At 41.8% G+C, this 288,358-nt stretch overlaps 4 protein-coding genes, 1 long non-coding RNA gene and 1 pseudogene across 12 annotated transcripts; 4 read left to right on the top strand and 2 right to left on the bottom strand.

The window, feature by feature from the left end:
• Positions 1-54,786: 54,786 nt before the first annotated feature.
• On the bottom strand, positions 54,787-103,699 carry SFRP1 (secreted frizzled related protein 1). Its single transcript, XM_019742135.2, has 3 exons — positions 102,754-103,699; positions 97,567-97,644; positions 54,787-58,270 (listed from the first exon to the last, which is right to left on the bottom strand). Exons 1-3 carry the CDS (start codon positions 103,295-103,297, stop codon positions 57,948-57,950), a joined length of 945 nt encoding a protein of 314 aa, XP_019597694.2. The 5' UTR covers positions 103,298-103,699; the 3' UTR covers positions 54,787-57,947.
• A 28,089-nt stretch (positions 103,700-131,788) lies between these two features.
• LOC141571033 (uncharacterized) lies at positions 131,789-218,815 on the bottom strand. 3 transcript variants are annotated; one of them, XR_012495507.1, is made up of 5 exons: positions 218,771-218,815; positions 179,270-179,401; positions 164,919-164,962; positions 163,716-163,775; positions 150,327-151,332 (listed from the first exon to the last, which is right to left on the bottom strand). It is a non-coding gene; the product is annotated as an uncharacterized LOC141571033 (long non-coding RNA). The 3 variants fall into 3 exon arrangements; XR_012495508.1 differs by lacking the exons at positions 150,327-151,332; positions 164,919-164,962 and adding an exon at positions 131,789-131,915; XR_012495506.1 differs by lacking the exon at positions 164,919-164,962.
• Positions 140,016-141,779, top strand: LOC109452808 (large ribosomal subunit protein eL22; annotated as a pseudogene).
• Positions 218,815-234,305, top strand: GOLGA7 (golgin A7). Of its 6 annotated transcripts, none has more exons than XR_012495505.1 (5): positions 218,815-218,954; positions 224,118-224,270; positions 229,245-229,366; positions 230,499-230,577; positions 232,893-234,305. XR_012495505.1 is itself a non-coding variant. In XM_019742109.2 (5 exons), exons 1-4 carry the CDS (start codon positions 218,844-218,846, stop codon positions 230,432-230,434), a joined length of 414 nt encoding a protein of 137 aa, XP_019597668.1. In that variant the 5' UTR covers positions 218,815-218,843; the 3' UTR covers positions 230,435-230,449; positions 232,893-234,305. The 6 variants fall into 6 exon arrangements, 5 of the variants coding, with proteins under 5 accessions (XP_019597668.1, XP_019597670.1, XP_019597671.1 ...); XM_019742109.2 differs by lacking the exon at positions 230,499-230,577 and adding an exon at positions 230,387-230,449 and having other exon boundaries at positions 229,245-229,346; XM_019742111.2 differs by lacking the exon at positions 230,499-230,577 and adding an exon at positions 230,387-230,449 and having other exon boundaries at positions 229,245-229,346; positions 231,588-234,305.
• Positions 234,306-253,044: 18,739 nt separating this feature from the next.
• GINS4 (GINS complex subunit 4) lies at positions 253,045-274,115 on the top strand. Its single transcript, XM_019742040.2, has 8 exons — positions 253,045-253,207; positions 253,993-254,107; positions 259,152-259,238; positions 260,230-260,343; positions 262,708-262,805; positions 262,977-263,065; positions 265,166-265,256; positions 265,353-274,115. Exons 2-8 carry the CDS (start codon positions 254,012-254,014, stop codon positions 265,447-265,449), a joined length of 672 nt encoding a protein of 223 aa, XP_019597599.1. The 5' UTR covers positions 253,045-253,207; positions 253,993-254,011; the 3' UTR covers positions 265,450-274,115.
• A 9,185-nt stretch (positions 274,116-283,300) lies between these two features.
• MBD3L1 (methyl-CpG binding domain protein 3 like 1) lies at positions 283,301-283,919 on the top strand. Its single transcript, XM_019742036.2, has one exon. It carries the CDS (start codon positions 283,329-283,331, stop codon positions 283,917-283,919), a length of 591 nt encoding a protein of 196 aa, XP_019597595.2. The 5' UTR covers positions 283,301-283,328.
• The last annotated feature ends 4,439 nt before the right edge of the window (positions 283,920-288,358 follow it).

Below are 288,358 nucleotides of genomic sequence, written 5' to 3'. Positions count from 1 at the left end.
TGAGTCCTTCCCACCCAGCTCGGCCAAGTTGGCCAGTCTAGCATTTGAACAGTGCCCTATGAAGTGTCTCGAACCAAAGAGCATTGCCCAGAAAAGATAATAATGATTCACTTGACCCAATCAAATTCTCTTTCTCTTGAACTTTAACAGGAGATGTAGGGAAAGAGCATCAATGGCCTGTTTTGGGGTGAGAGAGAGGGCTCTTTAAAAAACACACAGAAAGAAAACAGTCCATGAGGACTCAAGTATAAGCAAAATCAGTGAGTAAGCCGAAGATCTGAGTCAACAGAAACAAACATATATAAAGGGTGGAGGATGAGTTGGATGATTGACAGTCACCTGAGTGCTAGAAGCAGAGGCTGACATTCTAAGTCACCATAATTGTAGGACCCCAATAAATGCCAAGGCTGGGGAAGAGAGGGTGGAACCACAGCTGCACCTTCCCGGTTCCCAAACTATGTTCCCGTGTCTTTGAGATCAGCTATATGGTTCTTTCCAGGGATACCGTGACATTCCTTTCTCCATATTGCATGTGTATCCTAGCTCTAAACCCTCACTCCTTGAAGTTACTAAGTGACCAAAGGCGCAAACTAACATGCACCCTCTTTCCCTTATGTCCTGTTTCTCTCGGTGTCAAGCAACTGCAAAGTTGTCTCCTGCTCCTGCTGTAACCTGGCCAGGGGAGACATCCAAGCACTTCTAAGCCAGCCATGTCCTGAAACCTCACTGGTGTACCCAAGAGGAGACCTCTGGTTGCAACCGAAGGTGCAGACCTCTGGCATTTTCGTGCAATGCAGAGACAACCTCAAAAGAGTGTTAAAGGATTTAACTAATGGAAAAAGGATGGGTGGTTTGCCATTATGCTGTTTGTTTTGCTCTGGGATTGTGGGCGTCTGTTGCTTTGAGGTCGCTGAAGTTGCATGCTTTGGAGGTACACGCGGAGCACGGCCTCGTGAGTTTTGCCTGAATGTGTAGCTATTACTGAAGGTCTGCATGTGTTTGTTCCTTGCTACTCTGATACAGCCAAAATTAAGGAGAGGATTTTCAGATCAGGAATAAGGTTTGAGAAGAGAGATGAGCAAGGGTCAAAAACTCCATCTGAGACCCAGAAAAAAAGGGAATCTATGAAAGAACATGCTCGTCTACCTCCTAACAGCTTTGGGGTCAGCCTCTGAAAGAGATGAGGAATTCTCATCTGCCCTGACTTGAGTCAGAAATGTCTGCCAGCATCACGCTCGGGCACAAAGGACCAGGCACATTGTTCAAACTATTATATCTTTGAACATCAAAGAGCCCATGGCCTTCTGGGTGAACCTGGAGGAGGAAAAGGGAAACAGGGAAGCTCTGAGCCTCTGTGTTGATGGTATAAAGATCAAACGGAACCCAATGAAACATAATGCTTCCCTTTATCTCCTGACTCCAAGAGTCTTCAACTGCCCGCCATGCCCTGAAGCTGAGGAATTAGGAAGGAATTGAGGTGTCTTTCTTCATTTGGGAAGACAGAACAATGCAGAAATTGCAATTCATCCTAAGAAAAGCCTCCTAAGGGATTGCCACTTTCCCTGTTCTGGGGGCAGCTTTTTCTTCCTAGAAGTCTCACCCCATCGTTACATATCCCTTGGTCCCTTCTCCACCGCCCTTGCCTTTCTGTAACCTTAATTCTCTTGTGATTCAGTAGCCAGCACAGCGCATGGCCTAGAGATAGTACTATATGTATTTACAGAATGAAAGAGTAATAAAACAAGTGAATGAGTGTGAAATGTCTTGTTGTTGGAGGGGGCAGTTTAGAAACACAGTCATTCCGCTTTCAACATTGCATCCTTTTGCTCAACTTCAATGAATATATACTGTATACAAACCATGTGCCTGTGCCTGTGGAGAGGCAAGAAAAACTTTAGACACAGCACCTATACCAGGAGCCTTTAATTTACCTAAAGAGATGACATATGGACCCAATTACAGAAATGTGTATGGATTCTCAAACTACCACCTAGGGAGCACCAGTTAAAACTGCAAGTTTCCAAAGCCCCACTCACCAGGGCTTCTGGTTCAGATAGGGCCCCAAATTTGAAATTTTGAGCCAACTCCCCATGTAATTCAGAGGCTGATGTAAACCAGTGCACTCATGGAGAAACACTAACTTGTGGGGGGAAATAGACTCATTAGGCAGGCATTAAAGACCTTGCCTGTCCCCATTACTCCTGAAAATCTTTCCAGCCTCCTCTCTACCCCCGCTCCATACCTCATTGATGCTGAGCTCTAGATGCCATAGTGCATGGATGGCCCACTTAGGTCTCAGGACAGGCGTTTCTGGCAAAATGGCAGGGAAGACTCAGGGAAACCATGGCATAGGGACTAAGTAACATCAGTAGAGAACCAAATCCATCCCCTCCCTCACATCCCTGCTTTAGCTCTTGCAGCATGTTCTAAGGAAAGATGGAGCCAGGCACACCTGGCCGGGTTGTCAGAAGTGAGGCACTGTTAGGATGGGCTGGCAGGTGGCCCACCTCCCCACTGTCCTCCTCTGAGTCTCCTGGAGAACAGGCAGTTTGTGAGTAACAATTCAAAGAACCATTTTATAGAAGCTGTATAATTATTAGGGAACAAACAGCACTCCCTCTGGGACACTTAACCCCAAAGGAAAAGGAAGAGACATCCCACTTCCTGACTTTGGCTTGTACTACAGGGCCACAATAATCAAAACAGCATGGTATTGGCAGAAAAACAGACATATAGACCAATGGAATAGAATTGAGAACCCAGAAATAAAACCACATAAATATGGACAGATAATTTTTGACAAAGAAGCTAAAAACATACAATGGAGCAAAGACAGCCTCTTCAATAAATGGTGCTGGGAGAATTGGATAGCCACGTGCAAAAGAATGAAACTGGACTGCTATTTGTCACCATGTACCAAAATTAATTCAAAATGGATCAAAGACTTAAGCATAAGACCTGACACAATAAACTGCATAGAAGAAAACATAGGTACTAAACTTATGGACCTTGGGTTCAAAGAGCATTTTATGAATTTGACTCAAAGGCAATGGAAGTAAAAGCTAAAATAAACAAATGGGACTATATGAAACTTAAAAGCTTCTGCACAGCAAAAGAAACCATTGACAAAATAAAGAGGCCACCAACTGAATGGGAGAAGATTTTTGCAAACAGTGCCTCCGATAAGGGGCTAGTATCCAGAATATACAAGGAACTCATGCAACTCAACAACAAAAAACAAACAACCCAATTGAAAAATGGGCAGAGGACTTGAAGAGACATTTCTCCAAAGAGGACATACAAATGGCAAATAGACATATGAATAAATGCTCAACATCACTAATCATCAGAGAAATGCAAATCAAAACCACAATGAGATATCACCTCACCCCAGTCAGAATGGCCATCATCAACAAGACAAATAGTAACAAATGTTGGAGAGGCTGTGGAGAATAGGAACCCTCATACACTGTTGGTGGGAATGCAGACTGGTGCAGCCGTTATGGAAGGCGGTGTGGAGGTTCCTCAAAAAATTACGAATAGAATTGCCATATGACCCAGCAATCCCTCTCCTGGGTATCTACCCAAAAAATCTGAAAACATTTAGAGATAAAGACACGTGTGCTCCAATGTTCATTGCAGCTTTGTTTACAGTGGCCAAGACATGGAAACAACCAAAATGTCCTTCGATAGATGAATGGATGAAGAAGTTGTGGTATATATACACAATGGAATACTATTCGGCAGTAAGAAAAGATGATATAGGAACATTTGTGACAACATGGATGGATCTTGAGAGTGTAATGCTGAGCGAAATAAGTCAGACAGAAAAAGCAGAGAACCATGTGATTTCACTGATATGTGGTATATAAACCAAAACAACAAAAGAACAAGACAAACAAATGAGAAACAGAAACTCATAGACACAGACAATGGTTTGGTGGTTGCCAGAGGGTAAGGGGGGTGGGGGGTGGGGGGTGGGAGATGAGGGTAAGGGGGATCGAATATATGGTGATGGAAGGAGAACTGACTCTGGGTGATGAACACACAACGGGATTTATAGATGATGTAATACAGAATTGTACACCTGAAATCTATGTAATTTTACTAACAACTGTCACCTCAATAAATTTAATAAAAAAAAAAAAAAAATTAAAAAAAAAAAAAAAAAAAAAAAAAAAAAATTAAAGTGCCTATCACTCTTTATGGCATTTATTTATTTACCTGATTCTCCTAGACTGGAATCTCCTTAAAGGAAGAAGCTGTGTCTCTTATTTCTATCAGCAACTAGTACTAATGTCCAATCTCCTGTCTATAAGCATCAAACCGACTCCACAGGGATGATGGAAAACAGATTCCCTAAAACCCACCCACTCTCCACTATTTTTTGTGGGCAGGAGTGGTAGGTAAGATGGTGGAGGGGATTGCTTCTGCCTCTATAAATTCCTTTTTCCTCCCTCAGAAGCAAAATAAATATGAGTGCTAATGGGTAGAAGAGAATGGATATTATCTATAACATCTGCAGTCAACCAACAATTTTTGATAACTACTATACTTATTAAAAAAAACAATTTTAGATACTTCCTTTCTTGCAAGGCTTGTCACATTAAGTTCTCCCTTGGTGTTTTCCACTGCACTGATTCTGTCCCTTATTAGCCCAAATCCATGAAAGCTACTGTCCTGCACTTGTCTTCAGCCCATCTTGGTTCCAACCTGTCCTTTGATGCTGTATAAACCTTCCTAAAACACTCCAATCAGACCACATCTGCAGGATTGAGTGTCCTGAGATAACGGTACTTTTGAAAGCACCTTTGAAAGTTAGAGCCCATGCAAAGGAGGCTGGCTGGATTGAGCCACCTGGAAAATGTGTAATGCATTCAACATGCTATGAGGAAGTCACTGGGCTAGAAGTGACACGTGGGAGAGAAGCATCCATAAGGTATAGTCCTGGTCCTCAAGGAGCCTGCAGACCAATAAAGATGGTAAAACTTTCACACAAAATGGTTGCCATATAAGGCACATGACATAAACTATGTGCAGACAACATACCACGGAAGTTCACAGGAGAGAGAGGTTTCATCCAGCTGGAGGGATCAAAAGAAGTTTCCATGGCAGCAATAAAATATGAAGTGGGTCTTGAGGGAAAGGTAGTATTAGGCATACAAAGGAGAGAGAGAAGTGCCTGAGCCAAGGCAGAGAGAAACATCTGGAACATCTGGTGGTTGGGCTTGACTGGAACACAGAGCCAGGGAAGAGTGTGGTGGGGAATGAGCCTGAGGTAACACTCAGGTGGCTCCAATAATGATAATTACTACCATTTGCATGGCACTTTATAATTTATGCAGTGCTTTCCTATGAATTGTCATTTGACCTTCACAATGACCCTATGACTTAGAAATTTTCATATAAATAAACTAGGGCTCAAAGATAGCTTGAAGTAACTCACCCAAGATTACTCAGTGGCAAAAGTTAGTTTTAAGTTGGGAAACTACAAAGTACTTTGCATGAGAAGGCACTAAAAATATTGTAAATATGTGTTGGTTGGCCCCCAGTTGCCTGAGGCTAATTTAAATTTGTTCTCTTCCATAGTTTCAACATTCCCCTTGAGTAAATAATTTTCCAATATTAATTTGCATTATGAGTCATTTCTTGAGGTTAAATTTCTTCACGTAAGTTCCAGGTTAAACTTCAGCCTTGATACTCTTAGAATTATTCAAATTCAGAATTATTGGTAGGTGAATTACTGTATATTCTTTTAAGCCAGGTCACTTCTGCCAGTGTTTCCAAACTTATAATTTTCATACCCAGTCTGAGCTTGTTTTGTGAAACCCTTAGACTAGTTAGTATAATGAGCAGGGATACACTTTATCTTTCTCCTCTTTTTTTTTTTTGCTATTTGTTACTGGTGTTTTGTTTTGTTTTTAATGAGGATTAAAAGAATGAAAATGACTCTAGTACATCTTTAAGAGCAAAGTGAATGTCTTTATTACTTATATTCTGAAATTTCTCTCTACTGGATTGATATAATTGAATTTGCTATTGAACTGGGCCAATAGCAAATAAGTGTTTCCTGTGAGATGCCTATTGTTAGGTAGTGATTTACTTTTATTATTTATGTTTTCTGATTTCTGTGTCTTATTTGTGAGTAGACTTTTAGTTTCAGTTGTTTTCTTTTGTTTTTGTTTGCCTTGGTTTGTTTGGGGCCGGGGAAGGTTGCTGTCAATCACTACTATAGAGAAAGTGCTCAACTCTCACGGGGGATCCCCTGCCTCACACTGTTATTGCTCTCTCCCATGTCCTGGGAGTTCTGGAGATGTCTGCTAAATGAGAGAAATAATCTTTACAGTTGTAAACCTAGCATTTTCTATAGCTCCAAAACTCTAGGACTTTCTTCATTTTGTGATATAGAGAGAGGAACTTGGGGACAGGGATGTATCAATTCACTGCTATTTCCCTCACAGGGCTTAGGTGAAAATATATATATAGTTGAGTCTTCCTATTCAAGGTAGTTATGTTCTATAAAGTCACTGCAGACACTGAATTAGTTAATAATGAACCATTCATTGCTCCTAAGGGAAATACAGGGTTAGATTCCTACAAGCCTTTGGTCATACCATTTTCATCAACCAATTAATGCATAACTTAATTGTATGCCTGTTTCAGTTCAAATATTCATTGTTGATTCATAACATAACTCATGACCAACAGCAGGATAACTCACCCTGAATGAAGCTTATCTAACACTAGCTTCTCCAGAAGGCACATCACAGCCTCATGTGCTTAGGAACACTGGACAACACTGAAGCCCGACACTTGGGGGCCATTTTAAACAGCAAAATCACCAACAAAATACAAAAAAAAATGTGGTACTAAAGAGATCACAAAATGGCAACTGTTTACAGCACGAAACAAGAAGGCAGAAGATCACCTTGTTTGACCTCAGCTGGGAAAAGCAGAAGCCCCCCCCCTCCTTTTTTTTGGCATGTCCACAAACATTGACAAATGTCCATCATGAGTACTGATTTGGTGGTTACAAATAAATTTTAGCAAGTATATAGATTCACAAATATAGAATCTGCAAATAACAAGGATTAATCAAATATGGAAAATGTGTGTGTGTGTGTGTGTATGTGTGTGTGTGTGTGTGTGTGTGTGTGTGTACTTATGGAAAGAAAAAAGGATGCTGTCTGAGGTTGGGCAATGTTGGGGTACTGGGGTACGTATACAGCCAAATCAAGGCCACTGCTAATCTATACGGTGCTCTCATGTGCATTGGCTAGTGGCAGCCTCAAAATTGGTTAGTGCATCGTCTGGGCAGCCTCAAACCCACACCACACAGCTTGAGGAACAGACACAGCAGTAAGAAGAGAAAAATCCTTCTTCCAGGGAAATGTGCCTTTGCACCAACAGGGGGTTTTGCTAACATAGCACAGATAGGATTCCGGTCCCTTCTCACCCACTGGGCTATGCAACCTGCAGAGCCAAATGTGGCATTGTAGAAGAATGTGGCATGGACAGGATCTTTTTCTAGAAGCAGAAATCAATCCTTCAAACAGGCCCTATTAAGGAACCTCTAAGGGGACCTCTATGTCACCATTTCTGTTCTCTGACTCATGTTTTGCTACAGGCCTGAGAGTTCTTTAAAAGCTTCAATATTTGTTTCCCAGGGCTGCTGTAACAAATTACCACAAACTAGGTGGCTTAAAACAACAGAAATTTGTTCTCTCACACTTCTGGAGGCCAAAAGTCTGAAATCAAGGTTCAACAGGGCCATGTTCCCTCTGAAGTCTCTAGGGAAGAATCTGTCCTTATCTTTCCAGTTTCTGGTGGCTTCCGGTATTCCTTGGCATTCCCTGTTTTGTAGTTGCCAAGATTGCTTGTAGTTTCAATCTCTGCTTCCATTTCCATGGCCTTCTTCCCTATGTGTGTATCTCTGTGTGCTCTTTCCTGTTCTTATAAGGACACCAGTCATTGAATTTAGGGCCTACTCTAATCCAGTATGACCTCATCTTAACTAATTACATTTGCAAAAACTCTACATCCAAATAAAGTCACATTCTAAGGTTCCAGGTGGACGTTAACTCTGGGAAGCAGTATTCAATCCACTGCCTCTCATATAAATGAAGTCTGGGGGGACATAACAATGGGGACCTTGACACTTTTCTAGATTCCTTGACAAAACTCTAGATTCCTCTCAAGATCTCCGCTATTGCATTCCCCCCAGTTTTAGGGTTACTTCGGTCCTATATCCTCTTCAGTTTTAAGGGATTTGAATCAGTGGTAGTTAGTGGAAAGAAAGGAAACAAAAAATCAAATGGCAGCCACAAGAAAAACACTAAAAATATTTCACCTTGAAAGTTTATGCAAATATGCACAACTCCCTCAATAATATCTTAAAGTTTGCCATGACCCAAGGGCAAATTCCAGGGGACACCCATGGTCTGGACTTTAGAATTGCAACAAGAATAAAACAGGAGGTTAGACATTAATGGCCCTTTTCACCACAATATTTCCTATGGACTCAGGAAAACAGGTACTACAAAGCTTACCTTCATAACACCCAGTGTGCTCTGACGCACTCTGTAAGAGAGTACACCCTTTAGACTACTTCAATCATCAGAATCTTGACCATGATACTGAAATAAGTCCAGTCGGCTCAGGTAGACCTCTACCTACAATTGCTCTACCAATAACTAAAGCATATGTCCCTTTGATGATAACAAAATAATTTTTTTGAGAATGATTAAATCCAATGCCCTGTATAGTAATTACCAAATACAGTCTACTCCACAAGTTTTTGGACTGTTGAGCATTTTTTCTCAGCAGTTTATGGATGACAAGTGGCGTTAACGCCACCCCTTCCACCTCCATGTGCACATGTAAACTGAGCCTAGATTATCAGTGCACTGAATCCTCCTGGCTACAGAAATTGGGTGAAAAATGGATGTCAGACACCATCAGGGCCAATGAAAAGTAATGTGACTTTGAGGAGAAAGGGATGAGCTATTCCTGTTGGGTTTCTGGAGTTGCTGGCAGCCATACTGCCACCATGGAATTACTTGGCAATGAAGCCAAGATGAAGAACAGCAGAGTCGAGTAAAGAGTGTAGACTGAGACTTGATGGCATCATTTGGGCCCTGCATCTAAACATAGCTGAAGCTGAAACAGAATACTACTGGACTTTCAGTCACACAAAGCAGTGAACTCCATTTTTTGCTCATTTGAATTGTGTCTTGTGTCACTTGACGTAGCTCAACTGATATGGCGTGATACAACCAACCATGAAGGACATGTGTGATGGCTTATCCAGTAAGTTCTGCTATCAGGCTCCATTTCCTCCTCCTCACTAGGACAAAGATGATTCTGAATTAGCACAGCCAACATCCCCACAATCGCTCATTTGGGTCTTTTTCTCTGAGTCTCACGTTGCCCTTGACCTCCGTGGTCTAATCTTCTGTGAGGTGTTGATGCTTAATCATTAACTCAGTCTTTGCTTGTATATCAGAGTTTCTAGATTCAACTCCCATCACAACCCAGATACAGAAAATGTAATGCTTCTAGGCTGCCAATAGCTGATCTGATCTTTCTCCTCTGGAGTCTCCACTCACTGGTTAACAAGAAAATATTAAGTAAACCCAGTTTAAAATTACTCTGATCCAATCAAGCAAACAGCGTTTTTAGGAAATACACAGACTCGTTTGGATAAAAATTCTCCTAACACAGGACCTCTATTCCTCCTGCTTCTCTCCATAAGGTGGTCTCTGGGTGCATGAGAGGAAGGGGGCTTGCTCACCCTATGTCAGTGAGAATGGATCAGAGGCCTTGGTATTCTCAACCTCTTCTGGTGTCTGGACGGTATCCTTTGTCTACCCAGGAGAGGTCTGCAATGTGGATCTCTCCCGAGCTGGTCTTGCTTATCTTGGTCAGAATCTAGCATCTATCTCAGATTACCTTGGCATCACCTCAGCTGCCTCTACAGTGGCAGGTCATCTCCACCTGTCATAGTGGATGCCATGGCAGACCCCCTGGCTGCCAGCTCATTGTCCACACCACATAATGACCAAGGCAGCTTGAGAAGGCAAGCCCATAGGACCTCCCAAGGCCACCCTGTGCCTCAGGGCCTCAGGTTGACCTTAATGTGGCTGTGCCCCAGGCTGATGTGTGGCAAGCTTTGCTTTCAATGTGGCTCTCATCCTGCCTGACACCTGTGCCCTTCACCAGCCCAAGCCTGGAAAGAAGAGTTTCGCAGACATTGGCCCAGTGGCATCACAGTCCTCACTCCATTTCTTCTTCTCCTGTCTCCATGTTTCAGGCAGAGCACATACTCTACCTGTACTTCAGGAGAGATGCTCTGATTTGTACATTGCTTTGTCCCTCTCACTCCCTCTCTCTCCTGACTCCAGCTAAACCTGACTCTAGGCTGTGGAGAAATCTCCTGGCTGAGTTATCTGGGCTTAGTTGCTGAGATGTAAAAAGGGGAGGTAAAGAGATGTGGCAATCTGTGTTTCAAGACAACAGCCTGACTTGCATAGCTATTTTATTGTTGAAGGATCAGATTCTGAATGTCAACAGCTGAATATGAAGTTGTTCTTCCTCTTCGCATTTCTTAAATAATTTTTCTCATTTCCTCTGTGGCTTCCCACCCCCAAACAGAAGAATGTGAGAGCCGGGCTGTCCAAAAGAACATTGTGCAATGGTGGAAACACTCCACACTTGTGTTCTTTAGTACAGTAGCCACGGGCCAGATGTGGCTATGGAGTACTTGAAATGTGGCTAGTGGGCCTGAGAAACTGACTTAATTTATTTCATTTCAATTGATTATACTTAAATATGTGCCTAGTGGCTATTATATTGGACAGCACAGAATTAGAGTCAAGGTGTCCTATCAGAAAGACAAAAGAGAAAGGCACAATAATCATAAAACCTGGCATTCCTCCTATTCCACTTGAAAGTGGTTGTGTAGTTCTGCAATCCTCATTTCAGTACAAGTGCTCTGTGTGCTTCATTATTTCATACCCAATACTTTCCATCTTTACACACAGATGCAGCTGCTGATGTCTGCTTTTGTAGCATTGCACACCTCACCATTTAAAATTTCCTGCAAGAGGTACATGCTGTTTCCAAGAAACAGATCTTTTTTATGATGATAATTGACACACAATCTTATATTAGTTTCAGGTGTACAGCATAGTGATTAGACATTTATATGCCTTATGCAAAGTGATCACCACGGTAAGTCTAGTACCCATCTGGCTCCATACAGAGTTATGATGATATTATTGACCCTATTCCCTACGCTGTACTTTACATCTCTGTGACAATTTAATAACTGGCAGCCTGTGCTTCTAAATCCTAGACCCCTGACTTCCTCATACAGAAATCTTCCTTTTTCCCCCCTTTTTGAGAGTTTTTTCCTTAGCGTCAGGGTGGCCAACTTCTCAGGAACCTTTAGGAGGAAGGTCAGTGAACAGAGGAAATAGGTCTGTAAAAGCCTGTCCCCCTGAGCTGCAGGCGGTCAGAGGAGAAGGGCACTCTCGGGTTTGGCTTATTTTCTTTGGGCAGTGTCTGTCATCCTGCCTTCTTTTGGGCATCTGCCTGCCTGCGCCCAGATGAGGATGGGGGGGAGGGGGTGGCTCCTGTGTATATTCACGGAGGCTGCATTACAAGATAATCTGGGGACGCTGGGGAGGCCATGGAAAGTGGGGGGAAACCCCTACTGTATCCCAAGCTCCGAGTTATAAAACAAGCATGCTGTGCCCCTGGACTCATCCAAGTCTAGGGAAGAGGAAGAAAGAAGAGGAAAGCACCCACCACCGTCAGGAGTGTGGCTCACAGAAGTGGTCACACTGCCAATAGCACACTGGTTTGAGGAAGGGTAATTGTCAATGACAGTGAGAAACACTTACGTTTATACAGCTTTCTGGCACTGTTTCATACAGTATCTCACTTAAAACATCAAAAACAAACAGCATCATTGAAGTCCTGGATTGTGGGGAAAAGAAACTGAGCCTCTGCAGAGGTCAGTGTCTTGTTTGAAATCACACACCAGGAACCGATGGGGCAGGTCGACAGTCTCCAAAGCCCAGGGTGGCACAGGCTGGAGATAGGTATAGCCACAGAGATGAGGGTGCCAGACATGATATATTGGAGGGACAAAGGAAGTAGTCACCGAGAGAAACTTTTGAGAGGACATAAGATGGATTCTAAGCCTGAGACAGCATTAAACCAGACAATACTCAAAGCAGTCAACGGCCCTGGCCAGCATACTACCTGCCACCCGTCCGTGGGCAGAAGCACAGAACCCCTTATGGTCACACAAAATTTTTTAGTTTGTCAAGTTATTTGTACGTACATGACTTCTTTTGATCTTTACAGAGGCCCTATGATATACGAAACCAAGCCAAAGATATTATATCCTCAATACTATAGTATCTATAATATGACTAATTAATTATACAATGTTAATTATATAATTATTAATTATTATTTACTTAATTATATAAATGTAATATAAGGATATTATATTATATCCCAAATATGGATGAGAAAGCTGTGGCTCGGAGCAATGCAGGTACTGGCTTCATGTCAATCAGTCCAGGACTGACATGGAGGATTTTACCTGCCCATTCCCCGTTCTATGGACTCAGGCGCTCTTTCCACTGCACCAGGCGTCCTCTGCCATCATGACACTGACTCTTTGTCCCATCAGCTCAGCTCTGTGGCTTAGCTCTCCTCTCCAACCATTGCAGCAGGAAAGGGAAGGTGCCTATCTGATCAATTCTCAACTAGATGGTGCCTCTTCTGAGTAAGTAGAGAGAAGAGAGAAGATGCCAAAAGTGCCCACCTACAGGGAGCTTGCACCTCCCTCCTCTCAGGCGCCACAGCCAGTCGGAGCTGTGAGCCTGTGTTGTGTCAGCAAGAAGCCCAGCTTGTGCCAGGCCCACCCGCCCATTTACTGGGACATGTCTCCATTAGTCATCACATTCTCCTCCGTCAGGACTGCTCTTTAGAGCTTCACATAAACAGATGGCTGCAGCCAACCGCTGGACCAGAAGCCTCCCCGGAAAGCTCTCTGCAGGAGGAAGCTCTGTTCATGGTCCATTGATCATCCTGTCCCCCCAAGACTCATCCTCCCTGCTCTCCGATTGCCACTCAGGCATGGGGACCTGGAATGGTGGGCAGCCTGGGCCTTTCCCCAATCCTACAGAGGCTGCTGACTGAGGGGAAAGCAAGCCCATGCAGCTCTGGGCTGACAGTCGTCCACATGGCCCAGGAAGGTGGCTCCAGCCTGGGATGCACTCTCTCAGGTTGAGGTGTTCTGGGAAGAGGCTCAGAGTTCCCAGGAGCCTCCCGGGTATGTTCTGTATTGGCTCCCCTGACACATGGTTATGTCAGGCCTACCTACTTCCCTGTGGCTGCTCACAAGGAGAGAGTGGGGTTTCCTGCAGCCACACTGCCCCAGGCCCTTCCATCTTACAAGCTGCTGACAGGAGGCCAGCAGAGAGGGGAAGGAATGGCCTTGGAGGTACAAAGACCTGCATCCACCCTGCCTGAGCTGAGTGACCAGAGACAAGCCAGCCCCGTCCACTTCTCAATCCCCTTCTCCGCCCCTCACTACTTCTGTGCTGGGAGAACAAAAATGCTCACCTCCAACTCTTATTCTTTCACTCATTCATTGAGCATATACTGTATGCTAGGCCCTCTGCTTAGGACCTGGGGATATGCTCAGGAGCAAACCCACAGGGCCCTGCTCTCAGACAGCTTACCGTCTATTTTCAAAGGAAATAAAGCAGCATCTGGGCCTAGCCCCCCACAGTCAATGCTCTGCAAATATTTGTGGACTCTGCATAATTAACACATGCCCTTTTACCCAGGGCTGCTGTGAGAAGCTGATGAGACAGTGCTGAATAAGCGCTTTGTATACTGTAAAGGGATTATATAAATGGCAGGGGTGATTTGATTGTGGCTGTGACAGGAGTAGTGCTCTTCCAGGCAGCTCCCAAACAGAAGCGAGCCATGCCCAGAACCCGTAGGAGAGCCCCCTGTGTCTGACAGGGAAAAGGTGCTGGCTGAGGACAAGGCCCAAAGCTGGTGAGTGCACGCAGGGACACACCCACTGAGGAAGCCCGGGACCGGTGGCAAGGTTTACAAGGCTTACTGCAGTAGCCTGTTCACAAGGAATCCCCCAGGCTCTTATGGGGAGTTTGTGCCTTTCAGAAATAAACTATGTTAATCAGGTGTATAGGTGATTTTTCCAATTTTAGAAAACAGAATTCTTTATAATTCTTATAAAGAAATTTTTTTTTCTCCAGGTCTCGGGCTCCCTCTTGTCTAAACGTTTGAATCCCTGATGTAGACACAGGATTACTTAGAAATTGGCTCTCATATTTCTACACTCAAAGTCCATGTCAGCTGTCCTGAGGCCAAGAGGTTTATCATTTTCTAAAAGTTCTTTAACATTTCTGAACTTTAACATTTCTAAGTTCTCATAAAAGCTCTGAAATTCTGCTAACAGCCCCTCCAAGCCTCACCAGCCAGGGAACTTGCATTCTTTCATGATGAATTCCTTCCATTTCAGTGACTCATCTGTTTGAGAACTTAAGGACCTTCCCATTTACTCTACCCCAGGCCAGTATTAGTAACAAAGCTTGGATGGATGGATGGATGGATGGATGGATGGATGGATGGATGGATGGATGGAATTTTTGCCACAATGACGTTCTTGTTCTACAGAGCAATTTATTTACAATGCTGAGCTCATCACTCTGAAAATACTAATGTGGCCCCAAAAAAGGGCCATGATCTAAACCTGAGAAGCTCAAAGGAGGCCAGCCTGCCAGCTCAGAGACTGAAAGTAACCACATAGGATGGTCTGAACATAAACATTCCTAACTAAAAGTTGCTCATGGAGGGTAGTCACTTCCTAGGCCTGTAGCTTCCTTGACAAAGGTCAATCTTCACCTTAAGTGAGCCTGTCTATGGTCTTTTTGTATCTAAGATAACATACCTTTGAAATGCCAGAGTAATCTTCTTTTCTGGACCCCTTAGGGCAAACCCACTGCACCAGAGCAGAGACCACAGAACTCTTTGTTATCCTGTTCCCCAATATCATCTCTATGTGCTGTAAATGTTAACTATCCTGTACCCACCAAAGTAAAAGAAGTATGTGTCTCTCTATTTTACTTTTTATCCAATCCCAGAGATTTCCCTGCTTTGCTTTTTCTCACCTCCTTAATCTACCTCCAGTGAATTTCATGTAACTCTTCTTATGTTTCCCCCTTTTATTCTTATGTATAAAATAAACTGCAATTTCTCCAGAGCAAAATCTCCATTGAGATTTTGCTTCCTAGCAGGCAATTGTCATCAGTTTGGCTCAAATAAACTCATAAAAATTCTCTACAGGTTTGGAGTGTCTTACTTCAACACTAATCGCCGCTAAAAGGTCAACAAAAGTGAATGAGAGCTCCAGGGCCACCTAAGAAAGTGCTTTGCTACACACACACACACACACACACACACACACACACACACACACACACACTTAGACCAATGTGATAGTCCTCTTCCTAATAATACCATTTGAGGAACAGCTAAGACTTAGATTTGCTCTTGTGATTCCGAGTCCCTCAGCTCAAGAGACAGTTCTCCATTCTTCCATGAGCCCTGGTTGTGTGAGGCTTTTTCCTCTCCAGGTGAGGGGACTTGAGGTCAGAGCTCTCAGCTCACCCAGATGTGGATGGCCCTTAGCACCTGGACACATCTGGCTGAGGCTTCATGAGTGTCAGTTGAATTCAGCTAAATCAGTTGGGACTGAAAGAGCAGCATGCACAAAGCAGGCTGAAGACCATTCCTAGCTGCACTAAGCACAACTTCCAGCAGCAGTATCCACTGATTTAATGACAATCCTAGAGGCTGATGGTGTACCCAGCGCTGGGCAAACAAGGGGTTTCCTGTCCTCAAGGAACTTGCATTCTAAGAGCAGCAGGTCTCACTTACTCCCACCTGCTCTTTCCCTATCATCAGCCATCCTCCTTCAAACTGACTGAAAAGCAGAGATTTTCCTCTCAAGCCACGCGACAAAAGCCACCAGTTGCCCCTCGCCTCCACCAGGTCAGCGCTGCAGTCCTTGTGTTCCCTCAGAAAGCATTAACGGGACCATGGGTCACAAGGCTACTACAGTTCAGAATTACCTGTAGGGCCCCACCATGGGACATTCTAATTTCACAGGTCAGGGCTAGGGCTAGGCATCTGTCCCACAATGTCTGTTTTCAGCTTCACCTTCCATCAGAATCAGCTGTGTGCTCATCCCTATGTGTGTTTATGTATGGGGGAGGGGGAAGAATGGCAGATTTAAGATACCTTTGCCAGGGCCCAAAAGATGGACTCCCAAACTCTTCCCTGGCACTGATAGAGATATAAATACTCAGAAAGTGGAAGGTAGGTTGGTGGGGTGGAAAGGACACTGGGCTGAAAGTAAGAACAGGTTCCAAAGTCCACTCCTCACTAGCTACGTGACCTTAAATCTATCACTTCACCTCTTTGGCCTTGGTTTCTTCAGGTACAGATCCAATGGGTATCTATAAAGCTATGTAAGATTCATCCCAACTCTGAAAGTCCATAACCATTTGCTACAACAATGACCCAGGCCTCTCAAATGGAAGGGAAAGACAATTGCTAACTGCCCCACGATCTGGTTTAAGGCCACTAAGGTTGAAATTCAAATACCATTCTCTAAGAAAGAGAAAAGGGAGAGGCCTCCTAACTCAAGGAGACAAGAAAAGGCCCTATGTCCTAGGGCCTTCCCCAGCACTTCCTCTGTCACTCTCAGCCCCCAGCAGACAGCGCTGTAAGGCTCTGACATCTTGGTATGCCTTTCTTTGCTCTGAAATGGGACTACAACTTGGCGTCACCAGGCTCCCTGTTGTCTGCCAAACACAAGAAACAATGGGTTGGCACCGCTGGCCTGCTTCCCCAGTGTTTTGAACACAAAATCCTCATCAGTTTTAGAATGAGCCTCAGGAGTCAGAACTGAGAAGTGCTGGCATGGGAACGCTTTTTCTGTTCTCTTCTTGTGGGGCCTGGATCTACCAGATGACAGTCACCATCTAAGATCAGTGGGGACTGAAGAGCTGCCCCAGGCTGATCAGGAGATGAGTGATGGTTTTTGAGGAAGTTACAGATCGATGGGGTTTTCCAATCAGCCCTGTCAATCCATTGCTCAACCTCCATAGCTATAATTGAGAGCAGATGGCTTTGCTTCCTGACAGGCTGAATAGAAGCAGGATGTGCCCATTGATCTTGTCCGTCATCAGTTTGCTCTCAAATTGAGAATAGGAGCTTGTCAGGGAGGCTCAAGGCAAAAAGAAGCCTAGAACTGAGTCAATTCCCAGATGAACCTCAGCCTAGACCAGAAGGGATGCAAGCTCTCCAAAGGCTCAGACTGGGGAGGAAGGGGCTTGAGAGCAAAGCTAACTGGCATGGAGAACCTGCTCTTAAAACTTGCTGAGGTCTTTGGGACTGAAGTAACCACAGTGCTTGCAGCAATCTCCTACAATAGCATCTCAAATCCATATTTTCTCAATTTTTTCTGGTTGACTATAGCCTAAGTGGCAACTTAGGGCTATGCCGTTGGCCCCTCTCACCCATTGTGCACTGGTCATTGTTAGAGATTGGCTATGTCTCCAGGAAAGACAGCCACCTACATACAGTCTCTAAGGATGGCTCTACCCTGGCCCAGGGAGAAAGGAACTTGGCTGGGGGCCTAAGCCAAATATTGCTACTTTTCTCTAGTAGTGGTTCCTATTAGGGCCTCCCAAGCTCTTCCTAAGCTGGGAGAGGCTTGGGTGGAGAAGGTGGAGAGGGGAGCCACTCTGCAAAATCCTTCTCACTTCATAAGCATTTTGGCTCCCCACAGAATGTATTCCAAACTGCTCCCCCGGATTAAAGCCTCTCAAATCTTAAAGCCTCTCAAATCCCACCCTTCTGGCCCTCACCCCCAATCACTACACATGTGAACTCTGTTTCCTTGTCCCCGAACCCCATCCAAACCAACCCATTCTCCAAGCCACATCAAAAGAAACATCTGTTCCAAAAAGCGTTCCCTAACCACTCCAGCTGACCCTGATCTACCTCTGCTCCAGAACACTCTAGTTCTTGCTGTTTGGTATCCTTATTAAAGGAATTTGAAGTCCTGATGAAGACTGAGACTTGTAGTTTTATAACTTCCACTGGACTGTAAGCTTTGAGGGGGAGAAACACTGCATTTTTCAAAACATAATTCTCGTGAATGAATGGACTCCAGACTTAAGTGCCAACAACTCCTCTGAACAGCTTTACAATCTAAAATCGCTGCACTGAGGTAGGGTGTAGTTGGGCTGGACTGGTGAGGAGGTTACTGCTCAAGAGCCCTTGCGCTGGCCTTGCATATCTCACCTTCAGCTTTGCCCCAGTTCTCTGACACAAAACTGCCTAACTTACTTTTGGGTCTATAGCTAACCTGTGTCACTGCACAATTCTAGAGAGTGCCAGTCACTTAGACCACAATGTAACTTAACCCCTAGAGTTGCTCAGTGCATAACGCACACGACCTCATTTGGTAATACTGTCCAGTAGTGGCCAGAAGTCCATTTATGGCCACTAGGAAAGAAAATGAGACACACAGGAGATGAGCTGAGCTTGTAGTTTGTTTGAACATTCAGCCTGTGGCCTGAGGAAGAGCCAGCTTCTGCTCCGCAGCACTCTGTTATCCATGTGCCAGGAATCACGCTGAACTACCACCTGGCATCTCATCATGCCTTTCACTCCTTTCTCACAGTGAAGAAACTCTGGGCAAGGTGTTGGGCCAAACCTAAGGCCTAAGGTGAACCAGATTGCTGTTTCCAAGATTCTGATAATTGTCACCATCTACTTAAAACTTTTGACCAAAAATATTAGAAACGCCTAAATTCCAAGCAAGTTCCCAACTTCACAGTCCCTCTTCATTTTCTCTGCCTGAGAGAGCATCCTGACCTCATGGGCTGCCCACACACTTGTGGGGAGGCCACTGCTGAGGGACCAAGCCTTTGGTTATTCTATTAAGAGTTTCCAGACGGTGCGTAAGCATGGGCAATTTTGCAGCAAGCAGGAAATTATCATTAGAAGTGGAAGTGACAGGGTGTTTAGCAAACATTAAACCAAGGAAGCTTAAAAGGTCTTTGAGCATCGTTAAATAAACATTTAGGATGACTGAGCACACAGAATATAAAATGGAAAGGAAAGCATAAACACTTTCTGTGGGTGGGGAAGGCTTTCTCTTTCTTTCATCCTAATCTAATCACAAGGTTATGAGGGTGCTAGGAGTGGCCTGAAGTAAGCTATCTAATACTTAAAATAAAATTATCTTTGGCAAGGTGGAGTACCAACCAGCAAACATTCAGAGGAAAGGAACTGGTTCTCTTTGTCTCAACAGTCAGGTTTGATTCTGATATTCATGCCCTAAGATGCTACGTAGCACCCCAGGTCTAAGCTAGTCCCAGAACAACACCTGGCCCAAGGCCTCACCCTCCAAGACACCCCAACAAGAATAAGCAACAGGAAAAGCAGCATTGGGACTGAACAACTCCTGCTGAGTGTCAAACACCTTATTTAAGCTTCAGATCAACCCCCATGACATAGGTATTCTTACAGAAAGGGAAACAGAGGCTGAGAAAGATTAAGGTCACATACTGAACGGCAGAGTCAGAGTTGAAACCCCAGTCCATGTTTTCCAGAGCCCATTCTTTCAGCACCCCACATTTCTAGGAAGTACCATAAGAGGCTCACACCAAGTCCCTCTCAGGGGTCACTCAAGGGAGAATGAAGACTGTGAAAGAAAGCAGCATAAGAAAGCCCAGAGCAAAGCGACAAGAGCAACCGCTACAGTGACAAGAACACTGATGGCAGAGCTCACAGACCTTGACAGCTTCAGGAAACACAACATCTGTTGGCCCTTCTGTGCTTCTCTGAGGGTTCTCAGTGGCTAATTTGCAGGGGTTTAATTTCTCACATGGCTCCAATCAATGCAGGGAAAGGGCAGTGGGGAGCAAGCTAAGTTAGAGGAAGGAGCGGCCAGCCCACCAGCTGCAGGAGTGAGTTCTGGCAACATTATGGTTAGCAGAGAATGTGGAAATCTTTCCTCATTTCCTGCCATGGGGGCTCACGTTGACTAATAATCTCAGTGCTTTATATATTTCCTTATTTCCTACAGACACAGAAAATATAGAAATAAGGTTAGTGAGTGTGCCTGCTTAGAACAACTCTCCCACACACACCAAGCCCTCCCCAACAACCAAGATGGCTGACCACCAGAAATGACCACAGGCCCACCTCCCCATGAAGGCCCTTCAACTGCACCTTCTAGTTCTAGTAACTGGAGTCCTTAAGAACTTAACATAGCAAAGCAAATCAAGGCAAGAAAATAAATAATAATTCAATAAATGCAAGAAAAACAGCAACAAAAACAGATGCATCTAGCAGTGTCTTTCTCACCACCTCTAGGACAGGCTATGCCATTCTCTGTATTTATAGACTCATTCCATACCCCCACCTCCTCTACCTCCTCCATTCCCAAAGTTTCCACAGAGGGTCCCCATAAAGCAACTAGAAAGAAGTATCTGCCAGGGCCAAAACTGCCCCATCTGACTTTCAAGGTCAGCTAGCATCTTGCTTTTTGCCCCTTCTTAAATTTGTCTTCCTACCCTAGGTTTCTTCAGCATCCCCAGCTCTGGGTCACGCCATGGCGATTTTGCTCCCTTCTTTCTCCTCTGGCTTCCCCAGTTGCTGCCGTCCCTCAGTGCCCTGCTCTACCTTCTCCTTCATGAAGACTCCCTTGCCCACTATAGGTCACAGGGACCCCTCCCCTTTGAACCCCTCTCGCCTTTTCAAGATGGGAGGTCAACTGCCTCCCTTCGGGCTGAGGAAATGAGTCTCGACTCCATTCAGGTCCTAAACCCTTGGAATCGGAGACCACAGTTGCTGTTTCTTTGCCACTTGGCACATGACGGCTTGTTAGTTGGCTGGGAAAGGAACATCTGTCCTTTCTGTGATAAAGTCAGGCAAGCAGCGATCTCTGCAACTGGGCGGGCAGCTTGGCTCTCGCTGGACAGCCGCTGCCAAGACCTAAGCGAACGCACCCCAAGGACTCCAGGAGCTTTAACGAAACCTTGGGCACCTATCCAGATCGGCAACAGCTTCAACTTTTACCTCAGAAACCAAACTTTGACCTAATTTCTGTTGTGTTGAACTAAATCCCAGTGACACTAAGAAAGGGGAAAGAATTTAAAAATAGCTTTCACCGTTACATATTGAATCAGTTACAAGCTTCCACAAACAAGGTTCAATCTTCTCCAAATTCAAGTTATTTTTATAGTATAGTACGACTCAAAGAACATTTACCATTTGTGTGATTACAACTGCTGGCAGGGCCTATCTGAAGCCTGAAACATGTGCATTTGCTTAGATGGACTGGATTTTTACTCTTCTCGTTTTAGTAGAATGACACATTTTATGTGTGAGGTACTCTCTCTATGGATGTTTTTCAAAATACTGTAGAAGTTCCCATGTGAGGAGCCCAGTTCCCAAAAGGATCCAAGAGAGGGAGAGTTGGGAGAAGAGCAGATGGTTTGCAGTGAGGCCCGCTGTGTGTGAACGCAAGGTCGCAGGTCCCCAGCTGTGGTCTGCAGGAGAGAGCCCTGGCTTTTGAACAAGACGCCGGCTTAAATTCATGTCCTGCAACTTAGATCTGTGATCTGTGGACAAGTTACTGAGTCAGTATTTTCATATCTGTAAAAACACATAGTTTCCTCAGACTTCCATAACAAAATACCATAAATTGGGTGGCTTAAAACAACAGAAAAGCATTCTCTCATAGTTCTGGAGGCTAGACGTCTAAAATCAAGATATCAGCAGGGCCAGGCTCCCTCTGTAGGCTCTAGGGAAGAATCTTTCCTTGCCCCACTCCTAGCTTCTGGTCACTGCAGGCACTGCCTGGTGCTCCTTGGCTTGTAGCTGCATCACTCCAATCTCTGCCTCCATCATCTCATGGCCTTTTTCCCATGTCTGTGTCTCTGTATCTGAATCTCCCTCAGCTTTCTCATATAAAGACATAAACATTGGACCTAGAGCCCACCCTACTCCAGTATGACCTCATCTTAATTTGATTACATCAATGAAGACCCTATTTCCAAATAAGGTCACAGTCGCAGGACAGTTAGGACTTGAACATATTTTTTGGGGGGACACAATTCAACTCTAAAAATTAACCACGGACAAAAGTTTTCTGAATTCAAAAGAGGATACGGATGATTTATATAAATACTACCTTCCTCCTCCAAGATCTGGATAATAATTTATGCCTCCCTGTATCATTTTGAGGGGGGGGAAGCAAAATCACAGTGTGCACAATTATTGGCCCATATGTGTACAGTGATCGAGGACTCACCGAGTCATGGTAAACTTGGCCTGTACAAAGATGGGTCCTAAAGAGCCAGGAGGGTGGGAGTGGCCCCAAAGCTGAGTCCCAGGAAGTGGTGTGCAAGGGGCAGATGAATAGTTGTTGTATGCTGCCTGATGGTCTCTCTGGTTTAGAGCAGGCACCCACCAGGAACTGAAATTATAGGCAACAGAAATCCTGGCTCCCAGGACAGAGGTTGACGGAGTGTTTGGGTCCTCAGCATGTGAGTTAAACCACATATTGGAGAATTATAGCAACAGTCATATCAAGCACAACAGGATGGGAGAGAAGAAATCTACTGAGCACAGATGTATCCCTGGCTTACGAACAGAAAGACTACCTGATGGAAAGGACAAGGGATGGGTCATGAAATGTGCCTGTTGTGGTCAAGACTGGCTCTGGGGTGACGGGGGCCTGTTGTTGCGGAAAATCCAGAAATGAGAGGGGACTCCACAAATACAACCATCACAGTCCTGTTGTTTCTCCCCTTGATGCCAGCGAAGGGAACCTGCTTTGCTTTTTTAATCTCTCTCTGTGCTGCTCATGTAAATCCTACTCACTGTTCAAGGACTTGGTTTAGGACCCAGCTCCTCTGAAAACCTTTCCTACCCACTCTAACCTCCTCAGTCATATTATGCTTTAACCACACCAATAACTCTATAGAACCATTCGCTATGGCTATAGAGGTTAATCTTTCCCCAAATGGACCATGAGTTCCTTAAGAGCATAGATCATGCTTTATTCTCAGTGTTTCCATAGCTCAAGTGTGATACTCAGGATATAGTAAGTACTCAATAAATACTTGCTTGTTTATTTTTCACCTATTCTCCTTTCCAGAATTTTATAGATTTCAACAGAAGATGAAAACTGCATTTCCAGGGGAATAAAAGTGCCTAAGACACATGCATTATCCTTTGAAAGAGTTATGTTTTTCAGAAACTGATTCTTTTAATATTACAGCAAGTTCCAATGACTAAGGATATCATATTATCCCATGATGCAGTTGGAAGCCTCTTATGTGACTGGGGTAAAGTCTTTCATCATCCTCAACTACAACTACTTATTGAACAATTACTATGTGGCAGACACTATATTAATCATCGGTGATGCCAAGAGGAAGAGGTTCCTGCCTTTAGGAAGCCAGCCTGCATATTGGATTTGTTATAAAACAGTATTGTCCAACTGAAGATATTCTGCACCCTGCTGACCTATTTGGCAGGGGTCGACTGTGAAAAAGACCTGAGCCCATCTGCTGGAAAATGAATTAGCCTGGGAAGAAAAGTTTTCTGAATTCAAAGAGGACACGGGCAGTTTAAATAAACACTACCTTTCTCCTCCAAGATCTGGAATTTGGAGGCGATTTTATCTTAGTGTTTGATTTGGAATATCGATTTAATTGCTTGGCATGTTAGCAATGCAAAAGAATGGAACCGAGAGAAGTGAAGGCAGATGATGAAGGAGTCCAAAAGCCTTGGCCCCTTCACCTCCCCTCTTCTTGCATACTGCACTGCAAGCACATCGTCAGCATTTCCATTCTAGAAAACGGCTTTTTCTTGGGGGACAGCCAGGTTATTCCTTGAGGGGAATTTACTATAACAAAATCGACAATGCAGTACTCTTCTGGGTCATCTGACTGAATGTGGACACGGTTTTTTTTGTATCAAGTCCAAAAGGACCTACAAATTATAAGTACCTAGATATACCACCTTCTGAATTAATGTCAGCATTGAATTTAAGTCTACTTTTAAGATTTTCAACTACATAGGCCTATTTTCCAGGCACAATTTATTATTAGGATAACCATATCCTGGCATGATGCTGAGTGTCAAGAATAGAAGAGCAGATCGCAACTAGAGGAATGGGTATCAGAAAGCCACACAGCACCCTGTACCTTCCATCCCAAACACACCACTGAAAACATGATAGCCCTCCTCCCTAGCATGTGTGTCTTCTAATGCTCCTCAGGAGACCTAACCACTTGTCGATGACCCCCTGCGTTTGTGTCAGACACTGACTGGTTTCCAAGCAGCTAAAGTGGTAAGTGGTTAACAGGACTGGTTCCCAGGGCTGCAAACTCCTGTCTGCGTTGCCAAGGAGATGACTAATAACAACATGATGGCCCTTATCCCTGAACAAGAAGGTTCCCTGAAGGTAAAAATGATGCTGAATCCCTGAGTCAGGACTCCCATGCCACCTTGCCTGTTTTGGAGACGACTTAAACAAATCAAACGTCTCTTGGCTTCGGCATCTGTGAGAACCTAAGGAAAAAATATGTGTGTCTCAAAGCACTTTTCGAAGTTGAAACAAATATCAAGGATTTTTGTCTGTGTTCCCAGAACCTGAGACAAAGTCCTCCAAGGACCTTGGGGTGAGAAGACATAAGGAGAATAGGCCTGACTATTTTAGACTCTGAACCCAGAGCCCCCCGCACAAAGGGACAGGAGCCTTATTGCTGGAAACCCAGATGTTTGCATCAGCACAGGGCAAAGCGGCATTTTTCCAGTCTCATGGACACAGCTGAGAAGTTGCTGTCTCTCAAGATATCAGCATCTAAAAGAAGAGTGGCGCCTCAAGAAGACTACTTTCCCAAGCTTCACCACAGTGGGGGATTTGCATAGCATCAACTTGGTGAAACTGGAAGTAACGTGGAAGTCAGGTTCCTCTGACACTCAGGTCAGGGCAGCATGTCAGATGCTGCCCGTCACAGCTCACGCACATGCTCACCTGCCTGCAGCTCACCTCATTGACATGGGGAAGCAGCCAGGCCCTTGGCAACACTACATCCTGCCAGATCTATCCCGTCAGCGTCTTCCACTCGTGGGCCAGGTGTGTTTTAGTTTTATGACAATGGGCACCAGTTTATCCTGCAAAACACTCATCACCAAAGTTACAGGTTTAGCCAGTGAGAGACCAGTGTGAGTTCTAGTCCATCCTCAGAGTTCTGGATCATCTGTGTAAGTTCCAGTTTATCCTTGCTTCCTCCACTTCATGACCATGTTTCCAGACTCCCTGCCCTGCTGCCTTCAGGATCAGCACCAGTTTCCAAAGCAACAGTCTTTCATAAATTATCCACAATAGCCTAAGGCCGAATTCCCACAATAAATCCTTTACTATGTATACCTGAGTGATTCTGCTTCTCTGATAGAACCTTGTCTGATACAGAATTTGGTACTGAAAGGTTCCAGAGGAACAGACATTAGGAATGAGTTCTCTGGATTGAGCCTGACTTTTCTGGAATTGGCTTTCTGATCTGACTGGATTTAAAGGCATTAACGACCCCATTTCTAGTGGTAAAAGGGGCACTGGCTGTTTATGGTATTTGGCGTCAAAAGTTACCTAAATTACCACCTATAGATACCTGTCATCAAATGCCTGTAAAAGGCAATACTTTTAGTAAACAAGAATTTGCTGCCACTGAAAATTTTAGTGAAACTAAGAAATATCGTAGAACTGTCTAATTGTTTCTAAGTGCACTGGAGAAGTAACGGGATAAATGATGAGATCAGGGCTTTAAATTTCTAGCTTAATGTTCATAGAGGTGATTTGAAAACTTCAATTTATGGCCCTAAAATAAACCTATCTCCTGTAGCCACTGGCTTGAGATTTCTAAAAACCAAAACTAAACCCAAAGTCTAATTCTGCAGGTAGCTAAATTGAACTGTCAACCTCATTGAGTTTCTTACGTTAGTTAGTGCATTGATTTTGAAGGAGTGGGACCCTGAAAACTGGGACAGAGGCATAGGGTAGATTCTAAGCCCTCAGTTCTGCCACACCTCCTTTCCAGTACTTCTACCCATCAATGAAAAGGTGAGTCTCCCTTTGGACAAAGAACCTACAATAACTTCACCTGGAAGGGGGTTATGCTTCCTTAGTCCACTTTCACCATCTCTCAGTGCTTCTGGATTTATAGGCAGACTCAAATCCACAGGCCCCAGAGGATAAAGTACAAAGTGTGATCCATGAGGAAGTATGATGTGCATCAAAAGAAATGCATAATTTTGCCAATTTATGTGGCTAAAAACCTAGGAAACGTGTGCGAAGGCCCCTAATGGTGTGCGATCAGACTGGAAGGAACATAAAGTTGGACCAAGTCAAATTTATTTATATGAGCCACTAAGCAGAGATTTCAGACTCAGTGTGTTCACTAAAGATGCCGACAGTGGCTCTTACAGTTCACTTGGTTAGTTGACAGGCATCTGGACCAAAAGGGTCCCACACTAATTGTGGCTGAAATGCCAAAATTTCCTTGGCATATTGTAGAGAAAGACACCTGGCGTGGTTACTGTAAGGGTCAGCACAGATCTTTGGTGTCTCTAGAACTGATACAGCCGGGCAGCTTCCTGAAGACTTCCTGGTTATATATAAGCTAGAAAGCCCTAGATCTGTCTTATTCACAATAGTCATGGCCACTGAATTCACTCTCCTGTTAGTCAGTTCACAGCCCCAAGGCCTTTGAATAAAGGGGAGGCCAGGTCTTCCTAGGAATGACCTGCTACACAACCAAAAAGTTGTGCTGTAAAACTTCTTCCTAGACTCCTCCAAAGGTACCTGCAGCCTTTTGCCAGGTTGACTGTGCTTCAGGGAAGGGGCATTAATCAGGACTTGGGGAGATTATGGGACAGCAACTCTGAATTGACACTAAATCCTAGACACCCAACACAGCACAATGGTATACTGGTCAGTGTAAAGGCTTATGGTGATTGGGAATTCAGAGGAGTTTGGGCTCAGGTCTATCTTACATTGGGTCCTCAAAGCCCAAACCCACTCTGTGGCTATTTCCCCAGTCTGGGAATGTGTAATTGGAATACATATACTTGGCAACTGACTGAGTTCCTCCTGACCCATGGAGCGAGAATTATTATGGTAGGGAAAGTCAAGGTGAAGTCATCACAGCTGCCACTATCAACTAAATATGAAACCAAAGGCAATATTATTTTCTAGAGGGACTAAAGATATTAATACCATATCTAATACCTTGAAAGTTCTAAGAGTTGTGGTGATACCTACCATATCCCTTTTAACTCACTTATTTGACCTGTGCAGAATAAAGATGGAAATGATAGTGGATCATCATAAGCTTAATTAGATGGTGACTTCAATTACAGCTGCTGTTCCTGAATTTTTTTAATTGATGGAAGAAATCAATATATCCCAATAGTACGTAGCTATTGACCTGGTAAATGCTTTTATATATATATATACCTGTATTAGTTTCCTAGGGCTGCCATAACGCAGTACCAAAAATTGGGTGGCTTAAAACAGCAAAACTTGATTTTTTCAGTCTGGAAGCTCGACATCTAAAATCTAGCTTCTGGCAATTCCTAGGGTTCCTTGGCTTATAGATGCATCACTCCAATCTCTACTTCCATCTTCACATGTGTGTCTTCTTTTCTCTTCTTATGAAAACATCAGTCATATTGAATTTAAGGTCCAGCCTACTCATCTTAACTAAATATATTTGCAAAGACCCTATTTCCAAAAAAGATCACATTCTGAGATTACAGTAGACATGAATTTGAGGGGAGATATAGGGGACAATAAAATACCTGTTATTAAGGGCCACTAGAAGCAGTTTGCAGGACCAGCAATACACCTTCACTCTCCTGCCTCGGGACAAATCACCCTCCAGCCTTATGTCATCGTCCCTATGTCATAGGGACCTGTGATTTTAATTATATCAGTGAAATTAGTTATAACAAAATTGTAAGACAACAAATTAATGGAAAACTATAGAGAGCACTGTTATCAGCCCAGTCCCTTCAGGAGTGAAGGTTTTGGTCAACCCATTTGGTAAGAAACTATGACTAGCCAAGGTATTCTCTTAAAAAGGAATAAATATGGACTGTGAGATGCAAGAAGGTTCTTATGTATCATAGTTGCAACCATGTGAGCAATTGCAGAATGAGAATTAAATAGTTATCTATATTTTTCTTATTTTGATAAGAATATATTTCTGTATATGTTAACCAATTCTTTCCTTCCTTATCCTCTTCTAATTCTCTATCATTTGTGTTAATAATAGTTAACCTTATACCTCAGTATGAGGTTAGAGTATATTAATAGGGGAATGCAACTCAGCTAGAAGTAGAATAAACCTCATCCACAACTAAAGGGACTATGTGTCTTTAGGGAGAGGATTAGCATGTTTTCAGTTAAGAATAGCTGCATTATATTAAGCATGCTTTCGCTATTGCCTTTAATAGGAAATTACAAATGTTAAAAGTAATATACGTGGATAAGAAGTTTACAATGATGAGTTGTGGTAAATTTGTATCAAGTCAACTTTGATAAACTGGAACTATGTTTCTCAGAAGTTCTGGATCAGCACTGGCCACGAGACACAGGTTATGTGAGGTCTGTAAGTCAAAGTGAAGCTGAAGCCATATACCTTTTATGCTCAGTAAGTGCAGGGGACCATGCTCTGTTGCAGCTCACACACGCTGTCACTCATCTGCTGGCTCACACTGAGATTGTAGCAGCTCCAACTTCGGCTGGATCTCTCCCTTCAGCTTATCCAACCCCTGGGCCAGGTGTGTTTAGCTCTGTGACAGCACACACCAGCTTATCCTGCCCAACACTACACATCATCAAAGCCAGAGGCTTAGAGGTGACAAAAAGTCTGTTCAGATTCTAGTTTATTCTCATGGCTTCTGGATCATCTGTGTCAGTTCATTTCTCATTCCTTCTCCTATTTCATATACATATTTTCTTCCCAACTGCCTGCCTGCTAACTTTAGGCTCCAGCACAAGACAAGGAAGGAACAACCTCTCATAAAACTTTTAACCAACTCCCACTATTGTGTGAGGTCAAATCCCTATAATAAATTCCTTATTATATACTCCAGTGGTCTGCTTCTCTGGTTGAACCCTGGATGATGCAATGCTGTCCCAGACCTTGACCTTAAGAGGCCCTGACAAGCTATCTTAGTCATTGGTCCTGCTAGAAGCTGTCAACTATGTCAAATCTGCAAGCCATCATGGCTGCTGAGTGCCTAGGGATTTGAGATGGTTTTGGTTCACAACCAAGTTTACCCCCAAACCCATTTATTAATGTTTACCTCTGCAGATATCCTCTTTCAAACATATTATCTACCCAAAAATTGTGTTTATTAGGCATCGATTAAATTGTTTTCCCACATATGGTGACTGAGAAATAATCAAAACTGTTCATCAGCCCAAGCAAGCCAACATCCCTATCCTACACTGATATCATTCCAGCCAAAGGCAAAGAAATTCAACATGTTGCTCAGCTCTCCAAAGTAAGCGAAACTGTTTTCTTTAATTTTCCCTCAGAAATGCCTATGGGAAGAGAGGAGGAGAAGATGGGTGAGCCACAAAAACCTTACCAGTGGTTCTCATCAGTGGCATCACGATAGTCCCCAGCAGAGACAGGGATACAAGGAAAGGGGGACAGAATGAGTAGAAGTAGAGGTGGGGAGCAAGTGGACTTGCTTCCTGTAGCTTTCTGCTTGAGTATCTGGAAAGAGGCTGCCCATTTTGAAACATCATCAAAGTAGAACAACTGCACACAGCTGAACAGAGAAGATGGCCTAGAGGGCTTTCACTCATGGTGACATCTGGGACAGATCCTGTCAACCCCAATTCAGCTGGGTATGTCAGCAAAGCTTGGGCAATGTTGCAAAAACCCAAAGAAGACAGTCACCCCAACTTTATTTTGCCAGAGCTCTACAATGGGAAGTGAACAAAAAAAGAGTTTATCACAGGACTTACCTCCTAATAATAATGACAAAGATCTAATAACAACGACAAATAATGACAAAATAATAATGACATTAGTAATACTTGTCATGAGTCAGAAGACCTATGCTCAAGATATTCCTCTATCATTAAGTTTGTCATCCTGAGTAAATGGCATCATTCTTGGCTTAGCTTACCTTTTTAAATAAAAGAAAGGTGCTGAACCCCGTAGGACATCCTTGGCAGAGATGCTAAATGTCCACCAAAGATCTGCACTCCTCTCCCCAGTGTACACTTGCTGCTGAAAAGCTGCTACCCAGCCAGGGACTACATTTCCCAGACTCCTTTGTGATTCATTCTCAACAGGGGAATGATGAGTGGAACTAACTGGATCATTTCCAGACTAAAATGGACAAGAAATAGATGTGTCTTTTCCATACTCTTTTCCTATATCCTGGCAGGATGCTGGCACCCAGGCAACTTTGAAAACCATGTGTCCGGAGCCTCCATCAGCCCATATCCATGAATGTCCATATGGAGCATCACCCAGCCCGCACCATAGGACTCTATATAAATGAGAAATCACCCTTTATTTTGTTCAACTAATGAGAATATAAGGTTTCTCTTTCAAAGCAGCTAGAGTGAACTGATCAAACAATACAGCAAATGTTTAAATAAAAATAAAAAAAACTACGACAGTAAAAGACATATTGCCATTAATCCCCTTCAAAATTATCTCCCTCACTCCGAACACACTTATCCCATCATTCTTGCCACTTTCCGAAGCAGTCCTGGAAGTCCTCTTTTGCAAGCGTCTTTAGTTGCGCTGTCACGGCTGGCTCCATGTCCTGAATCATTTTGACGTTGGGGAAGAACCAGAAGTGGCACAGTGCCAGATCTGGTGAATAAAGTAGATGAGGACACACCATGATTTTATTTGACAGAAATTTCGTATACTAGAAGTGATGTGTGACATGGAGGGTTGTCATGATGGAGGATGATTCATGGCACACTTTAAAATACACCTTCTCTCAACCGTAGCTCACAGCCGACTGACTGCACTGAACAAGTTGAAACGTGTCACACACTGTTACTAAGGTTAAACGTGCAGTTTCCCATATTGAAGATCCCCACCTTTCTGTTGGGTGGCCCTCAGCAGCAGCATTCACCATAGTTGTTTTTTTTTATCACAACAGAAAGGCTCCATGTTATACGTGACTTCTGGTACAGCAATTTCTGTCAAATAAAAACATTACAGTGTGTCCTCAGCCGCCTTATCACCGCATCTGGCACCGTGCGACTTCTGGCTCTTCCCCAAAGTCAAATGACCATGAAAGGTAAATGTTTTGAATCTATTCAGGACACTGAAGCAGCCACAACAGCATAACTAAAGACATTCATGAGAGAGGACTTCGAGGACTGCTTCAGAAAGTGACAAGAATGATGGGATTACTGTGTTCAAAGCGAGGGGGAGTATTTTGAGAAGGATTAATGACACTGTGTCTTTTACTGTAATAAATTATTTTTTATTTAAACATTCACTATATCTTTAGATCACGCCTCATACACTCGCTAAGCTATAAATTTAAAACCAATTAACAGTTTGCAAACACTTTCATTTTTAAATTTTTGTACTTAATTTTACCTGAAGAATAACAACTTTGTGAAATAATAGGTCAGTTAGATATTTCTTTCATTTTACATGTGAAAACTGAATACTCAGAATACGAAAGTGATTTCCCAAAGTCACTGACAAGCAGTAGGGCCAGGATGAAGAGTCAGGAGACACAGATTGGATTTGAGCCTGAGAAGCAGGGTGGTTCACGGTCATGTGCATCAGTGAACTCTGGGTATGATGGTGGCTCTATCTGGGAGTAGCTCTGTGACTTTAAACAATTCTTTAAGAATCCATTTTCTCAATAATGAAGAGGGAATAATATGAATCTTTCAAAGTTGTTATAAAGTGAGATGTTTACATAGGTAACAATGTGTCTGACTCTTAACAGATAATCAGCCAGTAACAATGGCTCACACTTACTAAACACTTATCATGTGCCAGGCACAGCTCCACCTCCTCGTCCACTGACTCATTTATTCATTCAATAACCCTACAACTTATATGCCATTACATCATCACTATTTGAATGATGATGAGATTCAGAAAAATTAGGTAATTTCCCCAAGATTACATATCTTAGCCTGGATTCCCTAGAAAACAGAACCAGAAGGAAAAGGAGTGAGGAAAGAGGAAGGGAGAGTGTGATCATTATCAAGTTGGTTATCACTTAATAAAACTGGCTGCTTGACCCCATCAGACTGTCCTACAAGAAGCATCATAAAATGTGACTTAAGATCATTCATCTGGGGGCAACAGGCTGAGCAGGGCACTAGGTAAGCCCCAAGGCCAAAGGGAAGAAGAATCCAATGTGAGCATAAGGCAAGATACTGTCAAGTTTATTGTATGGAATCAACGGAGTCTATGCACAGTGGAGGCTGGAACAAGAGATAGGTGAGTTTGACAAAGCCTGACATGGGCACAGTTGGTTATATTATAAACCTAGGAGATGGTGGCGCTAGTTGGAATCCACTATTTGTATGAAAGAGGAGGTTGCCATTCTTCACTCACCACTGGAAGGGGAATGTTCACTGTGAGTTATTTTCCCAGTGGGAATAGGTTTGCACAGATTCATACACATGTTCTCTTCCAGTCCATGACCAATACCTGTGTTTACGGAATGGCTGGCCCAAGTCACATGTATAGGTGTTGGCCAATCGCAGGGAAGCCAAAACCTTCTGCAGAGGACAGCCAGCCATGGAAACTCTAGGTCTAGGGTCAGTGTGATGCTTCCCCAAGGACCCATGTCTGGCTTGATAACTGGAGATGTTAACAGTGTGTCCAACGGCACCCAGCCATGCTCACCAGGGAAGAACCAGGCTGCCATCCTCTACTGCCCCATCCATACACTTAGCGCACTTCTGGCCAGGCATGAGACTCCAAATCTTATAGATAGATAGATAGATAGATAGATAGATAGATAGATAGATAGATAGATAGATAGATAGATAGATAGATAGATAGATAGATAGATAGATGATAGACAGACGATAGATAGATAGATAATAGATAGTTTTGTTCTTTGATTATAAAAACAATAATAAGATTCCTGGTCAAGACGGCAGTGTAGATAAATGTTGTGCTGACCTCCTCTCAAGGCCACATCAATCACAACTAAACCACAGAACAACCATTATTGAGAATCACCTGAAGTCTAGTTGAACCAAAGCCGTACAACTACAGACATGTAGAAGCAGCCACCTCCAGAGTAGTAGGAGGGGCAGAGGCACATAATGGGCTGGTCCCATACCCGCATGTGACCACAAAAATCAGGAGGGATATCTCAGCTGTGGAGGTCACCCTCTGAGGAGTGAGGGGTCCAAGCCATGCCTGAGCCCAGGGTTTCAGTGTCAGGGAGAGAAGTCCCCATAACTTCTGGCTGTGAAAACCAGCAGAGATTCTGGCTGAGTGAGACTGAGGGTGGCTGGAGTCCCAAACACTCCTCTTAAAGTGTTTGGCCCACACGTGGACATACTTACTGATTGACTCACTAGCTCTCAGTTCCAGTGTTGGGGAAGCATCTCAAAAGGTGCTAGGGACACACAGGAAGGAACTGAATTGTCTAATTTCAGTGTGAGGGCTACAGGGGTAGCTTTCTCCCAGACAGAGGAGCTGGTGAAAGCTGTTGTTTCTTTGTTGAACCCTACCACTCCCTGCATGCAGATACAGACAGATGCCATATCTGAGTCTCCATTAAATTGGCCCCACCTAGGGATTCACTGAGACCCCACCTACCCCCAACTTTTGGGCACACCCAAGCCACTTCCAGTGACTTTTCCATATAAATGGCTTGCCTTGGCTCATGCTGCTGACTTTCCTAAAATCTCTCAAAGGTTTACAAAACCCAATCAAGCAGCACCCGGTTTCAGCATGGCCCATACCACTGGCTGAGGAGCCCTAAGTCCAGGAAGGGTAAAGAGTTCTAAATAAGATGAACCCAAAGAGGCCCACACCAAAACACATCATAATTAAAGTGTCAAAGATTAAAGACAAAGAGAGAATCTTAAAAGCAGCAGGAGAAAAGCTGTTAGTTACCTACAAGGGAGCTCCCATAAGACTATCAGCTGATTTATCAACAGAAACTTATGGATTGGCAGGAAATATTCAAAGTGATGAAAAGCAAGGACCTACAATGAAGATTAGTCTACCCAGGAAAGCTATCATTTAGAATTGAAGGACAGATAAAGAGCTTCCCAGACAAGAAAAAGCTAAAGGAGCTTCTCACCACCAAACCAATATTACAAGATATGTTAGAGGAATTCTTTAAGACCAAATATATATATATATATATATATATATATATATATATATATATATATATATATATAATAAAATGGTAATAACTACATATCTATAAACAATTACTTTCACTGTTAACAGATTAAATGCTCCAATCAAAAGATAGGTGGCTGAATGGATAAGAAAACAAGACCCTTATATATGCTGCCTATAAGAGACTCGCTTCAGCTCAAAGGACACACACAGATGGAAAGTAAAGGGATGGGAAAAAATATTTTATGAAAATAGAAACAAACAAAAAGTTGGAGTAGGAATAATTATACCAGACAAAATAGACTTTAAAACAAAGGCCATAAGAAGAGACAGTGAAAGACCCACTAATCCCACTTCTGGATATTTATCTGAAGAAACCCAAAATGCTATTTCGAGGAGACATGTGCATCCATACATTCTTTGCAGCATTGTTTACAATGGCCAAGATGTGGAGGCAGCCTGAGTGTCAGTCAATGGATGAATGGATAAAGAGGAGGTAGTACATATATACAATGAAATATTGCTCAGCCATGGAGGGGAATGGGTTTTCACCATCTGTGGCGGCATGGATGGACCTGGAGGATATTGTGTTGAGTGGAGAGTCAGACGGGGAAAGACAGATGCAATGTGATTTCACTTACTTGTGGAATCTAAAGAACAAAACAAACCAGAGAAACAGAAACAATCTCATAGATATAGAAGAACATTTTGATGGTTGCCAAGCAGGAGGGGGGTTGGGAATGGGTCAGAAAGGGGAAGAGATTAAGAAATACAAATTGGTTGTTACAAAGTAGTCATGGGGATGTAGGGTATAGCATAAGGAATAAAGTCAATAATATTGTAATAACTATGTATGGTGTCAGATGGGTACTAGATTTACTGGGGTGATAGAAGGGAGGGGCTTTGGGAGACAAGGTGAAAAAAGTGAAGGCATTAAGAAGCACAAATTGAAACTGGTAGTAACAAATAGTCATGGGTTTGTAAAGCATATAATGTAGTCAATAATATGGTAAGAACTATGTTTAGTGCCAGGTGAGTACTAGACTAGTCAAGGGGATCACTTCTTCAATTATATAAATGTCTAACCACTATGCTGTTCACATGAAATTAATATAAAATAATATTAAATGTCAACCGTAATTGAAAAATTTTAAAAGGGTAGAAAAAGTGAAGTGGAATAAAATGTTCCAATTTCCAGGTATAAAACACGTATGTCATGGGGATGCAATGTACAGCATGGGGAATATAGTCAATAATATTGTGATAGCATAGCAGTGTCAAATGGTTGCTGGATTTATGGTGATCACGTTTTTAGATATATAAATGTTTAATAACTATTGTGTATACTTGAAACTAATATACAATTGTATGTAAGCTATATTTTAATAAAAATCTTTTTTAAAAAATTTAAAAGCAACAATATTCCTCCATTAAAAATAAATAAGCACAGAGATCCAAGATGGCTAAGTAGATAAACATTGTGCCTATGTCCTTCTGTGAACACATTACAATTACAACTAAATTATAGAACAATCAACCTGGAGAACCATCTGAAGTCTAGCTAAACAGAACTCCTATAACTGAAAATATAAAGAAATCACATCAAGACTGGTAGGAGAAGCGGAGATACAGAACTGGCCCCAAATCTCCTTATGGCAGTTGAGAATCAGGAGGGATGTCTTAGCTGTGGAGGTTCCTCCCAGGAGGAGGGAGGGCAGCCCAGTCCCCCACACCAGGCTCCCCAGCTTGGAGTATGCATGCCAGGAAGAGGAGATCCCACAACATCTAGCTGTGAAAAACAGTGGGGATTAAGGCCATTCAGGTGGGACGGAAGTCTGAGGGAAACACAGACGTCTTTTTTTTTTTTTTTTTTAGTTTCACGTGTATAAAACAATGTACAGCCCTCACACAGACTCACTCGATCTCAGGCACTTATCTTGTGTTGCATCGGTGGGACAGTGATTCAGAAAGCCTTGGAGACATACGGAGGGCAGACTGAAGAATGTGACTTCAGGGAGAGGACTAGAGGAGAGTCGGCATTTTCTCAGGAAGGAATCTTCCTTTTTTGCAGCCATCAGGCAGGTGCCATCTTTCTTATGTTGAGCCTGCCCCTGCAGGCCAAATATAATTCTGATTGGCCTGGTGAGCTCCACTCCTCTGCCCTGCTGGCTCAGCTGGAATCCCACCTGACCCAAGTTGTGCACATCTGTAGGCACTTTCTCTGTGAGCAGCCAGCCCCATCTGCATTGCAGTCTTTCTTGGAAAACTATTGGAGTCCATGAGCCCCAGGCAGGCAGCAACTGGCCTTGGTGCACTCTGAGACTTTTGCTGAGTCACTCCAGGCTCAGCACTGGCACCAAGCCAGAGTCTACATTAACCTGATGCCCACAATTCTTCCCATTCTAGTGACTCCCTGAGACCTTGCCTCACCCAATTCACATCCCACACAAGGCTTCATTAAACTTAAGGGAGCAGGCAGGTCGCGGCAGGCCTCCAGGTACCCTGGCTTTTTGAGGTGTTACTCCAGGCCTGGTGCTGATGGAGCCATACTAGGTTCACAGTGTGGCCTCTCCCATGAACCACGCAGGTTTAACACAGGCAGCAAACAACTGCAGATCACTTTGTAGCTCCTATCAGGTAGTACCCAGCTGGTAACAGGCAGTGGGTGACTGAGCTTGCATCAGAGGCCGTCCTAAGAGGCCCCAGAACCAACATAATTGGAGGTTGGCTTCAGACCACAGCAGAGCACTGACCAATTAGCCCCACAAGTGATACACACAAAGGGTGGTCTCAACAGGCACCAGAGCCCACTGGGGCAAATCCCACTCAGTGGCATAAGCATCCTGCACAGCAGACCATAAGCTGTGGGTGTGGCCAAATTTCACAGTCAGTCAGTCTGAGGGTCAATCCCACCTATTTACATGCCAATAGCAATCAAGTCTCAATTATAAGAGAAGAACACACACAACCCACACAAGGGACACACCTGGAGCACCTGGCTCAGGTAACCAGGGACACTGAGCCACTGGGCCCCACAGGACACCTATTATATAAGGCCATCAGCCAAGACTGGAAGACATAGCAGATCTACCTAATACATAGAAACAAACACATGGAGGCAACGAAAATGAGGAAACAAAGAAATGCATTCCAAATGAAAGAAAAATCCAGGAAAAAAAAAAAAAACTAAATGAAATGAAGGCAAGCAACCTACCAGATACAGATTTCAAAACAATGATTATAAGGATGCTTGAGGAACTTAGTGAGAACTTCAACAAAGAGATAGGAAGCATAACAAAAGGACATAGAAACCATAAAAAAGGACCAGTCAGAAGTGAAGAATACAATAACTGAAATGAAGAATGCACTAGAAGGAATCACCAGCAGACTAGATGAACCAGAGGATCAAATCGGTGATTTGGAAGACAAGGTAGCAGGAAATATCCAACAGGAATAGCAAAAAGAAGAAAAGAATTTTTAAAAATTAGGATTGTTTAAGAGACCTCTGGAACAACATCAAGCATAACAACATTCATGTCGTAGGGATACCAGGAGGAGAGAAAGCAAGAGACTGAAAACATATTTGAAGAAATAATGACTGAAAATATTCCTAACCTGGTGAAGGAAATAGATATACACATCCAGGAAGCAAAGAAAATTCCAAACAGGATGAACCCAAACAGGCCCACATCTAGACACATTATAATTAAAATGGCAAAGATTAAAGACAAAGAGAGAATCCTAAAAACAGCAAGAGAAAGGCAACTAGTGACTTATAAGGAAGCACTCATAAGGTTGTCAGCTGATTTCTCAACAGAAACTTTGCAGGTCAGAAGGAATTGGCACAAAATACTTAACATGACGGAAAGCAAGGACCTACAACCAAGACTACTCTACCCAACAAGGCTATCACTGAGAATAAAAGGAAAGATAAAGAACTTCCCAGACAAGGAAAAGCTGAAGGCATTCATCACCACCAAACCAGTATTACAAGGAATGTTAGAGGGGCTTCCTTCAGCCAGAAAAACACACACAAAATTATGATAATAAAATGGCAATAGCTACATATCTATCAACAATTACTTTCAATGTAAATGGATTAAAGGCTCCAATCAAAAGATACAGGGTGGCTGAATGGATAAGAAAACAAAACCCTTACACATGCTCCCTACAAGAGACTCACTCCAGATTGAAAGACACACAGAGACAAAAAGTAAAGAAATAGGAAAAGATATTTCATGAAAATTGAAATGGAAAAAAAACAAAAAAAATCTGGGATAGCAATATGTATACCAGACAAAATAGACTTTAAAACAAAGACTACAATGAGAGACAACAAAGAACCCAATAATCCCACTTCTGGGTAATTATCTGAAGAAACCAAAAACACTACTTTGAGGGGACATGTGCATCCATATGTTCATTGCAACATTGTTTACAATGGCCAAGATGTGGAGGCAGCCTGGGTGTCCAGAGATGAAAGTATGGATAAAGAGGAAGTGATACATACATACAATGGACTATTGCTCGGCCATGGAATGGAATGGGTTCTTGCCATCTGCAGCAGCATGGATGGTCCTGGAGGGCATTGTGCTGAGTGTCGTATATCAAACAGAGAAAGACAGATGCAATATGATTTCACTTTTATATGGAATCTAAGAACAAAATTAACAAACAAAATAGAAACAAACTCATAGATACAGAAAACGTTTTGATGGTTACCAGTTGGGAGGGGGGTTGTGGGTGAAGGTGAAAGAAGGGGAAGGGATTAAGACATACAAATTGGTTGTTACAAAGTAGTTGTGGGGATGTAGGGTTAATCATAAGGGATAGAGCCAATAATATTGTAATAACTATGTAAGGTTTCAGATGGGTACTAGATTTAGTGATAGATGGAAGGGAGGTGAGGGGCAGGGTGGAAAAGGCGAAGGCATTAAGAAGCACAAATTGGTAGTTACAAAATAGTCATGGGGATGTAAAGTATAGGGAATATAGTCAATGATATGGTAATAACTAGGTATAGTGTGAAGTGGGCACTAGACTAGTCAGGGGATCTCTTCTTAAATTGCATTAATGTCTAACCACTATGCTATACACCTGAAATTAATATACAATAATATTGAATGCCAATTGTAATTGATAAATTTAAAAAGAGGGGAAAAGGGGAAGGGGAATAGAGGTCCAAATTTCCAGGTATAAAACAAATACTTCATGAGGATGTAGTGTACAGCATAGGGAATACAGTCAATAATATTGTGATAGTAAAGTATGGTATCAGATGGTTGCTGGACTTACCATGATGATCAGTTTTTAGGTATATAAATGTTAAATAACTATGGTGTACTCTCAACCAAATATAATATTATATATTAGCTATATTTTTTGTAAAAAAAAAGAAAGAAAAATTTACACAAATGGTTAAAAAAATAAGCAAACAGTAACTTATGCTTATTGTAGAAAATTTGGAGGTATAAATATAGCGAGAAGTTTAAGAAGAAAATAATTATCACCCAGGTCTCTCTTCTCCTCCCCAAAATAATTACTGCTAACATTTTGGTGTATTCCTTTCTAGGTTTTTAAATGTGGTTATATAAATATAAACTAGTTTTAGTAAAATTGAATCACATGGCATGTGTTTTGTTACTCTTCTTTGTTCTCTTAATGTTTTATATTTTGTTGCCATTAAGTTGTCTTTCGAAACACCATATTTATAGCTGAACAAAATGTTTAGGCATTCAAGTTGTTTATATCATTTTTACTATTATACATAGGACTCTGATGAACATCCTTATATATAAGTCTTTTATCACATTTCTGATTATTTTTTTCATGAGATAGTTCAAAGTGCGATAATTGTGACAAATGACATAAAGATTTTTAAGAAAATTCCTACTGCCAAATTGTTTCCAGAAATGTTGTCCCAATTTATGAACAGTATGTTAGTGCAAAAGCACTGCAAAAACAAGTCAGTATTTTTTAATGTTTTTTCAGATTGATAGGATGAAATGGCATCTTATTATTTTGATTCATATTTCTTTGATGAATGTTCTATTGACCAATTCTTAGGTTTGTTGGCCATTTGGATTTCTTCTATGAATTGCTTATTAATTTTCTTTGGTCATTTTTCCATTGAGGCATTAGTGTCTTTTTATTGACTTGATATAATTAAGGCTGTTTATTGTTTGTCATATTCATTGCAAATATTTTTGCCATTGTTTTCATTTCACTTTTAATTTTTATTATAGAGGGATTATTCTTAAATACAGTTTGGGGCGTTTTGTTTGTCTAACAGATTCCTTTGTGATTTATCTCAGGTCTTTATGCTTATAAAGCTCTCCCCACCCCAAGATCAGTTAAATGTTCTCTATATTTTCTTTTAGATACTTAATAAGACGTATAAAATCATAATGTATAAGAATTGGAAAAGTTGTCAGTGTTCTTTGCTATATAAATAAGAAAATTCAAGTTTAGGAGGTAAAGCAACTTCATAAATACAGGTTACACAGCCAATAACTGGTAAAGCCAAGATTTTATTTTTATTTTTAAGTACAATTAGCACACAATAAATCCACAAATTTGATAAGTCTTGACAATTGAATACACTCTTGTAACCACCATCCAGACCAAGATGCAGAATATCTCTACCACTATCTAACATCTTACGCTATAGACTCTATTTGCCTATATGGGGTTTTGTAAAATTGCAATCATAGAGTGAGAACTTTTTTGTGGCCCCCTTCATCACTTAATATAAAATGTTTGAGATTCAACCATGTTGTTGGGTCTATAAGTAGTTCTTTCTTTTTTATTGTGGAGTAGTATTTCATTGTATGAATATGCTATAGTATGTATATCTAGTCCCGTTTATGGGCATTTGTGTTGTTTCCAGTTTGGAGCTATTATGAAAAGGGCTGATACAAATATTCTTGTAGAAGTATTGGTTTAGACATAGGATTTCATTTCACTTGGCAATTGAATTGCTGTGTCTTTGGATAGGTGCATGTTTTAAAGCTTGGGTTTGCAATATGACTAAAAACCATGCCATTGGACCACACTTCACATCACAGATCCAAGCTTTAAGAAGTCAGATTTAAATTCTAGTTCTTCCATTTCCTTGCTGTGGAAACTTGGGCAAATTACTTCAGCTCCTAGTGCCTTGTTTTCTCATTGGCACCAACCCCTCAGTTTGTTGTGAAAATTATATATATATGTGATGCCATTTAAATCAAATTTGAAAAATGCAAAATCATGCTATTGTTATTATGTTCATGATTATGGATCCATACTATGTAGCAACAGTTCAAATATATATAATTATATATATGTGTATGTATATGTATATACATATACACATATATATAAAATACCATGAGAATGAGAGACACCAAATTTAAGATAGAAGTCACATAATGTGCGGCCAATACAGATAACTATACTTTATTAGTAGAGAATAACTGAAAGTTTTAGAGTGTAAGTGATTTGATCAGAGCTGCAGTTTGGGAGGTAAATCTTACAGGAGAAATGAGGAAAAGACGCTGCTGTCACTGGTTTTTTTGTTGCTTTCTAGACCTCAGAAAGAAAAGCCTGTTACACAGAAATCCAGACAATAGCTCAGGAAGGACTGGAGGTATAAAGGAAAGAGTGAAGGAGAGGGCCAGAGAAATCACCCAGGTAGAATACATAGGCTGGGCAAATGTGTAAAATCCTAGGAGAGGGGAAGAAAAGGTCCTGAGTCGAGTATGAAAATGAGGTTTTGCATCTGGGCAATCTGAAGGATGGGTGTCCCTGACAGAAACAGGAAACACAGGACAAGAAAGAATAGGCTCCTGCTCTAGGCCTAGCCGTGCAACAGAGCCCAGCTCTGCAAAGGACAGCGTGTTGGCTGCCCCCAAGGAGCTCACAAATTCTTTGACAACCATTCATTCACCAGTTTGTTCAGCAAATACTTTCTGAATAAGTGTGCTGAAATCTGCACTCGATAACTTGTCATCCTACCAACCTAGCAAGAAGTTGATCTACAGACCCCGAAGGCTATGATTTGGGGGGCGGGGGGCCTTTGTGCAGAGATAAGAGGCGTCCTGGCTCTGGAAAGCAATGAATGTGAGAGAGTTACGATGTGCACTTGCCTCCCACTCCACTCAAGTACCTGCTCCTCTCTTCCTTAAACACTGTTAATTCCCAAGATCCTGGTCCCTTGATGGCTCAGCCCCCAGAAGCAGGAGGCCACAGCCATAACTTTTCAAACTCAAAACATCCACTCAAGGAAGATAAATTTCTGGTTCTAGGAGGACTGGGAAGGGCTGTTACAAAGGCACACCCATGCGGCTGACTGCTCCAGTGGACTACGAGTCAGTCTGGTGAACAGTCTGTCAGCGAGTCAGAGACCTGGGTTTCAGTCTCAGCTCTGCCACTAAATAGCTAGGTGACCTTGTGTAACCACTTAACCTCTCCATGCTTCAATTTCTTCATAGACTTGAAGACATACTTAGATCTCTTTGGGCCGCTCCACTACCATCACTGTATTAGTTTGCTTGGGCTGCTGTAACAAAGTACCACAAACTGGGTGGCTTACAACCATAGAAATTGTCACAGCTCTGGAAGCTGAAAGTTCAAGATCAAGGCTTCAGCAGGGTTGGTTCCTGCTGAGGACTGTGAGGGAGAATCTGTTCCAGGCCTCTCCCCTGGCCTCTGGTGGTTTGCTAGAAATCTTTGAGGTTCTTTGACTCGTAGATGCATCACCCTGATCTCTGCCTTCCTGTCCATATGCTGTTCTCCCTGTGAGCTGTCTCTCCACATGGTGTTCTTTTTGCAGGACACCAGTCATATTGGATTAAGGGCCCACTCACTCCAGTATGACCTCATCTTAACTAATTATACTGGCAATGATCCTATTTCAAAATAAGGTCTGCACCCCTTTCTGGGACTCTAATTACATGTACATTGACAGATTCATGTGTATTATTCTACATGTCACTGAAACTGTTCAAGTTTTTCACCCATTTTTCCCTTGTCTTTCATTTAGATTGTTTTTATTGTTATGTCTTCAAGTCCACTGTCTTTTCTTCTGCAGTATATAATCTGCTATACTCACCATACTGTGAAGTTGTTATTTCAGATATTGTATTTTTTTAATTCTAGAAGTTCTATTTAGCTCCTTTCTATGTCTTCCATTCTCCTTTTTATTTTCACATTCTCTGCCAGATCTTTGAGTATATTTATTATAGCTGTTTTATTTAAATAAACTTTTTATTTTGGAACACCTTTAAATTTACGTTAAAGTTGCAAAAATAGTAAAAGTTCCTATATACCTGGCCCATGTTTCCCCTAATATTAACATCTTACATAACTACGGCACATTTGTCAAAACTAACAGATTAACACTGGTACGTTACTATGAAATATACTCTTGGCTTTACTTGGACAAGACCAGTTTTCCACTAATGTCCTTTCTTACTCCAGAATGTAATGCAGGATATCACATTGCATCCAGTGTCCCCTGCTTCCCTTTTGCAATCCTCCTGGATCAACATTGCCCTGAGACCTGTCAGGGGAACTCATCCATACTCTCTTATTTCCTGCTTCACTTCCTACCCAGGTATGGATATCAATAACCTACTCAGCGTTTATTTCTGTCTGTCTTACTTTCCCTATGAGATTATAAGAGACTTGGGGACAGAATTTATTTCTGCTTTGTCTTTGCAAACTTCATAATAGCTGGCGCAGTGGCTACCCAATAAAGTTGACTTTTATCAGTGATTGAAAACAGCAGAACCCTTTCCCTCGGTCTGGATGGAACAGGCTGGGAAGAGATAAATAGCTGTTTGTCTGTTATTCCTACCTCAAGTGCCAAGAAGGTCTAGGCCCTGATGGATCCCTGCCAGGGAAATCCCAACAGCACTAAGGAAAATGGTTGGTTGCTAAGTGGACCCTTTTGAAGGGATCAGTGCCTCTCTAAAGTCTACAGAAAATGAGGACACCAGCTGTCCCCTGTCTCAGTCAAGCAGGACATTTCCTTTCATCTCTCTCAGGCCTCTTACCACCCAGCAGGGTGTCAGAGCCCAGTGACAGTTGTCCCAAGATGGAGAAGCAGACTTGACAGCTGGAAGATAGGTTAGCATTGTGTGAAGGGAAACCACTTTTGTTTAGACCCCCATGTGCGTGGTGGGCACAAGGCTTGATTACAGGGTGATGAGCTGTGGAAGGAATGTGTCGCCCAAATGGAAAACAATCATGGGTTGTTTTGTTCCTGCCTCTAAGGATGCACTAGGATGGATGTCATCATGCAGGCACAATGTGCCACATTTCATACCTACAGGAACCAAACCTGCCTCCCTCCTGCCTCTCCGAGAGGCTGTAATTCCGGGAGTTCCCCCATGACGCTCCTGCCATAAGTCAGGCATAGTTACCCCCAAGTCACAGGCAGTTTGGATGAGGTGACTAAGAAATGTGAGCAGGAGGGACAGCCTCCTGTCTGGCTTTGCCTATCCAGATGAGGCTCCCTGAACTTCCATGGCAGTGACAGATTCCATGAGTGTGGCCTAGCTCGTGAGAGAGTCCCTGAGCCAGATCCTGCTGTGTCACGCCTTAAAACAAGTGTCCCTGTGCCAAGGACTGTATCAGGTTGTGAAAGGGAGCAAAGGAAGTGATAAAGACAGGGAAGCAGCAAGAAAAACATACAGAAAGATTGCAGGTGGGGGATAAGAGGGGCCAGAGGGACAGAAGTGAAAGAAGACAATTTAAAAAATTTTAAAAAGAATGGAAAAGAGAGAAGAGAGAGTGAGCAGGGGGAAAGAAAGGGAAAGTAGGAAATCTGAAACACTAGGGAGAAGACATGACAAATAAGAAGTAATGTTCTTGGTAACTGTTTTGGAAAGCCTTATTGATTGATAGAAACTTTTTCCTGGACACATGTCCTCTCCAAGCTGGGGTCTTTGGTCCAAGCTCCCTCTGTTCATTCCAGTGAGCAGGGCCATACAGGTAAAGCTGTGAGTGTCTCAATGAAGCCAAAGGAAGTTCCTTCCTCTTCTTCCAGGCAGCCCAAGTCCTACCTAGGAGGTCCAAGGAGCGAGTTCAGGGCTCAACCCCAGCCTAGCAGGAAGACCACAAAATGGTGTCATCTCATGGAGAATGTCTGCTGAGCTGGCTGGAAAAGTGTGTGTGTGTGTGTGTGTGTGTGTGTGTGTGTGCGCGCGCAGCGCGCATCTGTGCATATGTGGGTCCGTGTTGAGGGAGAAATGAGGAGCTTGTCTGCTGGGGTTGGAAAATCTTGCCACTGCAAGAGTTCCGATCACTTTTGATTTGGGTGTAGCTGTTTACCTCTTGTAATCCCCAGTGTGGTAAGCAGAAGGAGGTGGAAAAAGCACTCCATGGAGTTTTTTCCATTTAGGAGGCCACTAAACTGCATAAGTAATTCAGAAATAAGGGTCTGCTGCACACATAACTTCCAACTCACATATTCCTCTTTTGTTCCCAGAAATGCCCCGGAGAGAAGGAACAATATTTTTTAAATTATCATTTTTTTCATATCAATTAATCATATCAGGGCTTTATTTTTTATTCTTTTTAAATTTTTATTAAATTTATTGGGGTGACATTGGTTGGTAAAATTATGTAGGTTTCAAGTGTACAGTTCTGTAATACATCATCTATATATTACCTTGTGTTCACCACCCAGAGTTAGTTCTCCTTCCTTCACCATATATTTGACTCCCTTTACCCTCTTCTACCACTTCCTCTCCTTCCCCCTTACCTTCTGGTAACCACTAAACTGTTGTCTGTGTCTACGAGTTTGTATTTGTTTGTTTGTCTTGTTCGTTTGTTGCTTTCAGTTTTATATCCCACATATGAGTGAAGACATATGGTTCTCAACTTTTTTCTTTCTGACTTACTTCGTTTAGCATGATAATCTCAAGATCCATGTTTTAGTTGTGGTTAACACACATAATAAAATTTACCATTTTAACCATTTTAAAATATATAGTTTGGTAATGTTAAGTACATTCACATTGTTGTGCAACCAATCTCCAGTTCTTTTTTTATCTTGCAACCTTAAAATTCTATAATCATTAAAAAATTCTTCATCTTCCCTGCCCTCAGCCCCTGGCAACCACCATTCTACTTTCTGTCTCTATAAATTTGACTACTCTGGGTACCTCATATTTATTAGTGGAATCACACAGTATTTGTCTTTTTGTGACTGGCTTATTTCACTTTGCATAATGTCCTCAAAGTTCATCCATGCTGTAAAACATGTGTCAGAATTTCCTTCCTTTTTAAGACTGAATAATATTCCAGGAGTGAATATATCACATTTTATCTACTCATCTATCTTTTTGCTATTGTAAATAATGCTACTATGAACATAGGTGTACAAGTATCTTTTCAAGACCTCACCTTCAGTTTTCTTGAGGATATATCCATAAGTGGAATTGTTAGATTATATAATAATTCTATTTTTAATTATAATTTCCCATAGAAGCTGTACTATTTTACATTCCCACCAACAATGCACAAAGGTTTCAATTTCTCATATCTCTGCCAGAAATTGTGTTTTCTGGGTTTGAGGTATTTTTGTTGTTGTTTTGATTTATTTTGAGGGGTGCTATTTTTTTGATAGTAGCCATCCTGATGGGTATGAGGTGGTATCTCATTGTAGTTTTCATTTGCATTTCCCTAATGATGAGTGATATTGAGCATCTTTTCATGTGCTTCTTGGCCATTTCTATATCTTCTTTGGAGAAATATCTACTTTAGTCCTTTACCCATTTTTAAATTGGATTGTTTGGGGGTTTTTTGTTTTGTTTTTGAGTTTTAGGGAATCTTTATACATTACAGATACTAACCTCTTATTACATACATGTTTGCAAATTCTCCCATTCTACGGGTTGCCTTTCAGCTCTGTTGACTGTGTCCTTTGACACACAGAAGTTTTTAATTTTTATATAGACCAATTTATCTATTTTTCCTTATGTTGCCTGTAAGGAAGAGTATTTTAAGCCAACTTCAATACTATGGTTCTTCTCAAGATGCCAGTGAGTGAGAGAAAAAACAAGATAAAAGCCCTGTCCCAATGACTCAGACCAGCAAAAAGGGAGCAGGCGTGGACCGGGTTGAAAGCTAACCCTTCCTTTCTGCTAATTCCCATGTTACAGTTTGTATATGAGGTTATCAGAAATCCTTTCTTTGCAAACCAATGTTAAATTAGGATTTTGTTTTTTGACTTCATTGTTTTGTTATTGCTGGTTGGGTTTGATTTTGATGCTGGTGATGTTTTTTTCCTGGCTTCTGAGTACGCTTTTTCAAGTCCTACAACAAGGAATCTTGAAGAATTAACTTCACATAAAAGATCCAAAATGAACCGCTTATTTAGGAGACAATGTCCCAGATTTTCTGGCACTACTTGCACCAGAAGGGATCATCCTAAAACGTCAATAAATGGTCCCAAGGCTGGTGAGCCAAATGCAGACATTTAACTGTTCAGAAAGATAAGAGTTGAAAGGATCTTATGCGAAAATCCTCAGCATTCAGGGTCCTGGATCTATGCTTTACGAGCCCTCCTTCTGATCCACTCTCAGTTGCTGGGTCCCCTGCCAAAGAAATACTGGAAAACCAGCTTCTCCCTAATTTCATTGGTATGTCAGCAGCTGATGGACACCGTCTGTGAAGTCAGACCAACTTTTAACACATTCAAATCGGCTGGCTTGAATTCACCATTTTCCTCTCATGATGGAAAAAAACAAAGCAAGTTTAATTGAAGACACCTTCAACCCAATGTGCCAATAAGTGGTGAGGAAGGAGTTCGTGGGCAGGGACAGCAAAGCCATTGGAATCTGCTCAACCTCTTGACACTTTAGAGTAACTTTCCTTTCTCCTGAACCTAACAGGCCACAATCTGCAAAACTCTGAAGTCCAGTTGTCTCCAACCATTCCTCTTGTTTCTTAACCATCCAACACAAGTTACTTGAGTATAAGCCATGTGCAAGGCTCAATTTTGAGGGCAGTGGCCGTGACGAAGAGGCTATACAGAACTAGTCCATATATGGTACTAGTACAATGTATTATAATGTATAGGATACTCGTATTATACCTCATGGTGCCTACAAACAGATTGATGTGATTAAAACATCCCAGAAACAAGAGTGATCAATACGAGACAGACTTGGTACCACACAATTTAACATTTTAACATTCCACTGTACGTCAAATATAGTGAATGTTTGGAGAAGAGGGACCGGTGAGGAGGCGGCAATCCTGGAAGTGGCCTCATTTTGGAGCCACATTAGAGAGACATCGACACAAACTCAAGCACACACATCCCAAGGCCAACACCTACACACTTTGACACTGATATACAACCACACCTACACACATGTAGACACCCATCCATACACATTCACACCCTGAAAAGAGATGTGCTCCTGGCACACCAGTTCAGGGATACATTTTTTTAAGTTCCTCTTCTAAAAGAAATAAGAAATGGGCAAAAGCCCAGGGTTTCCTGAAGAAGTTTCGTGGCCCAAGAGGGCACTTGTAGCTGAATTTATAGGATGTCATCATCCTCTTGTCCCTTTCCAAACAGGTTTTTTGTGCATCCCATAAGAAAATGCACTCCAAGTTCCTGGAAGGGCTGAGTTTTTTAAAGAGTAATTTAGTGCTCATGGGAGGTGATCACTGAAATTACAAGTGAAAAAGACGCAATATGGGGTGTTTATCCCAGAATTCCAAGCACTCTCCATAGAGACACGTTTATTCCTGTAAACAGATGATGGTCTTTCTTTTTATGTCCTCTGGCTCGTTTTCAGCACAGGTCAAGTTCAAATGCTTTGTGCTGCCTGGAAAGCGACTGGGCCAGGAAGAAGTCCAGGTGGTTCTGATTGGGTCTAGAAGCACACGACTTGTCCAATGTAGAACCCAATCGATTCCAAAGGCCTCTGCTCCTGTCCTCTCTGTCCAAGTTTCATTCCTGATGGAATGCAACTCCCAGCTCAAAGGCAAAAACTTTGATTTCTTCTTCCCACCTACCCTACTCACAAAAAGTCATAAGAAAAAAAAAAGGCTGGCTTGGAATAGAGGCCCTAGAGATTTGTTTGGACATCACTCGTCCTTTATAAATCAACATTTTAGTGAGTTAAGTGCACATGAGTCAGAAACACAGGGTCACATTTCCTCTGAAATATTTGGGGTGAGGGTGCAAAACATACTCTGAATCTAGCCTAATCCAAAGTCAGGAGGCAGGCCAGGCCCTTGTCAAGTCTCCCTTGTCAAGTGTCCCGATATTTGGCCCAGCAACCAGGAACCCCAGCTGGTCTGGACAGAGCTGTAGCTCACAGCCCTGAATTCCTGTGACGGACTCCTGACAGCCCAGACTCCAGAGGGCACAGCTGCCTGAGGCCTGCCTGCAAGGGGACCCCGCACGGGGGCCCCATAATCGATACCAACCATACCAAAGGCACTGTGATGGGCCTTCTCTGGCAGGCAGAATATGAGGCAAGCGATAATGAGAACAATGAAAGGGTCTGACATGGAAATTTCAGTAGGAAACAAGCAATTACATGAGAACAAACATGCCCAATGCCACTCACAATCATCCAAACACATAACAGTGATTATGAAAACGAGAGCAACAAATGCAAACTTGGAGCAGTCTGCGTTTTTGGAAAGAGTCCTCCTGGGGCAGAACAACGACCCTCCCTGGGCACATGTGTGATTATGTGCGCGTGCGCCTTTTGAAACACATGAATTTCATTTGACTTGATGTAAAGCTGGATCTCTTTCTTCTGCAGTTGAAACCACTTTTCCTGAAGAAACACATTTCCATCCACCAGGCGGAGAGGAAATAGTGAGTCAGAAAATAGGATTTTCTGTGGACCTATTGTAAGTTCAGTCTGAGGCTTGCTGCGAAATGTCCAGACCCAGAGAGAACAGTCCCCTGGCGGAGAGCTGTGCTCTCCAGCTCAGGGTGAGGGGTCAGATGGAAATGAGGAGGGTCTAGGATGCAAACGTTTTGCTTGGAACCAAACCGACTGGGACACACAAGCTGTCCTTTTTCTTCAAGAGTCACAGCACAGTCAAGCCAGTTCTGAGGTATTTCAAGTTGAGTTCTTTCTTTCCAACCCGTTGAGTGGAAACAAACGCAACTGCGGGTCCTGGTGTACATCTAAGCTGTCCCTACCTCGTCTCTATCGTGGGATGCCTTCAACACCCATCTCCAGCTCCATATCGTAAGAGCTGGAAGTCCTGGCACTGCAGGAAAGAAGCATCTGAAATAAGGAGGCTGCTGGAGAGAATTATGAGAGGACAAGGAGAGTTTCCATGTGGCGGCTGGCAAGTTGGGGGCAGAGCTAGGAAGGCTTCATGCTGACATTAATTTCAGTTTACAGGCTGGTGCTTATTTTTTCTCTAGCCACTTACAAGCTGCCTCCTCCTGTTCCTCTGCCTCCTCTGCAGAGGCCGTGGGGCCTCCCTGAGGCCTGGCCTAGGTCACACAGAGCCTCACTTGCCATGCTGGAGGGATGTACTGCTGGTGGAAGTCACGGAGTGACGACCAAGAATGGCAGCCAAATTTAGTGGCCTCAGCTGCCAGCCTTGGGAGGCAATGCTGACCTCACAGGAATCCAGTTAATTCTGTGGAACCTACCCTGGATGTCCCTCGGTCACATTGCGAAATAGGCACTTGGGTTTTTGCCTGTGATAACTTTATTCCTTCAGATTATGGGCTTAATCTTTTAGACAGAGGCAAAATTACCCAGAGCTGCATAAACTCTCCAGAGAACTAGGCAGCAAAAATGGAAACCAGGGCCCTTAAACCAGTTCTCACCCCTAATACATTTCCAGGTCCAAACAGTGACAGTGGATGCCATTGAGAATTAGTAAAAAGTGCAACAGAGATGGGATCATGCACAAAGCACTTCAGTAGGGTCTCCTCTTTCCTTTCTAATTTTATGTTATTTTATTTTGTTAAGGAAATCTAACATGCAGTTCTGGGTTTTGATTGCTTTATCTTTAAGTCCTGATATCCATGGAATCTCGGAGAAGCCCTGGCCCAGAACCCCACCTAGCGAGCCAATGAACAGGCTTCCTGAGCATGCACAGATTTAGGGCCCAGGACTCAGGTGCTCCAGGGAAGGGAGGAGGTAAGAACCTTACCTTAGAGTTCACAACTGCCCACAGCAGAGCCTAGCTGAAACCCCAAGGACAGAACCATGAGAATACCGAATCCTTCACCTTGCCTCTCCACCCCCCCATCAATTCTGGTGCTCAGGTAATGGAAAGGTCACCCTACCTAATTAAAACCACGTGGTGGGGTTTCAGCCGTGGAAAATTGCTGGATCCTTTCTCCTTCTTCCCACCTCCTTTTTCTCTCCTTAAACATACACATGCAACTTTCCCTCCCTGTATTTAAGCAAACAACTCTCTCCATGATTAAGTACAGCCCCTTCTTATCTAAATAGTCCACAGATGTATAAAAGACACAGGAGCTTTCGGCTCCTATTTGGAGCTTGCTCTGGTACCCATCTTCTCCAAACCTACAAAAGGCAGCCTTCCTTGGCCTTCGCTGACAGAAATTCCTAACGCCTGTTCCCCCAGTAAATCAGGCCTGCTTGGCAGCCTGTCCTCAATTTATCAAAGAGGTGGGATTTCCCCTCCAGATACTTCAGTTTCTCCCCAACCCCCTTTGCTTGGCCTCTCCCATAATCTGAGCTTGAAACTGCCCAGATGTGAACAAATGGAACATGAAAAGTCCCAATTCTGTTGTCAAATTCTGATATTACTTTAGAGGCCGAGGTAAATACCACCAGTTGGTTAACTCCCACGACCCCTGGTGGTCCAGAACTGGGGGCTGGGGAGTTTGTTTGGGAAAGCACGGAGACCAGATTGCTAAAGCTTTGCTGAGGAAGGAAAAAAGGAAGGGATCTGTGAGTTTCCAAAATAAATGCAGCCTGAGGAAAAAGAACCCACTCTCAAGGCCCGGGGGCACAAGTGAAATCTCCTGAGTGGGTTGAGAGGGCTAGCCCCCAGCTTTGGGTTTCTAACTGTGATTCTTCCCCAGTTTGGTTTTCTTTCCAACCCAAAGCCTGGCTAGTATTTTGAGTCCCTAGGAGATAGGCTATATATGGGGACCCCAGGATGGCGTTATTACAGTAGGGAGCAAGGACACTGCTGAACCCTGGCAGCCCCTCTCTCTCGTCCCTGAGAGCCTAGCTATTCGGTATGCTCTGCGGACCAGCAGGTCAGCCTGTCCCTTCACCAGGAAGCCCATCAGAAATGCTGAACTCCAGCCGCACCTCAGACCTACTGGACGGGAATCTGCATTTTAACCTGGTCTCCAGGTGACTCACATGCATATTAAAGTCTGAGAAGCACTCCTTAGATTAGATGTACCCAGCTATTAAGGAGTAGGCTCAGTCCCTCCCTTATGTATCTAACTGACCTCTATTAACTAATACCTAGTAAGAATAGCTCACAGAACTTCAGAAAGGGCTGCAGCAATATGAAGTGAGTGGGGAGAGGCAGAGGGGAGATACCGAAATAACCTCCTGCCTCTCATCCCTAAGCCACTTATGTCCTACTAGAATGTTTTGCAAAGTAAGAGCCAGTGAACTGCTGGCATCTATTAGTTCTAATGCTAGTTCTAAGTTTGAATTCTAGGGCTCCAATGGCAAACCTGCCAAATCCAAATTTATAGGAGGTAGAAGCCAGAAACTGCACATTGGCAAGTTCCCCTCGGTGAGACATACTAAGATTTAAGAATGATTCTATTTCCTTTGACTACTATTTGAAGATTTCTTTCTCAGGACCGACAGTACATTGCTGGCATTTTGGACACATTGTGGGGAGATGGCCTTAGAAGTTAGACCAACCTAACTTGGTTAACATAGTCACCCTTCACCTCTTTCTGTCCCTGGGTAGGAGAGCACCTGTATATTTCTCTGAAGAAATGTGGGTGCTACAGAGCTTGAGGGCAAGGCTGCTGTTTTTTGTGCTGCCAGCCCCTCTTAGGCCCAAGGTACAAGCAGTCCCGACCCCTGGAGACCACAAACTCCAGGGTGACTCCAACAGCTGAAGCCAAGATGCCTTTGCACACACTTCATCGTCCTTTTGCTATGTGTTAAAAAACACAATTTCAAAACAGCAATAGGAAATTATGGGTCATGGTGATGGGGCTTCAATGAGGGTGACAATGACATCCACACCTAGCCTAAAAGAGAGTTTTCTTCTTATTAACCACAGGGGAACTAAAAGGAAATGTCAGTATTTTCCTTGGCTGGGCTAGCATGTCATTTCACCCATCAGGTACACTAACATGGGAAAATCTTTCCATACTGGAGCACAACTTTAATGGAATTTTTACAAGTCCTCATACCATGCCTGAAAAATGGTGTCTCTGTGCTTAGGTGTGGTTTTGTGTGACTTGGGAGTATTTCCTCACTTCTAGGTAAAATTGCCAGTTGTCTGAGGTTTGGAAGTGCCTTGTTAATCGGGGAATGACATCACTGAAGTTGTCATCGTAATTGCTTACAGAATTAAAAGTCACATTGAACAATTCCTTAGGCAAGACGCACATAAACTAATATGAAACAGCCTGGGCTTGGCAAGGGCCACACTCCAGTCCAAAGGGACATTCAGTGGTAAGTCGCATGTTGTTCCCACGTGACTGGAATTTAGGGGCTTTGGGTTCTAGTTCCAGCAATGCCATTGACCTGGGAGCTCCTAGGTCAAACTCTTTGGGAACGCCTAGCCATCTCACATCTTAATTTCTCCATCTGTAAATTAAAGGGGTGGGCCTGGTCTTCTCTCAGGTCTCGTGTGGGTCTAAGATTCCAGATACCAGAGAGTTTACAAATTTTAGTTGGTAATTTTAACATTGACTTGGCTGGAGGAGAAATAGCATCTGAAACCAGGAAAAGAAACTCAGGCAGGATTGAAAAATACATTCTTGTAGAGCAAGTATTTAACCTTCTCTCTGATCTGAAACACACACAGCCAGGAGAAACAGTGCGGGAAGCTATGCATAGGAGCAGATGGGAAACGTGGGATGGGGGTGAGGGTAGCCTGGGGTGCCTCCAGGAGCGTCTCCAGCCCACACATTCACAGTTACCCTCTGAAAGCTATTACACAGAAATCAGAAAACATCACTGAAAAAAATCAAAAAGTGGGGGGGGGGGGTATGTGTGCAGTGGAACAAGGTGAGTGGTGTATCACTGGGGGGAAAAATTCACAACTCACATTATCATTGATTAATTGAGTGATTTTAGTCAAGTGAATATTGATACATGGCAGGAAAAGCATGAAAATAAAATGAACACATACGGGAATTACTATTAACATAAGTGATAACATCAAAACATCTGGTAAAATGCAGTTAAAAAAACACAAATGAAATGGAATGTAAAACATTTTCACAGTATTCAAAGCTTTTGTAAAAGATTTAGACTCTAAAAGGAGTGCTACATGAAGGAACTAGAGGAAACAGGAACTTCGTCTGTGTCCTATGTATCTGCTGGTGACAGGTCAGAATGGCCAGTCCATCATTCCATGGGAGCCACCTAAGGCGTGCTTCTAAAACAGACCTGAGCCCACTGCATCAACAGAGCAACTAGTTACCTGGAGTCTGGTGAGAAGCACAGATCTGAGGTTTGGGAAAAGGTGTTTCTACACTTTACAGATGCAGTTGGAGCTCTCATTGGATTCTGCGTTGGGGAGACCTTGGTGCTAATTCAGTGGCATCAAGAGCCAACTGTGGACATTCTTAAAGGAAAATGTTCTTGGAATCCTCACTTTGCTTGCTCTCTTCTAAGATAACTACTAATACTTTTCAAAGACTGAGCTGAGTTCTGCCAGTGACCTCAGATTCTACCCAGAATGTTTTTTTAAACCTTTACAAACATGACCTTTGCACTAGCAATAATTACCAAATCACATACAGACCTCCTCTTTTGGAAACCAATGACCATGCCAATGAGTCTGCACATTGGTTTGGTTATATCCTTTGTTGAGAAATACAAAGGTTTGTGATAAAAATGCAGCTTTGGGTCCGTAGCCTCCCTGAAATTGCTGATGTGTTGCAAAGTTGGTGGATCTCTCAAATCCACAGTAAAACTCAAAGTCTGTGGTTGGGGTGAAACATGCAGCTACAATTCACATTTCCAATTTGTTTTGAACTCTTTCTGAAAATGTCCCTTCTACCTGAGAATTCCCAGTTAGAGTTGCACAGCATGACCACCTATTCTTCCATAATCTTTCTGCAGTAACTGCTAATACCCCACATAAACCCCGCTCCCAAGGCCACCGCCTTGGACAGAGGGCCCTGTTACATGATGCGCTCTGTCAAAACGAGGAGATACATCAGATACATACGATCACTGAACTTTTCAGTTAATCAACAAAAACTAAGACCCAGATCCATGCACTCATGAAATTGCTCGGAATTTTAGTTGATAATAGGAACGTAGAATATTTCTAATTAACTAATATATATATACACATTTTTAAAAAATCCAAAATTACAGGTAAATCACTTAAGGTCCCCAACGCTTTATGATTAAAGGTCAGAGAGAACCAAAAAAAAAAAAAAAGGTAAATGATGGGATCACTAATTGTGAAAGGTTAATTACATCAGGATAACCCTCAGGTAGGTAACAAAGTTGGCAGGCTGATTTTCAGACTAGAGTCTTGAGAAGTTAACAGAATCTTCCACTGTTTCTGTGTCAAGCCAAAACCATGGGGATAACACTGCCCAGCCTCAATGCAACAACCAGACTGGGTACAGCCATTCGCCCAGAGGTACAATCACTAAAGTCCTAGAGGTGTTACCGAAAATTAAGAATCAGGCTGCGGGGAAGAAATTAACATTGATTGTTTAGAATTACTTCCTACACACTGAACAAGAGGAATAAAGTTGCTTAAGTGAACAGGTTTATATACATCACTTATTAAACACAAGGGTTTTGAGAAATACCTTAGGGCACTCAGGAAAAACTGCAGAGATGTGTTGCCTTTGGAACTCTCTCCTTGAATGGGAATACTGTGGCTTTTCCTCTGCAGAAATATATATATATATATATATAATGCAGGAGGACAAGGGAGGCTGGCTGTTCTTAATTTCTTTGCTCTACAGCCAATCAAGTTTAAAGGAATCAATTTCTTCACAGGAAAGAAAAGAATGGGAAGCACGGCGAGCTCTGGTTGGTTAGCATTGTTTTGGGCCCAAAGCATGGCTATGCTACCAGGCCAATCCAGCTTCCACCCAAAATGCCTAGTAACAGCACTGCTCTGCTAGAAAGTAGCCTCCAATGCACCAAGAGACCCTGCTCTTAGGATGCCTTTCAAATGTTCACTGCAGACTTTTTTTTAAACAAACTTTGAAAAGTCAGTGGGCTTTTTATTGTTCTTTTTTAAAAATGTGAAACAAACAAACCAATGAAACTAGAATACTAAGCTCTTCACTCAATTAGTTCACCCTGACTAGCAATATGCTGGACTGATCTAAATGTTTTTTTCTTTTTTTCTTCTTTAACTATGCTTTTTGAAAACCACTAACCATTGCCTTCTAAGTCTGAAAATCATCATCTCTCTTAGGCCATGGGTCTGGTACCATGGTGTTTCCTTTTCCTCACACAAAGGCGGGCACGTGCCACCCTCCACATTGTCTGGAGGTTAGATCATGCACTGGGGCTGATGTTAACTGCCACTCACATGGCATCTGAGACTGGCTGATTCATAGCAAAAGACAATCACATGGAAAGGCCGAGCAGGCATGACCTCCCTTTGTTTTCACTACTACATACTGTTCTTGTGCTTTCCTCCCTGCACCTATTACTTTCTGGAACTGAGCTTAAGTTTTAAGTATGGTGTGTGTGTGTTTCTGTCTAAAGCCGACAGAAAGAGAAATTACTCTGCAACTGAAAGCAATGTGTCTTACCAACAGTTACAATTTTCTAGTTCCAAAGGCACAGATAGAGCCACAAGCAATTTGTGATGACACAAAGAAAATTGCAGAACTTAGTTTTTGCTGCTGTCTCTTAGTTTTGCCTAACCCCCTTTTATTACTGGCAAAATCGTCTTCTGTAGTGATTGTGTCTCTGGGTGACTGTGTCACTGGTTGAAATGGTTTTTCACCTCCTTTTATTTATTGCCATGGTGTTCCACATTGCAGATCTTAGAAGGCTTCCTAATCTAAATGGTTTTCCTTACCTGGTGTGTGGCTTTAAATATTGGCTATACTGGGGTCTGGAGCATGGCTAGGGAGGGGAAGAGTGGGGATGCTGCAAGAGGAAAGCCAACTGGATTACAATGTCTTCTACCCACAGAAGGAGCAGTGAGTTCCAGGGTTGTCTGCTCAGCCCCCACCCCTCACCCCAACCCATGCTCCCTCCCCAACCCACCCGGTGAGATTCACTTAAAGACCGACTGGAAAGTGGGACATTCGTGATTTTTCATTCTCTTCATGAAGTTTTTGAATTCCTTGTTTTTCTTGTCCCACTTGTGGATGGCCGTCAGCAAGTATTGGCTCTTCACTTTCCGGCCCATGATGAGAAAATGGTGGCTGAGGTTGTCCAGCTGGTGGCAGGGACAGTCAGCCCCGTTTTTCAGGTACAGGACAAGCTTCTTCAGTTCCTTCTTCTTGATGGGCCCCAACTTCAGGGGCTTCTTCTTCTTGGGGACAATCTTTTTGTCACCATTTTCTTTTTTCACTTCTTTTATTTTCATCCTGAGTGCTAGAGATGGTGAGGGCAGGGAAGGGAAAAGGAAAGAAGGGGGGAGAGAAAGCATTTTAGAACACAGCTTTTCATCTAAAACAATAACCTACACTTATGGTCGAGAGGTGGGTGAAATGAAAGGCAAAGAGCAAGCAAAAGAACAGGGCAGTTTTAGAAATAAGAACCAAGATCTCCATTACCTTTACGTACGGATGCTGCCCCTAGATTTGTGCCTAACTGTATTTCAATAGTTGCCACAGGGCACCATAAGAGTCTCAAACACATTTGCAAAACCAAATCGTAGCTTTCTTTTTTAACTCAGCGACTCAGAATATAATACAATGCACTAAGAGAAGAAGGGGATCACAAAGTCCAATATAATCCATACAATCTAACGCTACAGAGCTCTGCATTCAAAGAAAAACTTAGCCTGCGTATTTTTTTAAAGAGAAAGTTATTGGTTTAGTTTTTTAACATCCAAAGGTCCTAAAATTCCTTGAAAGTTGTGTTCTATAAACAAGACAGACAGAATTTATGTGTGTACATCCAGCAAGGAAAAGTTACTGGATGCTTCAAATTGTCATGCTCAGATACATTAAATGTCAATGTCCAACTTCAGCATTTGAAGAAATTAGAACCCCCACCAGCGTGCCTCTAAGGAGTTTTCACAGCAGGTACTGCTAACATTCTGTTAGCCCCTAATCAGCCTCTAGTGGGTGCCACAAATATTCTATCCACTGAGTAGACCCACACAGAACCACACTCTACTTTGAATTCCTGGTAGATCAGAGCAAGTCCTGGTGACGTCCTAATAGATAAATTCAGGTGGTGATCTCTCCTACAATCTAATATGGTGCATGGGCTTCTGTTCTCAGCACATTCCCAAGCCAGCATGTCCATCATCTCTGCCTTCTCTTTTCTATGTCTCTATAGACCCTGAGTAAACATTGTTTTCATGTTAATGTGTGGACCAGATACTTTAGTGACTGCTATACAGGGGCCAATGATGAAGGTAAATCAGTGTGGAGTCATTCTATAAATTGTAAATGCATTAACACATGGCATCGTTGTTACAAACAACCCCCCTCTAAACCAGCCAGCCCTAGATATTTCCAAAGATGTTGGAAATAATTTTCTAGACGCTAGTCACCAGATAATTTGTCCATCCTCTGAATTCTTCTGAATTCTAAATAACTAAGCCTCCTCTTTTTAACAACTCAAAACTTCCACCCACTCTCCATGAGGAAAGGCTTTAATCTGAACTCAATAACAATAGCTAACAATTATGAAAGCATACGTCATCACAGGAAGTGTACTGAGTATTTTCTATGCATTTCCTCAATTAAACCTAACAACTCCATGAGGATGGTACAATTATTTTCCCCATCTAACAGATGAGAAAACTGAGGCATAGAGGGTTAAGTTTCCTTGCCCAAAGTCACTAATCCTAAATTGAAACCCATGTCGGAAATGTACACTTTTAATCACTGTGCTGTCCATGCTGATTCTATGGTTGCAAAATTCTTTATAATGAACCCCAAGTTTAGAGTACAGAGTAAATGGACCAAGATATAAATAAGGGGGAGTTCAGACTCTTCCCAGTTTCACCCACATTTCAAAATGACTTTACTTATGAAATGGTAAAAGAGTTCCTCCTGGTTGAAAAAGACTATTCTGGCAAAGGAAAAACTGCATTTGTAAAGGCTTTAGTATTTAATATTTAGTTGATTAGAAAACACACCCTTGCTTAACCCAAGAATAGGGAAGAGGGGATAAAAATCCTAGGAACAAATCTTTAATGAATGAGTCAAAGTCAGTAAACTAAACATGCTCCCACTGCTTTTTTTTCTTACAGAAAGAGCTCCAGACCTTGCAGCCCATTTAACCCTATATAATACTGTAAGGCCCAGCACTCCCAAGGGTGGCAGAAGGTTCAGGGCCCTGAGTAGCAGAATGCTCTTGCTGAGGATTAGTGTTGACCTTGCAAGCTTGTCCAGTTTCCCAGCACACAAGGAGTGAGCAGAGCACAGCTCCCCCACGAGTTCCTTTCTTTAACTCTCCCCCCAGCCCGAACCAGCTATTGCCCAGTACTCCTGATTATGCTCGACTCCCACCCCCAATGTGGACAGAGCAGAGTGGGACCAGCAGGGGGGAGTGCAGAATAGAAAGCAGCAGAAAGCACCCCTCCAGGACCTCACCCCAGACATGCCCAAACAGGCCCACACCTGGTTTAGCTTCCCTTATTGGTTTACAAACCTTGTACCTGGGGTTCACTCAAGAAAAGATTTCAACTGTTCCAGTCTGTGGCTTGCCCAGTGAAAAAAGTTCTCAGTGGGGTTGAGTGAGGGACCAGCAGAGGAAACTCACTGGCCAGGCCCAGGCAAAGTCAAGTCTCCATCTCTGCCTCCCCTCTGCCAAAGAGAGCAAATGGGACTGGGAGAAACCACAAAGAAGGGCAGCAAAGAGTCCTGCAGGGAGGCAAAGCAGTCAGAACAATTCTACTCCTTTCACAGACCCTCTGAGAAGTGGCCCCACATGTTGGATGAGTCCCAAACTACTTCCCAAAGTATAAGTCTGGGAACCAAGTGTTGCCAGTGATTGATTATATCACCAGGTGAGGCGAATGAATGCCTGCCCCAGCTAACAATGTGGGCCGCATCTTTTCTGCAGAAATGTGAGCCATCATTTTTTGAGTACCCACCGCGTGTCAGGCTGTCTATGAGCACAGGATCGGTGCTGTAGGTGTGGCTCCTGATTTCATGCTCAACAGCAACCATATGAAGAATCACCATCATTTTTTATTACAACCAAGGGGAAGGACTCAGGTTAAGTAATGACAACATGAGGTCACCATTGTAAGACATAGAATCAAGACTAGAACACACACCTAACCCCAAAGACCACACTCTTTCCTACTATAACATGACTGGGTTTAAAATGATATTGCTTCAGTGGAAATTATTTCGCTTTTTTTATTGTGTTACTTATAATCACAACTCAAATCAAAAGTTAATGGTCCTTTGCCATGACCGTGTAAAGGAACTTAGTTTACATAAGTGGGGGGACAGCAAGGAGAGAGAGGAAATCAAATGATGGAAATGTGTTCTGCATTAGACTCTTTATTTCTTGCCATTTGGCTCACTTTCTTTTCTGAGGTGGGGAAAGTAGGGAAGGAGGAGGCACATATGGCCAGAAATTACTAACATCTTTCCCTCTTCCAAGGGTTTATTTTAGGGATGCAGATTACCCGCGTTTGGCTAGGCGATTAGCCATCCAAGGTTGATTTCCCTGCGCCTGTAGATACGTGGGCAACCCCCCACCATGCTTCCTCCACAGGCGGCTGGGGTGGGTGCTGGCCCCAGAGTCGCCTGGGACTAATCACCACTTCTCCCCCCTTCAGCCTCCCCCTACACTAACAGTGCCTGGACCCCAGGGATTTCTACCCTGGACTGTGTTCAGTCTGCAACGCACACAGTGGTTGTGGCAGGGAGAAGAAGCCCCAAACAGCAGCTGGGGCAGCTGCTAGTGCTATGGATACAATCCTGGGTCCTGATTTCTAACTGTGTGACCACAAAATCTGGTTTTGAGCTGCCAGAGGGTCAGTGTTCCATCGAAAGTGCAAAGTGCAGTCTGCAGGCCTAAACCACGCTGGGCAGGGCTGGGGAGCCAGCAAAGCTCACCTCCAATAATCCCACCCTGTGCTCATTCTTCTCTTCCCTAATCACAAGTTACCATGGGAGGAGAATGCTATGGCCTCGGGCCCTTGATCTCAGCTACCGGAATAGCTAGACCCTAAACTAAAACAAAACAAAACAATAAACAAACAAAATACTTCTTTGGATTTTTTTGTTTGTTTTGTTTTGTGGGTTTGTTTTGTTTTGTTTTTAGCAACAACTTATCCTCCAAGAGTAGAATATTACTCTCAACTCTCACCTTACTGGTCAGAGACCTAGAAACTTAGGAGCTGGGCCGTCTAGGTCTCACTCAGCGATCTTAAATAATGCCTTATATTCAGGTAGAAACTTAAAGTTTCATTCCACTTTCAGTCATCTAAGCCATATTTTTTGCTCACAAATTATACTCCTTGGTAGCCTCCCCATGATGTTTGGCCATATTTCTAAGGCTAAAATGAGAACAGGTAACTCATTATACTTGTCCCAAACCAACACTCTCTTAAAAACCATCTCTTCCTCCTGACCTGCTTATTCGAATGGTGCCACCATTCTTCCAATGACCTAGACAGGGTGCTTAGAAGTAGCTTGTATTAGATGTACTTTAGCCAAGGGCCAGTCATTTATACAACCAACAACGTGGAATTGCTAAAGGAATGTAAGAAGGATCTGGTGGGAAAGGCGGGAATGGGGCTAAGTTAGTAATCAGATTTGTGACCCATCTGATTACAGATAATGAGCGCAGTTAAGAGTAAAGTACGGAGGAGAGAGGAAATGAGAGACCCAAGAGAGCACTGGGGTAAGAGGAAGAAGAGATATTACAAAAGTCATCAGAGTCACAGATAGAAAAGCCAAGCAGCCCAGTATCTCAGAAAGCACAGTAGGAAGGTGTTTCAAATGGAGAAAATGCTCCTCAATCTCAAATGCTGCAAAGTTTAAGAATGAATGTGAGACTAGATCACTCAACTTGGCAATTAGGGGTTCTCTAAGGACCCCCTGGGAGGCCAGGACCCAAAGGGGCAAAGGTGAATTCCAGAGAGCTACAAATTAATGGGAAGTGAACCTAAATATTAAGACCTGAAACAATAAACTACATAGAAGAAAACATAGGTACTACACGTATGGACCTTGGGTTCAAAGAGCATTTTATGAATTTGACCTCAGAGGCAAGGGAAGTAAAAGCTAATAAATGAATGAGAATATATCAAACTAAAAAGCCTCTGAACAGCAAAAGAAACCATCGACAAAATAAAGAAGCAACCAGCTGAATGGGAGAAGATATTGGCAAACATTGCCTCTAATAAGGGGCTAATATCCAAAATATATAAGGGACTCATGTAACTCAACAACAACAACAAAAAGCCAATCCAATTAAAAAGTGAGCAGAGGACATGAACAGACATTTCTCCAAAGTAGATACACAGATGGACAATAGACATATGAAAAAATGTTCAACATCACTACTCGTTAGAGAAATGCAAATAAAAACCACAATGAGATTCCACTTCACACCTGTTAGAATGGCTATCAACAACAAGACAAATAGTAACAAGTGTTGGAGAGGCTGTGGAGAAAAAGGAACCCTCATACATTGTTGGTGGAATGTAGATTGGTGCTCCTGCTTTAGAAGGCAGTGTGGAGGTTCCTCAAAAAAATGAAGAATAGATGATATCACAAAAATGGCAGTGTGAGGTGAGCCTCTTGAAATCTCCACTAGAATTTACAGCAAATTGAACAACTATAACTCCACAAAGGACTCCTTGCATAGCAGACAGGCAAGACGAAGAGGCACACTACTGAATATACCTAAAGGTGGGAAAATTGCGCGAGCAGGGGAGGAGGGAAGGGAGAAGTGTGGAGATGGAGCTGCACGGGTGCAGGACGCAGACCTAGCTCAGTGCTCCAAGCTTGCTGCATCCCGAAACTACCGCAGCTGCAGGAGAGGGAAGAACTCAGACTGCTAGGGCTCCACTTATGGCCCACAGAGCTGAGGGGACAGCATATAACACGGCTGAACCCAACGCTCACGGCAGAGACCTCGGAGAAAAGACTGAGGGAAAAAGGCTGAAAACGGTGGTTTAAGCCCTCACTGCCGAGCAGAGAATGGAAGCCTTAGGCACTGAGACTAGCTGCCCCCTCCTACCCTCCCAGAGCTCGCCCCGCCCCCACCTGCCCAGTGTTAGAAGCAGAACAGTAGCAGTGTCAGATCAAAAGAACAGAATATTTGCAGTTATGAGAACTGTGGTCCACAAACACGGACTCACAGTCCAACTAGTTCTGGCAAAGGGGAGGGAGCTGTGGAAGCAGGACCGGCTGTGGTGGTGGTCATCACCATTGCTCTGGGCCACCTCCCACAACCCACCCCGTCCCTGTCCCCACTTATCTGGGCAGATCCCTGCAGTAGTAAACAGAACTGCTGAAACACACGGGCTCTGAATCTGGTGCAGGAAGAGCTTTGGAATGTCAAAAGCTCTCTACATTTTCTCACGGAGGCGGGCGGCCCAATGACCCAGGTGAACTGTTCACAGAGGAGAAGCCTGCCTTCTAGGGAATCCCCCCATTGTGTGAGAAGCCAGAATAGTGCAGAGAAAATATAACACTACAGTGTGAGAGAGAATAAAAGGCTGCAGTCAGAGAGAAAATAAAACATTCGACGAATACCTACTGGAAAACAAAAAGAAGACCTCTTTCTATCAACCTGTTGCAGAACCCACTCCTGTAGATGTCTAGGAAGAGAAATAATAAATCATTAATTGCCATGAATAACCAAGGTAACAAGACAGCTCAGGAAGAAAGTGAAAAGTCTCCAGAAAAGGAACTTAAAGACATGGAAATATGTGACTTAAATGACAGAGAATTCAAGGTTGCAGTTCTTAAAAAAACTCAACGAGATGCAAGAAAACACAGACAGGCAGCTTAATGTACTCAGAAACACAATCAAAGAACAAAATTAACATTTTGCCAAAGAGATTGAAATTTTAAAAAAGAACCAAATAGAATTTCTCTGGAGATTAAGAACTCAATAAAAGAAATGAAGAATGAAATAACCAGCTTAGGTAATAGAGTTGACCAGATGGAGGAAAGAATCAGTGACATCAAAGATAGAAATCTGGAAATGACACGGATGGAAGAAGAAAGAGACTTGAGAAATAAAAGAAATGAAAGAACTCTACAAGAACTTTCTGATTCCATCAGAAAGAGCAATATAAGAATAATGGGCATACCAGAAGGAGAAGAAAGAGAGAAGGGAACAGAGAGTATATTCAAACAAATAGAGGGAACATAGAGTATATTCAAACAAATAGTCGATGAGAACTTCCCAAACTTGTGGAAAAACCAGATCCTCAAATCCAAGAAGGAAATAGAACACTTAATTACCTCAACACCAACAGCCCTTCTCCAAGGCACACTGTATTGAAGCTGTCAAAAATTAATGACAAAGCAAGAATCCTCAAGCCAGCCAGGGAAAACAAAACAGAAACCTACAAAGGAAAGCCCATTAGATTATCATCAGATTTTTCAGCAGAAACTCTACAAGCCAGGAAGGAGTGGAATCAAATGTTCAAACTATTGAAAGAGATAAATTATGAGGCAAGAATAATATATCCAGCAAAGATATCCTTTAGATATGAAGGAGGAATAAAGACTTTTCCAGATATACAGAAGCTGGGGAAATTTTCTAACACACGACCTGCACTTCAAGAAATACTGAAGGAGGTGATTCGAACAGCATAAATAGGGATAATTTGTGACAACCACAACATAAAAGAGGGGAGAGTAAAGGCCTAAACCGGAATATGGGAATGGAGAAAGTAAGCATGCTGAAGAAAATGGAATACTCTAAATGTCAAAGTTTCTTTTACATAAACTTAATGGTAATAACTCAAAAAAAAATCCAGAACTAAAATATATAATGCAATAACAGAAGAAACAGTGAAAAATCACAGAATACCACCATACAGAAATAATAGACAACAACAAAAAGGCAAAAAAAACAATGAAGATACAGTCTTAACAGAAATCCAAGATAGAATGATAGGAAATCCTCACATATCAATAATTACCCTAAATGTAAATGGACTGAACTCACCAATAAAAAGGCACAGAGTTGAAGATTGGATCAAAAAAACTAAACGCAACAATATGCTGCCTCCAAGAGACACATCTCAGCTACAAGGACAAACATAGACTCAAAGTGAAAGGGTGGAAATTGACACTCCAAGCAAATGGTACCCAGAGAAAATCAGGTGTAGCCATACTGATATCAGATGAAACAGACTACAGGATAAAACAGGTAACAAGGGACAAAGATGGACATTTCATAATGATAAAAGGGACTATACAACAAGGAGACATAACAGTCATCAATATTTATGCCCCCAATCAGGGAGCACCGAAATATACCAAGCAACTACTAACAGAACTAAAGGGAGAAATTGACTAAAACACATAATAGAGGACCTAAATACATCATTGACAGCTATGGATAGATCATCCAAACAGAAAATAAATAAATAAATAGCAGCCCTAAAAAACACATTAGATGAAATGGACATAATTGACATTTATAGAGCACTTCATCCTAGAACATCAGACTATACATTTTTTTCTAGTGTACATGGAGCATTCTCAATGATAGACCATACATTGGGAGATAAAACTAGCCTCGGTAAATTTAGGAAGATTGAAATCATACGAAGCATATTCTCTAATCACAAGGCTTTGAAATTGGATAACATATCAACTGCAAAAAGAAAGCAGGAAAAACCACAAATATGTGGAGACTAAACAACATACTTTTAAAGAACGACCAGGTCAAAGAAGAAATAAGAGGAGAGATCAAAAGATACATAGAAACAAATGAGAATGAAAATACATCCTACCAAAATTTTGGGGATGCAGTGAAAGCAGTTTTAAGAGGGAAATTTATATCATTACAGGTCTATCTCAAGAAACAAGAAAAATCCCAGATAAATAACCTCACATTACACCTTAAAGAACTAGAAAAAGAAGAACAAATGAAACCCAAGGTCAGCAGAAGAAAGGAAATAATAAAAATCAGAGCAGAACTAAATGAAATAAAGAACAAAAAGACAACAGAAAAAATTAATGTGACAAAGAGCTGGTTCCTTGAAAAGATTAACAAAATTGACAAACCCTTGGCTAGACTCACTAAGATAAAAAGAGAAAAGACACTAATAAACAAAATCAGAAAAGAAAGAGGGGAAGTTATCACGGATCCACAGATATACAAAGGATCATCCAAGAATACTATGAAGGACTATATGCCACCAAATTCAATAACCTAGAAGAAATGGACAAGTTCTTAGAAACATATAGCCTTCCAAGGCTGAATCACGAAGAATTGGAAAATCTAAATAGACCAATCACCAGTAAGGAAATTAAATCAGTCATCTGAAACCTTCCCCAAAGCAAAAGTCCAGGAACAGATGGCTTCACTAGTGAATTCTACCAAACCTTCAAAGAGGATCTAATACCTGTCCTACTCAAACTCTTCCAAAAAACTGAAGAAGAGACAATACTCCCTAACTCATTTTATGAGGCCAACATTACCCTGATACCGAAACCTGGTAAAGATAACAAAAGAAAAGAAAACTACAGACCAATATCTCTGATGAACACAGATGCAAAAATCCTAAACAAAAGACTAGAAATCGAATACATTAAAAAGATTACTCATCACGACCAAGTGGGGTTCATCCTCGGGCACAAGGATGGTTCAACATCTGCAAAGCCCTCAATGTGATACATCACATAAACAAAATAAAGGACAAAAATCATATGATTATATCAATTGATGCAGAAAAAGCGTTTGACAAGATACAGTATCCATTTATGATTAAAACACGTAATAAAATAGGTATAAAAGGAAAATACCATAACATAATAAAGGCCATATATGACAAACCCTCAGCTAATAGCATAATTAATGGTGAAAAACTTAAGACCTTTGTTCTGCTACGTTCAGGAACATGACAGGGCTGTCCCCTATCACCTCTGCTTTTCAACATAGTGTAGGAAATCCTTGCCAGAGCAATCAGGTAAGAGAAAGAAATAAAAGGCATCCAAATTGGGAATGAAGAAGTTAAATGACACTCTTTGCAGATGACATGATGCTATATATAGAAAACGCTAAAGACTCCACCAAAAATCTATTAGAAACAGTAAACGAATACAGTAAAGTTGCTGGCTACAAAATCAACGTACAAAAGTCCATTGCATTCCTATATACTAACAATGAAATCTCAGAAAAAGAAATTAAAAGAAAATTCCTTTTGCAATTGCAACAAAAAGAATAAAATACCTAGGAATAAACTTAACCAAGGATGTGAAAGACCTATATGCTGAAAATTATTAGACATTTTTAAAAGAAATTGAAGAGCACACAAAGAAATGGAAAGACATTCCATGATCATAGACTGGAAGAATCAACATAGTTAAAATGGCCATATTACCCAAAGCAATATACAGATTCAATGCAATCCCCATCAAAATCCCAATGGCATTTTTCAAAAAAAACAACAGAACAAAAAAATCATCAGATTTGTATGGAACCACAAAGACCCCGAATAGCCAAAGCAATCTTAAGAAAAAAGAACAATAATGGAGGTATCACACTCCCTGACTTTAGCTTGTACTACAGGGCAACAATAATCAAAACAGCATGGTACTGGCAGAAAAACAGACACACAGACCAATGGAATAGAATTGAGAACCCAGAAATAAACCCACAAAAATATGGACAATTTTTAACAAAGAAGCAAAAAACATACAATGGAGAAAAGACAGCCTCTTCAATAAATAGTGCTGGGAGAATTGGAAAGCCATGTGCAAAAGAATGCAACTAGACTCCTATCTGTCACCATGTACCAAAATTAATTCAAAATGGATCAAAGACCTAAGCATAAGACCTGAAATAATAAACTGCATAGAAGAAAACATAGCTATTAAGCTTATGGACCTTGGGTTCAAAGAGCATTTCATGAATTTGACTCCAAGGGCAAGGGAAGTAAAAGCTAAAATAAATGAATGGGACTATATCAAAACTAAAAGCTCTGTACACCAAAAGAAACCATCGACAAAATAAAGAGGCAACCAACTGAATGGGAGAAGATTTTTGCAAACAGTGTCTCTGATAAGGGGCTAATATCCAAAATATACAAGGAACACATACAACTCAACAACAAAAAACAAACAACCCAATTGAAAAATGGGCAGAGGACCTGAAGAGACATTTCTCCAAAGAGGGCATACAAAAGGCAAATAGACATACGAAAAAATGATCAACATCACTAATCATCAGAGAAATGCAAATCAAAACCACAATGAGATATCACCTCACCCCGGTTTGAATGTCTATCATCAAAAAGACAAATAGTAACAAGTGTTGGAGAGGCTGTGGAGAAAAAGGAACCCTCACACGCTGTTGGTGGGAATGCAGACTGGTGCAGCCGCTATGGAAGGCAGTGTGGAGGTTCCTCAAAAAATTACGAATAGAATTACCATATGACCCAGCAATCCCTCTCCTGGGTATCTACCCAAAAAATCTGAAAACATTTATACATAAAGACACGTGTGCTCCAATGTTCATTGCAGCTTTATTTACAGTGGCCAAGACATTGGAAACAGCCAAAATGTCCTTAGATAAATGAATGGATAAAGAAGTTGTGGTATATATACACAATGGAATACTATTCAGCGGTAAGAAAAGATGAAATAGGACCATTAGTGACAACATGGATGGATCTTGAGATTATAATGCTAAGCAAAATAAGTCAGACAGGAAAAGTAGAGAACCATATGATTTCACGGATACGTGGTATATAAAATTGAAAACAACAAAAGAACAAGACAAACAAATGAAGGAACAAAAACTCATAGACATAGACAATAGTTTAGGGGTTATCAGAGGGTAAGGGGAAAGGGGGGCTGTAGAAGAGGGTAAACGGGGTCTAATATAAGGTAAGGGAAAGAGAACTGAGTCTGGGTGGTGAACACACAATGTAATATATAGATGATATATTACAGAATTGTACACCTGAAATCTTTGTAACTTTACTAACAATTGTCACCCCAATAAACTTTAATTTAAAAAAAATTAAGAATAGAATTACTATAGGAGCCAGCAATCCCTCTCCTGGCTGTATACCCCCAAAAATCTGAAAACATTTATCCGTAAAGATATATGTACTCTAATGTTCATGGCAGCTTAATTTACAGTGGTCAAGACATGGAAACAACCAAAGTGTCCTTCGATAGATGACTGGATAAAGGAGATGTGATATATATACACAGTGGAATACTACTCTGCCGTAAGAAAAGATGAAATAGTGCCATTTTCAATAACATGGATGGATCTTGAGATTATTATGCTAAGCAAAGTAAGTCAGACAGAAAAAGTTGAGAATAGTATGACCTCACTCATATGTGGGATATAAAACTAAAAGCAACAAAAGAACAAGACAAACAAAGAAACAAAAACTCATAGACACAGACAACAGTTTTGTGGTTACCAGAGGGTAAGGGGGGAGGGGGAGGATGGGAGAAGAGGGTAAAGGGAGTCAAATATGTGGTGATGGAAGGAGAACTGCCTCTGGGTAAGCACACATGTGATATATAGATGATGTATTACGGAACTGTACACTTGAAACCTATGTAATTTTACTAACCATTGTCACCCCAATAAATGTAATTTTTAAAAAAGTTTTTAAAGAAAGGTATGCCATACTGATAACCACAAAGCTCCTGGAATGTTTGTGAAGAATTACCACTGACCACTTCTAGCCAAACATAATCGATTGAACACACAAAATCATTTCCACTCCTTTCTAAAGTCAGTTTAAAATTATAGTTAAAAAAAGTTATAAACACATGCAGGAAAATGGTAAAGGAAACAAAAATATATCAACATTCGGTATAATAGAAAGCAAATGAATGGTGGAACCTGGCTTGACAGCGAGAAGAAAAGCTGAGACCCTGCTGCCAGGAAGAAACAAGTCAATCCACATGGCAGGACCCAGAAACGTTCATGAACTGGGGCCACTGGGTGCTTCCACATTGCATTGCAGAAGTTGTGTTAAATACAGAAATTGGTAAAAAGTCTGTACAAGGACATTGTTATCCACTTCTCTGTGCCATAAATCCAGGTGGCTGCCCCTCACCGATTCCAGCAGCAGCCAAGAGCTTTATTTTCTACAGAAGGTTTGAGCCAGACTGTGGGCTTGAGTACGCCAGACACACAGGAGGACAGGGTGGTAAGGCACGGCACTGACACCAAACGATTAAGTGGAAGTCTGCAGAGTAAACAGTGAGACCCTCAGGCCTTAGAGCACTACATTTATGTCCCCCAGTCAGGAGACTGAAGGGTTTCTATGCAAAGAAACTAGTAGCACAACAAAAAAAGACCTACAGTTCCCCACAACAAAACTCTAAAGTGAGAACCAACAAATCACAGGCCCTGCACACACACAGTTTAGGCCATACACACAGGCCGTGCATACACACAGAGCTTCCAAGTTTGTGCTTCACTCTTAAATTCAAATGGCCAGCCAAGCATCAGCAGGCATTTAAGAAAAGCTTCTAAATGTGAACAACAGAGACAAAAAACGTACAAAACAAACAGAAAAAAAATAATTTGGAGATAACAAAGACATAAAAAAAGCTTTTAAAAATATAATATTAGATAAGATATTGTATTCATTGAAAGCTATTGAAAGGAATGTTTAGAGCACAGAAAGAGTATTTGGAAATTTACAATACAAGAACAAAAGTAAGGAATGCAATACAAGTGCTTTAAGATAAGGCTGAAAGAATTTCCTGGAAAGCTGAACAAAATGACATAGAGATGGGAAATAGAAGATAAAACAGGGGATCAACCCAGGAGTTTCAAGATATGAATAAAAGGGATTATAGAAAGAGAGAATCAAGAAAACAAATAGGAGAAAATATCAGAAAAATAACACAAGAAAAGTTTCCAGAAATGAAGAACATGAGTTCTCAGAGTAAACAGTGCCAAGCTCAATGAATCATGACATTTAGAAATACCAGGGATAAAGAGGACTTTTAAAGTCCTCTAGAGAAAAAAAAAAAGAGTGTACATCTAATACAAAGGCTCAAGCACCAGAATGGCAGTGGATTGAGCAATAGCAACTCTAGAAGCTGGAAGATGATGGAACAATGCCTTTCAAACTCCCACATTAGATACTGAGCCTCACCATCAATCCGTGTGTGAGAGTAGGACAAAACATCTCCAGACATTCAATGGTTACAGAAAAATAATCTCCCACATATCTTTTCTTAAGCAACTATTCCATGAAGTACTCTACAAAAATGCTGAACAAGAAGACACAGGATTCAGAAAACCAAAGATCTAGTTTAAACTAAAAGCAAGGAAGTCTTAGAATGGTTTTTCCAGAACAATTGTGTGGCAGGCCTAAAGCTCAACCAGTCCAGACTGAAACAGGAGGAGAAAAGGCTCAGACAGATTACCTGCAGGAAAGTTTGGGGCTGAATTCATAATAGAAACATAGGAACTGAGAAAATAAAATGAGGCAATTACCAACTCAAGGAAAGACAAAATGTTGTACAATAAAGAAAATACAAATGCAGCATACTACATGGCTCAGCTGCAAATAATATTTACATAATTAGAATAAATTAAACATTGAATATTAATTCATCCAAAAGTGTGATACAACTATACTGGAAAAAGTTGTGAGACGATGGGAGATGGTACAAAACAGATATATCCTGATCTTCAATAACAGCAAATAAATAATGTGTAAAAATTAAAATAAAGAAATCAAATTAAAACTATATTATTTATTTACTCCATTTTGCTAAATATCACAAGAAATATCTAAAATTATTACTTCTGGGTTGTGGGAGTTAGCAGTGGAAAAGCATGGGGCAGGAGAGGGCAGTTTTTTGTTAAAAGCCTTCTGCCTTCTTAAACTGCACTTATTTTGAAGCAAAAAATTAAATTTAAAAAAAACTTTTAGTCTAGTAAAGAACTTAAATGTATATAAAATATACATGAATCACAAAGTGTGAGATCATAAAAGAAATACAAATATTACATTTCCAGGGCCTCCACTGTCCCTTCAACTAGAGCAGCTTGGCATTAGTTAAGGCTTTTTTAATGGTTATATTTGAGTATTGCTGCTTTTTCTATTGCTTCTGGGGGGAAGGGGGTGGCCTACAGATCTAATCAATCCCCACCATTTTTGAGATTAAAAAAATCAATTAGGTTAGAATTTGGGTTATTTCCTTTGAACTGGAGAGGATGTTAAACCAAGTTCAACTGATGCTCAGAAGTAACTTGCCCAAGGTCATACAGCTGGAGTTTCCCAACCCTCTGCTGAGAACCTGTTCCCCTGCCTGTCCACCAGAGCTCACTGCTTTATTCCACAGTTTTTTCAAGCAGGAAAGCAAGAGGGAATGAATGGGGTCCTGGCAGATTCTGGGGACAACTGGACAAGCAGGGGGATACGTTTTCTCTAATGAAAACGCATCCCGCAGCAGATAAGAGCACCCACCCAGATTCCCAGAGGCTTGCTTTTTTTCTAAATTAACCTTCTCTTGCAAAAAGGGCTGAAGTTCCCAAATAGGAGGATAACACTGGCAAACTCTTTACAAATGTCTTGTCACTGGCCTCTTGGATCAGGAGAGGCCCATGGGTGGGCGCCCAGGCATCAGCCCAGTGGCTTCGGCTCACGCCCCTCATCCCACCACACCTCCCAATGAAAAAGACCTCGCGAAGCAATAAAGACAGAGAGGACCTGATTTTCTGCTTCCCACTCTATTTGCACAAATCTCTTGGGTGGGCTTCCCTGAGGCAGAAAGTACCATCCCCAAATCCAACTGTGCAAATGAGATTTGGTAACAGCGCTGGGTTAAGGGCTGGTCTGTGAGAAACTTGCAGCCTCCTTCCAACACTCAGCAGAGGGTCTGGGCACCATGGCAAGCTGGCTTTGAGACATTATGGCCAAATGAGTCCCCCTGACAAAGGCCCTGCAATGGCAGCTTAACAGCCCTCTCTGTTCCCAGCAGGAGCCAGTGTTTGGCATCATTAATTCATTTAGCAGAGAAAGGAGCTCAGCACTTGGTCATAAAAACTCATACTCTCTCCCCTGACCACAAACCACATGCTGCATACTTACATGAATTTACTGACTACAGGACATACGTTAATATGTTACAAAAAAAAAAAAAAAAAAGGAAAGGGCGGGGGAGGGACCTCACTTACACTGACCACGCCTAGCAGTGAGCACAACACACAAGTGTGGAAAGGAAGGAAGGACTGAAGGAATGGAGGGAGGGAGGGGGGAGGAAAGGAGGGAAAAAGAAAGGAAAGGAGGGACAAATCCACCCCCCACCAAAAAAAAAAAAAAGTTTGAAAGCAGCTTTCCTTTTCTCTTAATTAAAAAAAAACAGCAGAGGTAGAAAATGCTCCCGAGTGACTTATTTGTGGCAAATTATTTATTTATTGTTCTGTTTTCTGGATCCCAGACATCTTGGGGGGGAGGCTGTCACGCAGGAGAGTGGAGTTTGCAACTTTACAGGCCCCTGTCCGAGACACTCACACACAGCACAGCAGCGCTGATGTCAGCCAGCCAGATCCCGCTGCCTAATTGCTTGATTTCATGGATGGTGTTAAGTCCCCACTGGCTTAAGCTAATGGTGCAAAATGAAAACCCCACTTTGACAGCAAAGAGCTGCCTGGTGTGGTTTTCTTTGGGAAGACGTGTGTGCATTGGCAGCCCCAACGGCAGGGGCACGGGCCTCCGAGTGAGACAAAGAAGAGCTTTGGCCCCTTCCTTCCCAGCAAGCACGATATCCCTCCTCCCCACCTCTCCAAGCAGGAGGCAGAGGAGAATAGTCAATCATTAGGATTGATTGAATCTTGGCTCCAAGTCCAGGCAAACCTGCCAAGGCAAACAGCTTTTCCTGCCATGGGGTCACTGGTTTTCCATTCCTCTCCATTCCACCCCTCAGTGTTCACCCAAATGGCAAGTTGAACAGTGGAATGGTCTCTTGGAAGGAAAAAGGTGGGGAGTAGGTTTCACAACCAGTGAATCGGAAAAACCATGAGCTATCCCTGGCTCTAAGAGGTGCTTAAGAGAGGGGTCCTCAAACTTTAGTGTCACCAGAATCACCTGGAGGACTTGTTAAAAATTCAGTTGCTGAGCCACCCCCAGAGTTTCTGATTCGGTAGCAATGGCATGGGGCCCACGACTTTGCAATTCTAACATGTGTCCAAGTGATATTGATGCTGCTGGCTTGGGGACCACACTTGAGAACCACTGGTTCAGAGTCTGAGGGTGGGATAGGATGGGCTTTTTCATGTTTCCCATTGATCCGTGGTGTAGTCTAAGGACTCTTCCTGGGATGGTGTTTAAACATCCTGGAGGCCCAGGATCGCCCTCCAAACTCACTGACGCTCAGGCTGAGGTCAGCAAGGTCAACATAGGCACGTCCAAGACCTTGGGGGAGTTGGTCTAGCACTGTTCGCAGAATCATTGTTCGCAGAATCACTGAGGTCTACGGGCCCCTACGCATCAGCGGTGGATTCTCGCAAAGTCGGGAAAACAGAGGCTTTGATAGCAAGAGGCACACATTTCAGAAGAAAGGGCTCCTAAGCCCAGAGGCACCAGACTCCAGCATCTGTTCCAACAGCCATCACTGACTTTTTGTGCAAACTTGGGCAAAGTACTGTACTTCTCTGAGTCTCTGTACAGCCATTTGGACCAATTAATCTCAATGTCGATTCCAGTGCTGGCAGGCTTTCTAAATCTTCGTATCTCCTTTCTACGTCTTGAAATCCAATATAGAAACCCTAAGCATACAAGGGAAAGTATCCCCCATCTCAGGTGGAAACCGCTGGCCTGGGCTGCTCACCTCTCCTGGGGACCACGCCTAGAGTGAGCACAACGCACAAGAGTCTGGTTCTGGCCGTGAAGCTGTCTAAACTCAAAGACAGCCCCAAACAAGGGTCCGGCACACTTTGAGCACGGTGGAGTGTGTCAGATGCTGTCCCATGTGACAGATGGGGAAGAGGCCCAGGTGTGTCCTGACCCCTTGGCTGGGCCTGGGCCCTCGGCTGGGGTGTCCCTGAACAACGAGGAGTCCAGCGCCTCCAAGAACTGGCACTGGCACATCTCCACTCTTACCCTTTATTGTACCCTTAGTTAATCTGGCCAACCTGCAGACGATCTTCTCCTGGAGCCTCCCCAGCCTGGTCCAGCCATACCCAAGGAGAAGGGCATTCTAGGTACAAAAGGATTCGGAGAGGGACGCACCTCTGTGTCATCATGGACTTCTTCTCTAAAGTACTGAGCTAACAAAGTGCAAAGAAGCAGCCTGTGTCCCAAATCCTTCATTCTAACCATCACAGGATTCACTCTGAAGCAGAAACAGAAGTCCCATCTCTAGACCTGAGCCCACGACCCCGCTGATATGACGGTTCTTAGTGACTCACTTGTTCATCCACCAGACTTGATGTGGACCTCCTCTGGGCCTGGGGCTGTTCACATTTCTGACCCTACATACCTGTCCAAGTTTCTGTTTCTTGTTTCCCCCAGTCTTTCTAGGCTTTGTGTTAACAGCAGGGAGGCTCAGAAGACCCAGTCCTCCTGACAGCCTGCCTTACTCTGTTCCTTGGCAGGCACGGGGGCCCAGCACCGGGGGCCACATTGTATGCCTTCCCTCTCCAGCAGATGAGGCAGTGTCCCGGCTTCACTACAAAGTCCCAGGAAGGGGCGACAGAGCATATATGGCATTCCTCTCCTACCTGGCCAACCCCCACTGGAAATAGACATATATCTGGTTGGATTACAATGTACACCAAACACGATGGAGATGAATGCTGGTCTCCTGAAGGTGACATTTGTTTTGGCCTGAGGTAGGTTTGGTGGAAGCCAAAAACCTAAAACGTGACTGCGAGTCAGCACCCAGTGCTAGCTCAAAGCTGGCCTCCCCTCGACTTCCTATGGTTTACACTCTCTGCCGAGCTCAGCTGGCACACACTCAGGGTGGCCAGCTGGTAGCGACATCGAGCCGGATGTCCTGACTCCTACTTCTAGGTTCTCTGACTTCCACTGCCTTTTCTTTCTCTCCGCCCATTTGGAGCCTCACACACAAGAAATGGGGCAGAGGTTCTGAGAGCCTAAGGACAGAGGTGATGCAAGGGAAATAAAGGCTATGGGAACGCATACACACACACAAACTCCCGCTCTGTGGTCCCTCTGTATTTGCAGGAAAGCCACTTATTAAAAAGAGACAGAAACAAAAATAAATGAACAAACAAACTCACCCATGGCTGTGGAGGCCGAGTTGGTCCAGAGGAGGGACAAACAATCCCCAAGCCCAGAGGAGATCCACATCAAGTCTGGTGGATGAACAAAGATTTGGGATACCGCAGAGACAGAGCTCAGCAGGAAACAAGTGTCCAGACCATGTTCTGGGCTGCTGCCACCATTCAGGTGGCAAATACTTTCTGGGCGTTTACCAAATTCGTAACTCCAGAACCGGCAGGTTTTCTTTGAATGTGCCCCGATATGCTCCACGTACAGTGCATCCCTTCTTACTGAAGACAGTCACAAGCACAGGGGTTAGGGGTACCAGCTCTGGCTTGGAGCCCCGTGGGACAGTCCTGTAAGCGCCCAGCTCCCCCAGCAGGTATCCCATTTACTGACAGAGCATCCATGGAGCTGAGCTCAATAGTACACACTCACGTTCCCCCAGTTCTTTTCCTGTTCTCATGCCACCCGCCAAGTGCTCCTACATGGGCTTCCTACTCAGGGAGCGAGGGGGGGTCCCTTCTCCTGCAGCAACTCTCCAAAGCCTCTGGTATTATGTCAGAGGGCCCTCATCAGCCCCCCACCACACAGGCTCACCAGCAAGCTTTGCCCATGTACAAACCTGAAGAAGTCCAGCAGACTGGGCAGGCCCTTCCTGGATTTGCTAATGAAATAGAATCCCAGCATCTCTCACTGTCTCAGCATAGGAAGACTGATGTGATAGCCACAGACAGGGGAAGATGGAAGGCGGATGTCACCTTGCATGTGACCATAGCTAGAGAAGCAGCACAGTCACTTCAGAACACAAAATACCTATTTGAGCTCATGGCTACCATTCAAAGATTTCAGAAAAGCTGGTAAGCAGAAAGGCATCTTGTCAACTGTCAGGCGCTGTACAAACGCCAGGACGAGTTTAGATCTCTCGTGGACACATGTGTATAGAGAGACCCCACATAAATAATAGCCACAGTGCCAATTTGTCATAAATTGAGGGTTTGCTATGAAACCACCCCTAATACAGCATGCGTACCACGGCTAATTATGACCAGCAAGCAGCCTGAGGGGCTGTGTGCAGTGTTCAGAGGAAACTGACACACCCTCTGGTATAAAGAATTTCACGTACATGTCCAATCAGGAAAGATGCAATCTCAAGATCTAGGACCGCTGTGCAATGCTGCTGACTCTTTTCTGGAGAAAGGCATGGAAAAGACTCCCCCTCAGAGCCTCCAGAAGGAACCAAGATTTTGTACCGCTGGCCTTCCTGAACTGTGAGAGAATAATTTGCTATTGTTTAAGCACCCAGTTTGTGGTCATGTGTTATGGCAGCCTTAGGAAAACAATACAAGTGAAACTCAACACCACTGCATTATCAATCAGCCAATCAGCTACAAAGAATGTGAAGGGTTTGCTGGGATGTCTGATTCCTGAAACTTGCCCCGTTGGAGTCTCAGTTCTGCTGTGTGACCTTGGGCAAGTCACTTAATCTCTCTGAACTTTATTTTCCTCATCCTAAAAGGCAGGATAATAACACTTTACACACCTCACAGGGCCTTTGGTAGGCTCAGTACAAAAATAAGCTCAGGTATGGGAAAGCCTTTCGAAAATGGCAAACTTCCCCTTATCTTTAATAAGGCGAAGTTTGCCATCTTTACTGTCTCATACATTATCTTTATTTTATACCATGTGAATATATTGCCTTTTCAAAACTAAATTATATAGTCAAAAATAAATTATATGTAAGTATGTGTGTATAGATTTATCTTTTTATTTACACTTTACTCATTCATTCATTTTATTCACCTAAACTTCTGCTCAATTTTTAAGTACACCTCTGCCTTCAGGGGAGGTAGAAAAGTACACATAAAATTTTCTATTTAAGCCAAAATAACTCTAGCATTAGAATTTTGGTTCATTTCCCTGTGGTCTTTCCAGAAGCTCTCTGTGACTATCTATGATCTCATTCTTCATCTTGCTCCCAGAAGAGAGAAGATTCTAACTACTTCATAGATAAGAACACTGCTAAATTTCATTCCTTGATTTCTATCACTTGACCTTGGACAACACGTATCCACTGCCCTGTTTCTCCCTCTCTTTCTGTCATTTAGATTTCAATGTCTTTGTTTCTTGAGCTCCAGGACACAGCCACATCATAGCTTCTTCCCTTTGTTATAACAAAAAGTACATTTCCCTGACGTGTTAGGGAGACTACTGGGTGACGGTCACGTGTATCCTCTCCTCATGTCCCTCTTCAAAGTTTGTGGATTCTCCCTTTGAAATGGGAATGGAGCAATTCGTAGGCCTTTTCCTGGGACGATGACAAGTCCGCCACATCAGACAGACCTGGTGCTGAACAGGAAGCCTAGTGAAACCATCCTTGGAAAGACAGCACACCGGTGCCAAGTGGCTCTTTCAGCCATTCTCAAGATTTACTTAAAGATGATCCAAAAGAGGGATCAGAAGATCAGACCAAAATCAGCAGCTGAGCTTATAAAAACCTCCCAGATCAACACTATTTTTCTAGACAGGAAAAAAAAAATCATTCCTCCTTCAATTGCCTTATATGTATTGATTAGTTCAAATAATACACACAGTTGATTAGTTCTTGTTCCTTAGACACAGGTGTCCTAGTGGGGTCACAGCACAACTGGTGGCGGCGCCCACCCTGCCACCGATCACACCATTATAATCTATTTGCAGGAGTACAGAGGAACGTTCTGGAAAAAATAGAATCTTAAGATTCTCAGAGAGTAAGATCCATACATATGCAGGAGCACCTAGAGGAACTGCCAAGAGCCACATCACTGACAGGATGTGAAGCCACCGGAGACACTCAGGAGGAATAAGAGTCTGGCTCATTAGCCCAGGACCTGTGGGAAAGAGGCATCGTGGCTCTGGGTAGAACACAGTGGCTGTGGTGGACCCGCCACACTGTGGGGAGAATGTGTGCTGTGGAAAGACATTAAAGAGCGACTTCACTTGAGGCTGTAACATATCGGCACCCAGGTAGCCTTGTGTAGGGTCCCCCCCACAGAGAACCCCTTCAGGGACAGGCAGAGCACTCCCGTGGCTCTCTCTCTGAATCCTGGAAGCTCCAGCTCAAGCACAGTCTCTCGCAGAAACTGCCATCAAGCCTTGGGTGGCAGGTGAAGAAGTCCAGCAAGAGCAGGCCAGCTGGCTAGCACAGTTTGGACAGAAATCGTTTATACCCGCAGACAGTTAGGCTAGGGACCATTTGGTAAAGGCCCGTGTGTTCCAGGAAGAAAGTACAGGGAGAATGTCTCATTGGATAATCCAGCCCTTCTTCCCTGAGGTCACACACCCTTACACATGCCCCGGTTACTTAAAAGAGTATCAGATGTGCCCTCCGAGTAAGAAGTAGCCAGGCCAACCCAGCTCCAGGTTCCCTCCTCTTCCAACCCAGTGGCCTGTGCTGACGAGTTTTCTATAATGGAGTTCAGGGTAAGACTTCCTTTGAAGAAAGGTTCTGCTTCATGGCATGTGTACGTTTAAAGAACAATATGTTAGCATACAGCAGCACAGATTCTTACAATGGAATGGGATTTAAGAGGCCATCTAGTCAAAGTCTCATTTCAGAGATCAGAAAACAGAGGCTGGGAGGAAACGAGGCCATTGTCAGCTGTCAGCAGCCGACCAGGAGCTGGAGCCGGGGCCCTGACTCCCCAGGACCGCCATGTTCCCCCTCACTCCCCAACCACTGTCCCTCTCATTTTCTGTCCTGCACACACACTCTATCTCAGAAGAATAATCTTCCCAGACCCCCAGGCTCCAGCCTCATGTGATCACACAGCCTCCTTTCCTCCTGTTCCACACGCAAGCAACCCTCTCCCTAGTTCAACGCCAGAAAAAAAATGCCAAAAACTGGAAAACTGCGCTGCATTTAGGCTAAAGAAGACCATCCCAGCTCACTATCAGGTAAGTCTCTCCCTGCAAGAAATGTGGCTGTGGTGAAGGAGGAAAGCTGGGACCAGTGGTCCCTCTGCCAGCAGCCTCTTCAGGGAAAACCTGGGAGGTGCTGCCCAGCCCCTGGCCCCTCATCTGGCCCAGGACCACAGATCAGATAAAACAGCGGCTGCAGCCCCACACTCAATCCCCTGCAATTCAGGAAACTCTTACTGAGCAATCCTGGGGCCTGTCCAGGTAAGGAACATTTTGGAGGGAGGCAGGAACTAGCACAAAAGGATGTGCTCCTGTGAGCTCGCTCATTAGACAGCAGCACCGGAAATGGGCTCCTGGACCTCACAGCACCAGACTATCAGACCGGGGGATACCAGTGATCCCCCAGACCACTTCACAAGGAGTTCTGTTGGTGTCCTATGCCAGAGTTTCTTGGGGTATGCCACCACCCCACCCCAGGAACTTCCATGCTGAGGGCTCCATGGGAGGAACAAACAGCTTCTCAACTACAACCTAAGTTTCTCATTCTCAGGAACCCAGGAGGCAAGGCAGGAGCACAGTTTTCCACTGGCGCAGACCAGATTCAGCTCCCCAACAGACTCCCAAAAAGCATCAGGACAGTGAGCAAAAGAAAGGGAAAGTGCTGAGCTCTTTGCTAGGCTTGCCTGTTCTCCACTTCGAGTAATCATTCAAAACAAGGAAACCTGCCAGAAGACACATTAAGTCTGTAAGAAAAGAAGGCTGCAGGTGAGCTGTCAGTCATGCAGAAAAATCAACACAATCCACTGATTCTTCTCCTTTTCCAGGGAAGGGGCAGCTTCATGCTCAACCTTCTCACCACCCTCCCCCATCACACACACAGTTATACAACTGTGAGGGTAAGAAGGGTTGTTGTTTTTTTTTTTTAAGTCACCAAGAAAACTGATACCAGGGAGTGGGGGGCGGGGGGAGGGGGGAGAAGGGGGTAGACCAGATGGTCCTGCTTGAATGAAAGAAAGGGCAGGAGAGGGAGCAGAAGAGGGAGGCCCAGCCCAGGGCCTGTACTTCATTCCAGATCCGTGGGTCCTCCTCTTTGGCAACTGGAAGACCATTCCCCAAGAGTCATGACCACCAGACTGCTCCAAGCCATCTGGTCTTCATTGTGAAGACATGCAACTAGGAATGAATTCAAGGTTTTGTTTTTGCACAACCAGGAGCCAGCCCTTACCTCACTGAAGAGTGGGTCTACACGTGAGGTTGGAACTGAATAGAAACACATTTCAGGGGTGGCATTCTATGTTGCTGGGTGATCTAATGAGCTGGGGGCCTGTCAACTGATAGTCACCGGCACCAATTCAATGCCAACAGGAATCCCCAATTTGGGATGCAGTGAGGAAGGAAACCTTACTCAGTACAAACAGATCAAGTGTGATACAGTATAGCTGTGGAACAGCTCACTAGTGTTACCACTCAATTATGAAGCAGCATAGCTATGAGGGTGCTGTGGGGTCAGGCAGCCCTGGGGTCAGGCCCCTCTCCAACTAGACAGCTCTGCTCTGCTCTGGTCTGCTCTGCTCTGCTCCAGTGAAACATCTTCCATGTTTCATCTTCAGGATTTCAGCTCCAGCCAGGCAAATGCAGTCTTCCGTCTTTGGTGGAAAGGGAAAGTGCATTCTCTGAGCCAAAGGGGAGCTGACTTATATAGACAGACCAGCCCTTGATCCCTGATTGGTCTATCCTCATGCAAATGAGGACTCCAAATCCTCGCAGTTTGATTGGTCCAAAAGGCACTCTCCTGATTGGTCAGAATGGAACCACTCTGATTGGTTGGTGAAGATGCAGATGGAGATATAGCTGCACAGCTCCAATTAGGGGGGCAGTGCCTCAGTCCTATTGGTCGGAATAGGATTCCAGAAGCTCCTTAAAAGGTCTGGCTCAGATGCCAGGAACACAGTACAGAAGGCAGCTCTGAGCAGGAGGCAGGCAGCTTGGTGCAGGCTTCTCCCTGAAGTGTAGTTTGCATGAGAGGCCCATGTATAGAAATGGCTGCTAGGCTCTGGGGGTTTTTCGTTTTTGTTTTTTTGTTTGTTTGTTTGTTTGTTTTAAATTTGAGCCCAGTTAGACACCAGGAGACCTTCTTACTGGGTATCTTCTTTCTCAGGGTCCACAGGCCCCAGTTTAATTCTTCTACCTTCCTTAAGAAAAGGAAGGTCCATGAAAAGGAAGGTTTACCCATCAACACAGCCACCTCCCAGGTAGAAGTCACCAGCAGGAAGCAGACAGCAGGCGCTCCATAAATCGCTAAATCATGGAATCTGCAGGGTTGGAAAGGACCACAGGGTCATGCCTTTTGGCTTCCTGCAAAATGTAGGCCTTTCAGGTATCACAGGAAAGAGGCCATCCAGCCAGCTTCTATGGTAGATGTAAGAAGCTACCTTGTTGATCAAGGTTTTGTTTCCTCACCAACCCAGGTACTACCGGAGCCATGCCAAATACATCTTCCCTTTGCTGGATACTCTCAGGTCTCTCAACTACTGTCCTCCTAACATTTGCAGTCCTGGGAGGCAGACATCTTCAAACACACAGGCTTGTCCATTTGAAGGAGGATATGGAAGGAGAATTGGCAGGCCCCTTAGAAAGTGGGCAACATCCAACCTGACCCTGCAACATCTAGGTCTAGGAACAATGGCTGAGCAGCTCGGTTTCTGATACTTCACAGCTCCTGTACACAAAATATCTGTGATTGGCCACCATGGGCCAAAAGGGATGCTGAACACTCATTCTACATACTAGTATCTGAGCAAAGGAATAGCATAGTGTCAGTGAGAGCACTAGGTCACTCCTATATGTGACACATCTGTCCCAGGGCCTGCCATGGTCACTGTCTCCTCTTTGGGGGCCAGGCTGGCACAAAGACTCATGTCTCGATTTTCCAAGTTTCCTCTCCCAACCTATGCTTTGGACCTCAGTCTTCAGGTAATATGTGCTCCCTTGTGAGCCCAGAGATGCTGAGAGGTTAGATCAGCCTATATTTTAATAACTTCTAAAACTGTTTTCAAGCTCTTCTGAGACAAACATCACCATTACTATGCTGGTTCAGATTTGGTATACCTGTGACATGCATTCCTCATTTATTTTTCCTTTTTAAGGGAAGTCAAGTGTATGGCTTATGTTATAAATGTATTAGGGAAAAGACGGCCATGCTGGGCATGCTGACAGCCCTGCTAGTGCAGAAAGCCTTTCCTGAGGATGTCAAGCAGAGCTGGAGAATGGCACCTGTGACCAGCTGCCACAGGGTGAGTAACATGTTAGGTGTGAATTTGCACTTTGCCGTTTCCATACCATCTCATGGGGTCTATACACGAGTTCTGAGAAGAGAAGTATGCACCATTATCCCTATTTGGCAGGTGAGGAAACCGAGGCTCAGAGAACTGAACTTGGCCAAAGTCTCATGGCTGATAAATGGTGGAGTTGGAATTAAAGCTCGATTCTGAGGTTCAGATTGGATTCCTTAGATCACTTGCTCATGCTTCCAAACTGCTTTCCCATCAAGCTATCTTCCCCTTGCAGGCAAAGAGGGTCCTATGCCCTCCTTCCCTGGGTTTCTAAGTAAGCACAGGCAATAGCAAGAACCTTAGGGACACAGTCAGAAGAGGGATCCCAAATGTGGGACCAGTCCAAGGAGAGAGGCTGAAGTCAGGATGTCCAGCAGCCCCCCAGGCCCTGTCAGGGAACGCTGATCTACAGTGTAACAATGCACTGTCCTTTGTGGTGGTCCGAACCCTAACTGTAGAGCCAACTCAACTCTCCAAGAAGGGCGTCCAACTCACTTTTCACTTGCTGCACACTCTTAGACACTGGCTTCTCTCCACAGGTGCCTATGATGAAGGCCAAGTGCTCCCAGTGAACATACCTGGGGAACACGTAGGAGCAAACAAAAATATCCTGTTAAGAAACCAAGCCACAGAGTTTATGCAGAACAAAACCATACAAGTTCAGAGCTGGAAGGAGGTTTAGAGATCACCTAGGGTGACCCTTTCGATTTGCTTAAGGAAACAGGCTCCAAGACTGACTGACCCAAGTCACAAAGCTATTTAGTGGCAGTGCGGGAACCGGATCCCAGGACTCTGCAATTTGTTATTGTGTATCACGTCACATGTTATCTTCTTGCACAGAAGTTTTTCTTTTTGTTTTGTGACAGGTGGGTAAACTGAGTCATCAAGAGGTTAAGTGGCTGGCCTGAGCTGACACAGCAGGTGGTCAAACCAGGCCTTGAGCTCAGGTTGTATGACTCCTAAGGCTATACATGTTCTCTCCAATCTACTTTTTAAATCCTTGGGATTACAGCAGGCCCATTATGACAATCCCTGCTAACCACTGAGATTTGCTAAGGAAGTAACTCATGCCCAGAGAACCAGCAATTCTAAAAGGACTTGCTGCAAAAACTGAAACCTAAACAAAATAGGCCAAGTTGGCATTTGGAGTAATAAACAAAACACCAAGACTATAGGAGTGTTCCCTGGACTTAAAAAGATGGCGTTTACATAAAGGCATGCTTCAGAAAAATCCTTATGGGCTTCCCTAAAGCCTTCCTGAGCCAGGGGAAACCAAGGGCATGTTCTGGATGGCCTCTCTGAAGAGATGGGGGAAGGAGTAAGCCTCTGACCTCACCGCTAGAGACGAAGCACCTGGAGAGGCCAGGGCAGCTGTAAGAGGCTGTCTTCCATTAGCCATGCAAGCAGTTGCCTGCTATGGTCACGCTCACCTGGCAGACATGCAGTGCACACAGACAAGCACACATATATGCACACGTACATGGCCCACTGTACCACACAGCTTCACACATGCGTCTCCCACCACCCCTCAGACCTACCCATACACACAGACATAAACACACACACAATCTCCGCATACAGCCCATCTGGCATCTCCCCTTGTCCCTTATTGTAGACCAAGCGCCTCTTGCCTCCCTCCTCCAGAAAGCCCCAGACATCTGAGCTGCCCCAGCCCCTCAGCCCCTGACTAATGCCGTTACCCATCCAATGATTACCGGGCGAGCTCCAGAAGCGCTGCGCTTGCTGCTGGCCTGGGCTACTAACAAGGTCTGCAGAGAAACGTCAGGGCAGTTTATGGCAGCTCCTAATGACAACTGCTCCTGGTAATGACCAACTCTGCGGTGACCCAAGTATGACTTGATTACAAGCTCTGGCTCCTGCTCCACACATCCAGAACAAAGGTTTCTCAGGGGCCCTGACCACAGCAGACGGCCCCTTCCTTCCTAAGGCCAGCCTTCAGCAGCTCCTACAAGTGGGTAGTCCATAGCTGGCCCAGGCCCGGCCAGCACTGCCCTGAACTATCTAAGGGATGTGACTTGAGGGCCTCCTCTCTCCCCTTCCTCAGATTCTCCTGTCTTAAACATCTCACCCCCCGAAGCCTCGAGCGCTGCTGTTAGTACTTCATCACATGGATTACCTTCTCTTTCAGGTTTCCTTTTAAACTGGATTCTGAGTGAGAGCCCTGCATAGAGCCTCCCCCCGCAGCAGGATACACAGCCAGTGGTGAAGCAGAAGGACCAACTCTTCTTCACACCTCAATTCAGCCTTTGAGACCCCACATTTTCATCAGGGGCTAGTAGCCCTTACACAGGATGCTGAGTTAGTTGCTAGAAAAGACAGATGACATGCTTTACCTGAATGAGGTTTTTCACTTTAAGAATTACTATTTGTTTTTGGTCTTCACTCCCTTTCCCAGCCCTCACCTCCTGATAGCAGGAATGCCTTTCTTTCCTTTCTCCATTAATCTTAAGCCTGCAGTTAGAATACTCCTCTCCTCTAGGAAACTTCCCTGAGCTTCTCCAGCCCCCAAAGACCCTGTCCTCCTTCAGGCATGAGAGTTAGAACTACGCACTAAAGCATCTGAAATTACTGGGAAAGAGACAAACAAACATAGCCAAGGCCCACCTCATCCACCAGCTTCTTAAATTTGCTGAGGACAGGGTCCTCAGTAGGGAGCTGAGACCACAGGAAGCCCGGGAGAAGCACAAGCCATCTCTGCCAGAGCACAGGTACCTGCATCCAAGAGCTGAGCCTGGCAGGCTTGGCGCCACGGCCCCTCGTGGAGTGCTCGTCCTTCAGGGGCCAGCGGTTTATGAGGGTTTAAAGTGCTTATTCCAGCCCCGTGTCTAGCTCTGCTGCCAGACACAAAGGTAGGGATCTCCTTCAGCCATAAAGTAATTCCCAGAAGCTGAATGGATCTGTTATGGAAGACACACCCGTGTGAATTAATTTTCAGAGGGCTCACAAAGAGAAGAGAACACAACTGAGGTACTTCTAGGAGGACATGTCCTGGGGAAAGCGCTGGTGGAAGGGCCAGAGAAAACAAGAGGGAAAAGCCCACTCAGAATCCTGCCCAAAGGAGTGAGAACATAGTTTAGGGAAGCTGGTTCCTAATTTCTCCCCACTGCCAAAGTACCATTTTGCCATCTTTTTACAACTCACAGACATCCTTTCCGAATTTGTAAATGATTTCCCTCAATTCTTGCCCTAAAGAGAATAGTCCTTTATTCCCCTAAATATCTGCAAGCCAGTAAGCATCTATTAACTGTACCTCAGTCCCTAAGAGCAGTCAGAACAACTGCGCCTTACACACCCGCTGCCTGTCCGGCCCAGAAAGACCAAAACTATTTATTCTCAAGACTCAAATGTGAGCATGGATGCTCTGCCCAACCCCTAAAGCCCTCATCAAACAGATACAAATGTAGCCTCTTCTCTGGGGCCCTTGCTTTCACCCTCTGCTCCACCCAGAGGAAGTCCGGTTGAGTTATGCATGGTGTCCATGCACACCTTTAAACTCTGTCTTGCACCAAGGACCCCGACCAAGACTAGGGTTATCCAGAAGCTCCAGCTTCTGGGACTGGGGCTGAGAATAAGCAGTTTATAACTTAGGGGTCTCTCCCTGAATAGCTTCTATGAACAGTGACCACAGTATCTTCCTTTCAAAGATGGAGAAGGCTTTACTTCCTCTCTTCTCCATCATCACCTTTCATTTATTCATTCACTCATCACTCACACCTGTCCTCTGCACTTAATGTAGCACTCACAGAGCTGCATCTGCCCTCTTTGTTCCCAAATGGGTCTCGCACAGCCATCAATGAGCCATGCCAGAGATCCAGGGGAAGCATCTCATCACTTTCTGCCGCTATAATTCCAGCTCAGCAGAAGTCACAAGGTGATTTCACCCCCTTCCACCATGCTCTGGCCCCAGCTCCCAAATCATTCAACACGCCCTAGCCCCTGCCAATTTGGTACAACAAATGTCTATTTTCAAAGAAACCTAAGCTGGCCGCTTCTGGTTCACTTCCCTCATAACTCATCACAGGCTGTTTGTGTGACGCTGAGGGAAGCCGTCCTGAGGCTTGTGCTCTCTGAACCAGGATGTCCCCAGTGCCAGCGCTAAGTGGCACTCAAGCCCAGCAAGGCCCACACAGCGGGAGCCGCTCCTGCAAACACGGGCCCTTCCAGTTCTTGCTACTGGTGGCCCGTTTAGCCAGGTCTCAGTGCCAGGTCTTCCCAGGCACAGTAAGAGTGACAGTGCTAGTGACAGGCTGGGCCTCTTACACAGCAAAGCTGTAGCTCAAATATTTATTGTATGTGTCTGGCTTTTACACGGAATTTGCAACCTGCCAGTTACCAGTGTTTACCTTGGTAGAAATTCACGGGAAATCTTAGCCTGAACAGGCCCAGAGTTTATTTTACTGCCAAATAAACAACTTTCTTTGATAAATCATCCATGTGACAATGTTCCTGAAAGACTAAACAAAGATTTCAAGTGCAATCTATAGGGCTTTGAGAAGCCTTCCCAAGTTAATGCATGTTTAATTGGCTGCTCTACGCAAGCTGAAGGAGGGAAAGGGCCTGATGTTTCTTTGGCCATTTGTTTTCCTTTAAAAAAAAAAAAAAAACACACAGATTGGAACTTTGGCTCATTTATGCAAAATAGGACAAAATTTACCAATATTTAAATATTCAGTGGCTTCTGAACATAGCCTGTTTTTGTTTGTTTGTTTGTTTGTTTTTTGGTTGAAGGGAGTGCACGTCACAAGGCAGCTGTTGGGAAAGAAATTAAAAAATTAAAAGCTACCCTGGATATACTATACTACTCGAGGAAAAGGGGAGGACAGAGGGAAGTACAACATGCAAGATCTAAACTCTCTCTTAAACACACCCCAATAAATTCTGAATAGAAAAACTCACATTAGGAATAAGATTTCCAAAAAAAAACTTGGGTGGGCGTGTCCTGGAATTGGTCTATACTCAGCCCAAGCTTTGAGTGTTTTGCAGTCTGAATTGTCTGATGACGTCCAGTTTCACAATGACTTAAGGGTGTCCAACTAAAACTGCTAATATGGAGGGTTGTTTTGTGTTTGCCTTGAGTTTGTTTGAGTTTTGGTTTGGTTTGGTTTTTTAACTATAGCACCTTGAAGCTGCATAAAGTTTTTGCAAGTTTTTCCAAATGAACTTTTAAAAAGGCTCCTTCAGTTTAATTCTCTGTTAGCCAGAGAATTAACAAGGACATTCCATTCTACTTCATAAATATTTTTGCCAAACTGATTTCATTAGTGCTAGAATCTTCTTCCTACCTAGCCTAATTTCCATCCTGAAACAATTCTTTCAAATAAGAAAAGATTATTATGGTTTGAGCAGTCACCATGTTGATTAATTCAATTCTTCCCACAGTAACACAGGAAGCACCATCCACATTTTGCAAATGAGGAGACAGGATCAGGGAGGTTAAGAGACTTCCTCATGGTCTCTCAGCTTATTAGGTTGGGATTTAATCCAAGCCTGTCTGGTCTGAAGCCTATGTTCTTTCTAACCTACTGCACTGTCTGTGTGCCTCTTTCCACAAAGAAAGAAATCAACTATTGCTAAGCTCTTTCTATAGGTTAGGCACAGACATCAGTCCATTTACATTTCACAAACTCGGAAAGTAGTGAAGGAGCACCCTATGCCCCCTTGCCAGGGAGCTTCCTCGACCATTTCTGACAGGATGAAAATGTGATGGGCATGAGAGAACACGAAAGAGGAAGGGTATGGAATCTGGACTGGCTACCTAGGTAGATGCTGATGGGAATAAAAACTGTAAGGGATGCCAGGCAGTGGCCTTGGGCAATCAAGTGACTAACTCTCTTATGTGAGTCTTATTTTCCTCAATCTGTAAGATGAGAGCCCTGGACTGGCTGATTTTTAAGGTCCCACACCAAGCTTGGCATATCTTTAGAATGACACAGGGGCTAAGATGAGCAAGGCAACAGCCAGAGAAACGGGCTGCCTGTGTGGGCTGCGAATAGGCAGCTCATCCCTTACACCCTTCTCCTCTAAGGAAGCTTCAGAGAACAGGGGTGAACTTGAGGGCAAATACTCCTTGCCCCCCCTTCTCCATGATAGTTTATGTATATGTCAAATGATAAGGAGGACATTTTGTTAAGTGAAATAAGCCAGACACAAAAGGACAAATATTGTAGGATTCCACTTATATGCGTACCTAGAATAGTCAAATTCATGGAGACAGAAAGTGGAATGGTGGTTTCCGGGGGTGGGGGGAGGAGATTGGGGAGTGAGTGTTTGAGTACAGAGTTTCAGTTTGGGATCATGAAAAACATCTAAAAAGGGATAGTGGTGATGGTTGCACAACAGTGTGATTGTACTTCATGCCACATACTTAAAAATGGTTGAAATGATCAATTTTATGTTATATATATTTTACCACAATAAATTAAAAAAAAAAAAAAAAGGGCTAGGCACTGGGGTGGGGCCACTCACAACCAGACAATTACAGAACTGCAGGTTGGAGAGTACATCAAAAGACCCCCAAACTATACCGTTTGGCAAATGACCATCCCAAGGAATAACCTACTCAGAACTGGAATTAACCACAAAGAGAGGGAAGTCATGTGTCAGTCTATTCTGAACCAACCATGCCCATGCTTAAATCTGTCTTAGGACAAAGAAAAGCAATCATTTCAACATGATGCAGGGAGGGGAAAGGGCTGAAAAACAGAATTTGGTTCAGGAAAGATCTCAATAACTACACTGACAGCAGAGGACAGAGAGCTTCTGTCCTTGTTTGGTGAGAGCTGTGAAGGAGGCCTTGTCTGCCCGGGACAGGGCTCAGGGCTACTGCCCTCCCTGCAAAGAGCACCTATGAATGTGTACCGAGTGCAGCCTACATGCCGGTTCCTTACATGCTATTTCAGCTACACCTCAACAAAACTTATCCCTGGCTGTCAGTTGCCATTTCACAGAGGGAAACTGAAGCCTGGAGAGGTTGAGAGATTTGCCCAGTATTGCAGGGCATACATATAGTAGCACAGAGAGCATTAAACTCAGTTCCAGAGAATGCCATGCGCCATCCATGGATCCTGGGTTTCTGTGTCCTTTCTCACACTTCAGCATACTTTCATAGGTTCAAAGATGCTAAAGAGAAATGCTTCTCGTTGAAATGTGTTTCATCTGTCTTCTTGCCACAGATACAGCCAAGAAGGAATCAGAGATGGAGATAGAGTGCACCATGCTCACCAAAAGGGAAAATCTGGCTCTTAGCCCAGCTTTTCCTCAGTTCCTTGACATGGCTTCAGAGTGCAAAGTGCTCCCATGTGACTTCGATCCAAACTGCCCAAGGCCTGATTCCTCTGACCACAACTCCAGGTTTCGAGGCTGCTCAGGAACTCTCCAATCTGAGATCGTGGGTGAGCAGGGAACTGCCATCACAACTCACCCAGCCCACTGGAAGGCTGCGAAGGCTCCTGGTTCCGCTCTGGTCTCTGCACTGTCCAACCCAGCCCCAGGCACGGGGAGACTACTTAGAATGGTACTCAGACCGTGAGCTGGGAGTGATACTTCCAGTGTACTTAAAGCACCCGACCCCATGTTCTCCTGCACATGAGATGTCACAACTCCTTGCAAGTACTTAGAGATCTGTGGATGGAATATGTATTGTAGAGATCATCCCTGACAATAAAAACCCGTTGTTCTGAGTCTGCCAACTCCCACCTGGGCTAACAATTCCTTCTCCCATGTCTATTTAATTTTACTTGGGCTAAACTAGATTGCTGAATATTAGGGCTTTTTTTGTTCTTTTATACATACACTCAGTCACCTAAAACAGGGCATGTAATTTTCCTTGAACTTAATAAACAACTGACACAGAGTCACTTGGAAAGGAACTTTCTCCGTTTATGAAAAAAGGAAGTCCAATTTCCAAATCCCAGTATCCCGTCATTCATATTTTCATCTGACAAGCTTTTCTTTTATGCCGCCATGTCTAAGACACTGTGCCAGAGACTATGTAAGTACAAACAAGCCTTGTTTCTGTTCATGCTAAGACACAGATTATCGCTCCATTTGAACATGAAGCATGTTTTCTTTGTCAGGGGTACAAAATGAACAGCACGTCTCACAATTCACGGGCATCTTACACTAGGTAAAGTATGGTACACGATACAGACCCTGCTCTCAAGCAGCTTACAGATGTTCCAATTACGGTGCTGGCAGCCGGTTTTCCTCATCTGCGGGAGGAAACCACGGTTTGGTTTGGAAAGGCTGAACCCATTTTTTGCAAGAGATCAAACTGCCCTTCAGAGTAAAACACTGTGCCTTCCAACAGCAGCACAGCCAAGACACCTTGAGAAAGGGGTGTGAACAAATTAGTGAAGGTGCAGGAACCTCTAAAAATATTTCTTTGAGGGGAATACTCCCAAATGCTACCTGTGAGTGCTGATTTTTCTTTCCTATTTGACTCATTTTAGGGTTGCAATGTATGGTTTTACTCTTTATGAGGAAACATATAGTGGAAAAAAAAAATCCAGCAGGCAAGGAAAATTTCTGGGGGCAAAGTAATCTTTTTCCACAGCGAGAAAATACTGGGCTAAAAAAAAATTGCCACCTGAATTCTCAAGTTCAAAAAAGTGGAGAAGCCAGTACAAGAGAAAGCTCTAAACTATCTTACTGTGTTTCCTTGAAAATAAGACCTAGCCGGACAATCAGCTCTAATGTGTCTTTTGGAGCAAAAATTAATGTAAGACCAGGTCTTATATAATGTAAGACCGGGTCTTATATTATATAAGACCTGCTCTTATAATGAAATAAAACCGGGTATTATATTAAATTATGTTATATTATATTATATTATACCCAGTCTTCTATTATAGTAAAATAAGACTGGGTCTTACATTAATTTTTGTTCCAAATGATGCATTAGACCTGATTGTCCGGCTAGGGTCTTATTTTGGGGGAAACACAGTAGCAGAAGTATATCGTCACGCACATTCCTACCAGAAAAGCTTACAGGTATTTGCAGATACTGGAGAAGAAGCTAGAGAGAGTGGTCAGAGGTGGGGTCCTAACCTCACAGCAACTACAAATCAGATCCGCACATCCCTGGGATAAGTCAACATGAAGGAAAGACAGCTATGGGCACTGAGTTGTTAACAGCAGGATTGTTAGTGTGGCAGCTTGCACGTACTATATTGGCCTGTTTAAGAGACGAGGGCAGCACCCTGTTGTCATACAGCAGGAAAAGCAGAGACAACAAAAAGCAGATCAGTCCGCCCTAAGTTAAGCACAGCAGGCAGGCTGACCACCATGTTGAATTCAGAGACTTTGCACCACCTAACTTTTGGCTTTCCCACATCTGGTGCTTGATCCAGACTGATCCAGCTGCATTCCTGAGCATCAGCACACAGGTGTTTCTACTGATGCTTTCCCTGTTGGGGGAAAAAAATGTGCTCTGAACTGAGGAGGTACAGTGCAGGGGTGGAGAGATTAGTGGCCAAGCAGACCAGCCAGAGAGTTAAAAATGTACTGCCCGAGGAGGAGGTAATGGGTTGGACACGCAGGAGTCCACGGAGGCACTGGCAGGGGGGCAAGTGTGTGTGCTGACCCAGAAGGAATACACCCCTTGCTCCTGGAGCTCACTGAGAGCTTTCCAACAACCTGACATCTTCCCACCGGGGATGTCAGAGCCACTTAATGCAAAGTTTGATCCCTGGAGTAGGGAGTAAAACATTCTTTTTCTTTTCCGTAGTGTGTCAGCTTGCATTGCTGAATTTCTTTGTTTCCTAACTGAATCCCATCAGCGTAGCTGACTGCCTCACTTACTTGAAATGAACTAAACTAGGAAACAAGTTTCTCAACAAGGCTGCATTCCCAGGGTGCTGAGAAGGGCAGAGCTAAGCTCAGCCCCTGCAAAGAGAGAAGGGAAAAACAAACTCCTATCTACTGTCTTATAAGAACATTATAAATAAAAAGGCAAAAAGTCTCTCTTGCATCCAGATCACAAAAGCCTGGCATACACCCATACCTACGCTGAGGAGACAAATGCCTTTAGGGCAAAGTCCAGCAGCTGTTCATCTTCCCTTAAGTGGGGGAGGCAGCATGACAGAGAGTAAAAGTTCTATAAACTCAAGAAGAAAATAATCTCAGGGCTAGAAAAACACAGTCCCAAACAGCTAATCTCTCAGATTCACCAAGACTTGACTGGTTATTAAAGTAAGATATACCCCTCCCTCCTATAAGCAGTGAGCAAGTGCTTGCTGACTTGGCAGGTACCTACTACAGTGGGAAAAGGAGATCCATCCCCAGGTGAGTTACCTGAGCACCCTCTAAACCAGGGGTGTCCAAACTGCGGCCTGTGGGCCAACTGCGGCCCGTGATCCATTTTTTATTGGCCCACAGCAAATTCTAAAAATATATTTAGTTTACTTAAATAAACCAGGTGAGGCAATACGTACTTCATCTCGAGTGAGTGGCCCGGCTGTTTGTGTATTTTACTGCAAATGGCCCTTGGTGAAAAACGTTGAAAAAAGTTTGGACACCCCTGCTCTAAACCCTTGCCCTACACCACAGGTCAACCTTCCACATTCAAATTCTTTCCCCAAGGCTTGCCTCTTCAGCTCATGTCTAGGGAATGTCTCTAGTTTAACTAGCTGCCACAAAGTCCCCAGCTACCAACCATAATTTTCGTGGACAACTAGGGGAAGAGGGAGAAAACCTGATAACAAGTTCGGGTTGGCAAGTTCCAGGCAAAAATCTGAGCATAAGCGTGGATTCTCTTCTCATAGCTCCTCAGCATTAACTTTGGCCTTGAGTTTCCACAGACCCCTGTCAGCTGGTGAGTTAAAAAATGACTCCACAATTCTCTAGGAAATCAGTGATTGGTGTTTGGTCAAAATTTTTTTTCAATTTTTAGTTAAATTTTAATTTATGCTAAATATTTTGGGGGGGAGCAAATATATGGTGACGCAAGGAGAACTGACTCTGGGTGATGAACACACAATGGGATTTATCGATGATGTAATACAGAATTGTACACCTGAAATCTATGTAATTTTACTAATAATTGTCACCCCAATAAATTTAATAAAAATAAAAAATAAAAAAATATTTTGGGATATGGCATCTAGCACAGTACCTTCCACTCAAGAAATGTTGAATGAATGAATAATCAATGAATGATCAGATGTATTGAATTTGAGTTTCTTAACTCACATTCAGGCATCACCTGCCAGTCACCTCCACACACTCAGTTCCAGGGTTTTCCATCACACTTCCCTCAGGAGCTGAGCCTTATGAAAGTTACATGAGCATATACATTAGCTAATATACTACCTTCCAGACTTTACTCTAACATGATTCCCTGGATTTGATGAAATGTCGAGGGGCCAATTTCTAAAAGTGAGCGTGGTGATTTACAATATCTGAAGCGGATCAATGAAATCCACGAGAGCGGCCCCTTAGTTATCCCTTGTAAGGATCTTTAAGGAACACAGCTACACCTGAGAAGAGTCTTCCTGCCCCACACGTGCAGCAAAAATTTTCTCATCAAGATCTCTGAGAAATTTTATTTACGTCCTTTTTCTCTATATCCAATGTGTCTTTAGGAAGGAATCTCATCCCCATTTGCGGGAGAAAAGCTTGTTGCTAAGGCAGTGGGGGGCCATGGCAGGAGCTCTGCCAGGCTCAGCCTGGCGTTTGGCACCCGCTGACTGATGAGGCAAATGTGTGACCATTGAGAAGCAAATGTCACCACGATCAGATGGAAGGGTAATCAGAGCCCACTACAATTTTATCTGAGTTTATTTAAAATGACAAGAAAAAGGGTGTGACAAACACAAGCAGCAAAATGCAGAGTAGACCAAATCTTCCTAGTGGTCCTGCTGTCCTCCCCCAAGAACGAAAGAGGCAGGCAGAGACAGCTAGTGCAGAAATAAAGCACACAAAAGGCATCCATCCTCAAGAAGCTCTCTGTGGCAAAGGGTGTGAATTCTCCAACTTCTATCCTGTCACAATGACACAATCCCTGAGAATATGTCTGTTACACGTATAATTTCCTTTAACTCACACGTGCACTCACATATGTGCGGCTCATTCAAACACAGTATTCTGCCAGTACAAGGCCCTTATTATGCCTGGTTAATAACGTGGAGTAGGTTTCTAAAGGGACATAAAGACTCATGGTACCTACCGTTCTGCTTTTCCTGGTAAGAATTCTGTATGAAATCCAGCCCGAGGGACACAGCGCAGGCACCATGAGAAACGCACTGTTCGGTGTCAGGCTAAACCTATCCTTCAGCAAAGCAGGCCTGGCCCAAGCCACTTGCTGGCATCCATATAAAATGGAGGCAGGCGCAAGGGAGTCAGCCCTTCAAATGGATGTGGTTTACGTTTACTTTTCCCAGAGGAGAGACTCCCAGGGTTTCCGGGGCACAGGTCTTCTGCAGGACAGACTATAAGGGACCATCTCTGATAGGCCCCTTGAGATCTGCTCCCCAGGCCACATCCAACCCTTCTCCTGGGGCTGTAAGTGCTGATGCGAAGTTGCCTTATAAAGCCGGAGTGATGTGGGGGGAAAGGGAGAGAAGTCCTGCTACTATAGGGATGTCAATTTTCTTTGCCTGAAAGGACTCCTCTGAATGCCCTAATGATGGACTCTCCCCTCCCTGGAAAGGCACCCCATCCTCAGCCATTTCAGATCCTGGGTAGAGTGGTGCTGACACCTAGGGGTGGATGGAGAAAGAGCCAGCATGGAGAGAAGGCCAGCTCAAGCTGCCCGCGGCCAAGGAGTGGCGTTTCCCCTAGCTCCTGTCCACCTGTCCCAAATCTCCCTCCCTCCATTCCTACAGAAGGTCCCTAAAAGCCTGTCCAGTGATCTCTCCTACAGAAGGATGAAAGCAAAATTTGACTTGAATAAAAACTGGCCAGTTCCCCACCCTATCTGGTCTTCCATCTGCCTGAGAAAAGCAGCCATTGGGAAGATTGGAGGTAGAAAATATAAAGCTCCATAAAGATGCATCAACAGGCTCTGTTCAGCAGGGCCAGGAGGAACCAGGGAAAGTCAAACCTCCCTGAGGAGGCCGGGGATGCTTTCTTACCAAATTCGCTCGCACAGAGATGTTCAATTATGGCTTCAGATTTCAATTCGTTGTCACATGGAGGACACACAGTTGTGCCTAGGAAGGGAAAGGGGGAGAAACAGGAGCTGTGAGTTACAGGGCTATGGGATGCAGGAAAGAACCGTCCCTGGGAAAGACATCAGCCCATGACCAGGATGAAAGTAGTTAAAGGTCTTCTTGAATTTCTCAAGGGCAACCTGAGAATCGAAAACAAGAGACCTGGAGCCCAGGGCCTAAACCTATAAACCGAACATGGTTTCCTGAAAATTTGGGGGCTAGAGCTGTTGAATATGGCACAACTTAAACCAACATTATATAGGGCTGGATGGGGCAGGTCCTATGAATTGTGGCTTGATGGGGTACGATGGGTTCCTGTGAAAAGCTGACTTTTCACATATAGTCCAGTTGTTTGTTTCCTGTTCGTTTCTCCCCTCTCCTTTAAATATTCCCCTTTGATTCCTGCCCCCTTTCCATTCCCAAACTCCCAAGACAGCAGATCAACCTGACCAGCTCTCTAGGAGCCAAGAAAAAAAAACTCTGCCAGACTCACAAACTCTAACCCCAGGCCCTGAACACCCGTCTCCAAAAGGGCTATTGCAGTATGAGTTCCTAGCAAGAGCTGCCAAATGGGAGGACAGAGGTGGATGGGAGAGACCCTCTGGAGGCGTTTTCACGGCACTGTGAAGTGCTTTGAAGAGGAGGGGTGTGTGTGTGTGTGTGTGTGTCCAGTGTGAGGGCCACTGGGAGGTGGCTAAGCCCCAGGGGAGGAGGCACCTGAGGCCAGGGCTAGAGGCCTCCTCCAAGCCAAACTTCTGCTGATCCTGGAGGGATCCCTAAGAGGTAAAGTGCCTTCATGGAAGGACAGGGAGAAAGTGGTACAGTGGAATCCCCAGAAGGATGTCTTATCATCACCCCTACCACCATCACCATCATCACTGCCATCATCATCATCATCACCATCACCACCTTTCAAACAACCTGGAGTTTAATCCATGGTCTAGGGAAGCATTACCATGTTTTAAGAGCACGCCCTTCCTGGCACAGCACTGGAGGCCACGCCAGCCTGGAGCTAAGGAGCACAGGAAAGTCACCACAAGGAAAGACGGTGTGCTGAGCGACCCCCGCTCACATATAAGGCTCTTTGTCCCCTCCTTCCCGTCCCTCTCCACTGCTTCTGCTATCTCCTCCTCAGTGAGCTCCCTCCTTTGTGGCTCAGTGAAATGGGCAAAGCCTCCCAAGATGGATGATAAGGAGGGAGCTGCACAGCTCCTAGGACACAGCTGATCCAGAGCTGATCACCCACTCCCCACTTCCAAGCAGGGTCCCTGCATGGCCTTAGTCTCTGTTGCCAGATTCCTCTCTCGCCTTTACTCTATACTCAAGGCCAAACACTATTCTCAGTGCAGCAAGAACCACAGCCGCACCCCCAGCAAAAGACTGTATGACTGTCTTTTGGCCCAGATGTTGGAAATTTGGTTTTCACCTAGAGCTTGAGACTGGTAGTGTTCATAACAAAGGGAATACTTTATCCAAAATTTTGCATATGGTTCTTGCTTCCGTGGGGAGAAAAACAGGGAAAGGAAGCCCTGCAATAAAAGAAGGACCATGGTACTTAAACCAGGAGAGTCAATTGTGCTTTGGGGTTTCCTTGTTTAGGTTATTTTTTAAAAAGTAGAAGCTACCACATTGCAAGGTTCCATAAGTATAATCTTGACCAAACAAGTCGCAGAGCCAAAGCTATTTCCAGGTTGCCATCCACGCCACATACTCACATCATCGCATCTAGACACTCGGAGTTCCCTGACCCTACTGGCAGCCAAGGGCTCTGTATCCTACAGGGGCATTTTCCTCAGGCCCATCAGTTACTCTTGACCTTCCGTGCCTCTCAGGATGGCAGGAGCTCATTGAGGTGACCTCTGTGTGTTCTCAATGTGGCTTTCCCCATCTTGCTTTCCTTACAGCCAACTCTGGAGCAGCTCAACCCAGAGAAGGGAGGAATGTTAATGCAATATTAATCTGTGCCCCCTCCAATTGTCCTTGGGGCCCCTCAGGCTGCCTCAGCAGGAAAAATCCATCCAGTCATTCATCTGCGAGGTAGAACTAAATCGCTGTTTTAAGGCATATTTAAAATAATATTTAAAGCAAAGAAACAAAAAACTAAAATGTTTTGTGTTTTATCAATATTTAAGGAGGAGTAGAGGAGAAAGTACAACACTGGAATCAGGATTAAGTGCAGTTTTAAAAATCAATGCACACACACGCACACAGCACATTCTCTCCCCTCCCCTTCTCTCACACTCATACGCACAAGTCTCTCTCTGTCTCTCTCTCTCTCTCTCTCTCTCTCACACACACACACACACACACACACACACACACACACACACACACACACAGAGCAGGCCTTTCCTGGGCAGCTCCATGGTACATGGAGAAGGGACCTATAGAAAGCGCGAATGAGGGTACTGTGGCCTCTGCAATCTATGACTAAAACTACCAGGCTAATGTAATGCACAACATGCCTAAACAACAACTCAACTAAAAGTATGTGCTTATTCATACAACTTGAATCAGGAAAACCTGGCAGGGAGAGGAAACAACTATTTATCAGCCTGGGAGTACACAGGTCTAATGTAAGATTTAGAAATAACTTTCCTGGAAAAAGAAAACTTGCCTCTCCTATAACAAATGCAGCTTGGGCAGTGGTAGCCTTTTGGGGGGAAAGGTATCTTCTGACTCATTTTCATTATCAAGTTTATCTTTAATAACAAAGAGCTACCAATACCCCAAAACTATACATGTCCAAGGATATGAACAGAAACCAGTCAAACCATGCAGAGATACGATGCTGTTTTGAAAATTCAGTTTTAATCTTAAAGAAAAAGAGGCAATAAAAGTAGTGCAAGTGTACTTATTGTTATCCACAAGTAGCAGTTCTTATTCCGGAGCCACCAGCCTTAAGGTAATGAGGTCCAGTAATGTGGTCAGTCTCAACCTGCCCCTACACACACACACACACACACACACACACACAGAGCCCTCCCACTTCCATGCTCAGCTGACCGTCTGTGGCCATTCAGCCTCAGAGGAAGTGATGTGGGGCTCCCTCCCACTGAGTGGCTGCAGTCCTGGGGAGCAATGGATGCCCTCTCAGGATAGAGCCTCTCACCAAAAATGCTGAGGGAGAACCAGTTCCCTAGTCCCACACCTGAACTGGTCCTCTCACAGCCTTTCTCTCTGTTCAGCAGCTGATCTTGGGAGGGTGACTACCTGGGCACACCTGGGATGGAGGGAAGGGGAAAGGAGGATGGTACAAAGGTCCAGACTGAAGAAGTGGCAGACAAGTGGAACAGCAGCCAAGGAGTACAAGGCTTCAAGATGACAATTATTTCGTTTTCTGCTACTTCATCTCAGCCTTTTGGGGGGCTCATCTGGGAGGATTCTTTCCCCTTCATAAGGAGACACCCCAGCCAGTCCCCACATCTCCCCCTCAGAACGTGTTCCCCCAAAGGTCTCCACTTCATGACTACCAGCTGTCCCAAAAAAAGGCAACTGGGAGTGGACTCAGCGCAAGCCGAGCAGACCACAGCCTCCAGGGACAGGGTTGAGCCAATGCCCCAGAGCCAGGCAGAGGAAGGGGAGAAGGAATATTCTGTGGGCAGCAGGGGCTGGCTCCACACCCGCAAAACACAAAGTGCTTTGTTTGCTCTAGGGAACTGCTCAGCTCCCGATCTCAAAGGGCTGCCCTTCCTGGAGGTTAACCCTGTGCAGACACCCAGGAAGCGGAGAGCAGAGGTGCTGAGACCTCACCCCTGCCTGCTGCCTTTCCCACCTAGCCGGGATCCATGCCACCCAATATTGGTCACACTGGACTTATCTTCTCCCTCCCTGGAATAAGCAAGAGCATTCAAAATTCGGGGTGCCTCTTTCCCCATACCTATCCCTACCCTCACTCTGGGGGAGCACACCCTTCAGTGGACATCTTGTAGGCATCACTTCAAGATGCCCTAGGTCAGCAAGCAGCCCCACCCCCCACCGTAAGCCCCCTTCCCAAAAACACTCCGGATTTAGGCCCCTGTGCTAACAGCACCTGAGTATGTGTCTCCCAGCTCAGATTACTTCTACATCCTTGAGTCTCAACTCTGCTTTGGAAGAATTAAGGGTTGAAATCACGCCTATAAAAGTTAGGCCACTGCGTTGGGTTTTTTGTTTGGTTTGTTTTGTTGCCTCTCTGGGATTTTTTTTCCTCCCACTTCAAGAATTGCCCTTTAAGCGGGAGGGGGTTCGAAGAGGAACCTCAGGCCCTCGGAAACCAGAGGCGGTTAGGAAAGTCTCCAATTTGCGGAGCTCCACTCCCCAAGGAGAGACGAACAATGAACTAATTACACCTTTATCTTTCTAATTACCTGAGGATTTGCGTAAATGAGAAAAGCCGGGGGTATGAAAGAGTGAGATACAAGAGGCTTTCCATCCCTAGCCCTCCTGAAGCTGTTACCTGAAAGGGGTGGAGAAACAGAAATCCCCAGTTTCTAAACTTTTTTTTTTTTTTCTCAGCCAGTTCTGCAGCAGTCCTGGTCTACTTGGCTGAATGACTAGTTAAGGAAAGAGTTGTTGTTTAGTTTTTTGGTGTTTTTTTTTTCAATCCTCATGGAACCTATTAAAACAAAGCTGCGCCTTAGCATGTTCCGGCCTTTCTGAGCTTTCTACACTTTGGGTTTGGTTTTTTCCCTATTGGCGCATCCCGTCTTCAGATGCTAAACCCTTCGGTGGGGACTTGGTTCCCTCCCAAAAGAGAGACGAGCGGTTCTTTTATTTGGCGCATAAGGCTTTGTTCCAGGTATGGAAAAATGAGACTGAACCCCAGGAAGAGCCGCTCCAGGAGCAGGACCGAGTTTGTGTGGGGCGGAGGAGCAGCCGCCGCTGCGGGGGAAGCCCCGCCGTTAGTGCATCTGGGTCCGCACAGGCGCTAAGCAACGCCTTAGACGGACTGGAAGCTTTGAAAAATACTTCTGCACAGCTTGAGAGCAGTCTCTGGGGAGCACGTCCGAACTACCAACTGGAGCGGCGGCGGTGATCCAGCGGCAGGGGCTTTCCCGCAGCCCCCGCAGCAGCCCGGCCTGCCCCGGGGTCCCTGGCCGCTTGGGGCGTCCGAAGGGGTGGCCTTACCTTGGGGCTTGGAGGCTTCGGTAGCATTGGGCGGGGTCATGGCGATGCAGACGTCCCCCTCGGGGAACTTGTCACACTTGAGCATCTCGGGCCAGTAGAAGCCGAAGAACTGCATGACCGGCTCGCACGAGTCGCGGACGGCCTCGCAGAGCCAGCGGCACGGGTAGATGGGCCGGTCCAGGCAGACCGGCGCGAAGAGCGAGCAGAGGAAGACCTGGGTGCCGATGTGGCAGTTCTTGTTGAGCAGAGGCACCCAGCTGCTAGCCTGCTGCTTCACCTCGGCCATGGTCTCGTGCTCCAGCAGGTTGGGCAGCACCATCTTCTTGTAGCCCACGTTGTGGCACAGCCGCAGGTCCGCCGGGATGTCCACGCACTGCGGCGGCTTGGTGTAGAAGCGCCCGCTCTGGTACGAGCCGATGTCCGACTGGAAGCTCACGTAGTCGTACTCGCTGGCCGAACCCGCGGCCAGCAACCCGGCGGCCAGCGCCAGCAGCACGCCCCCGGCGGCCCCGCGCCCGCCCCCCGCGCCGCGCCCGCTGCCCATGCTGGCTCAGCGCACTCGCTCCCGCGACGTCGGGGCTGCTTCGGCCGCCTCCCCGCGCGCGTCCCGCCGCAAACTTCCAGGAGTCTCCGGGGACAAAAGGGGTCGTACCCACCCTGGCCTGGGTCGGTGGCCGCGCGCTCCTGCCCAGTCCTCGGCGGGTGGCGGCCCTCGGCCTGCCGCGGGGAGGGTAGCGCGCGCGGCCTGAGTGCTGCCTGGGCTCCGGGGCGCGCGGCACCTACTCCCGAGGCTGCAGGACTCGAGTGCCCGGTGCTCCTGTTGCAAAGCCCTCGGAGTCTCCCGGTGCAGCCAATCAGCTCCGGGCTGCGGCGAGCCGCACTCATTTAGCACGTCAGTCACCGGCGCAATTAGCCAATCGCTTCACTTGCTGGAGGGTTTGGTTTACTAGAACCAAACACAGGTCAACACCCCTTAAAAAAACAAAATCAAAAAAATAAATAAATAAAAGAAGGAAAATAATGAGAGAAAATAGGAAAAGTAAAGAAAGAGGAAATAGAAGTGTGGGGTGGATCATGAGAATGTTTGACGCTGTAATTAACTTGCTTAGGTTCTCAAAGAAGCAAGGAATTTAACAATACTTGCAATTCCAGGAGCTAACGGAGACTCTTTTTTACACTTCTTCCTAATTCCAAGCAGCAGCCCACAGAACAAGCAGCTCACCTCTTCGGTTTTGTTCTGTGTAGCTGCAGTACAAAGACAAGGCGGTTTCCAGACAAACATGGGCTCAGAAAGGCAGAAGCGACAGAGGTCTGCTTTTTAATCCCCAGCCGGCCAGGCTTGGCTCCTGCAAAGACAAGAGGAAGGTGTAGTTGGGGCTGTTTGCTGGTTTAAAAATGCAGCACCTTTCCAGGTGGGATAACGGGATGGTGGCCCTCCAACAAAACCAAAGGCACTAAGTAAATGTTGCTCGGTGTGGCAGGAAATATTGCTGCAAAGGTGTTAGCTTTGGGAGGGCAGTTTTTAAAAGTAAAGGAAAAAAAGAAAAGAGAAAAAAAAAAAACCTACTCAAGTCCCAGCCCGACAGCGTGTCTGTGTGTGCACGCATATCCACATTGACATGTTTGTGGTGTAGAAAGCCAAAACATTAAAAACACATGTGCACTTATCAGCCTGGTGTGTGTAAATATCAAATCCATCACTCCGGCACACATGCTACATTCAGAGCTGGCCCAGGACCCTCAAGTCAAAACCACCGGCTCCCATTAGGGCAGAAGGCAAGCGGAGAATATTAGCAGAAACACAGCCTGGCCTTCTCATCTAGCCCCCCAGGAACAGAAGTCTCCATGCCACCCTCCACCTCAGAGTTCCTGGGAATTCTTTGCTTCAAACATTCCCCTGAGAGGGAGGGTCAAGCTCCAGAGACCTGGAAGTGTGACCATGGCTGACCCAAGGGACAAGAGACAGCAACAAGCAGTTCGTAGAGTTCACTGGGTCTCCACACTGCATGTGTCCTGAAGTGTGGGTGGAGAGAGGTGAAGGATGCTAAAAAATCCGCATCTGAGCTGTGTGATACTAGTGCCCCATGTGGCAAATGGGCCACAGATCTTAGAGTTGAAGGCAGACACTGTAGGAGGCGCTGCCTTGCCAGGCCAGTTTGTTTGCAAGGCTCCAGGGAAGCTGGCTTTGGACTCTGCAGACCAAATTTCTTGATGGACAGATTCCAAGTAAAACTACTTGAGTTTGTGAAGAAGCAAGGCTATTTTCTTAAAGCACTCATGCCCATACAGAGATTGTGATTCCACTATGCACACAAGCAGCAACTGCAGATGGTCAACTTCTCTGTCATTTTCTAGGCTAATGAAAGGTGCACCAAAACGAATGGGGTGGAAAGGAGGCAAAGCGATCTGAGAAAGATAAAGCACTACTTTGGATGGCAAAGGGTTAATCCCTAAACAATTGGTAATGCTCAGCCAGAGAAGCTGGGGAAGACATTCCTCATAAAGAATAGACTGCAGGAGACCGGGCAACTGTGTCTCAATTCAAGGGGCATTTAGAGAAAAATGTTGTTTGGTAGGGGGTCCTTTTCTGTCCTCCAGCCAGGCTCTCAGGCCCAAGCCAAATGTGACTGTTTACTCACTCCTCAGAAAGAGTTGTGTTAGTAGATAACATCCTCTCACCTCTGAATCCAGGCTTGACTGATCTCTCACTCATGTTTGCACAGTTTACCCTAACAGTGGGAGGACTTGGGTCTGTCCACCATCTCAATTCTGGAAATCTGTCCAGCTAACCACACGTCTACCAGTCCTGGAGTCTCAAGTCAGGAGTAAATCTCACAAAGCCTTTCAGGGGAGGCCCTAGCCTATGTCTGGTTGTTCCCCATTGACTTTGATTACCCCCAATCCCCAAGTCCCCACCCCATCCCAAGAAGATCTTACTGCTTTAGAGAGAGGCCTCTCAGGCCATGCCAGGGTCACAATTGTCTCAAGAACAAGCAGGGAGTGTGGATGTAAATAAGACCCCAGAACCTCCTGTACATTTCTGGTTCCTTCCAAGGCCCAGCTGGAGAGGAAGAACTTCAGTGCTCAGTCCCACTGACAGACTTTAACCCACACCTGGGCTTTCGGAGGATAAATTCCAGTCAGTTCACATACTATATAATGGGTGCCAGACAGAGGAGCCTGAAGACTTTGTATTGCAGTGCTGCATACGGTCTTTTGGTCCCTTTCATACTGTTACAGCGTGGCACTTCAAAGCCCAGTCTCCCTTTTCCCAATGGCAAGAAGGTGTATGTGTGTGTGTAGAGAAGAAAGTTTTAAAACAAAGGTTCTTTAAACATGCTACTGACATGACAGAGCTCCCAGAAACCTGTGTTCTTCAATATGAGGATAGGGGCAAAATACAACTTTAAACTTGTGTTTTTCATTTTAAAAGAGTTCTGATTTGCTCACACTTCCAGGTGCCCATACGTGAAACTTGGAAGTGGGTTCCCTGTTGCTTCATAACACCAGCTCAAGGATGCATTCTACAGTCTGCCCGTTGCCCAAAGCTGACTGTGGGGCCAAGCAGGGTCATTGAGGGGCCTCCCAGGTGCCTACCTGGTGGCCTCTTCCCCCACACAGAGCTCCTTCCTGCCCTCTCCTAGAAAAACTGGGGGTGGAAGAGCCTTTCCAGCCTGTTCCTCCTATTCTGTTCCATTATCATGTCATCAGTGATTTTTAGGATACTCTCCAAAGATACAGTCAGAATCCTTTCCGGCAGCCAGGAGTGGTGCAGCAAGGCAGGAGATTCTCTTGCCTGTGGCTGGGTGGTGATAACTTTGGTGCATGCAGAGAAAAGCATTCTGGACCAGTCAGGACATATCGAATATGGCCTCGGTTGTGCTCCTTACAGGCTGGTGGCTCCAATGTTATCCCTCTGGCCCTAGAGTTCCCATCTGTAAATCAGCGCTGTAAATAATGCCTGCCCTGCTACCGCATGAAGTGAAATATGTGAATTCTCAATAGCTAGTGTCAGTGAGGCACACAGTTAGGTTTTCAGTAAAGTCTGAAACGTTTAGAGGGTATTCCACATAGGACATCATGAAGCACAGTCATGTTCTTACTTGGACAAGCTTCTTTTCCATCCCGCCTCTGCGGAGGTGCAAATACTGTGTCCACCTTATTGATCCCGAGACCCTCTGACTCAAGAACTGGCCTGACCTGCTATCTAGGGTTTGGGACTGTCTAGGAAGACTCATAAAAATTCAGAGTTGATGACAACTCCACCCCTAGCCGCTGTCACCTCCCTGCACCCACAGCACCGGGGCACCCTTCATCACAGCACTCACACTGATGTCTTATAACTGCGCGCTGTGGGGTATCTACTGCATGGCTGTGAGCTCTGGGAGAGCCAGAAGCTTGTCTTACTTTGTCTCGCTTGTCCCTGCATCCCAGGCATCTAGCATGGTGGCAAGCATACCGTGAGTGCTCAGTAAGGCCCTCCACCCCAACAAATACAGAAACATGTAGGAGAGGGAGGAGCCACGTGAGCGACCCAGGCTAAGAGAGGTACTACACTTGAGCATTGATTTTTGCACTGCATTTCCTGAGAACCGAGGCAATAATGAATCACTCACAGTTCTCTTTGTCTGCAGGAAAGGAACATCTTTCCTAGATCTGAATCCTAAGGGGACTCATCATTCAGGCCTCCTACAAAGATTGCAAAGAGAGCGTGGCCCTTTTGCATTGGCTCTCCTCCTGTCCCAGAGCTGACCTATGGCCAGCTGTCACATCCAATTCACCTATCTCCCCAGGGCTTGCACCCACTCGACTGCTCAATAGAGGATGGGCATTGGGTGGTTTGATGAATGTAGTGGCCAATTCCGGGAGGAAAACAGAACTTCCTGTAGATCCTGCATAGACACTGACCCTCAGACCCTAAGGCAATCCTGTGTGAAAACAGAGACTGGTGCCTAGAAGGCTGGGGTTTCTGGGAGCCTCTGACAGCACTTGGGGTGGGGGCAGTGGGCAACGGAAGCTGGAAGGGTGCTCCACCTGTAACACCTGTGCCAGGTCCTGGCTTCAGAGCTCAAGGCTTCGAGGCTTTGCTGGGACACCACGAGCAGGAAAAATGAGTCTTTAGGAACCCCCACCCCAGCCCCGGTGATCCCCGGAGTGAAAGTGAAGTGACACATGCTTCGGTGACAGGAGGCCCGTAAATCTGCTGAGATTGCTGCAGGGAGGGCAGCAGCCCAGGCAGACACATTCCCCTAGGAGCCATGTGCTTATTTACCTAACCCTTCGTAGCAGGCACGCCAGACAGCTCCACCGCCTTTCTCAAGGGTTGGAGCTGAGAACAACTTGGATATAAATGAGGTGCTGGGAGGAGGAGTGGGAGAGAGCCCATCATCACACTCCGTCTCCCTTCGGGAGAGCCTTTCCTTTCCCTCCCCTCTGGGTCTGGTGACCTCACCCTCGGCTGTGAAAGCACTTACCTCCAGGTCTCCATCTGGGCGGGTGGGAGGTCTTCTCCTCCCATTCTCCCTCCACCTGAATGTGCAACCCCCATCCGAGAGGCAGTGCTCAGCTGGGTTAAGGCACAGTGTCCCTTCGAAGAGTAAGCTGCCTTCCCGCAGTCTTTCCCAGTTTGCACTCTATGTGCATTATTGCATCGGGGCCTCATAAAAAGGCTCTGAGCTGGCAGAGAAGTTGTTATTCCCATTTCATAGAAGAAGACCCAGAGGCTCAGAGTGGTGGGACCCTCACCAGCAGTCCTACCACCAAAGCACTCTGGTGCCCGATCAACTGGGTCAGGGACACCGATCTTTGGATTCCAATCCTGTTGACTCCGCACTAGGCCTAATATCCTTTGTTAAATGCCAGTGCCTGGACTGTCATTACCTCTTATTATGAATCCATTTATCAGACTCTCCCAAGAGGCCAGCAGGAAGGAAAAGATGGTTCTGAAAGAGGGAGAGGATGGAGAGACAGATCTGACAGTCTGGGCAAATGAGTGAGGTGTCTTCCTGTGGGATCTTGGGATGGAAGGAGAGTAGGATAAAGTAGCGAGTGCCTGAGGGGTCAAAAGTGGGGGATTTGAGACTGCTGCAAGAGAGGGTCCCCGGGGTCAGTCCTGGGTTACAGAGGTGACACAGTGCTCTGTGCAGGCAGCTGCCAATAAACCGTGTGTAGCTAACTTACCATCATGCGGATACCCAGAAGAAATGCTCTAGGGATAAAATATTGTGAGCCATGGAAGGAGGAAGAGCACACTACATACCCATGAGACAGAGAGAAAGAACACTATACAAGAGCTGATGCAGGTGGTAAGGCAAGAGGTCTCTGTGGTCCTCTCTAGGGCCTGGACATTTTGAGAGTTTCATGGTCTTTCCAGGGGTGATATTAAAAATATTTAAAACCTGATGTGGCATGACTAATCAGATTGTATGTCAGACAAAAACCACCTGTGTCATCCTACAGGTGTGTGAGGGCTGGATCCCAGCCCTGGGGCAGTTCCAACAGAAGTGTGAGTGAATGTGCAGTTCCCAGGATGCACCAGGCTGCCTCCCGCCTCTGTGCTGAGCTCACGCTGCCCCTGCAGGCCCAGCTGTCCTCCCAGCCCCTATCCAAGACTCAGCTCTCCACCTCCTCTTGGCTGGCCCAGGGTCCCCCAGCTAGAAGTAGCCATGTTTACATGTCTAGAGCTCCTCTGGAGCTTCTTGAGGACAGAAACTATATCTTTTCCATCCTTGTATCTCCAGTACTTAGCCCAGTGCCTGCCACATAGTAGGTGCACAATCGACATGGGATCAGTGAATGAGATTGGCCCTATGACCCAGCTCTGAGCAGTGAGAAATAAGTGCAAGTTGGTAAGTGGGGCACAACCTTAAAGGGCGTACATCTTGACCATCTCCTCTTCTTCCTGCCTGGAATTCAGATACAATACCAAGACGTACAGCAACTATCTTGCAACTATGTGATCACAAGCATGAGGATAAATGCCCACACACGAGGGTGGAAAGATGGAAAGAAGCTGGGTCATAAGGAATAACCTGAGTGGCCTACCCTGGAATTCTTGTTAGGTGAGACCTACAATCTCTCTCCCTCACTTGCTTCAACCCAAAGTCATTTGGGTTTTCTCCTTCTCTTGCTAGAAACAAACCGAACTGACACAGGTCTATAGTTTAGGGACTCACAGCAGACAGGAAACTAAAAGGCTGACTTTCACTATCCCCTAGGACCATACTGTTTAACACGTGGTCCCCAGACCAGCAGCAGCAGTACCTCCTGGGAACGTGTCACAAATGCAGAACCTCAGGCCCCACCGCAGATCTATTCAATCAGAAGTTACACGTTAACAAGATTCCTAGGTGAATCCTAAGCACATTGAAGACTAAGAAGCACCATCCTAAGAAACTCTCCCTTGTGCCTGAAAGTTTGTATATCTTCCTCCTGTTTTGATTCCTATGGCTGTGAAACACTCTAAAGTGTCAGTGGATTTGTCACACACTTGCACCTGTGTCCCCCAACTTAGCATCCAACTGAAAGGGTCTTATGAACCTCCACTTTCCAGAAGAGGACATTGAGTGACAGAGAGGCTCATCAGCTACCCCATGTCCAGAGCATTAAGACAATCCTTCAACAATGAAACCAAGTTTTCAGGCAGCCAGAGTGGACAGGCAATTCTTTATAAGGAAGAGTGCTGTAGAAGGGTTGTAAAATCAAAGAGCAGGCAGCAAAGAAGCTTTGCCCTTTGGTCCCTCTGAGACGGAGTGCAGCAGGCAGGAGCCGACAGACCCTGCTTTCTTCCCCACGCGCTATAACATAAGCAGCTGTATATCTGGAGGCTTCTGTAATCTTCTAGCAGTTTCACACTCTATCGTATTTAATATCTGTCACTACACAAACATTGCCTTTTCTCAAATCCTTCTAACACTTATAGTGTTACCAGCCCTCTCCCCCCCAAGAAAAGCATAATTTGCCCATCAAATCCTTTTGTTCTTTTTTTATTTTTAACTGTAGTCTAGACCACCAAATTACTTAATACACAGTATAAAGCTCCATAAATAACAGCTTCCCGAGAACAGCCACTCAGCTCTGGAGGACTTTCCAAGTTCTGCATTAACTCCTCGGGTGTAAAGGGTTTTCCAGCCATTTTGGTCCATAAATATATAACCGGCTGCTTCCTAAGTGGCCATATAATTCTTACCGCCATCACTCATGTTTTCTTTTATTGCCATTATCCTTGGCGCCTTGACAGAAGAATAAAATATTCTTTCTGGAGGATAAAATGCTCTATATCTTGAATGATTTTAACTCACCCAAATTCCCTGATTTTTGGTTTTATTTCCATCCCCACCCCAAGGAAATTGCCTCCTCACAATCAGGAGGTATTTCAGATAGGAATTTAATTCCATCCTCTTTTCTCTTGATATAACCTTTGCCTGGGCTAGGTCAGGTGGGAAAGAGAGGACATCTAAGACGGATTTCCAAACACTTAAAAGAAAGACACAGATCAAAGATATGGTGGTTGGGGGGAATGTGTGCAGAGCAAAGGGTTGGGGGGCGTGGATGCAGGAGGAGCTTGGGTTGAGATCAGAGTTACTCAAGACACCACGATTCATCTTGAAGCATCCATCTGCCTACCCATTGTCCAGCAACTCACAGAAACCACTGGGTGTGCTAGGGGGACACAGCAACAGAACAAGCCCACGGGGACCCCACCTCACCCTCACTGTGGCATTGGACACACAGAGATCCCCATATTCCTGAGGTCTAACAATTCTGTCAGGTTGAGAAACAACTCTCTCTCTCTCTCTCTCTCTCTCTCTCTCTCTCTCCCTATTTTTGTCCATCCCCCCACCCTACCTTGCCCAAACTATCCTAAGCCTAAGCAAGTAGTCTCTCCGTCTTCTGATAGCTCTCCCAAAGGTTGGGAAGTTGTTGTCAATGAGAACAAGCACACTTATAAAAGATAAAAGGGGGTCGTGGGAAGGAAGAGCCAGGCAGTGCTAAAGTGCAAAAAGGAGAGAAAGCTCTGAAGTATGAGCTCCCTGGGGCCAGGGAAGTCACACTTCTAAACCTGTCTTGCTAGGAAAGACACTCAAGCCCCCTGGCTGTACCCTACCTTTCCTCCTTCCTCCCATGGCTGAGGCTCCCTTCACCTTTCCCAGATGAAGGAAAGCCCTGGATGGAGGCCTAGTATTGTAAAACACAGGGAACCAGAGGTAGTGACCCAAGGCTCACACAAACCCCTCCTTCGTGCTTAAAAAGCATGTATGATAAATGTGTAAGCCCAGGCTTCTCGTCTCCAAACCCCTCTCCCCTTATCTTTCACACGTCATATTTCTCTTGGTGCGGGCATAACTGACCCTGGAACGCGAGACCTGCAGGCTGCTCAAATCAAACCCAGTGACCCCTCTTGTCCTCCGGAGGAGGAATGTTCCTGATGGGAAATGGGTTGCAGAGGAGAAGGGGTGGTGGACACACGTTGCGTGATTGCTGAATGTGCCCTGCAGAGTGGAGGTAAGGAGGTGTGAGGGAGACAGAGCAGGGGCAGTGGCCTGATTCCACAGAAGCTCCCCGCTGCCTCTCCTCCTGCTCCTCAGCAGCCCACGCTGCCTCTCCATTTCCATTCCTGGCTCTCCTACTGGACTCTCGGCCACTTTCAATACCCTTTCTTCCTATTCTAAGGGTTCCAGATGGGCTGCCCTCTCCACAGCTGATTTTCAAGGGCTCTTCCTGGGAGATGAGACATTCATTGGCCCATGAGCTAGCTGAGTAGCTCCCCTTTGGGGCCCATGGTGGGCAGGGCTAGAAAGTGGAGTGCTGGGGGAGGGACGATCTGTGGAATGCAGCCCTCTCCCCAATACTCAGAGGCCAGCCAGAGGGGCATAATAGAATACATTAGTCCCACAGCCCATTCAGTCCTGCCTCTTTAAGAATAACGGCGGCAACTGAGCTGATTTTTGCCAAATGACTGGCTTTAGTCCTTTCGGAGCAGAGTGGAGCCCACCAGACAAAGTCCATATTCAGGGCTTCAGAAGGGGTTGGCTAATGGGCACAGGGGCAGCAGAACCAGGCTACTTCTTGGGACCCACACTCAAAGAATGCCAGAGCCCAAGAAAGAGCCTTCAGGCTGACACCAGCCACCCAAGCCCATCCCTAGACAGAGCCCACACTGGTCCTGAGGTAGGTGAAGAAGTTACTGCCCTGAAAACAGGGAAGACAGATTGTGTTTCAAATGTGGGACCTGGTACCAGTGGTTGACTCTAGAACAATCTTTATTATTTGGAGTTTTACATAGGAAACATCAACTTGACTGCTGGAAGGGAATGATGCTGTAATAACATCAATCTGCTGTTGTGGACGGAGCTCTGGGCTGAGGCCACTTTTCCAACCTGAGGTAACTGAGTGACAGCTGCAGTCTCTTTACCTCTCTAAGACTAGGTCCTTAACTCACGAGGAAGTTGAGCCAGATAAGCTGTAGATCCCTTCAAACTTTGGAATTTTATGTAAAAAGAAAACTCTGACCACGCTTCCTTTACTTTACCATCTCATGCTACGTCAGGAACTCTGAAGACACCACGATTTGGAAAACTGAAAAGCCCAGCGCAAATGTTAGTGATAATTATGCCCTTTGACAAAGATCGGTGTGAAAAGAGCACAGTCAATACGCAAAATAGTTATTTTGATGTGATTTCTTTTTTATTCCTCTAATAGGTATGTCAAAGTGGAGGGACGAGAGTCACCACTGGCGTAGCTGTGACGAGCAGACACCTGCAATGTGACCCCCACACAACCCTGCGTTCCCCCAACACATGCTCTTTTTTGCCATGGACACACTCTGATCACCCTGAGGGGCCCAGGACTTGGTTGCAAGCTTTTAACACTTTGCATTTTTCTTCTTATCTATTGCATTATTAATGTGGAAGATACAAGAATTTTGTCTAGATTTTTTGTGCACCTGAGAATGTAACTCTAAGCACCCAAAGATTGGATGTTGAAAATGGAGTATCTTAGGGGGGAATATTGCCCTGCTGGTTCGGACCCAGCTATCACCTACTCAGTGAGGTCTTTCCTATTTAAAATTGCACTCAGCCCTCGCCATCATTTGTTTTCCCCTTCTACTTTATTTTCCTACTTCCTTCTTCTGATCTTCTAACACACTATATTTTGCTCATTTATTTTATTGTCTGTCACTTCCCACCACCACCACCAAAATGTAAGCTTCCCACGGGCAGAGATTTGTATCAGTTTTGTTCACAACTATATCCCATAAAACAGTGCCCTGTTTCCTGGTAAGCACTTACAAAGTGAAGGCTGAATGAATGAATATATGGAAAATAGAGGATAAAATCATATATGTAGTGTGATTCAAACCTTACAGAAAGACTAGAAAGAAGACAAGGAAGAAGGAGGGAGGGAAGGAAGGAAAGAAGGAAAAAAGCTAAAGAATTTGAAAATAGGCATGCTGTAATGTCCAGTATGTATAGTTGTTGGAATCATGGGTGGTTTAAACTGTCTTCCTTTTGCTTTTCTTCATTTTCTAAAATTTGTACGAGGACTATATATCACTTTTGAAAAAAAGGGTCAAAGTATAAATATTAATGTTAAAGAAAAGAAAATGGGTAAATCGAGCATAAATGTTTTCCTCAGGCAGAAGAAACAGTGTGAGTCTCTAATATTAGCCTTAATTACACAGGTTCTTAAAAATCCTGCTTCATTTGAAATGTCAGGTAATTATTGCAAAAGATTTAGTGTGGGAGGGGGGTAAGCGATGGCTCACATTTTCTGGATAATTGCCCCCATTGTCCAGGTCACGCTGCCTATGGAGTCATATTCTACTTCTTCCTTCCAGACCACACAGAAGTGAATATGGAGAGACAGCTCTTAGTCCAGAAATCAATCAACAAATACTTAATGAGCTCCTACTACGTGCAGGTTCTGTGCTGGGTGAGCATCGTCGCTCTCCCTCATACACACGCCCTCCTCTGTTGCTCCCTCTTACCTCTCACCTCCCCAGTTTGCTTTGCTCAGGCTTCCTGCCTTCCCAGGGCAACACAGGCCCAGTCTGGGCATCTATTCATTGCATCATACACCCACCCTAAGAGAAGAGATTCTGAGCTGCTTCCACCAAGGAGCATAGGAGAGTTTGAAACAGGCTCAGAGACGTTTAACAGCCTGTTCGAGGTGGAACTGTAGGTCATTGGTAGATACCAGGCCTCTGAACTCCCTCCTAGCCCGCTCGCCTCAGTCCTGTCCACCCTTCTGGCCACACTAGGCGTAGAACGAGCACTGCCTAAGGTAACCCACCCATAAGATGGCCATGCCAAGAGGGAAACTGGGAAGGTCATATACCTGTCATACTGGGAGAGCTCTTGGCAGCCAGTCTTTCCGGGTCGCAGGAATTCATCCTGTAATAACTTGCCACACAAAACACACCTCTCCCGTATGGACTGGACCTTGTCCCAGGATGGGAGGGATGGTGAAAAGGCTTCCTTGAGTGCCACAGAGAGTATCTGAGCTTCCTACCCAGGCCTGGGGGTGTTTGCTCTGAGGAAATGCTGGACAAGTTGTGTGTCACCCAATATGAGAGCGTGGTGGTTCGAACACTGGGGAGTGTGTCTGGGCATGTGTCAGGATCCAGCAAAGCTTGCAAGGATTTCCCGCCAAACGAATGAAGATCCTGGCAGAGTGCAACAATCACTGGCAGGAATCCTTGCTCTAATTGGGATCCAGGCTTGGCTGCTCTGGAGGGCGGCAGTATGTGAGCGCCGAGCCTTGTTCTCCACAAACACTTCCCTGCCCCATCTCCCAGCTCCGTGGTAGGGTACAGACCTGGGACACTCTGGATAGCATGTCGCTAACATCACCAATAGCTCCTTTTCTCTCCACTTCTCCCACAACAAAATGCTTTTGATGTCCCCAGAGGCATAAACCCAGGAGACCTCAACCTAAACAGAGATGGCCAGAAAAGACCAGATTATCTCCTTCTCTTCAGCCTCAGCTGTGTGCTCTGGGACTCTAGCCCAATTTCTGTGCAGCCCACCTCCTGAGGTCCTGATTAGGAGACCTGAGACCGTGTGTGGTACGGGCCTTCTTCCTTCCCCCACATCCTCTATGCAGGTAGACAACGTCAACCAGAAGTACAATAGCATGGCTGGTGCTCCCAGCTGGACCTTGCAGCATGGGGGACCTGCTACTGGGAGAGGGAAGGAACCCCAGGGCAGGTGGGGACTCCACACTCAGGGAAGTGTTCTCCAGAAGGAAGGACAATCCCTCACCTTTCAGGGCATGACCACTACTCAATCAGCATCTTGTCTTGATAAAGTTGTAATAGTTCTGGAATTTTAGTCATTCATTCAGCGCCTCTGTGCTGGGCCCTGTGCTAAACCAGAGGGAATCAAAGTATACACGAGACAGGTCCACTCTCAAGGTATTTCCAGCCTTCTGGAGAAGACCTCATTCTGCCTGTCCAGGAGCTGAAATAAAATCCAGACTCTGACTCAGTTCAGATTTCCTGAATGCCTTCTTTGTGTCAGACACTTTGAGAATCATTTATACAAAGATTAGCACAATAGAATCTTCTTAGCAAGTCTAGGAGATAAGTTAGTTAGGAAGAAACTGAAGGTGAGACATTAAGCAATTTGCTCTAAGCCACACAGCTAACAAACAGGATAACTGAGATCCAAGGCTCAGAAGATCTTTAACACTACCTGGTGGTAGGGGCGAGGGTTAAGGAGAAAAGCGTTAATCGAAAAGTTTCACTAATAGATTGTTTGGAGCCCCTATTTAGGCCAAAGTTAAACTAAGCTAGAGCTCTTCACCTTTTCACAGGCCTCACTAAACCCAGGAATCAAAGGCTCTCACAAGAATGGGTGCCGTTGCACCCCTTACTTGCCAGAAAAGTTGCCCCATCTTGCCCCACCCCACCCCCATCTCACTGCAGGACCCAGCAGAAGACCACCACACATTCTGCATTTTTCAAACAGCTATGGTTGCAGAGCAGGGTGACACCTTCTATGAAGGGCACAGAGGTAGATGTTTTGGAACTGCTTTCTAATCTGCGTGGCTTTTTCCTTTCTCTGTGTCTCCCTTTCTTTGCTCCTTTTCAAAAAGAACGCAAGGTCTCTATTGTATCCTATTGTGTGCTGACTGCCTGGCGCTGTTTTTTTCTTCCTTGTCTCATTAAGATGGATGGGGTTGCTGCCTTATTAATAATTGGGAAGGTTGCTCTTTGTTCCCCTTTCCTCTCCTCCCTAACAATGCCTGCTCCAGTGATTCCATAAAGAGTCTTGCAGCCCCTGGGCAAACTGGAGCATCTCCTCTGTTCCTGGGGCAACGGCTGCCAAGGCAGGTTCATTGGCCAAGCCTGAGAGTCCCAAACACTCTTTGGCTGGGAGTGTCCTCCAGCCAAAGGGATGACCTGCCCAGATTTGCCCACTGGGTGGAGTTAAGAACCCCAAACCCTAATTCTATATCTGCTCCTGGCCCTCTCTGCACTGTTCCATCCTTGGCTCTCCTCACATGCTGCTGTTAGGTTTTCCTAATCCATCAGCAAACATGCATTGGTTACTATGCCAGGAGAAAAGAGGATTCATTCATTCATCAGTTTATTCAACACATTTCTCTGGAGGCTCTACAATGTGTCAGGCACCATTCCAGGCATGGGGCCGCCATGATGCACAGGCAGGCAAGTTGCCTTCTTGTCTTACTTCCTAGTGGAGTGAGGTGAGATAAAACACAAAGAGAAGATGTTCAAGTGGGGAGTGCTATGGACAAAAAATCAAACAGGATGATTCTATCTGGAGGACTTAGATCAGGGAAGGACTCTCTGAAGAAAGTGACATTTCCCTTGAGACCTGAATGCGAGTATGGGAGAGTGCATGAGGGTAAAGCCCTCAGGGGCCAGCACTGTCATGCGTAAAACAATTAGGGAATAAGTCAGCATGAAACATGTGGGACTGACACTTAGCTGCACTTGGTTGGAGGTGTCCGGAAGGAGACAGAGCCCAAGCTGGATGACATCAGGGCTTGCTGGAGAAGCGGCTGCTGGGTGTTTCAGGGTGGGGAAGGCTGGAGCTGGAGCAAGGGACAGAAAGAATGTGGTCTGCTGATGAGACAGTGGGGGGTACAGGTACAGTACGATAGCCACTTGCCTCTTTGTCTTAAGCCTCTCTAACCGATGCACCGGGGTACTTGACCACCTTCACCTCTCCTCGCTTCCAATCCTGCCTTTCTCATTCCAGATGATGGGACCACATCCTGAAGGAAGGACCCCTGTGGGCCTGTCTGGCCTCTGGATCCTGGCTCTTCTGGTTAGCTGCGTGCTGCGGCTGCAGAACCCAGGTTAACCGAGAGGACTAGCATAGGTAAGAACACCTAGGTCAAGGAAGACTCCATAGGGAGAGATGGAGGTCCCACTGCTTGCCAGAAGTTTGTAAAAGCTGTTGGCTCTATAGATTATGTTCCGCTCACAAGTTTAGCTTCACCGAGCCTGCCCTCTCTGCAGGAGGAGCTCCCCCTGCCCTGCCCACTCCGCCACCTCCTGCAGAGAATGTGGGTGTCTGTTCTCAGAAAACACTTCAGGGTTCCTCCATGGGGAAGAAGTCCCACTCCCAACAAAAGCAAGAAGAAAAAGGAGAGATAAGTTTTGCTTTTTATAATACTACTTGATTTTCTGCAAGCACCCGCATGACTTTTTCATGCCCTGGGCTTATGAACTAAAGCTTATTCACACAGCCAAATAAGACAAGGATCTCTCCGCTCACAGGGACACCCCCGTTTGAGAGATTACCAATTCCCTCCCCCACCATTGCCGTGTCAAGAAGATTAATGCCCTTTCTCCAACCTGTGAATGGGAGGCTGGGCTGTCACCAACCTTCCAAGGAAAGGAAGCCCCCCATGTTTGCATGTGACTAAGAGCTTGGTTGAGTGCACACATGTACACATGCACACACACATGTATGCACACATCTTCCCAGGATCCACCAGGGGAGGCTTTTATCCTCAACCCAGTTTTAGGGCTGCATCACAATTTATCATGGCATCCAAGCGGATGAACTAAGTTGATCCTCTATTATATCTAGGGGCTAGCAAGTCCCATCTGGGAGGGGACCTGGGCTCAGTCTCATTAAGTTAACCCTACAAATTTAGTAGGCCTCCACAGTTGCTGCTTTTGGTTCTGCTCCCCGAATTAACTGATAAGAAATGAACCACAAATCCAATGAGTACTGACTCAGTGCCTGCCATGTGCCAAGCACTATGCTTGTGTGAACAAGACTCGGTCCCTCCCGTGGCTAGCCATCCTGCTCTGACCCCATGCTCAGGCCCTGACTTCCACCTGCTTTGCTCTCCTGCCTCAGGTCGGATTGGCTTTTTACCTACTGGCCTCACTATCAAGGTAGCATTTTAGAATGGCTTTTCCACTTCATAACTGCATAGTTATAATACAAACACTGGAGGCTGGCTGAGTCTGCACTCAGCCCCTCTCCAATCCCCATGCATCCTCCCAGACCTCCTCATTTGACTTGTAACACTATTTACATATGTTTCTGAGCATGTTTCCTCAGCCTAAAATAGTGATAACCCTAGTAGCTATCACATAAGGGTACATTAAAGCATTTAAATGAGGTAATGCCTTTAAAAGCATAATGATATCTGCCAAGCAATACTTGTCACCTGCAAAATGGTAGCAATGCTTATTCTTCTTTGCTGGATTGCAGGATCCTTTGAGTATCTACAGCACAGTGACTGAAATGTGTTCCTCTTAATTCCCCCAGCCACAGCTCCAGCTTAGGCCTTTGCACACAGTAGATGCTGGTTAAATGTTTGTTAAAAATACTCCATATTCACCTAGTTCTGGGTGCTGATCTCTCAGAAGTTGGTAGCATCAGGATTTGCTAACTTACGGAGTCCATTTGTACTGAGGTGTTAGGGGCTTGACGGTTCTCAATGTGTTACCCTTCCCAAAGACAGGATGTATATGCTGGCAGTTTGTATTCCTTAAACCAAAAGAATGTGTAATGGTGCCCACTTAAGGCACCAGAGGGGGAGGGATAACTATTGTGGGCAAAATACCTTTTGACACTTATTAAAGTACCATAGGGAGTAAGCTAACCTCTCATTAAAAAAGACAGTCCTGACTGGGACATTTACACTCACCAAGCAGTTCCTCTCTTTGTCATTGACAAAGTTTAATTGCTTCAAACTCTGCCTCCCAGGAATTTTGAAGAGTTCTTCTGGCCAGTGCTTTTCTTCCACAAAGGCTATGCCTGGCGGTACTTTCTCATTGGATTTCCACCTTAATGTGTGTGGCACAGATTGTCCACTGTTAAAAGAGCAGGGACAGGAAGAGCAGGACACCAGCTGGCAGGGGAGTGGCTGGCTGGCTTAGCCCAGCCAGCAAGGACTCCAGTGAGGACCTCTCCAGGCTCAAGGAGTGAGAGTGGGTGTGGACTCCCACACTGGGCATCCGAGAAGAGCCAGGAAGAAGCCCTTGTGATGCCACTGTCTCTGCCAACTGTGCCATCCCAAAGCATAGCTCTGGACATGCCACACACTTATCCAGAAGCCTGGAGTGGATCCTGACTATCTAGTGCCTCAAAGCTATTAGCTCAAAACTGTCCTTCCAGCTTTACCTCCCACTCACTCTCACTCCATGGCCAAACCAAACAGCTCACCTTGCCCTGAACTGCCATAGGCTTCCCACCTTTTAACCTTCACCCTTGCTGTTTCTGTATCTTGAAAGGCTAATCCTGTTTCCTTCATCATTTGAAATCCCCTCACCTATCCCTCCAGGTGTAACTTAATGGCGCTCCTTTCTGACCTACAGCGGCAGCATTTCTTCTCTGAATGCTCATGGCAATTTATACTCGGCTACATGGCCTTGCTGTTTTCCTATTTTGCTTTATGTGTGTATTTGTCTCATCCATGTTCCTAGATTGGAGGCTCTTAAAGGGCAGGGACCTAGTCTTGTATATTTTACCCACAATTCTTGCACAATTTCATAAATAGATGGATGGATGGATGGATGGATGGATGGATGGAAACAGGCGGAGAGAGGGAGGGGTGGTGGGAGGAATATAGGCAGGAACAAGGAATGAGTGAATAAACAAAGGGCCCTTTGCCCTGGGAATCTACCAGCATCCCAATTAGTAACTAGAGGCCTGGCTCTGAAGATGTGATGGTAAAAGTGCAGGCCCTTCTCTGAATGGCTTCCTCCTGCCCCTCCTCTCCTGCCTGGGGCCTCCCTTCAGCAACATTCATCACACAGGCCTGGGCTCATTGAGGAAAAAATATGCAAGGGCAGAGCAGGGGTGGCCGTGCCCCGTGAAATCCTCTTCTTCAAGGGCCACTGCCCCCACAGGAAATCACTGAGGGGCAGGCCAACCTGCTGGGCCCCTTTATCCCACAGCCCTGACACCCCGGAAGCTAACTGTGACCACACACAGCAGGAGACACACACAATCGCCTCAGCCAGCGAGTCACTGGTTGTCACTGACAGTGACAAATTCTCCATGCTGCACAGACACACAAAAGCCAATGCCGAGTGACAACAAGAAAAGCCACATTTAACAATGATGCTTCAGTTAACCAGAATCCATTAGCTGCAATTCTCATTTCATTGAGGCTTTTTGGTTGTTTATTTTGTTTTTTTGGTGGGTTTTTTTTTAGATCTTTGTACCCTTTCTGGAGGAAAAACGGAAACAACCCCAGAAAACAAATTGACATTAAAATTGTGGTCAAGAAGAGTTCCAGGGGAAAAAAGAGAGGTGATGCTATATTCCAAATCTCTCTCACCACCCCGGCAATCACTTCTGGGGAACTCCCTTTGAAGCCCTCTAGGCCTCAGGGAGTCTCTCTGGCTCCTAAAGCAAACTGTTTGGACCCATCAGACGCCAAGACCACCCTGGACGTTGCCCCCTGATGCTGAAGAGTGCGGGATACGCACCTGAGGGATAGGCTCTGCACATGTTCCTCACAGCAGCAGCTCCGCCGTAACTTTGGGAAGGCTGGAGCTTCCAGAAGGAGGAAACAAAACAGTCAGCCCATAAACGCCTGTCCCAAATGCCTGCGTCACCCACCCGCAAACGCCTGCCCTCTCTGACAGTCCTTTTACCTGGCACAGTGTCAGCTCCTGAAATACCTCATTTAATCCTTATAGCAACCCAATGACGTAGGAACTGTCCCCTCTAGATAAGGAAACTGGGCCCCAGGAAGGTAACTTTCTCAAAGGTGCACATCAAGCAAGTGGTGGAACCAGCATTTGAGGCCACAGGGTCTGGCTCCTGAGCCAAGGCCTGCAGGCCAGCACTTCGGGGCCCTCTGCATCATCACACCCAAGGCTGCAGGCAAGAGGAGCCCCTATCCCAGCGCCACCTTGGGGGACCCACGGTGGGTAAACGTTTTCTATACACTCTTTCTAATTCTCAAAGCGAACCTGGATGATAAGTATAACTTCCCCATTTTTGCAAATGAGAAATACTGAGGTCCGGAGACATTAAGTCAAACTGTTAGGTCACGGAGCTTATAAAAGGCCAAGTCAGATTCCTCTGATCCCCACAGCCTGTCGCTTTTCTGCTGCACCACACCAGCCTGTCTGCTCCCAGAAGTCGGCGTATGACACACAGAGGAAGCCTGAACTGCCACCTTCGTGAAGTTTGCGAGGTAACGAGGCCCGATCTGTTCAAGCACTGCCCCATGACCCCCAGGTACAAGCTAAATTCCAGCCTGAGGCTTGCTGTTTCGGGGCCTTCTCCAAGAGCCCTGCCAAGTATCTGCAGTAATGAGTTATGTTATCTGGGATGGGGAACACTCACGCTACAGACAGATTAGTTGGGGCCCTTTATCTGGGCTGAACTGTCTGTTGGTAGAGAGCAGAGCCCAAAAGGATTAAGACAGGATGGGGACACTTTAATTTGGGTAGAGGTGGTGTTGGATGGTCAAGGAGCTGTCAGGGTGACTAGAGTGAGAAAAGCCTGAAGGATGGAGGTGGGAGAGCCCAGGAGAGGGGCGCCCAGTGTAAATTCTACATTTTCCCGATGTGGGCTGGCCCCAGAAAAGACTTGTGTGAACTCAGCTTCAAAGTGCTGTGGGTTCCCTCACGTTACTAACAGATCTGGTACTGTCCGGATTCCAGTTGTGCCGTCTGTTCTCATTGTCTTACTATAATCATTGTTAACATCATTAATTTATGCATTCATCTTCTTTACCTTTTCCGCAGTACCAAGCACAGTGTTGAACCTTCCGTACCCCTGTAAGTCTCTCCTTCCCTAATGCGGGCACTGCTGAGTCGCAGAGCACCCCACAAGCAGGCTGCAGCCCGACCCTCTGGAACTATCTCCTCTGTACAACAAAGCAGACTCCTCAGCTGGACCTTCGTGTCCTGGCAAGTGAGACCCTGTCCTCACCTAGTCAGGACTCCTGAATGGGCAAACAGACACGGGGTCCCTTGGGAGCCTGTTGTAGGATAGCCACCTCTAGCCCTTTAAAAACACAGGATCATTCTGGGTGGGGAGTGACTGTGGCACCCTGAGCTGGCCAGAATGGACTGCAGGCTACAAAGCTCCTTGGTTGAAGTAACAGTTCTCCTGTGCCCTCTGAGGGAACTGTAGTAGGTTCTCTCCCAAGTGCCAACTTCTGCGTCTGGTGTGTCCACTCCCATCAGACCTGGGACTCTGGTGACGTCTTCTCACACCTTTCATCTTGTCTTATCTGTGTCTGGGAATCCAACAAACATTTATTGTTGATTTCATGCCCAAAGGTTGTAAGCGCGTAAGTGGCTTCCGGGAAAGTGTGAACATGATAACAAAAATAACCATCGATAGCTGGCCCCTGCAGAATTATTTTGGAGGTGTAAGTATGGCACATTTTATGCAAGAATGAATTTTTGGTTGGAAAGACATGAGATCCTCCTTTATCGTAGCCCCTCAAGAATAATGAAGAGTGTTGTAGCAGTTAGTTATTACCACAAAACAAACAGCTCCAACAGGTTGGGGTGGACAGGTTGGGGTTACTCACACGTCTGGTTGTTGGCAGACTGTTGGCTATGATGACAGAGGCAACTGGGCCATATGTCTCTCGTCGCCAGAACTCAGCCCAGACTTCTTCAAATGGTGGCAGTCACAGGGTTCCAAAAACAACAAGAGAGGACATGTCCCATTGCAAGAGTGCTTTTCAGCCTCTGTTTTCTTCACAGCAGGCAAAGTGAGTCATGTGACAAAGCCCAGTCTCTGAATGGGAGAGCAGTCGGAGTTAAGAGTGTAAGAAGGTGTAAATTCAAGGAGGGGAGGAATTTGTGGCCATTTTTGCAATTACCACAACAATTAAATGAACCACCAAGCAGGCTGTCTTTTATTAATACACTCCTCTAAAAAATTATCAAGAATATATTTTCTTTACCTGACTTATAATAGATGGTCAATAAATATTTTTAATGGATGTGTAAGTAAATAAATACACAGCGGAATAAAGAAAAGAAGGAGTAAATGAATACAGAGTAAGAGAGAGTGAGTAAGTGAATATAGGTCTAACACTCAAAGTGCCTAAAGAATATTAAGATCCTCAGGCCTGGGGGAAGATTGTAGAATTTTGAAAAGCATGAGAAAGACATATAGCTCTTTAAGGTACAAAATCCCTAAGTCACATTAAGTTTGGAGAGAAAAGGTTTATGGGTGCAGTGAGAGGAAACAAAACTAAAAATCAAAGGCCCTAACTCCTCATACTTTATTTCTTCCATAATTGTAATGAGTTCCTTTACTTTTGTATTTCAATAAATATTTATTGAGCTTCTACTCTGTGCCAGGCCCTGTTCCCTAAACTTATTATGTTGCTAGTTGGAAGACGATCTAAATGAGTGGTGCTCAGACCTGTTGAAGGCACTCTTCCCTGCTCTTTCTCTGAAGCCCAACATTACTATCTGCACTGGAGAGGAGAGGCACTGCCACGTTCCCTCTCTAAACCTGGATGGCTTCTCAGGCTGGAAGCTGCTGGGAGACTAGGTCCAGATCTGGTTTTCTAGATTGACAGCTTGGGAGCTTCTGGGCAACATGACCTCTAAGAGCTCCTTTGTAGCTTGAATGCCCTAGAATAAGAAGCGGAACCATGACAAGTACCTGAGTAACGTCGTTCATCACACCCAATTACCCTATGCTATGCAGAAAGCAGATATCCACTAGTAGTCAACACAGGAAAGCCACTTAGAAAAACAGAAAAGCAAGACAGGATCTACAGGGTATCCCCAAGGCAGTTCTCCTTGGCCATACCTAAACCTTCCCTCCCCAATCTATTCACCGATCGTCCTATCACAAAGCTTTCCCAGTAAAAACAACTCAATCACCTCAGCAGAGCTCCACCCTCCAAGGAACAAATGGCAGAGGCCCAGCCCCCAGTTGCGCCTGTTGGTCCTTGATATGGAATGAATACAGAGGCAAACATCACATAGGAGGTTTTGACCTCCACTCCCTGCCACGCTGTGTGTAGCACCCACCACCTCCCAAGATCCCAAAGGAGTCCTTTCTGCCCTCTGACTTCATCGGGACGAGGACAGGTGCTCTCTCAACTCCCCTACTTCCCTCTCCAAATCTATCAGGGAACCAACTCATTATATCTCAGTCCTTCCTGCAGGCTTTGTATCCCTCCTTTTCTTGCACCCAACTCTGTGTGTTATCCCCCTCCCTTATCTTCAGCCCCTCTCCCCACTGGCTCCTTCCCTTCACCTGCAAACATCCCAACACGTTTCCCCATTTGTCAGCAGCATAAGATACTGTTGTTGTCCTTTGTGATACTCTCCCTCAAGCAGGCTGTCTTCCTAACCTCCCTCCTCCTCCCCAATTCCCCAGCATGCAAGCTCAAACAGTGAGGTTTGCCTTTAATAGCATCACACATTCAAAATAATCTTAACATTATTGCTTGAAGATTCTTCCATATTCCTTACCATCCCTCAGTACCCACACAATTAGTTATCAACTTCTGTCACCCTCCCTAATAGTGTGGACCATCTCTTTCTCCTATGAACACCATCTTCCTGACATCTTACAAGGACTATTGTCAGTTTTCTGGCCCTAGTTTCTCCACCTCCCCCCGCCCCCTTTAAAATGCATAGCCTATTTGGGACCAACCATTGTACATGTCTATAGTTGATCCTCTCACGATCCCTTCAGCCTGGAAGGATTCACCTCTGGCCTGCCAAATCCTACCCAGCCTTCAAGAGTCTGCTCAGTGAGGCCTCCTCTAGAAATCCTTTCATCTCCTACCCTACCTCCTCTTACTATCCCACCCACCATGAGCTAAAAGTCACCTCAATATCCTCTGAATTCCTATAGCTGTCTCTGTGCTTGACCTGAAATACTTATCACTTTCTACATTATGTCCTACGTATTCATGTATTTTCCTGTCTCCCCCGCACACAAAGATTCCTTGAAAGATGTAACTAAGTACTTTATATCTTTATATCCCCTACAGAACTAGGATGATGCCTTTGAATAGATTTGTCAAATGAATGAATGAATGAATGAATGAATGAATGAATGAATGAATGAATGAATGAATGAATCAAGTCCTCAGCTTTCACAGAAGGCAGTCACAGAATATCTATAGTTCTTCACAGGGACTTTGGGATTCTTGCCCAGAAACAATTCGGTGATTGTAACAGTATCACTTGAATTATTTACCAGAGCTATGTCTCTTGACAGCCATCTAAAATTACCTCTGCATAGAAGCAATAAAATTAAAATCCACTGTACTGAACCAAATTCCTTGAGCAGCCCTATCTTTACCCCACTCCCCACCCCCCCACCCACCCCCACGTATGGAAGATGGAAAGCTGCAGCTTCTCCATTGCTCTTTCCTGGAACTGTGAGCACTCACCTCACAACCCTGGCCACCCCGCACCGGCCCCAGCTCAGCCACTGAGCTCATGTCTTCTAGCCTAATTCATTTCCTAGAGAGATGGAGCAAATATCTAGCAAATATTATTTATGACTTTTTGATAAATAAGCCTTTTACAGAAGTTATTCAAGGAGTTCTGGGGAATTTCAAGAATAACTTTCAGCAAGTTTCAAAGGTCGGGTCAGCCTCGGATACTGAGCCCATAGTATCTGCTGTACCGTTCATCTGTTTTGAATTATTGGTCTTACCCAGCTTCAGTCGGCTCTCAATGGACTGGCTGTGCTTTAGCTCTCTGGCTATATTTTATTTCGATAGTGGGCAGGGGGCTTTGATAATTATAATTTGTGCTAGACTGATAGTGGTGAGAGGGAAAAAAAAGGATCTTAATGAAATTCAAGCTCTAGCAAATGTGCTGGGAAAAGAATGGGTTATACCTGATCAGCCACCCCTGCCCGTGTACCCCCACAATCACGCACACAGAGCAGTGGGATCCCCCTTCGTGCAGAGGTGAGAAGGAACCATGCTGAACCTGGCAGCACAGAGGTGAGGTCATAACGGCAGGGCTTTTCCAGACAGCCAGGAGGCAATGGGCAAGGCTGGGCCCTTTACTAACATGAATGTATATCTGATCCTCTTGCAGATGCTGCAAACATAGCTCCTTGGGAGCAGAACCTGCGTCTCACTCAACTCTGAATCCACAGAATCTGACACTTTGCCAGACTTTGGTAGGGATTGGATTGGATTAGATTGGGTTGGGTTGGGTTGGGTTGGGTTGGGTTGGGTCGGTTTGATGGAATTGAATCAAATCAAATCAGTCTCCCATTTCCCTTCCACTCTAACTGCAGTTTCTTTTGTTTTTGTTTTTGTTGGTTTTTTTGTTTTTCTTTTCTTTTCCTGGTTAGTTTATCTTGGTTGTTGGGGTTTGATTTTGATTTACCCTGAGAATGAATTTGCCTGAAGTAGACGTTTGAGGTAGAAGTTTAAAGTAGAATGTAAAGGTCTTTTCAGATCTAGACATTTCTCCCTAGATAATTTGGTCAAACTCATTTTCCATTCCTGAGACCTAAGACTATCAGCTTGTTATTCTAGAAATGGTGTAGAATGAAGAATTAAATAATGCTGTCTCATCTTACACCCTTTAAAATAGTAAAATCTGTATCTCCCTGCTATAGTTGGACAATGGCTTTTTTCCAAGATTGCTTTACTAATTTGAAACTCTTTATTTGGCATATTTCGCTGGACACACATGGGTTCTTAAAAAAGTAATTGGTGAAATGAATTGACTGCAGAAAGCTGGATTTGTTCACCTCTTTGGCTGTTTGTTTTTTCACTTCAGAAGGTAGAAAAATGTCTCCCCCTGTGAGAAATCAATCAAGGGCTCCCTTTGTCTTTAGACTGAGGCACATTCTGCTAAATCCCCTTCTTATAAACATCTGTCCGTCTCACTTTACACAGTAAATATAGCCTGAAGAAATGCTACCTTGGGGTTTTGTTTTTTTTTAATCAAATTATATTTAAATGCACTAGAGGACATTTAAAGGAATACCTCCTGCTATATGAACAACTCTCTAATTTACCTACTATCGAATATAAATTTTGTCATATTGGGTTTTTTCAAGGAGTATTCATCTCTTCTTTGTTTTTCTTTCAGAAAAGATAATTCGCAGTGGGTAGGTTGTATATAGTCTCCCTCCTGAGACATAGAGACCAGGGCTGAGGCCCCAGGAGGGGGTGCCTATTAGCTAGAGTTGCATGCAGGTCCAAATGGGGGTCTATCTCCCAAAGGGAGGTTTAGTAAAAGAGAAAGAGCTGAGATCATCAGTCCCTAAAGAGGTCATTAAATCATGAAGACGTGTCTATTCCAGGGGATGCAATGGGATGCAGTAGTGGGCAAAAGAAAACAGGAAATAATAAATCCATTGGGCAAGAGAGATTGAAACCCCATGGTGAGGGTCTTTGATGTCGCTGGTTTGTACTTGCTCCTGCATCCAGCTCTGTGTTGGGCCACATACAGTAACAAGCCCAGGCACAGAACTGACAGAGCTTGTTTACCTGATGACCTTTTATTTCTGCAAGCCTGCCCAGCTTCTGGAGGCAAACCCTCACTCACGACCCTCTGTCCATAAAGACATCCTCAATCTCTACTTACCCCATCATGAGCACTGCATAAAGTATTATCCCTTCCCTTCAAGACTGTTAAAACTCAATTCCACAGGTAATGACGGTGGTCGAGGTGGTGGTGGTGGTGGTAGAGCTTCCTACCACAGTGACTCCTTCAGGTCTATTTCATGAAGAAAAGCATCCTTTTAGAGAGAAAATGACCATTTTTCCCTAGTACTTCAACTCATTTGGGGCCAGCAGCATGCCCTACTACTCTTCAGTTCTTTCTCTCTTTAGTACCTTCCCAGAGACTGGGCTTTCATGATGAAAACCTCAGTGTTTATTCTGGTTAACTAGCTACTTAACAGACCACTCTAAAACTTAGTGGTTAAAATAACAATTTATTCTTATCTCTCATGCATCTGTTGACTGGGTCAGCTGGGCAGTTCTTACCTAGGATCTCTCATGGGATTGTAGTCAGATAGAAAGGGGCCAGGGATGGAGTCATCTAAAAGCTTGACTAGACTGGACATCCAGTATGGCTCGCTCACATGGCTGAGAGTTGACAGTGACTGTCAACTAGAGATCAACTGTGGTTGTCAACCAGAGCACCTCATGTGGCACTTCTCCATATGGTTTCTCACAGCATGGTGGCTGGGTCCCAGCAAGAAGTGTCCCAAGAAGTTAGCATTCCAAGAGACCCAGACAGAAGCGAAAAGGTGCTTAGGAGCCAGCCTAAGTCCCTGAAAGTCATTTCCACCACATCCTGTTGTTCAGGCAAGTCATTAAGTTCAGCCTAGATTCAAGGGGAGGGGACTGCTATTCCATTCCTTGATGGGATAAGAAGTATGCAAGCACAGAGAGGGAGGGAAATGATGGCTGCTATGTTTGTAAACTCTGCACAGAGGTGTACCATGCTCTTCTCTTACTCCAAGATTCTAAAACCATTTTATTCATATCTGACCCTATGCTGCCTCTATCTCCTCCCCTTCAAACTCAGGACCCCCCTAATTAATGCCTTCTATTAGGAACATAACTTCTGTTATGCATAAAAGGGGTTTGACAGCTTTCTTTGGAAAGCCAGTCCTGAATTCAGCACAGTAGGTTTTGATTCAGAGAATGGCTGCCTTAAAACCACTGGGCAGCTTCTTCTTCTTCTTTTTTTTTTTTTTTTTTTTTTAAGTTACTGAGTTTTTAAACCAAAGTAAGTCCATGGGTCTCAACTGTGTTACACATATGCAGAAATTTTCAGGTGTTCCCACTATAATTTGCTTGGTTATTTTGTTTGTTTGTTTTGTTTTAGAAACCAAACAACAAACCACCTTCTGAGGTTCTTTGGACTTCATATTTAAGAGTGGAAAGTCAAAAGAAAGAGTCTGGAATGGAAAAGTGAAACTCAACCGAAAAGAATGAATCTTGAAAGTTTACATAATTCTAAAACCTTTCCATTTAAAAGGGGAAGGGAATCTTCCAAAGCATCAAAACTAGAGAACAAATGAGGTTTGTATTGAAAATCCTCACACCCTATGTCACTACTGTCCCCCTCTCCCACAAGCAGGCGGCAGGCAGGTAGAAGACAGTGGTGCCGAAGCAGAAAGACTAGCCATTCACTTTCCCCTCTAAGAGTAAATAGGAGGCTCTTTCCCCAGCCCCTCCAGCCTGCTCGTGGCTCCCACTGAACCATCCAAAGGCACCTCTATTCTGAGGGTCTCTCTCCCCTCCCCCAAGAATGACTGCCCTGGGCCCCATCCACACAGAAAGCTAAATATTGTTGTGTGGAGCCGTTTCCAGTTTCCTGGAGGCTTATACAGTAGTAAGGGAAGCTAGGAAGGCAGAGGAAGACACTGTTATTGTAGTTTCCCCTCATATACGTGTTTTTCATTATCTCCCAGGAAGCGCCATGGTTTGGAGAAAAGAACACTGGATTCAGGTTCCACAACCTGAAGTCGACTCTGTTTTTCCACTAACAAATTGTGTGGCATTCTCAGGGCTCATCTGGAAAATGAGATGGTTGTACTACCTTATAATCTTTCCAGCTCTTCTGGCCCAAATTTTCCCTCAGGAAAACTAAGGTCAGGAAAAATTGATGACTGTGAAAAATCTCACCTCGCGAGGCCGCACACAGAAGCAGCTCTGCTCCCCTTATTCAGCTAGGATGTGCCCCCAGCCCCACGAACATTTGACGTGACTCATTTGTCTCAGCCACCTTCCCGCCAGGAGCAGCCAGCCCCTTTCAGGTCACTGTAGGCAGCTAAGAAGAGTTTGCACACTTGCTACCACAGATAAAATCCACAAGCTCTTTTCCTAAAATGCAAGGAATTGGAGTTGGGAGTGCGGTGGGGGTAAGAGTAAGGCCTGTTCTCTCGGCTCTGGAGGTCTCTATATTCTTTAGCTCTTCTTAATCATTAGATCAGAAAAGCGGGGAGGGGTGGGGAGTGAAGGCAGAGGGGGAGGTAAAGGGGAAGAAAAAAACTCAACACCAACAAAAAAAGAGACAGCCTCACACTCAGGTCCTCTGGGACCAAGAACTCCATTCAGAGTTTTAAGAAAATAGGGTCAGGCATGTCTTGTGACCTAAGACCCCAGAGCTCCTCTGTTCCCCATAATTATCTAATACAGCACTCTCCCTGCCAAATACAATGAAACAATTTGTCACTTCAATTATCTGTCAGTCAACACTGAGGCCTTTTCAACAGGCCAGCACATGTGTTTGGAGAGCTTGTCAGTGAGGGCTGTCTAGCCAGACCCATAACCATGGAAAATGGAACCTTTGTTAATTCTGGTTCTTAGAAAAGTAAATCCATTCAATTTCTCTCTTCTCCCTCTCTCTTCTTTTCTAAATGCCTTCAGTTTGGAATTTGCACAAGGAGCTGAATTGGTCCTGCTCTGAACCTTAAATGACTGGCCAAAGGATTTGCATGAGGAAGCAGAAATTAATTATTCCTTGCGGGGCTTTTTCCCCTGGTTTTCTGTAATTCTGTGTTTAGAAGCGAGATTACACCCTGCGTTACCAGAGGGATGGGGGTGGTGCGAGGGGATGGGAAGTGGGGGCATGATGCTGGGGGTGGGGTGTCGTTAGCACTTTCCAACCAGCCGGCTTCCCTGCTTCTCCTTTTCCTTCCTTGGCTCTTGCGCACACCGAGAGGAAGCTCCCTGGGGAAGTTCCCTTTGGGGTTCTTCATACTCTTCACCTGGAAAAGGAAACCTGGTCTGAGGACTGACAATCCCTCTAGCAACCCCAGATGTTGATTTCTAAACACAGACCTGAGTTTGGTAGCTCCTGTGAGGGGACAGGGACTTCTTTCCTGTGAGGGAAACAGGACCTCCTTCACTGTGAGAAGGACCTGGATCTCCTCCCTGTGAGGGGACCAGAACCTTCCCCCTATGAGGGGGAAGCAGGTCTGTGGCTGAATCACTGAGGCCCAACTGAGGAAGTCTACATTCTGTCTAAATACTCCATCCCAGGGTCAGACCATGGCTCCATTTTGGGTTGGGAATATAAGGTTTCTATAAGACAGTGTGCCAGCAACAAAGCCAAAGGAGCTTTCACGGTTCTCCACGGTCCACACGCACAGAGTAGCTAATATGTTTTGAAGGTGGGAGCTGGGAGTGGGCACATATGAGTTCATTCATGGTAGTATTATGTTAGCATTTCTATCTTGATTGTTTTTATATTGATTTTTTTACATACATTGCCCTATAGCAAATAAAATTATGTGTTTCAAAATTTATATATATGATTTCATATAATTGAAATTTTATCCCACTTTAGACACTCACAAATTTTCCCCCAACCTGAGAATCTCTCCCCTCCCCACCCAGCCCTGTGGTTTGGTTCCCATAACAAGCCTGAGGCTGAAATCTATTACTTTCTCTCCTTCCAGTCCCAGGATCCAGCACCACAAAAAGAACACACATTGGTGTTTTCCAGGCATTGGAATTCTGTCTCCAGGATAACTGAGAAAATAGACCCCTGAAGATTTTCAACCCAAAGCTCACTCAGTCTCCCCAGGTGCATTAGACACTGTCAGGTTTACCCTGACTCCTGTCTGAAAAGAATCATTCTTTCCTTGCTCCGTGTTTCTGCTTTCATCCCTCCTTTCCACTTTCTCCCTCTCTTCGTTCTCTTTCTTTCTTTTCTTCTTTTCCCCACTGTTTCTTTTATCTTTTCCCTGCCAGTCCTTTATCTGTATTGTGTTCTCCTCTTATCCTTCCTTATGTTTTTCTGTTTCTTTCTCTCTTTTTCCTCTGTGAGCCCAAAGAATTTCAAAGCCATCCTTATTGCGCTGGGTTGTACAAAGAGAGAAATCATCCTTTTTTTTTTTTTTCTTTCTACTTTATAGGTAAGAAAACATAAACCCAAGTGGGGAGTTCTTAAATTCAGTCAGGAAGTCAGGGGTGAAGCTGCCAAATAAAGCAAAAAATCACCACTAGGTAGACCCAGTCCCAGACAGGTCCCCAATGCGTATGCCTGCATCTCACCACCAGAACAGAGTGTACTTTTCTCCACTTGACTTAGGTGGCAGATTCCTCCAAGGAGGGGTCCTGGCAACCAATCTGAATGTGATCCAAGAGGTAACTGGGTCCTTTTTCTCCTAAGCTATGAGTAGAGCCTCTCTTCAGCTCTCAAGGAAGCATCAGTCATGGCGGACATGACGATATGGGAAGAAAACAGCCTTTCTTTCTAAACAAATACTCGCTAAGTAAACTGAGCCCTACAAAATGACTTACCCCAGATGTACTAACATTTAGTAAAATTATTTTGGAATATTTTCAGGGGGAAGAAAAAAAAAAAATATATATATATATCACAAAAAATATGCATTATTTTCTATTAACCCCATGGTTTCGAGGGGGTTAATTTTCAGTTAAGTCCCAACTTCATTTTCTACCTTTTTCAGATTTATGATTCTGAGTGACTTGAAGCTCCTTCCAAAAATCAATGCTACCTTTAGTACAGAATAATTAGCAACCATTAGAGCAATGTAAAAAACTATGCCCAATATTAAAAGCAATTCCAAAAGCAGAACATTTCTAGAAGAGCCAAAGTCTAGGCAGGATCAGGACAATTTAACAAGCATCTTCTGTGAACATCCTGCGTATAAAGCTATAGCACTGAGGCAAATGCCAAACCACAAGGCTGAAGGAATCAAGGGGAAAAGATCAAATCGCAACCGCCAATGCACAAATGCAGGGTCTACAGTTGGGGGGAGGGAGAAGTGGTCAGTCTGTTTTCTCTCAACTCTGGGACAGGCATGTCAGGGCTCTCACCTCCCCCCACTTTTTCCCCAACCTCCTTGCTGACCTACTCCCCCTTCTCAAAAATCCCCATCACTTTATTGACACCAGTGTTTAACCTTTCACCTCTGGCAACCTCCACTGTTTGCTGCTTGGGAAACACGGTGACATGGTTGCCCTCTCTCCTGGCCACTCCCCAGAGAAAAGGGGGCAGAAGTAGCCCTGAGCTGAATGAGCATTCTGTGCTGCCACAGGCGGGGGGCTGTGTCTAATCCCATCTCCGGCCCTGCACAGTTTAGACGCATTTCCCATGGAGCCCTTGCAAGCTCCGCAGATTCTCTGTCTCTCAGGAGCACAGTCTTTGCAGCAGACTTTTTGATTCTCTCATCCTGCCTTTAGATAGTCCCAACTTTTCCTTCCTACAGCCAACCTCCTTCTAAACCTAGAAAAGAAAAAATATATACATTTGGAGAGAATGATAACTGCCTACTGCAGTGGTTTCAGGGACTAGAGCCTATCTGTGGAAAAAATCCTTCCACCCAGAAGGAAAAGGAAAGGGGCACCCACAGGAAATAAGGTCAAGCTTTGAATACGTGCACCGCTGTCCCTCTCGTCATCCCAGTGTCCCAGAGATGCCAGGGGACTTGGGGATCTCTGGCCTGAATACCACATTCGTTTGGGTAGTCGAGGCTTTTTAATTTTTCCTTAGACTCTATTCCATTTAGCTTTCTCTGGTTATAATCACAAAATGTCCAAGAATGGCAATGTGTACCATTTCACTTGAGTGACTCTACAGTATAAATACTGATAACCAAAGAATGCATCCACATTTTAAGAAAGGAAAAAGCTGTATTAAAACTGTAATACTCAATATATACCAATAACAAAAGATGAACACAAGTGACGTTTGACTTCTGCAATTACAAGAGGTGCTCAAAGTGGTTACCATCAGCATAATTTTAATACAGTTTTTTCCTTTCTTAAAATGTGTATACATTTTTTTGGCACCCTCTATATTTTATATACAGTTTAATTAGAAACCCAAAGATGATTTGTTGAAACCAAAAAAGCCAATTTGCCACCCACCTGGGAAACAGTGAATAAAGCTTTCTGGGTTGTGAAGCAAAATTACTTAGAAACAAACAATACATAATTTTAAAACACACACAACTTCACTGAGCTCAATGAGTATAAACCATTTTAAACTATTTTTACATACAAGTTAGTAAGCATTACCTGCATTAACTGAATTTTATAACTTGCTTTGTAATTAATTATCTGTTATTATTAAAACTCTAACTCAATAAAAGTGATAGACTATCACATAAAATAACTGCAATTTGGGAAGACGCTGCTGGGAACAAGGAGAAAAGGCCAGTAAAGGTCAGAAATCACAAAGCTTGGATCTGTTTCCAAGTATTTGAATGATAAAGTAGTTATTAATTATAAAGACAATAATTAATTCATAACATGGAAATAAAAGTGGGTTGTCTTACTCAAGTCTAATGTTAATATCAAATTAATGTACATAAAAGCATTTCATGGATTTACAGATGAGCTGACCACTGTACAGACCTTAAGTATAGATTTTAAAGAATAAAACAAATGAAAGATTTTATTTTTTCAGTCTTCAATGCATATAATCGTGAATTTATATATGTTCAAATACATATATACACATGCGTATAATAAATATATATGTAATGTATGTATATATCACATATATAACCACACAAGTCAGAATAAACACATCCACTCAGAGTCTTGCCCAACTCTTCTGTAAGTGTCAAAATGTCAAAATATATAATAAATATTTGCAGTAGATTTTAATTCATCTCCCTGAACATGGTGATATTTTATAGTCTAATCTAAAACATTTTCACAATATTATCAATATAATTACGTTGCATTCATATAGACTTTAACTTTCAGGAAATTTTAAATTTATAAAGAGAGAGAGAGAAACAAGTATTTTTCATTCTCCCATCCATGTGGCAATACAGCCTTTTTTGAATGAAATGGAAAGGAGCAATAAGGAGGATCAAATCGTGTCATATAAAACTGAAGGTAACTTCTAATGACTTTGCCAAGGGGAAAATTCAAGCATTTCCCCACAAATAGCCATCTCAGCAAGTAGGGAAGGTAAAATTCTTCTAAGTAGAAAGTAAAGGCTTTGGGATTCCAAGAAAACTAACAGGTGTTTCAACCACACTTGAAACTGCAAGGGAGAAGGAAGCTGGAAGATCTGATTTGGAGGTGGTTCTGAAGAACAATGCGGCCATTGGAAAGTACTTGTTGGGGCCACTGGGCTGTGAAAGACTGCTGATAGACATGCAAATGTGAAGGGGCCTGAATAGACTCAGCATAGCTGGGTTTCCACCGGCTGGGCGTAGGGGGGGAAAGCTTTGGGGAGATAGACGAAAGCATATGCCCTGAGCCAAAAATAACGTTTACGCTGTAAGGACATTTAGGTAGAGCTGAAATGAGCCATTGAATGATTTTTTTTTTTTTTTAAGTGCTATTGGATTCTGAAAGGGCAGCAATAATGCAAATTTGAAGTTTGCCTTAGTTAATTGGGTAGAGAATTCACCAATTAATCATAGAGAGACAAAAAACTATTATTTGGTTACGACTTTTTTAAAAAAGAGTCTCACTGACAAAATGCTTTAAAAAAATTACTGTACTCAAATATCTGAATCTGACTACCCGAAAAAGAATAGAAAGGCCTTCGCATAACTTCTATAATTCACCTGCGCTGAGAAAAACAGCTGGGATCAGTAGTTTAAAGTTGCTTAATGCTCAGCAATGGGTTAGAGAGCCTCCAGGTCCTAAAACAGTCTTTTCTTGGCCTGATCTCTGAGGGGGCCGCCACAGGGGACAGCAAAGAACAAAGGTAGTGCTCCAGTCCCTTCACAGGCTCAGCTGAGAAACATCACCAGGAAGGAGGGCACCGAAGGTCCCTATCACAGTCTTGACAAATAGTCACTAACCTTAAGTCCAAGGAAGCACAATGAGGAAAACCTTCCTTCTCAAGTCAGCTTCCGAGTATCTGGTATTAAACTGATTATCCAGAATTTTGGCTTCCTGCCCAGCAAAATGAAAATTTACAAACTGCAAATGTCTTTTTATTATTAATAACATTTTTATTGATTCAGAAAATACACCTGGAGTATTTCTTCTTGACTTTTGTGTTGACATTTGTTGAAATTGTTTTAGTGTTATGTATCAGTTCCTGTCTCAAATGAAGGTGTAAAAAGAATTTTCAATAGAAATAATAACGTGTGGATGAGGGAAGCAGAATGTGAACTGGATCTGTGTCAAATGAACTACTCAATTTTACAACATATTTTTCCATGAGGCTCACATGCAGTGAAACAATTCTTTCTAAAAGAAACATTCCATTGAAATGTTTCAATAAATATTTTGACTAAAAATGTATTTCACATACACACACACACACACACATAATGGTCCATATTTTTGCAAAGAACTTCTGACAACCCTATTCTAGACTTTGTTTTATAAAATAAAGACCTCCTGAAAACAAAGGCTGGAAAACCTCATATCAACCCTCATTGTATTCCTCCTGATTCACTAACATCCAGGAAATGAAAGTCATTCGTCTAACTTCCATGTGGTCTATTTTGGGGGATCCTGCTCCCATTCACTTGACTCTCCTTCCTAAACTTTCTATATCCATTCAGAGGGACAACAAAGTCTGGAAAGTCAAAAGCCTGGGAACCTGGGAAGTGTTCTGCTGCATCTTCGGAAACGTAGTCCCCGTAAGTAATTTGTTGTAGACATGGGCAAAACTGTAGAGTCCCAGCTAAAAGGGCTTGTAGTAGATTGCTTTTTTCTAACTATTATGTTAATCTAGTCTACCCCCAAACCAGGGAACAAATAGAAGATAATCACAATTCAGGATAACAAAATTACCTCATGGGAAAATATGCTAAATTATGGTGTTGTATTATCTAACATCCTTAGTTATTGCTATGGAGGGGTTGACCAGAAATCCCTCTCCTTAACTACTAGAGAAGTTAAAAGATGTTATTTGTAGGTAGCACCATACCTCTAGGAGAGGAGAGAGCCATTTACAGGTAGCAGGGTGGTTCTTGTAATATAATACAGGCTCAGAAAAATGTCACCTCTTACTTTAACAAAAATATGCATTTACTTTCTTTTAAAATAGGGCCTTAGCAAAATATATACACCTTTGCAATTATTGAAATATTTTTCACAATAATAAAATGACTGTAATTCTTAATCTACAACACGAAGCTCACCATATGACTCTCTGAGCTCCTGGCCTCTCCCAGAAGAAATCATAACAATGGTGGCAATAGTCAACCTTGCCCAAACAAATGCTACCTTCTCACATTGTGCTTAAGCCTATACATATATGCACAAGGCTTTCTCTATGGAAAGAGCTATGAACTAGAGAATACAGATCTTAATGACTTCTGGTTAAAGATAGAGGACTGAACATACATTTTTTTCTCTTCTTCCTCTCCCATAAGACAAACATTCTGGAAAGAATTAGAACAACAAAATGTTGGAAGCTGGAGAGCAGATGGATGAATGTGTAACTGACTTAGCATCTGCAGAAAACTGAATACTAAGAGAAAATTGGAGAAGTAAGAGAATCAACCCAGTTTATATCATGGAACACCTAAGAGTTAGCACCAGGTACCTCTTAAAGTGTGTGTGTTTATGGGGCGGGAGGAGGCAGTCGGCGGAGGGGTTATAGAAGGGGAGCTAAAATCAGGAGAAAAGTCAAAGAAATTCTGAGATCTCTAGATGCCACTAATGATTGCTCCCTCCCTTACCCTGGCAGAAAATTGGAGATTTGTTCCCCAAAGAAGGTAAAACTTAGGCTTTCTTGACAATGGGACACCATAGCACAGTTGGGGGAAGGGGGAGTATCACACTGAAAATAGAGGGTTAAAGTGAAAATGTAGGTTCACAATGTTGAGACCTTTACCCTTCTTCTCCCTATCACTGACAAGCAGACATATAACTCTTCAGGAAAGAAATTGGCACAGCCTGCTCTGGGAAATCCAATCAGAATAAGAAACAAAACTTAAGCATATTGACTTTGGGATCTCCCTAATGAAGTGACACAGCAAAAACCCCTTATAGTGAGACTCAAAGTAAACAAAATTTGCCCTCTCGGGGCTTCCAATCGCCTTTCTGTGATCCACTCTCAAGTATGAAGGAGTTGCCAAGTACGAAGTGAGGAAGATCTATAGTATGAAAGACAGGTGCCCAAAAAGATAAATAAACAAACAAACAAACAGATGAAAGCAACTTGAAGAAAATAGTTGTAGGGCAAAAGTGTAAAAAAAAAAACCAAGAGAAAATATTTTATCCGTGAAATAGGAACAGGTAATCCTAAAACGCAACATGCAAAGAAGAAGCCACATCGAGACTGGTAGGAGGGGCAGAGATGTGGAATGGGCCCCACACCTATGTGTGGTGGTTGAGAACTGGGAGGGATATCTTGGCTGAGGAGGTTCCCCCAGGAAGAGTGTGGAACCCCAGCCCCCACACCAGGATCCCCACAACATCTGACTGTGAAAAACAGTGGGCATTCTGACTGTCCAAGTGGGACGGAAGACTGCGGGAAACCCAGATGTGCTCATAAACAGTCCACTCACAAACTCACTCATTCGCAGGCACTCACCTTGAGCTCCAGCAGAGGGACGGTGACTCAAGAGGTGTCAGAGACAAACCAGGGTACAAACTGAGGTGTGTGGCATGGGGTGGGGGGGGGAATGGAGGACAGTCAGCATTTTCCCAATGTGAGGTCCTTCTCTTGTGCAGCCAGCAGGTGGGCACCATCTTTCTTGTGTTAGGCCCGCCCCCACCACAGCCAAATCTGAATCTGATTGGCCTGGTGAACTCTACTGCTTCAGCCTGCTGACTCACTGGGATACTGCCCCACCCAACTTCCCCAACACCAAAGGCACTTTCTCTGTGAGCAGCCAGCCTTGCTCACATTGTACTCTTTCTTGGAAAATTATCAGAGTCTGGCAGACCCCCACTGGGCGATGACTGGCCTTGGTGTGCTCTGAGACTTTTGCTGAGTAGCTCCAAGCTCAGCACTGGCACCAAACCAGAGTCTACACTAACCTGGGCACCACAACTCTTCCCACTCTAGTAACTCCCTGAGACCCTGTCTCACCAAACTTGCATACTACATGAGGATCTATCAGCAGCTGAACCTTAAGGGAGCTGGCAGTGACAGCAGGCCTTGGGTCTCCTGGCTTTTTGCAGATCTACCCAGTCCTTGTACTGGTGGCAGATGACCTTGGATCATAGCGTGGCCTCTCCTATGCATCTCCAGGTTCAGCACAGGCAGTGAACAACCAAGGATCCCTTTGTAGCTCCTACCAGGTAGTCCCCCAACAGTCACAGGCAGTGGGTGACCTGGGCTTGCACTGGAACCCCTCCTAAGAGGCCCCAGATCCAATATACTTGGAGGTTGGCTTCAGACCACAACAGAACACTGACCAATTAACCCCACAAGCAGCACACTCAAAGCGTGGTCTCAACAGGCACCAGAGCCAACTGGGGTGAATCACACTCCAGTTGTGTGTAAACGCTCCCCCACGCCCCCCTCCACACACACAGCATCCTGTAAGCTGTGGATGTGGCCAAAACCCACAGCCAGTAAAGGTAGTGGTCAGTCCCACCCAATGACATGCCAATAGCAATCAAGGCTCAACTATAATAGGAAGGTATACACAACCCACACAAGGGACACTCCTGGAGCACCCAAAGCAGATGACCATGGAGACTGTGCCACTGGGCCCCACAGGGCACCTACTACATAAGGCCACTGGCCAAGACTTGGAGACACAGAAGATCTACCTAATACATAGAAACAAACATAGAAAGGCAGCCAAAATGAGAAAACAAAGAAATGTGTCCCAAGTGAAAGAACAGGAGAAAAATCCAGAAAAAGAACTAAGCAAAATGGAGATAAGCAATCTGCCAGAGACAGAGCTCAAAACAATGGTTATAAGGATGCTCAAGGAGCTTAGTGAAAACTTCAACAAAGAGATAGCAAGCATAAAAAAGGACACAGAAATCATTAAAAAAGAATGATTCAGAGGGGAAGAATACAGTAACTGAAATGAAGAATATACTGGAAGGAATAACCACCAAACTAGTATTACAGGAATGTTAGAGGGACTTCTTTAAAACAGAAAAAAAAAAAAAAATCAAAATTATGAATAATAAAATGGCAATAGTTACATATCTATCTATCAACAATTACTTTAAATGTAAATGGATTAAATATTCTAATCAAAACACAAAGGATAAGAAAACAAATGGATGGATAATGAATGGATAAGAAAACAAAATCCTTACATATGTTGCCTACAAGAGACTCACTTCACCCTTTCTGTCTTGGCTGCCGCCATAGCTTCTGTGAAAAAGCTTGTGGCTAAGGGAGGCAATAAAAAGAAGCAGGTTCTGAAGTTTACCCTTGACGGCACCCACCTGTAGAAGATGGAATTATGGATGCTGCCAATTTTGAGCAGTTTCTTCAGGAGAAAATCAAAATGAATGGAAAAGCTGGGAATCTCGGTGGAGGGGTTGTAACCATTGAAAGGAGCAAGAGCATGATCATTGTCACTTCTGAGGTGCCTTTTTCCAAAAGGTATTTGAAATATCTCACCAAAAAGTATTTGAAGAAGAACAATCTACGTGATTGTTTGCGCATAGTTGCTAACAGTCAAGAAAGTTACGAATTGCGTTATTTCCAGATTAACCAGGATGAAGAAGAGGAGGAAGATGAGGATTAAAACTCATTACTCTGGAATGTTTTGTATGAGTTCTTGAATAAAACTTAGGAATCAAAAGAGAGAGAGAGAGAGAGAGAGAGAGAGAGAGATTCACTTCAGATTGGAAGACACACACAGATAGAAAGTAAAGGAATGGAAAAAGATATTTCATGAAAATGGAAATGAAAAAGAAAACCTCAAAAAAAAAAAAAAATTAAAATGCTGCAGTAGCAATACTTATACCAGACAAAATAGACTTTAAAACAAAGGTGGTAACAAGAGACAAAGAAGGACCCAGTAATCCCATTTCAGGGTATTTATCCAAAGAAACCCAAAACGCTACTTCGAGGGGATGTGTGCATCTATATGTTTACTGCAGCATTGTTTATAATGGCCAAGATGTGGAGGCAGCCTAGGTGTCCATCAATGGATGAATGCACAAAGAAATTGTACATATATACATGAAATATTGCTTGGCCTTGGAAGGGAATGGGTTCTTGCCATCTGCAGTCACATAGATAGATGTGGAGGGTGGAGTAGAGTACAGTGGTACTTTGGTTTTCTAACGTAATCCATTCTGAAACATTCGAAAACAACCAACAGTTAGGCCTCAGGATCTTGCACTCAGTGGAAGCCGTGTGACATGTTCGACTTCTGAGGTGTGTTCAAAAACCGAAGCATTTACTTCTGGGTTTATGGCATTCATAAACTGAAATGTTTGTCAATGGAGACGTTCAAAAACTGAGGTACTACTGTATATCAGACAGAGAAAGAGAGATGCAATGTGATTTCACTTATATGTGGAATCTAAGAACAAAATTAACAACAAAACAGAAACAAACTCATAGATGCAGAGAACATTTTGATAGGTGCCAGATGGGACAGGTTGGGGTGTGGGTGAAAAAAGGGAAGGGATTAAGAAGTACAAATTGGTTGTTACAAAGTAGTCATGGGAATGTAAAGTATAGCATAGGAAATATAGTCAATGATATGGTAATAACTATGTATAGTGCTAGTTGGGTACTAGTTAGGAGGAACACTTCTTAACTTATATAAATGTCTAACCACTATGCTGTACACCCGAAATTAATATAAATTAATATTGAATGTCAAGTGTAATTGAAATTTTTTAAAAGCGGGGGGTGGGGGAATGTGAAGGGGAATAAGAGGTCCAAATTTCCAGGTATGAAACAAATAAGTCATGGGGATGTAATGAACAGCATGGGGAAAATAGTCGATAATATTGTGATAGCATAGCATGGTGTCAGATGGTTGCTGGATTTATGGTGATCACTTCTTTAGGTATATAAATGTTGAATACCTATGGTGTACCCCTAAAACTAATATACTACTTACGTCAGCTGTATTTTTAATTAAAATCTTTTAAAAATAAAAATAATAAAAGAGAACAGAAAGGTAGATATTGGAAATTTAAAAATATGACCCCAGAAATGAAAAAGTCAATATAAGAATTGAAATACAAACTTGGGAACTTTTCCCCAAAATAGACCAAAAAGACAAAGGGATCCATGTAGAAGAATTCCAAGTAATTTATGTAGATATTCCACCCTCAAGAATGTGGAACATAGTTTTCACTTCTTAAATGTGGGCTACACATAGTAACTTCCTTCCAAACAATACAGTATGAAAAGGGGAGTAATCAAAGTAACATCACGGTGGAGAAACCTCTCAAACACTAACTCAGCCAGGTGATCAAGGTTAACATCAACGGTGAGTGATAAGTCATAGTTTATAAACAGTGTGTATTCTTGAGTTGATATAATGAAAAAGGAGCTTTACTTCTGTGGCCTTCCTTCCCAAAACACCTGAGAAAAAAAACCATGGTCATAAGAAAAACATCAGACAAATCCCAGTTGAGGGACATTCAAAATGGTCAAAATCATAAAAGCAAGAAAAGTTTTTGAGAAATTAACAGTCAAGGGGGTCATGGGGACATATGACAACTAAGTGCATTGTTGTATCCTGGCTGGGATCATGGGACAGAAAAAGAACATTAGAGAAAACTAAGGGAATCTGAATAAACGATGGACCTCAGTTCATAATAATGTATCAATATTGGTTCCACCACCATTACAACATTAGAGTATTCTGAATTAGACTATATATTTACCTTTACCAGTGAGATGTATATTTTCAATGTTTTCTTGTTACTAATTAGCATCATTTTGTTTCAGCTTGAAGATGTCCCTTTAACATTTCCTGAAGGCTAGTCTAGTGGTGATTAACTCTTTTAGTTTTTGTTTGTCTGGAAACTTTATCACTTCAATTTTGAAGAACATCTTTGCTAAGTAGAGAATTTTAGGTTGGTAGGTTTTCATTCAGCACTTTGAATATAACATGCCATTCCCTTCTGGCCTGAAAAGTTTCTGCTGAAAAATTTGGTGAGTCTTATGGGGGTGCCCTTGTACATAACAAGTTGTTTTTCTCTTGCTGCTTTTGAGTCTCTCTTTGTTTTTAACTTTTCACAATTTAATTATAATGTGTCTCAGAGTGGGTCTCTTTGTACTCCTCTCCTTTGGAGCTCACTAGGCTTCCTGGATTTTAATGTCTGTTCTTCCCCCAGGTTAGACAAGTTTCCAGCCATTATTTTTCTAAATAAATTTTCTGCCTCTTATTCTCTCTCTTCTCCTTTTATGACCCCTATAATGCAAATATTGGTCCACTTGATGGTGTCTCACAAGTCCCTTAAGGTATTTTCACTCTTTCTGTTTTGTTTTTGCTCATCTGATTGGATGCTAAAAACTTTATAGAGAAAAAGCAGCTTTCGTGTAAGGGACCAAATGACATTGGCATCAGACTTCTCAACAGAAATACTAGAAGACAATGCCATAATTCCACAGATTATTTCTGTGAGAAATAATCACAGAAGTGATGCTGTTGCCTTCGTTGTACTTCACATCAGTAGAAAAACTATGTCGACTTCTTCCAGTATTGGTCATATTATCCTTGATGACCTGATCAAGTTGGTATCTGCCAGGTTTCTCCACTATAAAACTCACCATTCCCCCCTTTGTATTTTATTAGTATTTTGTTGGTAAATGTTCTGATATTATAACAGTATTCTGTCCCTCACCATCAAATTTCTACCCACCAGCCTTAGTATCCATTGACAACTTCCTACTTATGTCAGCTACCTTTATGATGCTTGCCAAATGATGTTGCTATTAGTTGATGTTCAGCTGATTGGAAGAGCTTTCCTTTCTCCTTCATTTGTTTATTTATTCATTTACTTATTTACTTATACTAGTTTGGACTTGAAGTTTTTTATTTATTCAATAGGTTTTAACCTAATACTCTCACTGTTTATTTTAATGCTCATATCGTCCTAAATTTGGTTCGTGGGACCCCTTCAAGGTGGCACCTTCTTCTTTTGACATACCTTCTTAATTCTTTGAGCACTAACTTACTTTCTAATATAATAATATATTTCTAGCTCATTTTGTACTTTCCTTGCCCCTACTGGATTCATTCATTTCTCCAAGAAGATGCATACATATACATTTATAATCATCTGCATATCTAGATAGATAGATATAAATAGATATAGATATAGATCTATAGATATAGATAAAGAGACATAGACATGGAAAGAGAGTGAAAAAATGTATACATAGTTTAAGGAAAAAACTGTATTAAAATCATGGACTTTGAGCACCTCTTGTAATTGCAGAAGTCAAATGTGACTTGTATTCATCACTTGTTATCGATATATATATATTATAATTTTAATACAGTATATATATATATATATATATATATACTGTTTTTTTCATGAATTCATGCTGATATTTCCAAACTCCAATCAACATTTCAGGGTCCTTTTAGCTACCCCATTTCCATACCTATAAATCCCTTCTCATCTCTGTTTATCCCTGTTAATCTGCTTTATTCATCTTTTTTTCTATCTCAGATCATCTTTCTCCACTTCTTCAAGCCACATGATAGACAACATGACTGTGAACACTAGAAGCAATTCTCAAAACCCTTTGGCAAGCTCTGAGTCAACACAGCTATTATTCATAGAGATTCCAGAGTAAAGGAAATAAACCAAATATGGTCTATGAAAAAATAGAGCAGAATGAGAGGAAAGGAAGCTCAATGCGAAGATTTAGAGACAAAACATACTTCTAAAAATTATTTAATGCAAGATTCAGAAAACCAATTTATAGGACATTTTGGTATTCTCAAAAGAATGTAAAAACGATGCAAATGTTCTTAAGAATAAAACATGAAAGGATAAGAAGATGAAGTGAAAACAAATATGATTGAGATAAGAAATAATTGTAAGTAAACTCAAAGTATATCAGCAAATCAAATCAGAATATAGAGGGAGAAATCTAAGAGAAGAGATTTAGGAGAGAAATTACAAGCTATGTACATGTGTCTTGATCAGAGCCCATTACAGTGTAAACCCTCAAGTATCTGAAATACAAATAAATAATCAAGTCTAACGATTATTCTTCATTAAAAATGAGAACTAGAACTGAAGTAAAAGCTTTATATATATGTAAAATATATTAAAAAGCCACACACATGAAAAAAAAGATGGTAATGCACATTGAAAAGGTAAACTACAGTTTAGGTAAAAACCAGTAAGTAACAGCCCAAATCTAAAGCATAGCTTAGGATTTTTCAATGATCAGATACAGATAAAAATTTCCTAAGATCTCTAAGAATAATACTCATAGTCTTTTCTTAAAGAGTCTTAAAATATCACTTAACTAAATGAAAGCTTAAGAATGGAGGAGTTGTTGTATAAAATGACAGTGAGCAATTACACCAGAAAACAAAGGATTAAGTATGAATAGTCTGATTAAATAACTAATTGCAAATGTTAAAAATTACATCTGAAACAGACAATACATAATGTAAAAATAACAATTTAGAAACAACAATCTGATGGTTTCACAGATGAATTCTTTCAAACTTTCAAGAAACAGATAATTCCCATGCTGTTTAAACCTTCTCAGAGCACATGAAAAGATGGAAAACTTCCCAGTTAACTTTACAAAGTCTGCATAACTCTCAAGTCAAAACCTAAGAAAGCCAAAAAGGAAAGCTACATGCTAATCTCTCTTGTTGTTTTAACCTAAAGGTCTAACTAAAATATTAGCAATAAAATCTAATAGTATATTGAAAGAATAATACTCCATGACCAAATAAGGTTTATTTCAGGAATGAACTATGATTCAATTTTTTAAAATCAATACACATTAACAAAATAATAAGTCAAAACATATGAATAACTTGAGGGAAACTAAAATATTTTAAATAATTTTACAGTTATTTCTGATTTGTTTTAAAGACAGTAAACTGGAAATAAAAGTCTACTTCCTTAACCTAATCAAGAATGTTTATTAATATTTTGGATAGAATTCCACTATCATACTTGATGATGAGACATTAGCTAAACCTTCTTTAAAGTCAGAGACAAGATAGATATTAGCTATCACCACTCTTAACTAACATGAAAGTTCTAACCCATGCAATAAAATAAGAAAAGGAAATTATATCTAAACAGAGGAAGATAAAATAAATTATTTGCCAATTATTTTACCTATTATCTATAAAATCAACTGAAAAATTAGCAGAAGCAATTATAGGTAATTTTTATGTTTGAAATAAGGTAAAAATGAGAACTCTAGAGCTGTCCAATATGGTAGCCACTAGCTATATGTGACCACTGGGCACTTGAAATGTGGCTAATCTGAATTGGGATATGATAAAACGCACCTGGTTTTCAAAAACTTAGTATGAGAAAAGAATGTAAAATATCCCATTAATGATTTTTTTATTGATTACAAATTAAAATAATATTTTGGATTTAAGTTAAAATATACATTATTAAAATTATTTTCACTTTTTAAATTTGGTTACTATAAAATTTTAAATGTCGCTCTCAGTAGCACTGGCCTAGATAACAATTTCAAGATGGTGGAGTGGCAAGACTGGAGAGAGAAGGTTATTCTAATGAGTTGTCAACATTTGATAAGGTTTCTGTCATGTTGAAGAAGAGGGTAGACACAATGAGTAACTACAGACTTTGTTATTAAACAATTTATATTTAATTATGAATGTTTCTATATTACCCAGTACTTCCAAACCCTCTGAGAAAGGAAGAAGGGGGGTTAGAAAACTTTATCAATACATCAAAAGAAGAAACTGTGAGGTGTAAAAAAGGCAAAGAAAAGAATGATAAAAAGAAAAAACTGAGATGGCAGAAATAAATTCCAATTTTCAGTAATTACAAAAATTGTAATCTCAACTACTAAATTCAACTTTCTTTGAAACACATGTACATATAAGAGAGACTTCACCACCCCAAAAATGGGGGGCATAATTTTTTAATTACACATGAACAAAAACTGAACATAAAAAATTTGAACATATCTTAGATTTCAAAGAAAGTTTCAAGTTATTTCAAAGAATCAATATGACACAAGCCATGTTCTCTAATCTTGGTTCAACTAAACTGAAAAGCAATTATAAGATAGTTTTGAAGAAACAAACGTTTGGAAATGTTTTAATGAAATAAATAATTCATAGAATAAAGACAAAATCAAAACATAAATGTTAAATGTTAGAACTGAATAACAACAAATGTGGTACATATAAAAACCAGTGGAATACAGGTATAATAATATTATAACTTTAAAGTCACTCAGCAAAAATATTTTAAAAGATAACTAAATACTCAACTCAAAAAGCAAGACAGGATAACACATCATATACCAAAGAAAATGGAAGGAGGAAAAGAATAAAGAGCTAAAGTTAGTTAAATAGAACACAAAGAAATCACAGCGAGTGTCAATAATACTGATACTGAAAGATGGGCTTTATAAACATGAGTAGAACAAATCTGCAGTAAGACTGATCAAGAAAAAAGAGGAAAGGGAAAATAAACAATATTTAAAACAAAAATAGGACATAATCAGAACAGTAGTGTTTTTAAAATAATAAAATAATAATATGAATTAAATGTTAACAGATTTGAAAATGTAGATAAATTGGATAAATTTCTAGAAAAATAATTAATTATTAAAGTTGGCTTAAGAAGAAATAGAAAGCCTCAATAAACAAAGAGAAAGCTTAAAGAAATTGAATTGATAACCAAAAGCCTTTCCTTACAAGAGGCTCGAGGCCAGAGCATTTGATGGATGATTTTCCAAAATATTCAAGGGAGGCTTTTACAAAATTTTGAAAAAGGAAAATAAAACTATCTAATGTATTTTTACTCTGCTATGGTATAACCTTAATGACAAATGGAATGAAAGTATGATTTGACATCAGAAGAGTACTAGTCTTAATTAATTAACTAAATTATTAGATTAAAATGGAAAATATATATGTTCATTTCAATAGATGCTGAAAAGATATTTGATAAAAGTCAATACTCATTCATGCTAAAAGAAATTCTTAGGAAATTGGGAAGAAGGGATAACTTCCTTAATTTATAGCCTATGTTAGTAAATGTGATACAAAAAAAAAGAATCTACTGAACATCATAATTAATAATACAATTTGAAAAGCACTAACAATAAAGTCAAGAGTGAGGCAAGGATACCCATCATCATAGCTTACACTCAACATTAAACAGGAGATCCTGGCAAATACAATATGATAGAAAAATAAAACAAATGATAATTAGAAAAGAAAATTTAAAACTATCCTTATCCTCAGATGATGATTTTCTACATGGAGAATCAACCTAAGAATTTTACAAACTGTTACAACTGATAAGAGACATCAGTAACATTTTAAAAGTAATAATTTGTATCTCCACTGATAATTACCAATTTGAGATTATAAGAGAAAAACAGATCCCATTTACTATAGAAATGAAAACTATAAAGAATCTATATATATAGTTTATATCAATATAGTTATAATTATGCTTATATAAATATGACAAAAAGGTATGACACATTTATTGAAAAAAATTACAAAATGTTAATAAAGGATATAATGAATAAAAGACTGGAATAAGTAACAAGTTCAGGAATAAAAAGATTTAAATTTTACCCAAATAAATCTGTACACTCAATATAATTCCAATCAAAACCCTAACACATTTTTGTGAATTTGATAAGCAGATCTAAAACTCACATGAAGAACAAAAAAAATCACAAATAATTATAAAGTTACAGTAATTAGAAATAGAGTAATATTGCTTTAGGGATGATTACATACACACACACACACACACACACACACACACACACACACAAACGTTCTGTTTAGAGTCCATAAAAAGACCCATACTTCATGAAAATTTGATGTATGACAGAGGTGGCATTATATCTGAATAAAAACTAATCATTTAATAATGGGTGATATCCATTTGGAAAATAGATACTATTTTATTCCCCACACAAAACAATCAATTCGAAGTAAACTTTTAAAACTTAAAATTATTTTTTAATTAAAAATATTTTTAAAGTGTAAAAGTTTTTTAGAAAATCTTTATGACTTCACAAAAAACATCAGGAAAATATTGATAAATTTGACCCTAATAAAGGTTAAAATTTAGTATTTTTGATGTAGGAAACTAACAAAAGATTAAAATCAGCATTTATAAAGGGCTTACAAATCAATTTAAGGGGAAAGAAATGACTGTAGAAAAATGGATAAAACATATGATCAGGCAATTTAGAGAACAGGAAAGATAAATAGTCAACAGATGGAAGAAAAATGCTCATTCTCACCAGTAACTAGGCAATTATAAACTAGAACAACATGAAACTATTTCACATTTATCATACTGCAAAAGTTTGCAAACAAATGTTGGCAAGAATAAGGGAGAGATGGGAACTCTCATAAACTAGTAGAGAGCAATTTGAAAATAATTAAGTTAAAAACATACGTCTTCAACCCAGAAATTCTACTTACAGATATATATTCTAAGAAAACTCACACTCATATGTGTACACAGAAACGTACAAAAATATAAATTACAACGATATTTGTAATAGCAAAAAAATGGGGAAAATTCTATCAACCAAATGAATGGAAAAATAAACTGTAATATATTTACTCAATTAATTCCTGGTATACAGCAGTTAAATTAAATGTAGCTACATGTATCAACATTAGTAATTCTCAAACACATAATGCTGATTAACAAAAATGCAAATTGCAGAATGATACTTACAAAATAATATTTACTACATAAAATTTGAGAACATGCAAAACAATACAGTTTATTGGCACATTCATGTTATAAGAGAATCAAACCATGCTTGGAAATCATAAATACAAAATTGGGAAGAGTGTTTCTCTGGGGAGGGAGAAAAAAGGGAAGAGTACACTTGAGGCTTCAACTGCATAAGAAATGCTTTAATGTTCTTTTAAAACCTGAAGTAAATACAACAGAATGTTAAGATTTGATGAAGCTGGGTGATGAGCATGCTTCATCAATGGAGTCTAATATATTCTCTACTGTAGTGATGATGACTTCAGTCCGGAGACGTCGAAACAAACAGGAAGTGTATGCTGACTTAAACAGGGTGTCATTAAACAGCCATCCAAGTGTGGCGTGGCCTACAGAAAGGATCTGAAAAGAATTCGAGTGGAATTGGGTAGGAAATAAATTTACTGCACCTGAACCTCTAGTGAAGCAAACTGGGTGGGAGGCTGCAGACTTGATATCAGACAGTAGAGTTAAATAATAACACGTCTTAAACTCAGAAAAGAACAATCCCTTCCAGAGAGTATGGACTCAGAATCCCTGCTTTTGGTGACTATTAAAAACTGAGTGAGTCAACGTGCTGCTGAGTGGCTCCAGGAGAATCACATCTAGTGCCTGGCCCCAAATCTCTGGCCTGTAAACAACTTTATTCTGCTAAAATCTCTCCCCCAATTTGACTAGAGTAATAAGTCTTGTTGGCTTGGGGTGGTAAAATTGTTTTCATTCATGGATGTCTTTTTAATGTGTTACCTTCAAAAATAGATTTTAGTAATCATTGGAACAATCTGTGTGTATTTGGTATTTATAATGATTGTAGGGTTTAAGGGGTTTTGGCATATGAGAGAATATAATAGATTACAGTTGATTCAATTTTACAACATGCAATTGAGTAATTAATGTTATAGTCATAAATTGAAAGGGATAAGAGACTTTAGCTAAGTTTTTAAATAGCGCCAGAATGTTTTTAAAGGTTTGCCATATTTATCAGTTTGTTCAATCAGACTTAATAGAGTTTTTCAAGTACTTGGGAAGGCAATGGTTGTTATAGGCAGTGAAGTGTTGAAAAGAAAATCAACTGTTAAACTTACAAATACAGCTTTAATGATTGAAGGAATTTAATTGAGTTGTAAATGGGACTAATTGTTTAAGCAGATATGTTCTATTCACCTTGCATTAAACATTAATCAGAGGAAAATTTTAAATTTTTGTATTTTACTCATTTTATGAATAGAATAAGGTTTGTAACTTGAACTTAATAAGAAAAGTCTAGTTTTTTAATTTATAATTTTAGTAAATCAAATATTAATGTTAATGTCCTGCAAATAGTCTTTTTCTATGCACAAAAGCTATCCTCGGGGAAACTCAAAATCTCCACTGATTTCTGTAAGTGTGCTTACAATGAAAAAAAAAAATCCCTCAATTTTTTAAAATAAAAAATATGTACAGGTTATCTATAAGTAAAACTACAAAATTTTACTGGAAATTTTGAATATCAAAATTTTTTAAATTTTAAATATCAAGAGAAAAACACTTTCCTAAATGAGAAATTCAGTATTAAAAAAACGTAAATTCTCCTTAGATTAACATAATACGCTTTCAATAAAAAGTACCAAGATTTTTTAAATTACAAAATTATTCTAAAACATAATTTTTTCAAGAATTACCAAAAATACTGGAAAAATTAACAAAGAATGACTCAGTCTGCCAAATATTAACTAGTATTATGAAGCTCCAATCCTTTAAAAGAATGGTTCTGGTGCAATAATAGATAAACAAACCAACAAAACCTAAAAGCAAGCTCAGAAATACTAGGTCGGTGCAAAAGTAATTGCGGTTTAAAAGGTGAAAAATAATTGCAAAAACCGCAATTACTTTTTCACCAACCTAAGAAATGTGTGTGTATCTGTGATTTTCTACTCCTAACATTTCCTTCTAGGCGGAAGAAGCTGCACTGCGTAAACCTGTCTGGCCTCTATCCACCCCTTTAATCACTCCTCTTCTAGGGAGGTGAAGCGACGTGCATCCGTTGGTACATTTGGGTATAATTAACCGGACTGTTCTTCCACTTGAGAGAGAACTGCCCACAGGGAGCAGGCATGCGCCCCTGTTTCCAGGTCAGGTGCTCCCCACATGCTAGGAGGGCTGCCCTGATCTGGTGTTTCCATTCAGTGGGTGAGTCCATCTGCCTGAGTCCATCAAGGTTCAGTTGGCTTTCATACTAAACTGCATCGTCCAACTTAATAAAGGCTGGCCCCCATCATTTCAGTTTCCTCAGAACCATATGGAGGAGAGAAATGCCCTTCAGAAATCTCCATGGTAGAGGGATGTGATAACCAATAAAACAGTGCCTGGAAAACGGGTTACCTAATTGAAAACAACAAAATTCTACCCCTACCTCATGCCATAGACTCAAATAAATTACATATGGATTAGAGTGTTAAATGGCAAGGAATTATATTATAAATTGATTAATATATAGGTTAATATTTATACAACTTGGGGTTTGAGAAGGGATTAAAGCAAAAGAAAACAAAGAAAGAAAAAGATTAAGAATTACTATAACCAGCTCCAAAAATGTACACATTTTAAGAGATGTTATCTATGTATTACTTTTCAAAGTTGAATTATGGTAGCAATGTGTAGTATGATGTTTGCTCAAAAATGGCGTTAATCAAATGAATGCTAGTGTCATTCATTGTATTACAATTTTAGTACAGTTTGTTCCTTTCTTAAAATGTGTATGGATTTTTTGGCACCCTCTGTATTTTGCCTAAAAAATAAAAATGTTATAGAATCTGAAAAAAAAAAAAAAAAAGAATTACTATAACCAAATGTCAGACTTCTTTATGTGAAAAAATATCTTATATAAAATAAAAACCCAAGTTACTGATTTTCATGAGTACCCAGCAGGGACTGAAGGAAAGAAAGAGGAGGGAATCAGAAGGAGGATTGCAGAGTAGGATCTGAGGGGTCCTTTTATGCCACAGAAAAACTTTCAAAGTCATGGAGAAGACAGGAAAATTCACAAAGACCATAGTACTATTACACAAACCTGCTTCCAGTGATGATGGAGTGAAGTACTTGGGGAATCCTTTCCTAGATGATAATAATAAAATGTGAACAAATTGTTTTTTTTCAATAATCAGGTATGTTAAGCAACTGGCAAATGCAAGTCAGAGAAGAGCTTACAACCTCATCCCCACCCAGCAAAGAGCCTTCCAAGAGATGGATGCTGACTCCTGAGATGGCGCTCTCTCTCAGGAGCCAGGCTGGGGGCGTGCACAGGCTGACCCAGCACAATGACACCTTGCAGGGGAGCAGCTGGTGGAGGAAGAGGCACAGAGGAAAGTTGGCTGCATGAGGGGAAAACAACTCTCTGGGAAGAAAAGTGTCCCAACCACAAGTGACATTTGGCATTTGCAAAGGAAGCAGCCATAGACCTGAGATCACAGCTGGTTTGACTTATAAACAACAAATCCAATCCTGTTTCTTGCAGCTTGTCTTCTGTCTCTAAACACAGATGAAGCTATCCACAGATGCAGCTTCAAATTACCCTCGTGTTCCACAGCTTGGTGTGGGGGTTCGGAGGGGGGCTTCAGAAGAATAACTGGATGGAGTGACAGTTTGCATCTCACCAGCTTCCCCCTGCAAACTGCAGGGCAATGATGCATCAGGAGGAGGGAATAGCAGCGATGAAGAAGGAAGATCCAGTGGGGGTGATGGTTGGGGGAATGGGGGCCTGACTCTGATCAAGAGAGGAAGAAAGAGCAGCTGGAGTAGGGAGCCTCCCTCTCTCAGACCTTTGAGGAAAAAGAATTCTGGTGAGTTGCTCTGGCCCCAGTCGGCTCTGTGCTACTCCATAAAGACACTCGCTTTGACAGCTTCTTGAGATGCTGGCTGCTGCCAAACACATCCTGTAAATCCACTTACTTCATTTGTTTGGCTTTTCCTTAATTTTTTTCTTTCCTATTTTTGGTGGGGTGCAAAGAGAGACAGAATTTAGCCAAAATAACCCATTCTAGATAGGAGAAGCGTGACTCAGAAGAGTGAGTGTCACAAGTGGCCAGAACTTGTGTCCTACAAGTACCGAGACAGACATGGACTCCCCATCCTTGCTTCTAGAGAGCAGACCCACATTTTCACCATGTTCTGCTCACAAGGCAGCTGAACTGAAGGTTGCACGTGTCCAGCTTCAGACAGAGTAATTCTCTCCACTTTCCTTTTTCTCACTCGCCGCATAACTCTCAAGCCCAGGTAGGGTAATTCCACAGACTTTTAGTAAATTGTGTCACTTCCTTGGAAATCCACTTTGGGAAATCCTGGATTCCTGATGTGGAACCTGGGGGTGGTTCGGTCTCCTGAAGAGAATTAACAAATCTCCACAAGGTCAGTGCTGGCCGAGTCCTGTGCTTCCCCAGGCTGGAACAGACCTACCCAGTTGCCTGTGTTCCTTGTTCAGCTCTCGACAGGTGGCTTTGTCCACTTTCCAGACACTCCCAAGGCCACAGGCTGGCCTTGCTAACATCCTAAAAGCCCTGGAACTCCGAGGGAGGCTGGGCTGGAGCCCAGGGATCTTCCCATGTTGTCCGGAGCACCATCTGGTTGGGAGGTTTATCACCCGCTGTTATCTCAGCGTTCCTCAATGCAGCTTAAAGCTATTAATTCCTTATCTTGTCATCACGGGCTAAATGAAAGCATCCTTCATTGTGCTTCCTTCCTTTGGAACAAAAATCTTTTACCTCTTGCTCACCCCCACGTAGTTGGCCTCTGTATGTTTCCAAGGACTCCTTTTCTAGCTTCCTATGAAGTACTTTGGTCTAAAGAGCCCCCAGGGAGCCTGCCTGGGAGAGGAAAAGCCTGAAAAAAATGAAGCCTGGCTCATTCTCAATGTGCTATGTGTGAGGCCCCTGGGTGAGGCCCCTTTACTCCAATGTAAGTTTCCTGGGGCCACCCTGAGGCCTAAGAATCTTCAATTGTAGTCTCAATGCTTTGGCCAGGAAGATTTTTGTGACGTTAGAAGCCCCTCTGTTTAAACTGCAAAGAGGTTGTGAGGTGCAACTCAGTGGCAGGAAGTGAGAGCCTATATAAGGAACTAGGACAGGAGATGAGGGGCTTGTCTGAGACTAGAGGAGACTCAGAGAACAGAGACCAGAAGGGAAGCTGACGGTTTGCTGGGAAGGTTGCCATACAATGATGCCCCAAACCTAGGAGACAAGATTGTATCAGGCTGGGGGGCCATGCCCTGCTCTTGCCTCCTTCCTCAGGTAGTCTGGGAGGTGAAAGGAGAGAGCATCATAGGCCTTTCTGGACTCAGAAGGAAAGGGCACTCCTCTGCTGGGCTGCACGTAGCGCATTCACGTGTCATCTCCAGAGACTAAGAGAAAGAAGAAGAGCATGGCTCTTCCAGGTTTTCCTTCCTAGGTGTAAGGATACATTTTCTCCTACTCCCCTCAGCCAACCTCCCTTCTGGTCTCATTGCCCAGATCATATGGCCCCTAAAGCTGCCACCAGCAAGTGGAGTGGGATTGCTGATTGGTTAGACCACTCAGGATCCACCCTGGAATGGGGGTAGGTGGGTTCCATCACCGCTGTTTTCCACCCGACCCAGAGTTCTCACAGGACAGTCATTTAACCATGCTTTATCCTCATCACAACTGCTCTTGTCAAAGTCACCAGGGACGCGCACACACACACACACACACACACACACACACACTCCATTGTCCTCAGGCCTCATGCTTTGTGACCTCTCAGCCAGCCTTGACACAGGTGGTCACTCCTTCCACTTCCTCCACCTGGCTTCCAGGAGACCACTTTCTTTTGTTCTCTTCTTCTCTCATTGGCCATTTCATCTCAGTTTCCTTTGCTGCATCCTCCTGACCTTTCCAATCCTTAAATGATGCAGAGTCCCAGGGCACAGTCTTTAGACCTCTTCTTTTCTTTATCTTCATTCTACTCCTCAGGTGAGCTTACCTGGTAATATGGCTTTAAATACTCTCTAACTGCTGTGACTCCCAAATATTTATCTCTAATGTGTTCCTCTCCCCCTAATTCCAGACCTATAAATCTGACTGCTTAATCAACATCTGCATTTGGATGTCTATCTAAGGCATCTCAAACTTCAGTGGCCAAAACGCCAAACATACTTTCAAAATAGATTCAGAATCTGATCACATCCTACATTTGCACCACTTCCAACCCTGAACATTCTTCCTCTAACCTACCACAAGAGCCACATTACTCTCTCCTTCTACTCTTACCTCCTACAGCCAATTTTCCTACATCACCCAGAGTGAATCTTCTGAAACTTAAGGCAGATCATGTGGCTCTTTTACTCAAAATCTTCCAACTTCTTTTCACCCAGAATAAAAGCCAAAATTTTTACAAATGGACTGTAAGGCCCCACATAATCCAGGAGGCCTGAAAGAAGCAAGGAAGGGATGATGTGAGGGAAATGAGGGCACATACCACATAGCTATCTGGGGGAAGACATCTAGAGAAAACACAGTGAGGAGAGAATGTGCTTAGCATGTTTCAGATACATGGTTCCCTGCTCTTCTCTCTGACTTACTTTCCTACCACTTACTTATAGTGGGTTGAGTTGTGCTCCCCAAAATTCACATCTACTGAGAACCTCAAAATGTGACCTTATTTGGAAATATAATTAGCAGATACAAGGTCAGACAATTAAGTTTGCAAACTCATCCTAGAAAAAGTGCTACATACCTCATTGCTGAATATCACTATGGTCACCTTCGAAGTCCTCCCCTTGGGAAGCTAGGCACTGATGCCAGTACCTAGTCCACTCTTCAAAGCAATTTTGGAACTCTTTCTGGAATGGCCATCAGAGCTGTCATTGTATTACACTTGATGTCCTGAATGTCATCAAAACATTTTCCTTTCAGTATTTCCTTTATCTTCGGGTAAAGAAAGAGGTCATTGGGGGCCAGATCAGATGAGTAGGGAGGGTGTTCCAATACAGTGATTTGTTTACTGGCTAAAAACTCCCTCACAGACAGTGCTGCGTGAGCTGGTGCATTGTCGTGATGCAAGAGCCTTGAATTGTTGGCAAAAAGTTCAGGTTGTCTAACATTATCACGCAGCCTTTTCAGCACTTCCAAATAGTAAACTTGGCTAACTGCTTGTCCAGTTGGTACAAATGCATAATGAATAATCCCTCTGATATATATATAAAAAAAAAAGATTGCAACAGCATTGCAACAAGTTCGTGAACTTAATTGTCAGACCGTGTATAATTAATTAAAGATTAAGATGGAATCACACTGGATTAGGGTGGTCCCTAAACCCAATGACTGTTGTCCTAAGAAAATAAGACGATCCACAGAGAGACAGAGAAGAAAATCAGGTGAAAATGGAGGTGGGCAGAGGTTGGGTTATATTGCCACAAGCCAAGGAATACTTGGGGGCACGCTTGCTGAAGGGAGGCAAGGAAGGATTCTTCCATAGGGCCTTTAGTGGGAGCCTGGCCCTGCTGACACCTTGATTTTAGACTTCTAGCCTCCAGAACTGTGACTCTGAGAGAATAAATGTCCATTGTTCTAAGCCACCAAGTTTATGGTAATTGGTTATGGCAGCCCTAAGAAACTCATACACTCTCCCTTCCTCATTTGGTTCCAGCCACATGAGTTTCCTCAAACTCCCCATATGGATATGGAAGATGCCAGCAGATTATATTAAAATGCCAGGAGTCCTGACCTGGGTGACATGTGACTTTGCCCAAGTCTCTTATCTTATGAATAAGACAAGATAATCTCTACATTTCCTCTAGTTCTGGGAGCAGAGAATTCTCCTAACCAATGATACAGACTCAGAGCAGTGCACTGAGAGCAATTCCCATTAGACAACCTTGGGTCTCAGACTAGGAGACCTGCCCTAGATGTGTGCAGTGGAGAAATCGTCACCCTCATAAGGCACCTGCATGCCACAGGAAAGCTGCTGGAGCTGGACCAGTCCCTGGAAAGAAATCCAGTCCACATTTGCTTAACAGAACTATTTTTCACAATCCTGTGCATGCTCTTAGTATTGTACCAAGAACTACTCCTAATCAGCATCTCTGAATGGGAATGGGCTGGTAATGTTATGAACTACTTACACGTGGAACCAGAAAATACAGCAAGCCAATCCACTCAGACACAGGCTTGTTATGCAACTATATTTTCCAAGAACCAAGCCCTCTGATTGGGAACTCGGTTTTGGACATCCTTTAATTGGATGGACACCTCTTCCAGACATGCTACTAATGGTTGTCTCATGTATTCCACCAGCTTGAAATTAGCTTGGGTAGATTATTCTAGCATTTTAGAGCTACAAGAGAGATCCTCAACCCAATCCTCTCTTTTTGCAAGGTATCAAGGCTCAGATTGCCAGAGTTAACTGCCCAGACACAGTGGAAATAAGACTGGAAAGACCCTGCCTCCCTTCCCAGGAACATCCCCTTACACTTCATCCTCAAGTGTGAGCTTCCTGCACATTCTGCTGACTTTAGAGTTCATGCTGAAATGGGGTCTCCTGATCTGTGCTTTTTGCTGTGGAGCTCTTGCTTCTGCCCTGCTAATGGGGATGCTGCCTGGTTTTGCACGGAGCAACCTTATGTCTTCTAAACCACAGAAGTTAAGTTTGCAAGATTCTTTTCCTTATTTTTTTTCTTACGACTCTTTAAAGATTTAAAAAAACCAACAACCATTTCCAATCTGATCCAAGCCCACAGGATTGTTTTTAATTCCATTCATCAGTATCTCATTCACCCCAAGAGACTATGGGATGTTTCCATATTTACATAATGGGCTCATCATTTTAAGCTCCATAGGGCCCTCTCTGACATGGTGGCAATTATGTTTCCCTGTGAGCTTCCAAGTTTACTGTAAAGGCCAAAAGGGTCTCAGACACCCAGAAAACATACTTTTTATGTTTTTATAAACTCTATAAAATTATAATTGGATCAAACTTTGCATTCAAAAGCACATTCTTCACAAATATTTTATATGCACATAAAACATCGAGAAAATGTTAACATTATGATCTTAACTGTTTGCACATTGGAAGCAGCTAAAAGTTAGGAAAATGCAATCCATCTGTTCTCTTCTTTGAAACTCGATTATTCTGAGAGCATAAAAGAACGCCTCAGGGGACTTTGACACTGCCCTCTCCCAACTCCTGTTATCAGGTGACATGGGGGTGAGTGGAAGACAGGAGTCTCACTGGGGGCAGCTGTTTCCTGACTCTCTCCAAACTAAGGTCTGGCCAATCCAGGAGCCTTAGCTATTACGGTGAATCTTCTAGCAGGCTGTACAAAGAAAGCGATGGTTGTGTGGTTCCCATGGCTCAGATTTTGGCACCTGAGACTCCTGACAGTCATTTCACCTGTCTGGCCTAATTCCCAAGGTCCTGGAAATAGGAAAACCGAGTTTTGATCTACCCCTAGAGCTTGTTTGTTCAAGACTATCCGTTAGGTGATTATTAGGTTTCATTATGAAGTGCTAGTGGCCTAATCAGTTCAAGCTGAGTAGAGGGTGGCAGAAGCCAGGGAAATGAGTGAACAATCCAAGCAACAGCTGACATTTGCTTTCCCGGGAAGCCCTGCCACTCAGCTCCTCTGTTTTATCTGTTAGCACAGCAAATTGGACCCCTCATTATCACATTTACAAAGTGCTTGGCACACACAGGGAGAAACAACCTGTAGAGGGAGAGTCAAGGATGTTATGAGAAGCTGGCCCCCACCCAGAGAGGCCCTCACCCAAGAAGAACAAAGCCCTTGTCTCCACAGTCGCATCCATCCATACCTGGTGGGAGCAGCCCCACCAGGACAAGGCCAAATGCAAAGAGGATTTCTCCCTGGAGGACAGGGGTCTCGGGCCAGAAGCATCAGACAGCATGGAGAAACTATCCTGGAAAGGCCACCAGATCCCATTCGCCCTCCTCAGAAGGAGATCTATCGTCTGAGGGACTACAGGACAGGGAGTTTGACTGCGCTGGGGGCAATACAAACACGAAGAGGATTTTCTCCATTATTGATACATACAGTGGTAGCTCTCAATTTTCAATACGCATAAGAATCACCTCAAAATCTGTTAAAATGCAGACTCTTAGGCCCCACCCCACCTCTAGAACCTCTGAGAGTGTGCCCAGGGATCTGCATCGTAACAAAGGCCATAGGAGTTTCATGAATGACACATTAAGAGATAGTGCTGTAGAACAAATTGTTTAATAAATATTTCACTCACCAAATAATCTCTGCTGAGTTCAGGGCAAGGAACCATAAGGAGTGAGCCACATGGAAGTGAGTGGCTGAAATAGGGTAGTGAGCCTAAGGAGAGATCAAGGAACTTAGAGACCACATAGGCTGGAGAATCTCAGAGCTTGCAGTTTAGAGGAGGCAGCCTCAGGGTAACACACGATTACTGCACGCTCGCCTGAGTGCCACACCCAGTCAAGGCAGGGTAAGTGGAAACATGTGGGAAGAACCCATAATCCCATCTGAGGGGACAGGGAAGGTTTCTCAGAAAATATAACGTCTAAACTGGGAGAAGTTAGTCAAGCAAAGAGCATCCAGGGGAAAGAGAACTTTGGCAGAAAATGTAACTTGTGCATAGTTCCTGAGAGACAGACCAGTGAATTGGGTCTTGAAAATGGCTCAAAATTGTTGACCATAACATGTGAAGATGAGGGTTGTGAGAAATGGGTCTGGAAATATTTGTAACGAGCTATTCTGGTTTGGATTTTATCTAAGGGAACGTGGGAAGTCACTGAAGGAGACTAAGATTATTCTAGGTTTGGTGAGGAGAATGGGTTTCGGAAAAGCCAGAGGGAGACAGAGCCCAATGAGGAGGTTGTTGTAGTAATTTCTCTCCTCAAACCCCTGTGAGATCTGTGCCCACAGGCTCTGTCATCATGCTGATCTTCATGAACCCGACTGGTGTTCTAGAAGTAACTCCTCTTTGGTTCACCGGGCCTATCAACCGCGGGACGGTATGCCAACTGGCGGAGCGCCCTCTACTGGTCTGGATATTCACATACCACACAACTTGAAAGAAGTGGGGAAAGACACATTGACTCTTCTCTTCCCTGGTGGAGGGATTCTTGACCAAGGGTAAGTAATAATAATTCCGTCCAAACTGAAAATAAACACACCATTTTCCAGATGCAAGTTGCCTCTGAGAAGTTTCCACAGATGACTAATCCACAGGAAAATCCTCAGACTTGCTACTTGTTAGAGGTTTCCATGATTATCTATGAATATGAGGTTGACATAGATCTCAAGCATCTGTCCCCACTCCGTCCTGCGTGCTCAGACTCCTCTTGCATCATCTCATTGTTGATTTAATATGCTAATTTTACCTTCAGGTCTCCCCCTCCAGAACTATAGATATTCCCACCACTATCAGCATCCAAAAAATAAAAAATGAAGAGCATTGAGGAAATTATACCATCTCAAAGCGAGTGTGGAATTCCACAAGTCATTAACTCTCTAAAAACCTTAGTTTCCTCATTCAAGAAATGGAGAAATTTATTCATCTGTTCTAGTTCACTGGCTTGTGAAGAACAAACAGATAATATATGTGGAAGCACACTGTATATGACTATATTATTGTTATTAATCAAACTCCTATCTGTACATAATGCTGTGTCATACAAAGAAAATGACAGTCTCTAAATTATAGGAGAATTTAACCCGAAATAAAACACATTGAAAATATAAAGAAGCTTTAAAATGGTAATACTAAATAGCACTTTGTAGATCTTAAAGGAATTTTCCTGTCCAGTCCATCAGTTAAAAGATAGCAAGATACTGTGGTATAAACTCATGCAGACCTGGATCTAAATCATTGTTCTACTACTTATTAGTTTTGTATCTTTGTGCAAGTTAGCTAATATCCCTGAACTGAAATTTCTTTCTCTGTAACAGGATTAGGATAATACCTACTTCATAAGGTTATAAGCAGAACTAAGACCAGAGTGGGGTGAAGCACTTGCCTCAGGCATAAAATTTAAAGAGGTGCCAAAAAACTCAATAATGAAGACAAATAACATTTCAATGCAATATTTTTAAAAATAAAAATAAATGCAAAGAGATCCATGATAAACAAAATAGGATCATTGTTACTTATTTTTCCTTTTACCATAGGTCCTAGTATAGCTCAGCACAACACTGCATGTGAGTTAATAATACATTAAATGAGATCCTATATGTCAACACCTATAAGGCATGTCACATAGTAAGGACTTCATGAATTTTTGATGAAGGAATTAATGAATGAATGACCATTTTCTATCTCTGAGCCTCATGGTTGCTACAGTAAGAGATGGTGACTATAAAGCTCATGTTACATAGTGAATGATATTAAATTATAGAGATTTTTGCTTTTTTATAAAACACGTCCACGTGCCTGCTCTCTTTCCATCTTCATAATGAGGTAGCTGGACAGGTATCACGTGTACATCTTACAGTTGAGGACTTAATTGGCTAAGTGAACACCAATAGCAAGCTAGAACTGATATGCTCTTACTCCTAAAGGCATGCTCTTTCTAACACACTGCACTTTGCCTGTTCAAAATCTCACAGGCTCTATAAAATCGTGGCCCTCATTGACAAGACTGAGGATTCTGAGTTTGACCTTCAGTGGTGTCCTGGAGCCTCCATCCTCCCATTGCCCACTGCTCAGTGTTTGGAGGGATTTGGGAACTGCTGGACAAACAATCCACAGAAAAGGGTGGTGGTAGCTAATACTTACCAAGGAAAGGCCGTCTTTTCGTATTCCCACTTAATCTTGATCAGGCCAGCCTGCCGGAGCCTGAAAAAAAGGTAGGGAAAATGTGAGGTTTGGGACAAGGGGTCAGTTACTTTTTCTGAGGAAATGAGAGCTGGTAGCTTAAAACAAAAAGAGGATTCCTGAGGAGAGGGAACCTTGTGAGAAGATGCTATGACTCGGACCCCAAGAGAAGCTGACACTAATAGGATAGTCAAAAACACTGGCTACTTCACTATAGGATTGCCAACTTTGAGGTTTACTGGGAATCACCTGTGATGAAACAGAGGAGGGATTTTGTTTTCTTATAAAAATATGTGCATATGGGTAACACAATAAATAGCATAGAAAGGTTTGTAATGAAAAGTCTCACTGTCCCTTTCCACCCTATATCACCCATGGTGCCACTTCTTGGAGGCAATCTCTTTTAAAGTCCCTGGTTTTTTCTTCTGGTGGTTACCTTATAAATAATTCTAAACAAAATGTTTCATTAAGGCCAGTATGTCTTAATGTATCAATTGCTAACTAGTCTGTTGACCACCGATTGGAGCCATATGAGCACGGAGGCTTTCACTCATTTATCCCCATCCTCTCCTGTTCATCTCCTCCCGATGTTTGACATTTATGCTATGATTTTTATTCTTTATTTGTTACTTTTGTATCTTTAAATAACGTAAACACTGATTCTTGTTCCATTACCTCTGAGCACTATCTCTTGCCTTGGCCCTTGTGCTGCGAGGGCGTCAGCACCCACCACTGTCCTAGCTCATCCACATTTCACCTTTTGGTCAAGTGACTCTGACTTGGCTTTGACAAACAGAGCTGCCCCATCCTCCCAGCAGCCACACCTACACCTTCCATGCTTTGGTAACTCTGAATTCTGACAACCAACAAATAGCATTTACACCAGTATTACTCTGTACACATTGCTAAGTTCTGGGCTGAATAATATGCCACCTGGAGAAGAACATAAAGATGATGAGAAAGTCCCCATTCTAAAGGTGATCACAATCTGGTGATGAGGACAGAGCTTTCCGCTGCATCATTCAGCCCTTAGCTAGAAGATACATTACAATGTCTAAGACACACAGGGAGCTGTCCTCATTTTTAGCTAAGTGTGTGCCCTCCCCTAGATGCATGCCAGATTTGGAGTCACAGTCATTAGTGTAACAAATATTCATTGAGCACCTGTTGTGGGCCAGGGGCTGTCCCAGGTGCTGGGGCTGCAGAGCCTGCAGAAGAAAGACAAAAACAAACATGGTCCTGATCTTATCTAGTGCAAGAGACAAATACAAACAAATAATCCCACAAACAAATCTATACAAAACCTAATGTATAGTATATAGATGTTTTAAATAAAGTAACAAATTGTAATAAAGACCATGAAGGAAAAGAACAGGACTTATGAGAAAGAAAGACATCCTGAATGGGAGTTTCATAAAGTGAGTGGATAAATTTTCTCCATAATCAGATAATCCTACACACACACACACACACATACGCGCACGCAATCACAAATACATACATACACAGGACTTTTTTCTGGTATCATTTGTTTTATACACACTTTTCTGCATCTTGCATTACTCATTCAAACATTTCCCAAGGGAAATCGCTCCAAGTCATCTGGAATGGCTCTAAATATTTTTTTTTTAATGGTTTCATAATATTTCATGGTGTGGATGTATCATTATTTATTCAGCCATTTCCCTATTGACAAGGAATTCATTTTTTCCAGTGCATGACCACTACAAACAATGCTGCAATAAGCATATATGTCCTTATAAATTGTGTAGATTTTTTTATGCAATAAATTCCTGGAAGTGTAATGCTCGTCCTCAAAAGGTGTTAATAGATGTTCCCAGTTGTTTTCACAAAAGGATGTAACACTTTACATTTTCATAAGCCTAAGTGTCTTTTTAATCTTGCTAGTCTAATAGGTGTAAACTGATACTTTATTGTTGCTTTATTTTGCATTTCCCTGATTACTAATGAATTTGAGCTCTTTTAATATAGTCTTTTACTGTTCATTCTGTAAACTGTCTATTCAAACACGCTGCCTAATTTTCTGCTGCTTGGTATATCTTTTGTCATTTTGTTAGAGCTCTTTGTGTATTAAAGAAATTAATTCTTTGACATCTGCATTACAAATATTTCCCAAGATCTATTATTAATCTATAGACTTTGTATACAGAAATGTTTCCTATACAAAAACTGTAAGTTTTTTTGTAGCCAAATAAGTCTTATTTTTATTACTTCTGTGTTTCCAAACTTGGTTGATAGGATCTCCCTAACTCCTATAGTCTACATTTTCTTGCAACATTTTAATGTTTTTCTTTTTACATTTGTCTTACATTTGTCTTTAATCCATCTGGAATTTATTTTTGTGTTTGATATAAGAATGAGGTCCATTTTTTCCTTCCAGATGGATATCCAGTTATGCTAGTGCCATTTATTAAAGAGTCCATTATTTTCCCTGAATTAAACCACCACACTTGTCTTATGTTAAATTCTCATTTATTCTGACATTTAATTCTGGATTGCTAATTCTGTTCCAATGACCTACTTGTCTATTCTTCCATAAATACCATATTGGTTTTATTATAGAAGCTTTATAGTATACATTGTATATAAGTCAAGTCATCCCTTATTGTTCTCCTTTCTCATAATATTCTTATTCTTGAATATTCTATATGAAATTTAAGATCTTTTCATCCAGTTCTAAGAAAAAAATCAAAGTTTTAAAATGAAATTGCAAAACTTTATGTCAATTTCAAAAGAGTGCCATTTTTATTATATTATCCTCCCATCCAAGAAATAATGTGCCCTCTATTTATTCAGATCTTATGTCTTTTAGTAAGATATTTGTATATGGACTCTGGGTCTTCACTGTTAATTTTTTTTTCACTATTTTAAATGATATGATTTTCCATTACTAGGTGCTTATTGTTAGGATAGTGAAAAATATTGTTTTTATACAATTATCTTGCATCCAAGTTGGTTTATTAAATCCAGTAGGTTTGTCCCCAAGATTAGTTGGATTTCATACATACAGTCTTATTAGTAGCAGGAAGAGATGGTTTTACTTATTCTTTCCCAATATTTATCCCTGTTATTTAATTTTGTTGCCTTATTCCATTTTCTAAAATCTCCAAAAAAATGTTAAATAACAATAGTGATTGTAGGTATGTATCCTTCTCTCTAGTTTTTTATCATAATTGAAATTGTCTTAGCATCATCTTTCACTTTGGGATATTTGCTGTTGTGTTTTGGTGGTCTTTATGTTCTAGAGTTTCATTCTTTTCATTCTTATTTGTATTAATAATGACTGATAAATGTAATCCAGTGCCTTTCGGGCATTTACTGTTGTGTTCAGATGTTTTTCCTCTTCTAACTTATTGATGAGCTCATTTGCTGTTCTGTTTTTGTTGATTTTCTACTTCAGTAATTCTCCTTTTCTTTGTTTCTAGATAGAAAAATCTTTATAAATTTCCTCTTTGATCCTAGTGTTTAGAATTGTGTTCTTATTTCCAAATAGTTCATATTGCTAGTACCCTTTTTATTGTTTATTTCTAATTTTATTCATTCATGACTAGGGGATGTGTCCTATAAAAGTCCTACTGTTTTTATTTAGGTAAATTTTTATGAAGGTTTTATGACCTTATAAAAATATATTGTATGGGAAACAACCTAAGTGCCCATTGATAGATGAATGGGTAAAGAAAATGTGATATATATACAATGGAATATTATTCAGCCATAAAAAGAAGGAAATCCTGCCATTTGCAACAATATGGATGGACCCTGAGGGCATTATGCTAAGTAAAACAAGTCAGAAAGACAAATACTGTATTATCTCACTTATATGTGGAGTCTAAAAAAAAGAAAAATCAAACTCATAGATACCGAGAACAGATTGGTGGTTGCCAGAGTCAGGGGTTGGGGGAGGGGTGAAATGGATGAAAGTCAAAATGTACTAACTTCAAGTTATGAAATAAATAAGTCCTGGGATATAATGTACAGCATGGTGACTATAGTTAACAATATTGTATTGTACATTTAAAAGTTGCTAAGAGAGTAAATCTTAAAGTTCTCATCAGAAGAAAAAAAATGTAACTGTGGTAATGGATGTTAACTAGACTTATTGCAGTGATCATATCACAATATAGACATATATCAAATTATTATTTTGTATACCTGAAACTAATGTTATATGTCAATTATATCTCAATAAAAATATAATGTATGTTCTTTATTTAAAAGAGTCAAGATTATGTGTTGATTGTATCAAGGGTATTTATATTATTTAATACCTCTATGTTCTTTTAAAATCTACTACTTAGATTCAAATTGCTGAGAGACAAATATGGATGCGCTGGAGGTTCCTTTCTTCTCCCTTTTAGGATTGCCTCAGCTGGACGGAGCCAATCTGCTGAGAGCCAGATTGTTGTCACCATTTCTGGCCTGCAAGGCTATGCCCAGACCCCTCCATGTGCAGACCTCTAGCATTGGTCTTGGACTGAGAAGATCTCTAGAGACATTTCTAGCTACTTGGAGAAACCAGGTTCCCCAGCCTCTGTTAGGCTAATCCATGAATAAGTAATATGCTGTGGAGGTGGGGCTTGTTCTCTCCCGGAGGGCTGAGTGGCACACCTAGTCCGCTGACCATGGTGCACCTGAAATATGTGTACGCAGACTCTGCTGTGGAATAATGAGAATTCAGGGCAGCACCACTCAGCTACTTTCCTGCTTGTTTTTCCCAATTAAACTGATGTTGTATCTGCAGCATGTGGAACCAGTGGTGTGTGCTCATGGCCTCTTACATGACTCAACCCTAAAGACAGGTAATTAAATCTTGCACTAAAATTGTTTTTTATCAAGTTCTCTTTTTATTTTGCTTTGGATTTATTACTGTAGCTATTAAGCAGTTTGGTGCATATACATTTATGACTATTCTTTTTCATCAACTGTGTATTTTACTACCACAGAGTACCTCTCGTGCTTTAATCCTAAATTCCACGTCACTTGATATTAATATCAAATAATAGTATTCTCTCTCATATTTTTTGGTTTGCATTTGTCATATTTACCCATTCCTTTTATTATCCCTGTTGCTTTCTTTAAGTGTGTTTCTTCTAAATAGCATATATTTGAGTTTTTCCTTTTAACCTAATATAATGGGTAGTATATTTTAATAGGTGGTCTCAAATTATTACATTGAAAATAACTACTACATCTTATTTAATTACATGCTATATATATGTATATATAATAAGTATGTTACACTTTAGATTGTTTTATCTTTCTTCTACTTTTCATTTTTTACTGGTTTAATGAAGTTGCTAATTTTTTTTTTAAATCTTGACAATTTGGAGGTTTTGTTGTCTATTTTCATTCCATTACAGGCACACCTTGGAGCTATTTCAAGTTCAGGTCCAGACCACCACAATAAAGTGAAAACCGCAATAAAGCAAGTCACACTAATTTTTTGTTTCCCAGTGCATATAAAAGTTATGTTTACACCATACTGTAGTCTGTTAAGTGTTCAATAGCACTATGTTTAAAAACACAATGTGCGTGCCTTAATTAAAAATATTTTATTGTTAAAAAATGCTCACCATCACCTGAGCCTTCAGCAAGTCATTATCTTTTTGCTGGTGGAGGCTCTTGCCTTAGTGCTGCTGCCTGCTGAGTGGTCAGGGTGGTGGCTGCTGAAAGTTGAGTGGCTGTGACAATTTGTGACAATTTCTTAAAATGAGACAACAATGAAATCTGTCTCATCGATGGACTCTTCCTTTCACGAACAATATTTCCATAGCTTGTGATGCTGCTCTCTAGCATTTTGCCCGCAGTAGAACGTCTTGGGAGTCAAACCTGTCAAACCTCTGCCGCTGCTTCATCAACCAAGTTTCTGTCATATTCCAAATACTTGGTTGTCATTTCAACAATCATCACAGCATCTTCACCAGGAGTAGACAGCATCTCAAGAAACCACTTTCTTTGCTCATCCATAAGAAGCAACTCCTCACCTGTTGTTTTATCATGAGATTGCAGCAATTCAGTCACATCCTGAGGCTCCACTTCTAATTGTAGTTCTCTTGCTATTTTCACCACATCTGTAGTTACTTCCTCCACCAAAGTCTTAAATCCCTCTAAGGCATTCATGAGGGTTGGAACCAACTTCTTCCAAATTCCTAATAATGTTGATATTTTGACCTCTTTCCAGGAATCGCAAATGTTCCTAATGGCATCTAGAATGATGAATCCTTTCCAGAAGGTTTTTAATTTACTTTGCCCAGATCGATCATGACAAGATTAGAAAACCAAGAATTTGATGTTGGAGAAGATATTTCTGTATCTTTTGAATTGAGAACATGTGAGTGATGTAAGGAGAGGCCTGAGTGGCTGATGAATTTGTTCTTTCTGCTCTGTAGCTTTTGTGTGTCACATGCTCTGTCCCTCTTCCTTATGTCTTTCCACCTGCTTTGCATTTCTCCATCATCTGCATTGTGTGAAAAAAGCTGGTCTATGTTTGTGATATTCATAGATAATTTGGAAGTAAAGAAAAATAATCTCGGATTTTAAAAAATGGAAAAGATTGGACCAATCTCTTTGCAGAAGTTTATTGACAGAATAAAAAATAAGCTTTAGGAAAGAGAAACTACTGATGGTGACACCTGAGAAATGAGATACATTAGACAAATCTTGTCAAAGGCTGAACTCAATGATACAGATGAGAGAATTTGAAGATAACTTTATTTCTTAGTTCCCTTTCTGAATAGGAAAGCTTTCTGAATCTACTTGACGTTGTGAGAAATGACTAAGTTCCCCAAAGTATAACAACTACAATGACTTTTTGCAATCTTTAGGAAATTTTTTAAAAGCCAAGGAAAGATAAGTTATTTACATTTTTTAAATAATGAAAAACTAAACAATGAAATCTAACTTATTTAAAGATCAGTAAACTGTAACTACATTGGTGATAAAAATGTTCAATACTTGCAAGAGGATTAAATCTAAAATGTGTGACTTCTGAATAACATATAGTTATGAAACTAATATAGCAAATATGTGGTAATTCTGAACAAAACAACTTATACGTACTACATTTTTCTATTTTAAACTAACAAAGTCACTTCAGAACTATAAAAGGCATTTAAAAAGCATTGCGTATATTTTAATCTTCTCAAATTTTCCATTTTGCTTTCCTAGCTTCCATTTTTTCTGAAAATTATGCTTCCTTAGAAACCACAGTAAGATAATGGTGGGGCTGGAGATGGATGCCCCAGCATCCTGACTCCAGGATGAATTTATCTTTCCCCTACAAGGCCTTTAAACTCAATGTAAAAACAAACAAATAAAAAACCAAATTTTTATGGAATAGTTCGTGTACTCTTCTGTGTGTATGTAAGTGTGTCTCCATGATGTGATTGCTTAACTTGGTAACATGACTGTTATTCGCATTACTGCACACTGGACTTTGACTGCAGAGCTTGGGTTAGGCATTTCACCAAAACACAAAGCCAGCTAGTGCTGAAATGTAGACAGCAATTTCCCTAACCCATCTCAGTCTCCTGATGGATCACAGCATTCATCTAGATAAGAAATGAAAGAGAGTTTCTCTGGCAACTTGATAGCCTTCTCGCTGAGGCAAGAGAAGAAGGAAGAGTTCTAGCTCAGGCAGAATTACTCTCGTTCCATCCTTCCTGTGCGTCTACCATGCTGGCACCAGGGCTGGCTTTGGGCACAAGGTGGACAGGTTCCATAGGCTTTTCTCTCTCATACCCAAGCCCCTGATGCTCCTAGACCCTAGCTCTCCAGGTCCCCTTTCCCCCTGGACTCCACCCAGGCTTGCTCTCTAATGGGACCCCATGCTCTAGATTAGGGGTTCTATCAAAATTAGGGATCTTGTGAACCACTACATTTTTTTACAAAGATAAATAAGAAACAAAGAGGCTGACTTGGAGTTGCCAACTGTTTTGTCATATATAAACCTAAACAAAAAAGAAAAAAACCTACTATCAATTTATATCACTTAATCTTTCAAAGCAAATATATCTATCCTAGAATAGTTAAGTGTGATCTCAAAATCAGTACGTCTTTTAAATGACCCACTTTTCACTTCATGAATAACTCACTCCATTGCCCTTATTTTTTCCATTTTCCCAGGATAAGTGAAAACATCATGACAGTCTGGTCTCAATCTGCCCAACCATGTTTGGAAGCCACTGCTCTTGATGCGTCTTGATCTCCTTCCTCGTGCTCAAACATTCCTACTGACTAATAACCACTGTAATTTGCGGCAACCATTGTAAATCTAGTGGTAGAAACTTCAGGCATTGAAAAAGGCCAGTGCAAAATAACCAACATATTATCTTGCACATACAAAGAATTAAAATGGGGAAGGAGGGGAGGGAGGGATGAGGGGTTGAAAAGGAACCTCTTGTCTCCACATCCTCTTGGCCCACGTTTATCCCATCTTTGCTGTGACAACCAGCTTCAGACATGGCTAATCCAACAGGATCTTGCCTCGGCTGAAATCCATATTCTTGCTTTCTGCCCAACTTCTTCCAAACTCCTGTTAATGTTGATATTTTGACTTCTTCCCATGAATTGCAAATGTTCTTAATGGTGTGGGGGGGAGTGGAACTGGAGGAGAAAACTGACCAGGATAGGAGGGCTGACCCTGGCCAGGTGGGGCTGGAGTCAGAACCACCGAGTCCATGGAGCATCATCAACTCCAGTTAGATCTGAGTTGAGTGGACGCCCAACGACTGGATCTCAGAAAGCAGAGCACAGTGATATGGCACCATCTTGGAAGCAGCAGTACTTCTCAGCCTCAGGCAAGAAGCAGAAATGTGGATGTGAAGGCCTGTGGAGGTCAGGGCAAGACACCAGTTAGGGGATGCAAACACAGCAAGGAGCTGACCGGAAGGAGGTGGCAGCATGGTGACCTCGCTGACCATAGAGTTCACATGGGCTCCCACAGCCCCCAATGCTCCTCAGACACCAGCTGGAGAGCCACAGCCTAGTATTCTCCTTGGACAAATTGGCATCTACTGGTCTCTCCTCTTGCCCACAGCAGATTTCAGAAAGCACCCGTTAGTGACGATACTGAAACGGAAGAACTGACACCAAGTTATGTGGAAAGACAAGACAACTAAGCATGAAACAACTAGAGAATAATTTGAAACAGTAGAATTAAATGCCAAAATATGTGGTGCAGATGAGTGCTGTCTGCTGTGGGCAAGAGGAGAGACCAGTAGATGCCAATTTGTCCAAGAAGGCTACACGTCACTCCCTTCATTTCAAGGTTTCTATTTCTTGCCTTAGGGAGGAGACACAATTATGGAATTTCTGGGGTCACTGGCAAATAATATTCTTGAAACTACATTGTTTTGAGGGTTTTTTTCTTTCAAAACCCACATTTTGTTACTGAGCTCTGCCCCACTGGTCCCTGTGGGCCGGGATTCTTTTGCACAACTTCCGTGGCTTCTTCCCAAGGGAATTTCCTTTTCCCTTTCTTAGAAAGCAGACTTGGTTGATTTGATGTGCTCACAGCCAGCTGTCTTGAGGAGAAGGAATGACTCTCCTCCCGAAGTCCTGTCCCTGTCCCAGCAGCTGCCTGCTCAGTGCCCAAGGTGGGCAGGCACTGAAGACGAACACAAAAGATGAACCACTGACTCAGCTAAGGCCGGGCTGGCAGTTCTGAAGCAGCTTCTCCCTCCAAACACATGACTACAAAGCCACATTTCAATATCAACATCTGGAATTTCAAATGCCCTTGAAATAGATAACTTCTGTGGGGGAATGCTCCTCCCTCTGTCTTTTAGCACCATCTTCTTTTAAATTAAAACAATTTAAGAATGGACTGCAGATTTAGCAATGCTTTTCTCAGAAGTAAGAAGACTGATTAGAGAATGGGAAGCAGAAGTGGAAGAAATCCAAAGAGTACCCCCAAGTCAGTGAAAAAAATCTAGATGTTTTCATTCTAGGCCTCATCACTTCAGCATTTTCTGGAATGTGATAAAATTATTTGAGTATTGACATGCAAATAGGCATGAACATTTTGAATGTTGAATATATTCATTTCATACACATAATGTATATTGATACATAAATATATATTGTGGATAGATAGGAGATAGATAGATGATAGCCAGCTAGCTAGCTAGATAGATAGATAATAGGCAGATAGATATTGATAGACTATCAGGTACTAATAGACTTGTTTGTTTCCTTCACTCACAAGCTCTGAGCATAACCTGAGACTATGGGCCCTGCCTCCAGCCAGAGAGGCCACAAGAACTCGAAAGCTGGCTACCTGAGCAGCAGAATGGCGAGTGGTGTCATTCCTGCCTCCTCTCCTGCTGCTATTCTCCTCCTTCCCACCCCTGTCACTGCTCTAAGGCCCAACAGAACCTTTCCGAGTGATTACAGTTTTTTCAGCCCACTAGGTCTTCCTCTTTGCTTCTCCATCCCCTTTGAGAACTTTAGAAAATTCCCTAGGGATTGCGCTAACAACACCCTGTCCCTACTCTGGCCAGCAAGTATCCACCATGACTTTCAGCTCTCTCCAAAGGTGGTATGCATGCCATGACTTCAGAGTAAATTTTTCCTACCTGTCTACTTTCTCCCCGGGAAAGCCCAGGAAGGACTGACTTTCTCCTGTTTGTTTAGAAGTTGTTAAGCCCAGGAACCCCAAGGCCAGATTGACGGTTCATGACTGCCTCCCTGCATCATCATGAACTCCCGGGAGCCTGGGTTCACATCCAGGTTTCCTGAGGGGAGTGTGCAGACCTCCACCAGGACCAACACTACAGGTTTTACACACAGGTACATACACAGTGTATTCATTCATCAAACATTCATCAAGGGCTTACTGGTGCAGGGTATACAGAGACAAAGTAGAAAGGTCCACACCTATATAATGGAGAGAGAGAAAGAGAGAGATCGTAACCAAGCCACCAGCAAGGAAACAAAAATTAACCCTCCTGCGCCCCCATAATAGAGCTACTCCTTGGGCTCTGAATTCAGAGAAGCCCGTGTTAGTGCCCTCCTACCTCCCTTTCAGCCCATTCTACCTCCACCTCCTGCCCAAGAAACCCACCGCTTGGTCCCTACCCCAGAGCTCTGCCCAGTCAGCTTCTGTCTACCCACCCGAACAGTTAAGCGATTGTTCGCTTCCCCAGGGGAATGCAATTTTCAAGACTCTGGAGGGACCCAGGAGTTTCTGGCATCAGGGAATGTCGGGGACCTCTCTCTGCTCTAGCCAAGCGGTTCTGTGAGTTCTCTCTGTTCCCTGCTACAGGCACCTGTTCTCTGCCTGCTTTCTCTCCTATTACCATCCTGCCCTTCACACCATCGCTTGAAGCTGCCCTCCCTGCTTGTAGATGGGACACAGTCTGTCCCTTTCTTTGCTGTCCCTGAATGTGAACACTTAAGGGCTGCATGCTAATCATTCCTGGGAAACAGAGAATAGCAAAAGTAACATGAGGATGGGGTGCAGAGTCCTAAAGCTTTCAGAACTGTACACTGTTCTCACACCTGCCGTTCCTGACCTTCATTCTTCCATCGCAAAGTGAAGACACCAGGGCTGCTCCTGGCCCGAAGATTGATTTGTTTGGTTTTGCTATTCTATGCTAATTTTATTTAATTAATTGCCAGGATTTAGAAAGTGAGAGATTTCGTTTAAAAATCTTGATTTGGAGCTTCTCTTAAAAAAAATTGCAGGCTCTGCCCACACTGGGCCCACATTTTCACACAGCAGTGATTGGCAGGAGAAGTGGCTGTGCCTTTTGGAAATGGAACTCTCATCACTGTTGTGTGTCTCACCAGCTTTAAGTCTGTCACCAGCCACTTACTGTCCAACCAGCTTACTGACCAGCTTACACCACCCACTTAGGTCTCCTCTGAGGCTCTTGAGAGCATCTGAGCTCCCAGCTCCTGTCCTGAGTCTCAGACCAGTGTCTCCACTCTTCCTCATGGGAGAGTGCTTTAGATTAAATGGGATTCTCAGGGCTTCCAGGGCAGAGACCAGTGCACGGGAGCAGGACAAACTTCAACCCAACCTGAGAAGGAACATCTTAACAATTAGAGGGGCCTTCAATGAGGCAGGCTCTCTTGGAAGAAAGTGAGTTATTTTCTCAGTGGAGATTTCTAGACTCAGGCAGGGTATTAAGACCCTTCTGACCATGAATCGTCCATTGCTATCAGACAAATGCTCTAAAAGATCAAAAGAGACATCACTGAAGGCTGGAAGACCCCACAGAGAGGAGAAATCCCCTTGGAGGCTACAACTATAGATAATAGTTTCTATTTGATTGTGGAGTTGGTTTAGAAGAGTTTGATTCAACTTATTTTCACAGTGACGTGCTGCCCTAACTCACTCTGCTGATGCCAAGTCAAAGCTGAGGGGTGAGGAGGAGCCTGGCCCACTCAGGTGGTGGAGGAAAGCCAGGGCTTTCCCCCACCCTCAACGAGGCCAAAAATCTAGAGTTAACTCCCATCCTCCCCCAGAGAGCAGCTCCCTACTGCAACTGCAGAACCGGAGGTACCCTTTGCAAACAGCAGAATCAAAGTGGAAAAAAATTACAAGGCAACTTTTCTGGTTTCAACTTGTCCCCTACAGAAAGGAAATAGATTTTAATATAAGATCTAAGAGGTACCTGTTTAATAAACTGCAAAAAAAAAAATGTACTTTTGGCTAGATGCTTGCATGATGAGCTTTGGGATAAAAGGGGATTTTTTTTTTTTAAAGAAAGTTAGACATAAATCCAAAAGGGGGTTGGGATCCCCCTCCCACCATCCCACCGAAAGGCTCTCTAAGCAGTTGGGAGCAATCACCCTATAACCCTATCACAGATACCACGCAAAAGGCAAGATTAAAGGCTTTTCCTGCTCCCTTTTCACCCAAATGGAAAAGTTTATTGCGAAAACTCTTTGTGCAAGCCAAGCAATATATAGTCTCCTTGTGATGGGACATCACTTAGACACTGACAAATCCCATTCCCCAAGTTGTGGGGCCTCTAGCTGACTGTGCAGGGAGTCAGCCCCAGAGGTCAGGAATGGGAATATTTCACTGTGTCCACCCCCACCCCCAAGTGAAGAAATATTTCATTCTCATTCTTAGCCCAGTTGGAATCTAAAGTCTAGACAGTTCTCAGATAATAACCGTTAGAGACAGCAAAGGGGAATGCATATGCCTCCCAAAGATAAACGCACGCTGGACTTCTCTCATAAGATTATCAGAAAGCTCTCGGAAGGCCGCTCTGATGAGCAACTGAGGGGAGAGTGTCTGGCAATACACTCCCAGATGCTGGGACACATTTTACCCATCCCTGGAATCCTTACCCAGTTTCTAGAGACAGGGCAGAAAAGGTCATCCTCGCCCCGAAACTTGTTCAGAAACAAGTGTAAAGACAGTCCATGGGAAAGGAGGGGAGTGTGGACCAGTGTCCACCTCGGTCTCTCATTAATTCTTTGATTTAGAAAATATTTATCAAATATCTACCACTCTTTGGACATTCCATTGGACACAAAACTGTAAATAAGCCCAAGAAAGATGCTGTTCTCCTGAAACTGAAATTCCCGCAGGAAAGTCTGGCAAGGCTTCGTTCAGAGACGAGATCATACCTAGGGTGCACTGACTTAGAATAAAATTTGAGATCTTGTGAATCTCACTTTACTGCTTGTACCCTCAGCAACCAAATCCCCTACCTGCTTTCCCATGTCTACTGTGGTCTGGGACTCACAATACATCAGTGTCTCTGTTCCACTAAACCATGGGACTTCCAATGACAGACACCACACCCCTCATCTTTCTCCAGACTTCCCTTAGTATCAAGTATGATTCTAGGCACAAAACAAGGCTCCAATTAATACTTGTATAGTTACTGATTAAGCAAAGAAACTTACAAACAATAAAAAGGGTACCGATGTCTGTCAGCTCAAGGGCTGTTGTAAATGGGAACTTTATTTTTCTGCCTCTGGGGAGAGGAGCATTTGTGCTGGTCTAATTCTGTTCCCTTTAAGACTCACCAGTTTTCACTAAGCCACTCCCTGTCTTTGGGTAACATCATCTCCTGAAAAAGCAACAGCAAGTTGACCAGGTTAGGCCCGACCCCAAGGCAGTTTTTAAGATGGTGACACATGCCACTTTTCTCACACGAGGAGTGGGAAACGTTATCAAGCCTCTGATCTGATACCAGAGTCTAGTTTTAAACATTCCCTGGGTCAGCAGCTAGGGCATACATAAGCCCTAGGAAAAGGAAAACACAGTTTATTATTGCTGCATCTATCTTCCCTGAAGCTGGAAAGAATTACGCGCTTTGATCCCAGGGCTTCTGTGCCTCTGATGAAAAGACTCAACCCTGAATCCGGAGTGATCGCCTGGAGCAACGGCGTCAGTAAGATTTCACCTCTTCTCTTGCCAAGATGTGGCTTTTAGAGCCTGGGCTGCTGATGAAAATGTCAACAAGGCGCACACAAAGAGGGAAATGCTCGTCCCGCTGGCAAAGAGCACCGACATTCCAATCAATCAATGGTGGTCCGAGACATCCTTCGCTGGGCACAGGGAGAGAACACACCTCCCTTCCCCAGCCGAGACCCAATGTGGTTAGTGAGTGGGCCTGCTCCCGAGCTGGAGGGGGAGCAGAAGGAGAAGAGGTGAGGCCCTTTTTCTCCCACGTGGATCCTTAAAGGGGACAGGTGGTCTGGGTCCCATATTCCATGTCTCTCTGGCAGCGATGGGAACTTGGCATCCAGGTGGAGAATCTGACCCCCTTCCAAGATCTCACCAAGCACTTGAAAATTAAACTTGGTTCTAAAAGGCAACCAACTGGGCCGATCCCAAATGCCAAAGATTCAAATGATGGCAGGATTAATTCGAGGGATGGTGAAGTCCCTATGGGTCTAACTAACCCTAAGCCCAAGACTCAAGAGTGAAAATGTAAATGCATGATTGAGGGCTAATGGGCCTGATTAGCAAAGCTTGAGTAAGAATAAGCTGAGGATACTGAATGTGCTGCAATAGCTGAGGGGGAACTGAGCCCGCCTGTCTCAACCAAGGTGTCCACCTTCTCGTTAACATTACTAACGGGAGGCGGGGGGGAAAGTGCTGAAAAGTAGCAATGATATAATAACTGGCTTGGCGGTGAATCTAGAAAAGGGGCAGATATTTGGTATAGAATTAGCTATGTTCTTCCACAGAATCACAGACTCATATAATTGGGTGGTTTCCAAACTGTGCTGTGAAGAAAACAAGGAATTCCAGAGAGATGCAGGCCTTGCTTTGGCAGAAGTAGCTCCACTTGCATCTGTTGAATACGGCTGGGGTTCTGAGCAAGACTTTGTTTGAAGAAGTAGTGTTGCTGCTTGTGTCAGATAGGACTCTTTAAATTGCAAAAGACAGAGCCCCTGATTTACACAAATATAGATTTAGGTAAGAGTAGTGACACACATCAACGAAGGCTGTGGGCTTCGAGCACAGCCAGTCACTTAAATCATGTCGCAGGACGGAGGCACTCTTGATTTCTTACCTTGCTTCCTCCTATAGAGGCTTCATGCAGGCAACACTGCCCACGCACTGGCAAGGTTCACTTCCTCTGTCATCTCACACATCCGCTGGTTCTCTTCCCTAATAACTCTCCATCACTTAGGATCTGGTTAGTCTGCCAAGTAAAAGAAAACTCAAAATGACAACTGTTTAAACAAGAAGTTATTCTCTCTTATATAAAGAAAGTCCAGAGGTATGCAGTCCAGGGATGAATGGCTTGTTGCTCCAGTCATCAGCTTCTTTTTTGTCATTTTGCTATTTGCCATAAGTGACTTCCAATTCACAGCCCAATGTGGCTGCTTGGGCTCCAGCCATCTTGTCTGTATTCCAACCAGCATAAAAGAGGAAGGGAAGAAATAGAGCTTGTCCCCTTTCCCTTAAGAACACTTTGGAAACATATTATATGATATTTATTCTTATATCCCATTGGCTAAATTTGATCATAAGCCCACAACTAGCTCTAAGGCAGGCTGGAAATGTTAACATTTATTCCTTGTACTAAGAAGCCCAGCTAAAAATTAGGAGTTCTACTACTAAAGAAGACAGAGAAAATGGATATTGTAGGAAGACTAACAGAGTCTTATAGGTTGGGCTTTAGTCATGTGCCCAACCCTGAACCAATCTTTTTGACCAGATAGAAGGAATATACTGATTTATCAGATCCGATTGTCATGGCCATGCCTGATCCTAGAGAGAAAGGAAGCAGGGAAAGATGCTGGGCAGATAGAAACAACAGAATCCAGTATACTGCCCAAATAAATTTTGATGACAACAGCAGAAGTTGACAATAGTAGAACTCTAGCACTCTGGTACAATCTCTTAATCCTTTTATTTTTCAGGTGCAGAATCTGAGGGTGAAATGACTTACAATGAATGGTATGTAGCGATTACTGCTTAGACACAGGTTAGGACTCTCTGTCTAGTGTTCTTCCTACTTCTGCTTGATTGCGCTCTGCTATCTGTCACATATATTTCATAGACATGTGAAATTTGAAGCGAAAGGTCTACAATTTACATGATATTTCACTGCACACAATGAGTTCCAATAAATTGCTTCTTACTTGTTTCAACCTTTGTGACCAAGATCAGAGATTTATTAACCCCATGGACATAGTTACATAAATATAGAAGAAAATAAGCGACCTTGCTTTCCCTCTCTGATCAGCATATACCTGTGTTTTCAACCACGATGAGCAATCTGTCATTTCAACATCTGAGAATACAGTCTCCCTCCTTCATCCATCCATCCTTCCATCCATCGATCCACTATCCTTTCATGAAGCTGCTTGCCAAAGATGAGAGAGGGTCCTTTCCCTCAAAGGTCTCACATTTTTATGGGGAAAACAAACAAGTAGGGAAATAATTAGATAAAATGGGACTAATAGGTTTACATGCTTAGGATGTCACGCAGAACAGAAAGAGAAGGGCCTCACTGTCAGACTTCATGGGTAGGTAATTCTTGAGAAGCCAGCCAGGCAGGAAAGGGCGTGGGCACAGATATGAGAACGCACAAACACATATGTGCCTAAGAGGAAACTGTGGCGTTCCATATGCTGGAGCTTGATTGTGAAGGGCCTGGAGCAAGATAAGGAAGAAAGGTGACAGAGGGTCAGACCTCATAGGTCCCTGCATGCCTGATACCTAGACCTGAGGACAGAGAATGGTTTAAATTATTCATCAATTCAAAATTAAAGTTAAAGTTGAGGCAAATAAGTGCTAAGTCACTAGCCAAGTTCCAGAGAGAAAGAATCCTGTCTATTCTGTGATTATCTTCCTTAAAACGCTGGCTCTGTTCAAAGCATTTGGAGACGTAGGACAGAGGGAAGGAGGAGGGAGAAGCAAGGTAGTTGATCGTCATTATTCACAGATCCCATATTGACGAATTTGCCAATTCACTAAAATGTACTTGTAAATCCAAAATCAATAGTGCAGAGCTTTCCTGGTCATTCATGAACACATGTACTGGGGTGAAAATTTGAGTCGTCCTGTATGCACATTCCCAGATGAGACTGAGCAAAGCGAAACTCTGCCTTCTGCTTTCATACTTGTTTCAAATGGCCTTTAGTGCCACACTGTTTGTGCCTTTTGTTGGTGATTTCACTGTGGCCCCCAAGCAAAGCACTATCTAGTGCTCTAGGCACAAGGCTAGAACGGGACATACGGAGAAAATTACTTGGGCTAGCCAAGTTCATTCAGGTATGAGCTACAGCGCTATTGGTCATGAATTCAATGTTAATGAATCAACAATATAAATTAAATAAGCTGTCCTTAAACAGAAACACACATAAAACAAGGTGATGTATTGATTGGCTGACAAAACATTACCAGAAGCTCTCAAGAACCTAACCCTGTATTTCTCCTCCACTATCCCATGCAGGTCAAGTCCCAAGCCACCTCCACTGCCTTACCCAGGCAATGTAGATCCTGGTCACAGAGACACGTTAAGTAACTGCCACCTCCCTGTTCCCTGCTAACGGAGACCCCGGCTTGTCTCCATAGCCCATCCTCATGTCCCTACACCACAGGACACTATGGGTATCCTTTCATTGTGCTGCAGAGGGACACACAGCAGCAGAGACTCATGCTGCCACCTGAGCTCGCCTGGGATCCTCACCACAGCCTCTGCTACTGCCTTGCCCAGAGGTCCAAGTCCAGCCTTGTAGATCAAGGAGATGAGCAGAAACCATTGACAATGGGTCACCAGGTGGTACCAGGTGGTACTGGCTAAGAGAGCAGATGGTAGGAATGAAGTAGGCAGAAGAGAAAGGAAGGAGCGTGTTTGCATTACGCTAGGTGCTGTGCTGGCACTTGGTGAATCAGATGTCATTTAATCTCCACCTTGGGATAATCCCCATTGTACAGATAAAGAAATTAAGACTTGGGATAGTTAGTAACTTACCCAAGGTTACAGCTATTAAATCTAGAAGGAAGATTCAAACCCACATCTACTTGATGCCAATCCCTGGGCTATTTCTACTTCACTAGGACGCCCACACTGCATGGGCACAGCCTGCAGCATCATTGGCCCTTCTGACTAAGGGCTCCCAAGCAAAAGAGACATCCAGAAGAGGTCTTGCAGTCGAGAGTCATGGGAAAGAAACCCCAAGTTCCACTCCTACCAAGCTCTACCTACCTCCTACTGTTCCTCCCAACATCCTCCCTCTATCCCCAAAAGTATAATATCTTTGCTGTATAAAGTTAATGAGCTTCATGCAAACCTGGCACATCTGGAGTTGAGGGGACAGCTCTGAGGCTAAAGTAGGTTTTCTATAAGTGTTTTGACTGATTTGAACACAGAGCAGATTTTCACGACTATCAGACTCCTTCACTCCCTCTCCGCTGCTGCCCAGGTCATCCACTGGTGATTAGCTCCCAGCTGGCTCTTATCAGGTAGCGCTGTGGAAACAGTGCTCCAGTTAGTTTACGTCTTGGGGAGTAGGTAAGAGGAATCATCTTGCTCAGATGTTTGGGTTAGCAAAAGTACTCCAGAAGGAGATGGACAGCCCCCCATGAAATGTGTCCAGAGCCCTGGGGGCAGTCCAGGTGCTTGGGGAGCTAAGCCATTAGTCCCACTGTCTGATTTCCATTTCTCTGCCTGGCCCTGGTGTCGGAAGAGATTGATTGAGCCCATGCGCTCAGAATGGGGCAGTGGCATGGGAGCAGGGAGGGAAGGATGAGTCAGACAGATGGGGTGTCATGGGATGGCCGACTTGCCTTCACCAAGAGGGAATTTGGTGGGGGAGGGAGCCCCAACAGAAGGCAGCCTCTGCCCTGCTGACCCCGTCCACAGCAATTACCAGAGGGGGCATGAGCCCTCTGCTCCCTATGCAATTAGACGTGGCTGTGGCCAGCACGCTAGACCACTTCCTTCTGCCAGTGCACTAATGGGCCCTAAGTGTCTCCCAAATACTCAGCTGCCAAATGGAGATATCTGCCAGCATTTCAGGCTGTCCCAAGACAAACAGAGGAGACTAAAGAATGGGGATTTCGGGGGGGGGGGGGGTTGGATCTCCGTTATTCAATGCAAACTAGAAAGAAAAGCCAAAGCTCACAACCAAAAAGTTACCAAAGAAAATTTCAGAGGCAAACACAATGCAAAATAATATGAGTACACAGGGTAAAAATTGATCAGGCAATCAATTAATCAATGGTTACCTTACTGACCAATTCCTTTGGGCCCAGAGAAGAACTACATTAGTGGTTCTCAACCAGGAGAATATTTCTTTTTTTTTGCAAGTAGGGGTAGCTTGAAAATACTCTCTTTCTTCCTCCTATACTCAACTGCAATATACCCCTACTGTAGGAATTATGGAAGGGAAAAGCCTTAAAATATAATTTAGCATCTCCAAACTCAAGGAGACCACTCTCTGATCTTAAATCATCACCACGGAGAGTAGAAAAAACGCAGAGATTCAGTCCCCTTTTTTTAAAGATAAGAACCCTGAAGTCCAGAGAAGGGAAGAGACTTGCTGAAAGAGGCAAGTCCAGCTTTGCTTATGAGTAAAATAGTACAGGTTTAATATAAGACAGAAGGGAATCTAATCCTCAACTGGTCACCACGACACAGTGTGCACGTGTGTGTGTGTGTGTGTGTGTGTGTGTGTGTTGTGCAGCACAGTGGTTCTGGGTCAGTGTACTACGGCACAGTGGTATGTGGCTAACCTTCAAGCTATTGCAAGCAATTTGGATCAACATGTAAAATGTATTTTTGTAACAGCAATCCCTGGGATGCTGAGCTGAGAGGGTCATGAACCATGGCGTGGAGCCAGGTACAGCCTGGAGTTGAATAAGAGTCTGAAGTACTGCCTGTTGACTGGACCTTGAAAGAGATTTATCTCATTAGTAATTCCAAGGACATAATCAAGGCAGGAAACAGTTCTCTTCAAACAGCAGTGTGGTACCGAAGGATGGTCAAAAGAATACGGCAAATGAGTGAACAATTTAATAATTTAATACCTCTAAGAGGGCTGCAAAAATGGTAGAATTCAGATGTGAGCCAAAGACATGAAAAACATGAGGCCCACTTACTAATTGATAAGGAATGCTCAAGAGAGACTGAACCATAAGACTTCATTTCAAAGTCCATGAGATATGGAGAGAGCAGAGGCAGAGAATGGAGAGTACCCATAGGGGAGGGGACAACCACTTGTTTTTCTGGCTTTAATTAAAGTTTAACTACTTTGCATATATATATCAGACTTTTCACTAGTTCAAATGAGCTACCTCTGAATTAACACAGGTAGCGGGACTTCTTTCTATTGAATATTTGTTTTCATCTCTTCAAAGCCCTTCTCTTTCTCCTACACTCAATATTTTCATTTTCTTTCCTAAATTATAATTTAGGTAGCTGCTGACGCATGTAAAAATACCTTTATCTTAGATACATCTCTAACGTGATAAAGAATATGTATATCAAAGCCAAAAGTTGATGACATAACAACAGAATACTAGAAACATTCTAATTTAGTTAGAATCAAACCCCACCTCCTTTAAGTATGGGCTGGACTTAGTGACTTGCTTTCCAAGAAAAATGTATGAAAGGGAATAAAAGTAACTTTACAAGGTAGAAGCCTGGCAAACTACCTAGGCCAGGTGACCAAGTTACACATTGCCAATGACAAGACATGTTGATCACAGGTACCCCCTGATATGATCTGATGAGAAGGAAACATCACCTCTGTAGTCTTCTTCCCCAAAACTGATACCACAGTCTAATCATGAGGAAATATCAGAGAAATTCAAATTGAAGAGCATTCTACACAATACTTGACTAATACCCCACCGAAAATAAGGAAAGACTAAGAAATTGTGACAGACCAGATTGAGACTGATGAGATATGACAAGTAAACGCAAGGAGGTATCCTAGACTGGATGCTGAAATAGAAAAAAAATATTGAAATTCAAATAAAATCTAGAGTTTAGTTAATAATAATGTACCGATGTTGATTTCTTATTTTTGATGGTTATGTAATGTGTTAACAATAGAGGAAGCAGGATGTGGGTATATTGGAACTCTCTATACTATTTTTGCAGATTTTCTGTAAGTATAAAAATATTCCAAACGAAAAAGTATTATGTTTAGAAAAATAATGCAGCTTTAAGGACCAACCGAATATCCTTGCATGTCCTGTCAGGAAAAAAAAAAAAAAAGAATCAAACAAATATGCCCGTTTAGCCATTATTTCATATTGTTCTAGAAATTTTAAACTTTGCAACAAGATAAGGAAAAAAATGAGTAATACAACCATTATTGTTATTTCTATATAGAAAGTACACAAGTAGTTGTTATATTTTAACTTTTCTATATAAAAATAAAATCAGTATAGGTATCAGAAAAGAGAAAAATAATCTATATCAATAGTATAATTATATAAAGCACAAGAGAAATAGCTAAAATTCTCATAATTACAAATAAAGTTGAGTAATGTGACCAATCATAAAATAAATATACAAAAAAAGCAGTGGTCTATATAAATATATTTGCAATGTGTATAACAACAAAGAACACTTAGAAATTAAAAGCAAAATACTAACATTCCAATACAAAAATGAGCAAAGAATATAAGATGGCAATTCATAAAACACTTTCAAGGATCAATAAACATGATTAAATTTTTATTGTCCTTAGTAGTCAATAAGATGCAAATTAGAACTACAATAAACTAACATTTTATATATAGCCTATTGTTGAAAAAAATTAAAGATAATATCCAGTGTTATCAAGGACGCAAGAAAAGGGGCACTCTCATATACTTCAGGTGGGCAGTTTGACAATTTGTATGAAAAGCCTTTAAATATGTTTAATCATTGACTCACAAGACAATTTCTAGAAATTTATACTAAGAAGTTGAGAATGTACATAAGTATTTGTGTACAAATATTTATCAAAGCATGATTCATAATAGTGAAATATTGAGGAAAATATCCAAAAATGGGGATTAGCTTTAAAAATCAGAGGACAATTTTATTCTGTGATTTATATTGAAATGAGAGGGCCTAGAATAGTCAACAAAATCTTGAAGAAGAGAAATTATATTAACTGTATTAGAGCTCTATTCTTTTTAAAAGAGATTTCTAGAACAAATATAACAGAATATTAATATTTGGTAAATACACATGGTAGAAACATGGGTGTCACATTGTTTTCTGTATTTTTGTATGTTTGGAATATTTCACAATTTTTTAAATTTCTAATGAAAGTAACTTGCTCTCAGTGTAACCACCAGCCACTTCCCCAGGTGATGGACACCCAGCAATGTGACCATCACCAGTTGGTTGATGTGAATGGAGCAATGGGCCTGATGACCTCCAATGTCCCGTTCAACACTAAAAATCCTGATTTCTGTGACTACATCACTAGAATTCCCGAAATTGGGAACAGATTTACAGTAACAAATCTAAGTTTTAAGGGACAATGGTGAACCTGTGTTTGTGTGTCTTACAAATACCGGGGGTGCCAAAAATATGTATACACATGACTTGTATTCATCTTTTGTTATCGGTATATATTGAGTATTACAATTTTCATACAGTTTTTTCCTTTCTTAAAACACGTACACATTTTTTTGGCACCCTCTGTATATAAAGTGAGACCCAAGCTCATCTAGAAAAATAAGACGGATTGAGGAGGAGGAGAGCAAGGGGGAAAACAGAGCCACAAAAACATAAGAAAATCCACCTTGGACCCTTAACACCCAAGGTAGACTGGGGGAAAAGCGAGCATTAACAAAGGGGAAATGGATGCGTCCATGTTATGAAGAGCTCCATTGTGAAACATTTTGCTTCCCTTGTTTTGCTTTGATTGAAATATTCACAGCAACCAAAGTGCTACAGATCGATTGGCCTTAAGTGAAACGTTTTCCCCTGGGCAGTCTCATACACTGCTGATGAGAATTTAAATCTGTTCAATCAGTCTAGAAGGCAATTTAGCAATATGTGTAACAAATGTTTAAATTGTACATAGCCTTTGACCCCGTAATTCCACCTATAAATTTTTTTCTTAAAGAAATTATCAGGGGCAGCCGGATGGCTCAGTTGGTTTCAGTGCGAGCTCTCAACAACAAGGTTGCTGCTTCTATTCCCGCACGGGATGGTGGGCTGCACCCCCTGCAACTAAAGACTGAAAACGACGATTGGACTTGGAGTTGAGCTGCACCCTCCACAACTAGACTGAAGGACAACTACTTTGAGCTGATGGGCCCTGGAGAAACAAACTGTTCCCCAATATCCACCCCCCCACACCAAAAAAAATTTTTTTTTTAAGAAATTAAAAAAGAAATGATCAAAAATGTCCTTCAAGATTTGTGTATAAGGATCTTCATTACAGAGAACAATGAACATTTAGAAAAATCAGAGAAAACAAATACCCAGTAATATAGGATTGACTAATTGGATTATGATATATCCCAATAACAGAACATCAGCAGCCATTTTTTTAAAACCACATTCTTGAAGAATATTTAAGAATGTGAATAAAATACTGAAAGATTGTGTTCCACGAATAAGGCAGGTTATAAAGTAGCATATATACTCAGATTCCACTTTGTAAAAAAAAGAAAGACAAGAAAAAGGAAGGAAAAAAAGAAAAAAGTTAAGGAGGGAAGGAGGGACACAGAAGGACAGAGAGAAAGACAGAAAGAGTCCCTACTAACCCTGTATGTAACCTTCAACAAGTAGCATAACTTCTCTAAATCTAAGTTCCCTCTTCAACAATGATGTAATCTTATACCTTGTAAAAAACAAATGAATAGCATGTAGGCGAGGGCTCTTTGGAAACTTTAGTGACAGTATAGTAAAGGTGTTGGAAGATGGTGAAGAAAGAAAAAGAAGGAAAAAAATAAATTAGAAGGCACATGCACTCTGCCCTGGAGTTTTCTTGGGAGAGAGTGAACATAAAAACTTTGAAGCTATTTATACATTTACAAACTAGTAAATACCAAAGCTTCAACATGGCCTCCAAGGCCCCAGGCTCCTCCACGTTCAAGTGGCTGGGCTCTCTCCCTCCCGCTGCATCACCCCTCCCAGGCCTTCTCTCAGTTCCTCTAAATCACCATGCTCTTCTTTCTTCCAGGCTTTGGGATAGGCTGCTCTCTCGATCTGAAACAGTTTCTCCCCAACCTCCTCATTTTTTTTTCTAGATGATTCCGACTTGTCTTCCAGAACTATGTCCAAATGTCACTTCTCCAAGGACTGGTTGATTTCCATGTTACGCTTCTGGAGCAGCCTGTACTTCATCCTGTATTACAACCTCTTGATCACAACTAAAGTTTATAAATTCCACAGCTTGTTGTTTTCTATCTGCCCTGTCAGCCAGAATAGAAGCCATCATGCTCTTTGTCGTAGCCCGGGGCTGAGCACAGTGCCTTCCTTACAGGACTCTTACTACGTGCCGAATAAACTGTGGTCTATTACAACCTGGATTGCCAGGGAACGTGCGAAGCATCCCTAGCACACATTGAAATTACCTGAAGAGACTTAAAACATACCCTTGCCCAAGCCTTACCCCAGAAAAACTGTTTTCAATTGGCCTGGTGAGTGTCTGGGCGTGAGTAGCAGCTAGATTTCCCCAGGTTCTAAGATCCTGCCACAAATAAGAATCACTGCTGAAAATCCAGGACCAGTCTCAGGGCAGGTGAGCATTTCAGGTGTGGTCCAGCAGACTCAGTGCAGAGCAGAAAGCCTGAACCTTGAGTGCACCTCTCTGACCTTCCCCACGTGCTCTGTGTGACATGTAAATGCTTAGGGCCAGCCTGAGGAGAGGTTTGCTTTTACAGTACCAACACTTGACAGATTAAAATCTGAAGTTGGAGACTGTTTACATCCTTCCTACTGTTTTTCTGGCAACTGTTTGCTGAAAGGGAGCTGTCCCTTTTCAGAGGTCTCAAGGACCTTGTTATATTATAACAAGCATTCCACAGCCCAGAGTGGAGCACACACACAGCTGGCTGCTCAGTTTCATTTAAACTGGTTCTAAATAATGTCATTAGATTCAGAGCCCATTTATGCATAGCATATGGATTTTCCCAACATATAAACCATCTCCAAACTGAACCATCTCTCAACAAAAGCTATTTCCTGTTACAGATGTTGTTTCCACCTCACTCCATAACAGACTGGAAACCTACCCCAGCAGGAGAGTGAGTGGGCTCATGTTAGAGCTTGGGAGTGTTTGGGGGGTTCATGCAGGCCCTTAATACTCAGTGTGGTCCCTAGACCAGCAACACTGACATCAAGAGGGAGTTCGTTAGAAATGTGGAGTCTCAGGCCCCACCCTGGAACTGCTGAGTTGAAATCTGCATTTTCACACAATTCCCCTGGTGAGCCACATGCACATTTAAAACTGAGAAGCACTGGCCTCAAATATATTTGCACTGGAATCACCTAAAGAGGTTTTTTAAAACAAACAAACAAACAAACATCAGTGCCTAAGCTCCATCCCAAGATTCTGGTTTACTTGATGTGAGATGTGGCCTCAGCAGTAAGATTTTTAAATTCTAATGTAGAGTCAAATGTGGGACTCCAGGCCAATCACCTCTTTTTCTGCTAAACCAACTGAAGCCTGGGGAGTCCAGTGACTCATCCAAGGTCTCACCGTCAAGACTCAGATTGGGTTTGAGTGCATGACGGCAAGAGAGCTTAGGTCCATGGTAGAGACACAAGCACTGACTTGTGCAGTATTTTTTTGTTAGTGCATGTAGTGGGTTGTATAGTGTTCCCCTCGGCTCCCCGCCCCACCAAAAAAAATACATCCAAGTCCTAACCTGACTTTATTGGGAAATGAGGTCTTTGCAGATCTTGAAATGAGATCATCTTGGATTTAGAGTGGGCCCTAAATCCAGTGATGAATGTCCTTATGAGAAGATGAGAAAGCACAGAGAAGGCACTGTAAAGATGGGGGCAGAGACTGGAGTAATATGTCTACAAGCCAAGGAACACCAAGGACTGCCAACAGCCACCGGAAGCCAGGAGAGAGGCATGGATCAGTTTCTCCCTCAGAGCATCCAGTAGGAACCAACTCTGAAACACCTTGATTTCAGAATTCTGGCTTCCTGGACGGTGAGTATCAAGTTCTGTTGTTTTAAGCCACTCAGTTTGTGGTGATTTGTTCTGGCAGGCCTACGAAACTAATACAGCCCCCCTCAAGCTTGTCAGCTCATCTGGAACCAACATGGGCACTCCAAAACATTGTGTCTGCATCCAGTCCTGAAACCAATAGTATTTGCCACACATGGCAGCCAGTGAACACCCTTTGCTCAAAAACATTCCAGGGCTCCCCTTTTCTAGAGAAACTAATGCATCCCGAGCTTTATGACCTGTCATTTTCATTGGTCCCTGCAATGAGCCCTGGCAATTGTGTTTTCATAATTTTGTATTCTTATTCTTAGAGTGAGACTTCCAAATAGTACATGCTTCAAAAAACACAAAACTTGAATCTGCCCCTGCCTTTAGGGTAAAATATAAAGCTCTTCGTTGAACAGTCAAAGCACGCTGCCACCCAACCTCAACCTATCTCTTCAAATTCGTCTCTCACATGTCACCTACCTGAGCCCACCCCTTGGGTCACTTGGACCTTCTGCATGCTCCTGGAACATGCCGCATGCCTCCCATCTTCCAATCTGCACATCGAGCCAGTCCTCCGCTTCTCTGCTTATCCAAGTTTTGCTTTCCACAAGACCTAGTTCATGGCCAGTTCTGCTTGGATAGCATTTCCTGACCTTTCTAGCTGAAGGAAATTGGCTTCCTCCCGCAGAACTCTCTACTTTGTATTATTGTTACCTTTTATATGCTCATCTCCCCCCATAATTGGTCAATTTGTTTCTCCAAGTCTCCAAGCACTTGGAGAAAGAAAGGGCCAGAGAAACAGATCCCCTAGGCATGACCGACTCTGCACCTCCCTCCACTTCTCTTTTCTGCCTCTCCCAAGTCAACAGGACTCCAAAATCTCATCCCAAATGGCAATCAGGTGCCCACACAAGTCAGACTAGTCATTTTCTTATCCTTTCCACTATTGCTCTCTTGGTGAAGTCTCCAGGTTGCAAGGAAACCTCCGCATCTTTCTGCAAATCCCAGGGCTATCCAGAACTTCCCCCAAAGAGTGGGCTCTGGGCATCCCAAATGGGAGCACACCCAATGTCTAAACCTATCCTGCATGTGAGGTGAGAGATGAGTCTCCACCACTGCCAGCTCTGTCTTCAAACCAGACAGAGGACATCTGGATCCTGGAATGGACAGACCATCTCTGAATAACTTCAAAAGGAAAGATGGCCCAGAGAGTTTCCAGGAAGACATTTGTTTCATTAGTACACTTGGTCCCTGTAGGAGCCTAAGAATTCTTGTTGGCCACATCGCTTTAATGGGTGGTAAAGGAAAAGATGACCCTGGGAAGCTAGAGTAACTGGGACATTTGGGATGACCTAAGCAAAGGTTCATTTGTGGTCATTTGTGAGTTAGACTATAAAGATACGGAAAATAGGGGGTGGCCGGTTAGCTCAGTTGGTTAGAGCATGGAGTTAATAACACCAAGGTTGCTGGGGGGGGAAAAAGATACAGAAAATAGGATGGAACTAGCTAGCTTACATTTTGCATTTCTTGTGGTTCTATGGTATTCCCTTAATGATTTGGATGAGAATGCTTTCTTTAGCCCATATTTATCAAAATGACAGTTCACCCTTTTCCTCGCATGTCAACCTCCTCACAGATAAGCATATTGGATTCTTGCTGATTGTCCTTTTTTCTGTTGGAGTGATCCTGAAATGTTACAGTTTGCCTCAGTGGGTAAGTATGAATGCCCCAGGAGGAATAAGTTTAGGGCATTATCGTTCATTCATTTACGCCCACACTGTGACAGCATAAGGATGCAGACTTTACTCTCAAGGCACCGTTGAAGAACTCACAGTCTACTGGGGAAATCTCACATTGCATTGCCATCATTTTGTGTCCACATGTCTAAGTGCTATAAAAGAGATATAAATCATAAGTATAAAACACTAGGGAAGCACAAAGGAAATAGCAATTCACTTGTTCCCCATGGATGAATCAATCACATTCTTTCCTGAACCAAATGTTCATAGAGGGAAGGGAAGTAGAAGATATAAAAAAAGTAAAGAATTACATGATTCAGAAATTGGATCAGCAATGTGGCATAGAGTTAAAGTTTATTTCAGAATGCAAGAGTTGTATGACAGGAATTCAATTATTTCTAACCTTGGTCTTAGTTAGGATAATGATATACATGAAGGTGAGTAAAGGGTTTACAGTTGACCCTTGAACAACATGGGTTTGAACTGCGGGGGTCCATTTATATGCAGATTTTTTTCAATGAATACAATGAGCCCTCCATATCTGTGGGTTTCAGTATCCCTGGATTCAACCAACCATGGATTGAAAACAGTATTTTCAATCTGCAGCTGGGAACCCATGAATGCAGAGGACAAACTGTATGCATTGCTCTATGCCACTTTATATAAGGGACTTGAGCATCTACAGATTTTGGTACCTGCAGGAGGTTCTGGAACCGATTCCCCACAGATACCGAGGGCAGACTGTAGCTAAGTTCTGGGAGAGTCAAAAGTTACATACCGATTTTCAACTGCTGGGGGGGCGGGGGGGAAGTCAGTGCCCCAAACCTCTCCCACATTGTTCAAAAGTCAACTGTATACACTACCAACTCATATCTAAGTAGAGGGATTTTAATTAGCAAGATGTCAGGGAGTTAGCATGAGTACTTGATTGAACGCCTGAGCAGTGACCCTGGAAAATAAAGGAGCTGCCCAAGTTAGTAAAAATTCATACTCCATTCAGCAGAACTATGCTGGCATGAAGTATAACCACTCTGAGTCAAATTTTTAAAAAATAAAGTCCAGTGTCTAAGATGTGCTTAGAATTCAGGAACACAGAATAGCGAAGACCCAAGCACAGGAAGAGAACACAGGCCAAAAAAGAGAATATGAATTGAAACAGCACTGAACACTAATTGCTATGTATAGTTTAAGATAATTTTAATTATAAGTATAAACTATGAGGTCCACAAATGATTGCTCTGTATAGCGAAAGTTTTTATGCAGGGTTTAACATTAAAAATTCTTTGTTCAGTTACTGTGTTCACTGATAATGATCCAAAACCCTCTTCCTTATCCCATTGCTACTTTTTGCTTTTAGTTTTGACAAACTAAGCACTTGAAGGAGGAAACAAACAGATATTAGCTAAAGGGTGGCAAAAACCTTTAAGAAGGAAAATTGGGACTCTTAGAAATCTACCCTGAAGATACAACTTGACAAATACATGTATGACACATAAACACATTTACGCATTATGAAATTATCTATAACAGCAAAAGACTGGAAACAATCCAAATGTCTACCAAAAGGAGACTGGTTAAATAAACAATGGTACACCTGTCCAGTGTAGTTTTATGCAACTTTAAAGAAATGAAGATCTCTAATGAATGGATATGGAATGATTTCCAACATCTTCAGTAAGAAAAAAAATCAAGAATAATGTAAATGATACACTTAGTACATAATGTATACTTCATTTTATGAAAGAAAACAATAGGGGAAAGTAAAATATACTTCCTTTTGTGAAAGAAAGGGAGATACATATACATGGTTTTGTTGTTATCGTTGTTTCAAAAAGAAACAAAGGAAAGATAAACCAGAAATAAATGAAAATGACTGCCTGTGGGGTCAGGAGGTGGGGTGTGGAATGGGGAGCTAGAAATGGGATCAAGGATTTTCCAAGCATAATTATTATATTATTTTGACCTTTAAGCTTTATAAATATTTTACATATTCAAAAGCTAAAATTAAATCGAAAGGGGGAAGAAAACCCTACAACCTTAAATGGAACACCAACAAATTAACGTAACTGGTTATCAAATTAACAACATAACTGTATTATGCGAGACTGTATTATTTTGAATAACTTTTGAACACTATACTCTGTACATCTTTAATGACTCTATTCTCTCTCTACAACTACATTCTGAGGATAAAAAATCCTTCATTTGGTAAACTTATTATTAATAGACATATTGTGACTATAATCATGAAACTATTTCATGTATAAGATAAACAAGTTAAAATAAGTTAGTCTATAAACCAAGATTTTTCAGAATAAAAGAGCAGAGATACATACATAAAGTGAAGGAAAAACCTACATAATTTTTTCTCCATGTAGAAAATCTACAAGTTAGATTAGATTTGAGAATATGAACATAAATTCATTTTCAAAGGATTCTTTCCTAGCTCTGCCCACTGAAAGGCTCTAGAAACTAGGACAGTAACAATGAACATAACTAGCATGTGAGTCTTGGCTGGTTTTTCTTTTAACTGTGGTAAAATACACATAACATAACATTTAACATCCTAACCAATTTTAAGTGTACAGTTCAGTATTGTTAAACCAGACCTTGGTTTTTAACACCATGCCCCATTGAAAGAAATCAGGGCTCTCTAAGAAATGGCTGATGTCAGGTCTGGGGCAAAAAAAGAATAGGAAACAGGAAAATCATGATGTGCCAGAAAATGAGGGAAGCACTCAAAGACCATTCAGGTCCGACCAGAAGGACACAGGAGCCAATGTGGAGGCACTCCCACTGTCTGAATTTGGGTAAACTCAAGCATCAAAAGTGACTGTAATTTATTGTAACATATTAAAAAAATAAAATGCACAAATCCACAGTGATCCTCAAAGACGGAGGAGGGGGAGGGGAGCTTCAGAGGAAAGCTATTGTTTATACAAGGCCAGGTAATACTGAAGGAATGATAAACTTAGAAAAATCACTGTGCAACCTCCAAAGGAATCAATGAGTCAGGCAAGGCTCATCAAAAGATGCTAAAACCATTCAGTGAGATATTGTTGGGAGCAGGAGATGTGCAGGGTCCCAAAGTATCACCCTTCAGGTTGCAAGAGTGGAAATGTGACCCATACTTGCAAGGTCTGTCAGTCACCACCTTTAACCAAGTGATCACACACAACGTCACTAACAGCGGACAACCTGCTACCATGTGTCTCCTGATGTGGAACATGCCAAGGAACAAAGCATCACCAATGATTTATTTTTACAAAACATGTTTAATCTGAACCTAATGAAGGCTTGGTCCCAATTTTCAGTTTACAGGAAAGGCAGGGGACAGAGGAGTAGGTTAAAAACACCATAAAAAGATAAACAAATCTAGAATGTAGAATATTCTATAAAATACCTGAACTGGATTCCTGAAAAAGTCAATGTCTTGAAAAAAAGAGCAAGTGATGAGACTGTCCTAGATTAACCAGGACTAAAAGAGACATAAAAACCAAAAGCAATGTGTTAATTGTAATTACATCCTGGTTCAAAAATAACCAACAAAAGACATCATTGGGATGATTGAGGGAAAATATATACTTGTATAAATTTTTTATTTATATGTGTGTGTGCGTGTGTAGATATCTACACACTCACACATACACATACACACACACACACACACACACACACACACAAAGAATTATATAAAATAGGTAAAGCAACTACTTCGACTGATCTTTCCAACCAATCCAAAACCACCTGAGAGGTGACTAAGGGACTAGATGATACGCCAGAGAGCGATGAGTTGGTGTAGTCTGAGCTAAAACAATCAGTCTTCTAGAACTGGGTCTCCCTTCTAACAGAAACATGGAGGAAGTCCCATCACTTCTGAATTGCCCTTTTCATAAAATTGAAATTAGAACTGCCAGCCTCACATAGAACTCTCTGAAGCTTCACTAGTTAACATCTGTAAATATTGTGAGGTTGAAAAGCATTATGAAAATCAGATGTGCAAATATCAACACATGCCTGAGGTATGCAGAGAAACCAGGATGGGTCTTCTACATATCAGGGTGTGCGTGTTCAAAGGATTTAATATCAGTGGTGACTCTTGTGAGGTTCTCTTTGGAACTTGCCCTTCAAAGAGTATGACTGGGGAGTGAGACCCCTGCCAGTGCACAACATTTACCCTCAGAAATGTGATGTGGGGAAGGAGCATCAAATTACAGAGTCAGAAGACCTGGATGAATATCCTACCTCTGCCACATTTTTGGCCTGAAGCCTTTGAACCAGGATCTGGAATAGTAACCCATTTTCCCTGTGCTGGATGCAGAGTCATTTCATTTTATCACAAGTCTTGGCGAGGCATTAACCAAAGCTGCATAATTTATTCACATATATATCAGAAAATGTGGACAAAACTAACCAGTTCATCTTTCTAGCTTTCCCAAGACCTGTGCTTTGCCTCAGCCACACTCGACTTCAACCCCAGCCCTAGCACATTATTCTTACTATATTCTAACTATAGAACCAGAGGTTGGTATGGAGGATTTCTATTTTTCAAGGCCCTTTAATAATCATCATCTCAGTTGATCGTCCCAGTAGTGCCATGAGATAGGTAGAGCAGAAAATAAATGAATTTTATGACTACACAGAGACAGTCTATCCTGGCCAAGGCTGCATAACAAGAACATTACAAAGCTGGGAACAGGATTCAGCCCATCAGTCTCTGTGTCACCACAGCCGTGGGCCTCACATTCATCATCACCTCATCCTGATCTACCTAAACCCCAAACCAAATCCACTCTGCGCACCATCAACAGCATGCCGCCAGCTCTCCTAAAACCCAGGCTGTCCTGTGAAGCTTCAGAACTTCTGGAGACTGGCAGCGAAGTGTGCAGGCAATAAAAGGAGGCCATAATCTGTGTTTGATGGGGAAAAGATTGCATTGCCCACTTTCTTCCGGGTTCCATCCTCTTTGTTGGAGGACGGGGATCAAAACCTTTTGTGTGGAAGCACAGAATGCTAGATCAAGCAGAAAGCTTGGAGATGATCTAATCCAATGGTTCCCAAACCCGGCCTCCCATTGGAATCTGCTGAAAAGTTTGTTAAAAATAAAAGTTCCTGTGCACCACTTACAGAGATTTCGGTTCAGTATTTCTGCAGAACAGCCTGGGAATCTATTGTTACTAAGCCTCCTTGGCCCCAGCTGGAGGGGGTGCATGGGGGAGCAGTGTGGAGCCACTGTCAGAGTATCAAGGGTCTCTGCAGGACAGAAGACTGATTCCCAGGGACACAAGAGACTTACCCAGGGTCATACAGCTAGTCAGTGATTTACAGCTTCCTAATCAAATTCACACCTATTATCACACTGGGCCTCTTATCAGCCCTGTAAGGTAAGTGAGAAGATGCATATCCTACTCTTTCTAGAAGAGAGAAGAGTCTTTTGTGCTCTCTAAGCACCTTCCTCATATTAGCTTGCTAGAGCTAACAAAGCACCACAGAGTGGGCAGCTTAAACGAAGAAATGTGTTCTTTCACAGTCCTAGAGGCTACAAGATCAAGGTGTTGGCAGTGTTGGTTTCTGATGAGAACTCTGTCCGTGACCACTTCTCACTGTGTCCTCACATGGTCCTTTGTGTGTTCTCCTAGTCTTCTCTTCTTATAAGGACACCCACCAGTCACATGGGATGAAGGCCCAACCACAGAACCTTATTTTAACTTAATTACCTCTTTAAAGACCCAATCTCCAAACACAATCGCTTCTAAGGTACTAGGGTTAGGACTTCAACATATGAATTTTAGGAAGACACAATTCAGCCCTTAACACTCTCTGAACTGCTACTTGATTTAGATGAAAATCAAGGTAATTAGGATATAAAAATTAAGCTTTCAAGTTTAATATTAATTAAGCATTTTTAATGCTTTGAAATATCTTTTGAGCTTATTAATGCAAAGTTCCTAAGAAATGCTTTTTTTAAGAGCTTAAAATCTGTGTTCAAATTTATTATCAAAGAATGCTATAATTCACAAATAATGACGATTGCCTCTCTTTATAAAAGTCTGGTTTTAAAAAGGAAACCTCTAAAAATAGATATCAGAAGGGGAATAAAAAACACCACATTTTGGAGCAGCTAAGTTGGTGGAATAACAGCCATCTTACTGTTTCATTGAACAAAATAACCTTTGACCTTGCTTGTGTTTTGTGAAGGCAGGATTCTGGAGGTCAAGGGTTAATTGGTCTAGAAATGGTAATATGTTTATCAGCAAAATAAACTGAGAAATAATGTGTGAGTAAAGGCCAATCTGTTATCAGTGTCTCAAATTCCTAGGAAAACACAATGAAATTGACAATCCGTACAGTCTTTGCACACACACAAAAAGACATTTTTCCTTCTTTTGTGGACTGAAGAGGACTGTGCCAATACAAACTTCTGCTTTTCATCTTGGAACTGGGCAGGGCAGCAGTGCTATCTCTGACCCACGGACATGTTTTTAGAACACTGGATCCTCTTCACACGAAATTAATTAATGGTGTCTTCTTAAATCTTTTCTAAGTGCCCCCTCCCCGATGCTCCTAACCCTACTTCCACCCACAGCTTGCTAGATGAGGAGGTTCTGCAAACTCTGGCTGCCCTACCGTGTTTCCCCGAAAATAAGACCTAGCCGGACAATCAGCTCTAATGCGTCTTTTGGAGCAAAAATTAATATAAGATTATAGTAAAATAAAACTGGGTCTTATATTAATTTTTGCTCCAAAAGACGCATTAGAGCTGATTGTCCGGCTAGGTCTTATTTTGGGGAAACATGGTAGGATACTGTGGAGGTCCAGGCCATCAGAAGCCTGCAAAATTGGGTTATAATTTCAGATTTACCACCTTCTGCGTGATTTGGGGTAAGTTAATTCAACTCTCTGGGCCTCAGTTTTCTCATCTGTAAATCGACAGGGTGAGACTCAGTGACGTCGTAAGTTGTGCAATGACTTATTTTTTAAAAGGAAAAAGTATTCTTATTTTTTAAAAGGAACAGATATGAGATCTTGAAAAATATATTTCAGTCTTATCTCTCTGACAGAGAAGAAGGAAGAGGTGAAGGAGGAGGAAGAAGGAGGGGAAACCAGCAGGAAATGAATGAACTTTCCACCATGCAAGCACTGCCCCAACCGTGCCCGGAGCACCCTATGAGGGGAGCATTCAACAACGGGGTCCCTGCAAACACTTATCACAAGAGGAGAGCAGCCTAAGCTGATAGAAACTAACTGGGACTGGAACTCAGGTTTTCTGACTCAAAGCACAGTGTTGTCATTATCCAGCTGTGTGACCTTTGGAAAGTCACGTAAGCACCTCTGGCCCCCAGTTTCTTCATTTACAAGAGGGAGTTAGGTTAGATGGTTTCTCTCTGGGATTGCTTTAGTGAGACAGCTGGTATTGTTAATTGATAAGGAAGCAGTTCAAAGAGGATCCATCTGTTTTTAATTAAATTCCATTTGAGACATCTTTATAAATGCTCTGGGTCTAGGAGATAACATATTAGGAGATACTGAAAACATACATATTGAAGCCATATGGCAATATATAAAGGACAGACCCAATTAAATAGAATTAAACCAGTGACTGGTGAGAACCAGGAAGCCTGTGCTTTCAGAGATTTGAGGAGGGAGTTAAAGTTTATTGGGCATCAAAAAAGTAAGAGAGTATTTTCAATGGAAATTGGATGTTAGCAGAACATCATTACGGGAAACTGACATTCCATGGCCTCTGACATAGTAAAAGAAAGTAAGGAAAATAAGAAGACAGAAGCCAGAGGTGAAATAGAAGAAATGGTTGGGAATGTCACCCATGGGGAAGTGGAGTGGGAGGAAGAGGCACAAAACCTGGAGCAGATGACAATTCCTACCTGCAATTCACATTTACCTATGGGTTTTGGCTTTGATTTTTGTTTTCTTAAATCAATAAACTTTATTTTTTAGAACAGATTTAGGTTCCCAGCAAAATTGAGCAGAAAGTACAGAATTCCTATCTGCCCTCTGTTCCCACACAAGTACAACCTCCCTCAATATCAACATCCTACGCCAGAATGGTGCATTTGTTACAACTAATGACCTACACTGCCACACCATTATTACCCACACACAGTCCATAGTTTACATTAGGGCTCACTCCTGGTGTACGTTCTGCTGGTTTTTGAACAATATATAGTGACATGTATCCACCATTATTGTACCATACAGAATAGTTTCACTGTCCTGAAAATCCCGTGTTCCACCTATTCAACCCTCCCTCCCCACTCACCTGTGGCCACCACTGATCTTTCCAGTGTCTCTATAGTTTGACTTTTCCAGAATGTCATAGAGCTGGAATCATAAAGTACGTACTCTTTTCATATGGGCTTTTTTCACTTAGTAATGTGCATTTAAGCTTGAGAGCGCATTTCTTTTTAGCACTGAATAATATTTACTGTCTGGATGTAGAACAGTTTATTTATCCATTGGCCTACTAAGGGACATCTTGGTTGCTTCCAAATTTTGGCAATTATGAATAAAGCTGCTATAAACATCCATGTGCAGGTTTTTGTATGAACATAAGTTTTTCAATTCATTTGGGTAAATATCAAGGAGTATGATTACTGGATCATATGGTAAGAGGATGTTTAGTTTTGTAGGAAACTTTGGAACTATCTTCCAAAGTGGCCGTATCATTTTGCATTCTCACAAGCAATGAATGAAAATTCCTGTTGCTCCACATCCTCGTCAGCATTTGGTGTTGTCGGTGTTTTGGATTTTGGCCATCCTACTAATTGTACAATGATATTTCGTTGTTTTAATTTCCTAATGATATATGATGTTGAACATCTTTTCATATGCTTACTTACCATCTGCATATCTTCTTTGGAGAGGTATCTATTCAGAGTGTTTGCCCATTTTTATATCAGTATGTTCATTTTCCTATTGCTGAGTTTTAAGAGTTATTTATAAATTTTGGATAAGTCTTTTATCAGATGTGTCTTTTGCAAATATTTTCTCCCAGTCTGCAGCTTGTCTTCCCATTCTCTTGACCATGTTTTTTAAATAGTTGACATCTGGTTAAAATGAATAAGGTCAACTTTGAAGGGCAAAATAAATCACAAAGCATACCCCCTAAAGGGAGCACAATGGAGGGGTGGCCAGTAGGGGGCGTAGGGGAACGTAGTGCATAGTCAGTCCTGTCTCAGTATCTACATTCCAGTCTGCGCATATATACCTGTAGACAGGCAAAGACAGATGACAAACTGATGGTGACTAATTACAGAGGGGATTCTTGTTACTTATTTAGAGAATCGCAGAAAGGGGAGCAGGTAAAAGAAGAAAAGAATTAGCTCAATTTTCAGCTTGCAGAGTTTGAGGTAACTTTCACCCCAGTATCTGTCTGCCTGGATCTCAACATATTCAAAAAATGCAGGATTATTTACAGTGCCCACTTCCAGTATCATCCAATGACAAAGTACATGTGGAATGCTATTTAACAAAGAGACCTAGTATTTCTCATAATTTTTTAACTTTTTATTTTGAAATAGTTACATAAAAGTTGTTTTTAAAAAAATCTTATATATCCTTCACCTAGCTTTCTCAAAAGCTACCATTTTACAGAATCATAGTGTAATTATCAATCATACTACTAATAGTGTCACTTAATACTATTAATATAATAACTGTATTATGAACTGGTTATATGATTAATATTGACACATAATATTAACCAGTCCACAGGCAATACAGTACTTTAGATTTTTTTCAAGGCAATAATTATTTAAAGAAATTCAGAACCGTGCCTGACACATAGTAGGTACTCAATAAATACTTGTGAAAGAATGAATAAATGAAAAGTAACGTTAGAAGGGGAAGTATATTAACATCCACTGAGTTGCCAAAAGCTGAATTAGGAACGTAATCTAAGTTAACTCATTTCATCTGTATTGCAACCTGTGAGGCCCACAATTAATTACCCCTGATTTCATACAAGAGGGTATAGAGTTTTTGCCCATTAAAACACACTGGATGGATTGGAAAGAAAAGTAAGAAAGACAAACCTCAAGGTGTAGGTAGAGCTTAACGACAGATTACGGGACGCGCTCTTCTCCTCAGGAGCATGAGATGAAGCGCCCATTTTTCTCAGGGACACTTCTCACCTGGCAGAACATACCACATACCAGAGAACACCTGGTTTTTAACACTTGCAAACCTGATCACCCTTTTCAATTCCGTTAAATTCTGAAGCAGTGGTTCTTACAATCTGCTCACTTTTGAAAGAAATCCTATGAGTTGTAGCAATATGCCAGTCAAAGTAGGAAAAATCTGTTTTAAGAGCTCCCACCCACTATTTTCTCTACCCCTGTCCACCCCCTACCTACCTGTAGGAAATCATCACACCAAGGCCCACCCTACTTTGGAATTCTTCTTCCTCTGCCTAGTCCAGGCTCACCTGGACTTTGTCCTGTTCTTCGTGGCCCTACCTGGGGGCTGACTAATCTGAGAGCTAGCTATTAAGGGACAGTGGAGAAATGTAACGTCTCTGCAGATTCAACACAATACAAGGTTAATGTCTTTCCTGGATTAGCTCCTAGCAAAATTGCGAATGTGTGATGACATCCCAGATAAGCATCTACTCCCACCAATCCCTGCCCTTTCCCAGGCACCCTTGGCATGTAGGCAGCTTTGGGACCCTCAGGAAACCCTCTGGGAAGCCCCCTGGGCTATTTTCTGTGCCCCAACTATTTCCTTCCACACTTCTCCACCGAAAGAAAACTCATTGGTATCCTACTGTATCCACCAAGGCCCCCCCAGGCTTCTAGGAAAAGGAGAAATCAGTCTAGGCTAACACATTGATGAATATAAACATGCTTCCAGAAGAAATTTGCATTTTATCAGTTGTGGCTTCCTGGTTAAGAGGTTAGAGATCATAGAGGCGAATCTAATAATGGAGATGTATTTTTGGTAGGAGGGCCTGCGGCCATTTCTTCAGTTACATAGTGATTTTTTTTTCCCCTCTAATACGCAATGACCCTGACCATCAGTGACTTAAATGATGGGGTAGAAATCCTGCTGGTTAAATGCAGGGGATTCACTAAATTAGACAAGGCACAAATGATACTGATTTTCAAGGGTAAGATGGAGCTTAATAGGGACAGTATGCAAGTCTTACATTAAAGAACTAAAAACATACCACACACAATATGGAGATCACATGGTTCAGCATCACCCAGCAGGAAAAGTATGAGGGGTTCAGAGGGTGAGTTGAACATGCAGCACAGTTCTTTATACAGAGCAGGGCTCAGTAATATGTGTGGATGGATGCTTTAGAAAGCAGAATGATTCTGAAACATACTCAGCAGAATTCTGAGCCTGTGGCCACTTACGTAGCCTTCTCAAAAACCATCCTCTACAAAGTCTTCCATCTTCTCTTTTCTTTTTCAGGGGGTTCTTCACTTCATTCATTCCATTTGATTCTTCTCTAGCCCTGAGCTGTTCAACTCCTTCCCTCTCTATAAATGAGTCTCCATGGCCAAATATCAAGAAAGTAATTTCACTCCCCAAAAAACAAAGATCTAAGTATGCATCACTCTTCAACAATGCTAATTCTCACAGGACAATACGTTCTTTAATTTACAGACAGCCTCAGTTCCTATTTGCCAATGCCCTGGCACACAGGTTACTATAAAGATACCGTAGTGATTAATCCTACGTGTTTGACGGATATTTGTCCTTTAAGAAAACTAGGCATGACCTGCAGTGGACTTGAAAGGACCTCGTGGCAGAGTTATAAGTCTTCCACCCTAGAAATCACAAAGATAGTTTAAATAGTGCCTTATTCGAAGAAGGATACTTGAGAGAGATACGCGCCAGGCTCTTCCAACTCTAGAAAGATGCAATTTTAAGGAAAATTATTTTGATTTTACTTTTGCCAAAACTCACATTGAATCAGGTTCAACAGAGACATGGAAGCTCAATCATCTATCTCAGACAGGGAGGGCATGTTCCCACCAGATGCCTGCTTATTCTTCCTAGCCATGACTAGTTAATAATATGTGAGGCCCAGTGCGCAATGAAAATGTGGACCTCCATGTTCAAAAATTAAGCATTTCAGGATGACGACAGCAAAACAATTAGCCAAACATGGAGTCCTTGTAAGTACAGAGCCCTGTGCAACGGCACAGGCCCAAAGACCCACAAAGCCAGGCTTGCTTTCAGCTCTCTGATCCTGAGCTGTGCTGGTGAAGAGAGAATCTGAAATCTCCAAACCCTCTGCTACCACCAGCCACTTCAGATATAAGAGGTCTGCAATATGAGCCCAGACAGTTAAGGCAAAGGACCCCTAGTAATGACATTGTTCAATCCACTCTTCTCCCTCACAATGAAAGAAGCAAGAAATGCAGGCAAGAACAGCTCTTTCGTGAGGTAAGTGTTCAGTATAACTGTTAGGCATCTGTTCAGCCTGTTTCCTGAAACTGGGACACATGTTGCTTTGGACGGTGGGATTTAAATGGAAAGGAACAGATGCTGTCAACTCAGGTACAATAATAACGTTATCTCAAAATGCAATAAAGACATACAAGCTTCTGAAATAGAAGCTGACTCGAAATTACCGACAAATGCATGAAAACAAAGAGACAATGATCCTTAGAGGTCTGCCCACTATGTGAGCGCACCCTAGAAACAAGAAACAAATACTAACAAAGTGGATCTGATCTGCCCACCTAGTTCTGCCACTACAGCACAGAAGGAAAAAAACAATCAAAAGCAATGTTAAATGAAATGGGGGGCTTAGCAACATAAGCACAGCCAAGGAGAACGGTTTAAAATGTCTTTAGTATGAGTACATCTTTCAGTTCAATTCAGATCTTTGTGAAGGACCCGGGAGGAAGTGGTTGGACACAACAGAACAAAGCTCAGGAGGGACAGGAGCTGAAGAGAAGAATGCACTGCAGCCTGGAAAGCTGTTTGTAAGTAGGGCAGGAAAAGATCTCTGGGTCAAAAGTTGAATACAACTCAGGGATACAGAATAGGACTCTGTATTGAAAAACTCTCTTTACCCTGATCAGAAAAACAGAGTTTAAAATGAAAGGACTAAAGGCCAGCCTCTGATAATATTCAGCACAGATTACTGCTCTTCTTAGAGTTCTGTATCTAGTTCTGAACACCGGGAGGTCCCAAGATTCATACAAAAAAGACTGAAACTTTGGAAAAGAGATCCTACCATATAAGACCAAGGGAACTGGCTCATTACCTTAAAGAAGAGACAATAAAGGGCTGTGTGAAAGGATGTGAGATTTTTACTACTATCTCTCTTCTGTATTAAAGATCTTTTACACCACCCTCCCCCACCTTGCCATCACCCAAGCAAACACCAAACTCTGGTCACTCCAGGAGTACTTGTCAGCATTCTCCAGAGAAACAATGTGTGTGTGTGTACAGGGGGTACCAAAAAAATGTATACACATTTTAAGAAAAGAAAACTGTATAATACTCAATATATACTGGTAACAAAAGATGAATACAAGTCACGTTTGACTTCTGCAGTTATTATACAAGAGGTGCTCAAAGTGGTTACCATCCGTGTCCAGACACTTCTGATTACTGTTTGAACAACATTGACCAAAGTGTCCGCTTGTATGCGTTTTTTTGGCTCCCCTGGTATACATAGAGAGATATTATAAGGTATTGACTCATGCAATTATGGAAGCTGAAAAGTTCCACAATCTACTGCCTACAAATTAGAGACCCAGGAAAGCTGGTGGTATAGTTTGATGGCTCAGAGCTAGAGAGCCAATGTTGTAGATTCCATTCTGGGTCTAAAGGCCTGAGAACCAGATGTGCTGAAAGCAGATCAAGATCAATGTCCCAGTTCAACCAGTGAGGCAGAGAGCAAATTCAACTTTCTTCCACCTTTTTGTTCCATGCAGGCCCTCAGTAGATTGCGTGTTACCCACACACATTGAGGAGGAAAATCTGCTTTACTTGGTTCACCAACTCAAATGCTAATCTCTTCCAGGAGTACCATCATAGGCACACCCCAAATTAATGTTTAACCAGCTATCTGGTCATCCCTTAGCCCAATCAAGGGGACACAGAAAATTAACCATCACATCAGGAATACTCATCATTCCCTGGAGAGAGGGGCTGGAATGTCTCATTAACTCTCCGTCTATTAAAATCCCTCTCCTCCTTCAAGCTTACCTACTTGTTATAATCTCTGTCTTCTCACGCTGCTGGCCCTCTGCAAGAACGTGAGCCTTGCTAGGACCTACCCCATGCTTTATTTATCCTTTCATCCCTGGCTTATGAGAAAGTGCTCAATAGTTGTTGAACTAATTTATTTTAAAAGCACTTCTTGAGCATCCATCATGGACATAGTCGTATAACAGATAACATGCAGGGTTCAGGGAACCTCGACACAAAGGACTCAAATTTCAAGGAGGAAAGAATGAATTTTCAAAACTATAGGCCAGTGGCTTGACTTCAATCCCATAAAATCTTTAATAATAAAATCCTTCAATGGTTTTTGAAAATATATAAAAGAATAAGATGATCTTTTGGAAGTAGCATAAGTTCATAAATCTTAGACTGTGTCTGATTCGTATTATCATCGTTGTGTGGCTGGGTTACTGGATTAACAGACATAGTAGGGGTTATATGAGATCATGCATGTAAACTATACAGCCTGGCTCTCAACACTAATAGCTCAATAATGACAGCTACTGGTATTATTATGTTGATTTAGCAAAGAGTTGGACTCTAATGATACAACAGTTAATAAAAACAATTACTACCGTTGAGTATTTATTATGTGCCAAACACATCTTAAGTGCTTTACATACAATATTACATTGAAGCCTCACAAGGTAAGTGTCCCTAAATATCCATGTCCATTGGGAATCTCAGAATGCTGATGTAAGAAACATCCAAACCCACAGAGAATTTTTATAAGAGTTTATCTGAGCAAAACTTATGACATTACTGGATAACAAGATCTCAAATGCTCTAGAGTGTAATAGTTTTGCAGCTTCTTTCACGCATTTGAAATTAAGGAGGAAACATACATGATGGTGGGAGAAAGCAAGTCAGGAATTAGATTACAGGATAGTTAACAAAATTACGTGCTCTCTTGAGGGTTAATACCCCCTTCGAGGTAACATATGGTATTACTTCTAGCATTTCAAAAATGTGTTAACCAAGATGCATAAGAACAATAGATAGGGCTGGCTTGATACCTTTCACTAAAGAAGTTATAGGCCTGGGGCATGACTACCCACCATGACCCACCCTGTTAGGAATTTATGATCAGATCACCCTGGGAGGTTACTTTCCATAGAACCCCTTTTTTCATCTACAGAATGTGACCTCATTTAGAAATAAGGTCTTTGCAGACGTGATCAAGTGAAAATGAGGTCATACTGGATTAGGGTGCATCCTAAGTACAATGACTGGTGTCTCTAAGGAGAAAGAGATTTGAAGACAGGGAAGACACACAGGGAATCAGACTGTGTGGGTATGGAGATTGGAGTTACGTTGCCACAAGCCAAGGAATGCCAAGGATTGTCAGCAATCACCAGGGCCTAGGAAAGACCACAAAGGAGTCTTCCCTAGAGCCTTCAAAAGGAGCATGGCCCTGCCAACACCTTGATTTGGGACTTCTAACTTAAAAAACTGTAAGAGAATAAATTTTTGTTGTTTCATGCCACCCAGTTTGTGGTAATTTATTATGGCAACCTAGGAAACTAATACAGTAGGCATTATTATATTTATTTACAATGAGGAAACTGAGATGCAGAGAGATTACATATCATATGCAAGGACACAAAGCTAGGAAATTGCAGAACCCAGATTCCAACACAAGTTTGTCAGACTCCAAAGCCCATAATCTTAACATGTAAACTGGCCAAGAAATAAACAGTAGGTTTATCTTTTGCCATCCAAGAATGTTAATCAATATATTGATGTCACCCTCTAATGATATTCACTCGTCCATTTATTCCTTCATGTTTGTAGAGGTGAGGAAGGGGCTTATCCCAACCTCTGTTCACTTATTAGTGAATGTTATCAAATAGCTAATATTTATGTAGCATTTACTATGTGCCAGGCATGACTTAAGCACCTTATGTACATCAACACATTTATTTTCCAAACAACTCCACATGAGGCAAAGTGAAGGCTGATGATTACATTGTGAAGGCCCTAATTCTCCCCCTCTCACCACTCCCATGCCTCTGCAACGTGTCTTGGCAGCTGCTCCCGTGAAGAAGGGATGGAGCATCTTCCCTACCGCTTGGATCTGGGTCAACCCTGTGACTTACTTTGGCCAACAGAGCAGTGGAAGTGACTGTGCCAGATGCCAAGAGGCCCTGCATGCTTTCCCTCTCCACACCATGAAAACAAGCCCAGGTTGGCTCGCTGGAGAAGGATCTGATGTCTGTCAACTAATGGCTAGCCTACCCCAGAAACAGAGCTGCCTACTTATCCCATAGCTGACCTCAAACAAATGAGAAAGCCTCCGTCAGACCAGAAAAGCTGACCAGAAGAGCCCAGCTCACATCGCCAACCTGCAAATTATAAACTAAGTTAATAAATGATTATTGTCTTACGCTACTAAGTTTCAACATGGTTTGTTAGTTAAAGGACACAGGTAGGTACAATAATAATAGTGTATTGTTATTAGTTTCTCATTTTATAGATGAAGAAACTGAGGCCCAGAGGGGTTTAGTAATACCCCAAGGTGATAGAGCTGAAAAGTGTCAGGGCCAGGAATTCAACGTAAGGAATCTGGCTCCAGAATCCATTCTCATAACCACCACTATATCTGGCCTCTCAATCACTTCCACAAAAAATCACAGAAAGATTGCTTATAAGATTGTCAATGACACCAAGCCAGGAGGGATGACTAATTACCACAGATGAGAGAATCAAGATTCAGAATACTCTCAACAGGCATCACCCAAAATCTATTGCTCTACAAGATAAAACTTCACAGGAAAAAAATAAAGTCCTGCATCTGAGTTTTTAAAACACCTAAAAAATAGGGGAGTCTTAACTTAAAAGCAGCTCATGTGAAAAATGAGCTCATGTGAAAAAGAGGGGTTTTAAAGAAATTAAACTGAGTGAAAATCAACTATGGAACGCCGCATTCACTAGGGTCTGTTGTCCAAGCCCTTGTTAAGGCAATAGTGCTGCCGTATGTGGCATGATTAGAGGGATGCTGATAAACCAGAACAGAACATGCCACACAAAAGTTCTACTACATGAGAAGGGAAGAATATTTCCGCTAACTGGGATGGGGAGGCGCACGAGTCCGTGAACTCTCAAAATACCTAACGATTTGTCAAAAAGTTGCAGAGGAAGTAGATTACTTCTTTGATAGTTTGGGGAGAAGATAGGGATCAGTGATTAGAAGTCTAACAGTTTTATTGGGTGGAAGAAGAAATACTTTTCTCTTTTTTCCCATTGCCCCTCCCAGCCTGTTCTCTGGACCTGTCCTTTCCCACCTCTCGATGAAATCTCCAGCAGGTCCCATAGTTTTCTGGACCCTTTCAATCATACCATGAAAACAGTTTTATTTCACTCATTAAAATATCCCTCCAGCATAACATCAACACTCCAAGCTCAGCTAAACTTGAGGCTTCTCTCCTCCCCGAGCTTGGAAACCAACAGAGGGGGAGTTTGGGGAAGGAGGTATGGTTGGCTTAGTCCCACCTCCTTGCTCCATCTCTTTCCCCAGATTGTCAGTCACCATGTTTGATTCTTTCAAGGTCAAACCCAAGGGGAGAGGAGATTAGAGGAAAAGGACAAAGAGGCAGAGATGGTTGTAGGAGGTGGTAGTGCCCTCTTGGGGGCAGGACAACTCGGGGCTTCCTCCAGGAGTCAGCCTAGGCTACCATGACTGAGGCAAGGCATCTCTCCCATTCGCAGCTTAACAGCTTTCTTCTGGCCACCTACCCACCTATTGGGATCGCGCTGCCTGTCCAGGAGCTCCTCTTTCCTAGGATCCCTTTTCAGAGGACCCAGACGGGCTCCCTTCTGCACCATCACTGGATCCTTGGAAAACATGTCCCTGCAATGCACCATCAGAAAAGGCACAGCTCCCTTCCAACTCAGCCTCTTCTCTAGGTTACCAGGAGTGGGAAGCTACAGGCAGAGCCTCCATCCTTGACACATTACCGGTATGAGTTCCTCAAACTCCAAGGGACATACTGGAAGCGCTCAGGACAGTTTTCTTGAATTCCTTCTAATTTGGTTTGAGGGGAAAGGCCACAGCACTCCAATAATCCTTCAAAGAAAGAAGGTTCTCAGGCTGGCAGAGAGAAATGGATAATGAGCTAATGCAGATAGCACAGGTTTTACAATCTTCTTAATATGTCCACATAGGTAGTCAAGCAGCCAGCTCTAAGCTGCTGTTCTCAGCATTTAGAGCCGTGTGGCATTCTAAGAAATAGTTTCATTCTAACATACCATTATAGATGTTACAGGGGAACACATTTCCAGCCAGTAAAAGGTTATCTTTCTAACAAAGAAATGGGTCCAGATTATAAAGCTGTAGTCGAGCAGTCTCTAAAATTAGTGCTTAAGCAAACATTGTAGAGGAATTTCTGCAAAAAGGGGGAGATAGGCAGGTAACATATAATATCATCTTTCTCACTCTAGAATTCTATTATTTCTATAGCAGTGTCCACTCCCACACTTAAAAATTGTTGCTTTTTTTTTTTTTTTAAAAGTAATCCCAAAAAATGTCACGAAAGAGAATGCCATGCGGGGTCTCTGGTCCCGCTCCCTGAGGGTGGATACAGAGTATAGTGAGGCCAAACAGGAACACCCACGGAGCGATGGATAGGGGAGTCACACCACTACATTCTCGCTGGCGGCTGGGTTGGAGACACAGGAAGCAGGAGCCACATGATCCGCAACCTGCGGTCCGCTTCTCTGCCAACCAACCAACCCCCTAGTCTAGCCATGGCAGTTATATTAGTGGCTAATGGCTAACCGGTAATAGCTGATAGCCAACTAGTCACAGCTGATGGCCATCTACTTCCCGAGCCAGCACCTTTCCACGTGAGGCTGAGAGCCTGGAAACTGCTCTCTGGGACTCCCTCCCCACACTCCTCCCCTACAGGGTCTTGCCTCACAATCTACACGACAAGTGTCTTCTGCAAGGAGCCCTGTGCCATATTAGCCTACAGGCACCTACAGATGGAAAGAAATAGTAGTCATAGGAATCAACAATGGCAAATCCCTTCCATCTGGGAGGATACATGCCAGCTTTTTGTCCTGGAAAAGGAGGGTCGCCGCCACCAGCACCTTTCCCGGTTTGTGGTACCAGACCTTTATGGCAGTGCTTGGGGTCCCTTGCATAGTTTCAACATGTAACAGAACAGGGGACCCCATAATAGGCCATAGTGAGAGCACATAGGTTCCCTGCAAAATCATCCCGTTATCAGGACCTCTGTATACCACAGTCACTTGCGGGAGCCACTTGGTCACCACCCCTGGTGTCACTTGCAAAGCATGGATCAAACCAGCCCCCCATGTGGCGATCAGGCCCAACCACCGACAGTGGGGGCTTTTGACCTGCCAGGGCCAAGTCCATTGCTGCCGTTCCCCTGCTTTCAAGCATGTGGGTGCTGGCAGGAAAATGATTCCATTTCTGCCATAGCCTGGCTTTAACAGAGTCTCACTCGTGGTAACCTGTGACTGAATGGGAAGAGCCGTTCGATGTAGCAGAGTTTCTACTGGTGCAGGCCATCTGTCGTGCGGGAGACCCTGCTCGCTGCGCCATTTGTCATGCGGGGCGGCCTGCGGGGTCTCTGCTCCCGCTCCCCATACAAGAACGCAGGATATGGTGAGGCCAAAAAGGAACACCCACGGAGCCATAGGTAGGGGAGTCATACCACTATATTCTTGCTGGCGGCACTATACTCTCAATGGAGGCTGGATTCACACTGTCCGCAAACCGCCATCCACACTTGCCAGCCCAGCCGCCATCTTCTTGCTAGCCCCCATGCTTTCTCTCTTCTCTGCTAGCATAGCCACAGCAGTTATATTAGTGGCCAATGGCTCACTGGTTACAGCTGACAGCCAACTAGCCACAGCTGATGGCCATCCCATCATAGTTGATGGCCATTTACTACCTGAGCCAGCACCTGTCTATGTGAGGCCGAGAGCCTGGAAACTACTTTCTGGGGCTCTGCCCCCACACCATCCCTTCCGTGGTCTCTCATTCAGGATTCTCAAGACGTCCCACAGACGAGAGGCTCAGTCATGCATCGTGGGAGGGTGTTTTGACACTCGGAGGCCTTGCTTCAAAAGGCTATTATAGCATTCAATCATGCCAGCTGCTTGTGGATTGTACGGGGTATGAAACAACCATTGTATGTCCATCCTGACAGCCCAGCGCTGCACTTCTTGCCCCATAAAATGGGGCAATGTCACTTTCAATGACCTGGGGGCGCCCATAGAGGGTGCACAGCCATGTAAGAGTGACCACTGTATGCCGCTGATCTGCAGCTGGACACAGACAAGCAAACATCAATCCCATAGCAGTGTCCACTGCTGTGAACACATACATCGCATTGCGGGCCTTAGGCAGGGGTCCAATGTAATCCACTTGCCAAGGAGAATATAGTGGTATGACCCCCCATCTATGACTCCATTGGTGTTCCTTTGTGGCCTCACCATATCCTGCGTTCTTGTATGGGGAGCGGGACCAGAGACCCCACATGACAGAGCGTGTAAGATTATGCAGCACACATGGTATTCAGAAGTGCTCAGGGGAACTCAAAAGAAGGAAAGTTCTTGATAGGGTAGAGTTTAGTTAGGAAGGATTTCTCTGCTATTGTTGTACTTATCCCACAATTTATTTTTTTTTAGCATTAGTATATTACATTTTACTAGTGGATTTTAAAATTGACAGTCATCAAATAATTTTCAATCCCTGTTGATCTACTGGTTATCCCACAATTTTAAAGAAATTTGTTTCTGGTATTCTTCACTGCTAGGCTGCAAATAGCTCACAGGTGTCGTTTAACCATTACTGTATCCCAAGGCTTGGCATGGTAACTGGCATGGCATAGGTGTCAATAAAGATCAGGTAGGTGAGGCTGTCCACAGCATTTAAGGCTGCAGTGGCCCAGTCCTGCACCAGGAATAGTAACCAAGGGCTGCATGCACAGGCGGTGACACGTAGGACATAAGACAATAATTGCAAGACACTGTTGGTTATAAGATGCACCCCAATTTCAGAAAGAACATCGTAATTTTTAGCTGGAGACTTTATTAGAAAAGAAAGGACAGTCAAAGAAATCTTTGCTCCTTCCACATCCCCTTTTTTCTGACCAGAAAGGAAATTCCAATTAGGCAAGATTGCTTGTCATTTGATGTATCACCAACCCTTCATTCTTGTAGAAGCCTTTGGGTATCTCCATGTGATTCTCCATGGTTGCCAAGTAGGTTGGTGCTTTAGGCATTCATCTAAATTAAGCCCAACCCTCAGAAATCAGAGAAACCTACTGTAAGATTTTAAATTTAGAGGTTATAGGGCCCAGGTAATAACCACAGCTGGACTTCAAATTGCTTTATCGGCTATGTTTTCACTCTCTTTAAAATACCTATGGGAAAGAAGTGACATCAGCAAAATGTCAGAATAGGAATTTTCTACCATCTTCCTTCCAAAGAACACAAATTTTGACAATCACCCATGGACAAGGGTGTCTTTGGGGAAGTCTGGGAGTCCCGCAGAGAAGTTCCAGCACACCATTGGAGAGAAAGAAAAAAAATCCAAAGTTGGATGCATTGAAGAGGATAAGAGGAACACCTTTGCTTTACCAGCATTACTGCATCTCCCCCCACCCCCAAGGAGTCACAGAAAGTGCCAAGAGAGACCTTCTTGGCCTGTGATTTCTCTTTCAGGGGAAAGTGATAGTGAGCGAGCACCCAGCTTTCCCAGATCTGTGGGCAAACAGGCCCACATTTTTCTCACCCCTCCAGAATACTGAAGTGTGCTTCATGACAAGGTGAGGTTGGACAGCTATGACTCTCAGAGGGCATCGAAGGGAAACAGACTCCATCAGGTTATCCTGCTCACAAACCACTGGGGACACCATACCCGTGGATCCCTCAACTCACCTATAGGCACCCCCAGTGCTCTACACACCTCACCCACACACACGGTGGCTGGTTTCCTGTGCACACCTCCAAGGGCAGAAAGTGCAAGCCTTTGCAGATAGCTACTGAACACCTGCAGAAAGCTAGCCTGAATCTGCGGGATTGGGAGAAAGTATACAAACTTGAGCATTCAACACCACCCTATAGAAAGCAAACAGAAGGTTGTCAGCACTCAGTCTGGCTTTGCCAGACTGAGAGAAGGCAGACAATTAAGAATTTTCCCCCAAGAAAAAACAAGAAGTGTGAAGCAGGCATATCCATGGAAAGTCTAACAAAGCTTTAGAATCCCTGGCAGGGCTGAGTAAAAGGTAATTCTCTCCTGAAGGAAGTCAGTAAAGACTGCAAAAAGTCACTCCTTCTTACAACATAAGGCTTCAAGACACATAAAAAATCAAGGAAACATGACGCTACCAAAAGAAAACAATAATTTTCCAGTAACCAACCCCCAATAAAATGGAGATCTATGTTTTGCCTAACAAAGAATTCAAAATAGTTTTTTAAGTAAGTTCAGTTAACTACAAGAAGACACAGAAAAAATTTCAATAAAATCATAAAAATAATATATGATCAAAATGAGTTCAAGAGAGAGACAAAAATCATAAAAAAGAACCAAGCAGAGACTCTAAAGCTGAAGAAGACAATTAATTAAATTTTAAAAAAAATAGAGAGAGCAATAGAGAGCATCAACAATAGACTTGATCAAGCCAAAGAAATAATCAGTGAACTCACAGACAAGTCATTTGAAATTACACAGTTAGAGGAGAACAAATCAAAAAAGAATAAAAAAGAGTGGAGAAAGCTTATCTGAATTATAGGATACTATCAAGTGAAACAATCTATGCATTATTAGAGTCCCAGAAGAAGAAAGGAAGAAAGGGACAGAAAGTTTATTTAAAGAAATAATGGCTGAGAACTTACAAAATAGGGGAGAAATCTGAATAGCCAAATTCATGAAGTTCATGTGCCCAAAAAGATTCAACCCCAAAAGATCTTCTCCAAGACCATTATAATTAAACAGTCTAAAATCAAACACAAAGAGATAATCCTAACACAGCAAGAGAAAAACATTATTATTATTTTTTTTTTTTTTTTTTTTTACATACAAGGGAACCTCCATAAGGCTATCAGAAGATTTCTAAGCAAAAACCTTGCAGGCCAGGAGAAAGTAAGATGATATATACAGTGCTGAAAGACCAAAAAACCTGCCAACAAAAAATACTTTACACAGCAAAGCTGTCCTTCAGATGAAGGACACATAAAGAATTTCCCAGAAAAACAAAAGCTAAGGGAATAGACATGCCTTACAAGAAATTTTGAAAAGAGTTCTTCAGACTGAAATGGAAGAGTGTTAATTAGTAACATGAAATCATGTGAAAATACAAAACACACCCATAAAGTTAAACATATACTCAAGTTCAGAATACTCTAATACTGTAAGATGGTGTGTAAATCACTTAACTTGAGTATAAATGTTAAAGTACAAAAGTGTTAAAAATTACTATAGCTACAATAATTTGTTAATGGCTACATAAGGTAAAAAGATGTAAATTGTGACATCAAAAATTTTAAATGTGGGTGGGGGAGTAAAGGGGTAGACCTTTTTATGTGATCAAAGTTAAATTGTTATCAACTTAAAATAGACTGTAATATCTATAAGACTTGTTAAGTAAGCTTCAGGTTAACCACAAAGCAAAATCCTACAGTAGATACACAGAAGATAAAGAGAAGGCAAACAAAGCATACCAATATGGAAAATCAATTCACAAAAGAAAGTGAAATAGGAACAAAGGTACTTCAAAACAGCCAGAAAACATTTAACAAGATGGCATTAGTAAGTCCTTACCTTTCAGTAATTACTTTAAGTGTAAATGGTTTAAATTCTCCAATCAAAAAGCATACAGTGGCTGGGTGGATATATATTTAAAAAGATATAATTATATGTGCCTACAAGAGATTCACTTCAGCTTTAAGGACACACATAGGCTCAAAGTGAAGGGATGAAAACAGATATTCCATGCAAATGGAAACCAAGAGAACAGGGGGAGCTATACCTATATCAGACAAAATAGACTTTAAGTTAAAAACTGTAACAAGTGCAAAAGAAGGTCATTATATGATGATAGAGGGGTCAATTCATCAAGAGGCTATGACAATCATAAAAATATATGCACCCAACATTGGAGCACCTAAATATATTAAGCAAATACTAACATATCTGAAGGGAAAACTAAACAATACAAAAATTGTATAAAGAACTCACACAGCTCAATAACAAATAATAATAATAATCTGATTTAAAAGTGGGCAAAAGACCTTAATACACATTTTTCCAAAGAAGATATACTGTCAACAGGTATGAGGAAAGTTGCTCAGCATCCCTAATCATCCAGGAAATGCAAATCAAAACCACAATGAGATATCAACTCACACTTGTCAGAATGTCTTTTATCATAAAGACAACAGATACCAAGTGGTAGTGAGGATATGGAAAAAGGGAACCCCTGTACACAGTTGGTGGGAATATAAATTGGTACAAACACTATGGGAAATAGTATCGAGATTCCTCAAAAAATTAAAAATAGAACTACTACATAATTCAGCAATCCTACTTCTGGGTACCCATCCGAAGGAAATTCAATCAGTATTTCCAAGCGATATCTGTATTCCTGTGTCATTGCAGCTTTATTCAAAATAACCAAAATATGGAAATAATCAAAGCATCCATCAGTGGATAAATGGGTCAAGAAAATGCTATATATATTAAAAAGCATATGTTCATTATATATGTATATATCTCTATAACATGTATGTATGTACATACATGTATATCTTTCAGGAAAACAACTCTTAGAAGATTACTGAGTCAGTAAGGAAACATCAACTTCAGGGACAAACACTAGTAGACATTTAATGAAAAACAGGATCAGATGATGGAACACAGTAAAAAATTCAGAAATAGACACACACAACTGATGTTTGGCACAGGCACCAAGGCAATGCAGTGGGTAAAGGAGAGTCTTTTCAACAAATGGTGCTGGAACAATCAGATAACCATATAAGGGAAAATGAACTTCAATCCATACCTGTGGTAGGTGGGATAATGCCCTCCCCAAAATGTCCACACCCTCATCCCCCAAAACCCATGAGTATGTTAAGAGAATGAAAAGACAAAAGACGGACTAGGAAAAAAATATTAACAAATCATATATTTGACATAAGACTTTTCTCTAGAATATATAAAGAACTCTCAACACTCAGTAATAGCAAAACAAACATAAACAAAAAAATGGCAAAAGATTTGGACACTTTACCAAAGAAGGTATGTGAATGGCAAATAAATACATGGAAAGATGTTCAAAAGCATTAGTCACAGAAAAATGAAAGTTATAACCACAAGGAGATATAACACAAGTGCTGGTAACCATACGGAGCAACTGGAATTCTCATACACTGCTTATAGGAATGTACAATGGTACAACTTTGAAAAATAGTTTGGCAGTTTTCTAAAACGTTATCCTATGACCCAGCCATTCTACTCCAACGTATTTGCCCAAGAGAAATGAAAACATGTCTGTACAAAGACTTTTAGATGAATGTCCAATAGCAGCTTTATTTGTAATAGCCCCAAACTGTAACTCAAATGTCCATCAACAGGTGAGTGAATAAACAAACTGTTGGATGCTCATGTAATGGAATACTATCCAGCAATGAAAAGGAAGGAATTCTTGATAACACAACAATGGATGAATCTCAAAACAGTCTGTGTGAAAGAAGTCAGACAAAAAGAGCAAATACTGTATGATTCATTGTTTATACAATTTAAGGAAATGCAAACTAAAGTATAGTGACAGAAAGCAGATCAGTGCCTGGGGAAAGGGGCTGGAGAGGGGCAGGAAGGAGGCATTACAAAGGAGCATGAGGAGCCTTTTGAAAGTGATAAATGTTCACTATCTTGGGTTTTATGGTTGAATACACATGTCAGAACTTATCAATTTGTCCACTTTAAATATTGTTTATTGCATGCTATTTTTGCCTCCATAAAGCTCTTTTTAAAATAAGAGAAAATTTTAGAAATATAGAGAAGGCAGGATCAGACAGTGGTGCTAACAACTTTTATTAGCCACCAGCAGATAAGGGTAAGGTCGGGTTCTTTGACTGCCTTGCAAAAGTATGCTGAGTTAAGTGAGGGCACCAGGGGGCATGGAGAGAAGCGGAACTGCTTGTTCTCTCAGGTAAGCTGAGGGGTGTCGGCTGGGGTACCACATGAAAATCTCTGGTGGAGGAGGAACGATAACACCTCACAGAAGAGTTGGAGGAGGGAAGGATGCTTGACAGTGTAGCCCGGGAAGGTTCTTCGTCCTCCCTTACTTCCGCCCTGTTGTCAAATGGATCCCCAGTAGCCTGGTTTGTATTTTTAAATTTGTGTGAGCAGCTTGTTTCGTACAGATACAATTGGGTGGTGTCCCAACAGTGAAAGTAAGCCCTTAGAATCACCGATCAGAAATTATCTCGTTACCATCAGTGGAGAAATGACGTAACCGGGAAATCCCATGTCTCAAACCCGCAGCGCGGCCCATCTTGTCCTCGCCATGAGGCCGCAGCAGGCGCCGGTGTCCGGGAAGGTATTCATTCAGCGAGACTACAGCAGTGGCACACGCTGCCAGTTCCAGACCAAGTTCCCCGCGGAGCTGGAGAACCGGGTATGCTGCCTGGCTCCCCGCACCTGCCCTGGGGCGAGGGAGGGAGACTGCTCAGGGAAGCGAGAGGGGCACGGGCTGCAACCCTGGCCGCGGAGTGTCGCGCGGCTCTGGGACAGGAGCAGACGTAGAGGGGTCGTTGGCCACAGGTGTACGAAGAGGGCCACTAAGCAAGACCTGGTATTGGAAGGAGGGAGAATAAGGCGAAGCCCCCAGGTGTGTGACTCTGATGTTCAGTTCCGGGAAATCTGTACCCCGGAGTCTTCCCCTGCTGTTCTCCTCCACCAGCCCGGGTTATTGACAGCAGTGATGAGGAACTAATTCCTGGGGCTCCAGGCCACCTAACTCATCATGTTGTGAGCCGTATCTTCCTACCTCACCACCCAAGAGGAGTCATCCTGCTCATGACGGGCGTTTGTGGCCACTGTGTTGGCCGCACAGCTCGGCAGGAAGGATTTATTAAGTGTTGTGCCAGGCAATGCAGACAGGCCTTCTTGGAACCTGAAAAACATAGGTCATTAGATGGGCCTGGACAGGGAAATATTAAGAACAAGGCTTTAAATTTGTCATTCCCAGTTACGATCACTGGGAGCCACCTGTATTGTGTTCGCTTGCATATCAAAATTGTCATCAGGACATAGGTGCTTTGGGCAGCCCTGCATACAGAAATGGAGGAATGGGATGTTTCCCCTTTCTGCAGACTTAGTAAAATAATCATTATTTTAAAGATCCAGTGAAGTGAGCCATGTGAATGTGTGTGTTTTCTTGTGCCTGCATGTGTTCATCCACCCAAAGAGAGACTCTTGGTCTTGAGCCATATTACCTTACATATGTTTACTGTTCAGAGGTCAATTTCTGCTTAGATGGAAGCAAGTTTTGTGGCTCTTCCCTCTTTGACCTGGAGGGTAAGGGACTGAGAGGTAATTAGGCATGCTGCGGGTATGCGTCTAAGAAATGCTGGTCATGGTATAAGTGGGTGTAGATGAGTCTGTGATAGAGAAATGTGTAGCAGTCATTAAAAACCAGCTTGTAGCAAGGTAGGTTGTTCTACCTGATTGCCAAGGTTGGAAAATCAACAATGATCAATTATAGTGTCCTTCAGCTTGATTTGTAACCTTGGGCAGGTTAGTGGCCCAAGTATGTTTTCTTTAAATGCAAATTAAAGATCAAACTTGTCTTGTAAAGATGGTTTGTAGATTAGCTCGTTCATGAAATGCCATATGAATGCTGCAATTTGCTGTCACGTTGTTATGAGTTAACTCAGCCTGACACTACGTGGTCATTGCCACAGTGGTTTGAAGAGGTAGAAATTGAGCAAGTTGCCTATTGGCTAAAGCTACTGAATGTTCTTTTTAAAATAATTTAACATCACACTTAACATGTTTTACATGTTAGGACTTATATGAAATGGATCAAATGTTTTATTTTTAAGCCTCTCATAGAAACTCTGACTTAAACTACTTACGTGCTTTCAAATCAGAATGTAAACTATTCTTTTTCCCCACACTTACTTGGATGTTACAAGATTCCTTTGTCAAACTACAAACTCACAGTTGAGCCAAATACAAGTATGCAGAATGAGACATTAGCCATCCACTCTGTGTGTGGTAGAGCCTTTATTTTGTAGTCAGAATACAGAATCATAATGTAGTTACAGAACTCCACTGTTTCTTACAGGAAAGTGTTGTTTCTAAATTCAGGAGTCCTTTTATTTCTTTAACTTCATACAGCCCAGAACTTCTTGTAATTCTGAGTACTATATGGAATGTTATATGGTGCTGCTCAATTGTGCCTTTGAATTTTTTTTCTTTTGAAATGTTTGGGTTAAAACACTAGCTTATATTTAAACTGCTTGGGAAAGCTTTGATTTCTTTTTTCTGTGTTAGATTAAATTTAAATTACAGGTTTAAATTTTCCTTGCTTGATGGAAAATTGAAAGGTTTCTCTCTTTGTTTCTCAGCTAACCTTAGAAATTGTACTGATTGCTCTGCCACTAAGGCTGATTTTCTTTTTGTGAAAACATCACACTTGGCAACTTAATAGAGGAAGAAACTAATATACGAGTGTTTTGTGTTACTTTAAAGCATTAAAAACACACACATTTGTACCCTTTAATTTGGGAGTGAGGACAAGTTCTGTCTATTAACAAGTTTACCTTCTCCACTGCCTGTTAAAATGTAGTACTTTAATGCTTAAGTGCTTTGTTGCCAGGACAGTTCTTTAAAGGAAGCTTTATTCTTACTTTAGCCAAAATACAGACATCTTAAGCATCTTTGGTCTGAGTAGAAGAGAAATGCAGCAACTATTATTGAGGCATTTGTTACCCTACATACTTTTTAAAATGTATCTCTACATCTGGTCAGTAGAAATTACCTTTGACTTGTGATTGCTTTAAGCTTCAGCCCTATGCTTTCTACCATGCAGTTCTACAAGAAATAAATTCTGGGAAAATGAGTTCGATTCCTGTTTCCATTGCGACTTTCAATATATAGTGATCTGATTTTGCGTTTGGCTCCAATTTCAGATATTTCTAAATTTTGAAGTAGTTCTTATTTCAATGTCTAAGTACCTAGGGGAGGATGCTAACAGCCATTCTTCATAGTGCCTAAGGGGAGTGAGATGAAATGCTCCCATTTGTTCTCTTGAGCCCTTGCATGTTAAGTAGGTTCTTTGCCTTTACTGCTGCTTATGATGCTTTTTACCTTTTTTCTCCTTTTTAAAATAACCTTTCAAAGAAATTGTTGGCTTTTTTAAAATCTTTATTTCTTAACCTTTTAAAAAATCCTGTAAAACACAAATCAATTAAAACTAACAACAACAAAAATAATAAAAATAATCCTTCACCGTGTTTTTTTGTTTGTTTGTTTAATGATCTGTGATTTGCCTTTATCCGTAAAGCACTGCAATCTTGAAATAACTTTTAAGAATTAGTGTTGCTGGTATGATGGGTAATTCTGATCTGAAAGAAATAAAATGGTTCTGTTTTGGATCCCATGGTTTTGAATCATATTGTGTCCAAAGAAGTGTTACTAATTCAAAGGACTTTATCAGTTCGTAACATTGTAGGTAAATTAAATATGTTGGAAATTACTTAGACTTTTGTGAATTTTCTGATGGACAAACTGAAGGCATTAATTTAGGCGTAATTAGGTGAAGATTACAGTTTACTTGTAATATTTCTTCACTGAACTATTCTCCTAAGTCTGTTTTCAGGGAATGAGAACTCTGCCATAGGTTCTGCAGATGACCATTCTTGACACACCACATGGTCAAGTGGTGGCTCAGTGAAGGAACAGTGCCCTGGCTCTCAGCACAATCTCCACCCACCCAACACTTGTCAGAAACGCTAATATTCTGGAAATTAAAAGTAGCTCCTTTTGAAAAACAGGCAGAGCCACCACCACTTTAAAGTTACATTCAACTTTTCCATGACATTGGCTCATTGTATCCTCAGAGTTTTCACACGAAGGACAAAATGATTACAACTAACTCAAACCTAAAGGATTTTAATAGCTTAAGAATTATGTTCATAAATTGTTTTATACTTTAAAAATATCATGTTCTTGAGATTATTTTGTCCACTGAATATTGAGGTGCTTTGACTTTTTTCTGAGTATCTATATAAGACTTCATAAAAGAGAATTTATTTGTAAGTAGTTATTAGTTTCAGGAATAAGGAAAATATGTGAGAGAAGGCCTAGAGTAAGGACAGATAAATTGTGCTTTGTTACCAAGAATGATAGTATGGGATGAAATTTTCTACTAATGGGCCTTGAAAATCCTAGAGTAAAGTATTGAGATTTAAAATCTATAGAGTACTGTTAGAAAATTAAGTGATATTGGAAGAAGCAAGTAAAAGTAGATGATTAGATTGAAAAACAGATGACAGTAGTACGTTATTAGTGTAAATGTAAGGTAATGGTGTCACTGAATAGAAAGAAGTAATAGTAACAACTTAGTGTGTAGAGTTATGCAGTAGTTTGAGATTTTGCCTTGTTCAATGTGAGCTTTAGTACCAAATAGCTACTTTAAATAAAAGTGAGTCCTATCACTTTTGACTAAATAGAATACAAAACTTGTACCTTTGATCTTTCTGCTTAAAATGTCCTTCCTTCCCTTTTTTTTGCCTAGTAAATTCCAGTGTTTAGGATCACCTGCTCTTTCCAGATGGAGGGAACTGCAGCCTCTTTCCCCCACCATAATTTACATATGCCTCTATTGTAGTGCTCTGTCAGTTTATTGCATTTTTATGTTTACATGTTTGTTCTGTTTGCATGACGGTAAACTCCTTGAGGATGGACACAGTGTCTTATTCATCTTTCTCTAAGAACTATAGTAACATGTAACGGTAGGTGCTCAGTAAGTGTGAACATGAATAAATAGAAAGATGGGGGACACGGTTGGCTCAGTGGTTAGAACACTCATAATACTAAGGTCACTGGTTCGATTCCCACATGGGCCAGTGAGATGCGCCCTCCACACCTAGAGTGAAAACAACGACTTGACATGGAGCTGATGGGTCCTGGGAAACCACACTGTTCCAATATTCCCCAATTAAAAAAAAAAAGAAAGATTGAAGAATTATGATTTAATTTACTTAAAATTCAGTATAGAGAATAAGGAAACACCATATTGAACCTTGAAAATAGCCAGTGTTTGGGCCGGCCCAGTGGCTCAGGTGCTTGGAGCACCGTACTCCTATTGGTGAGGTCGCCGGTTCGATTCCCACATGGGCCAGTGAGCTGCACCCTCTACAGCTAAGATTGTTTACAACAGCTCTCCCTGGAGCTGGGCTGCTGTGGGCTACCGTGTGCTGCCATGCGCAGCCGGTGGCCACGACCAGTGACCGACTGCCTCAGCCAGGGCAGTGCAAGGCTCATAATACCAGCATGGGCCAGGGAGCTGTGTCCTACACAACTAGACTGAGAAACAACTGCTGGAACTGGAGTGGCAGGGGGGAAGAAGGGGGAAAAAAATATCCAGTGTTCATAATACAGATAAACACTAAGCAGTTTCAGTAACTTAGGTCCAGATTTAATTAAAGTATTTGCCAACTATTAGATAAGAATTTTGACAAAACAGCAAAATAAATTAGTGATAGCAAGCATTAGTGAGTTGCACATCTTTTTTTCCGAAACTTATTTATAAATTCTTTTTTCCATACAGATTGATAGGCAGCAGTTTGAAGAAACAGTTCGAACTCTAAATAACCTTTACGCAGAAGCAGAGAAGCTTGGGGGTCAATCATATCTTGAAGGCTGTTTGGCTTGTTTAACAGCATACACCATCTTCTTGTGCATGGAAACTCATTATGAGAAGGTAAGGGTACGTTTGTTTTCACAAAATCTCTTAAAATCATGAAGAAGGTGAGTTTATTACATATTTATGTTTACAAGATGGCAAATGCCATACAATTTAAAGAGGCGTTCATACTAGTAATAATATGAATATTGTTGTTGCACCGATGTCCAGAACACAATAGAAAAGAGTCCTGGGTCTTGCAGAAACAGGTCAAAATTGATATATCTACTTGCAGTTGATGTGTAAATGTTCAAATTGGCTTATACTTAAGAAAAACGTCTAAAATCTGTGTTTTCATTCTACCCAGTTTTCTGAGAATCCTTTTACTTTATTTCCAAATTTCTATCTTCAGGCTTATCTTCCCACCTGAGTTTTTGTCTTCTCTGTCCAACTGCCTGCTAGACCCAGAGTTACTAGCTTCTCAACTTGGATGTCCAAAATCAAACCTCACACCTCCCCATTTTGTTTAATAGCACCCTTTTTCAGTACCATTATTAAGTGGGGGATGAAGAAGAGGGAAAACTTTATCAGTTGTCAGAGACTGAAATATCTTCTGTTTTCCCATTCATTAACTTTTCATGATTTCCTCTGCTACTATCCTAATTTATGTCCTTTTTACCTCTCTCCTACACTATTAAAATAGTCTCCTAACAAGTCTCGTTTCTTCCATTCTTTTACTTTTCCCACCAGTCTGCTGCTGTCTTCATACAACACAGCCTACTTCTCCACTTCTCTTACCACTCCTGCCAAGTCGAGCCTTCCCTGACTTCCCATTTATTGCCACTGAGTAAAGTTCAAGCCGCTTCTCAGGCCAACGTCCAGCTTACCTTTTCAGCTCTATCTCCCTCCCCTTCCTCACTTTATCTTTCAGCCAAACTCTGTTACTCACTGGTCACCAAATATACCCCCCAAAGTTTTCCTCCACCAAGATGCCATTCTTCCTGTGTTCAGTTCTCATCAGTCCCTTGTGTCCTGCTTTCATCTAACTTTTCCTTGCTCTTCTAATCAAGAGCGTTTCTCCCCTTTGTACCCCACAACATTTGATTTGTATCTGTTTTCTGGCACTAGCACGGTCTACTCTGAAATGTAGCAGTTCACATCCTTATTTTCCCTGTCAAATGTGTATTTTTCTTGAGATCAAGGACAGTGCCTTCCTTGATCATTTTGTGTCCTCTTCATGCCAACACCATTTTGTACGTATATTAGGCACTCACTGAATGTATGTTAAAGGAATGAATTTAAGTTAATCACAGTGAGCCCCCTGTATCCATTAAATTCTCACCATGTTTTAGAAAATGAAATGCTGTAAGGATACCTATAGCCATGTACGTAATAGAAGTGTCCCCGTGATTGTCTTGTACTCCATGTAGTAGAAAGCAGATACTGTTGAAGCTAAAATATTTGGAGCTAGTGTTGCAAAAAGGGTATGTTTAAATAAATAAATTAGCAGTTTATATCCTTCTCCATATCATACAGAGAGGCAGCTTTCATTCCTGTTTAACATTCAAAATCATAAGTTATAAAAAATCACTATCAGCTTTCAGTCTGGTTTGTCTTAGCAGCTTCTCTTTAATAATACATTTGCTGAGTGAAGGGACAGGGGATTCATTCATTCGATAAATACTTACTGAAAGCCTACCATGTGGTAAGCAATATGCAGGGGATATAACTGAATAGGGCAAACCTTGTAGAGTTTATAATTTAGTGGTAATCACTGATAATAAGGAAACAAAACCAACAAAATTGTAAATTATGGTAAGTGCCTTGAAGAAAACAAACCCTCCTGTGATAAGGCCTCTGAAGTGGTAATTAGCTGCTTATGTAAAGGATGAAAAGCCTGGGACCATTCAAACAGAGAGACACTATATGTAAAGGCCTTTTTTATTTCAAGTACAAGTAATCTTTTTTAGCAGCTGCTAGTTTATTTAGCTGCTAAAACATTTAGCAGCTCTTAATTTAAAATTCTTTTGATTATTAATCTGGGAAGATAGTTCTCAGTATCAGAAATACCATGGAAATTGATTGATCCCAATATATGTTTTAACTTGGGTTCATAGGCGTATATAAGGTACTACTTTATAAGTCTAATCAAGGTCTCTTTACAGAGTATTGTAAAGCAAGTAAAGAACAAATAAAATTGGTCAAGAAACCAAAATTTAAGGCATGGCCACCTTTTTTTAAATAGGGCATTTTATTTTAGAAACTGGACATAAATAACTAGATCATGGAAAGTGAATAATTGAAATGGTCATAATTGAGATACAATGTATTTATGCTTTTAAAAGAAACTTTGTAAATGTGTATTTGTATTTGATAAAATGATAAAAGTATAAAAACAACCACCCTCTCCCTCTCTCTAGTTTGTTCTTTAGGAATTTCCGTGCTATTATTTTTGACTTCATGAAAGGACAGGATTGAATCATTTAGTCTTTATTGTTTTAGGCACTAAAATTTCTAGTCTACAAACAGTCAGCCAAATGTAATAGGGCTTACACTTTGTCATGTGGCTTAAATTTTTTGAAATTGTAAATAGGCCTTTGAAAACTCACAAGAACAATCATGCATTTTTTTTCCTATAATGTGCTATTTATTGATTTAAAATGAAGATAAAGACTTCAGTGTTATTGCTCTTTGTTGCTGCCCATTATAATTAGGGAACAAATGGGCTTGTAGAGGTTCTCTCAGTAGCTGTCTGCCTTGTTTATCAACTAGAAAACATCCCTTCTGCCTAAGTGCTGTTTTCTGTAACAAAAACTTGGTTAGAAGGAACTTAGATATTTTCTAAAAATATTGTGATCCTGGTGTTCTCACTTAGCCTCATTTAGGATACTTTTTCTCAAGGGTCTAGTAGGCTTTCTCCAGTTTAATATTCTTGAGGTTTGATTGTGTTTAGCTTTGTAAATATTATGCTTTGTACATACTGTAAAAATTGAGATGTTATTGAGGGTTTGGGGATAACAGATAAGTTCAGTATTGTAGTTTGTTTTGACATTGACTTACCAAAAATAGTAAAGTATGAGTGGAATCTAAATATAAGGTATCTTGGGGGTGAGAATGGGGCTTGTCCTGTCTGGGATGCAGCATGAGTTTACTCATACGAATGCTTTCCTATTGCTAGAGAGGCTAAGAGTTTAAAAGCATCTTGTTTAGGACAGTGCTGCCTTCACCAAAATAGTATAAGAGGATTTGGAGCTTATACAAAAAGTTCTTTCTGAACTGATACCCAAGTGCACATGATTGTTATTAAAAGTTTAAATAAAAATCTGCACAACAAAGTTGTGCTTGAATAAAATACAGGAATGCTGTTTCTTAGCTAGTAACCTGTACACAAGGAGAGAGGGAGGAAAGCTGTTCTGAAGGAATCCTTTCTTTGAAACCAGCCATGCAAGCATTTTTCTGAGTGTCCCCCTAGTATAAATGGACCTCGGTGAGGGGAGACTGACTCTCCAATTTCCAATTCTGGCAGGTGAGCCGAGAAGGAAATTGGAGAGAAGATTGAGAGTCCTGAGTTTAGGGGCTACATCCTTCTGAAATTCATTATTTTAGCATGATTGACAGAGTCAGATAGGCCTGAAGGTTTTTGTTGTTGTTGTTTGTCCATAAAGACCAAGCACTGCTCAAATTCTTTGAGAGTTGAATGTAGGAGAATGATATGTGTATTACTTCAGGTAATTGGGTGAAAAAAAATCTTTTCTTTAGAAATAGCATTCTTAATTTTTTACATAAGAACGCTGCAGCTTGCTCTTTTAATAACATCATGCTCTTTTTAAAAAAAGTTTAAAACATGAGATTGTATTATACCCAAAGATTTAACCTGAATAAACTATTTAAGTTATTTTCCTTCAATAAGAAAATTTGTTATACAAACCAAATAGAGTTTTAAATTCTAAATCAGTTTATACTAAAGCACCTAAATTATAACATCCTAAATTGTTTGGCCTGGTACATCGTAGACCCACACTTAAATCATTTCTTAATTTCCAACTTTATTTTCATAAGTTCTTTTTTCCCTTTAAGTTGTGATCACATTTATCTGTGACTATCATAGGCTGATAGTGTGAATTTAAGAAAATATATAGTAATTAAAGAACTGGATCAAAGCCTCTTTGAACATTAGAGCCAGAAAAGGGTTTTGATGACTTTGAATCTGAAATAAAACATGTAACTCTTTGATTTTGTATATAGTTATTAAGATTTATTTTCTTCTAGCTTATCTGTCTCAGAATTGCCCTTATTAAAGCTGGAGATTTGGCAATTTCCAGAAGTTCCTTTGTATCCTATCTGGTTTTTGTCTACATTTGCTTTGACTTTTACAACCTTAATACTAAACTTATAAATTGAAGTTCCGTCTAGGACACAAGAGAAAACTACAAGTAGCATTACATGCAGTCATGGAAATGATATAAGACGCTTGTAGTCATCACAAACTCCATGGCAGCTAATGCCCACATGCTTTGCAAAGGAAATAAACTGTTCACTTTCAAATTAACTGGGCTGCCTTTTGTTATAAGCCCACTTTGTATCATTACTTAAAATTAATGAGAACGTACAAAGGAGAGAAGAAGCAGTTCTTAAGTATTAAAGGGGAAGGCCGAGGACTACCCTGATATTAGAGGATGTCACATGAACAACACTTGATGAGTAGGGAAAGAGAAAAGCTTAACTAAGTGTTGTGTATATAATCGTCTATATATCCAGGATTGAGGTGACTAGGAGGTAGGAAGGAGGGGGATTGGTTCTCATGCTTTTGTTTGCATTTGTGCTTACATTGCATTGAAAATACTTGTGACTAAAGAGTCCATCATGCCGTGCTATGTTGTATGTAACTGGTGTGAGCCAAATAATCAGAGCTGTATCCCTCCATGTGAATAGCTATGACTTGTTTTGTAAACTAATTCCACAGCCTGAATATTTTGAGGCTGATTTTCAGCTGATACTTAAAGGGGAATCTGATGAAATTTGTAACAAGCTGGTGGTGTTTCTTTCTGTCAGGTTCTGAAAAAAGTCTCCAAATACATTCAAGAGCAGAATGAGAAGATATATGCTCCCCAAGGCCTCCTCCTGACAGATCCTATTGAGAGAGGACTTCGAGTTGTATCTTTTTAGACCAGATCGTAAGATCTAAATATCTATAAAGAGAAAATTTCAATGGTGCTATTTGGTATTGGCTAAATTTAACTCCCTTGTCTTGTATGTGCCGTAGGAATTGTCTTTGTGAATGGCATACCTACCATAAGCCTCCTATCTCCAACATTTTTTCTTAAAGCGTCTCTCTTTCCTTTGCGCTGTGCAGGTCTCTGTGGATTGTTTAGTATTCTGGTTATTGTCTTTCTTGGTGGTTTTGAGGGCATCTTGTAGTAATAATGGGGGTGGTATGAGTAATGCATTTCAGCTGCAGAAACTCTGAACCTAAAGCCCCTTTGAAATGCATAAACTCATAATGTGTGGTGAGACTTGTCATCCAAATGAATTGCAGTTCCATGGGTTCATCTGACTAGTTGAAATCAGTTGCAGCTGCCAGATGTATAATTTCATTACCTTTGACATACTGTGCATATTTTTAGAGGCAGTAAGCTTTGAAAATCACTAAGTGAATTTGGTAAATAAAATTGCAAAAAGCTAATTTAGCTTGATAACTGGAGTAATGGATAAAATAAATTTTTTTAAAAACTTAGGTCAGATAATCCCAGGCCTTCCTGCTGATAATTTCAGCAGTTTTATTATACTCTGCAGCGATGGTTCTTAACATTTTTAGAGGTCATGAACCCTTCCCCAAGAAAAAAGTTTGCATATAATTTCAGAGCATTTTGAACTCCTGAATTTATTACCTCCATAGATTCTCAGTTAAGAACCCCCTAGTTCTACAATATTCTTTTTCAGAACTTTTTTTCAAAAAATAAATAATGTTTAGGGAGGAGCTACATGTAGGATACTACAAGCAATTACGTTTCTTAAATTTTTCAGCAATGTGGGAAAAGCATCGTATTTAACTTAAGTAGAAGTTTTTCATAATTTAAAAATAAACAAGGCCAATTGAAGGAACAGTCTGTGCAGATCATGCACGTTATCTTGCCATAGTCCCAGTTTGCATGTTATATTCTATAGTGTGTTTTCTTAACAGCCATGCTGTTTAGATTGAAATTACCATTTATGAAGACAGAGGCATGAGCAGTGGAAGATAAACCATAGAATTAAAGGTAAATGTGAAATTATATGATTTACGTGAAATTTTTATGATTTTTGTAGGATGCATGAATTTTCTTCCCTGAGTGGTAAATAAGCCGTTAAATAGTGGCATATTCTCTGTATTGGCTTAACATTTAAGGTGTGTATTTAACTCAAGTTCTATTTGTTGATATAGAATTTAATCAGGATTTTTCCCCCTGTATTGTTTTCATACTGGGGTTTTTTTGTTGTTGTTGTTACTTTGTTTTTTGGGTTTTGCTTATTTTGTGAGGGGTATCTTAATATTTCAAAGCTATCATAGGCATTTAAATAGTTGGGTTTTGCATATAAGAATCAGTTCAAATATTTCCCTGCCTATATGACAAATGGCTTTAAAAAACAAAAAAACATTTTATAGTGGAGTGGGGAAATTATGAATATTTCATAGCCCTGTAAAAGACACCTTACCTCTAGTGGGCAGAACCATAAATTTTATTCTTTTATTTCAAATGTTTATGTTCTTATATATTCATCAAATGATCTTAAGTGAAAAACAAATTAGGTAATACTAACAGAACTCTATAGGCAAAATCATGTAGAATCCATAATACATTAGCATAGTCTTCTAAGTGACAGAAAATTGTACTTTACTATTTCTGCCAATTTCAGTCATTTACTCTTTCTACAAATAATGTTGTGCTGCTGTGCTTTCCTAATTAACTTTGTTTACAGGTATCTATCACTACTTAACAGGCAGCACAGAGATAGAATCTACCAAAGCAAACATATTCCTTCCTAGGGCAACAATAATAATAGCTACTCTCAGGTTACCTGCTATGTGCCAGGTACTATACAAATGGTACTTCGAGTTCTTATAAGAATTCTGCCAAGTATTTCTCCATTTTACAGATGTGCAAACCAAGGTACAAATAGATTAAATGATGTTCTCAAAGTCACACAGCTAATGAGTATTGGAATATGAACCCAAGTCTGATTGACCATAAAACCTCTGTTTTTTTATACCATAATTCCTATAAGTACTTGTAGCAACAAGAATATGGAGAATAGGAAGAGTTCATCAGATTATTCTAAGTATTTATTCTCTTCTTTTTCAATACTTTTTTAAAAATACATTTTGTATGCTCCTGTACCATTTATTGAATCCTACAGACCAAGTAACATTCCAAAGCGGTCTTCTTTAAGCACAAGTGAATGTGTCACCTGTCTCAAGAGCCAAAGACCTAAATGAGGACATCATCTGCCATATCTTTTATTTCTTTAAAAAAGGCTTTGTTTTTGAAAACTTAGTGTTATTTGTCCATACACTTTCTCATGTACAGTTTCCAAATTGATATTTCTCAGACGAGCAGTCAGGAACCTTATGTGTGGTTTTTGTTTTATGCCATTAGAATAAGTTTGTTTTATCAATTGCAGCTGCATTGACTTGGCACAACATTTGTCATGACTCATTTTGCAGCTATTATTGCTAAATATAATGCTTTTCTGAAGTGGTGTAGGGTTTTAAGCAATTACACACCAGAGACTAATCTATCAATATTCAAACAACTGTGAAATTTTGAAATGGGAAAGATTTACATTAGGGACTTCTGGATAGTTTCATGAATGCAAATATTTTTGTTTAACACAATTTAATTTTCAGAGCTATATGTTCCTCAGGCCCAGGATCCAGTGTGGGCTAAACTCTTGGAGGAGGGGAGAAAACTAAAATTAAATTCTACCATTTTTCTTAAGTATACAAGGTGTCTGCAGGTTGAAGCATTATATGAGAATTAAACTAATGATTTAACAAAAGAGGACGCAAATCATGGAGATGGTCTTTATTTTAAAAGGATCTTTAAAAAAAATATTTTGCTCTTTTTAATTTTTTAAAATATCTTTATTATTAAATAGACTGATGATGGTGTTTTTCTTTTTTTTGGATTAAGATTGTCTTTAGTTCGAAAAATGGAATATATCATTCTGTGGAATATATCATTCTATCACAATACATTCATGATAATAAAAATAGCTAGCATGTGTTAGCATTTATTATGTGCTTTCACTGTTATAAATGGTTAATTTTAATCATCACAACAACCTTAGGAGGTACATACTGTTATTCCAGTTTTTCAGATGAGGAAACTCGGGCACAGAGAACTTAAGTTACTTGTCCAAGGCTGAAAACTAAATCAAGGCAGCCTGGCCCCAGATTTGCCTCTTAACCCCGTGCTATACAACCTCTCATGACATGATTGGTGAAACAGCAAACTATACAGGGCTTGGATTTCTATAACTATTGAGCTATATACTCACTTAGGCACGTAGTACAGATTCAAGTATTTTATAGATAGAATCCTGGGTAATAGAACGTAGCCCACATATTAAGCACTCATATCAGTTGGTATAAGAGAGATGGTTTAGAGGTGATTTTTAGCATCCTTTTCTAAAACCTTTACTTTTCCCCTCTGACTATAGATCCCAGCTCCAGCTGGGACCCTTCATCTATCCACTGGCCAATCGCAGAGTGTCCCCTACCTCCTCTCCAGAGCATCATTCCTTTGTAACTGCTGCCAGAGCCACGGTGCCATTTACTCCAAGGACTAACTTTCTAAAATTCCACACCTGGAGTGACCTCTAGTCGCTCAGCATCCACTTTGTGTCTCCAAATTATGCAGGACTCTGTAATCTTTTGATTAGTTTCTGAGAAAATGCAGTGAAGCATTTCACTTTTTTTATTCAAAGCCATTAATAAAATAATGCAGTTGGTCAGCCCAACGCAAAGTTTATTTCTTATCTGCCACCAGTACCAATGGTTCTCTTCATTCCTAGGGCCAGCTTCCCAGGTGGCTGTAGACTTCAAAGGGATGTTAGCCAGTATTCAGTCTTATTCCCCCAAATTAATAAAATGCTTTTCTCCAGGATTTTGGTGAAAGGTAGACTGTGTCTGTGGTTTTATTAATGTATCTCCCAAATTTCAAAGAACTACCAGTTATTCCATGATTTATATCTTAAAGATCTGTTTCTGCTGTTCAGTTTCTGAAACTGAAGTTCATTGGAAAAATAATGTATAATGTTACGTGTTTTATTATACCAATTCCTAATTAAAGCAGTATTTAATGCAATTTCCAATTATTTTTCTTTGGAGAATTTTGTTATTATTGTATTACCTTAAATGTTGGGGAAATGTGGTATGTATTGTTTGTTCCTTACAAAAGTAAGTAAGCACAATAAAGTGGATGCTAAACCATCAAACACATAAATGTCCCTGCTGTGTCCCTGAAAGTGTAACAAGCAAGTGTAATAAATATTTTAATTACAGTTTTGTTATAAATATAACTTACAAGAAAAAAATTTGATAGGAATAATACTGTATATTGCTAATTTTTGACTATCCCTACTGGCAAACCTTATGATTCATAGACTTTCCTCATATACAGTATTCAGTGCACAGAAATCTTATGATTGGTTTAAGTACAGTAAGTTAAGTAATTTCCAACTAAAACTCTCGAGTCTGAGTCAGTATTTCTAATTCTTCGTTGGGCTGTATGTTCTTGGTATCAGGGCTTCTTATGCCCTTCATTCATATATGGGGTTTGAGAGTACCATATTTGGGAGAGAGTTAAGTATATTAGGAGAGAATGAAACAGTTAAAAGTTTTACTTTCAGAGATATTGTAGGTGCTAATACTGGATTTAATCTTTCAGATTTAATTTCTTTTATGGATCTGTTAGTTATTCAATAAATCCCTTAGGTCTATGTAATATTTTAATTGTATAAAACTCCTTTGTTACTTTATAGCCTGTAATAATAATGTCTGTCTGCCTTTTAAACCGGTTGCAATAACTTTGCTGAAATATTAACATATTAGTAAAACTTTTCTTAAACAAATTGTCTCTGTGTCATGTTTGGTGTGATTCGGTAATGTGATAAATGATGTGGCATTAAATTTGGCAGTTAGACAATATGTAGTACTAGAATTACCGGTGCAGTATAGCTTTGTATTTTTGAACAGATTATCTCACATTTATATAGTTTGTCACACTTTTCAGTGTTTTACATGCTTCATTTCATAAAAGCTAGGTATGTTAGCTAAATAAATAAAAACCAAGAAATACTCCCTAACAGTCAAAAATGTATTCAATTAAAGAAAGGAGAGATTGGGATGTTTCATTAGGAAAAAAGTATCAGTTATTGTTACTGTCTTGAATCATCTGATCACTTCATTGTTGTTTTTAATGAATTGCATTTGTAGATATTAACAGCTTATAAAACACAGTTTGTTATCCAACTTTTTTTTTTTTTTAAACTTTTTCCCCTCGCTCCTGCTGTGGAGCACATTCTTTTTTTTTTTTTAATTTTTATTGGGAGACAGTGTGTTTCTCCAGGGCCCATCAGCTCCAAGTTGTTGTCCTTCAGTCTAGTTGTGGAGGGCGCAGCTCAGCTCCAAGTCCAGTCACCATTTTCAATCTAGTTGCGGGGGACGCAGCCCACCATCCCATGCCAGAATTGAACCGGCAACCCTGTTAAGAGCTCGCGCTCTAACCAACTGAGCCATCCGGCCACCCACCCACCCCCAACTTTTCTTTTGTGAGATTATTTTTCTTTGTAAGATTTTTAGCTTTTTTTTCCTTACTCAAATAAAAAGAAGTCATAAGACCTGAATTAAGTTCCTTCCATATTCCACTTGGCTCTGGCTCCTAGCATAAGCTCAAGTTATAGTTTCTCAGGAGTAAACATGCTTTGTTTCTTGCTTTGTTGTTTGTTTTAATTTCATACAAAGGAGATCAGAGTATTAGTGTTATATTTGATTTATATGCTTATCTCCCCTTCCCTTTGCCATGCTTCTCTCTTCCCCCAGCCCAACCCCTCAGCCCAACAATGGAAACTGAAAATTCTATAAGAGCAGAGATTATTTCTACTTGTCCTTACATCCATCCCTAACTCCAAGCATTATCATGCATGGTACTACATACATTTAGCACTCACATATTTGTAAAGTGGATAAATAAGATATAAGTTGACAGGTCAGTAACAGTTACTTTACCGCATCTTGATTAGTCTGGTGTTTGACTTGATAAGGTAGTGAATTGTATACTCCCCTTTTAAAGTCTTGTTCTAAGACTGGAAAGAGATGATATCTGTGGCTCAAACTCCATTAGAGTGGATTTTTGCCTAGAGATAACTATTGAGTATTTGAATGACCATTCTCTAGATCAGGAATTCCCAGAGAAAGGAAATGAATTGCATTCAAAACCTCTGAAGTAGGTAGGTAATATAAATAATAAATAATGAATAAGTCTCTTACGCATATTTTGTCCTTTCATTCAAATGTGTATCACTGACTGACATTGCCAATATGTGACGTTAAATCTAGATATGATTAAAGCTAAGACACATTTTAAACTATATTTCTCCTTTAATTTTGTTGACTTATTTAATCTTCAGATAAAAGTTCACTTTTAGAAAGTTTCATTTTTCAAAGTTCTCTAGGACCTAATAAAGTGTGAATGATAGTTTGTACTCATTTAAGCCCTTACTAGATTTCTCTGGACAAAGTTATAAGATACTGTGGAAAATGTGTTTGTCACCCATTTAGCAGCTAAAATCAATCAAAGAGGCTTGTAAGCTAATCACCAGAGACTATTTTATAGTATGAATACTAATGGAAATAAGCCAAAGTGATCCCCACCCTCACTGGTGCTTGGTTGGAGGATAAACATCAACATGCCCATTACACAGTGATGAACTTTAATCTGCAAATGTGTAAGATGTCAAGGGTTTTATTCTTCCTCCCACATGAGCTGGAGTAAATGGTTTAATAATATTACTCCGCAGTACACAAAAACTAGAAACGGAGAAGACAGCAAGCGTCTGACTAACCTCTTACTTGCTGTGAGTTGTGAATGCCAAAATGTAGGTCCCACACCACCTAAGTTCTAACATAGTTTAGGAGTATAGCGTTACATGTATTTTGCTCCAAAATGAGTAAACATAGAGTTAGATTACCATAATAAAGGTTATGGCTCTTCTATAGTGTATCCTAAGTTCTTTCCATATACCTCAAGTGGTGCAGATGTAAAGTTCTGTGAAATTCTGCCTAAAACCAGGCAGCCCTATAGGAACTTAATACCTACTTTAAAAAACTTTATGCCTAAAGTTCTTTGCATAAAGAGATAATTTTATAAATCAGACACAGCCAAAGATATTTTGTTAAGGGTCATTGTCAAGTTAAAACAACTTTATGCCAACAGAATTTTCTGATTTTTAAAAAATAGTATCTGAGCAATGTAAGTATTGACCTTGTCAGAACTCATTTAATTTTGTGCTGTCACTTTCTACCTTGGTAGTGAAATCTTTACTCTTCAGATTAATAAATTACCTTGTCTTTGAAAAATTTTGTTTCACTTATAATAGAGTTTTTTCTTTAAAAATATGATGAGAGAGGTGGCGCTAAAAATCAGTCCATTGGCTGCCAGATCTGTTCTTGATCTTAATGTTCCTGTTCATGTATATATTCTCTTACCTCATATTTTCACAGACAAGTTTATTGCCAGGAAATGAACATAATAATTTGTATTCAAAATGTTTTGGCAATTAGTCTTCTGGGAACAACCAAATGCCAAACAACATAACTGTAGAAACTCAGATTCTGTGATATACAAGTACTCAGAAACAGATGTCATATGACCTTTTCCCAGTTAAAGCATCGGTGCACATGACTTCTGCACATCCTTTGTGCATCTCATACAGTGCAAATGTTTTATTTAGTCCACTTCCTAATTTAGATGTTCGAAGGATTATGTGCTTCAAAAGCAACATAATGTAGATGTTACTGTCTAATTTTAAAATGAGGACTGCTTCAGTTAAACAACTAGAAAAGGAAAGGCCTAACAGCATGTTTTGGGCATTTTTATTGCAGAAAGATATCTTTACTTAGTATCTAATGATATGGAGGGACTACTTCAGGATAGAAAAAATCATCTTGTAAGTACCCAGAATTCCCAACAGCAACCATATTGACAACCAATATGGCACCATTCTCCATAGAGGGTTTTTTTTATTATTATTATAACAAAACTGGATGTTTTAATTACTGAATTGGGACTGTGTTTTCTAACTTAAAGAGCTCATGGGACTTTTTTTTTCCCCAACCAAAGAGTGACAAGAGTAATCACGGACCTTCCTCAGTTTTCATCCTGAGACAGGAAGAACTATACCCAATAAATACATAAATGTTAATGGACAAAAAAAGTTGTAGACAAAAATGAAGTTGCCTTATGATTACGTTCCATGAGTTATCCTAATTGATATACATACACGCATATACACACAATTCATATATTATTACCATCTTATTATTTTTGGACATACACATATGTAGTAAAATATGTAAATATGCCTGGGAACAATAAACACCAAGTTGTGGTTACCTCTAGAGAGTGGGGAAGAGAAATGGGGTCAGAAAGAGGAGCACACAGCATAGATTGAATAAATGGCTTATTATTTTCCATACTTTTTGAAATGCCCCGAAATTTTTTATTATAAAAACAACCACATGTCTTTGTCAATATGAATGACCATATCTAAATATTATGCATATCATGACAAGCTTTGATAATCTGGATACAATACCCACCACCACCTGGGATTTCACTCAGGTCTCTATTTTCAATTTCCTCTAAGCATTCAGGCCTATTTGTCTTGTTGGTCTCATTGATTGTCAAGAGGCACTGCCTCTGAGCACTGCTTGTTCTCATTACACACACACACACACACACACACGAAAAATGTGAACAAATGGATTCCTGCATTCAGGTATGTGAGTAGACCTCTAAATAAGTGAATCAACTTCCAGCCTAGAAGCAGCATATAGCCAAGGGTAAAGTTCAGGGTCAAGCTGAATTTCTCACTTAGAGTAAACATGTCTAAGATGAAACAAAGGGGATAACTGGGAAACTTATGATCTCACTTCCCCACAAACGGGAAAGTCCAAAGTAATTTCAGCCTTCACTGAGCTCCATCCAAATCTTACTGATTCTAACAAGTTAGCAACTCAAAGACTGGCAGCTGCTCACAGCAAGATCAGCTGTGATAGACCAAATGACCCATGGTTTCTGGTTCTTGGCTCAAAAGGTACCAATTAACATGATTTCATAACCAGATTTCACTATTTTCAGCTGAAAATATTTTTGTAACTGAATTGAACATAACATAAACAAATCTAATAGTTCCTGTCACTTTGGGATTATCTGTTCTAGTTAATTTTATAGTAAAATACCCAAATGATGTTATGTAACATGGAACATAATTAACCATCCCATTCTTCAGCGTTCTGGTAGAGGGAGGATATTTAATTCAATTAAGATGTTTAGTTTCACCAGTGAGAAAGCTGTAAGAAGTGTTCAGATGAAGAAACCTAGACATAATGCCAGAAGTTCTTAAGATGTCAAAAAATTTTAAATTTCACATTTTTATGTTAACCCATGCCTCATCACCATATGTTGCTGTGTATAATGTGCACCCACATTTTTGGCCCACATTTTCAGGGAAAAATCTTTTGTTTTAATTTTTTAATTCACATTTTTATTTGTTTACATTTAGGTACTTGTTTTTTGTATTATAAAGGAATTTTAGCATTTATTTTTAAACATATTATGGTACAAGAAATTTTATGTAACGAATTACAAAACACTAGAGCAGATACAAGGTATCAGAAATTTTATGTACCGGTAACAAATTTACGATATTTACATATCACAGAAGGCCAAGAACTCTTTGCCGTTGCAAGTTTGTCGTAAGTTCAACAAAACCGATTGTTGTATTCCAGGGTATTATTTTGCATACAGATATCGCTATTGATTTCTAAACTTTTAACTCATAAGCATAAATAAAAGAATTAAAAACATTTATATAGATACATAATTAGTACTTCCCATATAAAATGTGCATCCTTATTTTTCCTTCACAAATTTGGGCAAAGAAGTACACATTATACATGGCAAAATACAGTATTACTCCAAGTATGGACACCTCAACAGATGTATAATTTATAGATGCTCCATGTAGAAATTAAAATGGTAACAATTACAATGCAATTCCATCTCTACCTCTAATTAGAAAGCTTGGAATTTAAGAAATTTTAAAAATAAATCTTACGGTATCTGTCAGCTCAAGGAAACCATTACGTAGGTATAGATGAATCTTGATTGTATTCTAAGAGTTGTCCCTACACAGAAAAATTATCGTAATAAACTTTAGTCTGAAGTGGAATGACCCACTTCATTAGTTACATGACATTCTCAAAATGGTGCCCAAAACATGTCTATGATCCATTAACACAAAGAAAGGTAAGGATTAAAATGAAAAACAATGAGTGGAATTTTGATTCACTGTTGAGCAAGGCTACCCTTTCTCCTTTTCCTCTGAGTATAGTCAAACCTTTCCCTATGGCTATATATTTAAAAACAAAAAAGAGCTTGCCCTAACCTGTAAGGATTTAGAAATACCAAGTTTGGCCTGGTTTTCATTTAAACCTAAAGACAGTTCCCTAGAGTAAATTACATGGACCCTAATAAACATGAAGACCTGCCCAGCACTTAGACACATGAGCTTTTCATCAGATGCTCATGAAATAAAGGCACATGAATTTCTTGATGGAAAGGTCACATTTCTCTTTACTTGACTCTTACCCAGAAAATCATTAAGAAAATCATTTTACTTAACCTGTTAAATGCTGTATTGCCATAGTTTTTCAGAAGATTAATTTTTTTTAAAAAAAGAATTCATGCTCATTGCTTATTCTGTGGTGAGCAAATGACAGTACAGTTTTTGTATCTCCTCAGTGTTTCACATTCACCTTTCTTGGGACTAATGTTTATTATTCCAGAAAACTACGTCACATATCACCTCCTCAGGGAGGCTGCTATAGGCTGAATGTTTGTGTCCCCCAATTCATGTAGTATTGAAATCCTAACCCCCTAATTGATGGTATTAGGAGACGGGGCCTTTGGGAGGTGATTAAGTCATGAAGGCAGAACCCCCATGAATGAGATTAGTGCCCTTATAAACTTGACCCAGAAAACTCTCGTGCCCCTTCCACCATGTGAGGTTACAGTGGAAAGACAGCCACCCAGGAAATGGGCCCTCACCAGACCCTGACTCTGTCAGCGCCATGATCTTGCACATCCAGCCTCCAGAACTGGGAGAAATAAATTTCTGTTGTTTATAAATCACCTAATCGCCAGCATTTTGTTATAGCAGCCCCAATGGACGAAGACAGGTGCCTATCCCAACCATTTAAATGTCCCGAACCCCAACACTCTGTTACCCAATTTTATTTTATCACCACCTGACAAAGAATTGTTATTTGTTTATTATCTATCTCCCTCCATAGGGTCTGTATTTCCCATGAACTACTTTATTTTTAGCACCTACACAGGACCTGGTAGTAGACACTCAAATATCACTAGATGCTCAAGAAATATTTGTTGAATGAAGAAATAAACATGTGCATGAATGATAGGCACTGTGATCAATTTGGGGGATACCTTTAGAGAATTCATAATCTAATAGGAGAAACAGACATGTTAAAACTGCAATATATCATGATAAACATTATATCAGAATAGTATAAGGTATACTGGTGACCTAAATAAGGGGCAGTATGTTAAGGATGGTTTCACAGAGGAAGAGTTACCTTGGCTGAGTCTTGAAGGATGAATAGGAGTTCATCAGGTGTTTCAATGGAAAGAGAGAAGCCTAGGAAGAGGGAACAGCATGTGCAAAGAAAGGAGACAAAACACCTCGTGTCCTAAAGTAGTGTGACACGACTGGAGCAGACAGTGTAAGGGAGGAAGCCCGAAACTACAAGAAAATCAGCAGCACTGTTTTCAGAGAGTGACTAAAATCACACCAGCGCCTGATGTCCTCCCTACTTCTCTTAAGGGAATTTACTCCCTCCTCCAACAGCCTTCTTCAGCGCAGCTGTCTCAGCCTGAGGACAATGAGGTACTAGCTTACAGGTGCTCTGTTTACTCTCTGCCAAGGAAAATCTCAAGAGTGTAAAATAATAACACTGGAATGAGAGAATATCATCTTACTCTTTGCTCAAGGAGGCAGCAGCCTTTGGCAGGTATCGGTGCCTCTGCTTCCCTATTGACAAAGTTGAGGCAAAGAGGCGAGATAGCATCTACAAGTCTTTGTCCAGGCTCGGGAAGCTTTTGTTAGAGCAGAGTTTGAAGTCAGGTGTCTGGGTCAGCTTTCTTTTCAGAAGATACGAGGACCCCACCATAGCAAACTGACTCTTTCTTGTTATTCTCAAGGCTGATACTGTAGTCATGAGAAGAAAGCATCCTCCTATTAACCATGAGAAGACAAAATACAGAGGTGGAGGTAGGATTTATGTGTCTGTGCCAGAAATTAGGAACACACTAAGACCAAACTTAGGGAAGGAGAGTCACACTATGTTCCTATGAAGGAGCAGGTAGAGAAAACAGAGAACATGGTATTAAAGATTTGGACACACGTTTTTTAGTTAAACAATATTACAAAGCTACATAATTCACCTTTACCTGTAAAAACTCTTGAAACTATGATCTCAAACCTTAGATTTGTAAAGTTTGTATCTTCATGGGGGAAATTTAAGGGTTAATTTAACGTGCTTGAAATAAAGATGGGCTTTGAGTACGGGATGAGCAGCTAAAGTCTGAAAGGAAAAAAGGAATTAGGAATATCAGGAATTGCCCAGATATTGCATTTGTCAGAGAGACCCAAACATGGCCCTGACCTCTTGAGTTTCCCAGCATCTCAGGCATACAAGCAGTATAGGGTTTTACCACTGGCCAGAAAAATACTTGCAATTTCAACAGACAATAGCTTTTCTTGTGAGGCCAAAGAAAATATTCATAGAGTACTTTTCTGCCTTCCTTAAAAATCCAAGTTGCGGGCCGGCCCGGTGGCTCAGGCGGTTAGAGCTCCATGCTCCTAACTCCGAAGGCTGCCAGTTCGATTCCCACATGGGCCAGTGGGCTCTCAACCACAAGGTTGCCAGCACAAGGTTGCCAGTTCAACTCCCCGACTCCCGCAAGGGATGGTGGGCTCCACCCCCTGCAACTAAGATTGAACACAGCACCTTGAGCTGAGCTGCCTTCCAGATGGCTCAGTTGGTTGGAGAACGGGCTCTCAACCACAAGGTTGCCAGTTCAATTCCTCGAGTCCTGCAAGGGATGGTGGGCAGCACCCCCTGCAACTAAAAAAATTGAACACAGCACCTTGAACTGAGCTGCCACTGAGCTCCCGGATGGCTCAGTTGGTTGGAGCGCGTCCTCTCAACCATGAGGTTGCCGGTTCGACTCCCGCAAGGGATGGTGGGCTCCACCCCCTGCAACTAAGATTGAACACAGCACCTTGAGCTGAGCTGCCTTCCAGATGGCTCAGTTGGTTGGAGAACGGGCTCTCAACCACAAGGTTGCCAGTTCAATTCCTCGAGTCCTGCAAGGGATGGTGGGCAGCACCCCCTGCAACTAAAAAAATTGAACACAGCACCTTGAACTGAGCTGCCACTGAGCTCCCGGATGGCTCAGTTGGTTGGAGCGCGTCCTCTCAACCATGAGGTTGCCGGTTCGACTCCCGCAAGGGATGGTGGGCTGTGCCCCCTGCAACTAGAAATGGCAACTGGACCTGGAGCTGAGCTGCGCCCTCCACAACTAAGACTGAAAGGACAAAAACTTGAAGCTGAACAGCACCCTCCACAACTAAGATTGAAAGGACAACAACGTGACTTGGAAAAAAAAAAGGCCTGGAAGTACACACTTTTCCCCAATAAAGTCAAAAAAAAAAAAAAAAAAATCCAAGTTGCCCTCTTACTTTCCTATCTTTAGTCCAAATTTTCATTCATTCAGAACAACTGGGGGTTAAACTTTGCTTAAGTACTACACTCCCCAAAACTTAATTCGTTGGTTCTTAGGATAGTGAGACCAAAAATGGGATGAAATTCAAAGAAAGGAAACAGTGAGAAACAGCTGTTGACCAAATGAGCAAGGGCAGTGATGATATGAAAACAATAATGATGATATTATCTTGTATTTCAAAAGTATCTTTCTGTAAAAAGACTCACAATATCATATGGATATGTATACTTTATCTTTTATCCTTGGTGATTGAAAAAAATTAGGTTCATTCTTATTAATGTATATTTCCATAGCTATCCACAAATATTTTGGCTGTTTCTATTTGCTGCATCTTTAACGGAAATAAATTTCTTCATTGAGCATTATCTGGAAATTACATTGACTTTTCATCTTCTTCAATTGCATAGGGTCCTATTTTATGTATCCTCTTCAACTTTGGGCAGAAGCCTTTTATTTTTGCTATGTTTGTAGCTTCATGTTTTACTTGTTTGAATTCATATTAGAATGTTCATTTTGCTCATTTAATCATCATAACTTGCCTACAAATTCTGTCCTACAGTTTTATTTATCACCTTCAAACTTCATCGTCCTGCTATCATAACCTATGTAATTCTCTTTTCTATGTGATTATTTTCATGAATGGCATTCCATTTATATGGCCATGTAATTATTTTCTAAAACTTCTTAACAGTGAGTGCACAACAACCAGGTCTTCTGGATTTTTCTCTTCATTCTACATAATGTACCTTATGACCTGTCTTTTCTCCCACCTTCCTGAATTTTACAGTGCCACATGACCAACAGTTTCACCAAAAGTTTGAGCTGCCTCCCCCAGGTAGCTCTATATATTCTTTTTGGACATTGCCTTAAATTCTCTTTCCTTACCTAGCAGAAATCTTTCTCTGCAAACTCATTTTACTCTCAAGCGGTTTTGTCTGATGAATGATAGTTGGAATCAATGATCTTAGAAGTGAAAGGAGACCCCCCTCCCAATTTTTGACCTGCAGGAAGGTACATATTGTTCTTACTTAATAGGCAGTGCAGCTGAAGCCCAGAGAAGTGACTTGTGTAAGGTAGCACCTCTATTAAATAAGGAAGCAGAAGCTAGACTCCACCTCCCCAAGAAAGTTGCAGTGGGAGATTGGAGAAGACAGCACCAAAGAAAGGAAGTTTGAGTAAGTAAACTAAGTAACTGGTACTTGTGTGGAGTAGTTATTGGTGCTTGGATTCAAATCTACAACACTTAAAGACTCTTGGATGTCATCAAAATGGCGGCGTGAGGTGAGTCTCTGTAAAGCTCCCCTGGAATTTACAACAAATCGAACAACAAAAACTCCACATAGGACTCCCTGCACAGCAGACAGGCAAGAAGAAGAGGCCCACTATTGAAATCACCTACAGGTGGGCGAATCGCGGAGGGAAGGGAGAAGTGCAGAGACGGAGCCACATGGGCGCAGGACGCAGACCTAGCTCAGTGCTCCGAGCTCGCTGCTTCCCGAAACTACCGCAGCGGCAGGAGAGGGAAGAACTCGGACTGCTAGTGCTCCGCTTATGGCCCACAGGGCTGAGAGGGCAGCATATAACACGGCTGAACACAATGCTCACCACAGAGACCTCGGAGAAAAGACTGAGGGAAGAAGGCTGAAAACGGTGGTTTAAGCCCTCACTGCCGAGCAGAGAACGGACGCCTTAGGCACTGAGACTAGCCGCCCCCTCCCTACCCTCCCAGAGCTCGCCCCACCCCGACCTGCCGGGTGCTAGAGGTGGAACAGTAGCAGTGTCAGATCAAAAGAACAGAATATTTGCTGTTCTGAGAGCTGTGGACTGCAGACACAGATTCACAGCCCAACTAGTTCCGGCAAAGGGAAGAGAGCTGTGGAAGCAGGACCGGCTGTGGTGGTGGTCGCCACCATTGCTCTGGGCCACCTCTCACAACTCACCCCGCCCCTGGTCCCACCTATCTGGGCGGATCCCTGCAGGAGTAAACAGAACTGCTGAAACATACGGGCTCTGAATCTGGTGCAGGAAGAGCTTTGGAACTTCAAAAGCTCTCCGCATACCCACACGGACACTGCGCCCTGTGAACCAGGCGAACTATTAACAGAGGAGAAGCCCGTCTCCCAGGGAATCCCCCCATTGTGTGAGAAGCTTTAATAGTGCAGAGAAAACATAGCACTACCGTGTGAGAGAGAAAAAAAAGCCTGCAGTCGGAGAGAAAATAAAACATTCTACCAACAAGTACTGGAAAACAAAAGAAAGACTTCTCCCTATCAACCTGTTGCAGAAGCCACTCCTGTAGATGTCTAGGAAGAGAAATAATAAGCCAGTAATTGCCATAAATAACCAAGGCAACAAAACAGCTCAGAAAGAAAGTGAAAAGTCTCCAAAAAAGGAACTTAAAAATATGGAAATATGTGACTTAAATGACAGAGAATTCAAGATTGCAGATCTAAAAAAACTCAACGAGATGCAAGAAAACACAGAAAGGCAGTTTAATGAACTCAGAAATGCAATCAAAGAACAACATGAGCATTTTACGAAAGAGATTGAAATTTTAAAAAAGAACCAAATAGAATTTCTGGAGATTAAGAACTCAATAGAAGGAATTAAGAATGAAATAACCAGCTTAGGTAGTAGAGTTGACCAGATGGAGGAAAGAATCAGTGACATCAAAGATAGAAACCTGGAAATTACACAGATGGAAGAAGAAAGAGACTTGAGACTTAAAAGAAATGAAAGAACTCTACAAGAACTTTCTGACTCCATCAGAAAGAGCAATATAAGCATAATGGGCATACCAGAAGGAGAAGAAAGAGAGAAGGGAACAGAGAATATATTCAAACAAATTGTTGATGAGAATTTCCCAAACTTGTGGACAGAACTGGATCCTCGAATCCAAGAAGCAAATAGAACACCTAATTACCTCAATCCCAACAGGCCTTCTCCAAGGCACATTGTATTGAAGCTGTCTAAAATCAATGACAAAGAAAGAATACTCAAACAGCCAGGGAAAAGAAGACGGTAACCTACAAAGGAAAGCCCATTAGATTATCATCAGATTTTTCAGCAGAAACTCTACAAGCCAGGAGGGAGTGGAACCAAATATTCAAACTATTGAAAGAGAGAAAGTATGACCCAAGAATAATATATCCAGCAAAGATATCCTTTAGCTATGAAGGAGGAATAAAGACCTTTCCAGACATACAGAAGCTGAGGGAATTTTCTAATACACGACCTGCACTACAAGAAATACTAAAGGTGGGGTGGCTGGATGGCTCAGTTGGTTAGAGCGCGAGCTCTGAACAACAGAGTTGCTGGTTCATTTCCCACATGGGCCAGTGAGCTGCACCCTCCACAACTAGATTGAAGACAACTTGGAGCTGATGGGCCCTGAAGAAACACACTGTTCCCCATTATAAAAAAAAAATTCTGATGCTAGCTCTCAAGAGAATAATAAACTTTAAAAAAAAAAAAAAAAAAAAAAACGAAATACTAAAGGAGGCTATTCGACCACCATCAACAGAGACAATTTGTGGCAACCAAAACATAAAAAGGGGGAGAGAAAAGGCCTGAACCGGAATATGGGAATGGAGAAAGTAAGCGTGCTGAAGAAAATGGGATACTCTAAATATCAAACTTTCGTTTACATAAACTTAAGGGTAACCACTCAAAAAAAAATCCAGAACTGAAATATGTACTGTAATAAAAGAAGAAACAGAGGGAAACATCATAGAATACCACCACACAGAAATAATAGACAACAACAAAAAGGCAAAGAAACAATGGAGACACAGCCTTACCAGAAAACTAAAGATAGAATGACAGGAAATCCTCACATATCAATAATCACCCTAAATGTAAATGGACTGAACTCACCAATAAAAAGGCACAGAGTAGCAGATTGGATCAAAAAACTAAACCCAACCATATGCTGTCTCCAAGAGACACATCTCAGCTACAAGGACAAGCATAGACTCAAAGTGAAAGGGTGGAAATTGACACTCCAAGCAAATGGTACCCAGAGAAAATCAGGTGTAGCCATAATGATATCAGATGAAACAGACTTCAGGGTGAAAAAGATAACAAGAGACAAAGATGGACATTTCATAATGGTAAAGGGGACTATACAACAAGAAGACATAACAGTCATCAATATTTATGCCCCCAATCAGGGAGCACCGAAATATACCAAGCAACTACTAACAGAACTAAAGGGAGAAATTGACCAAAACACAATTATACTAGGGGACTTAAATACACCATTGACAGCTATGGATAGATCATCCAAACAGAAAATAAATAACGAAATAGCAGCCCTAAATGACACATTAGATGAAATGGACATAATTGACATATATAGAGCACTTCATCCTAAAACATCAGACTATACATTCTTTTCTAGTGTACATGGAACATTCTCAAGGATAGACCATATATTGGGACATAAAATCAGCCTCAGCAAATTTAAGAAGATTGAAATCATACCAAGCATATTCTCTGATCACAAGGCTTTGAAATTGGGTATCAACTGCAAAAAGAAAGCAGGAAAAAACACAAATACATGGAGATTAAACAACATACTTTTAAAGAACGACTGGGTCAAAGAAGAAATTAGAGGAGAGATCAAAAGATACATAGAAACAAATGACAATGAAAATACATCCTACCAAAATTTTTGGGATGCAGCAAAAGCAGTTTTAAGAGGGAAATTTATATCATTACAGGCCTATCTCAAGAGACAAGAAAAATCCCAAATAGATAACCTCATGTTACACCTTAAAGAACTAGAAAAAGAACAACAAGTGAAACCCAAGGTCAGCAGAAGAAAGGAAATAACAAAAATCAGAGCAGAACTAAATGAAATAGAGAACAAAAAGACAATAGAAAAAATAATGTGACAAAGAGCTGGTTCTTTGAAAAGATTAACAAAATTGACAAACCCTTGGCTAGACTCACTAAGATAAAAAGAGAGAAGACACTAATTAACAAAATCAGAAATGAAAAAGGGGAAGTTATCATGGACACCACAGAAATACAAAGGATCATCCAAGAATACTATGAAGGACGATATGCCACGAAATTCAATAACCTAGAAGAAATGGACAAGTTCTTAGAAACATATAGCCTTCCAAGGCTGAACCATGAAGAACTGGAAAATCTAAACAGATCGATCACCAGTAACAAAATTGAATCAGTCATCCAAAACCTTCCCAAAAGCAAAAGTCCGGGACCAGATGGCTTCACTAGTGAATTCTACCAAACCTTCAAAGAGGATCTAATACCAATCCTGCTCAAACTCTTCTAAAAAATTGAAGAAGACACAGTACTCCCTAACTCATTTTATGAGGCCAACATTACCCTGATACCAAAACCTGGTAAGGACAACACAAAAAAAGAAAACTACAGACCAATATCTCTGATGAATACAGATGCAAAAATCCTAAACAAAATTCTAGCAAATCTAATACAACAATGCATTAAAAATATTATTCATCACGACCAAGTGGGGTTCATCCCCGAGCACAAGGATGGTTCAACATCAGCAAATCCATCAATGTGATACATCACATAAACAAAATAGAGGACAAAAATCATATGATTATATCAATTGATGCAGAAAAAACATTTGACAAGATACAACATCCATTTATGATTAAAACACTTAATAAAATAGGTATAGAAGGAAAATACCTTAACATGATAAAGGCCATATATGACAAGCCCTCAGCTAATCTCATAATTAATGGTGAAAAACTGAAGCCCTTTGCTCTATGTTCAGGAACACGACAGGGCTGTCCCCTATCACCTCTGCTTTTCAACATAGTGTTGGAAGTCCTTGTCAGAGCAATCAGGCAAGAGAAAGAAATAAAAGGCATCCAAATTGGGAATGAAGAAGTTAAATTATCACTCTTTGCAGATGACATGATGCTATATATAGAAAACCCTAAAGACTCCAGCAAAAAGCTATTAGAAACAATCAACGAATACAGTAAAGTTGCTGGCTACAAAATCAACGTAAAAAGTCCATTGCATTCCTATATACTAACAATGAAATCTCAGAAAAAGAAATACGAAAAACAATTCCTTTTGCAATTGCAGCAAAAAGAATAAAATACCTAGGAATAAACTTAACCAAGGATGTGAAGGACCTATATGCTGAAAACTATAAGACATTTTTGAAAGAAATTGAAGAAGACACAAAGAAATGGAAAGACATTCCGTGCTCATGGATTGGAAGAATCAACATAGTTAAAATGGCCATATTACCCAAAGCAATATACAGATTTAATGCAATCCCCATCAAAATCCCAATGGCATTTTTTAAAGAAATAGAACAAAAAATAATCAGATTTGTTTGGAACCACAAAAGTCCCCGAATAGCCAAAGGAATCATAAGAAAAATGAACAATAATGGAGGTATCACACTTCCTGACTTTGGCTTGTACTACACGGCTACAATAATCAAAACAGCATGGTATTGGCAGAAAAACACACTCATAGATCAATGGAATAAAATTGAGAACCCAGTAATAAAACCACATAAATATGGACAGATAATTTTTGCAAAGAAGCTGAAAACATACAATGGAGAAAGACAGCCTCTTCAATAAATGGTGCTGGGAGAATTGGATAGCCACGTGCAAAAGAATGAAACTGGACTGCTATCTGTCACCATGTACCAAAATTAATTCAAAATGGATCAAAGACTTAAGCATAAGACCTGACACAATAAACTGCATAGAAGAAAACATAGGTACTAAACTTATGGACCTTGGGTTCAAAGAGCATTTTATGAATTTGACTCCAAAGGCAATGGAAGTAAAAGCTAAAATAAATGAATGGGACTATATGAAACTTAAAAGCTTCTGCACAGCAAAAGAAACCATCGACAAAATAAAGAGGCAACCAACTGAATGGGAGAAGATTTTTGCAAACAGTGCCTCCGATAAGGGGCTAATATCCAAAATATACAAGGAACTCATGCAACTCAACAACAAAAAAACAAACAACCCAATTGAAAAATGGGCAGAGGACCTGAAGAGACATTTCTCCAAAGAGGACATACAAATGGCAAAGAGACATAAGAAAAAATGCTCAACATCACTAATCATCAGAGAAATGCAAATCAAAACCACAATGAGATATCACCTCACCCCAGTCAGAATGGCTGTCATCAACAAGACAAACAGTAACAACTGTTGGAGAGGCTGTGGAGAAAAAGGAACCTCATACACTGTTGGTGGGAATGCAGACTGATGCAGCCGTTATGGAAGGCAGTGTGGAGGTTCCTCAAAAAATTACAAATAGAATTACCATATGACCCAGCAATCCCTCTCCTGGGTATCTACCCAAAAAATCTGAAAACATTTATCCATAAAGACATGTGTGCTCCAATGTTCATTGCAGCTTTGTTTACGGTGGCCAAGACATGGAAACAACCAAAATGTCCTTCGATAGATGAATGGATAAAGAAGTTGTGGTATATATACACAGTGGAATACTATTTGGTGGTAAGAAAAGATGATATAGGAACATTTGCGACAACATGGATGGATCTTGAGAGTACAATGCTAAGCGAAATAAGTCAGACAGAAAAAGCAGAGAACCATATGATTTCACTGATATGTGGTATATAAACCAAAAACAACAAAAGAACAAGACAAACAAATGAGAAACAAAAACTCATAGACACAGACAATAGTTTAGTGGTTACCAGAGGGTAAGGGGGTGGGGGTGGGAGATGAGGGTAAGGGGGATCAAATATATGGTGATGGAAGGAGAACTGACTCTGGGTGGTGAACACACAATGGGATTTATAGATGATGTAATACAGAGTTGTACACCTGAAATCTATGTAATTTTACTAACAATTGTCACCCCAGTAAATTAAAAAAAAAATCTTAATAAAGACCATTGAAAAGCTAGATAGTAATGAGAATTACAGAAGAATGGGACTGTGCTCAAATACTAATGTTCCAGTCATCTAATGCTGTATAACAAACCATCCCAAAACTTAGGGGCTTAAAACAGCAATATTTTACAAATCTGCAATCTGGGCAGAGTGCTGCAGGGACAGCTCCCTCCACATTAGCTGGGATTGCTGAAAGTCTGAGAGCTAGAATCATCTGAAGGTGCATTCAACTCAGACATCTGAAAGACAGAACAGCTGGGGCTGCTGGGGCTCCTTGGACATCACTTTCTATCTCTGTGTGACCTTTCCACATGGACCCTTCAGCATGGCAGCTGCAGGCTGGCCAGACTTCTTACATATCAGCTCATTGCTCCCAAGCGGTGTAGCTCAAGAAAGAGAGCCAGGCTGAAGCTGCACCACCTTTCATGACTTAGCTCCAAAAGTCACACAGCATCACTTCTGCCACATTCTCTTGGTAGAGGCAGTTACCAAGATCTTTCCAGATTAAAGAGGCAAAAACATAGACCCCACCTCTCAATGCAGAAGTGTCAACGCCACATTGTAAGAAGAGTACTGGGGTGACATCTTTATAAGAGTAGCTATCTTTGGAAAATACAATCTGCCACAACTGAAAACCGTTGGATTACCAAACCACCGAAATGCAGAGTTGAAATAGACCTTAAAAGACCATCTATTTGTCATTAACAAAACTCATTCTGCAAGGCACAAGTCAAATGTTTCTTCCTTTTGGAGTCCATCTTTGATGTCCCCCAGCTTCCATAGCCCTTTGCAAATATGCCCACTCTCTCACTCAGTTATATTCTATTGTAATTATTTTTATACCATGATTGCAATCAGGCAGGTACTATCAAACTGTCAATTAGCCACACTTTTTTTTCTAATCAAACAATATGGCATAGGAAACACCGCAAAAAAAAGAGTCTTCAGACGAAGAGGGAAAACACATTTCGAGGAGAGTCAGAGGTGACACTTTGTACAGAAAACAGACAGCAGAGAGAAAAGCATCAGCAATTAAGAGAAGAAAAACTGACATCACACAAAGAAAAAGATAAACATAGTATATACTTTTGCCCTACATTACAAGTAGAGACGGCATAAAGAGTAAATATCAAAATAACCTAGACTCAAGTTGCTGAGATGGAAGCACTGCCTAAAGCAGTGGTTCTCCAACCTCATCTGTTTCAGACTCACCTGGAGAGTTTGTTTAACCACCTCCCATAGTTTCTGATTCAGCAGGTCCGGGTGGGGCCTGAGAATCCGCATTTCTCACGAGTTCCAAGACAACCTTGATGTTGGTGATCTGGTACTACACTTTAAGAACCACTAGCCTAAAGGTTTTTAGACGTGGAAGTAGTAGCATAACTGAGGCGCCGGCAAAGATGAAGGAACCAGAAGGGCCCAAGAGCGGTGGGTGAAGATGACCTCGCAGACTAAGTGACCTACCTGATTTTAAGAGAGGCCATTTCTCTGTTGGCCCCCCTACGGGACAGGGCGTACTCGGGTGATTATGCTCCCCGAAGGCCTCATCGCCTCAGCCGCGGTAGCATGGCGCCCCCTCCCGACCGCTCCTCAGGGATGTTAGCCGGGACCGCACACAGGGGCGGCCAGCGCGATGGGCGGAGCTAACTCGGACCAGCCTCCCGCCGCGTCCGTTAAGGAGGGAAAACACTCGGCAGTGCCGCGAGTCCCCGCCCCCTGGGGGGGCCACCAGGACACCGGATCTTGATTGGTCAGTGCCGCCCGTGCGCGGTGACGTTGTAGCTAGGTGGAACGTTTCTAAGAGAAGCGCGGGAGCTGAGAAGTGAAGGGTTGATTACGTCCGGGAAACGCCTAGAGAAAATTGTTGGGCCCCCAGTTTCTCCTTGGGAGAGCGGTGCTGCTCCCCCCACGAGCTTGCCGTCCTAATCTCCTGCTACTTCGGGGTGCCTCTCTGCCTCCTAGGTGCCCAGGTGAGCATCCGAGTGGGACCTTTGATTGTGTGTGTGTGTGCGCGTGCGTGTGTGCCTGAGGCTCCAGGGACGACTTCTCGTCCCTACCAACCATCTTCTTAAGGCTTTGGGATCGCTGTCTAGTCTGATGTTGCTGGGCCTTGCAACATTGATTGGTTCTCCCAACAACTTGAAGTGCTATGAGTTAAGTACTGTGCTAAGCGCAGGGACTACACAGGTAATTACCGTGTTTCCCGGAAAATAAGACCCAGCCGGACCATCAGTTCTAATGTGTCTTTTGGAGCAAAAATTAATATAAGACCCGGTATTATGTTACATTATATTACATATTATATTATACCGGGTCTTATATTAAAATAAGACCAGGTCTTATATTAATATTTGCTGCAAAAGACACAGTAGAGCTGATGGTCCGGCTAGGTCTTATTTTCAGGAAACATGGTATGTCCCCAGTATTTACAAGTGCCAGGCACGGAGCAGATGAGTAATTCATATTTAAACTGAAGTGAACAAGGGCCGTGAGGAGAGGTTCTCGACCAGAAAGACGAATCATTATTGCATGGTGTGACAGATGCTCAATTTGAGTTGTGCCTGGAAGCACAAGAGGTGAGAACTGATAACCTAACCTAAGGTTTGAAGGAGGCAAAGAATTGAAAATATCAAAGCCTATGAATTCTCTAGCCACTGCCAATGAGCCTCTATAACCTGTTGTAGTATGTACTTGCCTATTCTTGCAAATAAATGGAAAACATATAGAAAGGTATGGGTTCTTTTATTCTTAATAGGTTCCTGGTTTCAAAGAAGATGACAGAGGAACTGGATCTCACGGCACAGGATTCTGATGCGGGCAGTGAGGAAGTGGTCCTAACTCCTGCAGAGCTCATTGAAAAGCTGGAGCAGGTAAGAGTCCCAAATAGAATCCCCTCACGTCAATCTTAGCGTTTTTATTTAGTCCAACTGTGCAAATGTCAGGAATCAGGAAATGATGAAATGGGATTCAAGGCTTATTTCAAGAGAAGAGGGACTGGGTCTTACCATCTGCCCAGAAATAAGAAGTGGGGGGAACAGTCTTTGTTAGAGAACTCATGTCAAACACAAAATTCTCGAGTGGGGCCAGTAAGGGACAGCTTTGGATACATTTGGTAGAACAGTTCACAGAGCAAAGATTTGCTACTTGGTAGTTTCAGGGACTACAGAGGTGTTGTAGTGGAGACTTGTAAATTGTATGCTTTAGTCCCTTGAAACACCTGCTGTTTACTTCTAGAATGCTTGGGTTAGCAAGAAAGAGCTGAAACACCTTTTTTAGGATTAAACTGGTCTTACTCTTCCTTTTCCTCCCAGGTACTTTCTTTTGTCAGTTATTCTCTATATTTCCATTGCTTATCTAAAATCATTTCTAGGCTGTCTCTCTTTTTAGTCATAAGAGCTATGGTTTGAGTATTTCCTGTGTGCTAATTGTTATTTACAATTAACTGTGAAGCGCTGGTAGTTAGTTCAGACTCTGTATTTAAACCCCTCCATGCCACTAGTCTTTTATGCGACCTTAGGCAAGTTATATAGCTTGTCTCAAGCACTTCCTTGACTATAAAATGAAGTTGATAATAGTGGCTACCTCATAGAGTTGTGAGGATTAAATGAGATTTTATATATATATATATATATACACACACACACAGACACATTCATATATATAAATGAGATTATATGTGTGTGTATATATATATATATATATAAAGTGCTTAGCATATTGTCTGACACATGACAAGCCCTCACTGAATGTTAGCTGTGAGTAGTAATAATCCTTACAACAACCCAGTGAGGCAAGTATTATTGTTATCTACATTTTACAGATGAGGAGACTGAAGCTTAGAGATATAAAGTAACATGCCCAAGGTCACACAGTGGCAGCAGAGCTGGGATATGAACCAGGTTTCTTTGACTCCAGAACTCATGCTCTTACTCCACTACACATACTGCCTTATTCTTGTTGTCTCCCCTTTTTATCCCCCCCTTTTTTTACGCCTCCCCCCCACCACTCCAGTTCAAGCCGTTGTTTCTCAGTCTAGTTGTGTAGGACACAGCTCCCTGACACATGATGGTATTATGAGCCTTGCACTCCCCCGGCTGAGGCTGTCGGTCGCTGGTCGTCTGTCGGCCGCTCATGGCCCACAGCAGCCCATGGCTGCTCACGCTGGCCACTGGCCACTCCTGGCAGCACATGGCAGCACGCAGCAGCCCTGCCCACAGCAGCCCAGCTCCAGGGAGAGCCGTTGTTCACAATCTTAGCTGTAGAGGGCGCAGCTCACTGGCCCATGTGAGAATCGAACTGGCAACTTTGGCGTTAGGAGCACGGCGTTCCAACCACCTGAGCCACTGGGCCGGCCCCTTGTTGTCTCCCTTTAACTGCCCCTTTCCAGAACTCTCTCATGTTTGTTACTTTAGTGTTCTTCATTCTTTTCTAACATACATGCCATCAAGACTAACAAAATCAAAGGAACATAATTTTAAAATTATATTTTATATGATCATCCTTACTATAGTGCAGTGATTCTTATAATTTCTTTTTATATCACAGACCTTGTGAAAATTCTGGCCCTTCTTCTCAAAATAATACACGACTCATACAGAATTTTGCATCTAATTTCAGGAGTTTCATAGACACCCTGAAATCTGCCTACCTAGTCTGGGGACCCTAGTTTAAGAGCCCCTACTTTATTAGGAGAGGGTTTATTAAATAGAAATCAAAAAGCATAAAGCATGAAGGACAAAACTGATATATTCAACTACATTAAAATTAAGAACTCTGTTTTTACGTCTTCCTGAGAATAAAAAGACGTGCCACAGAATTGGGGGAAAATATTTGCAAAATATATAACTGGCAAAAGATTAGCATACATAATACACAAACTTTATAAATTGACCAGGAGAAAAATGAAGTCTTAATAGGAATCTCCCAGAAGTGGAAACCAGGATGGCCAATAATCATATTAAAATAATATCCAACCTTGTTACTAATCAGGAAACTGAAAATTTAAATCCCAATGAGCTAGCACTTCATACCCACCCATCAGATTGGCAAAAATGAAAAAGATGAACAATATAGAGTATTGGCAAGGATGTAGGGATGTAGAGCAGTTTGCTCACTTGTCTACTGTAGGGGGCATGTAATTGGTACAGTCACTTTAGAAAATAATTTGTTATTGTCTAGTCAAGTTGAAGGCATACATATCTTGTGGCCCAGTGATTCTACTGCCCAGTACATACCCATGTACAAGTTCACGTGTACTCCAGGAGACATGCACAGAATGTTCATAGCATTGTTTGCAATAGTTAAAAACTACAAATACTCAGATATCCTTCAACAATAGAATGGATAAAAAATTATGGCATATACACACAAGAGGTGGGGAACAGCAATAAAATGAGTAAAAGATTGTTCCTGCAACAGCATGGATAACTCAGGAATATAACACGGAACAAAAAAATATATAAGTTTCTAAAGAAACCATTTATGTAAAGCTCAAACACTTGCAAAACTATTGTTAAGGCAGAGCTCGCCAGCTTGGGTGAAGTGGCCCAAACTAGTGCACTGCAAACGCCTGGGTGATGTTTACCCTCCCCTCTCTGGGGCACCCAGAGCCCCCAGGCTCATTGCCTCTTGTGGGTGTCGTCAGGGGCTCCTTGGAAGGCAGCCTGAAGATAGTAGGATCTGACAGCACAGCCTCAGCTTGGCAGTGGATAAGCATGAGTTACGTCTCGTGCCTGATGCTCTCTCGCAGTGTCCTGAATGCAGCCAAGGAGTTGGTCCATCACCTGGCCAGCTGCTGCAGCCGGACACAGACTCGGGCTGCGTGGGACTGCCTGATCAACCTGACAAGGGCCCCTGATAAACACAGCGCTAGAAGCACATATAGGATATTCTTGAATGCCTATAAAAAATAATTTAGAAGTTATTGCCTACAGTGCAAAGTTCCTCATTTTATTAGTTTGTTAGTTTGTTAAGGCTGCATATCAAAGATTGGGTGGCTTAAAGAACAGAAATTTATTTTTTTAGCTCTGGAGGTTAGAAGTCTGAAATGAAAGTGCCAACATAGTTTGGTTTCTTCTGAGGCCTCTTTCCTGGGCTTGTAGATGACAGTGTTCTCACTGTGTCTTCACATGGTCTTCTTTCTGTGTGTCTGTGTTCAAATTTCTTCCTCTTATAAGGGCACCAGTCATATTGGCTTAGGGCCCACCTAATCTCATTTTAACTTTATGAATATCACCTCTTTGAAGACCCTTTCTCCAAATACAGTCACATCCTGAAGTACTAGGAATTAGAACTTCAATATATGAATTGAGGGGTGAAGGGGGACACAGTTTAGCCTGTAATATGATAAACAGATTGGCATTAAATTTTTTGATTAGCAATGTGATGTATCAATGATGTATTACAGAATTGTACACTTGAAACCTATGTAATTTTATTAACCGTTGTCACCCCAATAAATTTAAAAAAAGAAAACAATTTTGATCAGGAACCAGAGGTAGCCATTTCAAACATAGAACATGATTATTTTAAAAACACCATAGATTTAAACACAAAATCTATTTTAAAAAGATTTTATTTGAAAGTTTTATATTAGTATAAGTTTCCCCTAGTGTTTTATATTGTATCATAATTGCATAACATAAATGAGAAATTCCCCCCAAATCTACTCCATTTTATTTCCATGTACCATATAAATGCTGTCATGTTCTTTGAATGCCCTGTCATGAAAAGGTTCAGAAGCAATTATAGAGATACAAACAAATGTAGTGAAACTGTACAGAAAATTAATACTAAATTCAGGCTAATGATTATATCTGAGGAGGCAGAGACACACAGGGACTTTTAAAATACTAATATTTGTTAATGATGTTATATGTACACAGGTATTTATATCACTATTCTTCATGTTAATATGTATTTCATAAATATTTTTGTTCCTGTTAATATTTAATAATGTCAGTTATAAAGAAAACTGCTTTATAAGTTCTCTATGACAATTTAATCTTTTCTCTCTCATTATGCTACTTGAAACTACAAGGTCTCCTTGTTAATTTCTGCAACACTAGTACAGAAGCTTGAGCACCTGCAAAAATTAATGTAGTAGCAACACCCAGTATTTAATAATGTCTTGATGGTGATAATTGGAGAATCAGAGACTCAAGGATGTCAAAAGGAATCACTTGATCCTGGTTGGCATGTAGTTCTGAGCTATGCTAAAACTAAATTTCCTGTTACTGAAAGATAAGTGTAGTTTTCCTTAGTCACCTGTGGATATTTCAGTTTTCTAAACTCTGGTAATTTCTGAAATGTACCAAGCATCTGTGCCTGTGTCGTTTATTAGGGATTTAACCTCTTGTTCCAAAACTGTTTAACAGATGAATATCCACTTGTATTGTGATCCTTTATCTAGTGCAGTTAGTAAATAACTTCATCTGTGTTTTCTCATCAATAAAATGAGGATAACTATATCCGTTTCCTCTCAGATATTATGATGATGAATGGAAAAGTATTTGTAAAGCCCTCTGAGCTTCAGGAATGAAGAGATGTATAGACTTATGTAAAGTGGTCCTTCATCTCTCAAAATAGAAAGGTGCTGGTGCCCCCTGGTGGGAAATAGCTCCTAAAGAAGTAGAAATGTGTTAACGCCACTTGGTGAAAGGTACTGTTTGAATACCAGCAGTGTTACTCTCAGCAACAGGTATCGTAACTGATAACATTTAAGAAATAGAAAAGCCATTATTAAACACAGCTTGTCTTCGACACATTTGTAGTATTTCCAACTGGTAGGCAAACAGTTTTCTTTGTCTGAGAGGGCTATGATTTTCATGGGGTATGTACAGACTTACAGGGTTATTTTGCTTCGTTGTGAGTGATCGATACATAAATTTGGTGCGGGGGGGCATTGTTTTTTAGGCCTGGATGAATGAAAAGTTTGCCCCTGACCTTCTGGAAAGCAAGCCTGAAATTATAGAATGTGTCATGGAACAACTGGATCACATGGTAAGAGTTGCTTATCCCAGGATTACAAAGGAAGAGAACATTAAAATGGTTTGTCAGTGTAGTAAGAGGCCTGAGAGCAAATCTGTTTTGTCGGGCCCAGACTAGGTTTTTGTTTGTTTGTTTGTTTGTTTTTTAATATTGAATTAGTTATCTACATTTACAAAGCATGAGAGTTCCTGTGAATATCTGGATATCAGCTTCCCATGAAAAGTCTAAAAACCTGTCATCCCCAGCCCCACATTTTTACGAGAACAGTTGACCAGGGCAGGGTAAAGGTCACCCCCTTTCACTGTGCTCCAGTTCCCCACAGTCCCTGACTGCCCGCCTTTCTCATATGTCTTACCTGCCTAGTCCCCTTAGACATTTGAGTTTGTGGCCTTTGTCTTAAATGAGCTAGGCTTAAGTCATTATCAGCCTCAGAGTAGCTTTAAAAAACATTGATAGTTTACAGTTTCTCAACTGGTGTCTTAATACTACTTTTTAGACCCTGTAGACATTTCTTCTGTCTGCTGTATTACCTCCTTCGTAATTAGGCTGGAGTTCTTCTAGGCCCTTCTGACCAGTCATATTCTGATTCTATTCAAATGGTCATTTTATAAAAGTACAGGCATACCTCGTTTTATTGTGCTTCACAGATGTTGTGTTTTTTACAAATTGAAAGCAAGACCCTCCACCAGCAAAAAGATTACTACTTGCTTTGTTGCGGTGGTCTGGAACAAAACCCGCAATGTATCTAAGGTATACCTGTGAGTATTGTTTGAACTTTATATAATGAGACTGTAGTCATATATTTGTGTAATTATGAAATTAAAAGAAAATGAGAACTCTTACGCGATGAGTATTTTGTTCTCCTTTGACCTAAATGTAGTGTTTGAGTCCTCGGTGTTGCCAATGATAATGGTCTTTGTGGGCAGTGTGTAGGTTAAACAAAGAAGGTTCTTAGTATTTGAATATTGTATTTTTTTATAAACTTCATTTTCCTGTTTAATAGGAAGAAAATCTCAAGAGAGCAAAGAAGGGGGATCTGAAGGTCAGTATCCATCGAATGGAGATGGAGAGGATCCGCTATGTCCTTAGCAGCTACTTGCGGTGTCGACTCATGAAGGTTTGACATGGAGATACCTGTAGGCATTAAGCAATGCGGTCTGTAGTATAGTGTGAGCGTCTTGGGGAGACATTGGGCTGGGTCCTGGGAGGGTCCATGGCCCCAAGATGCTGCTGAGGCCCAATACCAGGAGGGCAAGAGATTGTTCTGGAGAAGCATAGATGGAACCTATGTTGCACACTTCTGGGAACACATTTTTAGTCTATTTATTTGCTGTGTAAATGGTGCCCCCTGGAGTTAATGCATGGCAGTGCTAACTTGACATTCAACTGTAGCTCTGGCCATCTAACGTATGAAATGAAATTGTAAGACATTCTTATTTTGTACGATGTCTGTTTTAGCCTTGTAAAGTTCTTACTTCCTTGAAGTTTCTTCTCATTTGATTCCACTTGTCCCTTAGTTATTACAAAACAAATACATTCTTCTATGTGAGAATAGTTCAGATATCTGAAGACAGCTCCTAAGTCTCATTGAAGTCCTCTCAGCTAAACATTTCAACCATTTATTTCTATTTACTCTCCTGGTCGCTTCCCTACAAAGGTCCTAGTTTGTCAATATCCTTCTTTAATTATACCACCTCAACTGAATACAATATTCCAGTTGTGGTTTGGTCATGTTTGTGAAAAATAGGATGATCACTTCCCTTATTCTGGATATTAAAATGGTAGTAATGCCACCTAGCATCACCTTAGTGTATCTGACAGACACATCACACTAACTCATTCTGCCCTCACTGTTAATTCTAACCTTACCTGAAGTTTCTAAGTTATTACCTCATCCTGTCACCATCCTGTATTTGTATGGCTGGATTTTTGACCCCTAAGTGTAGGGCTTGATACTTATCCCTCTTAAATTTCATCCTATTAAATTGAGCCATTTTTCTGGTCTCTGGTTCCTGATCTTGTCACCTAATAATTAGCTGTCTCTTAAGACTTTATGTCATCAGCAAGTTTGATGAGTATGTCATCAAAGGTCTTAGCTGACTCGTTAAAAAGGACTCTGCCAATGATAGACTATTCCACCAGAGACTTCCCTGCAGATTGGCATCTATCCATTGAATCATTATTCTTTATTCAACTGTTTATGAGTCTCCCAATCTATATTATCACCCAGCCCCACGTTTATGTCCATGAAGGTGTCGTAAAGACGTTATCAATGTTTTGAAAAAAATTGAGACACACAATATGCCTCCCCACCCACCCTCAATTATTTTTTGTTGTTGTTAGGGTAAATCCTTGTCATGTTAACCATTTAATTTTCTTTGAGTTCACAAACCATCTTTTAAATTATCTATTCTAATACCACATATCAATGTTAAGGATATTAATCAGTATTTGAAGATTCCTTACCTTCTGTATTTTTGAAATTTGGGAAATTTGCCCATCTCTAATCTTTCACACCTCTTTTGAACTAATTCTTCTGAGATTATGGAACTACATATATTTTTACTACACTAAGTGATACTGTAGTAGTAGCAATTTACGTAAAACAGGAGAAAGTGCTTCATACACTTAAACTCCCTACAAATACCAGTTTGTGCTGGAACATAATTAGGCCAAACCAAAAGGCATAAACTCCTTCAAGGAGGTAAGTGTTCTTTTGTCTTGGCCTTCAATTCCTCCTTACTAGTGTCATTTCCCTACTTACAGGGAGCGTTTCCCCAACAGAGATAACCATGACCATTGACTGCAAACAGCAGACCAATCCCTTCCAGGTTTCTAATCACACACCATTTTGTCTTTTTGTAGCTTTTAACTTTTTTTCCCTGGTAGTTCTTAGCATTTTTTCCAAGCCTCACCTCTTTGTGGCCTTTGTCCTTGCTGGTTATAGTCTTATAATTAAGTGCACTATTCTATCTGCTTCTGTATTCTGTATGCATCTTTCTGGCTTCTGTATGTTTCATCTCATAGAAGAACACCCTGTACAATTACATAGATATGTTAAATAATATCCCCTTCTCTTCCTCTTAAGTATCATTTACAGTTGTATTTTCAGATTACCTTTTATGAAAGCCTCTCATCCTTTTTTTTGTTTTGTTTCGTGAACAAAGCCAAGCAGGCCAAGCATTTATTAAAAGAAAATATAGTCCCAAAATGCAGTACATAAGTGCAGGAAGAAAGTGACTGCCCCTCTCATCCGTTTTAAACTTCCTTTTTAGGACCCTGATCTTTCCTCTGAATTCTTTGAAACCTGCCTTCTTGAAGTCCACAGTGTAGGTTGTAATTAAAAACAGTCTTGATCACAAAGACTTGCCATATTTGAAATCAATTTCTATATTAATCTCAAGCTATTTCTGAAAACTAGTATTTTTGACTCTTGAATCTGGACAGATGTTTTCATGATGATTTTTATTTATCCTCCCAGATAGAGAAGTTTTTTCCTCATATCCTTGAGAAGGAGAAAACACGCCATGAGGGGGACCCTTCTAGCCTTTCTCCGGAAGAGTTTGCCTTTGCCAAAGAGTAAGTAGGCAGTAAGTGTGGGAACTGCCTTTCTCTCCCTGGCTCATCAGCATGAGGTTTGGTGGTTGTGTCCATGAAGCTGATCTCAGAGCCTTTGTTGTCTGTCTGAGAATCCTGGGGGCTCTTAGTACCGGTCATGTTCTCATAGCGATTTGAATTTATGTATTTCAGGTACATGACTAACACAGAGACCTACCTAAAAAATGTTGCCTTAAAACACATGCCTCCTAATTTACAAAAAGTGGACCTCTTGAGGTCAGGTAAGCAAAACATTCTCTTTTCAGATATCCCAAGGGGCCATAGTTTACATCCCAAGATTCTTCAGGTATTTGTCTGCACTCTTTTTCTCTCAAAAATGGAAAAATAAGTGTGTAGATAAGCAGAAAAAAAAAAGAGAGAGAGTGGAAGGGCTCTGAGTTAAAAACAAAACATCATTAAAAGTAGGTGTAAGCGTAGCTATTTGTTCTTCAGGTTAGGTTTACATTCTTATAAATGTAAACTTATTCAGGTGTTCAGTCATTTGTTCCTTCAGCAGTTATGTCCTGGACATCTGCACCGTGCCAGGCTCTTCTCTCTAGTCTCTGCTCTCAGGTAGCGAGCAATCTTTCCCTCACAGATTTCAGACTGTGCAGGAGACTGTCTAGCTACCAAGGAGGATTTGTATAGGAGGCTAAGGAAACCTTTAATGATTCCTTGTTACCTGTAGTAAGGGCTCCTGATCTTTTTGTTGTGAGGAGTTTCTCTCATTGTGGAAAGGGGGAACAGGACTGAGAGTGCAGGGGAAGAAAAGCATGGCCAGTGCCTCCACCTCTCACCCTCTTCACAGAGTCCCCTTAAAATTCTGCTGAGCTGAGGGGAGGGACTTCTGGTGGTAACTCCTAACCTTGGATCAACTAAATGGGGACCCCAAGCAAACAGGTTAAAGTCCATATCCCTCGATCTTGTCACAGCTTGCCATATCCAAGCAGGACCTTGTCAGGTAAAATTGCTAGACCAAATCCAACAATGCTCCAGGGACTGGAATCCACTTTGTTCCCAAGCTAAGCTTAGTGTGCTGAAGCCACAAGTTCAAGTACAACTGAGCCCTGAGAGTTCATCTGCCCCCCAGCCTTAGCTGGGGGCCACATTGTGACCCCTGTGGCAGGTAGAAGAGCTAGAACAAGATGGTGGAGACGTGGTTCACCACGTGTCTTAGCTCCGGCTACTATAACGAAGTACCACAGACGAGGGGGCTCACATAGCAGGCATTTGTTTTCTCACAGATCTGGACGCCAGAAGTCCATGATCAAGGTGCTGCAGGCTTGGTTTCCTCCAAGGCCTCCCTCCTTGGCTTGCACATTGCCACTCTCTTGCTGCCTTTTCACATGGTTGCCCCTCTGTGCACAAGTACCTCAGTGTCTCTTCCTCTTATAAGGACACCATTCAGAGTAGGCCTTGCCCTAACAGCCTCATTTTAATTTAATTACCTTTTTAAACACCCTACCTCCAATACATTCTAAAGTACTAGGAGTTAGTGTGTCACTATATGAATTGGGGGTCAGAGTGGGGGGAGAGCACAGTGCAGCCTACAACACCAGGAGCAAGTCAAAGCCAAACCCGTACCAGATTTGTGGAACTCTGAATTGGTCATTTTGGCAAACCTGCCTGAGTGAAACAGAAGGCCCAATCCATGTCCAGTTCAGCCAGTTTTGTCAGCACCTTAGAAGAATTGGAATAGAGCAAGCACCGTATCCCTAATCATGTCCAGGCTGTTGTATCCAGTTGATTAAAGCAGCCACAGGCATGCATTTGAATTCCTGGAACTGGATCTAGGACATTGTCTCAGAGCTTCTACTTGACACTGGTGGACACCTAAAACACTCACATATAATGCTGATAACACCAAGGTTGCTGGTTCGATCCCCACATGGGCCACTGTGAGCTGCGCCTTCCTTAAAAAACAAAAGCAACAAAAAAGCACTCGCATATCACTTGTCCTGGATCCCCGACAAAGACTACATCCGGACTCCTGAAATTGGAAGCTGGTGGGGTGGGCCGGGGAGGGGGGGAAGAGCAGCCTACCCTAGTGAAATCTGAGTCTTACTTAGCCCAAATTCCGGGGATCCTCTACAATGTGTAGCAGAGTTCTCTGCATGTCTGAACGACTCATCATTTGTCGAATGAGTGGTTGCTGTGTGAAACCCTGGGTGGGAAGTATGCTGTTTCAAGGAGGGGCCAGGTCTCTCCTCAAACCACCTTACCCCTAAAGTGCTTTTACGTCAGGGGTCCCTTAGTGCTCAACATAATTAACGACAGCAACTTTTCCCATATCGATGTTGTTAGCTGAGCATTTTTCTGATGACATTACTGTTTTCTGGCAGTTCCCAAGCCGGATCTAGATTCATATGTGTTTCTGAGAGTGAAAGAACGACAAGAAAACATACTGGTAGAGCCAGAAACAGACGAGCAGAGGTGAGTGACATCTGAGTCTTTGGCAGTGGGAAATAATTCCTCCCGATAGAGCACCAACTAAGCTCTGCAGATACATTGTTTTTCCTCCTTTTTCAGGGATTATGTGATTGACTTGGAGGAAGGCTCGCAACACTTGATCCGATATAAAACCATTGCACCTCTGGTTGCTTCTGGAGCAGTACAGCTAATTTAAAACCAAAAATGAATAAGCAAGAATGAAGACATGGAACCTGAGAGAAAATATTTAGATACCCCTCATATCACTTTGTGCCTAAAGACAAGAGACTTTTCTCAGCAGTGCTGTGGATCATTTGGGCCCTGAGAAGGTGCTCAGGGCAGATTCCTAACTGGCTGCGTCTCCTAACTTTCCGCCGTTTTAGCCAGAACCAGCAGATGGGGCCCTTACTCTGTTGATTCTGCACACTGGGCAGTTACATGGAGACTTTCACTTTGTGCTCCCCTTGGTGGTATTTTTTGAACTAAGAAAAGTGAGGCGAAGGTAGTTCATACAGAGATATCACTGCCTGTGATTAGGAGACAGTCATTAGCCCTGACCTGATCCTGGCAGGAGAGTTCATTTAACCATCCTAGTAGGAAAAGTCTAAATAGATTAAGGAAAACAACTGCAGTCTTCTATGCTGTGTCACTAACTTGTGTAAACCAACGTTTTGGAAGTTCTGAATAGGACTTAAAACCAACTCCTCTCATGCTTAACTGGGAGTCACAACTAAACCAATAACCATTATTAAGTTTCAGTTTTGTGGCAGAAGAAACCTCGGGACAGTTGTTGGCTGGTAGTCTAATGCAGCATGTTCTCCCTGCTGCTGACCTGCAGCCTTCCCTGGATCTCAGCGCTTGGCCAAGCCAGCCTCCAGGCCATCTGGCCGTCCTTGGCCAGAGCTCTTCGCACAGCAACATTGATATCCTGTATTGTGACCTCAGTAGCAACTTTTCCTTTTTAAGCACTTCGCTTTCTCAAGGGAAACGGATGAAATTAAACTAATGTGTGAATAGAGACTATCACCGATACCCAAAGGAGGGATGTGAACAGTGAATGAACCATCTTTCTTTCAAACATGATAACAAGCAGCCTGGATTCCAGTCTTTTCTTGCTTAATAAAAAGGCAGGAGATTTTCACTTACATGTCATAGGCTATAGAGTAATTGATGTAATATTGCTGTCATTTCCAAGAGAAATCACTAGGTGAAAGCAAGGAAGGTTTTATGCATTTTTTATTTCATATAGTACCATATTTTTTTCAAGAGTACTTTCACCTTCTTTAGCCATTCATCTAACAAATATGTATTGAGCATTCAGTGTGACAGGCACAGTTCAGGGCACTGAGACTCCAACCCAGAGTAAGATAATAAGTGTGCCTGCTCACATGGTGGTAAGTGCCTGGCAGAGAATTTGGACAGGTTGACTCACCGGGGAGTGACTAGGTTGGGTAGTCCGAGAGGTTCTCACTGAGTTCAGTGAATCTCACTGTATTAGGCTGGGATCTGAATAGCCAAGAAGGAGCCAGATACACAGAGATCAAAAGGAAGAGCATTCAAGGCAGAGAAAGCAGCCTGTGCAAAGGCCCTGAAGTAGAAACGAGCTCTGCCTGCTGTCAGTGTGGCTAGAATGCAGTGAGCAACTTGGAAAATGGTACCGGATAAGGTCTGAGAGGCAGGCTGGGCCCAGATCCCTTCCAGCTTTGTTAGCAAGGACCCCGTTTGGTCCTCACAGCAGTCCTAGCAGTAGGCAGGGCTGGTAGTATGTGATAAGTGGGAAACAAAGCGGATATTCAGTGACTAGTCTTAAGACTGGAGCCGACGTTTCCTTCCTCCTAGTCACGAGTGCGCATGCATTGCCTCCATCGTGGTGCTGAGCGGCCAGGAGAGGGATGAGGGCCATCACGCTGTTGTGCTTCCTAAGCCTTACTGTGCACACCAATTGCCTGGAGATCTTGTTCAGATGCAGATTCTGATTCAGGAGTTCTGGGGTGTGTCCCAGCATTCTGCAGAGATCCCAGGCTGTGTGCAGTTGCTGCTGACCCAGGGACCACACTTCAAGTGGCCGGGCTCACATCTTCATGTTGCCAGTGCCTGTCCTGTGCATGCCAGGCCACAGGGAAGAGTTCAGGGTCTCTACTAAAACCACAGAGTAAATTGTCCCAATTTGCTGGTCACCTCTTCAAAGGAAGACTGGTTTAAAAATTAATATGTCATTTTAAAATAAAGGGGAAATTGAATTTCAAAACCACGTAGAAAGGGAAGTGATGTGGATTAGTGTGATGTGAACTTTTTCAGTTTGTGGTATTTTGCTTTATTGTTAAAAACTCAACACTGGAAGCATGATGACACATTTTCTTCAAATAATTGCATCATACTTTGTCGGAAGCTTGTCGCCTCAAATGGCTGTTCCTGAGAAATGCTTACAGGTTCATATCTGGATTTTCCCAGCTGCAGCAATCACGTATCAGCTGTGACTTTGCAACAAGACCCCAGCTGTGTTTAATCTGTGCCCAGGTCCCAGCAGACACTGAGGCTGTAGTGCCATCCTCGTATGCATCAAACTTCCTTCTGTGGTCTTCATGAGTTAAAGCTTTCAGAGTGAATTGTTAGGCGAGCACATTATCAATTTTTCATGTAATGCTGTTTAAGTAATTTATCATGGAGGGCTAAACATTTCAAACATTTGGAATTCTTCAGGAATTGATTTTTTTCCTTTTTTTTGTGTTGTGAGATAACTAAGTGCCATTTTAGCCATTTTTAAGTGTACAGTTCCGTGGTATTAAATACATTCACAGTTGTGTAACCATCACCACCATCCATCCCCATAACTCTTTTCATCTTGTAAATTTGAAACTCTTTACCTATTAAACAATTTTCCATTCCCCCTGCCCCCAGCCCCGGAAACCACCATTCTATAATATTTTCTGTCTTAATGATTTTGACTACTACAAATACCTCATATACGTGGAATCATACAGGATTTCTCTTTGTGATTGGTTTATTTCCCTTAGCACAATTCTCTTTAGGGTTTATCCGTGTTGTAGCATGTGTCAGAATTTCCTTCCTTTTTAAGGCTGAATAATATTCTATTGTATGTATATACCACATTTTGTGTATCCATTCATCCGTCAATGGAAACTTGGGTTGCTTCCACCTTTTGGCTCTAGTGAATAATGCTACTATACACATAGGTATACAAGTATCTCTTCAAGACTGTTTTTAATTCTTATAAGTATATACCCAGAAGTGGAATTGTGTTGTATCACTTGGTGATTCTATTTTTAATTTTTTGAGGAACCATATTGTTTTCCACAGCAACTGTACCATTTTATATTCCCACAAACAGTACACATGGGTTCCAGTTCCTCTATATCCTTGACTACACTTGTTTTCTATTATTGTGATAGTAGCCATCCTGATGGGTATGAGGTTGTATCTCATTCTAGTTTTGATTTGCATTTCCCTAATGGTTAGTGATGTTGAGCATCTCTTCATGTGCTTATTGGCCATTCCTGTATCTCTTTGGAGAAATGTCTATTCAAGTCCTTTACCCATTTTTTAATTGGGTTGTTTTGTTGCTGTTGTTGAGTTTTAGGCGTTCTCTATATATTCTGGACATTAATCCCTTATCAGATACATGATTTGCAAATATTTTCTCCCATTCTGTGGATTGCGTTTTTACTCAGTGGATAGTATCTTTTGATGCACAAAATTTTTTTTTTAAACTTTCATAAAGTCCACTTTGTCAACCCTCTCTTTTGTGTGCCTTTGGTGTCATATCCAAGAGAAATTAGCAAACCCAATGTTGTGAAGTTTTTGTAGTAACGTTTTCTTCTAAGAGTTTTGTTTTAGGTCCTTGATGCATTTTGGGTAAATTTTTGTATGTGGTATTAGGTAAGCGTTCAACTTCATTCATTTGCATGTGGATATCCAGTTTTCCTAGCACCATTTGTTGAAAGGACTGTGTTCCCCCCACTGAATGGTCTTGACACCCTTGTCAAAAATCATTTGACCATATATGTGAAGGTATATGAGTTCTCTATTCTGTTCCATTGGTCTTTAGGTCTGTCTTTATCACTTTGTCACTGTTCTGATTACCACAGCTTCGTAATAAGTTTTGAAATCAGAAAGTGTGAGTCCTCCAGTTTTGTTCTTTTTCAAGATAGATTTTGCTATTTGGGGTCTCTTAATATTACACATGAATTTTAGGATGGGTTTTCTTCTATTTCTGCAAAAAAGTCCTTGGGATTTTGATAGAGGTTGCCCTGAATCTGTAGATTGCTTTGGGAAGTATTAATGTTTTGACATTAAGTCTTCTAGTCCGTGAACATGGGGTGTGTTTTATCTATTTATGTCTTTAATGTCTTCCAACAGTGTTTTATAGTTTTCATTGTACAAGTCTTTAACCTCCTTGGTTAAGTGAATTCCTAAGTATTTTATTCTTTTTGATGCAATCATAAGTGAAACTTTTTGTAATTTCCTTTTCAGATTGTTTATGTACAGAGTTACTGTCAACTGTCCTTTCATTTTACCTTGCAGGAGTCCCTTGAACATTTCTAGCAGGGCAGGTCTAGTGGTCACAAACTCCCTCAACTTTTGTTTATCTGGAAATGTCTTCATTTCTCCCTTACTTGATGAACAGTTCTGCTGGATGTAGAATTCTTGGTTGACAGTTTTCTTTTAGCACTTTGACTATATTGACCCACTGCCTTCTGGCCTCCAAAGTTTCTGATAAGAAATCTGATGATAATCTTATTGAGGATCCCTTGTATGTTATGATTCCCTTCTCTTTTTCTGCTTTCAAGATTCTCTGTCTTTGGCTTTTGAAAGTGTGATCATAATGTGTCTCAGTGTGGCTCTCTTTGAATTCATCTTACATGGAGTTTGTTGAGCTTCTTGGACATTTATATGTCTTTCATCAAGTTAGGGAAGTTTTCAGCCATTATTTCTTCAAATATTCTCTCTGCCCTTTTCTGTCTCTCTTCTACTCTAGGACTCCCACAATGAATATGTTGGTCCTCTTGATTGTGTTGAATCCCACAGGTCCCTTAGGCTCTCTTCACTTTTCTTCAACCTTTTTTCTTTCTGTTACTCAGCCTTGATAATTTTTATTGCTCTGTCTTCAAGTTCACTGAATATTGCCTTTGCCTGCTGAAATCTGTCTTTGAGTAGTGAATTTTTTCATTTCAATTATTAAACTTCTCAGCTCCAGAATTTCTTTTTTTGATACAAAAATGTTTTTCTTTAATAAAGATTTCACATGTCATATGTTTAACAGGAAACAAAATGTTATGTATACAGTCCAGTAAATAAATTTTTACTATTTATGTTTCATATCATACAATTTTTCTTCAAACTGTATACATATTCTTCTGATATTTTCAAAACTATATCTTGGTATAGACTTATTAATAGAACCTGGAGGGAGAAGTTCTATAGGATTCAGATTCAAATTCAGTAGCAACTTCTTTTAGTTCTCTAGGTACATTTTTTCCAACTCCTGCTGCATCCTGGTCAAGTAAGTCTTCATGCTATTATTTGAAGTCTGTGGGATTGAGGTAGGAATCACCAAGTTTTCTCTTGGAGCAACATTTCTATTAAGCAAGGAACTATTATTGAGGTTTCCAACACAAGGTGGCTCTAAGACTGGCCTCATAATAAGAGTGCTGAGTAAAGATTTGTTCTGTCGTTTCTTCACAAGAAGTTTGGTACTGATCTCTGCTAGTTTTTCATTAGTGTTGTTTAGTTTATTTGCCATTGCCTTTCTAACTTTCAATTCCTCTAGGTAGAGTTGCTTATATTTTTCCAATTCTATTTTATTGTAATCTTCTTGAGAAGTTTTTATTTTGGAGAGTTCAGATTCCAGATCTTTAATTCTGAGTTCCATTTGATTTCTTATTGGAGCATTATTATTCTCTCTTAATTGCTCTAAGTTTTCTTGAGATTCTGCTGCACCTAAAGCAAATAAAAGGATACATTTTAAAATAATTATAACCTGAATAATTTTTTTATTTTTCAATTACAGTTGACATTCAGTATTATTTTATATGACTTTCAGGTGTGCAGCATAGTGGTTAGACATTTATGTAATTTACAAAGTGATCTCCCCAATTACTCTAGTACCCACCTGGCACTATATATTTATTACAATATTATTGACTATATTCCCTATGCTATACTTTACATCCCTGTGATTATTTTGTAACTACCAATTTGTACTTCTTAATCCATTCACCTTTTTCATCCTACCCCCCTTTATCTGGCAGGAATCAATTTATTCTCTGTATCTGAGTCTGTTTCTGTTTTGTATGTTTGTTTTGTTCATTAGATTCCACATGTAAGTGAAATCATATGGTATTTGTCTTTGTCTGACTTATTTCATTAGCATAATACCCTCTAGGTCTATCCATGTTGTCACAAATGGTAACATTTCATTTTTTTTCTTTTTATGGCCGAGTAATATTCCATTGTATATATGTACCACATCTTCTTTACCCAGTCATCTGTTGATGGGCACTTAGGTTGCTTCCATGTCTTGACTATTGTAAATAGCACTGCAGTGAACAGAGGGGTGCATATATCTTTTGGAATTAGTGTTTTGGATTTCTTCAGGTAAATACCCAGCAGTGGAATTGCTGGATCATGAGGTAGTTCTATTTTTTAATTTTTTGAGGAACCTCCAAACTTTTCCATAATGACTGCACCAATTTGTAATCCCACTAACAGTGAACAAAGGTTCCCTTTTCTCCACATCTTTGCCAACACTTGTTTTTTGATTTATTGATGATAGCCATTCTGACAGGTGTGAGGTGATGTCTCTTGTGGTTTTAATTTGCATTTCTCTGATGATTAGTGACATTTAATATCTTTTCATATGTCTGTTGGCCATTTGTATTTCCTCTTTGGAGAAATGTCTGTCCAGGTCCTCTGCCCATTTTTTAATTTGTCTTTTTGTGTGTGTTGAGTTGTATGAGTTCTTTATAAATTTACTAAACCTTATCAGATGTATCATTGGCAGATGTCTTCTCCCATTCAGTAGGTTGTCTTTTCATTTTTTTGATGATTTCCTTTCCTGTACAAAAACTTTAGCTTGATGTAGTGCCATTTGTTTGTTTTTTCTTTTGTTACCCTTACCCAAGGACATATATATATATGAAAAAATATTACTAAGGGCAAAGTTGGAGAGTTTGCTGCCTATGTTTTCTTCTAGGAGTTTTATGGTTTCAGGTCTTACATTTAAGTCTTTAATACATTTTGAGTTTATTTTTGTATATGGTATAAGACAGAATTTCTTTTTGGTTTCTTTTTAGGTTTTCCATATATTGGTATTTCCATTTTGTTCATACATCATTTTCTTGACTTTCCACATTTTTCTTTACTTCTTTGAGCATCTTTAATATAGTTGTTTTAAAGTCTTTGTCAGGCATATCTACCATTAGTTCTTTTTCAGAGACAGTTTCTGTTGATTTTTTTCCTTTGAATGGGTCACACTTTCTTGTTTGTATGCCTTGTGATTTTGTGTTGAACACTGGACATTTGAATTTAATAATACAGTAACTCTGGAAATCAGATTCTCCCCCTTCTCTGGTGTTTGCTGTGTTTTGGGTTTTTTTGTTGTTGTTGTTGTTTATTGTTTTTGTTTTTTCTGATTGTTGTATACTATCTCAGTGCCAAGGTCAGCCCTAGGTGTGAACTTAATGTCTTCTCAGGTCTTATCTGAGCCTTTCTCTGGGCATGCACAGTCAATCTCTAATTTTCTCTATATTCAGTTGGTTTTGAATGTCCTAGTCTTTCAGTCTGGCTCCTGAAAGGGGAAAAATTGAAAAGTAAAGGAGCGTAAAAGGACACCAGCCCTTTAAATCCCTTGGAAGTCACTTCAACTAGAGGCGAACCAGCTTGCAACAGTGGGGGGAGGCACAGCAATGACAGCTGCCCACCTCTGTGATTAGAAGCAGTCAGTAATCAGAGCATAGATCCCCAATACTTGGAGGACAGAGTTCTTTTTGCCCAGCCTGGCTCCCACAAGCTGTGTACAAGCTGCTTCAGGAACACTTGCCATATGGTTAGGGGTAGAGGATGGGTAGCTGCTATTCGGCTAAGAGCTGAAATTGACCAAAATTAAATGCAATTTGCCATCCACATCTTCCCCCTGGAAGTTGCAAGCGTTCAACAGACTCTAGAGTTCCAAAATAGTTATATCAGACAGATTCTGGCAGTGTAATTGTTGTCTAGGTAGAGATACAGATTCCTGGTGCTTCCTACTCTACCATTTTCCCAGAATCCTCTAAGAATTTTTTTTAATTTAATCAACTGAAAGTACTCTCAGCTTGTCAAAAACACTTCATTTTTTTTTAAAGCAAAATAGTGTTCTAATTTAACAGCTTTGATTTCAAATAACTTAGCTGTTTCCAAAAATTGAATATCCCTTCCTTGGCTAGAAAACAACTACTGAGGGTATTCAAAGGAACATACTATAGATCCTGAAGTCAATGATAATGATAATGTCTAATGTTTACCGAGTATTTGCTATGAACTCGGTAAAAAATATAGACTGTTCTATACTTTAGGTAGGCTTATCGATCTTCACAATAACCCTATGCAAGGAAAAACTAAAGAAAGACTTAGAATGAGTGAAAAAGACTACGTAATCACTTCAATGGGATGCTTTATCCATGTAGAGTATGTGCCCTGTCTTTGAATAGGATATTTTAAACTCTAGAGGTAGAAGTTAATTTACAGAAAACTGATAATAGTGAGACTATTTCCTGGCTGTCGCTCTGTAAAATGATTCCTACCCATGGGCAATGCAAATGAATTTTGTCCTGTAGAGAATAAAGCCAGATCCTCATTTGAACTGCTTTTAACACTTTCCTGGTTCTGTCATTGAATAGTAAGTTAAATAAAATCTTTGGCACGTGTTAATTTTATATCTACATGAGAGTCAACAGTTCCTACCATATAGGTGTTTACAAATAAACTTTTGGTACATTTATAAGGTAGTTAATATTGATACCCTCATTTTACAGATAAGAAAACAGACTAATCTACTCAAGGCCGTATAGCTACTAGATAGAGGAGATGGGATTCAAACCCCAATGAGTCTAGAGCTCCAGAGTCCTCTGGATTACCTTGTAGTACTGCGCAAGTAGTACCACAAAAGGAAAAAAGATCCAGCAATGTTTTGATCAGCTTCACTGGAGTAAGTTCCGCTTTTCCAAAAAGACGTAGAGGAAGTAACCACTACCATTCCCATTACTTTAGAGGAGGTCACATTTTTCTTTACATAGGAGTATTTTCTACTTTAAACAGATCACGCTCTGCATACCACAATGCTTACAAATACTACCTGACTGGTTAAGGCAAGGAAAACCCTTCAAAATACGGCACACAATTACCTAAGCATTCCTTCTTGTCCAGTGCTGTTAGGTTCTATGAATATGAACACAAGTAAAACTACTGCCTCCAAGGAATTTACAGTGAATCCTAACAAGACTCCCTAAGTATAAATCTAAAAATATGATATTGTTTGGCTCATTAAAAAATTGCCTTTAACAGCTAAACGAAGAAGGCCAAAAGGAAATTTTTTTCTTGGGTTCAAAGCTTTGTATGTAAGAGAATGTTTTAAGCCTCTTAAGTGGAGTGCTCTTTGGGGCCCAAAGTTGTTCCAGCTCAAATGTAAACTTCTTAAAACTTCAAATTGATGCTTCTGTTATTGCTAAACCTACAGTTTTTTTCAAGTATAATCCTGACCATTTTATTGTCTCTCTTCAAAAGCTTCAGTGGCCACCCTTTGCCTATAGAAAATTAAGGGGGTAAAGGAGATTAATATTCATTAAGCATCTCTGTCCTGGACAGTGAATAGGCACATTGCTCTCCATGAATTACCTTGTTTAATCCTCATAAGAACCCTATAGATAAGAAAACAGGGAAGAACTAGTCTCACCATTTACCCCAGCTTCTTGGTCACATTGTCCTTTCTCTTTCCCTAAATGGTTTCTAATCTCCTTTTTATATTTACAGTTTTACTGTTTTATCTTGATTAATACCCCATCAAAATTCATTGGAGAATTAAGTAAACTACATAATTTCATATTTGTAACACTAGAGCAAACAAGGTGATATGGGTGTGCCTGCAATCTAATTTCCAAAGTAGATCATGAAAACAACAGTGAAAAATGGCATATGCCACATCTAACTTCATTTGTTAACAAATGCAACATGTTTGCTCCCCACTCGGCTGTGTTTGCAGGTCTGGCTCCCTTCAACCTCCAGACAGACAGTTGACTGTCAGTCTAAGTCAAACTAGTCTGCCTCCTTCATTTTTGTAATAGATCATCAACTCTGCCATCTTGTGGTATCTCAAGCTTTCTGATCTCTGGTCTACATCACATGTCTACACTTTAGTGAACTCAGTCATGAATAGGCTTCTAACTATAGCTAATAAATGAAATGAGAAAAACAGGGTATATCATCAGTCCATTTCTCTTGTCTCCCCAAGTTTTATTTCTGTATCAAATTTGATCCCAGAAAGCAGTATCCCTGGACAAATGTATTAGTTCTTTGCTTTTAGCAAAAACAGCCATGTGAATAACATCTCCATGTCTTCCAAATATTACAATTGAAGACATTATCAATTGCATTACCTATTGTTTTCTTTATAAAGATCCATGTAATAAACTTTTCTCAGAATTTAGTGCAAGTAAAAGTTCGTCTCTTCAAACTTCTGTGAGTCATCTTCTCAGATGGATGAGTCCCTATTTGTTCCCCTGTTTAGCTCCTACAATGGAGCTCAGAGCCAATTACTAGGCTCACTGCCTCACCCCAGCCTCCTGTAATATTGCCCTGGGGCTTTCCTTAAATAGTCTCTGATCTCCTTTATCCTACAGTTTCAGAATTTCATTTTGTCTTAATTTGAAAAACTACCCCACATTTTGGTAAGAATTAAGTAAAGGATAAATAAGTATATAGTAATAACTTGGACATATATTAGTAACCTGGAGTTCCCAGTTTTTAAAATGTATGGGAAAGAGCCATTTCACAGAATACAAATTCCTCACTGAGGCACATAAACAAAAGTAGTAACGAAGACAAGAGTTGTGGGCATCTACCATAGGGCATCTACCATTTTAAAAAGAATGAATATGCCAAGTAAACAACACAATAAAAAGTAGGGGGAACACAACTTGGATTACTACCTGAATCTGTCTCGTGGGCTGCAGCTCCTTTTGCTCAAAGAAATGCTTTTTATTCTTTATATGTATAGTTAAAAAAAAATAGCATGCCAAGCATAGCTCCATTCAATTTGTAAACAAACATAGAGGGTCAGACACTGGTATGTCCTGGGCATTCAGAAGAAGGAAGCCTCTGACTTGAAGCACTGAAGGAGACCAACAAGAACTCAAATCACAGAATAATACGCTTTTATAATATAAAAGTAGGAATGGGCATGGGGTGTTCCGAAAGAACCTCAGGAAGGACTCCAAAGACAAAGAACTCACAAAAGCTTCCCAGACAGAGTGGTCCCTGAGCTGACACTTAAAACACTAGAGGAGTTAGCCAGGCCAAGGAGGGAAAACGGGATGGCTATTTGGGGCAGAAATACCACGTGCGAAGAAGGCACAGAAGCTATAGGACGCGTACAGCATTCGGGGCACTCCAAGGAGTTGGGCAAGGCAGGAGCATAGGATGAGAGTTGGGGTGTGGGAAGAGAGCCACTTCCCATCTTTAGGAGGATTTTGTAAGTCTTATAGCAGACTTACAAGACTTAAGTCTCAGGAGACCAGTTCACTAAAGAATTCCGATTTTGCACTAAAACATTTGGAAGCCTCTGAATGAGCTAAGATCTAATATGGTCAGATTTACATTCTAGAAATCTGATTTACGTCTAGAAAAATCCCTTTGGTGACTGAAGAATGGAGGCCAGACTAGAGGGTTAGAAATCAATGGCTATGCTGGCAATCCAGGTGAGAAGAAATAAGGAGCTTATGAACCTAAAAGTGGAAATAACGTGGACCAGACAGGCACCGCTGCTTCTTGTCATGGTGGGCTAGGCAGTTTAGGTCAACTCTTACACTGGAGACAATTAAAAAATGGGATGAAATATAAAAAGCATTTTTCTAAAGACTTCAAAGAGCTGATGAACTAGTGAGGAATTGTTGCGCCAAGATTGAGGAGAAGAGGGAGAGGTGATTCCAGCATTTGCCCAGGCAAAGTGGTAGCCAAGATGGAGCAGCACTTCCAACAGCCAAATGCAGCAATCCTAAATCTGGATTTCACAGACTGTTCAATTCAGGGGTGTCTGTGAACTTGGTTGAGAAAAAAATTATATCTTCCTTTTTCACTAACCTCTAAATGAAAACTTAGACTTTCCTTCTATTAAGAATCTAGGCCACGAGCCCTAGTAATATTAGCAGTATGACTTGTGACTTTCTGTCACCAACAGAAATCAGATATTTTCATACCCCGTTTACAGTTGTCGCAGATATCTCAAAATGTCATTTACATTCATCACTTTCTAAATTACAGTTGCTATTGGACCTACTGCCAGAACTTGCTATTTAATACATTAATAAAGAAGCACATGAATTACTATATCACAACATTTTTTTAATGTTTTGATAATTGTATTTCAATATAATAAGTTTCCTTTGTAATCCTATATATTTTATTTTATGCTTTTAAAAGCAGTATTCTGAAAGGGAGTCCATAGTTTCATCAGACTGCCAGAGGGATCTGTTGAACACAAGGTTAAGCACCTCTGGCCTAGTGGGACCAGTGGGACAGAGCTGGAGTTCAGTGCCTTTGAAGGGTGAGTGTTCTAGAAAACAACCCTGCATTCACGATTGGGGCTCTAGGAGTAAAAGTGAACTAGAAGTCAGCCAAGCCCTCGCACACAGATTTCAGGCTTTGAATCATGTTGATGGATGTTCCCGAGAATCTCAAACTTATACATAAAATCGGATTAAAGCAACCAGACTGCTGACACCTAGCAGAACTAAAACTACCTCTGAGGAAAGATAACATCCTACGCCTGGGTGTGGTGGTTAACTCAGTAAAGGAAGCACTTTACAGCTTCTCTTTGGCATATTCAAATTGCCAGCATCACTACTCTTGCTCTTTGGGGCCATTATTAAGTAAACTAAGGGTCACTTGAACACAAGCGCTACGATGCTATGACAGTCAGTGGGTCTGAGAACCAAGACAGCCACAGGCTGGGAACATATACAGCGTAGATATGCTGGACTAAGGGATAATTCACATCCTGGGGGGAGGGCAGAGTGGCAGGAGATTTCAAAACATGATTGAGAATGGCTTGAGATTTAAAGCTTATGAATTATTTCTGTAATTTTCTATTTAATATTTTCTGACCATGATTGACCATGGGTAACTTAAACAGTGGAACATAAAACTGTGGATAAAGGGGGGAACTACTCTATATGAGATAATACTACAACTGTGGGCTGGTGTCATATGTCTGATGCACAAACTCAGAGATGGATGAATTACAAAAAGGGGTTGGTGGGACGTAGTATCGAATACCAATCAAACCAGGCCTGGGTTCCAGCATATGATCCTGGGAAAGTCACTGCTCCTCTTGGCCTCATTTTCAGGTCTTCACCTTTAAGGGGTTGAAATGGAAGGAAATTCAGAAGATATTTTATGCACTGACATAAAACCTTCCGGTGGTCTCTTGTTATACTTAGAATCAGACCCCAGTGCCTCATGTCTGCCTATGTGGTGAGCAGCCTTCACAGTGGTCCCAGCCTCCTGTGTACACATCTTGTGTAACCACTAAGTGGTTAGTAACTGGCTTCTGAACAACAGCGTACACCCACGTGATGGGATGTCACATCCAAGTTTTCATTAACAAAAACCTGTCACTTTTATCTTACTCGCTTTCTTGTGTTCTTTCTTACTCTCCATCTGTTTTCTCTCCCTCCTCTCTCATATTGCTGGAACTGGGAGAGTAAATGCTGATGTTTTGAACTGCTCTATGTAGAGGCCCCAGAGGAGAACAATGTGGGAGGGAGTGCCCAGCCAACAGACAGAAAGGAACTCAGACTCTCAGTCCAAACTGAAGTGAAGTCTTTAGAGAGCAAATATCATGGTTAAGAGCATAGAATATGGAGCTTATAGCTGATGTTCAAATTCCATCTCAACCACTTACTAGATGCTTTACCTTGGGCAAGTTATTTCTCTTGATGGTGTCTCAATTTCTCTGTCAGTTGGCAATAATATTATAATAAGTGTACCTTCTTTATAAGGTTATGCAGAGTATTAAAGAATCTAATGTTTGGGGCTGGCCTGGTGTCTGAGGCAGTTGGAGCTCCATGCTCCTAATGCCGAAGGCTGCTGAGTTCGATTCCCACATTGGCCAGTGGGCTCTCAACCACAAGGTTGCCGGTTTGATTCCTCAACTCCTGCAAGGGATGGTGGGCTCGGCCCCCTGCAACTAACAATGACGACTGGACCTGGAACTGAGCTGCGCACTCCACAACTAAGATTGAAAGGACAACAACTTGACTTGGAAAAAGTCCTGGAAGTACACACTGTTCCCCAATAAAGTCCTGTTTCCCTTCCCCAATAAAATCTTTAAAAAAAAAAAAAAAGGAGAAGCTAATGTTTGAAAAATTCTTGGAACAACTGGTGTACCACAGATGCTGTATCTATATATTACAATCAAATTTAAAAATTATTCTGACACTATAGGCTCCAAAGTGTGGGTACTTAGCACCTAAATGTATGTAGAAAACACTCCATAACAGAGTGAATCAGTGAAGGAGCTACATTGGTGAATGCATTACCAATGTCACATATGTCATGCTACAGACATTCCCAAGCACACTCGCCCGCAAACATACTGCTCTGTCCTGCATCCTGTTCTTTGATGCTATCTAGGAATCACTGGGGCTTCGTGGACCCTAGTAGCTGTGCGCACTAAAGGTTCTCTGTCAGTAAACCACAGTCGTTGCTAATTCCTGCAGCTCACAGGGTCTGCACCCGGATCTTCCCTTCACCCACGGAGAAGTGTCACACAGAGCCTGAGCCATGGAGAAAATGTTTCCCTGGCCCGTGGCAAGTAGAAGAGTGCCTTCACAAAGTGGGATTTGGGAAAATCCTCCTGGTGTCATCAGAAGGGGTGCAGCCAGTCAGCAGTGACTGGTCTGGTTACTGGACCTTGGTGGTTAAATAGTAGGAGGGGCCGGCATGTTTCAGAGGTCCTACCACAAAACAGTCAATATGATGGTCTCTAATCAGGATCAGCATAATAAGGTCCAAATTAATCCAGTATCACCTGCCCCCTGACTGATTCACTAATCTAGTAGTGATTTAGACATAATGGTATTTGTGTTCTAGCACCTCCTTTTCATGTATTGGCTAAAGTGATTATTCCTTGCATATCTTGTATATTTTTACATAGGAAAGATAAATTGATTTTTAAAACAACCCTCCCTGAGAAAGTTTTCCAAATGTGTTGAATGTTTAACAGAAGCTAAAGAGAGGGGAGTTCACAAATAATCTTGACCCTGAGTCTCCAGTTTTGGCTTTTCCTAATTGGTAGATTATATTGACTTCTGACTTCTCTCTTGAGATCAGTCCAGTTAGGACGATGTAGGAGTGCAGCTTCATGGCATTTGAGAAGTAGTAGTGGGACTCTGGGATAATGTTGGGTTGGTTTTGTTAGAGAGAGAGAGAGAATATGAGTGTTTGCTGCATCTAGCGGTGAAGGTCAAGGGAGACTCCTTTCCTTGGGAAAAATTTTCCCTGACCACTTTCTGTGGGCTTTATTTTCACTCCTGGCCTGACCAGCACTGTCCAATAGAAGCATTAAGCACTCTATATTATGGAATTTAATTTTTTAGTAGCCACATCAAATAAAGGGGATGAAAGTAATTTTAATTGTATATTTTAACTCATTAGAACCAAGATCTTATTTCTGAATACAGTCAATGTAAAAATTAATGAGTTATTTTACATTCTTTTCTTTTTGTACTGAGTTCCAGAAATCCAGTTTGTACTTTCCACTTACAGCTCACTCTCGCTTTGTAAGTTGAATTTTATCATATATACCTGCTCTGTATTTAGGTTCTATAATATTCACAGCTGTAAAATAGTATTCACATAAGTAAGTTGTCCCAATATATTTAAGTTTTCCTCTTAAAGCTCATGTCAGATGAACAATAGAAAGTTCCTGTTGGGCCTAGTAACAAAGGAGTCATTGTGACCTTACCCTAGAATGGTGAAGGCAGATGGCAGTGTGGGATGGTCTGAGGAGGTGGTTGGAGGTGAGGCCACAGAGACACATGATATAGATGACCATTCCCACTGGTTCACGACCAAGGGGAGGGAGTAGAATGCAGTAGTTTTGAGGGGTCCAGGAATATCAGGTGAGAGATTTCTGTGTAGTTAGGAAAGACTTGTAGATATGTAAATGCTGAAGGAAGGATTCAGTTCATAAAGAGGTTGAAAGTAAAGGGGTGATATGGGAATATTGGGGGGATGAACTTAATAAGAAAGAAGGAGTGAGATCCAGATCACCAGTGGAGGATAAAAGAAATTTCTTTAAATATGATTAGAAGGAGTTGAGAAACAGTGGGAGTTTATGAGAAATATTTGCAGATTTGGCATCTATGGCAGTAAAATTTCAAACCAGAAGTATTTCACAATTTCTCTGTCAAATATCAGACAAATTAAAGGATATTGAATATATATATATGAAAGAAAAAAGGAAAGTGGGCAAAATTTGAAACAGGCTGTGGGAAAAATCAAGAAGTAAATATGCCAACACATAAAAAGAAAGGAAAATTTCCAGGCATTATGGATGCTTCCCGGTGGGTACAGATGATTTCGTATTTACAGGGGTACCCACATATCATGCAGTTATGATAAGACCAGCAGTGGCTATGGCAGGGCAGATAATCAGGATCTTTGGGTTTGAAGTTTTACAAGGCAGATATGATGAGTGGTAAGGAATTTTGGATGATTCCAGGGGGATTATTGAGATCATAGTCCATGGAATCCAGGATTTATACAAATGTGGTACATGCCACTGAGTCAGCTCCTGACGACCCTATGAATGGGTGATGTCCACAATGTCCTCAACAGCCCTGCTCAGGCCCTGGAGACTCATGCCTATGGCTGCTTTTATGGAGTCAATCCATCTCAGATTTTGTCTTCCTTTTTTCCTGCTGCTTTCTCTTTTTGCCAGCAGTATTGTCTTTTCCCAAGAACCCTGTCTTATCACTGTTAAGACTAGGAGGGGAGAAATTAAGATAAGAATATGGTGATCTGGCATAACTTGCTATCTTGAGGAACAGGTATCTATTACATGAGTGCTTGAAAAAAATATTGGAAATCAGAAATTTATAGTGGGTGAATACGTTTTCTGAATTATTTATTTTGAATATGACCATTTAGGTTGATGTAAACTTCCGGGAAATGGGAGTGAGTTACTAAGATTGGGTTGGTTGGTAATGTCACTTTTTTTTTTTTTTTAATTAAATTTATTGGGGTGACAATTGTTAGTAAAATTACATAGATTTCAGGTGTACAATTCTGTATTACATCATCTATAAATCCCATTGTGTGTTCATCACCCAGAGTCAGTTCTCCTTCCATCACCATATATTCGAATGTCACTTTTGATTTAAGCTCTAAAAAAGCTATAAAAACCAAGTGGTCAATGGGTTAACCACATAATGCAGAAAAATGGTAGGATTTGGGATTTAGAAAAAGACTAGGGACTGTGTCATGAGAGAGTGCCAGGACTTGTGCAGTTGAGAGTGACAAGGACAAAATAAAGTAAAATCATACTCATAAAGTAGAGGGTCTTACAAAATGTTGGAGGAGAAATGATCTAGCGTAGGTTCTGAGTTTCGACCTCAAGCTTTCTGTTCCTGACCTAAATGGGCTTGATGATGTCCCAGGATGCAGGTCATATCCATCAGAGGGACAGAGGGAGGGTGGAAGTACAAGACAGCCAAGGTAATTGTCCTAAGAAGGCAGGCTTCATTTACCACTTGGATCCAATTTCACGATTTATTGTTATAGAGTAAAAGGAAAAGAAGTGTAATGGTCAAGACTTCACAGAGGAAGCATCGTGACTGGGTAAACCAATCTCAACCAAAGCCTGATTTAAGCATATCCATCCCTTTGAGAATGTCCAGTTACATATTCAAGAGTCCAGTTACTAGAATCACATCCCACCCTGGCAATGAGGTCAGATGCCATCAATGGGAGGAAACCTTGGACAAGCCCCAACAGGTATGCTGGCAGAAGAGACTGCAAGGACTCCAGGCCTGCAGCAGCACAGGACAACTGTTAAGTCCTTTCGATCTTGCCAAAGCCTTGCCCAAACTTGTGCCTCGTTGCACAAGTGAATCCCTGTCAGGTGTTCTCGCAGGTGGTCCGCACTGCAGCTCCATGCCCACCCCTGCCTGGTCCTCACATATGGCAGAGATGATTCCAGGAGCTGGCCTGGGTATCCCACAGCTCCTCTGCAAACAATTTCTGGTGACTGAGAAAGATATCAGGAAGCAGGAAAGGAAAATGAAGATGGCAAGAGAGAGACTGGCAATAGCATTGATTGCACACAGACTGGCAGGTGAGGCAGAGAAAGTGAGGGACCAAGAAGAACATTCTGAAAAACACTGTGGCAAATAAGAGAAGATAGTGCAGCTGAAATGGAGCACAACACTTTATTAATGTCTCTTTGTGGTGTCCATAATGTTTTCTTGCTTTGAGCTCGTGAAACTTTAAAATATATCAATACTTTTCTTTATTAAACTTCCTTGTGTGACACAGAATATATAAACAGTGATCTTTTTTGAGGTGACAATTTTGGTTTTAGGTGAAGAACAAAAAGATCTTTCCTTTTCGTGTTGTACTCTCATTTTCCTTTACTATGTATGTTACTTATTTGTATTATAAATTCAACAGAGTAATCAAAGTCATGGGATTATTTAGTGTTTGGCCCTCACAGTTGCAGAGTAACACCTACCTAATCAGAATGGATTCTTCCTTTTGTGTAATATTCCAGCAGATTCCAAAATAATATTTTATTAAAGAGCTTTTACATTTATATTCTCAAATAAGATATATACTTCTAGGTCTTTATTTTTCTGTTCTTTGTTGCATGTTAATTCCAAGTTGAATATAATGAAATACCAGCTTTCTTTCATTTTTTAAAATATCTGTATGTGTTTAAATTTGATTCATGAAGATTGACATGCCTTTTGGGAGATCATAATATCAAGAGACCATTTTCAGCATCACTGATCTAACAATAAGCTATGGCTTATTGGGATTTATTTGTCTATTTGCCTGATCAAGCATGTTGTATTATCAAATCCTACATATCATTACTTACTTTTGTCTGACATCAGTTCCTGAGAGCGATGCACTAAACAATAATAGAGTATCTATAATTATAACGTGCCTGAAAATAAGTTATTTTTAATTGAAAGTTCTCTATTCTCCCATGTGGTAATCATCTGGAATTTTAGTTAGAATGTGTTTTAATGTCTTAATTTAAAACTAATACTAATCTAGATATGCTAATGTTCTTCTTTTCCTCATTATTTTTGTGACATTTTCCTAGTTTATCATTTCTTCTTCCTGATGTACATTCTTTACTGGTTCTTTCACTGAAGGCTTGTGGGAGGTGAACTTTAAGTCTGTCTGTATGTCTAAAAATGTCTTTGTCTCTTTCTTTGACAGATACTTTAGCTAGGTATTTAATTTAGATTCTTAGTAATTACTTTCCTTGCTTGTTATTTAATATTTCTGAGCTTCTAAATCTGTTGCTATAAAATGGGAATAAAGCCCTCAAGGACAGTGAGTAGAACTGAGATAATACATGCGGAGCTTGCAATCATGTTGCTTAGCAGATATTTAGTCAAAATGATAGCTACTCTTATCGTGATTATAGCCTTTAAAGAGTACGTTCTTGGAGAATGACCGCTTAAGACTGAGAATGGGCAGCTCACACCAAAAATGTTTGAATGGGTAGCATTACTGTAATTTTAATTCTTAGCCTTCAGGTATCTTCAGCTGTAGTCATCTGCAAAATGTGTAGAGCTCATGCAGTCTATTTCCACAAGCCCAAAGCAGGACAGTACACCTGCCTCATGCCTGGGATGCTTTGGGCTGCTTGTCGGGGAGCCTCTGCTAAAACTGTCTAGTAGGATTCAGTGTAGAGAAACATGAAAACAAGACTGAACTGTTTTTCCTTCCTGTGTTTCTCCCTGAGTTTTTTTCATGTCTACATCCAAAGCAGACACTCTTTATAGCCTTGGTATTTCTCAGGGACTCAGGCTTCCTGCTGCTACTCTGCAATGGAGGTTCCACTATGTGTGGGATTTAGGAGATTCTTGAGCACGTTTCTTAGTAGCACCATGCCCTGTGATTAATGTCAATGGAAAACTATAAGAAACCAATCTAGGCAGAATGACTAATGGCCCAGACCCTTCAGGGTCCCCCAACTAGGCAAGCAACCACAGACTGCAGAAATACTTGATGAGGACAAAGGGAATATGAAATGGGAAATGGAAAAAGGTAGTTGTAAATACCAGCTATGAAAAGGTCAACTGCTGTAAAAAACATACATTTGATGGTTATGAGTGTTTCTTCTTTATTCTGTGATGAATAAGTTTGAGTGTAATATTTTATATATCTATATATATATAGCATTTACATCAAAGTAAAAAGACTGCTGAGATAGACTCTTACTGCAAATGTGGGTCCCTTCTTGTTAACTATCAGTGCATTTTTGGCCATTGGAAGCTTAAAGATACAATAAATTGTCCCTCCCTACCATACGGTAGGCACAAGACATTACATATTCCTACATGTAGGTTTGGTTCTCAAGAGCCTCATACTCTTGCAGGAGAAAGCCATTGGACAACTGTGCCTTCCTTCCAGCCCTGGACTAGCCCTGGGAACTGTCATTTCTCTTTCTCTTTGGAGGGAAAGTATAACCTTATCATTCTTTAGATAATCAGTCTCCTGCATGGCTGTGCCATGTCAGGAAGGGCCTGGGCTGCCAGGAACCAGGATTTATCCTCAGCTTCTGGCTGTCCTGAAAAGGCCTCCCTGGCAGAGTCCACTGCTGAGTGTCTGGGTAACATTTGCAGCTGTCAGAAAGGAGGTAGGCAACTCAGAAGTGCCAAGGAATTCATCTGGCCCTTGCTCTTACAGGATGTTTCCAAGGGATGACGTTGAAAATGCAGGTGGGAACCCTTTAGCTCCTGATCATGGGGTGGGTACTGGGGGTGAGCTCAGAGCAGGCTGTGTTTTTCACCCAAATCAAAAGCATTCAGTATTTTAGTTGGTAAGAGCTGTGTCCATGAGTGCTCAGAGATGATCAGTTAGGTGGCATTCCCCTTATGGACCTCCGTACATCCTCACCTCATCCCGTATCTTTCAAAACTCCCAACAGGAAAAGTTCAAACCTCTCCCTACCGTATCACCATGACATACCCACAAGAGAAGACTGGGAAAGGACACAGCCATCCCAGGGGCTGCAAGCTCTATGGTGTTGACGGAAAACATCCAGCCTAAGACAAAGCTTACAAGGGTTTATTTGAGCCAAACTGATGACTTGCTGGGAAGCAAAATCTCAACGGATTGAGAAAATGTTCTGCAAAATGGCAGTTTGAAGCTTATTTTATACATATAATCAAAGGAGGAAGGTTACATGAAATCCATTGGTGATAGATTAAGGGGATGGGAGAAAGCAAAATGGGGAAATCTCTGGAATTGGATAAATGTAAATTGGAGAGACAGGTACTTCTTTCACATAGGTGGGTACAGGATAGTTAATAGTTGACATAGACGTGTTAAGGGACAAAAACAATAATGAGGGATTCTGTACTTTCCTGCTCTGGTCCGGGAAAAGGGATTACTGACATTACAAGGATGTCATCTTAGGTGCAAAACGACAATAGGCCCAATTAAAGGGCACAGATTAATTTTATGAAGGAAGCTAAAGATTTGACTTCTCACCATGGCCCACGTAGTTATGAAATTTTTTATGCTCACACCATCTTATGTGGTTATTTTCAGTCTCCTGAGCTTGTCAGGTTTAATATGTGGCCCCTTTTCCATCCACACTGGGCGATCGTTCTGCTGCCCCTTTAGGACTCGTTGGTAACAACACAACTGAGTGTGTAAACTGGTGATTGTCCAAGGCCATGGACTTTAGAACCACGGACCTAAGGGCCCAGAAGTCCCCCTGGGCAGCAAGGGAGAGTTTGGGGTCATTCACTGGCCAGGATTATGGTCTCATGCTGGCAAACCAGAACTCACCCGTGATCCATCAGGCCCAGCAGGGAGGAGAGGCCATACCAGATGGAGAGGCTGGGGGCCTGCTAGGGAATTTCTGCCTTAAAGAGGAAGTATAAGGAAGTGCAGGAATGGTGGGAATCCTAGGTCAGAGGAAGCAGTAATGTTTATGGAACAAATCCCCACTGTAGCCTTAAAAGCTGTATTACAAAGCTTTCCCCTGATGAGAAACAAACAGGAAAAGGAATTTGGAAGCCATGGACAAGGTTCCCAAAAGGATTCAAATCCAGGTAAAGGATAATCAAAGCCCCTAGAGGGAGCCTGAGAATGTGGCCTTAGTCCATTTGCAAATGAACTTTCTCTGGCCTCCTCTCCACATTCACATTTGATCTTTTTACATTGTTTTCCGTACTTAGTGCTGATGCACTTCCAGAGGTTGAACCACAAGTTCCTAATATTTGGTCAAAAGAAACCTCAACAGGAAAGGAAAATGTTCCCTCTGCCTCTAGAGCTGTAGAAAGGCAGCCACTCTCCTGGGGCAGGAAGTGGTCTTGGCCATTGTTATTTTTAAAGCACCTACATTTCAGGAGGTTTGTCAATGCCTGTGAAAGCACCTTCAATCTCCAAATTCCAGGAGTTCTGAGGGGCTGTCTCTCCTTGTTCAGGTTAAGGATGCTGAAATGAACCTGTCCTCTGAGTAACTGGGACTTCGGGGTGTCCTTCAGGAGCCAGGGAGGGGGCCTGGCCCTTCTCCCATATGCAATAAGCTGATGACCTTGCAAGATTTCTTAATTCAAGGAGGAATGTGAGATTCTGAA

This window comes from Rhinolophus sinicus, linkage group LG04 (assembly GCF_036562045.2).
Source record: "Rhinolophus sinicus isolate RSC01 linkage group LG04, ASM3656204v1, whole genome shotgun sequence".
In the NCBI taxonomy this organism is placed as follows: domain Eukaryota; kingdom Metazoa; phylum Chordata; class Mammalia; order Chiroptera; family Rhinolophidae; genus Rhinolophus; species Rhinolophus sinicus.
The sequence above is the reverse complement of the archived record's forward strand: the minus strand, read 5'-3'. Positions and strand labels throughout refer to the sequence as shown.

Coding starts and splice junctions, on each gene's coding strand:
- SFRP1 (XM_019742135.2), bottom strand. CDS start 103,297: ATGGGCAGCGGGCGCGGCGCGGGGGGCGGGCGCGGGGCCGCCGGGGGC. Junction 97,645..102,753: donor CGAAGCCTCCAAGCCCCAAG/GTAAGGCCACCC, acceptor TTCCCTTCCTAG/GCACAACTGTGTGTCCTCCA. Junction 58,271..97,566: donor TCTCTGTGCGAGCGAATTTG/GTAAGAAAGCAT, acceptor CACCATCTCTAG/CACTCAGGATGAAAATAAAA.
- GOLGA7 (XM_074329606.1), top strand. CDS start 218,844: ATGAGGCCGCAGCAGGCGCCGGTGTCCGGGAAGGTATTCATTCAGCGA. Junction 218,955..224,117: donor CCGCGGAGCTGGAGAACCGG/GTATGCTGCCTG, acceptor TTTTCCATACAG/ATTGATAGGCAGCAGTTTGA. Junction 224,271..224,942: donor TGGAAACTCATTATGAGAAG/GTAAGGGTACGT, acceptor TTTTCCCACCAG/TCTGCTGCTGTCTTCATACA.
- GINS4 (XM_019742040.2), top strand. CDS start 254,012: ATGACAGAGGAACTGGATCTCACGGCACAGGATTCTGATGCGGGCAGT. Junction 259,239..260,229: donor TGGAACAACTGGATCACATG/GTAAGAGTTGCT, acceptor CCTGTTTAATAG/GAAGAAAATCTCAAGAGAGC. Junction 260,344..262,707: donor TGCGGTGTCGACTCATGAAG/GTTTGACATGGA, acceptor TTATCCTCCCAG/ATAGAGAAGTTTTTTCCTCA.
- MBD3L1 (XM_019742036.2), top strand. CDS start 283,329: ATGGTCAAGACTTCACAGAGGAAGCATCGTGACTGGGTAAACCAATCT.